The sequence below is a fragment of the Myodes glareolus genome, chromosome 6, assembly GCF_982192425.1.
Source record: "Myodes glareolus chromosome 6, mMyoGla1.1, whole genome shotgun sequence".
Taxonomy (NCBI): Eukaryota; Metazoa; Chordata; class Mammalia; order Rodentia; family Cricetidae; genus Myodes; species Myodes glareolus.
Genome location: NC_142031.1, coordinates 52,641,877 through 52,930,234, shown reverse-complemented (window position 1 = coordinate 52,930,234; position 288,358 = coordinate 52,641,877). Strand labels below are relative to the sequence as shown.

The 288,358-nt window shown below is 45.9% G+C and overlaps 3 protein-coding genes, 1 long non-coding RNA gene and 1 pseudogene across 9 annotated transcripts; all 5 read right to left on the bottom strand.

Annotated features, from left to right (window-relative positions):
• Positions 1-11,979: 11,979 nt before the first annotated feature.
• LOC146894254 (uncharacterized) lies at positions 11,980-18,939 on the bottom strand. The gene is made up of 3 exons (XR_015002026.2): positions 18,807-18,939; positions 16,456-16,508; positions 11,980-12,225 (listed from the first exon to the last, which is right to left on the bottom strand). It is a non-coding gene; the product is annotated as an uncharacterized LOC146894254 (long non-coding RNA).
• A 106,430-nt stretch (positions 18,940-125,369) lies between these two features.
• Dcdc2c (doublecortin domain containing 2C) lies at positions 125,370-205,101 on the bottom strand. Of its 3 annotated transcripts, XM_087906730.1 has the most exons (16): positions 204,815-205,101; positions 199,101-199,152; positions 191,005-191,081; positions 183,933-184,061; positions 180,318-180,455; positions 178,357-178,399; positions 177,180-177,303; positions 175,662-175,771; positions 158,777-158,845; positions 152,025-152,066; positions 151,528-151,557; positions 140,338-140,401; positions 138,712-138,829; positions 136,108-136,253; positions 130,133-130,180; positions 125,370-126,569 (listed from the first exon to the last, which is right to left on the bottom strand). In XM_087906730.1, the coding sequence occupies exons 1-16, from the start codon at positions 205,099-205,101 to the stop codon at positions 125,710-125,712; spliced, it is 2,337 nt and encodes a 778-aa protein (XP_087762856.1). In that variant the 3' UTR covers positions 125,370-125,709. The 3 variants fall into 3 exon arrangements, with proteins under 3 accessions (XP_087762856.1, XP_087762854.1, XP_087762855.1); XM_087906728.1 differs by lacking the exons at positions 136,108-136,253; positions 138,712-138,829; positions 151,528-151,557 and adding an exon at positions 141,436-141,465; XM_087906729.1 differs by lacking the exons at positions 136,108-136,253; positions 138,712-138,829; positions 140,338-140,401; positions 151,528-151,557 and having other exon boundaries at positions 126,431-126,569.
• A 1,417-nt stretch (positions 205,102-206,518) lies between these two features.
• On the bottom strand, positions 206,519-244,967 carry Allc (allantoicase). Of its 2 annotated transcripts, XM_048439816.3 has the most exons (12): positions 244,835-244,967; positions 236,620-236,714; positions 232,292-232,342; positions 228,945-229,032; positions 227,569-227,694; positions 226,363-226,442; positions 225,342-225,474; positions 218,117-218,272; positions 217,673-217,746; positions 212,318-212,426; positions 209,680-209,804; positions 206,519-206,813 (listed from the first exon to the last, which is right to left on the bottom strand). In XM_048439816.3, exons 2-12 carry the CDS (start codon positions 236,707-236,709, stop codon positions 206,604-206,606), a joined length of 1,242 nt encoding a protein of 413 aa, XP_048295773.3. In that variant the 5' UTR covers positions 236,710-236,714; positions 244,835-244,967; the 3' UTR covers positions 206,519-206,603. The 2 variants fall into 2 exon arrangements, with proteins under 2 accessions (XP_048295773.3, XP_048295774.3); XM_048439817.3 differs by lacking the exons at positions 212,318-212,426; positions 217,673-217,746.
• On the bottom strand, positions 224,691-225,223 carry LOC146894253 (large ribosomal subunit protein eL34 pseudogene; annotated as a pseudogene).
• Positions 244,968-256,182: 11,215 nt separating the features above from the next.
• Colec11 (collectin subfamily member 11) lies at positions 256,183-287,984 on the bottom strand. Of its 3 annotated transcripts, none has more exons than XM_048439818.3 (7): positions 287,770-287,984; positions 280,838-280,993; positions 276,473-276,544; positions 262,022-262,093; positions 258,867-258,920; positions 257,369-257,464; positions 256,183-257,192 (listed from the first exon to the last, which is right to left on the bottom strand). In XM_048439818.3, the coding sequence occupies exons 1-7, from the start codon at positions 287,810-287,812 to the stop codon at positions 256,783-256,785; spliced, it is 903 nt and encodes a 300-aa protein (XP_048295775.3). In that variant the 5' UTR covers positions 287,813-287,984; the 3' UTR covers positions 256,183-256,782. The 3 variants fall into 3 exon arrangements, with proteins under 3 accessions (XP_048295775.3, XP_048295777.1, XP_048295776.2); XM_048439820.3 differs by having other exon boundaries at positions 287,820-287,983; XM_048439819.3 differs by having other exon boundaries at positions 256,183-257,174; positions 287,770-287,793.
• Between the last annotated feature and the right edge of the window lie 374 nt (positions 287,985-288,358).

Sequence of the window (288,358 nt, the reverse complement as noted above, 5' to 3'; positions counted from 1 at the left end):
CAGCCGATGGCTTTCAAACCAACAAGTGTTTGGTTTTACACTTTTCACTCTACAGAGCACAGGTCCTGGGGCCTGACTCCTCAGCTTTACCCCAGCTAAACACCACAAGAGGAAAGAAAAGAGAGGTGGCGTGGAAATTATAAAACCTGCAAAGCACAGTAACTTACATGCAACTACTTAAGCCTCTAGAATGCTCCTCAGAGGTAAAGAGAGAGAGAAATTAGAGAATTCTATTGTCTCCAACTCAAGAGTTCAGAAGTTCCTGCTCTGTGAGATGCCAAAGTGCAACTTTTCCTGGGGCTTTCGGCAAACAGTCGGCTCTTCTTTCTGTGAGGCAACAGCCTGCACTGCACATGGTGCAATTAAAATAACTGACTTGCTCAAACATAGCCCCATTGTACCAGCTAAGCCCTGTGCTGAAGAATGTCATCCTGAAAGGTGGCAGCAAAATGAGCAGGGGGACAGAGGGGTCACCAACAGGCTGACATTTGGTTTCAAGAAAAAATAAACAGCCACGAAACTCTGAGGGTATAAAAAAAAAAAGAAAAAGAAAAACCAACTATAAAATGTTCTCGAGATGTGTGCGTCTTGGTATCAATCACTCTGCAAAGTGTGTGTCAAACTCTTCTCTGAAGAGCTGACTTATAGTTAAAAAAAAATGTAAGTCAGCCATTATCGAGAAAAGTGGCATGTCCAAAAATAACATGCACAGAATTCAAGACTGAGGGCACGCCACAGGTTACTGCCAAAGCGTGTGGCAGAGGAAGCGGAGACATTTGACATGAGCACAGGAGCCTGGGACTCATGTATGTGTGTAGGAGAATTACGTAGGGATGAGATGGGTAGGGGTAGGGGTGAGAGTGGGCATTTGATCACTGCTTCCTTTGTCAGTAGCCAGGGTCCAGCTCACAATAACATGGGGCTCAGAGCTAACCATTGATCAGCTGCTCATGCAAGCCTACTGCAACAAGACAGCCTAGCTGGACTAGTGACCTCCAGGTTCAGAGAGACACCCTCTGTGGAAAAAATAATGAAGTGGAGCAGGATGAAGTCACCCAACAATGACATCAGGCCTTCACATGCATGGGCACACACATCTATACACGTGCATCTGCTTGCACAGGGAAACACACACATAACGATTCGTAATACCTCACACCTATCTCTGGACTTGTTCATCATGGAACGGGGAGTATGGCTCAGGTGCTCTGGCCTGGAGGACAGTAAGAGCAACTGCTCCCGTTCAGTGTTCTATTTGTCCCTCTGGTCAGGTTCCAACCATCTGACTCCAAGGTACCATGACTCTTAACGCACCTTCCGGCTGCGCAGCCCCCTGAATGGTGGTCCTGATGACTCTCATCTGGGAGCTAGTGCACAAGCTGCACGGATCTGTGCATGGAAAACATGGAAACGAGATTCCCCTTGGAAAGAGGACATTCGTGGTTTGCCTGTTTGTTTTTTCAGATAGTTTGTTCAGGATACTGTGCCTTTCTGTGTAAATAGAAACAAATCACAAAACCTACAAAGCAGAAACAGCTCAGCAAACGCCGGACTTGGGCGTGGGAGAGAAGGGGTGGAGAGATCGCTCTGAAATAAACTCTCGGGCTTCTGCAGAGGTTGTGGCTAATTACAGGCGTTGACATCGGTTGTCTCGGGTCAGCCTCTCTTGCAATTTTAGTCTCATTTTACACAGTGGCTACCACGGCTTTAAAAAGTCGACAGTCTGGTCTGGAGTCAGATAATGGTATGGCAGGACCGACATTGAAGTCTCAGATGTTCTTACTGAAATATCCGTATTCTCAGCTAGGTGCGGCTCCACACAGCATTCCACTTCTTTTCAGGACTAAAAGTGTGCCCCACACTTTGACCTTGCTCACATCCTTACACAGTAACTGATGCTGGCTCCTTCTAAACAATCCATAGTTTGTAGCCATGAAACCAGTGAGGACACCAGAAATATGTGGAAGGAGTCCTGGACGTATTGAGGTCCACGCCTCACCCCTACCCCTGCAGACCCCCAGCCATTACTAAATAATTACATTAACAGCTCATGGATTCCTACAATAATGTATAAGAACTTATTTTTTTTAGTTCTATGTTAAGATTTAAAGTGATGGTATACCCACCATTGCCATATTATCCTATTTTATGCTTGTTGATATATTCAGCCTGACTTTGCTGTGCACTGTCATAAGCCCTCTTTGTTCCTCTTAGCATCCTTTCATTTCAACGTGAAGAACAATTTTTAACAATTCTTCCTTCTAATTTTTTTTAAGTATCTCACTTTGTAGCCCAGACTGGCCAGGAACTCACAGTGCAGCCAAACCTGATCCAAACTCATGGAGAGCCTCCTGCCTAGATTAGAGTTCTCGGAATATAGGTCTAAGTCGCTGTACCCAGCTCAGAAACAGGTCTTGTGTTGGATTGTTTCAAGATTTGTTTGCCTGGGAAAGTAGAGAAAGCATCTCTCCAAATTGAAGAGGGTTTTCACTGTGCTCAATATTGTATGTTGGTAGATTTCTGCTTTCTGTATTTTTATCAGCCTTTCCATCCTTACCTGCAATTTTTCTTCTGGGGAAACAAAATCTATTAAGAGCCGAAGGAGGGCTCTGGTCTGTAAGCAGAGACTGCACTTACGCTTCCCAGGCACCCAGACCCAAATAATCACACAGACACTATATAAATTACAACACTGTTTGTCCAACAGCTCAGGCTTACTTTTATCTAGCTCTTGCATCTAAAATTAACCCATTTCTATTCATCTGTGTATTAGCATGAGGCTATGGCTTACTGGTAAGGATCTGGTGTCTTTCTCCTTCAGCAGCTACATGGCATCTCCCTGACTCCACCTTCTTTTCTCCTCTATCTCTACTTGGTTTTCTCATCTTGCTATATTCTTCCATAGACCAGAACAACTTCTTTATTAACCAATAGTAAAAAAACATATTCATAACATACACAGAGGAATACCATATCATTGGTCCATGAGGCAAGCGGCTTTTCTCTCTATTTTTGTAATTCTCTTTGTCTTTTCACTGTCTGATATTGTCTCCCTGAGGTGGCTGTTACCAATGTTCTCATTTTGGTCCCTTTTGTTACATGGATCTGAATATCCTTTCCATGAGAGCTAGTTAGCCACTGCCCATCTCAGTGGTCTTGTTGGTCTCTCTCCCTCTCCTTCCAGCTTCCCCTCATGGTGTACTGACCCCTTTACACTGTGTCACAGGCCCTTGCGCTATCCTGACTGCTCTGACTAAACAGTCTCAGGGTGCCTGTCACAAGCTCTAGTCCCCTGTGCTATGACACTGAGCTGGTCAATTCGTTATTGAATACCTCGACCCCAAGTTCTGTTTGACGTTTCTTCAAAACTTTGCTGGAATTCTAACTCCATTCGTCCACTTTCAGCTGGGCTCTTTAAGAGCTCTCATTATGGTTGCTTTGTGTTGTAGAATATTATTTTAATATAATGTGTGGCTTTTGTTTAGGCTGCACTTGTTTAACTAACTCTGTGAAGCTGTGATTCTTTGCTTGTGCTAAACACCTGATAGTCTAATAAAGAGATGAATGGCCAATCGCAAAGCAGGAGAAAGGATAGGTGGGGCTGACAGGCAGGGAGGATAAATAGAAGGAGAAATTTGTAAAGAAGGAAGGAGCCAAAGAACAAGGAGAGGAGGATTCTAGGGGCCAGTCACCCAGCCAGTCACAGAGTAAGAGGGAAAGTAAGACTTACAGAAGTCAGAAAAGATAAAAAGCCCAGAGAGAAAAACAGATTGAATTACTTAAGAAAATCTGGCTAGAAAGAAGCCAAACAAAGGCCAGGCATTTATAAATAATAATGAGCCTCCACATGCATTTATTTGGGAGCTGGGTGGTGGCCCCCCCTAAGAAAAGCCAAAGACTAAAGAATAAGAGTTTAAAAACACCAACAATTTTGAATTCTTTGTCACAGAATCAAGGTTACATCTTTTCATGTATTTACATATTTCCATAATTTATGTATTAATTAAGGTGTTACGGTTTCATGAGACTCATTTCCTAGATTCTTCTCCTACTTGTTTGGATCATCTATGTGATTATATTGGGGTAAGTGGCCTCCCTCCCTCCAATAGGTGGGTACTGTGGTTTCTCAACTAATGTACTGGGCAAAGCGAGGTGCTGTGGGAAAGGACAACTGCTGGTCCAGCCCACCTTCTCAGTACTGAGGGCCTTGAAGAGTCGTTAATGGACCAGGACCCATCCCTATTCCTATTTTAGAATAAGCAAGATAAAGCCCTTTTACACTGCTACAGAATGTAGAACTCTGGACGCACTATTGAGTCTCTCTTTCCCAGAGGGGGGTGAGCCCATGCACTTGGCACTGAGCCGGGGTCTATGCTATCATGACTGTGGGGTTCCAGACACTGCGTGTACCCTCAGCAGCCACCATATTCTGGAGCTAGAATATTCTGGGCCTCACTGCTGCTCTGACACAGGTGAAACAGAAACCAGTTCCTGGGGGGGTCCCCAAAAATTGAATGTGTGGTCACTCTTTGCCTTTAGGGAAGAACCTGAGAGTGGAGATTCACTCCAGCTTAGATAGAACTGTGCTGGGAGTGGGGGGGTTGAGGTCCAGCATAAGGGGATGCCCGGAGCTTTCCTGCTGGTTTTGAAAGTGGCTTTTCTTCCTATTCCCCAGACGGTGTGGGGAGGGGGAATGCTCAAGTAGTTCTTATGAAAGAAGCTCAGAGTTGAAGGGAAGCGGGAACTCCGGACCTTTCCACTATCTCCTTAATGTCAGCCATCAATAATTAACATTCTCTCCCTCTCTATTTGGTTTTCTCTTTCCCAGATCTGGAGAGACTCTGGAATTGCACAGGGTCGGGGAAGAGTGGAAGCATAAGGGAAGGATTTTTTAAAAGTTTCTCTTTAATCAAGCAGACCCTGAATTGAGACGGTTAGTTATCCGTGTGGCATGATGTTCCATGGTCTTTCTCTTGCTGTCCCCAGTAGAAAATATTATAGAGGAAAAGGAAGCCCCTCCTTGCCCTGTGCGTATCTAAAGCTTGACTGACAGGAGGCAGACTTGAAGCTCTGTGGATCTGAGGGGTGTTTTCTTCATGGTTAAATGCTCTGCTCTTCTCCTGTCATGCAGCTATACTGATCTGAGCATGGGAAAATATGACCGAGAGCAAGAGGTGAGGGCTAAGCAGAGAACTGTGCTGAACCCGTGTAGTAGGATCTCAGATGCCCAGGCAGAAATCTAAACTCTATTCTATAGAGCAGAGGCAAGCAAAACAAAGGACTACAGAGTAAATATTTTAAATGTTGTGGGCCATATCTGCTCTCTGTTGCATTTTCTTCTTTTCATTTACGTTTTACAATCCGAGAAGAGTTAAGGTCTAAGCAGTTGGCCAGACCCATCTTTGGTCTATAGACTGCTACAGGCAATGTACAGTCAAAGTATTCTGTAATGAAAAAGAAAGCCAATCTGATTTTAAATATGACATCAGCCATGACTGAAGCTCTACATCCAACTGCTGTGAGAGAAATCCACTGAGGCAGAGACACTGCAGCCTTCTGAACTCGATAGCTGAAGACAAATTGATATCTTCTGTGTTGAGAGTCATGGCCCCTATGCATCCTAAGAAGCAAGAATTTGTAAGGAAACAGTAGTTTCTTGCCTCGATGGTTCCTTTAGCCTCTTATTACAGATAATTACAAATCTTACTGCCTGAGTAACTTGCTTTTGTAATTATTTCTAGAAAGTCCTCCACCAAAAGTTTTATTTGAAATTAAAAGTCTTACACATTGTTCTTCTTTCGCCCCAGGACATCCTTAAAATGGAGATCCGCTGTCTCAAAATTTTTTGGAACCAGAATATTCTGAAATAAATAATGATCCTAACAGTTTTATGTCACACCATCTGTCTAAGTCTTAGACTCTAATATAAAACTTTGCAATGAGCTACTGGCTACAAAATGCAGCGGCTTGCAGAGCTTCTGTATGCCCCACAGCAGAATGCTGCTTCACAAAATGAAATAATATAACACTTTTAATTCTCCTTAAATAACCAAAAAGATGGAATTATCATCTAGTTGCTTGTTGACTGGGGATTGTACATGAAGCCTTATAAAACACAACTAAAAAATAATATTTTGTGTAATTATTTTGTCTCACAGGAAAGTTTCTCCATCAATAATATTTAGTCTTATGTATATTTATCACCTTAGAAAGTTATATGATTCACTTAGGGTATGAATTTTACACCAAACAGCCACTATGTAGTGGTCGAGTTGATGGGTGCCCAAGACACTGAAGAGATCAAGAGTGCTCATTGCTCTCATAGAGGACCGCAGTTCAGTTCCCAACATCCTCAGGGTGACTCACAACTGCCCATACCCCCAGCTCCAAGGGAGCCAATGCCATCTTCTGACCCCCTTGGATACTGTATGCCTGTGGTACACATAAATTCACACAGGCACACTCACAAATACATAACGAAAAGGTAAATTTAAAAAATCAACAACAAATGTGTATCTAAGCAATTTTAATTAAATGCATGGGCCCAAATAATAAAACATGCAAATAGGAAGTGGAGGAGTGAAGGAAAGAAAAGGAGGATTGATGGGAGAAGTGAGGAGATGAGAGAGGTTAGTGGGGGGACACAGTCAAAGCATGTGTGTATGTATATGTATGTGTATATATACACATATATACACATATATAATCAAAAAACGTTGTATAACAATTATTAAATTGTGATAGAACAATTTAAACACGTATAAAAACATCTGTTCATTTGATTTGTAGTGAGTTTACCTATAATCCTGGAATAAACAAGTGGAAGAGACCAGCAGCCGATGAATGAGGAACAAAGGAGCCGTCTTCTAGTGACCCAGCTCGTTTTCTGTTTTACAATAGCTTTTTAGATTTACATATTATTTATATTTTGCTTCATGACATTCCTTTTTCTTACTCTTTGTCTCATTCGAAAGAGGGTTTCCTTGTAACCCAGGCTCTCCTAAAACTCTGTATGTAGTTGAGGCTAACCTTGAACTTCTGACCCTTCAGCTCCAGCTCCTAGATGCTGGCACTACAGTCCTCTGCCACCATGCCTGATTTTATATTTTTACAGAGGGTGAGGTGGACTCTCATCTTGGAGTGAACTATGAAATAAGGTAAGAGAGATGGAAGTTTTCCAAGAGGAATCAAGAAAAACACCTTTACGTGTGTATAAAGAGAATTGATTTCACAGCTCATTTGAGGTGCTTGCTAATTATTTTAACTGTTAAGTTTGTTTGGGCCAAGATGACTAAAATAATTCCTTTCTTAGTGAAATCTGCTTGGAATCACAAGTTCCTTTAAGCCCCCTTTTAGTTGAGCCAAAGCCAAGAAGATCTTGGTTCCAAAGCATTTTTACTGCTGTGTGAAACATTGTATCACTCATGGGATGACGAAACATTGTATCTCTCATGGGATGACCTGGGGTACCTAGTTTCCTCCCTTACATGCCTCCTCTGGCTTCCTGTCATAGTTGCTTTTGTTAACTTGTTTCTTTTGCTTTGCTTTTCCTGAGATTGCCCTTACTCCCTTTACCCCCTCATGTCCACCCCTTCTGCTGCTTACAGACTGTAGCGTACTCGAAGATTCTACTTCTGGGTCAGCAGATTTGTTGGCTGCTCCGAAGCAGGTAACAGGGTAGTTGTACCATCCCAGGCCCGTTACCTGCAGCAACGGCGCGTTCTTCCTCCAGTTTAGTTCTTCAACTATCTCTACCAGCTCTGTCATCTTTGAGGAAGCTTCCTGGGACTTGGTTTTCAGGATCCTGTCAGGTTGGTTGGAAACTGGGAGTACGGTGCCTGGTTTGTGTTGAAACTCAGAACCAGCTGCAGGTGGCCAAAAACTTGAGACACTCATTTATTCTTGGAAATCCCATGGCCCAGGACCAACTTGTTCAAGCCATGTTTGAAGGCTGAGGAGGTTTGGTTAGTTTGCTTAAAGTCACACTGTGCTTAATTATCATTGTGTTATTCATTAACTGATAAAATGCATATAAAGAAATTAAGAAATATCAAGAATAATGCCTGATTCTCCCCCTCTCCAAACAAAACGGCCCTTTTCAAAGCTGCTTATGGGTCACACAATCAATTTAACCCCAAGGCACGTGCTCTTATGATATTAACCAGTAAATCACCTAATCTTAACAACTGATTCCCAAGTTCCCACACAGCTGACACTGGCTCCTGAAGCAGCCCTTCTCAAGACGAGAGTTCACGGAAGTGTGTGGGAAGGTTTACAGTAGTTCCTCAAAGGAAGCAGTTCTTTATGGAAGAGGAAAACCTGAGGGAGTGTTGTGGAACAGAATAGTTGTTTAACTATGTGAAGATGTGTTGCATTTGTTTGTGTTACAGAATATGTAACTGTGTAAAGATGTGTTGCATTGGTTTCTGCTGCATTTGTTTAACTATGTAAAGATGTGTTACATTTGTTTCACCTTGCCTGCCTAAGGCACCTGATTAGTCTAATAAAAAGTTGAATGGCCAATAGCTAGTCAATAGAAAGTTAGGCCAGGCTGGCAGGCAATAGAATAAGTAGGAGGAGGAATCTAGGCTCAAGAGAGAAGAATAAGGGAGAAAGAGAGGGAGATGCCTGGGGCCAACCACCCAGACATGGAGGAAACAGGAAAGTAGGACATACAGAATAAAGGCCTGAGCAGAATGTAGATGAAGAGAAACATGTTAATATAAGTTATAAGAGCTAGTGGGACAAGCCTAAACGAAGACTGAGCATTCATAACTGATAATAAGTCTCCATGTCATGATTTGGGGGCTGGCAGTCCATGAAAGCCTGCCACGAGAGAGGACCACGATCAAGATACAGAATGAAGAACTTGGAAATCTTAGAAATTTCGAGCCTCAGTCTATCCAGGGAGGCATGAGCCAGGAAATGTCCACCAATCCATCCATCACACAGTGAGATGAAGTGGGATGGCATTTCAAAGGGTCAGAATGAATGGCTAGAGCTTTGGTAACTTTACGGGAGAAAACCAATCCCTCCTCACTAACTCCACTGGCCAAGATGCAAGAAAATAATGCTCCTTCTGCTTCCAGAAGTAAAAGCATCTTCAAACACACAGAAAACAGATTCCAGAACCCCTGGTGGTAGGAGGGGGCTGCCCTGTGCTGGAATCTGAATCTGAACAAGCGAGAGACAATGGAGAGGGAGGGAGAGGGAGAAAGGGTAGAAGGGAGAGATAAGGGTAGGGGAAGGAAGGGAAAGAGAGAGGAAAGATGGAGGGAAGGAAGGAGGGAGAAAGGGGGAGAGAGGGAGGGAAGAAGATAGAGAGATTGAAATTCAGAGAAGAGAGCAGAGATTTAAAATCATGCCTGGTTAATTTTTTTAAATATCTTCCAGAGATGAACAAAGATTTCCCCCAAACACCTTTGTCATTTGTTGTGTGTAATTATGTTCAACTTAGCAGAGTTTTCTGTAACGGATTGGTGGGGCTAATAACTTTTGATCCTTTTGCATGTCCATAAAACATCAATACAAACAACATCTCAAGGTAGCTGAGTGAGGTGACCATGACCTAGTCATCTATTGGTGGGCAGTAAATCACCCTAAATTTCGCAGGTTATGAAAATACACTGCTGCATCCCATAGCTTTGATAGCTCAGAAGTCTGGATAAGCTTGGCTGGACCTCTGGTTGGGGCACTCTTTCTGAAGATGGCCCACTAGGAAAGCTTTGTTTGCCAGCCTCTATACCTCAAGGGCTGTTGAACTCAGTTTCTCCACTCTGGAGCAGAGGCATTCACCATTCATAAATGCACATTGTCCAACATGAGGGGTTGTTATAAAGCCCAAAGACAGCATCTTCCAGCAAGCAGAGGTCAAGCTCTTTTGTGACCTCATCAGGAAGTGACATTCTACCCATGCTATATTCAATGGGTCATCAATAATGGTCTCCAGGGAGAGTTGACATGGCTTGTGAGTGTCCAGAGGTGGATATGAGGTCATCCAAATGGCTTCCTGCCACTCTGTGTTCCACTCCTGTATTAGACAGGCATGGGACTGAGAGATAAAGCTGGAAAGCCAATTCAGTAGCATTTTAGCTCCTCCAGGAGCCCAATGCCTCCTGCCCAGCTCCATTCATCATCACGACAGCGACTGTCCTTGGGAAGCATCAACTCTCACCCAGCTGGGAAGGCCACACTGACCTAACCTCTGGCTGCTCTGGATAGCCTCCCGCTATGAAAATCAATCCATCCAGCTTTTGTCAGTTTCTCTCATGTGCTATGCATGCGTGCATGTGCACGCGCGCGTGAACACACCCACACACACACACACACACAAACCCTGTCCCTTAGGGACCTGGCAAATCCTACTCCCCATCATCCAGTCCTGGAAGGCCTGCTGAACTTCCAGAATCTGGGTTTGGTGTGTTTTAACATAATGCAGTTTTGGCTGACTGTCCTAAATGCTGGCCACTGCGGCTGCTGCTACATAGTTTTTGTTGGGTGGAGGAAAAAGAGATTTTAGGAGTATGGGTGTGGCAACCGTTATCAGGCTCTGGGGTGAGAAGATGAGAGAGGTGCTGGGTGTGAAGGATGGGTCTTCATCTGGACTCTTCACCTCATATCTCGGTTACTTTTGCTTTGCTTGTGATAAAAGATCACAACCAAGGCAACTTATAGAAGGAAGGGTTTATCTCGGCTTGAGCTTCTTTAAGGGTTAGAGTCCTCCGGGCAGACATAGTGGCTTGGAGAAGCAGAGGAAGCCATCAGGGAACAGTGAAGGTTCTTAAACTCTCAGGGTCACCTCCAGTGACATCTTCTCCAGCAAAGCCATGCCTGCTAAACCTGTCTAAACAATGCCATCACGCTCTGTCCAACCCGGCATGGCATTTTAATTTGCTCTCCTGGAATGTGTGCCCCTGGGTGCTCTCTGTAGCCTTAACTAAACTCCCGGCCTAGACACCAACTGGTGGTTTTGCCTTTTGCGAAATAAAAAAAAAAAAAGCTTGTGCTTCTCTACTCCAACTCTCCAAGAGTTACTCTGAACTCAAACTAGTACCAAGAGCCAGGAGGTGGCTTTTCTCCTTCTCTAACATCCTGACGCATTTCTCAGGACCAAAAGTTTTATTTCTTTCCTCCATGTGTGTTATCTTAAATGTTATCTATGACCTACAGGGTGCCCACTGGCTCTCCAGCCTTTTGTTAGGCCTGTTTTTCTCTCCCATGACAGACACTTGCCTTCTGGTTTTAATGAGAGGCCAGTGGGCCATGCACAGCTGGTCTCCTCTCGCTGTGCCCTGTCAGTTTGGACCTGTCTGCTCACATTTTGGATTTACAGCTGTGAATTCCAGGAGCCCTTCAGCTCCTTCCTAATTGTATTGTGTCCATTTAATGGCAGACACAATGAAAAGCTCAGGATTTAAATGCTTGGCTGGGATTTGGAAGTTGTGTTGTTTTGTTTCATGTTTAATGAAACTGTCTCAGTGTGGATGCCACAGAATAGTTTCCCTAAACACAGCTCTTACGGACCAGAGTGAGAAATCGCTACAAACCTCATTCTGCCCATTTCTACCCTCCTTCAGCCCACTGGCCCGATGTCTGCTTGCTTCTAATTCAACCATTAATACAATGCAAATTGGATGTATCATAGTAATAACTTTCCTTGCTAGGGAATCTCGTATGATTAATGTTTCTTTGGTCATTTTTTTCAACTCTGTTCTGAGCTGTATCTCTTATATTTGATTTGAGCTTTTATAATTCATCTATCTGCACAGCTTTGGTGTTTGTCCCACTCAACAATCCACACCAGTGTCATCTGTCGGCCACTTAAGTTTGGCATTGAATAGTTTTATTGAGATGGAGAGAGCTTGCTTGATTTTTTTTCCCTAAATGTGTATCTAAATATTTTATAATTTTGAGCCACCATACACTTGTTTATTTTGATTTTATTTTGTGATTTGAGCACAGTTTGGTTTTGTACCTTGATTTCCCATCTGGGGCTTTATTCATTCTTAGCAGTTGTGTGGCCGACTCGGAGGTCTGTGCACACGGTGACAGCAGCATGACACGAGGCTGAACCTCTCTCTTTCCATACACTACTTCTGCTTCCTGATCGCGGCGCTGGGTGGAGATCTCCAGGCAGCTTTGTATCTTTGTTCCGATAGGCGTCATCTCTGCATGCACCGCTCACCTGGCACATGATAACTATCAGGTCAAGCAGTACAGCAGGTCCTCGGAAAATTGAGAGCGAAAGTGAACCTGCTTGTGCTCATTTTTACTAATTTCAATATTTTTTTAGAATTTCAAACATGAGTACTGTAATTACCTAGTTTACACTCCTTCCTTTCCTCCCTTCAACTCCTTCCCTGTCCCTAATTGCCTCTCCAATTTATGGCCTCTTCTCTCTTCTTTGATATTTATTATTGTTACGTATATGTGTGTGTATATATCATATGTGTGTGTGTATGAAACCTACTAAGTCCATTTAGTGATTCTCCTATGTACATGCATTTAGAACTGACCACTTGAGATTGAATAAGCTGTTAGAGAAGGCCTTCATCGATAAAATGGATTCTCCCTATCTCAGCAGCCACTGATGCCTGGCCTATAGTTCTTCATCTCTGTGTGGGATCTAAATTTCCCCCATCCACATTGGCATGTAAACTGGTGTTGGTGTTGTTATTGTGCAGGTCTTGTTTAGGGAACCATATTGTTGGAATTTCATAGGTGCAATCTGATATATGTGTGTGTGTGTTTATGCATATATGTATGTGTGTGTGTGTATATATATATATATATATGACAATATCATTACTAGCAGAAGGCATATTGATCCTCCAGCTTTTTGTCTTCCACTCCCTCTTCCATGCTGTTCCCTGACCCTTAGGTATGTGGGCTCATAGATGTGTCCGTTGGGGCTAAACACCTAATGGTCATTTATTCTTTTTATTTTGACCAATTGTGGATCTCTGTAACTAGCCTCTTCCAGGTGCAAAATTAAGCCATTTTGGGCAAGTTGAGAGATACACTTACCTGTAAATATAATGATTAATATTTAGAATACAGTTGGAAATTATATCGGCTTAGGAAAACTGACAGCAGTAGGTTCTTCTCTAAGGTCTATGACCTCCCCATCCACTGGTATCTAGGTCTCTAGTACCAGGCATAAACTCCCTCCCATTGGATGAGATTTGAGTCAAATTAGACAGCCGTTGGTTATCCATAAAAGTGCCACTATTGTACCCACTGAGGATATCTTGTCAGACCAGTCATTGTTGTGGTTCATGGGCTCGGTAGGACTATCGATTGCTTTTTTTTTTGAAAGTAATTTTATTAAATTATAAAAATTTCCATTTTCGCCCCTCCTCCCACCACCCTCCCACTCACCCCAATCCCTCTCCTCCTCCCTCTCCATCCCTAAGAGCAGTCAGGGTTTCCTGCCCTGTGGGAAGTTCAAGTTCCTCCCCCCTCCCTCCAGGTCCAGGAAGGTGAGTGTCCAGACAGACTGGATCCCAAAAATCCAGTATATGCAGAGGAAACAAGTCCCAGTGTCATTGTCAATGGCTTTTCAGAAAGACTCCGGGCCAGCCACATTCAGAGAATCCGGCCACATTCTATTGACTGCTTTTTTGACTTGGCAGCTTGCATGTCTCCTTCAAATACCGAGAGCCAATCCTCTGGGAGGCGACTTATAGGTCAATTCCTCCAAGTCCTATTCCCAAAGTACATGGTGTCTTTCCAACAATAGGATCTGACCTTCAAGTTTTGGGAAACAACCAAGGATAGTGACAATAGCCTTACTATTCAGGGAGGAGTGACCATTATCTGTAACTCTAAGGGAGGTTTCCCATGCTTGGCACTGAAGGTTTTGTTAGTCTAAAACTCCTGAGATGAGTATTATCTCACTGTGTGGCAACTCCAATCAACATGTGTGTGTGTGTGTGTGTGTGCATATTTATTATGTAATCAACATGTATACCTATTTATTATGTATGTTTTAAAGTAAGATTATAGAATAACATTTCCCTATGGCTTTTTCAAACATCCTTACTACCTAACCAACATGAGAGCAATCTGCCCCCACACATTTCCTGGGTCTAAGTGATGCTATTTTCCTTTTCAGCCAGTAAAGGGTGAAGAGGTATTCTGGGCCAGTGTGAAGCATGTGGTCAGCTCCATGTGAGGGGGTTCTTGGCTACCAGGGGTTCAGACTGTAATGTGGATGTGAAAGTGGGGTAAATGTCTGAGTTGCTTCTTGGAGGGGAGCTACAAGGACCATCTACCTTGAGCTCTACAGAGCCAGAGAAAACATCCACCATGGTTGACTCTTGGATCTGTTAGAGCCACAGTGAAGCTCAGTCACTGACACACCTGCAGGTAGAAGACATACTTGGGCTTAGGACAAGAACTGTGTCTCCTGTTTGTCAAGCAGTCTGACACTTGTCCTTTAATGTATTACTTTTAACTTCTTACAAGACAGGCATTCTGATCGACATCTTTGGATCTGAAGCCACGATCTTTCCACAGCCTTTAAACCTTTAGGACTCCAGACTGTTTGTTGCAAGCTGGCTCCGCCTCTTCTCATGTGAGCCATGGCAAGGGGACAGCAGGGAAGCTGGTTTCTCGGGATCTTAAAATCACGCCCTCGGTGTGGTTATTGGGGTCGGGACTGATTTGGCAATGTCTAGTGAAGGTTTGGGTCATCAGCTGGGGAGTGTTACTGACACCTAGTGGGGGGACGCCAGGGATGGTGATAAAGGCTGGCCCACGTTGTGCGGTACATTTCCCCACAGGGCCAATACCCTGCAGCTGAGGAACTCTGCAAAGGGTGACTGAGCTCCACAGTGCAGTAGAGGGTTTTTTTGTTTTTGGTTTTGGTTTTTCGAGACAGGGTTTTGCTGTAGTTTTAGAGCCTGCCCTGGAACTAGCTCTAGATTACTGATGTGTCTCTGTGCAGTAAGTCTCTCCTAAAAGATGAACTGTCATTTCCTAAACATCTTGAGATCGTCCTTTTAATAAACCAAACCCCAAATACATATGATAGAATAGTGCAAGCAATTTGATCATTCCTGGGCTGTGAGTAAGAGCAGGGACAAGGGCTCTTAGTGGTGTTCCAGTGTCTTGGGTCAATCCTATGACACAGGAGAGCTGCCATCAACACTCACTAAAATCACACATGAGGTTGACGCTAATTTAGCTACTCGTTGAGTAAGTCGTGTTCTGCCCAGCATACACGCTTTCTCCACTTGACATAGTGAATACCAGTGTGTAGTGCTCTCTGCTCGGCCTTCCAACGGGATACCCCGTGTCTTTGTCTTGTGAGCAGAGGAGTCCCTAGTTCCCACCCAAGTTCTGAAACTTACTTCTTTGCACTCTGTGTGTTTGGGGCTGTTTCCCCATTCCCCCTGAGTCATGTAGTTCTCAATAGTTGTTTTTAATGGTTATCACCACTGCTCCTGCTTTGGCTGCCTAAGTCTTTACTGTGTCTGGGTTGGGGTTTTTTTAAATGCCTCCTCTGCCTGCACCTCTCTACAGGCTCTGAGTTTCTATTGTGCTCTTATTTCCATTGTTGAGCAGGTTCCCCTTGAGCGGAGTGTTTCCTTAATTGGCACTTGCTGGTTCCTCCCACTCTGTCGCTCTTTGTTATTGTGCTGACCCACCACGTCTGAAGGGTCTCAGAAACTGCCCATCAAAAAGCCCTTTCTCTGCAACCGTCACTCCTTGGCAGCTAACTTTCACCCTTAATTCAGAGCTATTGGAGTTTGCAGTCCTCCCTAGGGCAGGCAAATATCACAGCATAGGAGCCCACATGTTACCTGAACCAGACCCACGCTGTCTCACCCCTTTAGAAAAATAAATCACTTTATGGGAAAAAGAGAAGAAAAATATTCCATACTAGAGCTCCCTCACCTCAGGGAAGGTGTTAATTCGTGTGGGAAGGTGTGTGGTGATTTCAATCCATGACAATGGTTTGGTTAAGGAGCTGGGGTTATCTTTTCCTGATGATGCCCGTGTCTGGGTCAGCTCTAAGGAGAGTGAAAGGAACCCACTTCCAGGTTAAATGGTGGAATTTGTAAAATCGCACCTCTTCCCCTATATGGCCAGTTCTCAACCTGTGGGTCACCACCCCGAAAAAAGATCATCGGAAAACACAGGTGCTTGCATTCCAATTCATAACAGTAGCAAAATTACAGTTATGAAATGGCAACAAAATAATTCTGTGGTTAGGGGCCACCACAACATGGAACTGTCTTAAAGGATCGCAGTGTTACAGAGGTTGAGAACCACTGCTCTGGATGAATCGACATTGTTCTTTAAATCATTATCGCTCCTAAACAATGCTCTTTCTGCCATGGATGTCTCTGCTCTTTTGTAGTGGACTCACTGAAGAATGCGGTTGAGAACAAAGTCCACCTCCCCATAGGTCAAGAGGATATCTTACTGCTTTTGTTCTTCACTTACCTGAAATTGAGCTTGGACAGAAATGGACAGCCAAGGGCATATGGTGTTCTTATCTGGGGATGGTAAAAGAAGGTAAGACATCATGCCTAAGTCTAAACACAGAAACTTCCCCACGATCCCTGAGCTGTTTCACTGGAGCACAGAATGCTCACTCAGCCCCAGATCCTCAACTTCATAGTTTAGAGGAAACCATTTCAGTGGTTATTTTTACCCATGTGGTCATAAGGTCGGCACCATTCCTCCTTCTGCATGTACCAAAACCCATCCCAAGCGAGTCATTTCTAACAAGTGTTGCATTCAAGAGGTCATTAAGTCTTGAGAGTGAAGACCTCACTGTCTAGCGGTGTTCCTAGAAAAGACCCACTGGGAATGGGGATGGAAAATGCGGATGGTGCCATCTCGCAGGCTAAGGTCCTGTCCCAAGCTGAATAAAAACGCTAGAGTGAGCAGAGCACCCGCATTCATCCGTTCTGCGGCCTAAGCACAGATGGAATCTAACCTGCTGCCTCGAGCTCCTGTTCCCACACCTCTGCATCTTAATATTGTGATGCCAAAATAAACGTTTCCATTTTTAAGTGCTTTTGCTGGGGCCTTTTATTCCAGCAAGGTAGAAAATAGCTAACACAGGACATGCCAAGTTCTTGTTGTGTCAAAAGCAGTCTGGGGCAAAGCAGACACCCAGGGACTGTCTCATCTCTCTCCTGTTGAATAATCAGTGTTCTTTGCCTCGGGAGGCATTCAGTCTACTTCATGGGGCTCACAAGTCTTCTCGGTTATGGATCACAGGCCAAGCACAGGAGAGATCATCAAGCTGAACTCATGGATTTGGTTCCTTTATTGCTCATGCATCCCCATCAAATGATTTCTCTCCAACTTTCCACGCAGATCTTTGACCATAACAAGTGCTTGACTGAGAAAGTCACTGGGAATGGGTTTAACTCCTAAGGGCCTTTCAGTTGCATTTCATCTACTTCGAAGGGCATAGTGCACTTTTGGATCTCAGCACCATGCTAGCCCCGGCAACCGTCATACAGGCGGACAGTCTACCGTTATGTCCGCCGTCAGAATGTTCTCACCATGCAGCTTCACTTTTGGCACAGGCCTGGGAGGTTCACGCTGTTTCCCAGAGAGACAACTAAGGATCCAGGCTGTTTCATCTTTAGAGGAAATTGATACTTCAACATACTGAATGGCAAGAATGGGGGATCAGAGTTTTGTGTGTGGTGGGCCTCTGCTCCTGATTTGGTCAAGACATGCATTTATTTGTTTGAACCACTTCCCAGAGGCTGCCGTGGAAGGCACATTTGTTTTTAAATTCCAAATGAAAAACAAAATGTGAAGGCCCAAGGCATTTTTCATTCTGATGCTGAAATGGATATGCAATTTAGAAAAATACTGTTCGTGTTACTCGTTGATATCATGGAAGGATGTGTGTGTAGTAAGCAGTCTTCCAAACCTATAAGCCTAAAATAAGCTCTACCCATATTTCCTCTTAAGTTCACAGAGTCTCTGGCAGCCAAAAGTTGATGAATTCCATGTCCAGCCTGGGGCATCACCAGGGTACCACCTACCCTACCAGTTCCCCTCTGAGCCCCTTCAGAGCTGAGAAAGTGATATCAGTGATCCCAGGGAGGGATGAGGCTATACCCAGCTACTTACAACTTCATCCTCAGCCCATAAATCCATAATTCATTGTTTCACAGTTCTACTTGATCTTAGTAATAAAAACCCAGAGCCAGATATCAGAGCAAATGATGAAAGATCAGAGAGAGGAAGGAACACGCCACAGGCAGCTCTTGCCTTGCTAACTCCTCAGCTGAAACAGGGCTGAACCTTGTCTCCTCCCACCATATATTCCTCTCTCTTTTCAGCCATATCACTTCCTGTCTGTCTCTACAGACCTCCAGACCTCTATGGTTAACTAGTGGCTAGCTCTGCCCTCTGATCTTCAGACAAGCGTTTCTTGTTAGAGTACAAACAAGATATCACCACAATCCACTGCAAACATTTAGCCTTAGGTCTTCAGCTTTTCCTCTGATTGAAGGCACTTTCTGTGCCCTCTTTTGCCTTCTTTCTCCTTACCCTCCCTGGGGCCTGTCCCTTCTAAGAGCCACTCAGAGGTAGATGCCACTGGGTCTGAGAGGAAGAACCTCAGAGTCACCAGGAGTGGAGGTAGCCTGGGACAGTGACAACACAGGGAACGTCATGTCTAGCATACAGCTGTTAGATTTAACCAAGGTGGCTTGGAGGCGCGCTGCTAGCTCTGAGCTCTGAGGGACCAACCCTTTCATGACCCCAGACTGAAATCAATACAAAGCTCTGCTCCAGGGCCTTTCCCACACGCTCCTAACCTGGTAACCTGGTGGTCTGTGATGCAGCCAAGTGGAGGAATGTCTGAGGAGCAGCAATCGGACTTCTCAGTGCATATCCCTAGGGAATAGCAGGCTTTGTGTAAGAGCTGGGCTTAAGAGCCAGTCTGCAGCTTCAGACAAGCTCAAACCTGCACGCCGTGTGTCACCAGGTAAGCCCCCACTGAGTTCCGGCCCAAGCCACCTTATCTGATGAGACCATGTTGATGGTGACTTTCTCATGTGAATAGGGTTCAGGGGAGCATGGAACACACATCACAGTGCCCTCTCCATGACCAGTGCTTGGACAATGCCAACCATCCTGCCACCTTTTCATTATAGATCCCTTACTGTACAATTCAAACATGCCCACAATCTTCCTGAATGGGATTTCTGTGTGTGATAACATGTATATGTGTGGTATGGGTACAGAGACGTCACTTGCTGTCACATGGAGAAAAACAGCTCCATGAAAAAAATCACCCATTGCTTTGTCGGAAAAAAGGAAAAAGAAATATAGCTACTTTAACCATTTGGTTTGCTTTATACTGGAATGATAAAATGCTTAGAAAACCAGGATGACTAAGCTGAGACAGGAGGATTGCTACAAGTCTAAGGCCAGCCTAGGCTACATCACAAGACTCTGACTCCAAAAAAAAAATCTATTTATAATGATTTTAAGTATTATTGTTATTGCTATGATTGTGTGTATTCAGTGTTGCATATGGGAATTGGAGAACAACTCTGCAGCCTGGTTCTCTCCCCACTTCACACGGGTTCAGGAAATCAAGCACAGGTCAGCAGGCTTGCATAGCAAGCACCTTCCGGCAGTGAGTCATCTCACTTCCACTTGTAATCTGTTTTTAATAACACGGGCTGCCAAACCAGGAAAGCAGCCAGATCAGCCTTCGGCACAGAAAATGGTACCATTTATAGCCTGTGCTTGCGCCTATGGGATGAGATGGGGTAGTCATGTTAGGCTACATAGTTTTGCATTTATTAGCAGTTTTATAATGATCAAATTCTGTTTTAATAGACAAAAGGGTTTTAAACCTCTTAGGCCCCTATTTCATAAAACATTTCCTTCTACAGGGATCTCTGCAATAATAGGGGCTCAGGCCACAGTAAGGAATTTTACAAGGACTAGTATCAACTCAGATACTTTTAGATCTGTGACACTTGGCCATGCCCACAGTGATTAAAATTATCGTGGAGAGAATGGCAAATACTTATTAAATGAATGAGTGATTGCATTAAGACGAGATTTTTTTGTCATAGGAAAAAATGTTCAAGCCCCGTAACATGATTTAAAATTGAAGGAAAAAAGTCATAGAGATGGATAATGCTAAAAGCAAAAGGATTGGGCTGGAATTCCAGCCCTGATGTCTGCACACTGCTGAACTCGAAGGCTGTGTGTGCAGGTTGTAGCTTAGGCTCCTGTTTTATCATCCCTGCTTGTGTCTGGTTCATGTGCAGTATGGCCTAGGTGAGAATGTGCACAGGCTGAGCAGCGTGGATGTGTCTGACCTGGAGTCTCAGCTTTGGACAGGTGGCAATCTGCAACCTCGAGAGGTTCCACCGGGGCTGTCCAGGTCTGCTTGCTATGACCACACACTTCCCTACAGAGCTGTGACAAAACTGGAAATCTGTCCTCAGTTTTTACTCATTTTGTTGGATCATAGAGACATAGAGATTATCATTAGAATTTTACAGTTTAGGAGAGTCAAGATGGAAAGATTGACTTAAAAAATAAGGCTTCTGATCGTGGCATTTGGGATCTTCTCATTCTCGTGATTTCGTTCCGTTCCTTCCATCTTTTTGTTAAACATCCTGAATCCTTGAGCACATGACTAGGGGACCGCGTGTCCCTTGTGCTTTCGAATGCCCTGCTGCCCCTCAGACATGAATACCAACTCAGCAGAGTTTCAGTTAGATAAAACGTCCTGTGCTTTCTGCCCCATTCTTACTTGATTTCGACCTCAAGAACTGATGCTGCAAATGCCTGCTTGCTTCTGTTTCAACTCAGTTGAGAGGCTTGTGAGAAAATCCTCCCGATGTACGTCAATGCTGTACAAGGCTCTGCATCCCGAAAATCAAGTCTCTGTGGCTCACTTTTCCCTTCTCTGGACCGATGGTATGTGCTTCTGCAAATGGACCGACTGAGGTGGGGGCGGCGGGGATCGCAGACAGACACACACAATGAACGACAGTTTCAAATGAAGCGGGCTTATGCAGCAGCCAGGCTTTATGGCATTCCTTTTTTTCCCCCCTCAAGTAATCTAATTTTCTAATCAGTCTTCTTTCAACTCCTTGTCCAGATTCATCCTGGAGACTCAATTTCCTGGTTCAGTGGGGAGCGTTTGTGCATGGCCGACTCCACAGTGACCCTGGACAAAGGACAGCCATAGCCGACCTGCAGGTGCCTATAATCTCTTCAGTGGAGACAAACTAAGGCAGCTGGAAAGTTGTCAGGCACAAACCAGCTCTGCCCAGTTGCAACTAGCTAAGTCTGGACTTCTCCAGCTGACAGCAGGATGTAATTGTTCTGCAGGCAATGGGTATTTGTGCCAATGGCGGAGGTTTGTGGCCTAGGGGCTCTGCTGGGGCAGAAGTCTGAATGCAGGGGGCTCTGGTCAACACACATTGTTTCTGTCGCTCTCTCTTCCTGTTTTTCTCCTCTCTCTCTCTCTCTCTTCCCTCTCTCTCTCTCATTCTCGCTAGCACTTGCTTTCCATAATTAATTTTTTCAGGGCTCAATTGCAAGCTATCTTTGGTAAACTCTTTGCACCATGCGGTGTTTTCTTTCCCTTGTTGAAGCAGGCTCCATGGAAAGGGTTTCCTTACCATTAGTACAAACCTTTGTCTGTTGTACGGTGTCTAGGAATAAGAAGAAAATAGTCCCCGGCAGGCAGAAATTGGGGATTCCGGTTAATCCACAAGAAGTGAAGTAATTTTTGCATCTGCCAATTGCATAAAGTGAAATGTGGGTTTCAGACACACAAAATCCTGAACAATGGGGGGGGGCATTTTTATGCCAGATAGCTTTTAATTCCATTTTTATGAGCTTTTCTCTACATTTAAACAGTCTTACTTTTTTAACTCGAAGAAAACCTTTTCTTTCAGCATGGTTAGCAGTAAAGAAAGGGGACTGGGAATTGTGCATTCGTGAAGTTTTAGCTAATTAAGCAGAACAGAGGACTCGCAATGGGGGCTGAATGGGTGAACTACTGATGCGTGTGCAAGGGTGCTTTACGCAAGAGAGATGAGAGTGGCATGGCAAGCCTTAGGATGGGGCACACATTCTGAGTGTGTGGGCTGTGCAGGGTAACGGCTGTCAGACGACATAGTGCTTTATAGACCGTTTGTTCACCCTGGTACTCTATATAGGTAGGGGTTTGAAAAGCATTGTCTCCCCTGTGTATGTTGGGAAGGTAGCTCCGTGGCTGATAGCACTGGCTGCTCTTTCACAGGACCTGGGTTTGAGTCCTGGCACCCACACATCTGCTCACATCTGTCAGTAACTCCAGTTCCATGGAGTCCCACACCCTCCTCTGGGGGCACCAGGCATGCACAAGGCATATACTCACAGTCACAGATACACAAATATAAATAAAAATAAATCTTTAAACATAAAAGACCCTATAGTTTCTGTGCTTATTTAAGATAATAATATTTATGCTGAAATAAGCTTGGATATGTGTACATATTTTTCTATGCACCTACATATACATATAAATACCATAATATTTTCTTCAACTCAAGTATTCAAATAATGTAGCTGTTGATTCAATTAATGTTTGGAAATGATTAAGCATGTTAAAAATTGGTTGTTTTGACTAATTGGATATGAAATGTTTTATGGCATTTAAAATTTGAGAACATTTTCTGATTTAAGGCCAAGAATTTAGCTATTCTCAGTAAACATCACATGTGTACTGTGAGGACATGCTCTCTACTTAGATCTGACGTGCTAGAAATATCAGTTTAATATAAGCAGCTGAGAACTTTGTTCACACCTTTCTCCATCATGTGTGTGTGTGCACAGTGCAGGTGTGTGTGTTTGTCTGTGTGTGTGCATAGTGCAGGTGCGTGACTGTATGTTTATGGATAATTCAGGTGTGTGTGTATGTGATGTAATGGTGTGTATATGTCTGTAAGTATATGCATAGTGCAGGTATAAGTGTGACTGTGTGTTTATGAATGATGCAGGTATGTGTGTATGTGTATGCACAGTGCAGGGGAGTGTGTGTGTGCACAGTGCAGGGGTGTGTGTGTGTATGTGTATGCACAGTGCAGGGGTGTATGTGTGTGCACAGTGCGTGGGAGTGTGTGTGTGCACAGTGCAGGGCTGTGTGTGTATATGTGTGTGCACAGTACTAGGTGTGTGCACAGTGCTAGTGTGCGTGTGTGTGTGTGTGTGTGTGTGCTTGCACACAGTGTAGGTGTGAGTGCACAGTGCAGGGGTGTGTGTGTGTGCACAGTGCAGGTGTGTGTGTACACAGTGCAGGTATGTGTGCACACAGTGCAGGGGTATGTGTGTGTGCACAGTGCAGGTGTGTGTGAGAGTGAGTGTACTTGTACACATATGTGGAAAACACAGGTCAATATTAGTCTCTTTCTTCCCTGTTCTCAGCCTTCCGTTCTGAGATAGTGCCTCCCTGAATCTAGAACTCAGCAGTTTGTCCAAATGGGCTAGCCAGTCAGTCCCAAGAGCACCCACGTCTCTCCATGGTCAGCACTGGAATCACAGCCCCACAACGCTGCACCCAGATTTTATGTGGGTGCTAGGGATCCAAACTCGGACCCGTAAATTGTGCAGCAAGCACTTCCCTAACTAAGCCGTTTTCCAGCCCCTTAGTTATTTGTTTGTCAAGAGAATAATGTTTATCTTTTAAATGAATTCAGATACGCATTTATAAGATCTGTAAATTATACAATTTTTTCTTGAACTTGGGGTATTCGAGTAACAGCTACTAATTTAAGTGTTTTAATAAAGATTAATCACAGCAAAATGCCTTATTATATGAAATAGTTTATAAAATCACTTAAAACTTGGGAGGATTTTTTATTTATGGGCCTGGCTTTAGTCCTAATTGGGAAACACCCAGTATGGAACTGTGAGAATGCAGAGTTTTGAGCCAGATATGTGGCTTATGCCTATAATCCAATATCTGGAGAATATTGGAGTCAGATGATTGCCCAGGTTCATCCTGGACTGCTAAACAAAAGCACATCAGGAAGAAAAGGGAAAGAAAGTCTGACTGTGAAACCTATAGCTGGATGTAACATTCTACCCTCACCAACCAGATCAAAGCCTCTGGTGTGGATACTTTCTAGCATGTTTTTTCTAGTCTTACCAGCTGCTCCGGAATCAGAAAGACCTTGATGCTTGACATTAGGATTCGACTAACTTTGTAACCCTCAAACTGGAGATGTTGTCCGGGCCTCTGCTTGACAACTGATGCTTAGTCACAGCTTTCAGTGTGTAATGCGTGCCTGGCTCCGGGTCCACGGGACACGTGGGTGTACTTTGAGTACATGCTTTGGAGTTCTCTCCTTCCCCTTCTTTCCAAGGTCCTCTACTTCTTTTAGCCTGGCTTACCCTCTCCTACTTGACCTGGGTTCTCTGAACAGAAAGCCAGCATATTTATGGAGTTTGAGCACCTTCTTGCCCTGTGGTCACCATAAACAAGCTGTGCTCTGACCTTCACATACACACCAACATACTTAAACTACTCCTTATGACTGTATTTACCCATTTTCATTTTTCTCCTTAGACGCCAGGAGACTCTGAAGAAGTTGGACATATGGAGCAGAACAGAGCTAAATTAAACCAACCTATACATTCTTAAAATATATAGTGGTTCAATTTAGCAGTTTCCATAATCTAGTGTCTCTCAAGAGCTACTGAATTTTGTACATTAGCATTTAAAAAATTTAAAGTCAACAAAGTCAACAAAGAACCCTACAGGACCCAGATGCCCTGTGTATCTCCCATCTTTACATGGCTTATTTTTTTATATTAATTTATTCTTTCTGTAAAGACTTTATTATTTTAAGCTATTTATTTTTATGACTGTCTATACCCATTTTCTTTTCTTTCTCTAGATGCCAGAAGACTCTGAAGAAGTTAGACATAGGAACAGAACAGAGGTAACCGAGCCACGGGGCAAAATGAAGATAACTAGAAACAGGTTAGTTTAAGTTATAAGAGCTAATGAGACAAGTCTAAGCTAAGGCAAGTCAAGCTTTCATAATGAATAATAAGACTCATGTCATTATTTGTGAGCTGGTGGTACTGACAAGAAAGTATTGCTACACATATACAGGAATGTGAGAGATAGATAGATGATAGATAGATAGAGAGAGAGAGAGAGAGAGAGAGATAGACAGACAGACAGACAGATAGATAGATGAATGGATGTAATGAAAAGGCTAATGTGATTAAATTTAACCTTACTTTTTAAAAATTTGACTCTCTTCTTTAATTGCGTGAATATGGAGTTAGAAACATTTAGAGGCTAGAGATGTAGGATACTCTGGAGCTAGAGATATGGGTGGTTGTAAGATGTCTGTTGTGGGCTGGGCAGTGGTGGCGCATGCCTTTAATCCCAGCACTCGGGAGGCAGAGGCAGGCGGATCTCTGTAAGTTCAAGGCCAGCCTGGTCTATAAGAGCTAGTTCCAGTACAGGCTCTAAAGCTTCACAGAGAAACCCTGTCTTGAAAAACCATAAAGAAAAAAATATGTCTGGTGTGGGATCTGGGAATAGAACTCAGGTCCTCTGTGAGTGGAAGACCGCTTAACCACTGTACCCCAAACTAACTCTCCCACCACTTTGTTTTACTCTTTATGAACTTTCAGTGCCTTTCCTTGTCCACATCTGTGGCAGTTTGAATGTAATTGGCCCTCACAAGCTAGTAGGGAGTGGTACTATTAGGAGGTGTGGCTTTGTTGTAGTAGATATGGCCTTGTTGGAGGAAATGTGTCATTGTGGAGGTGGACTTTGAGATCTCATATATGTTCAAGTCAAGCCCAGTGTCTCAGACTACTTCCTGTTGGCTGCAGAATCAAGATGTAGCTACTTCTCCAACTCCATGTCTGCTTGCATGCCACCATGTCCTGCCATGACAATAATGGACTGAGACTTTGAAAATGTGAACCACCCATTTAAATGTTTTCCTTGATAAGAGTTGCCATGGTCACAGTGTCTCTTCACAGCAATTGAAATCCAAAAACAGCACCCTTCCCATCTACCTGTCAAGGGTGAGAAGCACTGTTTTAAATGGACAAGGGCAGTTGCAGACTAAATGCTAATGATGAAAACCACATTCAACAATTACAGAAGGTTTTTTGCCTCTCTTTGTTTCCATTTGGTTCAACTACATTCACTGTGAAATTATAATGTAAATTAAAGTGACTGCTCTTTTGTTTTATCTGAGTTAACGCTACTCGAAATTGACTTGCAGATATTCAGAAACAACAGTGCTTTGCACATCATGAGTGGAAATATTGAATACACAGTAACCTAGCTATTCTCTTCAATGACTGAAGGCTACAGGCGTCTGTGGATCTTTCTGAAAAGGATTTTCTGACTCTGATTATTATGGAGAGGGGCTGATGCCAAAGTGACAGACGTTAAGATCTGCAGGATTCCTGCCCCTTGTTCACAGAACGTGTCCAGCCAATGATCCATACATTAGATGTGTTACAGTGCAGGGTTCAGAAACAGAAAAGACAGCTAGTGACAGTGTTGGCATGATTGTCACATGAAGACAGCTAAGAATATTTAAAAGAATCCCCAAAACAACAAAGTCCTTCTCTGTCTACCTTCCCCATCCCACCTCTCTCTCTCTCTCTCTCTCTCTCTCTCTCTCTCTCTCTCTCTCTCTCTCCACACACACACACACACACACACACACACACACACACAAAGCAAACTGACTCTTGAGGGAACACACGGAAAGGAAAGCAGAGGGATGGTAAACAGTAGAGAAGGTCCCTGGACAGTAAATTTATTACCTATATATCTCTGTGGTGCATTAGGTTTTGTTCAACCTGCAGTGGAGTTCGACAGAATTTTGAGCACAAATCCACATGAAATTTCCTGGATCATAGACCTAAGAGTTAGATTGCCTTGTGAAGACTATAGCTTTTGTTTTCCTACTCTTCTTAGGCTCCAGGATATAAGCCTGAGACAGGAAAGTAACTCTGGGTGGTGAGCTCAGATAGACCTGTGTGTGTAGATCCTGAGGTCAAGGGGCCACCTCTCACCCATAAATGCAGCTTAGGATATTCGTGAAGAGCTGTCAGTTTTCTAAGTACTTCACTGAGCAAATCCTAGTGTTTTTCTAGAGTGTTTTTCTAAGAATACACTTTTTTATGAACTCAGAAAAATGCCTGCATCTGAGTACCAACAGTTTTGTTATACAGTTTGAGGAGATGGAGCCCCACATCTCTGCTTGAACATTGGTACCCAACACTGTAGACATGGGCTTCAGAAATGGGAGAAGGAACTTGTGAAATATTGGAACCCCTCACACTGGTGGAGCTTAGTAATTATAGCACTAAGGGAGTCAGCAGAGTAGGCTCCCACATAGCAAGTCTTCCTTTGACATTTGGACTTATTAATAGTCTGTAAGAACGACAAGGAAATCTAACACAGATTTATCCATATTTTCCCTATAATATACTAGACATCAAACCTGATTTTTCAGAGAAGAATCTGCTTCTAAAATACTGGCGGACCTAGAAGGAGACATCGCACGCTGCCTGCTCACTCCTCAATCTGATGTACCTCCAGGGACACAGTTCTACCTGCAGACATGGGTCTCTGTGGGCACAGCCTGGGCATCGAGGACTGTGGGAATCTGGTGAATCTCTGAATGCTGCTTAGAGGTAACAGTGTCTTTCATTTCTACTTGTTCTGCCCTTTAACCCATACAAATGGTACTCTACTCTGAGAAAAGACAAAACCATGTGTGCTGATTACTGTACTTTAAGAGAGTCTTTTACCATCGGTGTCCTCAACCGATGCCTATGAATGGTGCACATGTCACTATGTGGAGCTAGTCAGGATTTCTGGTGTTTCAAAGGAGCTCTTGTGCTTGAGAAGTCTGGGGGGATCTGGCATCAGGTACTGGAAACTTGCAAGGCCCCCTGCTTCTGCCCAGGAATGACATCATTGATGTTTTGGTTACCTTGACTGCTGCTGTTGTTCTTCTGGGAGAATGGGGGGGAGGAGAGTCACCCTGCTGAGCCCAGGTGGGGTTTCTTGGGGTCTGAACTTCCAAGCCAATATTTATAATTGGTGAGCTTGGCTTTGGGTGGGGAGTTGGTGGTCGAGGTCATTTGGAGGCTTGCATCAAGCCTTTCTAGCTTCAAGAAAGAGAGAGCGAGAGAGAGAGAGAGAGAGAGAGAGAGAGAGAGAGAGAGAGAGAGAGAAAGTTTTATCTCTAGCCAGCAATCCCTGAATATTAATGTATTACCATTTTTCTTAATATCATTTAGTATTAGCTGGCAACAGCTGACCACACTCTTTTCCAGGTGGAAATGAAGGATCCCTTCCCAGCTGTATGATCCTTACACACCCAAACACGCAATGCTCTAATTAAATACATTCTTACAACTCCATGCAGACACCCCAGCTGCTTTTCATAAATTAGCTCTACTCAGATACTAACGAAACTTCCTTTCCTTAATACGGAGCATGTGTGTGTGTTAAGTGAGCTCCAGAAAACTCCTGAGGGGCGAACGTGTTCCCTATTTCCTGTGTGCAATGGAATTGAGCAAAGCAGTGGCCCAGATGCCAGTGGGCACCATCATTCAATTCAACCACCAATGTGTGAGTCAGGTTCAACAATGGTGCCTACAGAACACAGCTGCCTTGCTTTAGGACTGTGAAGCTGGCCCTTCTGGATTGTTTCCCACAGAGTGACCCTAGGCAATGTGCAGGTTCATCTAGCAGATCACCTAGGTGATGTTTAACTTTCTGAAGGTGAAAAAGTGCCTTTGTGAGGCTTGTTGGGGCCCCCGATGCTCACTCCTAGCTGCGGAGGAGGATCCAAATCTGCTGACCCACTTCTGTCTGCTCAAGTCCAGAAACTCACGGCCTCCATTACACGCCTAGCTCTGCTGGTACTTCCCATAAACTCACCTACTGACTTGACTCAGCAAGTGTTTATCGATACTAAGCACCTGATGCTTTGTATACTTTGGGGAAATTAGAAGCATAGAAACCGAAAGCTGCTGGAATTCCAGGAAGACTCTGTAAATTTCTGCCCAGCCTATTTAACTACAGAGTCTTTGAACAGTGTAAGAATTGCTTTCTGAGCTCTTGGCACAGAGAGACTTTGATCGATTTCCCAGTGCTGGCAATGTACCGGATTTTTCTAGCCCTTAGTTCTTGTCTACAAAATGTACATTCTGTGAGGACAACTGTGCTGGGTTGTGACAGATACTAAATGCTTCTCGAACAAACTACTTCCATTGATTCATTCAGCAAATTTTCCTTGGGTGCCTACCTCTTACCTGACAGTGAAATGTCTCAGTGAAGCGGCTTGTGTCCTGTTCTTCACACACCCTGGCAGGTTAATCTTCACTGTCAACCGGACAGGATTTGGAATTGCAGAAAGCATACTTCTGAACAGGTAAGCGAGGATATTACCAGAGTTTCGACTGAAAAGGAAAGACCCACCCTGAATGTGAAAGACACAGTCCTATAGACTGGTGTCCCAGACAGAATATAAAAAAGAAGCCAGCCGAACATGAACGTTCATCTCTCTCTGCTTCCTGACTGTGGATACAGTGTGAGCAAAGGTCTTTCCACTCCTACCCTCATGCCTTTCCTCCGTCAGGTATGATATCCTTAAAGTATGGACCAAAATAAACCCTTCCTAGCTTAATTTGCCTTTTTCAAATACTGTGTCAAAGCAATGAAAAAATCAAATGGCACACTCCCCATGTGTCTGGGTACAGGAAGGTAGAGAGGAAGAAAAATACATACATCGTTGTTCTGAAAAGACATGGCCAATGATGGGGGATAAAGGAATATGATAAAGGAATATAATAAATATGATAAAACATATGAAAGGAGACGTTTGGGGTGAACGAACTGTGATATCATTGTGTGCATTGTGGTGTGCACACATGTTTGTATAGGTGGTGTGCATGTGTGTGTGTGAAGACTGGAGTCAGCATTCTATGTCTTCTTCAATCTCTTGCTACCTACTTTTTGAGAAAAGACCTCTCACTGACCCTGGAGCTCACAGATTAGGCTGGGGGCTGGCCAGTGGACCTCAGAGACCCTCCTGACACTGCTGCCTCAGTGCTGTGCCTGCAGATGCACACAACCTTGGCCAGCTTTTCCATGGGTGCTGTAGATCTGAACACAGGTCCGCACACTTACGCAGCAAGAATGTTACCCACTGAGCCACCTCCTCAGCTCTCAGTTGTGGAATAAATTGGTTAAGCCTCACGAAAAGTTGATGGATTTGAATTTCTACCATGAGACAGAGGAGGATCAATGGAGACAAGGGTCTTAAGGTGGAGCAAGGGTGTGTGGTTCAGTGTGGCTGAGGCATGGAGGATAATCTTCTGAGAAAGGGCAAGGGGTGAGAAAGTGCGTATCACTAAGTAATGTAGATAACGGTCATTGTGTCCACGCTCTCTCAGCTTTAGGCCAGTTGTCATGTGGCAAAGGTGTTAGATGGCAGCTCGCCCTTGGAGAATAGACATGCCAGGCTCACTCTGATGGCTGCTTGGAGAATAGGCACCCCAGAGAATATCAGTTCTCCAGAAGAATGCATCCAGCAGTGTGTGGTATGTGGTATGTGGGGTGTGTGTGTGTGTGTGTGTGTGTGTGTGTGTGTGTGTTCCTTCCTCTGGCTATATGTAATATATAAATAATATAGGAATTATAAAATTATATAATTATACAATTATATAATTAAATAATTATCCAATTATAGGCATTATAATTCCATGGTCTTCTGAAGTCTAAAATGTTGACAAAGCTACTGGTGTCTTGGTCCGAGAAGTTCAGAGCCGCTGTACAAGAAGGACCGATATGCAGCCTCAGACTGAAGCTGAAGTCTAGAAATTGCTTGGAGAGCAACTGGTGTGAATTCTACTCTAAAAGGGTAAAGAATCCCAAGACTGATTTCTATGACTGCTCATTTGCCTAGGGATAGTTCTGCCCACAGGAGGCTAGACTCTCTCATATGGACCATCAATCAAGACAATCTCTCACTGATATGGCTACAAGTCAATTTGATCAAAGCAATTCTTCAACAGAGGTTGCTTCTTCCCAGAGAACTCCAGGTTGTGTCAAAATGACAGTAAAAACTAATCAGGACACCTATATTCTTGTAAGCAACCCCCAGCACACTGATTGTGTCACCAAGATAGATTTTGGTGGCCTGGGTCTGTCATCAATACCTCACCTACAATTCAACCTTACTTCTCACTCTCTCATTGACTGGCAGGTGAGGCACAGCTGGATTTTTCTAGCTATTTGGTGACCTCCCAATTTTTCCTCCTTTGGGAATTCCTGCCTTGGTGTGCAATGCCCCACCACCTGTGATGAGCAGATGACCTTTGCCCTCATCCTCAGATCAGGTGGCAATGATGAGGGAGCAGTCTGATTGGAAGAAAGATTGTGAGCTGTTGAAGCTGCAATTTCCAAAATGACTTGATGTGCACAATGAGTACTTTGACATCTAGCCACTTCTCCTCCCAATTGGTCCTAGTAACTCAAAAAATTCAAACTCTCCCAGATAGTCACATTCTGTCTCCTTGTTTGGGGCAAATCCTAGGTCATACAACTGCCTCTAATCAGGCTCTCTTTCTCTTTGGGACTGTTGGGGAGCACTTATTGCAATGATGTATATAGCCAGAATGACTTAAAGCTATTGCTCCATAGCCTCCAGCTTCTGTGTGAATACAGGGACCCCTAGTCTTTTATATGGTTTGCCCTGCCGTAGGCCAGCAGCTTCTTTACTAACCAATGGTAATAAAACATATTCATAGCATATAGAGGGGAGTCCCCCATCAACTTGTGCCTTCCATAGACACACAGCATTTTTAATCTATCCTACTTCACTTCCAAAGTGTTTGGAATCAATTTCTTTCCAAACCCATCACACATAAAGAAAGCATGAAGATTAATGCCTATTTCCCTGTAGTTGGGAAGAGAAAACAAGAGAATAAGCAGTAAGTTCCCTAGATGATGATGATGATGATGATGATGATGATGATGATGATGATGATGATGATTTTGACCACGATGGTGGTGACAGTGATGGTGGTGATGCTGATGATGGGGAGGAGGATGAAGGTGATGATGGTGATGGTGGTGGTGATGATAGTGAGGAAGGAGGTGGTAATGATGATGGTGATGACGACAGTAATGGTGGTGATGATGGTGATGGTGATATGATATGATGATAACAGCTATGGTGTTGATGGTGATGATGATGATATGATATGATGGTGGATGATGACAGCTACAGTGATGATGATGAAGATATGTGATGATTATGGTGATGATAACTACAATGATAATCATGAGGAAGGTGATGAAAAAGATTAATCAGTTTATTTTGTTACTGTCTTCTCTTTGCTTTGTCCGTGAAAACCATACTTAATATTTTAAAAGAAAAGAGCAAGGCTTTCCAATGAGGAGACGGCTGGCACAGCAGTATCTGTCAGCATGTCTGGGTACATGTGGACTTCAGGTGGTGCTATCACTCTGTCAGTCTTGACCACCACAGGTTTTACCTCATCATGTTCTCTCTATATCATATATATACATATATCTTAAAGTATGAGTTTTGTTCTGTTTATCTGATAAACCATGTCCTGTCTTTATCACTGATTCCACAGCAATCTTTAGCCTGTCAATCAGACAAGATGGACATAGTATAGAGGTCTATGCAGGCTGTAAGTGTTAGTTAGGCATGTCAGGGTATCAGAGCAAAATCACCAAGATTAGGCCGCTGCAACAGCAAACTTTTACTTCACACAGTTCAGGACGCTGGAAGTCCAAGTTCAAAACAGTTGTCAAGTGAGTTCCCTTGAGGACTCTTTGTCTTACAGTTGGTCACCTTCACCCTATGTCATCACATGGTGTGATGGGTGGTGAGCAATGTCTCTGCTCAGAGCTCTGGTATGTTAATTCTGAGAGGACGCAGGCCTTCTTCCCACAGTAGCAGAGGAAATGTGAATTGGGGGACACAAGGACAAGACTCAGGCAGTAAAGTACCACCTATTCAATCATGAGAACCTGAATAAAAACTCATGTAAAACTCCAAGCATGTTGCTGTATCCATATAACACTGAATCTGTTGAGGCAGAGACAGGCAAATTTCCGGAGTGCCTTGGCCAGCCAGTCTAACTGATTGGAGACTCCCCAGGAAATGAGAGACCTCGTCTCAAAAGCAAGATGGATCATTCCTGATGAATGACAGCTGAGGTTGTCTTGAGGGCTCCACATGCACACTTGTACACATGCATACCCGAGCACACACATGACAAAATTCAGTCTTGACATTCATTTCAAGTGTGCCTCTTGGAAATATGAAAACATTTTAGTACTTGACTGAGCCCACTAGACCAGGCTTTGCCCACCCCCTTTTATCCTGTGAGTTTCTCTTCCAAAGCAATTATAACAGCAATTTGAAGAAGATTGTTATTTCTATTTGTCTGAATTGATCGGTTTTTTTCCTTTAAATTGCCTCTCATTCTTTTCCACATGCTGAAAAAAACTCATAAAATGTGTCTATGGTGAAAAGAAAAACATCAAGTTCAAAGACAGAATCTCAAAAATCTAATTTGAACTTGGCCCAAAGCTCATGTCCTTAAGCAAGGATCTGACCCTCTGTTTCCATAGGGGGAAGAAGATAATACTCTCAAGGTTTTGGTAAGATTATATGATAAGCATGAATTTAATTCTACTGTTGTGATCAGGACTCAGGTAGATATTAAATAAATGTTCCTCTCATTTCACTCTCAATATAGCTATCACTTGTCTCTAATAAAGCACATTTTTTTCTTTCTTGCTATAAATCATTTTTAGTGGAAATTCATAAGTTGTTAGGTGGGGCCACATAAATGGTGAAAATTCTAGACTAGGAAGAATGAATTGAGCAAAACAGAGCCATCCATGATCACAAAGATGCATTGGCTATTTGCTTGCTGCTGTGATAAAATGTTGTGACCAAGGAGATTTATGAAAGACAGAGTTTGTTTGGGCTTGAGGGTCCTGAGGAAAGTCCATAATAGTAAGGGGGTATGGCAGTCGGCAGTCAGACTAAGAAGCTGAGAGCTCACATCTTCAACTACAAGCATGAAGCAGAGAGAGAAATGGAAGTGGGGTCAAGCTATGAACTCTCAATGCTCTCCCCTCGTGACATACTTCCTCTGAGCAGGCCGCATCACCTTCCCAAACATTGCCACCAACTGGGGGTCAGGCTCTCAAATATCTGAGCCTAAGGCAGACACTTCTCATTCAAGACACAAGAGAAGACATTTAGGTGGTGAGAGGGGTCCAGAGCTTCCACAAGGTGCCTGAAATAATAACAAGATATACTGCAGGAGTGAGGGGAGACAAAATGAGACACATGTCGATGCCCCTCGATTTAATTATGGACTAGGATGAGCAAATCTTAAATCGCGTTAATTGCATTTTTAAAATATTCCATGTAAAGGTTCTTGTTAATTTTCCTCACCTTCAGGGCCCATGTGTCTCTTCTAGCTTTGTCATGACCAACGCCACCTCTGGTGTTATAATTTATTTAGCCATCTCTCATCAACATGTAAAATATGTGTTCCTTTATACAGAAGGAGAACTTTCCCTCTGGGACGTCAAATGTTGATGTTGATTTGTTTTTTGGAGGTTTTTATTTTTAATCGGACCAGTACTAACAGTCTTAAGATGCCTGGCATGCCGCTAGACACATGAAAAGTTCCAAAAGTGGAGGTCATGGAAAAGAAGAACAAACTCAGCTCTAACCCCGAGGAAGAAATAGCCTGTGAGCCTAATTAAATGCAGCTAAAATTAGACAGGACTTTAAAAGTCATACCTGTGATGAAAAGTTGGAAAATTATTACAGCCAACTAAAGAATCAGATAACTTTAAAACATAGAACTCAGTTTTCATAATTAACTTCAGGGAGGCAGAGGTAGGTGGATATCTATGAGTTTGAGGTCAACCTGGTCTACAGAGCGAGTTCCACAACAGGCACCAAAGCTACACATAGAAACCCTGTCTTGAAGACAAAAAAAAAAGCCAGAAATGTATCTAATGATTGGTATGACAAGAGAATTAATTAATTGACATGTAGAAAGGAGCCAGGCCTTATAGACAAGGGATGGCTAACTACAGAAATGGCTTCCATTTCCTTGTAGATCCTGGCCTTCTTTTCCTTGTAGATCCTGGCCTTCTTGGCAATTTCCTGCACAGTCTGAAGAGTGAAAACATTTCCTGATTTGAAGTCTAAAGCACTTTGTATAAGCATTTCTGTCTTACACTTATGGTCCACTCTTTAAAAAGAAAAAAAAAACTCACCACAAACAATTGTGTTGAGTCGGTTGGTACGCTTGATTGAACCCAAAGGCTAGGAAGGGGTAAGTGGTATGTTTTTTGTATATTTTCTTTGTTGTGGCATTGGGGATTAAAGCCATGGCCTCCCACCTGCTAGGGCAGCTCTCGCCAATGAGCTACATCCTCAGCCTTTAAACTGAATTTCAACAGTGCAGTTTCAGCAGATGGTAAAAGTTAGGCTCTCCTCACAGCAGAAGTGGGAGAAGAGGTGCCAGGAAAAGGTGCATTTCCCACAAACACAAGTGTTGTGTTGTTACGAGGTAGACGAGCTAAGGGAATAGTGTGGCAACCTGGGACTCACCTGGTTGAGGTGTGTACACATACCCGTCTTAGAACAGGCATGCATAGGATTAAAACCGGGTGTCTTATGGGAAACAATGCAAGCAGATGAAACGTAAGTGCATAACTTAGTCTGTCAATCAAATAGACAACCCCACACATTATGCCTTTGGCAACTAAAGTCTTTCTTCTCTTGAGGCCTATGAGAGGAAACTCCAAGCCTCAGTGAGGGGTGCCAAGGACCTGTCCCTCGCCAGCTGTCAGTCCTGATGGTGTCCTTCTTTCTGACTGTACCATCAGTTCCCTTTGGAGAATGTTGCCTTGCTGCTCTGAGGTGTGTGTGGACCTTTATTTCATTCTTGAACAAGACGCCGGGAGTCGGCAAGCATGCCCCCCAGACCATGACTTCTGAGAACAATTAGACATATTGGCACAGAAACATTGGTTATATTGGGGTAGGAAACACCACCGCTCAACACCCATCACTATGTTACTACTGAATCCCCATGGTCAGCAGATGGATAGAGCCCTCTGTCCCCACCCCCTCTCACACACAAACACACACACACATGTTAACCCAAGCATTGAGATGCTCTCAGTGTGAACCCCAATGCTGAGACTCTTGGGTACCTCTGCCTGTTGTATACTGAAGTATGACTTCTTCTAAGTGAGTGTCTTTCACTCAGCCACTGGAGAAAACAATTTCTAGAATAAATGACTATACGACAGGCACTTGGAGAAATGTAAGCATTCCAAACATGAAATTATATAAGTGTATAATGTGTACATTTGATATTCAATTTTCCACAAAATGGAAACCAAGGACAAATTTTATGTCTGGTTGGTCTGGTTAGCTGCTATTAGACGTGGGGGGGGGCACTTCCTTTTCTGCAAGCCAGGCTCACTCCTCTCCAAGGTTCAGTGATTGTAGGTATCAGAAAGCTCTGTTTCACCGCAGACCAGGTTCTGATGGTCCCTCCCCACCTTCCCTTCTGCATCCTGAGGAGAACACTTAAGTTTCCTGAGCTTCTGTATGTTCACACACGATTCCTATGGTTGTGCTGATGGTTCCCCAAAGCCACTGCAAAACACCAACTCTCTGTTCCATCATAGGAATGTGGTCTTTCTCTCCTTTCTCTCCATGGCTTTGGAGCAAACGTCACTTAACCATCTGCATGGTACACCCATTGTGTAGCACTTTCATCACTGTTGGGACAAAGCACATGAAAGGAATCTTTCCTAAGATCCATCAGATCGTAAGAAAGAAAGGATCTATTGGGATGTACAATTCAAGGGATATAACCCATTGAGGTGGAGATAGAATGGCCATGGGAAAATAAGACAGCTGGTCACATGGCATTGGTCAAGAAGCAATGAACCATGAACCTGGTACTCAACTCTCTTTTTCCTTCCCATTCATCTGGGACTCTGTCCTTTGAATGATGACACTCACAGATAGGATGGTGTAGGTACACAAGTTCCCCACTTTTCCCGAGACGCCATGCAGGGCTGTTCTGCTTCCTGGTTCCACTGCATCAGCTTGAGGGTGTGGCATAGAACTGCCCTCTCCTGTTATGTTAATATCACCTACGGCCCAAGGGTGTAGCTCAGAGAGAACTCTTCTGTCATGGTAATTCCACCTGCAAGCAAGGTTCTCGCCCGCAGGCAAGGTTCCTGGGTCAGCTTTTCTCTAAGCCTGAGCACGCCCACCTGGCTTCCTCTCTTCTCTATTCAGCTGCTCTCCGACCTTGGGTGCGGCCCCCTGACTTTTCTCTTTCCTTGATCCTGATGGGGGGCTGGTGTCCTTTTGCCCCACAGTATATATATCCGACTTATGCTTAATAAAGCTGCCATTTGCCACTTGCTCTTGGCAGATGAGCCGGTCTCTTTGTGTGTGTGTCGTCTGTTCAAACCCCTAGGACATGCGTCCGTTCTCGTGGGCTCGAGTCAGGAAAGTGCGCGCCTGTTTCGAGGTTCGGGTGTCCACAGAAAAGTGCGGAAGCTTACAGGATGGGGCTTCTCACCCTAGATAACTTAGTCTAGAACCCATCTCACAGACAAACTAATCGATTTGTCTACTAGGTGATTTTTAGATCATGTCAAGTTGACCATCGGTCTTAACTGATTAACCATTATTACCTATAACCGTTATAACCTATCTACACACAGAGAGAAAGATGATAGATAGATAGATAGATAGATAGATAGATAGATAGATAGATAGATAGATAGATGATAGATAGCAATGGTGATGATGAAGATAGGCAGATGATAGATATTTGATTGATAGATAGATAGATAGATAGATGACAGAGAGATAGTAGATAGATATATGATAGATAATAGATAGAGATTAGATAGATAAATAGATAGATGATAAAGAGTAGATAAATAGATAATGATGATGAATAGAAGATAGACAGAAGATAGATAGATAGATAGATAGATAGATAGATAGATAGATAGATAGATAGATAGACAGACAGACAGACAGATATGGCATCTACGTCAATCTAAGTCAAATCACATGATAAATTATCCATGAAAAGTAGGCACAGATGACAGGAATGTGCCTGGATTAGCAGACAAGGTGGGAAAACTATTCTGTCCCATAGATATACCTGGGTTTCCTCTGCAGACAGTTTCCACTATGTAAGAATATCCCTGGGAGGCCTGCTCTTTTCTGAAAGGAAACAAAGGAGTGGATCTGGAGAAGAAGGGAAGAGGGAAGGAGAACTGGAAGTAGTGATGGGAGTGGAAATTGCAGTTGGGATGTATTATATGAGAGAAAAAAGAATTTTAAAAAAGAATCCCTTTTTTTCTTCTGCAAGATTTATAGCCTGAGAGGCATCAGAGAAGTAGAAGAAAATAAAGATTCCCCAAAGCAGCTCTCAACTAAGGAGAGTGCAGCTGATTGATCAACACTGAACAATATGACCCTCAGTCTGCTAAGTCTAAGGCAACCTCAGGAATTCTTTCACAAGACTCCAGCAGTACTTCTTCCCTGCATTTCACCGTAATAACCTATCAGTGATGAATCTCTTGTTGGCTTTCTTCCCTGAGTCATATCTCTCAACCCTTCCCATAACCCTTCCCAAATAAAATAATGGAGTACTAAGTCTTGACTCAAGGTCTGCCATGGGTTAGGAAGCCCGGGAAATCATGAAAGGGTGTGCATAAGCAAGTCAATCTGTCAAGGGCTTTACCCTAGGATCATAAACAATCAATAATGCATAGCTGACCCTGAAAGAGTTCAGAGCCTTCATCCTATTCTGAAAGTTAGAGTCTCCTAGGGGCCAATCCCAGATGTCTGCCTGGGAATAAGAATGCCAGACTTACTTTCCAAAGTACTCTTGACCAGAATAATAACCCTCTGAAAAGGGATAAAACGTGAGTGGACTTTTCTAAAGAAGGAGGTGAAAAGGAAGTCTAGAGCAGTGTCCTGATGGGAAGCCATGGTATCAGACACTCGAGGCAGCTGTCACATTACATCTGCAGGCAGGAAGCAGGGAAAGCTGAACCCTGGTGTACAGCTCAGTCTCTTTTTTCTAGTCGAGGGCCTCCAGGTGCTGCTTCCCATCTCAATGAACTTTATTGATAATCCCTGACAGACATGCTCAGGGGCTGGCATAGTCCCAATAACACTTCACATGTTTGCCTGGAGGATGGTCTTCTTCGTGATTCCAGAGTCCATCAAGTTGACAATCCAAAATATACGCCTGCTATCACAGTAGGGGCTTGACATTTATGGAGGTAACCAACCACTTTCAGGTTCAGTATGTGGTCTTCTCCACAGGAGAGATTGTTGGGTATTTAAATGAGGTCCACGAGAGCCTGTAAGAAAAGATAACAAATGCTTATTGGGGAACACTCACAACAGAAACCTGCTGTGTTCCTCTGCTCTGTGGGTGCTGGGGTCGCAAACTGATCTCCAACTACGAACCAAACAAAAGGAAAAAAAGGGGTGATGCTTCTTATCTGTACTTATAGTACCTCAGACCATGCCCTAATGGGCTGGTATCTAAAAGGCTATTGGTTGAATGAATTCTCACAATACCTTCCCCTTTTGTCTAAATAAGTGGGTTCTAAAGCTAAGACAAAAACTACATACAATAAGAACAAATATCAAGTATTGTCCAAGAAAGAGAAAAGGCAAAAATAAGCACGAAAATAGAACTACAATCAATATCAACAACATCAAGCAAGAAACACATGCTAAATGTCTAGTCTAAGGTAATTAGCAAATAACAGATTATTTCAAGAGTTGTCCTATCCTGAGAAGTCTAAGTCTTGTACTAAAATGTCTTAGCTAAGTTATGAGTGGAAAGTAGCTATGATTATCCAGTCTCCAACTTCATCAAAGACCTGAGAAGGAAAATAATATTACCTGAGTAAGCAATGGTGCAAGCAAACATCTTCCAAAAGGTGCGAGAAATGACAGAGATAGTGGTTCCCTGGGCAATCACCCAAAGTCTCATTTCCAATGTTGGGGCAACCAACTTTGGCTAAGGCCTAGAGTATCTGACAGACCATTTTCAGAAGCAAGAAAAATCAAAAAACTATCATACCCTTGTCTTGACAGGGTTCAGCTATCGTTTTTGCTTGTATCCTGCTTGTTCAGTATAAACAGTGTGCATTTTGTCAGTAGTTGAAGCAAGGGCAGTTCTTTGCCCAAAGGCCAGTTTTGCCCAGAAGAAAACATGTTTCAAGTGGAGTGTCTTCAGTGTCCAACATTTTCTTGAGAACAGATCAGTGCTGCCAGGAGAAATAATGTCTCATGTCAACAGAACCCTAAGTTATTTAAATGCAATATTCAACAGTTCTTTGAAATGTTTGAGGATTACCTATCTATGCAGAATACAACCTCTGCACAGCTAGCGCACCTGATTGGTATAACTATAAATATGACAAATATGGGTGACTATTGTCTTGTAACTCTTAATACTTATATAGCTTAAAGACTAAGGATTCACATTATAAAATTAAACAATCTTTAAATATATATATGTGTGTGTGAGTATGTATGTATATATATATATAGGTTATATTTGGGGGTCATTGTCCTCATTTTCTGCACATCTGTTTAAAGAGTATTTAAATATATATACATATACATGTATGTATACATATGTATATAAGTATCTTGATAACAAGTAGAAATGAGTAGTGTAATATGATAAATATACTCCAAAATTGCATCAATATACAAAATATCTTAAACAGAGGTAGAAACTTTCATGCATACAATATGACAAAATAACTTTGCATAGGTATACAAATATTGTAAACAGAAACAGGAGCATATTCGCTATAACAAATATAATTTGAATTTATATCAATATACAAATTGTCTTAGACAGGAATACAAAGATAATTTTACATATATCAATATACAAGAAACTATATATATATATGTAAATTATCTATAATGAATAGTTCACAAGTAGATACACTAATTTATCCAATTTCATCCATTCCTTTTTTTTTTCAATCCTAATCACAAGTCTATGAGTAGAAGATTACCAGTCCTAGGGGAAGACCTACCACTGTTATCATGCTAAGTCCTTATGCTGTTAGACTGTCTTCTAAGTGTTTGTGTTTATACCCTTGGCTCTGGTTTGCTCCCAAATTTGATCAGAGAAGCTTCTTTTTGTGGTGGGTAATGGTTAATGCAGAGACTCAGAAGAGATCAGAAAGGGAGTGTACATAACCACAAGTGCTCAGGGAGGAACCATCTACATCAACCTCATCCCACCCAAGGCTCACAGAACATTGCAGAAGACGGGCAGAAACAATGCAAGAGCTCGAGGATGGAGAGGAACTGTGAAATCCTGGCTCCTTGATATGCACATGGCTCTTAGACCTATCAGTTCACAGTAGCTGCAGCTGCCTACACAAGATCAAGCCATTCAAATTCCAGCATGGATGAGGGAGGGACCCCACCCTTAAATCTGTTAGCGATTGTGTCCTTGATTCTCAGATTCTATGTCACTGGCACAATGAAGTCATTGCCTTTCCTGAAAGTCATAGAGGTGAGCTTCCCGGTGAGGGACTCAGGTAGACATCCCCAGCCTCATGTCCCCAGCAACTGTCAAGAAGATGAGACAGATGAGAAAGGTCTCTCTGGAGAGAATTAAAATCCTGGTGCATTCAGAAGCAGAAGGAGGTGTAGTGTGTGGATCTACATAGAGCAACTCTAAGTCTGACAGTAGATTTATATAAAGGTATATAATTTATTTCAACTAAGAGGTGGGTCTCTTTCAAACATTTATCACCCCCAACTTCAGCTCTCCCAACCATGGCCACTAAAGTGAGCTTCTCTTCCTCACAGGTTAGATTCAGGAGTGAGAGCTTTACTTGGTAACAGAGCTGATGATTCAGGAAGCCACCCACTGAGCTAGGTGTGCTGTGTTTAGGAAAGAAATGAAATCAGAGACTCAGTCATTAACCTTCAAGGAAGAAAAGCTGGGTCTGGTACTCTCAAAATTAGTGAGGCCAATATTTCACCATGACAAGCATTAGTGATGAATAATTAAGCATTTAATATAATGTTGCTTTGGTAGAAAATGATAATTTTACAACTGATGGGCCCTGGACCCTGTGATGGTACGGCTTTGAGGCAGAGAGCAGGCTGCTTGTGAACGGAATGACTGACTTCCTGGTAGCCAAATTGGAACACTTCTGATGCTACCCATCCTTCCAGGACCCAACCATGATTCTGCTGGGAGAGCTTCATGAAAAATTTAAAAGGGGATTTCAGTCTAGAATACCCCGTGTCTCACCAGCTCACTGGAGGGCAGGCTGTATTTGGCTGCGATGCTCAGAGACTGTCACAGCTGTAAACCAGTCTGCAAGCCCCCCATGTCTCCAAAGGAAACTTGCTTCCTTTCAAATGCCATTTTCTTTACTAAACACTGCAGTCCTTGAAAACAATTGAAAAAAATGCATCCATGCATACCTTCCTGTAAAACCAGGTTTCTTGTGAGTCTGTTCCTTTTCTCAGTCAGTACAATCACAATGCTGACTGCCCTTTCTGTCACTCAGATGGGCACAGAACAGAACACCTAGTGGACATGCATTCTGGTCAGCAAGACCCTTGCCATGAGGGATCACTGCTGTTCAGAAAGAAAAAAAAATACTACTTTTCAAACCTGATCTCCTCCCAGTGATTCTTCAAGTAAAGGGAGGGAGTAATTTATTTAATATGCAGGAAATGCTAATTAGAATCTGCATTTTTATTCGTTCATTCTAATTCGGCTAGAAAGTATGGAAAGTTCTAGAGAAAGGTTTAGGGGGCAACCCTGAGAATAAAGGCCTGAAAGGCTGACCGCAAGTGTCACTCCAGAGATTCTCCCAGCCTCCCGAGGTGAATAAAGGCATTTTAATTGTTTCTTTGCACTTGTTGATCCTGGGGCATGAGCTCTCTGCCACCTGCACAGTGGAACAGCTCAATGTGCCAAGTGACTTGTCACAGAAAGCAGCCCTCCACGCAGGCCAGGGGCCTGCGTCACCATGGTGGCAACCATCTGTGCTGAGAGAACTGGAGGAAGTGACTGAGGGACCCCAGCTGGGAGCTTCCAGTCATGGATTCCCAGATTGGTACCCTATGCCCACATCACAAGCCTCCTCTTGGTCATGAGGTCCCCAGTCTGTGCTCTCCCCCATGCTGCTATGCAGTCAGATACTGGCTAATCCATGCATTGTTATATAAGTCCCGATCCAGTCACTGCGCTCACACTAGATTGACACTCACTAGCCTGGGACAGCATTCTACAGGCGTTCCCCATGGATGTGGGTCCCTCCCTCTTGTTCACTGGCACACTGTGCAGGGTGTTTATACAACTCGCTGCCGTCAGCCTGGAACTCCGACCATCCCTCGCTCATGTGGCACACAGCTCACAGTGCAGTATGCTCATCCGCACGTTTTATTTGCTTACTCACAGTCAGAATTTCAAAGGAGCTTACCGCTGCCTGGAAATGTTAGGGCAGACTTCTTTCTTCTAACTGAAATCAAATATAAAATATTTATTCCCACGAAAGAGACCGCCAGGGCCACTGGAAAAAAATCTTCAGCTTTTAGGGCCTAGATGGCATTTGTCCCCTGGTTTCTTAAAGAGAATTTTATTTATTCTCATGAAGAAAAGCAAAGAATGGTTGCATCTTTTTTTGCCTGTCAGTTAGCAGTTCCCTAAGAGGGAAGCCACACTGAGACATTGCATTCTCTCCTGAGGTACAGACAGGGCCGGTGACAAACTTTTTCTGAGATGCTCTACCTCTGTGGAAAGGCTATTGACAGCACTTCTCAGTGAGTGCTGGCGACACCTTGAAGGAGCAATTCCTTTAGGTGTACAATCCTCCAACATTAACAGGGACCAGGAAATAACAGACACGGCCTCTGACTCGCTTTCACCGGCACGTTGCTTGCTATGTGCAGTGCTCAAGTGTAAGAGCGAGTGGGGGGATTTCGCACCAAAATCATAACAACAACCTATTTATGACACCAGAAAGACCTTTCAATCTTGCAGTTCTTGGCCTGCGCACGTCTTCATCAACTTGGGCAAGAAGCCACAGACAAGGAGGGAGCACACAGACAGGAGAGACCGGCGTACAGAGGGGAGGTGGTGCAGGAACTCTGATGGCTTTTTCCTCTTGTAAGACAGCTAATTCTGTCTCACCCTCATGAATTCATCTCAGTCCAGTCACCTCCCAACACCATCATCTGAAGGGGTCAAGACTCCAAGATGTAAACAGGCAGTAGAGGGAGACATGAAGGCCAGTCCGCTGCAGAGTACCCATAAAGCCGCGACAGACATCCCCTCCTCCTATACTGTGACCAGAACTCAGTTTAAGGCACCAGACATAAAGCACCCCCATGGGAAGCACTAACAATATCTTCACTTACAGCCAGAGTTTTCCTCGCAGTTCCATTTATACAATTCTTACGGAAGACCGGAGTCTCACTCTGTAGCCCACACCTGACCTGGAACTTACTGCATAACCCAGGCTGACTTTGAACTTGCTGTGGTCTTCTAACAGCGTCTGTCTCATCTCCCACAGCTAGGATCACAGGCATGAGCCGCCTTTTTGAGAAAGGCCAAGACTTTTCTTTATATCATATCCAACTAAGACCATCAGCGTGCTGATACAGGTTCATGTCCATTTACGTATATTCAGAAAGTTAAGTATCATACCGTAGGAATCTCAGAATAAGCCAATGATTTCCAATGAAATAACGTAAAATGTGTTTTCTATCATTTCCCTTAAACATGTTTCTCTTCTGCAAAAAGTATCCACGGTGGTGCCATTGACCCTACATTCAGAAGCCACAGTCTATAGGGAAGGCCTAGACCATTCTAGAAGCTGAGTGGTTAGTGAACGCATAGTTTGGCAGATACACGGAGTGCACATCGGCCACAGTCTTCCAGTCTATTCTCCACCCACCAAGGTCAGCTCCTCACACCACAGTCCCCCCCCACACCTTGACTCTGTGCACTATGATTTGATCCTAATCCATCTCAGGAAAGGACTTCAAAATCATCAACACCCAGTCCCTGTGACTTCATAACACCCAGAGGCACAGGGACCCTCTGTTCATATGGTAACTTAGATACAACCTACTTAGTTCAAACAGCTGAAAATGGCTTCAACAAGGAGCATCGCCTTGGAGGTGTGCACAGTAAGAAGAAATGTTGTACGAGGCTGTTGGTTCCTGACTGCTTAGACCCGAAATAATCACACAGAAACCATATTAATTAAAATATTGCTTAGCCCATTAGCTCTAGCTTCTTATTGGCTAACTCTTACATATTAACTTAACCCATTTCTATTAATCTGTGTATCGCCACATGGCCGTGGCTTACTGGGTAATGTCCCCAGCGTCTGTCTTAGGCGGAGAATCTATGGCTTTTCCTAACTCCACCTTTCTCCTCCCATGCTACCGACCAAGCCAGTTTTCTTTATTCATTAACCAATAAAATCAACACCTAGACAGAAAGACCTCCCACACCAGTCTGCATTTGCATGTCCCAAAGTATATTACTCTGTCTGCAAACAAACTTGATAGGAACTAAAACCCTTTTCTGTTTGTCAGTTGGCCTGCTTGGAGCTGGTGGCTTCATCCTCAGAGGGTGTTGCCATGGCTGCAGCTCAACCCTCCTGACTCTTGTGAATATAGCCTCTTGTTACCTTCCCAGAATCTGAGACCTAAGAAAGGACCCAGCCTGAGCCCGGATGCTGCATGTTAAAAAGTTGCCCTGATCTCTCAGTGGGCCAGCCCCCAGTGCCTGTCTGCATAACAGACTATTTCAACCCTTACCTAGACCCTTTCAAGCTTGGAGTCTCCCAGGAGAATGATTCCCTGCCATGTCACCATGACAACAGGAAGACCCTCCAAACCTCAGCACAAATCCCACTGATTCCTTTCTGCTCAGGTTGAGATGGCACAGCACAGACCCATCAGACTCTGTCTCTCTTTACAGCACAGGTTTCTCCTAAGCTGCCTTCTCTTTCACGGAGATGGAATCACTTTATAGTTTCTGGGGAAAGTGCAAATCCCACCAACAGAATGCACTGCACTGGCTACTCGGCTAGCTGCAATAGTCCATAGGAACAGTAGGGATCCTCTGCATGGGTTACAAATAGATTCTGCTACTGCTCTAAGATCCAGACTGCTCAGATGTCTCTGCGCCCTGTGTAAGCATGGGACTCCCTGAGATCCTATGTGGCTCTTGAGTTAGTGCCAAAACAAGCAAAGATTACCATACAACCGAGACTCTGGGATTGAAGAACAGAGTTCCCTCTGCCTCCGTCAGTCAAATCATCAAAGCCCTCTTGCTATTCAGCCACTGTGTCCCTCTCCACTATCATAGAGTTAGAGAGGAGAGGAGAAGGAGGTATAGGGAACCATGGTCAGCCTGGGTCTGGTCCTTCTTAATTGACCACAGAAGAAGAACAACGTTGCCCTACACCCTTCCAGGAAATGAATCACTCAGAACAGCCAGAATGGCAGGTTACTGTCCCCACACTGGTAAAGGCATTTTCACATTAGTTAGTATGTTGAGACAAATCTAAGTCTACCAGTCTAAAATCTGCAACGAAAGCAAGCACATGACTTTCCACATGTATCCAAATATCCCTAGTAAGATCCATGTATGCAGAGAACACATGGCAAGCATGTATTTCACAAACAGTAAAAGACTCACAATCCATGAGCATGTAGATTGCCTATATAGTTTTGGTTTTAGAGCAAGAAATGACGGGTGAGGTTAGTTAGGAGACCATCATCCCCTATGCCCTAAGTCAGATTGGCATGTAACTTCATATTTCAAGTGGCAGCCTGAGAAGTGGGGCTAGTCACACTTCCTGTGGAGGAAGCTGATGGAAAAGGCTGAGTCACTCAGCCACATCGTCAGAGAATTCAACAACACTGAAAGAAAAGACACAAACCTGGGCTTTGACACAGGAGCCCCGTCCTGAGCATGATCAGAGACAACAGAGAATCTTCCCTGTTGAAGATCAAGGTGGGAACAGGCAGAATTTCTGCCGAAGACTCTGATTCAGGAATGTGATGCTTCAGACACCAACTCCTATAACTAATTGTGCAAGCTGAGTCAGGTTGTCTACTCAGCCTGGACTGACTTTCTCATCTGTAAAGTGGGTACAACCTCCTCAGTTGACAGTTCTGTGGTGAGAAGTGTGTGTGTGTGTGTGTGTGTGTGATTTTGATGGTTGTTTATAAAATCATTGTCATGTTTAATATTGGTTGCCAACTTCACAGACTAGAGTCACCTAGGAGAGAAAGTTCTGAGTGTCTGAGAGAGTCTCTAAGTTCACTGAGGTGGGAAGACCCACCCTATACTATTGAGTCCCCAAGCAAATAGAAAGGAGAAATCTAGTTAAGCACCAGTGTTCATCTCTCTGCTTCCTGGCTGTGGATGTCATGTGACCTGTAGCCTCACATTCCTGACTGGACCTCAAACTCTAAGCCAAAAAAAAAAAAAAATCCTTCTTAAGTGGCTTCTTCCGGGTATTTTGTCACGATGAAGGATGTAACTAAGGCAACCACAGTCCAGTGTAAGGCCATTTCTTCTCTGATTTAAATTATATAGTATAACAATTCTATTATCAACTTAATAATGAATACATGTTACATTAATGGGAATAATCAGAAAATCATCTGGACAAGGTTAAGGGTAAATTCCAGGACTAGAATAGAGCCTGCTGGGGACTTCTCCCAGGTGGATTTTCAAATGCACATGAGTTATTTGCAGTGTTCTCTAGGGAAGATGGCACCGGAACCTCCATAGTGCTGAAAACACTCCAGGCTACCAAAGCTTAGTGAGGATTCGATGTGAGAGTTGAGATGACAGAGTACTTCCAACAGTGACTTGGAGCTAGGGTTGACTACTTGTGCCCCCTCAAAGTTTTCTCATTGAAGCTCCAAACACCAGCATCACAGTGTTAGAGAGCGAAGCTTGGTGAGATGGTTAGGCCATAAAGGCAAAGCCCTCTGAATGAAATTTGTACCTTTCTCAGAGGAACCCCAGAGCATTGCCTCTCCCTCTCTCTCTCCCTCTCCCTCTCGCATGTGAAGATATAAAAAGTCGGATCTCCCACCCGGAAGAGGGTCCTCAGCAGAGTCTGATGTTACTAGCTCCCTGATCTTAAGCCTCTAAACTCCAGAATGAAAGGAAATAGATTTTAGATATTTATAAACCACCAGGACTGTGGTAGTTGGGTACAGCAGCCCAAGCAGACTAAGACATAAAACCTGATCTCTTCAGGTCCTCATTTTTCCACAGAGACACCCTTCCCCATCTCTGAAGACTTATGTGAAGGTTAAGCAAAACCATGTGTGCACTTGGCCAACACACAGGTGGTGTGGGAGAATTGTCTGTATTCTGTCAATCATATTTTAATAAAATACTGATTGGCCAGGAAGGCAGTATAGGCGGGAAAGCCAGACAGGAAGTAGGGGTGGAGCAAAGAGACTGGGAGTATTCTGGGAAGCAGGAACCTCCCTCCGCCATTCCTGCACAGACCACCAAAGAGGCAACATGTGAGTTGTCATGCTGAGAAAGGTACTGAGCCGTGTGGCTAACATAGATAATGATAATGATAATATATTAATATAAGCTACAAGGACTAATAAGAAACCTGACCTAATGGGTCAATTAGTTTATAATCTTATGGAGTCTTGTGAGTGATTTTCCTTGGGAGTTGCCAGCTGTGGGTTACTGGGCGGGACAGAAACCCCAACAAGCCGGCCCCTCATGTTACACACAGGTGCTGTGGGAGAATGTTCTTGTACACTGTAAAGATTTGCCACTTGTATTGGTTTAATAAAACACTGATTGGTGAGTAACCAAGAGGTAGTAAAGGTGGGACAACCAGATAAGGAGAATTCTGGGAAGAGGAAGGGCAGAGACACAATCAACAGCCAGACACAGAGGAAACAAGATGAGAATGCTACACTGAGAAAAGGTACCAAGCCATGTGGCTAAACAAATAAGAATTATGGGTTAATTTAAGTTATAAGAGCTAGTTAATAATAAGCCCGAGCTAATAGGCCAAATGGTTTATAATTAATATAAGCCTCTGTGTGTTTCTTTGGGACAGAATGGCTGCAGGACCGGATGGGACAGAATCTCCTGTCTACACACAGGTGTGATTATGCGATTATTGCATTGACACATGACATCATTGAAATTTGATTTTCAGATATTTGTTTCCCTCCATAGGGGAGGTAGTTTCCCACTCTTTTGTGATGGCCATTATGTTCTTGAAGATTAAGCAGAAAGACTTATGGGAATTCATAGCTCCCCTTGGGGAGTCATCTCATCTCTATCTTTGGCATTCCTTTGGCAAAAACCAAAACCAAAATCAGATTCCCGGCAGCTGTTTCTCACTCTCAGCAGCAGCAAGTCACTTCCACTAACAGGGTGCGTCATGGGACGATCCCGAGTTTGCAGGAAGAAAGAAAGCCATAAACTACCTATGACAGCCAAGTGCAGAGAACATTCCTGGAGTACAGGGGTGTGGGAGGGGAAGGGAAGGAGGGAGGCAGATGGGTGAGAAGAGGAAAGGAAGGCCAAAGGAAACAAGTTATGAATATTCCAAAATGAAGCCAATTACTTTGTATATGAATTTGTTTGTTTAAAGCAAAAGAAGAATGCTTTGGGGAAAGGCCAACAATTCCTCCTCACACCAGATAGGTGTAACTGAAGAAATATAATTTGCAGAAAATAAACCGAATCTCTGACACCATAGAGAGATGGGTGGGGGTCTGTCTTACTGTCTTATTCGTGGCTCCCCCAATGACCTCAGTCAGCAGCAATGTCAAACCTAGGGCACTGAGCATGACAGATGAAGGCCCCGTGGGAGCGCTGATGTCCTTGGAGAGGCTGTCCCTGGGTGGACAGCCCACTCCTTCAGCTTGCTCAGCAGCAAGGACTTTCCCACACACAGACCCACTGGGTCTGCTGCGGGGCTTTAATCGACACTATCATTTACAGTGTTTGCCCTGACAAGGAGAGAGTGTTGCTGCAAACAGAGAGCTTTTAAACCAGCATGCCAAAACAACAAAGAAAACATGCTTCACACCGCTATCAGCTCCACTCACAGGAATGCATCCTTCCCTGTCAACAGAAATGGATCTTGAAACTAGAGAGCACATATGTACAGCCTTGTGAGGGCCATTACTCCTGCAAAAGACAGCCATAACAACTGGACCAGCATAGAAAATCACACAGAGCGGGCTGGAAGAGGGGATGTGCTCCACCTTCAACCCATGCCAGCTGTCACCTTGACTGTTTGAGCTCCACCTGGAGATGAGCGAAACAGAAAGAAGATGGACTGATGATGTGGGGCACTCACCTGCCTGACAGCAAGCCGTGTAGACTGTGAGCACCATGCAAGATCCAGCATGATGCTCACAGCCTCGGGGCAGCACTACTAACATGGACTTTTTTTTATATGCTTTATGTCAGTACATTATAAATCACAAAATGACAAGAGGTACTCAATATTATTAAGCCCTCACCATGTGCTAGTGTGTGTGCTATGTGCGTTCAAGACATGGCAAAGCATTTTAACTTCACGAGACTTCATAAATCTTTAAACAGGTTTTAGTTTTCACGATGGTAAAAATCTCCCTTTTGTGGAAAAGTGAACGGGAATACTTTGAGGTGATTTGCTCTCCATGGCAACAGGTCAAGACTGAACTCCATTCTGCTCTCCGTGGTCTTCTGGGCCTAGAAAAGAGTTTGTTAATTTTCACAGTAAACATTTTTGAAATGTGAACCCCCAACACTGACACTTGATGCATCACAGACTTGAGCCAATTCATCGCCTTCCAGCCACAGGACCTTAGCCCAGCCCCAACTCCCTCATCTTTGGAAATGTGGTACAGCCACTGTGGCAAGACATGTCCCCTTGTGATAACTGCACAATGTCACTACATGAAGTAACATGTCTATCTCAGGATGGGGTAGCAGAGCCGCCAGCGGTTCCCGAGTCAGCATGTCCTCCATGTTCTGGTTCACAGGCTGATCAGGCCCCAAGCTCCTGACAATCTAGGGAGATCGTCTGACCAACTTGGAGCAATAGGCATGAAGAACATGACAAGGGGTCCTCCGAGACATGGAAAAGCCTGCATGCTTCTTCTGCCAGGTGCATGCTTCCCCTTAGAAAGGAGGGGATGACCAAGCAAGAGGCAGGGGCTGAGGACAACAGAGCTCCTACCAATGTGTGGAAGTGGGTGGTTTCTGATGGGAATAAGGTCAGCAAGACAGGATTCAGCAGGTTTGAGTCAGCACACACTTTCAAGTCGATTCTTAAGTCACTCAGACAGGTAGTGAAGGCAGAGGCTCATTAAACTTGCCTTCATGCAGGTGGGTAGAGCAGGGATCTGGCTTTAACCTAGATGGGATCCTATTGATAAGATTTCTGACAAATGCGATGTGCTCAATATGTACTAGATATTACTGTGAAGCATAATTAATAAAAGCTCAGAGACTTATATTGGGGTTCAACCCAAAGGTCAGAAAAATAAAACAGCCAGTCACTGGCTCATACCTCAACCTCAGTCCAAAAATGGCAGTCCTGCCTCCAGGAATCTCAGAATGAGACTGTGTCTGAGAGCTGTCTCCTCCCATCGTATAATCCTCTCTAATTCTGGGATTAAAAGTGTGCATCACTACTGCCTGGTTTCTATGGCAAGCTAGTGAGTGTGTCCACTGAGGTTAAAGGTGTGTGTTATTACTGCCTGGTCTGTAAGGCTGGCCAGTGTGGCTGTTTTACTTTTCTGACCCTTAGGCAAGTTTTATTGATTAAAATACAAGTGAAATGCCACTACATTATTGCACACTGCTTTGTCATGAGAGTGAAGCCCTAGCCAAGGTGGGAAGGAGGTGCATTGGGATAGCAAAGCCCTGAAGGCTTGAGGACCGTTCCTTTCAGAATGCAAAGCTCAGATCTTGACCTGGGCCTGTGACACTGAGCAGTAGAGTTCTGTGCAAGGAACAGAATTCCCTTTGAGCCCAAGGGCTTAACAAAGGACAGATACTCCAACACTGGAAAGAGTGCCACTAGGAGATTAACTTGCTGAGAACCTACTCCAAGAGAAAAACAAGAGATGACCCTTCATGAGGTGCCTCCAGGTGGAGAAACACGAGTGAAATGAGAACACTCAGCTAACCATTCCTGCCACTCTACACTGTTTGTGGTCATGACAGTCTCCTTGGCAGACCAAAAACTGACAAAACAACATAACCCCACAGCTCTGTGCAAAGGTGACTGTCATGGGCAAACTCACGTCCCTCTCTGTTGACAGAGGTTTCTGTCCTGTCCAGTCCAGCAGCCATTCAGTCCCAAAGAAATACACAGAGATCTACATTAATTATAAACTGGCTGGCCTATTAGTTCAGGCTTCTTATTAACTCTTACATCTTAAACTAATCCATAATTCTTATCTGTGTTAGCCACATGACTTGGTACCTTTTATCAGCAAGGCATTCTCATCTTGCTTCCTCTGGGTCTGGGTGATGACTACATAGTAAGCCTTTCCTCTTCCCAGAATTCTCCTATTCTGGTTGCCCCACCTATGCTTCCTGCCTGGCTACTGGTCAATCAGCATTTTATTAAATTAATACAACTGGCAAAACTTTACAGAATACAAGACCATTGTCTCATAGCATCCCTCAACTCCTTCCCACCTGCCAGAGTCCCTGAGCTCTCCAGTGTCCTCAGAGAGTAGCACTGTTAGTGTCTCTTATCAGCAACATGTTTTATTACAAACTCAAGGCATGCATATCTTGTTAACTTTCATGGGCTTCCTTCAAAGTAAGTCATAATCAATACAAAGAAAGAACTATTTATCCTGAAAAAACACGCAAAATACTAAGCATTATAAGAAAACAGGTCACTGCTTGGTCAATAAGGGAGGTAGACTACATAGGAATGATTAACTTCCAAGTAACTGATTATATTTGAATTGCAAGTCAATTGTAAGCCTTTTTTGAGAAACCTTGGCCAGTTCGAAATTACACGTTGGTTTGTTCACAAAGCTTAGACTTTACTGGGTGATTAACAAAAGGTAAAACTGGCTATTGGGCATTCTTCATGGGATGCAGATGTCCCAAGTTCATGCACTTGAGATTTGACTCAAGGAACACTTTTTCCAATGTTTTTGCCAGGTAACAGTACTTTCCTCACTGAAGGGAGTTCAGGAGACTTTGTTAAAGAAACTTTAGTCCTAGTTAAAAAAAAAAAAAACTGGAGTGACAGTCACACATGAAATTCCTTGTGGCATCTTTCTTTTGATCCTAACACAGCATTTACTACATAATCTATCCATCTCTGACACATTTTGCACAATGATTATCACTAATAAGAGTCAATATGCAGAGTTTTATATTAGATTTATATCAGATCCTCCTCCAACAAAGAGGACTTCACTAACACTGAGTAGGTACCTGGATTTCCAGTACCGGGTATGGCATCTCTCTTGTCGGATGGGTCTTAAGTCTGATCAGAGAATGGTTGATTACAGCCAAGGTATGTGTGCCACTACTACACATGTAGGGTGATTTTGCCATGCTGGTTGTTGATTGGATTCATAGGTGTTACAGCTGGGCAGGACTGTTAATTGCCTCTCTCTCTTTTAGAAGCTTCCATGCCATCTTTGGGCACCATGAAGCTAGTCTTCAGGGAAGAATCTGTCCTTCTTGTTCTGCCCATGTTTGGCAGTCATGCTAGTGAGACTTCATGGGTGTAGCTGCTAATGTTACCAGGAGACAGAACCTCACAGCAAAGTCCCTGGTCCTCTGGTTCTTATAATCTTCCATTCCCTCTTCCACAGTGTTTCCTGAGCCACTGGTGTGGGACTTGGCTTCACAACTCTGAAGACTGATGAGTTGAAATTTTCTGTAGAGGTCTCTGTTGCAAAGAGGCATTTCCTTGATGAGGGGTGAAGACTTCACTTCTCTGTGGGTCTAAGAACAAATGTTTATAGATTGCTGTTAGGGATTATGGTGCCCAAAAGAGGCTGTGAATTGGAGGGAGAGTGCGGAGGGATATATGGAACAGTTTGGAGCCTGGAAATGAGAAATGTTATGATTAAAACACAATATCAAAAATAAAAACAGAAGCAACACAGTCCTCTGCACCTGTTTACAATTAAACCTGCCGACTTATTTCCCCCACCTTCCTGCTTGCCTTCGGCATTCATACGGGGCCCCTGATTATAGATTTTTGAGGTCTCGAAGGCAATCCTAGAGCCTGGTCTTTTTTTTTTTTTTTGCCATTCACCAGAGTTCCCCCAGACTATAAAGTGGGAGCTGACACTTTTAAAACATAAAGTTATAAAGTACCAAAAGTTGGAAATCTGAGAACTAATATTTTTAAATATCTTCACAACTATAGGAATTGACTGTTTTTCTTACTGCCAGATACGCAAAAAGAGCAAGGTAAGATTCATGGTTCGAGAGCACAGCCCCTCACGGCTGGGAAGGCTCAGTAGGGGGAGCATGAGGTTGTCCATGTCACATCCTCAGTCAGGAAGCAGAGAGACAGATGACTGCTGGTCCTCAGCTCACTCTCCCCATTTTATACAGTCTGAGATCCTACTCCAAGGAACAGAGCCACAAAAATTTAAGGTGGGTCCTCACACAAAGGCTCACCCATGGATTCCCCCAGAGACCCATCTTCTAGGAGATTTCCCTTAGATCCTGTCAGGTTGACAATCAGTTTTCCCTATACACTCACCTCCTACCTCTCCAGAGCTAAAGGGAAATTTACAGAAGGATGGTAATACAAAAGTTGTTGTTACTACTGAATTTAACTTAAATATAATTCAAAAACTGTAAAGCATTCTATAATTTATACAATCATGTGTCACTTGTGGTGGGCACAGAGGAGAAGAGAGAGCTCTGACCTTCTAAGACTGCCTAAGAGATACATTGAACAGCATCTTCTGTATGTATTTCTTTTCTGAACAAAACGCTTTGCCTAGCTTTGTATAAAGAAAAGCTTCCCTCTGTGGGCCCTGCTTTATTTCTTTTATCAGCTGGATCCGATTCTCCCACAAAGGGAAAGGAAAGCCACGGAACTGGGCGTGCTCTTTAATGCTCCACGCCGTCCGGACCATCTAGACCCAGGCACCTCACCTTTGAAATGAAGTCTTAGAATGGCAGGTATCCTCTATGAGGGAGATAAACCAGGAGGCCAGCTCCACCCAAGGATGTGTGTAACTGTGTGAAGGGGACAACCAGGCACTTGCTGTCGTTGCATGGCACAGTGATTAGAAAGGACTTTGCAGCAGCCCCCATTCCCATGTATTCACAGCCTTGCTTATGGCTGCTCTCCAGCCATTTAATCTGGCATTCAATCACAAATAATAGTTCTATTGAGTTGTGTAAAGTCAATACTTCTTACGCTCTTTAATTCAGGCAAAGCTCCAGGAGACAGCGCTCTGTTTGTTTAATGCTTTCATGGGCTATTCAGGGAAATCAGATTTACAAGGTTCCGTTATTCCCAAGCCACTTCCCAGCATGCTCTTATCTCGTAGTCTCCCTCCACTGAGGAAATATGCCTGTCAACCTAAGTAGCATTTTCTTAGAGGAATAAAAAATTAATTGGGTACAACACTTAGGCTCTGGGACCTCCCAGGGCTATCACTAAACATCCACATCACTGGGCCACCCAGGAGTCAGGCAGGCCACAAGCTCTGTATTCTAATTATTTACAGAATCAAGAAATATCGAGAAAAGATCATTTACGGACACCTCCATCATAAAATCAGCAAATAGGATACAAACATTAATTGTCAAGTTAGATGAAGATAGGCATCAATCTTTTTATGTCTGGGTGTTCAGACCCAGGGTGAGAGGAAATCTTATATTGATGATTCTTTTCACATTATAAAAAAATGTACATTCACATTGTAGAAAATGTAAAGGCAAGCCAAAGCAAAATTAAATACATCCACCATACCAGATATGCCCCTCCTGCTGGATTAGTGTGTGTCTTTTTGGGTTCACACATTACATATATTCTTGCCAAAGTAAGACTGTAATGTAAAGTATTTTATACTCCATTTTACCTTTGCTAAATAGGTGACTTTGTGAATAAGCATATTAATATATCATATATTTATTATTATTAATAAGCATATTAATATATATTTATGTTCTTCTATAAATTTTTCAGTGCGGAGGTAGAGTTTCAGTACGTAGGTGGGCCACATTTATTTAATCAGTTCCACGTCACTAGATGCCTACCAAAACCCCAATTTCAAATATTGTGTGCAAAATAAGATTAAGAGTTCCTGACTTCCCCAGGATATCAACTTAGTCATAGCTGGCCACAAATATTACTCATACTTCTGATGAACAAATTGTCCTCCAGCAGGTCTGGACCAGCTCACCAGCCTGTCCAACAGAAAGGTGTAGTTGGTTTTTGTTTTGTTTTTCGTTTTGTTTACTCTTTGGGGGCCTGCCACCCAACTCCTAAATAAATACACGGAGACTTAGTCTTACTTACAAATTTCCTGCCTTAGCTTGGCTTGCTTCTTGCCAGCTTTTGAATTATCCCGTTTCTCTTTAACTACATTTTTGTCTCTAAGCTTTTTCCTTCTTACTCCGTGGCTGGCTGTGTAACTGAGTGACTGGCTGATCCCTGGAGTCCTCCTCTCCTTCTCCTTTTCTTGCTCCTCCTCCTATCTCTTCTCCTATTTATTCTTTCTGCCCACCAGCCCCATCTATCCTTTCTCCTGCCTAGCTATTGGCCACTCGGCTCTTTTTTAGACCAATCAGGCACTTTAGACAAGCAAAGTAACACAGCTTTATAGAGCTAAACAAATGCAACATAAAAGAATGCAACACATCTTCGCATCATTAAAAAAAAATATTCCACAGCATAAACAAATGTAACACATCTTAACCTAATACTCAGCAACAAAAAAAGGGGTCACAGCTCTATGCTGGAGATGATTGTGGCCATAGTTACAAACGTAACTATGTAGGATGAGGAATGCTAACTTCACTGGCTTGATTTTCATTTCTTTAATGAGTAGCCAGGTCCAACCTTTCTTCCCTGTGTTTATTAGCTGTTAGCCTTAAACCAGAGCCCCAGAGTCTTACCACACAGGACTCAACCTCAGGGAGCATAATGTCTACAAGCTATGTCCATGACCTTTGCGACTTGTGGAGAGTCACTGAAAGGTAGGAGTCAGAGTATGTGCTGGGCTGGTCACAGGTGCCATAGCTTCCTAAACAACGAAGGCCATTAAGTATTTGTCTAAGTATTTGGGACTTTTGTGGGAATAACACAATGTCCTTAACCAGCATTGGAGTCAGAAGTGTATAATGGAATGGCTATGGATTGACTTGTGCCCTCCCCCTCAAAAAATGCATATAATGAGAAGGCCCCCAAGCTCAGGGTTCAAGAGGACTTTTTAACCTGGACAAAACATGAACTGTTTTTAACTAAGATGCCGCACAGACCTAAGCTGCTGCTACCAACTTTCCACCATTTGGTTACCAGGTCTCTGTCACACTGCACCTGACAGGTTGTGATGGGATAGCGGGTGCTGTCTCTCTAGAGCCTGAGTTGTCTGGCAGTCAGCCTGTACCCAGGTTGGTTGCTACAAGTGTAAAGATTGGCTTTTCTACATAGTTAAGAAAATTGGCATATAACAGGTACATGAATAGGACCATGTGGGGCTCTGCTCAAGGGAACAAAGTCATGGACGCCGTCAGGTTTTGTGGGGTGGGGAGTGAGTGTAATGTACATGAGTGTGCATGTATGTGTGGAGCCCAGAAGCCAGCCCTGGATATCAGTCCTCAGAAGCCATCCATGATGATCTGAATACAAATGGTCCCCTTAGGCCCATAGAGAGTTGCACCATTAGAATGTGGGGCCCCGTTGGAGTAGGAGTGGTCTTGTTGGAGGAAGTGTGTAACTGGGGTGGGGGGGGGAGCATTGAGGTTTCAGAAGTTCAAACCAAGCCTAGTGGCTCACTGTCTCTTTCTGCTGCCTGCAGATTCAGCTGCCTCTCAGCTCCCTCTCCAGCACCATGTCTGCCTGCATGTCACCATGCTTCCTGTCATGATGAGAATGGACTAAACCTCTGAAATTGTAATCCAACCCCAATCAAATGTTTTTCTTTATAAGGGTTGCATGCTCATGGTGTCTCTTCACAGCCATCCGTCTTGGATTTTAAGACAGGCTCTCTCCCTGGCCTGAACCCTCCAAGTGACTAGCGTGAGAATTCCAGGGATCTGCCTGTTTCTGCCTCTTCAGTGTGTACACCACCATGCCTGGCTTGGTTTCTGCCTCTTCAGTGTGCACAGCACCATGCCTGGCTTGTTTTTTTGTTTGTCCATTTGCTTGCTTGTTTGATTTGATCTTTTTTAATGTGAAAAATTTTAGGGGTTGAGCTAAGGTCCCTGTGTTTACAAGACAAGCATTTTAATGTCGGCACCAGACTGTCGTTTTTAAAGAAGTCAAGAAAACTTCTCACGAACATTGAAAGATGTTACAGCAAGGTGCACTCTTTCTTCCTCTTATTTCACACACACACACCACACCACACCACACACAGACACACATACACCACACCACACACATACACACCTGAAGTCATCATCAGCATATTGAAGAAGCTTTAAATTCATTTATAAAATATATAATCAAATACATGTCACTATAGATGAAACTCATTATCTGTATTATTTTTAGATAAGGTCTCACTCTGTAGCCCAGGCTTGGCCTGAAATTCCCTATGCAGAGCAGACAGGCTTCAGACTTTTGTCATTCTTCCTGCCTCAGCCTCCCAAATGCTGAATTTACAGTTGTGAGCCACTTTACCCAACTACATGCTTATGTTTTTAAATATATACTGCACTCTCTGCTTAATCTTCTTGAGGGTTTTTTTTTTTTTACTTTCCTGATTTTCTTTTTTTTTAATTAAATCACTGCTTGGTCCATTAGCTCTAACTTCTGATTGGCTAACTCTTATATCAATTTAACGTATTTCTACTCATCTGTGCATTGCCACATGGCAATGGCTTACCGGCAAAGTTTCGGCGTGTCTGACTCTGGCGGCAGCAGCTCCATAACTTCTCCCTGACTCTGCCTTCTTCCTCCGATGCTATAGGTCAAGCCAGGTCCTTATTCATTAACCAATAAAAGCAACACATAGACAGAAGGACCTCCCACACCAATTCCCCTTTTCTGTTTAAACAAAGAGAAAGGCTTTAACTTAACATAGTAAAATTACATATAACAAAACAGGTATCAAACAAGAATTAAAGTTACAATATTTATATCTACTTTATCTTTTATCATAACTAAGGGAAACTACTTTGTTTCTGTCTCTGGATAACAAAACCAACCTGAAATTACAAAAAATAAGTTCATTTATACTAAATAAGTGGTTGGTTCACGTGTTATTCTAGAATCAGAAATCATGTAGTTTTATTTCAGTCTCTCCTTTCCTTCCTCCATCTGTCCCACATATGCCCTCATGTGCACACACACACACACACACACACACACACCACACACACACCATACACACACCACACACATACCACACACATACCACACACACTACACACACACCACACACACACATCACATACACACACATACACCACACACACACACACATACCATACACACACCACACACATACCACACACACACCACACACACACATGCACACCACACACATCACATACACACACATACACTACACACACACACACACACTACATACACACACCACACACATACCACACACACACCACACACACACACACTACACACCACACACACACACTACATACCACACACACCACACACACTACACACCACACACATCACACACACACATACACACCACACACATCACACACACACACACACACACACACACACACCACGCATGTGTGGCAGATGCACGCTCTCCTCTGTTCCTGCTCTGGCTCGTATCACCCAGTATCTCTCTTATGCTGTGAATTCTGTTAGAACAGATGCTTTCCTTTCCCAGAATGGTCTCATTGTTCATGGTTTCAAGGTGAGTGTTTTGTCTAGAGGGAGCCACTGCTTTCTTTCAAGGTTAGGCTGGCACATTGCTGTTGTCTGCAGTTTTATTTATTTGCATTGGTTTTCTTGAAATGCTGCTGTTTAAGATATTCTTGACATCTTATTTGCACTACTCCTGCAGATCTTAGCCAGCCAAAAGAAAAATAATTCATGTATAGATCAGTCTGAAGAAAATATGCAGAGCCTCAGCTCTGGGCCCTTGGACCAGGACAGCAGTTGGAGAGCTGTTTAGTCTGTGACAGGGGTTGGAAAATGTGAGGAGAACTAATGGGTTCTTAAGGACGATGAACAAGGAAATGTCAGTGATGGGAAGGGCTGACAGTGGGTGTTCAAAAGCAAATGTGTAGTTGATTTTACCCGAAGCAGGTAGAGAACCAGCTAGTGCATGTGGGGCAGGCCACCCAGGAAAATCCAGACAGTGGTGTGCTGGTCATCCAAAGAGCCAGGCATTGGAAATGTGCATGCAAGGATACCCTGATGCTCTAGGAGAAGGCCCTAGCTTGCAGCCCAGCTTCTTTCCTTCATGCCTTAGTAGAACCCTAAAGAACTTCTTCCTGAATGGAAGATAAGACTTTGTGCTTCAGACTCTTCCCAAGGCAATCAGAAACCCGTCAAGACTCTGAGAAGGTATGGGAGAAGATTCAGAAGTTCTGACGTACGCTCCAGGCAGAGCCCTGCTGGCAATCTCCCCGGAGCACACTACTATTCCTTCTTATTAATATCTAATCATCACTTTCTGGGTTGTCAAAGATGACACAGATAGCATGTTGATGTATGAACTATCCTAATGGTACACACTAACAGAGTTTGGGCATTACATAGCTCATGGTTTTATATTACTTCTTGCATATCATATACATTGATAGCATATGTGTGATGCTTTCTCTGTATGTAATATTATACATATATATATATATTACATATTCATATATAAATCTTCATTATGTGTTAATGTATAACGCCATAGTCACATACTGTGCTAGGTAGTTTTATGTCAACTTGATACAAGCTATAGTCATTGAGAACTGTAGTCATTGAGTCATTGAGAAGAATGAACCTCAATTAAGAAAATGTCACCTTAAAATTAGGCTGTAGGCAAACCTGTAGAGTATATTCCTAATGATTGGTGGGGCTCATCCCACAGTGGGTGATACCATCTGAGCTGGTGGTCCTGGGTTCTATAAGAAAGCAGGCTGAGCAAGCCATGGGGAGCAAGCCAGTAAGCAGCACTCCTCCATGGTCTCTGTATCAGCTCCTGCCCCCAGGTTCCTGCCCTGCTTGGGTTCCTGTCCCAACATCTTTCAGTGATGAACAGTGATGTGGAATTAACCCTTTGCTCCCCAAGTGACTCTTGGTCATGGTTTTTATCACAGCAATAAAAACCCTAAGGCACTTACTATTGTAATCCATCATGAATAAACTGTTCATTGCTAGTTATTATGGTTACTGATATTATCACAAGTCATATTGCTTAAACTTTTGTCCCAATGTAAGGAAACCGCAGAGTTGCTTATGAAATTAGTCCAGGGCAAAGCTTACAAAAGTTTCTTGTAACGCAAGGTCCTGCTTGTTGGGGTTTCTGTCCTGCCCAGTTCCCACAGCCATTTAGCCCCAAAGAATCACACAGAGGTCAACATTAGATATAAACTTATTGGCCCATTAGCTCAGGCTTCTTATTATCTCTTGTAGCTTATATTAACCCATTGTTCTTATCCATGTTAGCCATAGGGCTCAGTACCTTTTTCATCAGGGCAGGTCACATCCTGCTTCTTTGGTAGTCTGGGCAGGAATGGAGGAATGAGCTTCCTCCTTCCTAGAATTCTCCTGTTCTCATCGCCCTGCCCCTACTTCCTGTCTCGTTGACTCACCTATAGTTCCTGCCTGGCTAATCAACGTTTATTTAAAACATGATTGACAGAATACAGACAATTCTCCCGCACCAGGTTCTGTGCTGTCTCAAAAAGCAGGTGCCCACTGTGTGCCTTCCTCCACAGAGTCTTAATACTCACAAAAATGGCCAAGAGCACATAAAGAGCAACACAACTGAAGCAAGGGCCACCAATCCAGTTACAGACAGACAGTCAAAAAATCAAAATAAAATAATAAATAAACAAAATCAGTTTAATTCATGAGGGAGACTGTCAAACATGTCCACTGTGTGTTGTAATATAGGCTGGTCACTGGAGTTGTGGGCACAGGGTTCAGTGTATAGAGTAAAAAGTATAACTCAGAATTTAAGTAAAAACACTTACAAGATCAAATTGTGATAAAGATGGCATCTGTTATCAATACATAGAAAGTGTGTGATTGCTTAGACACTTCCAGGCTGAAGGCTACTTCCTACAGACACGGCTGAGGCAACATGGTGATGTGGTCTGAATAACAAAGGAAAGAAAATGGCCTCCAGATGCCCTTGTCAACTGAAGCCCAATCGTCAGATGGTTTGTAACTCTGCTCAAGTGCATGCCTGCCTCCAGTGCACGCCTGCCTCCAGTGCACACTTGCCTCCAATGCACACCTGCCTCCAGTGCACACCTGCCTCCAGTGCACACCTGCCTCAGGTATACACCTGCCTCCAGTATACACTTGCCTCCGGCATAAACCTGCCTCCAATGCACACCTGTCTCCAGTGCACACCTGCCTCCAATGCACACTGCCTCCAGTGCACACTGCCTCCAGTGCACACTGCCTCCGGCATACACCTGCCTCCAGTGCACACCTGCCTCCAGTGCACACCTGCCTCCAGTGCACACCTGCCTCCAGTGCACACTGCCTCCGGCATACACCTGCATCCAGTGCACACCTGCCTCCAGTGTACATCTGCCTCCAGTGCACATCTGTCTCCAAATCCATGCCTGTCTCCACTACATATGTGCTTCCAGGGCACACCCAGTACACACCTGACTTCAAATCATACCTGCTTCAACACACGCCTGCCTCCAGCAAGACACAAACAAGTTCTGAGATTGCTCAGCTGATCTAGCATCATCAAAGTGAGGGAGAGATGAGAGCCATGACAGACTGACTCATTGGCAGGTAGACAGTCAGAGGGTAAGCCTGCCTCCACTAGCTCCTGGCCTTCAATTCCTAGATGCTGGCCAAGCTATTCCTCCTGGTCCCTTGGGAATGTTAGCGTCTGTAGTTTGAGTCTCAAATTACTGTTTCACTATTATTTTTAAATTATTCTCACTAAAAAATCATAATTCAGTTTTATTTGTGAGGTTTTTCACCCACAATTAATAGAATTGATTCCACAGAACCATTTCTCCTCTCTTGGAACATTTATTAATGGTCATGTCATGGATCATAGCTTTGAGCACCTCCTAAGTCTTGTATTATGAGTTGAGAAAAGTAGTTGTGTGTACATGAATATGTGTATGTATGTGTGGGTTCATGCACGTGCACATGTATACACATAAAGAGAGAGAGGCCAGAAGTCAATTTTAGGTTTTGTTCTTCAGGACACTGTCAACCTTGGGTATTTTTTTTCAGACAAGGTCTCTCATTTCTGCCTGAAACTCACTGATTTCACTAGGTTAGGCTAGCCAGCCAGTGAGCCTAAGGAATTCACCTCTTCCTACCTCCCAGGGCTGGGATTAGAAGTGTTCCCCTTGCAGAGATGCAAGGGATTGAACTCACATTCCTTAGGCTTAGGTGGCATTACCCCAGCTCCTGTACAAAGTGAATTATGATTCCCAGGGGTGACAGCAAGAAGAAGGGGACAGATAAGCAAAGTGACCATGACATTACAGGGAAGTGTTAACACAGGGGGGGGGTTGTTTAAGAGAAAACCCCAGTAACTTGTTCTAAGTGTGCCAAACCCCCCAACACACCTGTGATACAAATCCTCATGAAACCAGAAAAGGGGCTCATTGGTTAAGAGCACTTGCTGCTCAATCTCTTAGTCATGAGTTTAGTTGTCAGCACCCACAGCACAGCTTCCAAACACCCATAACTCCAGCTCCGGGGAACCCGTTAATCTCTTCTGCCCTCTTTGGGCAATGGCATTCACATATACTTACACAGATATACATGGATCGAACAAAAATGGAGGGGAGGGGCAAAAATCAATCTGAAAACAAAACGAACAATCCAGTAGCAGAAGGGCTGGCCCAAGAGGAAGTAAAGCTTATGCCACGCAGGAGCAGCACAGCGTGAGACTGTCCGCCCGCGAATCACCTATTCACCATGCGCAGTAGAAAAGGTGTCGTTTTTCTATCATTTCAGCCAATTTGCTGTTACCCCTAACTCCTGTGTGCATAGTTAACTGACAAACTGTCACCCCAACTCTCCTGGACTGCACTCTGCTCCCTGTCATGGTCAGCTGGTCACCCCTGCACACTGACCAGTTAGGTGATGCTATGGGAGGCCCTAAATGCTATAAAGCTAGGAACACAGTGAGTCTTTTATCTCTTTTCACCCTGTAATCGGCCCGATGCGGTGACACAGGGTTGCAGAGGTGGAACTAGCCCACAGGTGAGTGGTGGGAAAATGCCACTGGAGGGGGAAGTTGAGGCTGACCTCGCATCTGGCCTTATGAGGATGACCCCACATCTGGCCTTATGGTCTGTGACAGGGGCTGAGGCTGGAAGAAGAAGCCATGGCTGGTGGGACAGAAGCAGAGAAAGCTTTCAAAAGAGTTTGAGTCTGCTGGGAGAGCCGACCGATTGGTTGTCTGAAGTGTGTGGCAAACTGATCATCGTGTAAGACAAACTCAAGCCTGTTGATTAAATACCGCATTTCTTCCCTGGTGGGACATCTAAGCATTGCAACACATATCTGTAATGCAGAGAGAGCTAGGGGCTAATGTCTGTGCGCAGATACATTAATCTAGCTGTGTGAGGCTTTCATTTGTGATTTCAATTCAGTAAAGTTATTTTTTTTCTTAAGCTTAGATTTGGTGTGAATGAAAACACACCCTTTTTAAGTCAGGATGGGGTACAACCAGCCACACTTGTGCTTAACGTCAGGGCCTAGGGCAGTGTGGCATCTGGGTAGAAAGAAGGAGGAGTGGACACCAGGGGAGATGCTGACAGGAAGCCCACAGGGGAGTGCCTCTGAAGAAGACCAAAACCATCTGAAGTGACAGGCAGAGGGAGGCCAGAAAGAAGTCAAGGGTGAGCCTGCCTGGCTTGAACAGTCTGGGGGCTATGCAGAGCCCCCCTAAACCCGCAGTCATCCTCAGTAGAACCTGCTGGCCGAATAGCACGCTTTCAGAACATTTTCCATAAAAGCATAAGGCAAACAAATCAATAACTTCTGAACAAGTTGAATATGCAAATATTAGAAATGTGGTTATTAAAACTCGTAATTCAGGCTCAGAAATCTTCTGCGGCCTTTATTAAAGACGTTTCTCAAGGCCTTGGTGGAGTGCTGTGTGGGATATGAGGCCATGATATTCACAGCCTGCTCCAAGAGCATTCCTGCTTGTGGAAGGACACTGAATATTTATATTTTAGAGAAATGGATGAGTTATGTAATTTCAGTTTTCAATAATTTTATATGAATCCAATAAACAGATTATGAATATCATAAATCTCAGTTTATTAAAATAATGATATCTGTTGGGCAGAGTGACAGGTTTTTCAATCAAAGAAGGAAAACACCCTATTTGAGAAATCAGTCTTTTTCCATTCACTCTGGGTTTCCAGTTGTTGGGGTATCTGTGGCCTTTTACCTAAAGAAGGATTATTAGGACAAAAGGGGGAGATTCCAACCCAGGAATCAGAGGAGAGGCATAAGCCAGCCCGTACAAAAAAAGTGCAAGCAATAAAACAATCATTGAAAATCTGTGACTGGCACACACCCAACTGTGAGACTGTTCTGGGTAGCTAGTATGGCAAGGATGGGCACAGAGACGGAGGCAAGCAAGATTATGCCCTGACATGGTAGATACGCAAGCATTCTTTACAGTTGGTGCTCTGCATAACCAGAGAGAGAGAAGACTGAATGAATGAATGAATGAGTACTTACTAAAGTTGTAGATAGTCTTTGCCCAATGTTCCTGGTTAAGGGTTATGTTATATAGAAGTAGGTTAAACCAGATACAGGTAAGTATAAAGAGAAAAATATAAGAGAGTCCTAACGAGGCAAAGCTGTCAGAGTATTGGGAAAGTAATGTGAAAATGTGATGAGAAGGAAGAGGAGAAAGGAAAGAAGTAATGGAGGAAGGAAGAAAGGAAGGAAGGAAAGAAGGAAGGAAGAAAGGAAGGAAGGAAGGAAGGAAGGAAGGAAGGAAGGAAGGAAGGAAGGAAGGAAGGAAGGGAGGGAGGAAGGGAGGGAGGGAGGAAAGAAGGAAGGAAGGGAGGGAGGGAGGGAAGAGAAGAAGAAGAAGAAGAAGAAGAAGAAGAAGAAGAAGAAGAAGAAGAAGAAGAAGAAGAAGAAGAAGAAGAAGAAGAAAGAAAGAAAGAAAGAAAGAAAGAAAGAAAGAAAGAAAGAAAGAAAGAAAGAGAGAGAGAGAGAGAAGGAAGGGAGAGAAGGAAGGGAGAGAGAGAAAGAGAAATATAGAAAGGGAGGGAGGAGGGGAGAGGTAATGAGAAGAAAAGAAAAGAGAGAAGGGGAGGAGAGGAGAGGAGAGGAGGGGAGGGGAAGGAAGGGGAGGGGAGGGGAGGGGAAAAAAGGACACACAAACAGACAGAGAGGGCCAATGATAGGGTTCAGCTTGCTGTCAAGCCTAATGACGGGAGTTTGATCCTGAGATCCACACAGCAGAAGAAAAAGGACAGCTCCTGAAATTTTAATTCTTACCACCATATGTGTTCCATGTGTATACACACACATGCATACACAACACACACACACACACACCACAATAAATAATTTTTTTAAGAAAGAATAAAAAAGCATTAAACTGAAATGAAAAAGCCCAATTGGAAGCTCTGGTTGTGGTCAGAGCAGAATAGAGGAAAGCAGAATATTGTAATGTTGTGAAAGATCTCCATGGGACATTTATACACACTCTGTAGGGTGTGTGTGTGTGTGTGTGTGTGTGTGTGTGTGTGTGTGTGTTCCAAGCAAGGGGGAAATATTGGGAACATAGAGCTCTGCTGTAGAAGTCACTACAAGATGCACCTGAGATTATGAACTTGGTCCTGGCTCGCAGCCTCAGAACTTCTGGTCCCTGACAGACTCAGGGTGGTGTTTTAGGCCATGGTCAGTCAGAAGCATAGCCCAGAAGGACAGACAGAGGACAAAGTGAGGCTGCTCCCATCGTCCCTTTTATCCCAGTGACCTAACACTGCCAACATGGCTTCATCTTCAGAAGGTTCTACGTGCTCCATGGTGCCATCCAGGGCTTAATCCTTTAGCACACGGGTCTTTCCAACCTACAGAAGCCACAAGAAGAGGTGTATAGCTCAAGACTACAGTAAACAATACATACGTGTGGAAGGAAAGCCCAACACGAGAAAATGATGCTACCTTAAAGGCTGGGAGAGATGGGCAGAGTCTGCAGGGAGCTCGCTCCCACCTGCTATGGCAAGACACCAATAATGAGCTATGTTTACACTTAAGCAGCAAATGCCTCTGCCTTGCCCACCCTGCCCGCCCTGCCCGCCCTGCCTGCCCTGCCCAACCTGCCCAACCTGCCCAACCTGCCTACCCTGGCTCCAGAGCCACCTGCTCTCTGGTCTGTGGTTTCCCATCCACTCATCCGGTCCCAATCTGACTTCCTGGCAGTCAGGTTAACAGCGCTCTGAGATGCTTCATACTCTTCTTTAAGCATCACATCCTACCTGTTGGAAATTTTTGTTCGATTATTCCAAGGAAGCTGTTTTATTTTCCATCAAACTATCCCCTGCCTGGGCCCTCAGTAGATGCTGAGTGTCAGCCTCCTGCAGTGAACCTGCAAACTCTAGAGACACATTTTACTCATCTTTGCCTTCCTGCAGGGGTCAACATCATAGCAGACATTAATAAATGTTTCTTTAAATGTTTATCACTCCAGGATCGGTGCATCCCCATAAATCAAATGAGGTTAACTCCCAGACCCAGAATTCCCAAATACAGCAGTGCTGTCTACATGTGGGGAAATTAAAATGTAGACCAGCCTTCTACGTCCAGCGAGTAGGCCATGCATCACCAGCCAGCGTGTGACTGTGTGATGTCCCTCACTGGGGTAGTGGAGCCCCCGGGTTTGCACAGACCCCAGCCACCCAGCGGCAGCAACAGCAAGTCTCAGACTCAGGCTCATGCTTCAAAGCCAGGCGCAAAGCAAAGCACTGGCCCTCCCGCAGCCAGAGTGCAGCGTGGTGTTCACCCTCCTCCACTTAGGAAAATGAGAGACTGAGATGCGGTTGAAATAGTCCCAAAACCTAATAAGGAAAGATAAAACAGGAAGCATTTGCTTGGCTCGTGTTTTCCAGGCAGCAATGGCTGGCACAAGGTTACCACTGCACCCCTAAGAGAAAGAAAAGGTGCACCCTGTCAGCCTGGAGACAGTGTCTGCCTTCCTAGAAGGGTGGAAATGGATTCCCTGGGGAAATTAAACCAGCCAACTTCAGCAAACCTTCAGCAGTACATGCAATTAAAATGCCATTTTTAAAAATGGTATTTCTACCTCTCAGCTTTGCAGAGGCTTCTGGAATAGGCCCTCGAGGTAGATCTGCCCCCTTCCGCAGGCCTGAGCTTGCAAAGGAGTCATGGCCCACTCCGAGGAGGGAAGAAAAAACCAGAGACTTTCTCTGAAGTCAGACCTTTGAACTCAGAAGTAGCAAATGTGATCAAATCAGCACATTAAAGCAGTACCTATTAGCAAATTCATATTTTCCCAGGATCGAGACCAGTAGAAGCCACAGAAAATGAACATTCCGATGTTTTGAGATGTTACGTAAAGATCTTCAGTCCTGAGGAAGTTCAAAAGAGTAGTAATTACAGTGAATCACCCCATTCAGTGAGTCTTAAAGCCAGCGGTGACTTAGCCGTGATACCATCTTGATGCCTGTCAGAGCAGAAGGGAAGTAAGAACAGGGGCAGAGATGGAACTGTGCCTGCTCTGCTTAAAGTTAGCTCACTCTGTAAGCTGCTTCCTTCTCCTTCTTTCTCTTTCTCATCTTCTTTCTTCAGTCAGATTTTTGCAAAACATTAAAGAGTGTGACATTCTCAGAACACCAAGAAGGAAGCCCGTGTTTGTGGCAGGGAATGTCTCTGAGTTGGCCGCAAGTGGTTGAGAGTTGTCTTGCAAAAGTTTATCTTTCTCATATCTGCCCTAGTTTCTTCATCCATTCATTTCGATTCAGATACTATGTATTTGCACAATTGCTATAATTAAGTCTAATTATATAATTAGCATAACATATGTGATCACGGAGTTAGAATGTGTAATTACATAATGACACTGTGTAATGGCATCGGGTGTAAATATCCTTCTGAAATGTCAAGAAGAAGCATCCTCCATTTGCTCAAAAGGTAGATTTAAAGTTCAGTTTCACTGTTTTTCGCCACAGTGAAAATTAAAATATTATTTCAATCAAGCACCTTAATTATGCTTGAGAAAAAAGAAGCTTTCTCCTTCTCCTCCTGGATCTTTTCTAAGTGTGGCACAAAGAAAGAAACTTTATAAGGCATCAACAGCGTTGACTTCACAAGTTAGGAAAACAAAAATTTAGAGCTCCTGACCAAACCATCCAGACATGTTGCTGACCTGCAATTCTGACACGTGAGAGGTTGACGCAGGAGAATTGACATAGAGAGAGAGGCTAGCCTTGGCTACAAAGAGAGACACCATGTCAAGTGAAAAAGAGAAATGAGGTGGGAGAGGAGGGAGAGAGCGAGACGAGGGAATGAAGGGAGAGAGGAATAAATTCTGGCCCAATGAGCATGTCTGATCTATCAACAAACGTCTACCTAAAACTGTCAGATTTCCCATAATCCATGCAGGCTTGCCTGTCTGGTTCTTCACATACAACCTAAATCCCAAAATAAACAAAAGTGAGCATGCTGATTTTTTTTTTTACCCTAACTTGTTCTTCTACTAGTGTTTCCTACCTTGGAAAGGCTCAGGCTCCAGTAAGGGCTGTGAATACAGCCTCTGGGATTCATACTGGGGTAAGTAATACTTTTCATGCTCCACATACTCCCAGGTCACCAGTGCTGCTGCTCTAGCACAGGCTGGAGAGACACCATCTCACCTCCTGCAAGGATCCCAAGCTAGACACCCAATTCCACCTGTGACGCTTCTGTTTCTCTGGCTCCTGGCATCTTGTTTCGACATCACTTCCTTGGGTTCCGCCAAAGAAAATATGTCTCCCAAGGGAATACCCTGCTTGTCCCTAGCTCCTCCAGATTAATTCAGCTCTCACTGACCTGTGCCTAGCAAGCACCACCTTTTTCTAATCTGTTCCCACAGATTAGATACCGCACAAACGTCAACCTAACTCCCTTGTACCGACTGCCTCCTTTCCAGAAACATCATTCCAAATAGAGTTGTGACCCCTTCAGCACAGCCTGTAGCAAGGCATTTGAGTGTCAGCTCCCCTTCCAAGCCCACACAGGACCCACTGTGTTCTGCTGTCCTTCCCTCTCAACTCAGAATGAACTGTGCTCTGATCCCCTTCCAAACCAGCACAGGACCTACTGTCCTTACATTCGTTCAAGAGTTCAAGGTTCAGCTACCCCAGGAATCAAGAGACCTACAGAACAGGATCAGTCCACAGGTAGAAGGCGACAAACATTTCAAAACAAAACAGTGAAAAAATACGAAGAAAGGCAGCCATAAATCAGAACTGGAGAATGGAGTTTATTCTCAAGAAAACTGCAAATAAGAGTAGAACGGAGAAACAGGCATAAAGCAGTTTGAAAACTTACAGAAAGTAATGAACTATATCAGCTATAAAATAGGATAGAATCTCTTGAAATGGTGGAGGTGGAAAGAAGAGAGCAGGCTAGAAATAACGGAAAGAAATACATACATTAAAATAAAGTTACCCAGCTGGAGAGATGGCTCAGAAGTTAAGAGCATGTGCTGCTTCTGCAGAAGCCCGAAGTTCAGTTCCCAGCACCCATGTAAGGTAGTACCAACCACCTATAATGCAGGGCCAGAGTATCTAATGTCACCTTCAGGCCTCTGTGAGCACCAGCATACATACATACCACACACAGAAACACATACTTACTTACAGATCATTACATTTTTTTTCTATTTTAATGTGTAGAAAAATAAAATTATTTGCTTTAGGTAGAGATGCAAGATGAATAGTAAGTAAAATAAAGGTATTGCTAAGTAATTCACTAGAAGCAGATTTGCAACAGAAGCATGGTCACAAGGCAGGAGTAGTCATTCACATATCTCAGATTCCTCGAAGAAGAATCCACACAGAGAGAAATAATACAAAGTCTGATTATTGGGACAGCAATGAAGAAAGTGATGCCCGAGGGTGCAGAGGGTGGGGAGTGGAGACTTCATTGGTTTGAGCAGATGGGATTGTCAACAGAAATTCTATACCCAGCTAATCTATCTTCACACACTGAAATTAGGAACAGCGACTGGCATAGATTGCTAGAATTACTTGTCTTTTTGACAAGGAAAAAAATGAACAAAAAGAAAAGAAGACATACAAAACATATCTCTATAATACCTGCGTTTGGAGGCTGAGGCCAAAGGATCATGAGTTTGAGGTCAGGCTGGCCTACCAAGACCCCTGTGGCCTGACTCCAGAATGGGTGGTGCTCTGGTTTGGTATCCTGTTCTCAAGAGTGAAGCCACAGCAATGGTTACCTGGGAGTTATGGGTGCTTTGGGGTGTTTCACAACATAGAGGGGGCTCTTCTCATGGCAAATGCTCTGCAGATGGAGCCCTTGAGACTGAAGGAAGTCATGTATAAGAACAAGGCTCACTGGTCCTGGAGGTTATAGGCTCCAGATGTGTCCCCGTGTAACAAAGTGAGGGGATAATTATTTGCATGTGTCAAATTGGAGGCTGTGGGAGCAAACCCAGGGAGGCCCCTTTAACCACAAGTTCCCCCCCACCCCGGCCCCGACAACACTGGGTCATTATCCAATTTCTGATCTCCATCCCTTAGTTACTAAGTCACAGCAAAGGGGAGGGGATTGAAAGCCAGGTTCACAGTGGTGGCAAACTATAAAGATCTACGCAGCCACATGTTCATGCTGCAATGCACAGCCGGCTCTGCAGAAGAGAACTCATGCGAGATGCTTAGGTCATGGGGGAGGGCAGACCATGGGGAGTTGGGGGAGCTGAGGATGTAGCTCTGCAATAGTACGAGAAAGCAAGGGGCTGTGAGACAAGGAAAGCCTGTGTCAGAGGATCAGAAGGGCCATCTGCTGCCTACAGTCCAGACTCTGCTAAAAAGCCTGAATTGTACTTGTGTCTGACCCTGTCCAGGATGGTCAAGGGGCCCTTAAGAAAATTAAGGGGACTTCTACAAGTTCGATCCCACCAGTTAAAGGGGGATACAAATAGAACTTCCTGGGTGCCAGACTGAATACCCACAGTATTCAGTCTTCCTACAGGGCCCAAGAGCTGTGCTCTCACTCCCCAGCAAATAAATCTCTTTGTCCCTCTCATGCCCCTCCTCTCTCCCTTCCCACCCTCCTTCATTTTTCTTTCTTGTATCCCCTTTCTTCCATTCTTTCCCCCTCCTGTATCCTCCATCTTTTCCTCCATCCTGTAAACATGGGTACCCTCTGTTCATCCTGCATTCTTCCAGGGCACCCAAGACGTAGTGATGAGAAAAACCAAGCCATGGCCCTTGTGAAGCTGACACACAGGCAAGAAAAATGGTTTAATCATGGACAAATCAGAGAATGGGTGGGTGAATGAATGGATGAATGAATGAGGAGTAAATACACTCATATCATCTTGCAAATGGATGTTGTTAGTGAAGACAGATGAAGCCAATGTGAAGAAACCGAGTATGTGTATAGGAATGGCAAGAGAAAGGGCATATGGAAGGGATGGAGGCGGGTGGAGGAGAGAGAGGAGACAGGGCGGCAACCCTCCTTGGTTCTACTGCCAACCACTTGGGTCTCCGGCAGCAAAGAGGTATACCCCTGAGGAAGAGGGCTTTGCTGTGGGAAACAACGTGAGAAGGAGGGGTCTCCATCCCCATCCAGTCTTAATGAAGCCTGTGGCCCAGCATCAAACAAAACAGACAAGGTGGTGCCTAACCAGTCCTTGGGATGCATTCTGAAAGGGCAACAAGCTCAACGTGTCCATTGTTTATTTTGTCCACGTGACCAAGTAGCTCCGGGGAGGAAGTGCTTATGCGAACTTGTGACTTGGAAGGACTCAGTTCTCATGAAGAAGGCATGGCATCAGACGTAGCTGCATCCGTGTTCCAGGTACATGAGGCTGCATGCTCACATCTTCACAGGCCTCCTCCCTCTGCTCCCAGCCTAGCGTGACTGAAACTTCACCTCCTATTCCAGCATATGCACTGGAGCTGATCAGCATTGGAAAATCAGGGCAGCTACAGGAGTTCTTGACCCTTGACTACATAGGCAGAGACTGACCCTGCTCCACCGGGGAGATCCTGAGAGATGAAAGAACATCCTCACAGGACTGAAAGAAACAAATACAAACATTGTCTACAAGTTATGACACCGTGAAGAGTTCTTAGTCATATAAAACCAGGAGACTTACTGTAATATCAGGTAGACAGGCATTATAAGAAATGGAGAGGGGCTGGAGAGATGGCTCAGCGGTTAAGAACACTGCCTGCTCTTCCAAAGGTCCTGAGTTCAATTTCCCAGCAACCACATGGTGGCTCACAACCATCTGTAATGAGGTCCGGTGCCCTCTTCTGGCGTTCAGGCATACACACAGACAGAATATTGTATACATAATAAATAAATAAATAAATATTTTTTAAAAAAAGAAAAAGAAATGGAGAATGAAACTCTACCATACAAGGAGGGCTGTATGATGTTTACATGTGAACCAACACAGAGAAATGAACAGAACTGGAAATTTTAATATCTCCTAAAGGTAACAATATAAGGTGAAATTTTCTTGGACTTTAAGCCCCTTTGATAAAAGTACAAGCAAGGCCAAGGTGTTGTGCCGTGTCTTGGTTGCTTTCCTCAGTGCCGTGAAAAAATACCTAACAGTAGCAGCTTGAAAGAGAGGTTCATTTTGGCTCTGAGTTTGAGAGTACAGCTATCATGGCAGGAAGTCGAGACAGCAGGAACTTGAGGCAGCTGGCCACACTGTGTCTGCAGTTGGGACACAAAGGGAGATGGATGGTCATACTTGCCTACCTTCCTCCTTTTTTATTTTATTTTTTATAAAAAAAGAAAACAAACTATCTTTTTACACTTTACATAGCAATCCCAATTCCCACTCCCTCCCCTTCTCCCATTCTCCCGACCTGACTCCCATCCTACCCCACATCCACTCCTCAGAGGGGTATGGATTGCTTTGAGAAAGGACCAGAGCCCTCCCTACTATATCTAGGCTGAGCAAGGTATCCAGCCAAAGAGAATGGGTTCCAAAAAGCCAGTACAAGCAGTCGGGATAAATTCTGGTGTCACTGCCAGTGGCCCCATAGTCTTCCCCAGCCATACAACTGTCATCCACATTCAAATGGTCTATTTTGGTCCTATGCTGGTTCTTTCCCTGTCTGGCTGGAGTTGGTGAGCTCCCCTTAGCTCAGGTAAGCTGTTTCAGTGGGTGTCCCCATCATGGTCTTGAGCTCTTGGAGTACCACTCAGCAGTAAAAAACAATGGCATCTCAAAATCTGCATGCAAATGGATGGAACTAGATAAAACCATCCTGAATGAGGTAATTCAGATGCAGAAAGACGAACATGGTATGTACTCACTCATAAGTGGATACTAGCTGTAAAGCAAATGATAATGCATCAATAGTCCACAACCCTAGAGTAGCTACCTTCCTCCTTTTATGCAGTGCTAGAGCAAAGGTCAAGGAATGGTGCCACCATCCCATACAGTGGGTTTTCCCTCTTCATTTAAACTAGTCGATTTAATCCTTCCCAAATATGAAATTAAACCAAACAGTCCCTCACAGGTATATCTGAAAGTGTGTCTCCTACATGATTTCAAGTCCTGAAAAGTTGATCATAAATATTAGCCATCATGTAGAGTTTATAACATGTAAAGAAAAGTACCTCAAGGATAGAGCAAATGTCAGTGAAGAGTTGAAAATAGACTCTCAGAAAATTTTTATACTATTTTTTAAGTTAACCAATATTGCTTGATGCTACACTAAGTTAAAAGTGTATCATGTAAACCCAAAATTCACCATACAAACAAAAATTTACCAAGTTCTCTAAGTCAATAAGAAATAAATTAAAGAGAACAACAGAATAAAAAGAAATATGAAATTGCTCAAATAAAAAAGCAGTTGAAATGGAGAATAACTTACCAAGCAATTTTTAATAACAAAACAGTAAATTTAAATAAGATCATCAATAATAATCACCCAAAATATAGCATAAAGACACAGTTAAATGGTAATGATTGTAAAGCTGGGTGAAAACAAAAACTTCAGGAGACCAAGGTGTGGGGACTTGAATGATAAAGGCCCTCCCCCAAACTGGCAGCCAGGCATAGCACTGTTTAGGGAGGTTTGGGAGGTGTGACCTTTCTGGAGGAAGTATGTCACTGGGGGCAGACTTGAGAAATTAAATCCTTGAGTCACTTAAGGTCATTGTCTCTGCTTGGCATTTGTAGCTCAAGATGTGAGCTCTCAGCTTCCTGCTGCCGTCCCTGCTGCTTGTTGCCATGCTTCTTGCCATGAACCTCTGGAACCACAGTCCTGATAAACTCTTCCTCCTATGCATTGCCTTGGTCATGGTGCTTTAGCACAGCAGCCTAAAAGGAGCTAATACAGGTGATGTTAAGAGTGGCTATTGCAAACCGGATGGTGGTGACACATGCCTTCAATCCCAGCACTCGGGAGGCAGAAACAGTTGGATCTCTGTAAGTTCAAGGCCAGCCTGGTCTAGAGAGTGAGTTCCCAACTAGGACAGGCTCCAAAGCTACAGAGAAACCCTGTCTTTTAAAAAAAAATGTGGCTATTGCTGTATAGAAACAAATGTGGCCATGTTGTTTTCTAGAAAAATGTAAAAAGACATTAGAAGTTTAGACTCAGAAAGAAGTTGAACTCTATAAGCAGAGTTTAGAGGGCTGCCCTAGTAGGAGCTTAGAAGATGGTGTTGAGAGCAATATGGACTACAGAGGCCCAGCTCAAGAGGTTTCAGAGAGGAACAACATTAACTAGGCTAAAGACAATTCTTATGATATTTTGGCAAAGAACCTGGCTGTCTTCTACCCTTGTCCTGAGAACTTACCTTGGGCTAAATTCAAAAGTCATGGGATAATTTCTTTGGCAGAGGCAATTTCAAGGCATCATAATGTAGAATCTGGACTGTGATCAGTATTAGTGACCGTTACATGGGTTTACAATGAAAAAGGTCAAGGGGAAGAAAAAGAAATACAAAATGAACAACGTGAAAGGAAATGATATTGAAGCCAAATTTCACATCAAAAGAGACAGTATTAGTGTCATTATAAAGGGAGAGATCTCTTTTTCCACATTGGAACAAAAGGAAGGGTGTACTCAAGGCAAGACCCCACCCAGCTAAGCTTCCAACTTGTGAAAGAGCGTCGATGTTTTTTAGTCCAGAAAATACCTAACTATAGCAATATTTTGTTTGTGTTTTAACAAATAAAGCTTGCCCGAAGATCAGAGTACAGAATTAAGCCACTAGAGACCAGGGAGTGGTGGCACACACCTTTAATCCCAGGATTCAGGAGACAGAGACAGAGGAATCCTTGTTAGTTCAAGGCCACCTTGGGCTACATGAGACTGAATCTGTCTAAAAGAGAAACAGAGCTCACACAAAGATAAAGGTGATCCCAGCACTTGGGATCCCACGCCTTTAATCCCAGCACTAGGGAGGTGGAGACAGGAGTGATATGGCTGGTTGTAGAGAGAGATACAAGACAGTAGGAGACAGGAGCTCATTGCAGTCTGAGGTTTGGTGGAGACAATTGCAGTCTGAGGATGCAGTCTGAGGTACAGTCTGAAGCAGTCAGTCAGAGGACGCAGTCTGAGGAGGCAGTCTGAGGACAAGATCGCCATTTTGGTCTGAGGATTTAATATAGGTAAAAGGTCTCTAATGGCGGTCACTCTGTTTCTCTGATCACTCAGATTTCACCCCTATATCTGACTCTGGGTTTTTAGTATTAAGAATAATTAGTATTTGTGTTACATCTAAAAGCTGCTGCTAACGTGACTCCAGTGGGCCAGTGACAGCCCAAGTTGGTACCTAACCTTGGCAGTATTGTCCATACGGTGCTGATTTTAGAGGCATAAAGGATGCAAGAATGAGGAGGTTGTGGATTCTCCTGCTTTGATTTCAGGTACCTGCTGAGGCCAGGCAGCCAATAGGGGATCCTTGTGTGAAAACTCTGAGAAGACAGGAGGCTTCACTGCACATAGCTGTGAAAGAGAAGACTGGGTGCACTGGAGATTCCAGGATGTGGGTAATGCCAGAACCTTGAGATATTTGTCAAGGGAAATTAATAGTGGAAGTGGAAGCAGCCCGAGAGAGTGAGAGAGATGAATACTGCAGGCAGGAACCCTGGAAGGGCGGGACCATCCAAGCCCTTTGATAGCAGACATGGAGCCACAGGATTTGATGTTTGCCCTGTTTGTCCTTGCTTGGATGTATTTCCTCACTATGCCCCAATTCCTCCTTTAAGGAACAGTGTTGCAAATTCTGTGCATTACAAGTTGTAAGTACATGATTTGCTTTTTATTTTACAGAGGCGGGGGGAATTATAATTAAGAGATTGCCTTGAGTCTTGGAAGAAACTGTGGACTTTGAAGTTGTACATTGTGCCAGAGCCGTCTGTAAAAGATGACAGGGACTGTCAATGTTGGGCTGAATTCATTTCGCATTATATTATGATCATGCACCCATGAGTGCCAGGGAGTGGAATACAGTAGTTTGAATGAGAATGGTCCCCACAGGCTCAGGTACTTGTTCCCAGTTGGTGGTAGTTGAGGAACTTTAGGAGGTGTGTCCTTGCTGCAGGAAATGCATCACTGAGGATGGGATTTGAGAGTTTAAATCCTTGAGCCTCTTCCAGTTTGCCCTCTCTGTTTGATGCTCTCAGTTCAAGGCATAAGCTCTCAGCTTCCTGTGTCTGTCACCACAACTGGTGCTGGCTGCCATGGTTCCCCACCATACACCCAAATAAACTCTTCCTCTATAGGGTGTCTTTGCCTTGGTGTTTATCAGATCAACAGGAAAGTAAAGGTTCCCAGAGTTACCATGAGTGCATTTGTATGTATATTTGCGTTAAAGACTCTCTATGGTTTATTAACTTATTTTTATGTGTATGAGTGTTTTGCCTGCGTGTATGTATGTTCACCACAAGTGTGCAGTACCTGTGGAGGTCAAAAGGGGGTATCAGATCCCCTAGGTCTAGAGCTACAGATGTGAGTGAGCGACCATGTTTCCAGGAAGAACAAAGTTTTTGAGAGCTAAGCCATTTCTCCAGCCATCTTTGTTAAAGACTCTTGCTGAAGTGAACCTCACTACTGTGTTAACTTCAGCCACCAAGGTTAGGCCTCCAAGACTTACTCATCCTGAGATTTCAGTCTTTACTCAATGATCAACATGGCTTCAATCATTCTTCTGCCAGGGCAGGACCCACTGTATCATTCTTCCAAGAGTTGGGCAGTTTTAGATACCACATACAAGTAAGATCATTCAGGATCTGTTTCTTGCCTGGTTTTCTTTATGTACAGTGTCTCTCGGGGTCACTGATGTTGAAGTAGATAGCAGGACATCATTTTTTCTTACAAATAGTGGAATAATACTCAGTTGTCCACAAACACACATTTTTTATTCCATCTTCCACTGATGAATACTTAGGTTATTTGTATTTCCCAGATATTGTTAATAATGGAATAACCATAGGAATGCAAATCTCTCTACTGATTTCCTTCTTGGGAGATACAGAGAAGCAAGACTCCTGGATTTTATGAGCATTCTACTTTCTTCTTTCCTCCCTTCTTTCATTTCTTTCTTTCTTTTTGAGAAATGTTGTTGTTTTCTACTATGGTTGTATCAGTTTTTACTCCTAATAGTGCAGAAGTGTTTTTCTTCCCTTACACTGTCTTAGACACTGGTTATTCTAATCTCTCAGATCATAGCCATCCTGAAAATTCTGCAGTAGCACCTAATTTGATTCCAATGTGTATTATCCTGATGGTTTTCTATTTGTCTGTGATTCTATGGTGGTTCCCAGGGAAGGTTGATCCCATCCATCCCTACTTTGCTTTAAGTACATTTTTAATTCCCTAAGTAGGCTAAACTATCCCATTCTATCCTGTTACTGAGTAGAGGTTTATATTGCTACAAAATTCTAAGTCATCATCGTCCCTCAGCCCACTGGAGATAAAGTCCTTCTTCCCTCTGACAGATATTCTGCTATGAATCTAAGTGTAGATGTTTTGACTATTCCAAAATTGCCTCTTTCTATACTAAATCAAAAACAATTTTTAAAAAGTAAAATGAGCTGGGCAGTGCTGGGGAACACCTTTAATCCCAGCCCTTGGGAAGTGGAGGTAGGCAGAACTCGTTTAGTTTGAGGCCAGCCTGATCTACAGAGCGAGTTCCAACACAGCGAAGGCTACGCACACAAAGAAATCATTACTCAAAAGAACTAAAAATAAATAAATAAATAATAAAAATGAAAAAAAGTAAAATGAAATTAACAATATTGTACAAATAACAAAATTTTGTGTGAGTCCTCTCTTATATTGCTTGGGACTCACTGAAGTTATTGAGTCAGCCTGGTCTCTGCTGTTGCAGGCTCCATGCACTTCCTGTTCCATTTGAACCCACTGGAAATATGATGGGCCCTTCCCACTCCCCTCTTCTAGGCTCTGTGATGCATTCTTTATCATTTCCTTGACTTTATTGTTGTTCAGAGCACTGACTGATGATGTGGGATGTCCTTCTGAATAAGTGTTGCTTTTATTGGCTAATGAACAAAGCTCTTTTGGCCAATGGTTTAGCAGAGAGAAGCCAGACAGGAAATAGAGTCAAGGTAGGCAGAGTCAGGAGATGCCATGTAGTTGCCGAAGGAGACAGACACTGGAACTTTACTGGTAGACCACAGCCTCATGGTGATACACAGATTTAATAAAAATGGGTTAATTTAAGATGTAAGCACTAGCTAAGAATACACCTAAGCTATTGGACAAAGAGTGTTGTGATTATTTGGGTCTGGGCAGCCAGAAAATGAACGAGTAGTCTCTGCTTATGGACCAATGTCCACATTAACAAATGAAAGCCTAGTTTTGTTTCTTTGAGGTTGCATTTCATAGATAACCCTTTTTATCTAGAGGTTTTGTTTTGTTTTTGAGACTAAACCTGCAAATCATGAACTTTCTAGACTAGCTAGCCAGCAAGTCCTAAGGACCCTCCTGTCTCCACCTCCCCAGTGCTGACATTGTAGGCATGTACTCCATGTCTAGCCTTTTATGTATGTTCTGGGAATCCAACTGTGGTTCTCATGTCCCCAGGCGACCAACTGAGCCAATCTTCCAAGTACCCAACGCCCTTATCTTGACTTTTTGTCTGAACTTTGCTTTTGAATAATCTTTACCGTCAAAACACACACACATACACAGATGTTTGGTCATACAATGTCCTCCCCTACCGCACACTTTTCCTCTCTGCTTTCCTTCCCTTTGCCTTGTCCCCTCTGCCAACTTTTCACCAAGTGTGGTGGAATACACTTGTGTTCCTAGACACCAAAAGGGAGGGATGAGGATGAATAACTAAGGGGAAGAAAGTCTCACACGAGTGCATGAGAAATGCACCCACTGATGTAGCTCATTCCTGCTCTTCCTGCCAGCTTCCCAGAGCTCCACGTGACTGTGTGGGTGCAACAGGCTGAGAACATAAACGGAGCCAAGCATAGGCTAAAGGCAGTGTGATTGACTGCTACAGTCTGCCAACTACCAAGTGTCTGACTTGGTGCTGCCTCAATGAGGGCGGCGCTGAGCACACCACAGGCTAGAGAGATGCAAACTCTGACCAACACAGGAAAGTATACTTTTGTTCCAGGGCACTTAGATTCTTCCAGACTTTGGACAACTTCCAGGAAAAACTCAAAGGAATCACTTTCTAAAATAACTTATTCTTGTGGGTGATTGTTTAATGGATTTGTTATTATAACATGAAATGTGAGCTGTGTCCTCAAGTCTTTGATACTTGGCACATCAGAATAAAAATTGGAAGAAGATAGTTATCATTTGTCCAAGCAGCCATTCTCCTAATGCTCTGCCCCTGGACCCGCAGCACATTCATGGGTAGTATCATCAGGGCTGATTCAGATGCACACACAGAAGCTCACAGTGGCCAATAGACATTCACAGACAGGGTAAGGACAGGGGAATCCAGGTTGTGTAACATGCAGCTTAAAGCCTACACGGAGCTGAGCACACATCTTCTTCATCCAGTCTGTTCTCCCGCGAGACTGCTGCCTCTTGAGCGAGATTTAAGCTCAGATCTGCTAGCGTGCACCAAGTCATTAAAATTTGTTAATTTTTTTATTCATTTTACATATCAACTACAGTTCCCCCTTTCTCCCTCTTCTCCCCATCTGTCCTCTCCTCAGAAAGGGTATGGCCTCCTCCCACAAGGAGTCAACAAAGCCTGGCACATTCAGTTGAGGAAGGACCAAGCCCCTCACCCTCCATCAAGACTGAGCAAGGCATCCCACTATGTGAAATGGGCTCTTTCAGGCAAGCCATCAAACTCTTTCAGAGATGGGGCCTGCTCCTCTACAAAGGAAGGCGAGAAACCCTTACTCAAGGCCGCCCACTGGGTCCCCCAGCATGCAAACACTATAGATGTCTCAGGAGTGATGGACAGTGCTTTCCTGGAGATTGTCTATCCCATCCAAGGAACAACATAGTTTGGGCAGAATAACATGGTCCAGAGGAAAAACCAAGGCCAGTCATTGGACCCAGAAGAGGAGAATCGCAACCCAAAGATCCAGCAAGAGAGCAATGTCTATAGCTGCTGACCTTAAAAATAATTAGACAGATCAGCAAATAGTAAGCAAGAGATTGCCCAGATTGAAAAACAAGATGTGGAGGGCAGTATTGCAATGAGCTGAGTGCCCCTTGTCTAGGTCATCGTGTGGAAAGCTGGTGTAATGGCTTCTGCTGAAGAGCCACCAGCAACAAGTACAGCCGCTGACTGCCTCAACGTGAAACCATGAACATCTCCTGCAGTCAGAGCCAGAGACGCCGATCAAGACCAGGAGCCATTAAGAACACCAAATTGACAGGATAAGAAAGAGAACTCACCACACCACATAACAGTCAAAATGGTAAATATACAGAAGAAAGATGGGACAGTAAAAGCGAAAAGAGAGAAAAGCCAAGTGACACACAAAGGCAGGCCTGTCAGGATAACCACTGATTGTTCAGTTGAGACCATGAAAACAAGGAGAGACATCAGTCCAATCCGTTCACTGTGTGTTGGCCAACTACTGCTAGGCATGGAGTCTACCCATAAGAGCGGTTAGTTTCCCCAGTGAGACTCCCCTGGAGAAAACTCATTTTTCACTTTCATGCGGTTATCAATTGGAGGTAACTTCAGGGTTAGGGATTGGTGCACGTATCCTCTTCTCTTTTCTGCTCTAGGACCCCATCGAGTACAGACCCATTCAAGCCCTTCTGGGGCACAGATGGTTTAACCAGACACAACACACGGCTAGCAAGTCACTTTGTGAAGCCCAGTAACTCCTGGAGTCACATGAGGGGGACACTTGACAAAGTGGATGCTGCCTGCTGGCCATCAGCCAGGATGTTTGATAGTGTATACCAAGTTCTGTGTTGACAATATTGACTGGCTCATCTACTTACCACATTTTACATATTTATTGTCTTTCTTTCATCTGCCTAATATCTTTCTATCCACCTATTATACATTCCTGCACATAGAAGAGTGTTAGAGACAATGGTGTATAACTGATGTCCAAAGATGAAATTTAGTCAACACCTCCACCCTCTGGAGTGTGAACACATTGACACAACTTCACTCACCATTTCTCCCGGATCCACAGAGCCAGTCCTGCCCTGAAGAGGATCTCAGAAGATGTCTTGATTGGAAAGTCCTGAATGCGGTGTGGCGGCTCATGCGCAATTTTCAGCTCTGCACAACGAAACGCATACATAGTTGCTTGCTGGGGCACTGTGACCTGTCTGTTCCTTGGAACAAGTCGTGAAACCACTAGAAGTTAACAAAACTGCAGGGTGTGCTGGCAGCCGTGAGGATTAACTGTGGTGTTAGCAATGGAAAATCGAATCCAAAACCCAGCAGAGAGGACCTACTTATTTGTAGTTATGCTTACAATTGTCACATTTAGGAGGACATCTGACATTCTAAACTTCTGTCAGGTGACCAAATGCTTCTTTATAAGACGAGTTAGTCCTCATGTTCCTTCACACACATAGCAAGGAGCCCAAGTGGGGCTTACACAAAACAACTTCTCTACACAAGTCTCCCGGTATCTTCTCAGCTGAATCTTCTTAGCTCCTAGACAGAAAAAGAAACAGCATACACACACAGAGTGTGTCACGGTCTAAATACCTGGGGAGCTATATGATGTCAGAACAGAAACTCAAGAAACACAAAGCAGTTCCATCACACAGCGAACACATGCAGACAGCCTTGGAGTGTGCAGACCACTCCAAGCGCTGGAAGTGCTGGGTAACTTCCACTGAAAATATGGAAAAAAGACAAAGCAGGGGAGTCACCTCACACCTACCACAATGCCTCTGCCTCAGACCTTGTCTCAGCCGTGAGCTAAGAGAGTCACATCTGGACACCCTTTCTAATGGAGAAACTCCCCCCAGGGAAGGGGGAAGACTGCCAGCTATAATTCCTACTCCTATCTTCTGGTTACAAAGTCTCTTCTTGGCTCTACCCCACATCTGACTGCCAAAGGACAAGACAACAACCTCTCAGAGGACTTAGCAGAGCACGAGGCCAAGGGTGATGTGGGGTGCTGGTAAAACACCAGTCTTCCAAAAAGGACCTGCGTGCACCAGGAGCATATAAGAGGATCCAACCAGGAGTGCTCAGACAAATGTGGACACTTGGTCCTCCCAGAGTGGCAACCCTGGAAGCATCCTAAAGGGATGCTAGAGGTTCTGTATGAATCAAACCTTGGTGTTGCCTGTCTACAAGGGAGCCTTCATCTCAACGTGAAAGTCAAGACACTGTTTAGCTAAGGTTATTCAGAAGACACCCAAGTTGGGGTAGAGGGGATTTTCCTACACTAACAAATGTCATCTTAGGGTCAGCAGACTAAACTTAGCCAAGGCTACTCAGAGGAAGCTTATTGCAGACTTCAAGCTAGACAGCTCTGCAATCTTCTACAGCTAAGAAGGTCCAGACACAGTACAGTCAGTTTCTGGCCCAAGGTCACAAGGCAGAAAGGGACAGTGTCTGAATGTGGTCTGATCAATCAGTAGAGGCAATGAACAGGCCATCTATAAAATTCAAGCAATGGCCAGAAATGTGGCAACCGATCCAGAAAGTCGACACCCTCTTGAGTGACCTAGGCTAGCTCTATAAGACCTACACGTGAACAGTCAAACCATTCTTCCTGGCAAGTAAGAAGCCACACAAGAACCCTATGAAACTCAGCCCAAAATGGCCAGGACAGACACCCAGATCTTGCCCATATTTCCAACAAAGGACCCAAATATTGACGTATCCAGCACCATGTGATAACACTGTTCTGATCACCACCTGATGCCATCAGGCTGACAGTCTCCACAGGATGATCTGGGGACTTTCTCACTCACTTTCTATGGGTCTCTACCAAACACGGGTGGCAGTGGCCAGCCCATTGGCTTTGGCAACTCCACAGACCCAGCCTCTGTCCATCCTGTCATGGGGTTCCTATTTATTCCTGATAGTCTCAAACTGTCACTCAGGATCCTGAGCCTCCTGATCTCCAGCCATTTCAGATGAAGGATACCGAACCCAGCCCACACTCACCTCACCGGAAGCTCCCAGAAGGGAAAGTGCCAGTCCCTGCCACCCAGCACGTGCATCTTTACCTAGTCACCCACACAGCCCATGCATCACACCTATGTGATATCCAGCTCACACACACGCCACATACATGCACACCATGTACGTGTGCATAAACTTCCATGCATACATCATATAGTGTAATCACACATTCACACACGGGACACTCATGCCCATTCTACATATCTACACATCATCGACATGCACCATCTCACAACCCCACCACCTCACAGCCAGGTTGGAAATCCCATATTTTGCCCACTCACCTTTATCCCAACTAGCAGGATTCTCTGGAAAGAGTGGTTCCATAAGAAACCACGTAGAAAAGAAGTGAGAACCTGTTAGCCACAGAATGAGACCTCTGTTTTCCTCTTTTTAAATGTATGTTTAAACTACAACACAGACACAAACCCACCCCTTGGCCTACCCAGTGCCTCGGGGCTGCAGGCAGCCCTGACACTCATGCACAACACAGCAGTCAACATCAATTTGTGCAGCATCAATTTGTCCAGAATGTTTCAGACATTATATCAACCTGGCCCAGCTTGAAAATAAGATAGGAACTAGATATAGTGCTGTGTGCCTTTAATTCTGGGCAGAGATAGATGGATCTCTGAGTTCGAGGCCAGCCTGGCCTACAGAATGGAGTTCCAGGACATCCAGGGCTACACAGAGAAACACTGACTCACAAATTTAAAAAGAAAGATACAGAACATGACCCATTCCCCAGCAGACATCAGGGGAAAGGAGTCTTTAACTTCAATCTTTCTAGAAAGTTAAAAATCCTATCTGAAATAGAGTTTTGTTTTGTTTATTAATTCATAACATTGAAAACATGAGAGAGGAGTGAGATAGAAATCCCCCCCATGCTTACCCTCACTCCAAGCACCGCATAACCCATTAGGGCTTATTCCCATACAACCTGAAAGGCACACTTTGTTGGTAGACAGTCCAAGCCTAAGTTTGTGAACTGTGACCCATCCCCATATTAGAGAGCCCAGGTAGACAAGCATCTGGACAAACAGATCAATATACATCAGAAGGACAGGGCCAATGTGATTATCTACATTAACGGAAAGATCCACACAGACAAAGCCAGAACCACAAAACTCAAACGCCGTTTTAAGATTATATGTCTCAACTTCCCTTCCATCAATCTTTTGCGAAAATGACTTGAAGAGAGGCGAGAGAAAGTAGAAATACTGCCGTCCTTTATAGAGAGCTCAAACGCCCGCTTCACATCGTCCTTCTCTGTGTGTCTGTGGTAAACCCTGCTGTCTTGGAAAGTTCTTGTATCCAATTGTTCTTGCCTTGGTTAAACTGAGTGTGGCTACAGACAGAAAGGACCACTAGAAAGGTCATCACGAAAGGACTTCTTTTCCGCTGAGGAGGGTGAGGGTACAGAGAGGGAGACTCTTGGCCAGGTCTAGATGGCCCAATTCCTACTAGACCCAACCCCCACCCCTGGAGTCTCAGTTTCTTCTTCAGCACAAGGTGCTGATAAGCTTCGCTGTTCAAAGCACTTTGATCCATAACATGGGCACTGGTGGCAGAACCTTGCTGTTTTGAGATGCAGTCTGTGTCTTTTATCACATATGCAAGCTTGGACAATGCACTCCACCTTTCTGAGCCTCAGTCTCCATGCTGACGAACCCACATCATGATACCATTGCTATGATGAACCCAGCAGACCTGGGGTGGGGCTCCTCAGGTGCCAGTTAGCACTTGTGTGTCAGCATACTCCATTATCATGATGAGTAGGGTTAAGAGCTTGAATTATTATTCCTCCCATTATGCTGACCTAGGACACTATGGAGTCAAAGCCCAGAGTCCTAATGGGAACCTCCAGATCAGTGTATCCGTAAACTCTCACCAGAGAAGTTCCTTCCTGCAGTAGATGGCACAGACACCCACAACCAGCCAAGGTTCGGATGCTCAGCTCCCAAAGGGATATCTGTGTCAGAGTCCTCTGCCCAAGGATCAGGATCTATGCAGAAGGGGGAGGGGGAGATTATAAGAGCCAAGGGGGTGGAATAACTTGAAGCCGTGTTGTCTGAACACGAGAGGGCAGCTGCACATACAAACTCATGGCAGTTGTGACAGCACACGTCACATCTGTACCAGTTCAAACCAGACCAAACCCCAGCATGGCAGAGGAGTGGCTGGCACAAAGTTCTACCCCTTGCTGAAGAGCAGTTGGCATCTGGTGGCTGCTGGGAGAGCAAACATCTGTCTTCTGCTGTGGGACATTGGTCTATTATCTGGTCACTTGTGTTAGTTTTAATAAAATGTTGATTGGCCAGTAGCCAGGCAGGAAGTAGAGGCGTGGCAACGAGAATGTTGGGAAGAGGCAAGCACAGTCTGCAGTTGTGACCCAGACACAGAGGAAGCAAGATGTGACTGCCTCACCAAATAAGGTACCAAGCCACGTGACTAACACAGACAAGAATTATAGGCTGATATAAGTTATAAGAATTAATTAAAAGAAGCCTGAGCTACTGGGCCAGTCAGTTTATGATTAATGTAGGCCTCTCTGTGATTTCTTTGGGACTTAATGACTGCGGGAACTGGGCAGGACAGAAAACTCAGACAACAGTCTTCTCTGTTGGTAGGACTTCTGGTATATCAACGACACTCCAGGCCCCACATCCAAGAACAGTTAGCCAACACAAATGGTACTGGCTAGGCTCTTTGAAAGAGAGAGATAGAAGTAGAGAGAAAGAACGAGAGAGAACAAGCGTGAAGTTGGGTAGACAGAATAGAGGGACAGGGAAGGTGTTGGGAGAGGGAGAGAAACATGATCAAAATACATTATATGAAATTCTCAAAGAATCAATAAAAGCATCCTTTTAAAACCTTAGCTAAACCATGCAAGAGGAGGAGAAGCCACAGCTGGCTCCCGGTGGGTGGACAGTCTACGGATGCTGGCCTTTGCTCTTGCGGGTCTCAGAGTCTCAGAACTGCTTCCCCTTGCTCCTGTCCAGAAGCAACCACTGCCAAAATCACATCATGCTTTTTCCTTTTGGGGAGGCAGCAGCCGTGCTGAGAAAGTCAGGCCTCCTGACTAGGCAGCCGCAGAGGGCAGGATAGCAGTCTGGAGAAGCCCTTCTTTTTATAGCCAAAGAAACGTGGAAGGAGAGGCTCCTTGTACTGCAATTTTGACATTTCCGTCTCAGCCTCGTGTGCCCCACAGACACTGCTGTAGGTGCGAGCGTGGCTGGCTCAGCAGCGCCGGGCCCTGTGTTTCTTTTAGCCTTGCGCTCTCGCCCCTCTTCTCTGCAGACTTTCTGTGACTGCTCTTCCTCCGAATCTCCCTGTCACCTAGCACCACGGGGCAGCCACGCATTCTGGGACTTGGCTCTCTTATAGTCTGTTGCTCTTCTCCACCTAGCGCGGCACTGCGGGAAACCCGGGAGGTCAAACATGGCCGGTCAGGAGATGAATGACAGCGCAGCTGGAGGCTGAACCTGCCTTTACAGCTCTACCTGAAGAAAACGGAGCTCTGTCCTCTCTCACTCCGCCAAGTCAGGACCCAGGGCCACAGCGGTCACAAGAATCGATAGAAACGGTGCAGTGCTTCCTGTGAACAAAGCTCTTCAAGTCTCCAGCACAGAGACTGCCCGGGGAGAACACCTAGTGAGCAATGGATTCGGGATGATGGAGTTGAGCATCCAGCCGCTCCAGACTACTCTAAGCAATGGCTACTGCCAAGAGAGCTGGATCATTTCTTTAGGGATAAGAGGGAAGTAGCGAGAATTCCCTTCCTGAAAGGAAACAGGCCAAGGCATTACAACCCTGGACTTAGCACCAAGCAACTAAGGGGTGCCCTGCAAGTCACTGTGTCTCACTGCCTGGTGAAGCAGGGTCAGAGAGTCTCCTTGAGCCTTCGGAGACTTACACTCCCATGCTGAAGAGAACTCTTTTCAGTTAGATGAGACTATTTTCCAGTGGGGAAGGAAAGTTGAGAATTAGCACAGCCATCGAGTTTCCGTGCACATTAACAGGTCCAGATCCATCTCATGACTCATTCTGACCAATTAAATATCAACAGAAGAGCTAACGCAATGGCTCAGTTGTAAAAGAGAGCTTGTTGTACAAGCAAGAGGATCTCAGTTCAATACTCAGAACCCACATTTAGGAGTTAATCATAGTAGCACAAGCTTGTAAGCCCAATGCTGGAAGGTAGAGATAAATGGATCCCTGGGGTTCACTGGCCAGGCAGCCTGGCCCAATTAGCAACTTCCAGGCCAGTCAGAAACCCTGTATCAAAAAAAATGGATGGTGATCTGGAAGAATGATGCCCAAGGATGACTTCTGGCCTCTGCATGCATGCCATCCATGTGTACAAGAACACAGACAAGCACCACGCTGCACCGCACAGCCCAAGACTGAGCAGAGGGATCACTGACTTCTCCAAGCAGCCTCGTCTCCCACAAGGATCACAGTGACACCTTGGAGAGGGACAAGAAGCCACCATAGAATTTGATTCCCATATGTGGTTCCTCTTCATGGGTTGGCTGCTACTTAGGGCCATCTTCCTGGATCTAGGGACACTTAATCTTTACAGCATGAAGCCTGCGGCTCTGGTCTAGGCCAGGACAGAGGACCATGGTATAAATGACAGCATCAGGGGGATACAGTGGGAAAACCTTCAAAACTGCCATGCTCCCCTTAGAACACTAGGTCCCACCCAGAGAGGCCAGCACACAGAGAGTGCATGCACACCTGTCTGTCTCCAGGGCTCACACACTGGACACACTGCCCTTAGGAATTCTATCCTTAATGACAGCACCATACACAACCAGGATGGTGGTGGATTGGTACAATCTGCAAATGATGCAGTCATAGAATTATTAAAATTTCCATTTAAACTAAGCTGCCCATATTTATAAATGTAAACATTCACCCTCCAAAAGAATTTTTAAAAAAAAAACTACAGTATAACATGTATAACGGAAGAGGAACTGTCACACAGAAGTGCCTGCTTGTGGCCATAAAAAAAAAAATTCTATAGCATCGGTGCTTCCTATCAGCAACTCCCAGGGTACCTTCTCTAGGTGTCTGGGAAGTCATTTCTAGCCTTCTGTCTCCAAGTGATCAGCTAAACACCATCATTAGCAAGCCATCATTGTCCTCAACGACAGTCACCCCACATCCCCGAGAGGGCACAGCACCTAGTCTTCCACCTCCACCCAGGAGGGGTTTGCAGGAGTTGGTGAAACTGATTGATCCCAGGGATGTGCAGCAGGACTGGATGATGTCAGATCACATGAGGCTGTTGCATGGGCTGCTGTGGAAGCGTCGGGTTTCAGTTCTAGAAGCTGTCAGTGCATTTGCATCTTCTCCACTTCCACCCATGTCCAGACGGAGTCCTCAAACCAGCACACATGAAGACTGGAATAAGATGTGCAGGGTGACGGTCCTCAGACTACATGAGCAAGGCTGCTGGGGAGGCATGTTGGTGTGTGCACCCCATCTGACCCCAAGAGCACTGAACCCTTCACCCAAAAACATCTAATGATTGCTCTCTCCTGGGAAAGTGGGGATGTTATTAGAGCCACTGTTAGCTAAGGCAGAAAAAGACAAACCTGTCTGTTGTTTTCACCCAGCTTTGCCTGAACTGCTAGAAACTTAGACTAAAGTGTACTGTTCTCCAGAGCAGCAGAAAGACCTTGGAGAGTCAGCTCCCAGTTGTGTTGGGGTAGGAGGAAGTCTCAGTAAGCATGCTTACTCCCTCTCACTCCTACTTCCTTTCTCTCCACTTGTTCTTCCTTCCTTCCCCCATCCCTATCTTTTCTCCTCTTTCCCTCTTCCTCTATCTCCCTCCTCTATCTTCCAATCCCTCTATCCCTCCATCTCTGCTCCTCCTCCCTCCTCCTCTATCTCTCTCCTCTATCCTCCCATCCCTCTACCCCTCTATTTCTGCTCCTCCTCTTCCTCATCTTCTTTCTCCTTCTTTTACTGTAATTTCTGCAAATATTCACTGAAATTGCTTCAAGTTCTTTTAGGAAGTATGAAATCCCCATACAATAACTGATCAAAATAGAGTGTGCATCTAACTTTCCTTACAACAGCATAGCAAGAAAGCTATGCAACAGCCACATGCTATGATAATTTCCATGATTCTGCCACTCATGTTGATAGTAAACACAGGTAATGGGTTGTATTAGGAACATAAGATCACGACTTAAGCTGGAGAAAAGAGAAATGATTTGGAGAAGGCATCCGCTATTTCTCCAAAGACTGAGACATCACCAGGCCTCCAAATGGGAGCTATATCCCCACACAGCACTGAGGATTCCTGCCTTCTCTTCAGAAGTCAGGCAGTTACAGGATCGGTAGGAAAGAAACTACATCAGGCTAATACACACTGCACCCACAAGGCTTAACATTCAGCATCTCACCGGCAGGGACTCAGGAACTGTGTTACAGAGGAGCAGACAAGACAGATAATGCTATAGCACAGGAATCTGGAATATTACAAAGTCGCGGGGAATCATAAGAAATCCACCTAGTGTTGTCATGAGGATTTCACTCTGATGGGCTCTTGTGTCCTTTAATGATTGCATGATATTTTCAAATGTTCATCAAATGTCATTCTTCCACTAATCGTTATAAAGGGGCCCCTTCTGAAAGAGATGAAATGGGCTGTGGGGCCCAGATCCTCACTGGGTCGCACTCAGGTTCTGGTCTGTCACAGCAGAACCTTGATCGAGGCCTCTCCACCATGTCCGAATTCAGCTTTCTGGAAGTGCCCTGTGTGCGGCAGGAATGTGCACCTGGTAGGTCCTTCATTGCCTGCTCCTGAGAAGGTACAGTGGACTGAGCGGAGATCCATGCTACCTGGTTTCAAGCATCCCTGTGGGGGTCTGTGTCCTTCCCTTCTCTGTGGAACAGCCCAATATAACATGAAAGGACTCTGGCAAGTCCTTAGGACAAACCTAGAAACATGCCTAGGATCTCAAATGCAAATCCTGCATGACAGGTTTAAGTTTCAAACAATAGCTGCCTCTTGCAACTTCATAAGGTAGTAGAGTCAAGAAAATACCATTATTCATAGAAAGAAATGAACTGGGTGACTGGTAGCCTCTAAGAAGCAATTAAGATCTGAACCAAGAATTCAAGTCTACAGAACCAGTTCAAGCTTGCTAATCCCCAAGTCCAGGAAAGCCTACTGCTGCCCCAAGCCCCCAACACAGATGACATATTTCCAATTCAGACCGTAATAAATATTCAGTCAGGTAAATGTCATTGACATTACCTCAATCGATATAAATGGAAACCCTAAGACAATCGATAGGCAGAGGGCAAACCTTCCAGGATACAACTGGCTATAAATGGCAGTAGCCCTCCTTTAAGCTTTTAACATAGCCTGGGATTCAAAAGATCCCCTGCTGGGCATATGATAAATCTTCAAGCCATGTGCTCAGGATGATTCTCCCTCTCTCTCTCTCTCTCTCTCTCTCTCTCTCTCTCTCTCTCTCTCTCTCTCTCTCTCTGTGTGTGTGTGTGTGTGTGTGTGTGTGTGTGTCTGTCTGTCTGTGTGTGTGTCTGTCTGTGTGTATGTGTAGTGCTATAATATATATAACACTCTCAGTCTCTCTAAAAACCGGGGCACCTAGTCCTCTGTTCAGCGGTGAGCCTAGCTAAAACCTTGCAAGTGTAATGAGCGATCAGAGTTTTGTCTTTTGAAAGTAGCAAGTTTAACGGACCAGCTTATTCTGCTATTGCTGATCCCATCTCACAAGAATAAAAATATGAGGGATTGTAGTCTCCATGACCCAGAAGGGCATCCTTCAGCTAGCCTGGTACTCAGCTAACACACGGTGCTGAAGGAGTACTGGGGAATGGGTGAGGCTTCCATCAAAAAACTGCTTACTATGCAACCATGAGGACCTGAGATCAAGCCCCAGCACACACATAAAAACCTGGGAGCTATGTGCACACTCACTATCTAAGAACTGAGGGAGACAGAGACAGGTGGGGTCCTAGGCATCTCTAGCCATCCAGTTTAGACCAGTTAGCCCCAGATCCCAGTGGTAAACCCTGTCCCAAAAGGACATGAAAGATGGACCCTGAGAACAGCATCCAAGACTGACTGCTTGCCTTCACACAGATGCATGCAAAAATATACACACACGCGTGTGCATGAGTGGACAATCACACACTCACACACATAAGTACACTGAGAAACAGAAGCTGTGTAGAGCTAACTCCTTGATCTAGTTCTACATAGCTCCAAATCTATGTCCCAGGGCCAGGAGCAAGGTGCAGGGCTGGACTGAGGAGCAAACCCTCCTGCTAGTTAAAGGCTGTAACACTAAGCCAACTGTCTGAGTTGTAGGCTGGTTTAAAAGGCAAGGGAGTCAGGTAGCTGCAGTTCAAATGGGTTTGGACAAGACCAGCTAAGTGGCTCATGCATGTCGCTTAACCTCTCTCTGTTCCCCACTTTTCTCATCTGTAAATTAGGGGTGACTCGGGGTATCTTACAGAACAGTCCTGAGGATTAAATGAAATTGTGGAGATGAAAGGCTTAGCCCAGGCCCTGTCCAGAGAGAGGATTCGGCTAATAGTGGCTTTCATTATTCACTAGTTTGAGATGTGTTTGATTTCAAACCCTCGACTGTGGCTCCTTCTCATCCCCATTAGAGAACAGGAGCTGTGCTGTGTAACAGAGAGCCGTGTGTGAGCAGGGACGGGAAGGCCGGAGCAGCAAGCAGCTCTGCAAAGTGCACTCGAGTCTCCAAACTCTTCCCGTTCAGATCACAGATCTTCTCTTACAGAACGCCCTCCAAATGGTCCAGGTTTGCTGGCTTTCCTTGGGATGCCAGAGCGTTGCGAAAGGAGACAGGCAGAAGGTGCTTTGGAGGCCGCTTGGGGAAAGAAGCCATCAGCCCTCTTAACCCGCTAGGAGCTCCTTAAGCTAGAACAGCCTGGCAAGAGATGCCTATCGGTGAAATAGTGGCACGGATGCTGTGGGGGCAGCCAATGTCTTTCTAACTCTAATTGCACTTGAGTCTTGATCCACAGGCGGGAACTAAGGCGTGGCACAGGAAGCCTGGCCAAGAACTTGGGGCTGGATGGACTGTAAGCCCTACTGCTATTATCTTGCTAAAGGGGCAGAACAGTAACCTGTCTTATAAATACACTTATTCTTTCTCATATAGGCCACAGCAGCCCTTAGTCACAGAAACATCTTGATGCAGACAACATTTCAGGCAGAGATTCATAACTGGTCAAAGCGCAGAAGATACATGACCATGGAGTTCTCAGCCCTAACGTGGAAAGCTCTAGCGTCTCTCTTCGATGCCCCCAGGCTGAGGGAACATCGTGGCAGGGGCTGGAAAGATTCCAAAAACTTGAAGTCAAAAATGATAGTTGTGAAATTATGACTTCTGAACGAAACAGGACCACAAGAACACATAGCAATTATAAGGCGCACACAAGAATGTCAGGCATTGGGTGGCACACGCCCTTAATCCCAGCACTCAAGACACAGAGGCGTGGGTCTCTGTGGGTTCAGGTTCAAGGCCAGCCCAGTCTACAGAGCAAGTGCCAGGACAGCCAAGGCTACACAGAGAAACCGGTCTCAAGAAGAAGAGAGAGAAACCAATGCAATATCAAGTCAATCAACACTCCAACGTGGAAGGGGAGGGGCTTATGAGTTCCCACCACTAGTGGAGAGGTGATTGGCCATTGACGGCCACTTGGGGAGGACGAGCCAGTTTTCTTCAGCAGTGTGGCCTTTGTAGGTTGTCCATGCTCCATTGGAAGGTGCCCTCTTCTTTTAAACATATTGGGTGACAGCAATTGTTCTCAGTGAGTGAAGAAGAGGAAGAGAAGGAAGAAGAGGAGGGGGAGAAAGGAAGTTTGTAGGGAGATGTGGGAGGTGGAGTCTGGGATGACTTGGAGAGGGGAAGGGGGGTAGATATGATGCTTGTACATTGTTTGGTGCATGGAGTTGCCAAAGAATAAATTAAAAAGTTAAAAAGAAAAGGACGAGAGGGCTGGGGTAGAGGAGGGGGAGGGCTAGGGGTAGCTGAGCAGGCGGGAACACTTGGTTTGCAGGCAGGAGGACCTGAGTAGAAGTCCCAGTACCCACGAAAAAACTAGGCTTTGCTGAGTGCGCCAGTAAACCAAACATGGTGAGTCAAGGCCTGAGGCTCCAAAAGGCTAGCTGACAGCCAACCCAGCTGAAATGGTGAACTTCCAATTCAGTAGGAGATCCTGTCTTAAGAAAAGATAAAGGAAGACGCTCAATTGCTCTGGCCTCCACGTGTGCCTGCACACACATTCACTCACACACACACACACACACACACACACACACACACACACCCCGGAGCTGGCTAAACTGTCAAGCCCCTTCCAGTCGTCAAATTGTCATTTTCTAGGTCACAAGAAAGCCACGAGGGACAAAAGTGTGGCAAGCCTAGTAATCACAGCAAGGCTCAGCCCAAACTGTCTTTAAGACCCTCAAAGACACCTCAGGCTACCCTAGGGCACCCAAAGTTACACAGGGAGGGACTGAGGAGAGGCTCGTGTTCTGGGGCCACTTCATCGGCTCAGACCTCAGCGTAAACCCTGAGGCATTAGGAATTTCTATTGGGACTTACAATTCCCCAGCAACTCCACATGGAGGGTTAGAAGGCTGTCTAGCTGACCACACTTGTCATCCAAAGGCCCTGGAAATAACGAGTAGTACAGGCGGCATTTGATCGGCCTCTCCACTGCAGCACCGTGAGACCCCAGCTTCCAGGAACCTCCTCCACAGCACCAATCTCAGGCAGAGATCCTCCCCAGCGCCTACCGTCGCTTCATATTACAGATGTGTCTGAAGCCACCGTCTCCTGGGGACCAGCGTCCACAGAGTGTTCCTGTCTCTAACGCGGAGCGAAAATAAATCCGCTGGTGTTCGAGAAAGAAAACTAGGCGGGACGGAAAGGAAATAATAATATACAGGGAAGAAAACACAAAGGCTCTGCATGTAGATCACAGAAAGGAGAGAAAATACCCTGAATTGGGAGCCTCAGGTCTTCTCCTTCCCAGGAGCTAACGGGTTACTTAGGAGAAAGCAGCTCAGAAAGGCAGCACCTGGACCTCTTTCCAGCCGCTTTTGTCCGCACTAGGGAAGGGGGAGGGGAGAAGATCCGTCCGTGGGCAAACAGTGCCATCCAGTGGTCAACTTGTGCATCTCCCAATAAAACCAGCTAGAAAAAAAGCTTGGTGGTAGTTGTCCTGGTCAATCATACTTGCTGGAGAATACCTGTCAGATGTCAGGTCAGGTCTTAGTATCACCCTTCAAACCAACAGAAATGCACACGTTCTCTCTCTCTCTCTCTCTCTCTCTCTCTCTCTCTCTCTCTCTCTCTCTCTCTCTCTCTCCTCTCTGTGTCTGTCTCTCTCTCATACACACACACAAATACAGAAAGGATTTTTTCCAATTTCTGCTTGAAGATTTCATGTCTTGTTTGTGCCTTGCTACCTTCCACCTTCATGAAGAGTAAATATGCTTCCCTGGTTCCTTTATAGATGAATATATACACACACACACACACACACACACACACACACACACACACACACATAAACACACACACACACACATATTCAAAATAAGGATTGAAAAGGATTATTCTTCCACTTGGGCTGGTGTTAGGACTCAGTCCTCAGGCGAGTCAATAACCTCACGGAGGATGATTTTGTCTTTATCTTCAGGACTGGCTTGAGTCCTAAATGAGGCCTTTACTCTTTTGCACATTTGGAGGTAAGCTCACGTGCATGGCCAGTGTGCCGTCTAGCCTCCATGTTTGGCCGTCTCATCTCTCATTGTGGTGTTCTCTTACCTCCTTCCTCCAGCCCCTGTCTGCAGCTAGGGGTGGAGGGCCTCCCTTGCTGATCTAGAAACACCCCCTCCACCTCCTGCAAGGCACGGGCTTCTAAGATTCACCACCTACCTTGAAGAGCTGTTTGCAGTACCGATATAAATTACACTGGCTGAGACACTAGCTTATAGACTGCTATGGTCCCAGAGCAATCATTACAAACTATTTTCATCTTAAATCATATTCATCAAATCTAGGACTTCCTGCCTCAAAATCATAGAGCCCACAATTATCCCTAAACCTATTCTTTCACTACTTCATGTAACCAAAATTCACTTTTTAAAGTAAGATTTTTCTTATCTAATTAATCAATAGCTTAAGTAACAGCTTCTAAAACTGTGGGTTATGAACCCATGTGGGATCACATGACTAAATGTGAAGGTTACCAAAAATTTGGTAAGGGAGGTGTTTCTCAACACATAATGACTAAAACTTAATCCAAGACCACATATAGAATCCAAGGTGTGGCTGACAGGGCCTTCCCAGACTGCATCTCAAGACCCCACGGCAGCCTTGGTTCTGAATACGTATTCCTCTGCATGTGGGACCACAACAGACAACGCTCATGAATGGTGTTCAAACCATCTCCACTTAGAGTTAAGACCAGCTGTGGTTGTTGAAGACAGGGTCTCGCTATGTAGCCCTGACTGACCCGGAACTCATCATCACCAGGCTGTCCTCCGCCATCACAGAGATCCACCGGCCGCAGCCTCCACAGTGCTGGGGTTAAAGGAGCACACCACCACCGCCTGGCTCATATGCAAGCCTGTGCTATCTGCAATTCAAAGTCAAATTAATTGTGTGTCTCTATTGTAGATAGACAAGTTTCTTGTGCGTGTTTCTGTTATGGGAAACAGAGATTTGTAATGTCACCTACTATTTCTTGGCACGTATCAAATGATCATATCTTTGGGTTGTATTATGTTAGACAATTTTACTTTAAAATTTGCTAATCTGGGTTGCTGAGTTGAGTTTATTATTTTTTAATTACTCATTGAATTTGGGCTTGCAGTTAGGACAGAATTCCTTGCCGTTTCTGAGAAGACTCTTAGAGTACTTATGCTCCCCTGTACTACACTACATGTGTGAAACTCTGTGTTCTCGGCATTGAGGAGCACGAAACATCCATCATCTCTGGAAAACAGTGAATGTGCTCCATGCCCTGCAGCATCCAGTCAGGTATCCAGGTCAAGATTCACATTTTCTGTGTGAACATACACAAGCACATCCATCTCGTATGTGAGTTTGCTTTTGTCATTAATAAATGGTAAAATTATGTATGCCAGAGAACTGTTTTAAAATAAACATAGTGTTTTATTTGATATGCCTATATATCCAGCTTTACGTGAAAACCTCCCCAGTAGAAGTGGCCCCAAGGAGAAGTCTGAGAAGCCCTCGAAGAACACCCCTGATTCTTGGAATGGCTCTCAGCCCTTCTGCAGCTTGGCTGCCATGCTCCTGGGGGCTCAGCCTGTTCTCTTCTCTCCACGAATGAGCATTTTGCTTATCAACTAGAGAAGCAGAGATTAAAAACATTTAATATGCATGGCATTTGATTGCACCATGGCCTCACTATTAGCTAAATAAAAACACCTGTGAATTATTAAGATCATCCTCTTTGAAAAGGTAGCAGTACATGAGAGCCCATGGATCTTAGAAGTGAGGGCCCACAGATCTTAGAGGTGAGAGCCCACAGATCTTAGAGGTGAGAGCCCACAGATCTTAGAGGTGAAAGCCCATAGATCTTTGACTCCAACCCACATCTACTTAAACCTCTACTCTGTTAAGACAAGAAACTCTTACTCTCAAATAAAGGAATTATTAGCTAAAATAAAAATATATTAAAGGAAGGAAAATTTTATTTAGCCTGTTACTCAAATCCATGATCCAGCAGACCCCCTGCTGTACATGTATCTAAAGGGAATGAAATTGGTATGTTCACCCCCATGCACTGCAGTAGGGTTGGCAACAAAAAACCCAAGTAACCATAAACTGGTGAATACATTTTTTTAAAATGTGTCATATTTACAATTAGAAAAGTATTCGCACACAGAGAAAGAATAGAATAGAATAGAATAGAATAGAATAGAATAGAATAGAATAGAATTTTGTCATCCGCTCTTGCACAAACCTAGGTTTGGTTCCCAGCATCCACATGGTGGCTTACAACCATCTATAAACCCAATCCCAGGTGCTCTAAGCCCCTCTGCTGACATGCACAGGCACTGACTGCATGCACATGGCATACATGCAGACAAGATGTTCATACACAGAAAACAAAATGCATGTGCATCCTCTGAGACAAAAAGTACTAAAACAGCAGGGACCTCCTTTAGTTAAATTTGGTTTTTATTGTGTTTCCATGGCAGACACCATGAAAGGCATGAGGGTTAATATTCCAAAAATAAAGCTGTAGGTGGGAGTTTCTGTCCCACCAACCAGCTCCCAATAACCACACAGAGATATATCATTAACTATAAATGCTTAGGCTTGTTACTAACTAGCTCTTACAACTTAAATTAACCCAAATCTATTCATTTACTTGCTGCCTCGTAGCTCATGGCTTGTTACCTCATCTTCTACACGCCCTGCTTCCTCAGTGTCTGGCTAGTGACTCTGCCCTGCTTCTCCCCAGCATTCTCTCAACCTGGTTTTTCTACCTAGCCACTTCCTGCCTAGCTACTGGCCCATTGACTCTTTATGAACCCAATGAGGGCAACGCATCTTCACAGTGTACAAAAGGATTATTCCACAGCATAAAGCCATGGTGACACCTTGTGCAGCCAGTGTCTGCAACTCTCCTTCCTCAACACTGGCTCCAACGGTAGCCTCTGTGTTGGATGGAAGACACTAAAGATTGCATTTTCCAGATGAGAAAACAGAGGCTTGGGGAGTCAGAAGCCCCAGGGGAGAGCTGGGATCTGAACACACGGTTTCCATCATGACCTGCAGAGACTGTTTTCCAAGGCTCGCATGGATCCCTTAAACTTATTACAGTTGAGAGAGAAAGAGAAAGGCTGGAAGGGAGAGTGGATGTGTGCAAAGTGGGGGGGAGGAGCAGGGAGAGAGACACAGAGGGAAAGACAGGGGGAGAAGAAGAAGGAGGCAGGAGAGGAGGAGGGAAAGGGAGAAAGAGAGAAAGAAAAGAAGAAAGATTCAAGGAGCCTCCCTGTGCTTTGTGACTTTAGAAAATATAGGAACGCGCACCACCACCCCCCAACTTTTTGCTTATTCACTTTGGTTTTTTAATTTATTTCATGCATCTGAAGATATTAAAGCATCAGAAAGAAGGAACATTCTTGAAGGATTTCTTTGATGTCCCCTTACTACCAAGATTTCCCACTCATTCCTCCGTATTTAAACAAAAGCCCTGAGCTGCCTGCCTGCAACATTAGCGCCAAAGCCCTGCTCACAGCTGCTTCAACCCTGCAAAGATGCTGGGGGGGGACCTCAGCCAATCAGACAGAGCAGAGCCATCCATGACTTAATGCCCAGCAAAGGCTGGGTGTCACTCATAGCTGAACACAACCCATGATGGCTGCTGCTGTCATTATCCGTGATAACTGAAAAGTGGGGCCCAAAGCTTTTCACACTCTTCTCTATTCTCAGATCTAATTGACAAAAAGCCTACGGAAGTGCTATAAAATTCCCTTTCCAGGAAAGGGGTGGATTTTTTTTTTATGTTAGAGCTATCAGACGGCTATACACAGAAATGAAGGGGAACGGATGGGCATGACCTCAATTTGAGAAAATGGTGGCACTTTTTATCTAAAAAGAAAGAAGGTAGGGTGGAAGGGAGCCGGTGAGCAGAGAAAGAACAGACAGATGAGGTCATCCACACGAGGCTCTAGTAAGTCTGTGATCTAATTATCAATGGGTGGATTTAAGGCTCTAAATTTACTGTTGATTTCTGAGTAGCCCATTTGAACACATCAAGAGGAGTCTCTGTTCTTCCATCTCTGCTTCCTGTATTCACCTCCTCAGATAACCACTCAGTTCTTGCCATGTCCACCTGTCCATGAGGTAGACACCGGTCCTTGACAGGATGGTGAAGGGTGACCATGCAGACTTTTGAAATGTGCCATGTATTAGGCCAAGTAGGAGAGTGTTCCTGTGTTCTTACAGAAAAGGCGGGAGTTGGGAGCACCATCACCGCTGGATGGGAGAAGGGGACCCACGTGCTTACAGGTTGCCCTGGGAAGCGAGAAGGAAACACGGCTTCCTAGTGCATTCTTGTGGTGAGCAAATACATGCTGGGGTATGGGGTGAAAGAGAGAGAGAGAGAGAGAGAGAGAGAGAGAGAGAGAGAGAGAGAGATAGAGATTCTTATCCTCTGGAGAGAGGCAGATCTAAAGAGGTGGAGATGTCCATTGGGCTGAGTGATCTCCAGGCCCAGGCTGCTGTCAAAGCCCGTGTCTGGGTCTGTTGATCTATGTTGATGTCGTGGAACACAGGGAAGATAGAGCTGCACAGAGTTGGTCCCGCCCCTCACTGGTTGTAAAACTACGGAGAACTGACCCTTCCCCTCACCAGTTGAAGTCATCTTGAGAGTGGTCCCTGTACCTCTCCTGGGCAACAGGGCAGAGCTGGCCCTGGTGCAGGTGAGTCAGCCCTGAGGGTATGAAACCAAGAGAACCGGACCTAACCCTTGTGCCTTGCTGCATAGGGTAAACTAGCAAGGGCAGTACTGGAGAGCTCGCCCTGCGAGTGAAGAAGGGGGAGAGCTGGTGGACTGACAAACCCAGGCCCAGAATCAGGGCTATGAGTTGACCCACCGCCATATCCACCCTATCTGTGATCTGCTGCAGCACGTGAAGGGGCTGGTCCTACAGATCCAAAGTTGCAGGACTTCCATGACACAGGGCAACAACAGGATATGCAAGAAGAGTCCCAGTGAGAACCCAGTATTGGCAGTATAACAGAAACCAGAGGCCTTGACCAGACCAAATGGCTCTTTGCAATGAACACTTGCAAGTAAATATGTATGGACCAAAGGGTTTACTGTGTGACTCACTATGTCAACTAAAGCTTCCATGATGAGGTTTTTCTTTTTCTTTTTTTTTTCTCTTTTTGTCTTCTCTCTTAAATTTTATCTTATTTTACTGGGGGAAAGGGCAAGGGCAGAGAGTGGATATGAAGGGATGAGAAGATGAATGGGATCAAAATGCATGATGTGACAGGCACAGGGGGCTAATAATGATGTTGAGAAATTGTGTGGAGTTTAGGTCTGACGAGCCTGTTCTGGGGATGGGGATGAGGCTTAACATCAGACCTTCTCACCCAGCATACAAAAAGCCCAGGTTTGATTCCCATCACCACAGAAAAGAAAGAGAGAGAGAAGAATCTATGGAAAGTCTAACCTAGGGAGGAGAAGAGTGTCATTTTCTGGAGGGAAATGCTCACCGATGTGTGAGCTCTAGTACATCCACAATCTGTGGAGTGCAGATTTGTGGGGCATCACTGCCAAGAGGGGAGCCAGGGATCTAGGGGTGAGAGAATGCAGGAAATCAGGTAGAGCTCCTGGCATTGGCCTTGAGGGCAGTGTTCAGCCCACCCAGGGCCCCTCTGTTGGCTGTGGTAAGGGACTGGGTTTTAAACAAAAGAGGAAAATGTGTCTATGAGAAACTGCAGCCCTTGCTACACTATTACTGTTTCATTGCTGATCCACCATCAAACAATTTCATTTTATCTTCTTTCCTGCATCATCAAAACCCTTCCTCATGTATCAGCCCTCCTCTTGAGGCACTCCTCCAGCACATACATTTCCATTCCGGGCAATTTGATGTTGACAGTGATGGTGTTTGTGTTCACTGCCGACAGAGAGATCTAGCCATCGTGTGGCAGAGGGGTGGGGAGGGTACTTGTTGATGGGGGGATATTAGGAACAAGTGCTTTGCACACGGTAGTTATACATGCTGGGCTCTGACAAGGGGATGGGAAGGCATTTTCTTCATGAAGAGGGATTGCAAGGAGCCGACAGCTGGCTTCAGAAGGCTAACACGTAAACATCAACTTTATGTTGTGTGTTTAAGATTTCTCATAGCAGAAATTATTTATGTGCCAGGTACCATCTAGTGTAACACTGAACATTTAGAAAAGCTTTTAAATGAATACCTGCCACCTGATAAAACTGCTTTTAAAATGAACAAACTGTCTCATAAGACAGAAGCCTGGGTCTCTGGGGGAAAAGAACAAAAACAACCATGGCTGTCACCTACGTGCAGACTGTCCTGCCCAGTCCCACAGCTGTTTAATACCCCCCAAAAAAAACATATTATATTTGACTGATTAGTTCAGTCTTATTATTAACTAGCTCTTACAACTTAAATTGACCCACAATTCTTGTCTATGTTTAGCCACGTGACTTGGTACCTTTTCTCAGTGAGGCATTCTCATCTTGCTTCCTCTGCTTCTGGCTGGTGACTGACTGTCTCTGCCTTTCCTTTTCCTAGAATTCTCTCAGTCTGGTTTCCCCGCCTATACTTCCTGCCTACCTACTAACCAATCAGTGTTTTATTAAACCAATATGAGTGACAAATCTTCACAATGTACAAGAGCATTTCCCACAGAAGTTCCCCTTTTTTCTTTTCAGAACAAGAACCCTGAATCTAATCTCCTTTGTTTAGCTTTTTCCTGACCATTATCAACAAAAACTTGTAACCAACACTCTAAGCAAAGGCAAACATCCATAATCTATTTTTGGAGAATGTGGGCATAGTTTCCTAGGATACTTCGGGCTGATTGGGGTTGCTGATAATCTTATAGGGACCCAAAGAAAATTTAGGATTATATTCAAGTCTTGACTGGAGTATTCTGTGAGGCTGGATCATCTCAGCCAGCAGTCTTAAAGCTGTTCTGGATGCAAAACTCAGAGGAAACTACAACAGAGGTACTCTGAAACATTGGATCATCTGGACCATCTGTTCCCATTTTAGATTTTTCAGGGGATCTTCCTCAATCAAACCTTATTTTTCTTAACCAGAATGAATCTATAGCTTTTCATTTCCTGTGCAAACAAAAGTAAAACCTTTTCTCCAAAGTAACATGGTTTTTGACTCCAATTTTGAAGTCAAGGGCATTTTCAAAATATATAGGTTGGATTAATCCAACAGCATTTATAATCAAATGTCTTTTAGCAGCTGTTGCTCCTTCCACAGCAGCTAAACAATTCAAAGACAACACAATAACATACAGTATCCAGACTCTCTATGTATTTTTCATCTTTATGTGGCTTTCTTTCTTTTACTTCATTTCTTCTTTTTGTATTGTTTAATTTTTGTTTTTTTTTAAGCCAGAGTTTCTCTGTTATATTTGGCTACCTTGGAACTCACTCTGTGGACCACATTTGCCTTGGACTCACAGATATCCACCTACCTCTGCCTCCCAAGTGCTGGAATTAAAGGCATGTGCTACCACACCCAACTACTCTGTTTCTCTTTTTTAAGGACTTTCTCTATCCTTTTTCTTCTCTCCCACATGTACATATATTTTTTAACACACTGTAGACCATTTAGAGGCCTTTTTTTGTCTGAATCTGTTTTTCCTGTATATATCAATCTTTTTCTGAGCACATGCGTCTTTAATCTGCAAAACAGAATGGCTAGGAATAAAGCTGTGGCTTTGGCAACTGACTCCACCCCATTCTTCAGCAAATCTTACTGGTGTGTACCACCACAACTGGCTTCACCCCATTCTTTAGCTTTCTGAGAATCTAGCTTCATGGTGGAGTTACTAGTGGGAGCCATGTTTACTGCCACAACTCTGTGAAGTTTCAAGGTCCATGCAACCACCAAGAAGACTGCCTCCATCTGCTCATAAATACCATTTAAGTGTTTGGTGGCAGGGCCTCTTTAAAAAATGCAAGGTGTTTTGCTGCTAACACTGAGTCAAAAAGTATTGCTTAAAGGAGCCATGCCTTGTCACTAGCAATCAGAGCCTACCAGAGTAAAGACAGTTACCAAGAACTTGCACTTGACTCTGTTCTTGTCTGTCTAGAATCCTTTTAAAAAAAAAAAGTTTTCTTAGGCTTTATGTGGAAACTCTTGCCAAATGTTTGGGCGCCATTTGTAGATGGAAGTTTCTGTCCCACCTGGTCCCACAGATATTTATTTCCAAAGAAACACACAGAGGCTTATGTTAATTATAAACTGGCCTATTAATTCAGTCTTATTATTAACTAGCTCTTACAACTTAAATTAACCCATAATTCTTGTCTATGTTTATCCATGTGGCTTGGTACCTTTTCTCAGTGAGGCATTCTCATCTTGCTTCCTCTGTGTCTGGCTGGGGACTGACTGTCTGCCATTCCTCTTCCTAGAATTCTCCTAGCCTGGTTGCCCCACCTATACTTCCTGCCTGGTTACTAACCAATCAGTGTCTTACTAAATCAGTATGAGTGACAAATCTTTACAGTGAATAAGAGCATTGTCCCACAGCACCTGCCCAGAGGCACTGAGCTGACTGGGAACTCCCTGTCTGCCCTGTTAGTGCATGTACATCAGTATTTAACTTCATCCCTTTTATGAGTCATAATGACAAGGACATTGAGGGGTGACCAACTCTTTCACATGATCATTGATCCCCAGCAGGGATCAAACATTCCTTCACTTTTGTTGCACACTATAATGGGAGCCCAGCTCAGTTACAGCTTCTTCCTCTTCTGGAAGGTCCCTGAGAAGGCATCAGACCTCCCCAGAAAGATACAGTTGTTCTTAATGTTGCTCAGGTTGCTTGAAAAGTGAAAGCGCTTGTCAGAACAGAATAACCCCCTCTCGTCCATCTTACTACTGAAGCTCTCCTGCAGAGTGGTCTCCAGAGGACTCCTACAGAGGTCCCTGTTAAGTCTCTCCTAGAGGACCCCCATAGGACTCCACCTGTGTGCACCAGAAGCCTAATTTGGTTGTTTCGGTTTATTCACTAATTTAGACTTTCTTAGGCAAAGATAAAGAACTCTTGTCAGGGGCCTAAAGAGATGACTCAGTGGTTATAAGCACCTACTGCTCTTGCAGAGGACCCAAGAACAGTTTCTAGCACCCACTCATGTGCCTCATAATGACCTGTAACTCCAGCACCAGGGACCTGATGTCCTCTTCTGGCCTCCTTGAGCCACTAAGGACAAAGTTTAATATTTTTCCATCAGGTTCAGAAAGGCTGATTTTCATAGCCAGTTGGTATGATTGGGGATATTAATATTGAATTATTTCATGGAAAGGACCATTTAGTATCAGTGTCTTAGAGTCTGCCCTGATGACTGTGATACCCAGACAGGCAAGCTGTGAATCTTGGCAGCTCCCCAGAGGAGAATGGAGAAGAGGAAGGATTAGGTCTTGCTGCTAGAGTTAAGTCAGCCTGAAGGTCAAGCAGTGAGCTGGGTAAGAAGCCTTGTGGTGGGGAGTGGACTCTAGAGAAAGCGTAAAGAAAGCCAAAATATTAGGATAAGCATGCTCATAGCAGAGATAGAGTGAAGAAAATAAAAAGGCATGCTTTTCTGAGTAATCCACAAAAGCAAGCAGCCTGTAAGTTATTGCACAGGGGCAGGAATTGCTCTGTGCCCAGCAGGGCAGAGACCTCTCCCTCTAGTTCCCAGTGGCTGTTATCTGGGAGGCTGCACACTCAGTGGGCACAGTCACAGGAATAAACAAAAAAAGCATACTAACCTGAAGCACTGGGTGAGTCAGACCCCTGAACCTCATGCACCGCCTGCCAATGTGCCTGGCAAATATCTCCAGGGTATGGAGAGTAAAACAGATCATTTCAAGCTATGGGTGCTAGGAAACTTCTAGAATCTCAGGGGCATGTCTACAGGGCTCTTCTAACCGCCCCCCCAACCATGAGACAATCTTCCTAATTTTACTTCAAAGTCATGAGAACAAGAAATTTCTATGTGATTCATGCAAAAAAGCCCTTCATTGGCATTAGTGACATGAAGAGATTTGTGTGCTACCGTGTGTCAGCAAACAGATGTGAGCAGCTGCCCAAGGACCTAGGTCCATGAACAAGATGGCAATCTTCAGAGAGACTGGGGCAGCAGGGAGCACAGAGAACAGCATTTGCACTTTTCCATTCTCCTTTTTTCACACAGGAGTTAAAGTCTTTAAAGAGTTTAAAGAGTTTTAAAAGCTAAAGAGTTAAAAAAAACTCATAAATGATTAAAAGAAGCATCTTACTTGACCAGCACTTTTGTTTTTCCTTACAACAACCAGAATGGTTAAACTACACATAGTTTATAGTTGACATCACCCGTTAACCTCAGCCCTCAGATTACCCATCATGCTTCTGGGACACCTGCCCTCTGACCTCACAGTAAGACCTTGTTGATCTCAAACAGGCTAAATCACCAGCCCTGAAGAGCCCTCACTGTGCTTTGATGGGAGCCAGGACCTCAACCACCAAATCCAAGAGCTGTGTGGGACATACCGGCTGGAGGCAGGCACTCGTGTGAGGGATTTCGCACGGAAGAAGTGAAGGCTGCCCTCCCTGCTGCCCTCCAAGGTTGGCTTCTGAAGCTCCAGATTATATTATTACATGTAACAAACAGCCTCCTGGGTTTTTTTTTAAAGCGCCATGCATCTGAGTTTGCTGAGGTGTCCAAGATGCTTCCCAGGTAATGTAGATAAATGTGGTCCCAGTGTTGACAGTTTCTCCTGTATACTTGGCCAGGCTTGGAAACTCTTTGTAAAAGATTGGAAGTTTAAAACATCTTCCTTGACCCAAAACTCAGAAATTGCCAATATAGGACTACCAGACAGAGCACACAATAGGACACTTGACCCTTACCTGCAAGAAAAGCCCCAGATCCTTATCAGGGTGAGCAACGGAACTGTTCAGAAGACCCTGCCAACAATAAGATTTTCTTTCAGCCACAACTCAGAAATGCTAATATAACCAAGAGCCGCAGTGACCATTCTGAGGCTTGGAATGACCCCTATGTCATGGAATTAAATCATGACCCTGAATACAGCGTTAGTGTGCAATATGATGTATTCTCTATGAAGACTCCAAAGAAATAAATATCCCAAGCCTCCTAACCCAGGCTAACCTATTGATCAAGGAGGAAAGGGCATTTTTAAAAATTAACGCTGCCCAGAGGCACCATAATGCTTTCAAGAAATGTCTTCCGCGGATGGGTCATCAATCTTGAGAGCTAGGTTGGGGGAAAACAGCTTCACCATGGGGGAAATGCGTGTTTAGACATCTACCTTACCATGCCAGAATCCTGCCTCTAGGAAAGGGGGAAATGAAAATAAAAGAGAAAAGAAGTCAGGTTTTCTTCAAGGATTACAGAAGTCCTGGGCTTTTGTGGATCCTGAAGCCCCATTGTGTTCTTAACACAGCAAGAGGACAAAGCCAGAGGTCAGCCATTATCTGGGAGGCTGTGGCCTCCTGCATGAGCCCCTCCATGAAGAGCAGGGGTGAGAAGGAACCTTTCCATGTCTTGGGAAGTACATGGTCCTGTGTGCTCTGAAGGGGGAACAGGATGCCTAGAGGGTTGCTCACAGCAAAGAGCATCATGTCACAACCAGAAAAGAGACACTAACGGTGCCATAGACCTGCCCTGAACTCACCCCTAAGAGACACAGGAGTCTTGAGAGCTGCCCATGTTAACCTGACGCTTGCTCTCTTATGGCTGATTTCCAAGAATGGGGACATGAGACTTTGTCTTCCTCCAGGTGTCTGGCCCAGCCTCTCAAGCAGGAATCCTCATCCTGTGGTTCCAGAACCTTCTGAACACACACACCTCAGCATGTCCACAGGAACAAGCTCACAGAACATTCTAGACCATGCCCACCCAGGGAGATCTACCTTCACCCTCCTGATCTTTGTATCCCAGCCTGAGCATCACCCAAGTGGGAATTCGTACTGTGTAGTTAGTACTCAATGACTGGGTGAGTCTGTGGCAAATTCTGCCCAGAGGTTAAAGCAAAGAAGTCTTTTCTTGTTTATGAAATATGAGAATGAACAGGAAAACTGGCTTCAGGATAAAAGAGAGGGGAGAGGGGAGATGGAGAAAGAGGGGTCGCAGTCACATAGGATCCAACCCAGAGGACCCCAGTCCTCCAAGTCTCTCTCTCCTCCTTCCCTCTACACCCTCACCCCTACACCTTTCTCTTTTTCCCTCCTTCCCCTCCCTGTCTCATAGTTTGCAAAGTACAGGGCAATGTTAAACCCAAGCTGGGGCTCCCTCCCTGGACTGCAATTCCCCATGACTAAGGAAAACATCCAAGATAGGTCAGGGAAGAGGAAGAAACAAGAACTAAGGAAGGAAGAAGGAGACAGAGGAGGGGGTCAGGAGTCTTGTCACACAGAGAGCTTGGGCCAAAACCTCTAAGTTATAAGAAAATAGGCAAGTGCCCCTAAATACCACTCACCAGTCAAAATACAATGTAATCCAGATGACAGGACTTTTAAATTATCTAATAGTTACATTTACAAAGCAAAAAAGTGAAATTAACTATACGTTATATATAATATCTAATTTATTATATATTTTGTTTATTATTATATATCATATTTAATACTGGGCATGGGAATACTACTTGCCATCAATATAAAACATGAACCAGACAACTGAAACCTTTTTCCTGGGATTTATGATAATTCAGATGAGAGCAAAGCAACACCTAAACAGGGACAGATTCTTCTCCTTGTGACTCTTGACTCTGCAATCTTTGCTCAGTTATTACTGGACTGTAGATTTTATTAGACTAGTGGGGCCATGGATTTCTTCTTCATCATATTGGACAGGCTGTCACTCACGCCTGCCGCATGGCTGTGAATGGGATTCTCACCACAGAGTGCCCCGTCTAGAGAGACTTCTGCACATGGCTCAGCCCCAGGTCTCCTACTCTCGCCATGTTCTGTGACTACAGAGGTAAAATAGGAAAACGAAGGTGCGTGCTCCTCTATGTCTCCCCTTCCTGCTTCTCAAATCTCTGGGCGAGTCGAGATGGGTGTGTGTGATGGCTCTTCTTGGTTGTCAACTGGACTACACCTGAAGTGAATTCCAATCCAGAAATGGAGGGCACACCTGTGAGAGAATATTTTTCCTTGGTTTGAAGGGGGTGAATCCACTTCTAGTGCAGACCTTTGAAGCAGGAAGACACACGCCTTTGGTCTGGATTTTGAGGTGGGAAGATAAACCTTTAATCTGGGCCACACCTTCTGCTGGAAGACTATATAAGGACGTGGAAGGAGAAAGCTTTTGGTCTCTGCTCAGCTTGCTAGCATCTCTCAGAAGGCCAGCGGACCTTAAGAAGCCAGAAATCAAAGTCTAAGAAGGTCATAAACCAACCCATGAGCCGTCGCTACTCTGTTTATATAGAGGTGACCAATTTTAGTCACATTTTTGCTTCTTCCACTGTTGTATGAAGTTAATATGGTAAGGCTTTAGACCCACTCCTGAACAGCCCCTGAAGAATCAAATCTGTAGTTCAGATACCTGATTGCTTTTTGTAGAATACTGATTCAACATATTGTCATGAACCTCACATCCATGGTGACATCACCCCCTCCATGACCACTCTCCTCTGGAGTACGCCCAGTACTAGATACCAGACATGTCTGGGGTCACCATAGAAACACACCTTTTTTTTAATCCAGTCATATTTTAATTATATACATATAGTATATTCTTGAAGCATTATTGTAGGTACCAACTGGAACAGGGAGAGAGTGGGGAGAGAAAACTGTGTCTGACCAAGAGCCTTTGGGGCCCAAAGGAGTTAGTTTTGTAGCTTGCTTTGTCTTGTGGATACCTTAGATTGTTCGTTCAGCAGAAGAAGTTTGCCTGTTAATACCAGATACTCTGTAAGCATGATTTCTGAATGATCGCATGAATTTAAAACTACTTACACACATTACTGAGAGCAAAGGTGTTAACCTGGGTGCATGGATAAGTGATCATGATACCCCTTGGTCATGTGAATTCACAGACTCCCAGACTGCAGTGCAATATGACCTTTGACGTAAAAACTAAGACTATTTTTTGTTTTCGATTAGCTTTTCAGAATATTATATAATAAGTCACAGACAGGTCACTTCTTAAAGTATATGTGACATGTGATGAGGAATGTCTACAACGCAGGACCTTTTCAGGGTCTCGCTGTCCACCCATCCATCCACCCCGGGTGCTCCCTGCCCAGTGGATCACATGGGGTTGGTCCATCTGACTGACCCTCTCTCACGGAGGAACCTGCTACCTCTCACCATCCTATGACCCTTCCAGTTCCACTTGGAGGAAAATTGAGATGAACTCCCTCCCCCAAAGCTATAGTGAGAGCTCCAGGCACTCATGAAGCACCCTCAGGGGCCCACGTCCCAGTGGACAGCAGCCACTGATGAACTGGAGGGAAAGATACCTCAGGAAGAACGGATCATCATAGAGAGACTTACAAACTGGGCATTTTAATGTAGCTATAAACTAAGCAGGTGATGTCAGGCAGCTTCCATTTTCATTCCATAAAGCATCCTTTGGACAGAGATAAACGGTTTACGTTGCCTCTTGTCACCCAGGTTTCTGAACAATGACTCGCACTGAAAGAGTGGAAGTGTCAGGCACCCCAAGAATGTGCCCTAGGAACTTACATTGCTGTTCTAGGCCATGTACTGTCAAAGTTTGAGTTCATCTGCATAACAAGCTTCCTTTAGGGATTCTTTGGGCATTGTCTGAGATAGATGTATAACAAAAATCACCATTTAAAAGTGTACATTTACACCAACTCACCAGGAAAAGTATCGCTATTGTTGCATTACGGGCATAACTGTTGTGGGGGCAACCACCGCTCTCCGACTGGATTTGAGGCCCATTCCACAGGAGGGAATCCCCACCACTTTATGGGAAGTGAGATGGCCCTGTCCATACCGGACCCCAAGGGCCTCAAGTCAGCTAATCTGCACTGGAGAAGCCCCAGAAGGATGAATGGAGTTCACCCTTGAAAAGGTATCCTGAAGCTATAGAGGAAAGGCCGCAACTTCCCCATGGTTTGGACAGTCTCTGTAGTAGGGTTCTCTAGAATTCCCCAATCAGCAGCATGTGGTGGGGACAGGAGCTTGGCACTTTCCCAGCTCAGAGCCTGGAGTTCTGCTATACATTATTCAGGCAGGGCTGTCCTAGGGCACAGCTGTCTTCCATGAGGACGCAATCCCCTCCACCCACTTCAGCACCATCCACTAAGAGACACGATCTAGCCACTTGGTACAATCACAGCACCTCCTCTCTGAGCCCATCCTCCATTCTCAGCCTCTCTATCAACATACACAACCGCCTACCTCCCATGAAATACAGACGCTGTGACCACAGGGCAGTTGCTGTCTTCAGACATGCTGGAATTTTCCTAGGCTCAAATGTACATCTAAACTGCTTACTGACTTCATGTGTAGTTCAGAAAGGGAAGGGAGAAACGTTTGCTGTGAATTGTTCACATCTACTCAGTGTCAATTCTAAAACTCCCCAGGCACTACAAAACTATTACCAGGTATATCCAACCTCTTGATGTTGTAATACCACATTATCTACATTCATACTTGAGAGCCAAAATTTTTAAATCAAAAAAAAAATTAACTTTTAAATACAACCACATAGTGTTTGAAGGAAGTATAGGATTTTGCATTGGGCCACATGCATAGCTATTGTCTGCGGCATATGTCCCTTGATCAGCTCTTTAGATGTGCCCAAAGATGGACATTCTCCTTTTTCCAGATGTGGTATATATTTGTGTTCTATTTTAAAAGCTTCTGAAGATCATTTTAATCCACTGCTTTACATTGTATAGCTTAGGAGATTTGAATGCAAAATGAAGTCGAGGGGTTGGAGAGATGGTTTGACAGCAAAGAGCATAGACTATTCTTAGCCAGGATTTGAGATCCGTCAGCCGCACTCACATTGCCTGGCTAATGGCCACAGCTCTAGGGCAATCTGATGGCCCAGGCCTTCCCCCCTCCCAATACATACACACACAGATATATACATAATTTAAATCAAGAAAAATCTTTTCAAATATAAAGTCCAATATGCTTTGTTTGTATTAATATGATCTTGCTGCTTTTATCTTTTTAATTTTTTTCTTTTTTTATTTTCATGAAGTAACCAAATAACCTTGGAACTCTTTTGAGGAGTGGGCCCTCCTTTCATGTGCTCTGTGTTCATTCAGAACTATTTCATACGGAAATTGTCTTTTCTTCCCACATACTGTCTGTAATTGGGCCAAAAGAACTAATGCTAAGCATGCTTCAAAAATAACAAGACACCCTGGGCAACACTCCGCTGTGAGATGTATGGCTGTGCCCTTTGCTAAAGCTAAATAGAGAGAGGATGCAAGCAGTAATCCTGGCCAATGGGCCTCACCCCAGTGGTCTGCAAAGTGTCCCTGGGTTTGCATTAATGCAATAGCAGCAATTGCTCTCAGACTCCAAAGATTTCCCATCATTCCTTTACCTAATATGCAATCATTCCTCATTTAGTCTAGAAATAAGCAACACTGGGGTTTCCAAAAATGGAATCTGCCATTGGTCTTCTAGTGACAGGATTCTGGTTACCTGGACCCCTCCTGCTTAATCATTTTTTCCAGAACATGAGAATGTTGAGAGATGTGTGTGCAAGCCAGTACACCAACAAGCTCATCCTTAGCAACTGGCCCTGGTCAGGTCACACAAGAAGCAGGTGGGGACCTGCAAAGGGCTGGCAGCCTCTCTACAGCCCTGGTCCTGTCTCGAATGAGGACAGTAGAGAGCAATCCTCCTAAATAGATCCTAAAGCTAGCAGTGGAGTTCAGTTGATGGAGTACTTGTCTAGCACACACAAAGCCCTGGGCATAATCCTGAGCATTGCATAAATGGGGCACAACCCTAGCATGTGAGAGGTAGAAACAAAAGGATCAGGAGCTCAAGGTTAACCTGGGCTACATAGAAAATCAGAGTCAACAAAGAGACGGGGTGGGGGGCGATTCAGTAATTTTCCAGATTCAGAAAGACAAATATTCTGATTTCTCTCATGTAGATCCTAGGTTCCACACATATACATAAAATCACACACATACACACACACACACAAAGGAAATACAGTTGTGGGGTTGGGACTAGTTGTGGGGGAAGGGAGAGAGCATGGGCTGAACATGGTCAAAGGTCATGATGTTCTTGAATGACATCGGCATGAGACTCATCACAGTGTGTAATGAATAAATACCAGCAAAATATTTTAAATGTCATACAGACAATTTATAAAACAGACTTTTACTCTTAATACAGGAAAGTGAACTTATCACCTAAAATCTGGAGAAAAAGAAAAATCAAATCTGCATCACTAAACATATATATATGATTAAAGGGAGCTTGGGAGCATACGTGTAGCTTCCTGGTAGGCAGGCTAGGTGCAGAGCCTGGCAAAGCAACATTATAAAACAGCACAGGCTTGCAGGAGGCAAGGTCTCAGCCAGCCTTGGAGGTTATATCTTGTTCTCATTGACTGAAGGAAAGACCAAGGACCTTTTTGGAGGCAGTGACCTAGCAAAGTAACATACTCCAGGAATAAGAAGTCAGAGATACACCCCAAGTCTCCCAGGAAGTGAATCATGTTCTCTCTGAGGGGAGCCCTGACTGCTATCTTCATCACACGGAGGGCGGAGGCTTCCTCATCCCATCTCATCAAATGAAAGGCCCGAGAAGCCCTGCTACAGCTGCCAGAGCACTGTGTGGCGGCTCTACTCTCCCCTGAGCCGTTCATGATCACCTTCAGCATCACTAGCCAGCAGTGTGGCTCAGACTCTGGGCTAATTTCTCACTCCTTCCACACAGTTCCCCTAAAGATAATAAGAGGGTTCCCTGCTGAGCCTGAGCATGGGTAGTCAGGAGAAAGAGGAGGATTCTTCACTGACCACGTAAACCCACCAAACTAAAGATCTGTCATCTTCCATGAGTTTATGAGAAAAATAAGAAAAGCCAAATCACAGGTAGAAATTAGTATTCGCAGGTTAAGGGTGAGCACAGGAGCATGGAAAGGAAGCCAATTCCATACAGCTCCTGAAACTCATTACATACGGTTTTACTGTGAAAGGCCAGGGTGGTGCAAATGGGTCACACCACCTGCAAGGAGGCCTAGCATTGAAAACCATTAAGACCAGAGAAGGTAAGGCTTGACTTGAAAGATTTTAAGCGATTTATATGAAAAATTTCCACATCATTTGTGGGGATTCTTGCATGCATGTATGTATAGAATTTCTTCAGAAGCCATAATCATTGACAATAAAATGCCAAGTGGGACTTAGGAAGCACAGGATAACACACCTACACAGAAATTTCTCAACATATGGACTCGCAAAACAGCAGCTGTGGACAGGCTTTTAATAGACCTGAAATCCTGCAGGAAACCCTTAACACAAGCAATCTTGCATTAAGCCACCCTTGCCTAAAGAATCTCGCAAAACTCGCCATCCTGTGAGAGGGGTGGGTGAAAGGAAAGCTGTAAACACCAGTCGGAATTTTCATTGCAAAACAACCCACGAAGAATAGTAACCATGGGGCTTGAGCAATGGCGCAACAGTTAAAAGCACTTCCTGCTCCTGGAGAAGACCGGAGTTCAGCTACCAGGGCCCACATCCAGTGGCTCCCACCTACCTGTAACCATAGCTTCAAGGACGCTGGTGCTGTCTTCTGACCTCAGAGGATATCTGCAGACACATGGTGTACGCAGTCACACAGAGGCACACACAGGCACGTCAGTGAAAATTTTAAATAGAGAATAGTAACCCTTTGGCTAAAGGTATATCTCAATGGCAGAGCATTTGTCTAGCTGGCTTGGGGCCCTGTATTCAAATCCTGCACCAGAAGAGTCTTCTCCCACAAGGACCAAATGAATGACCGATGCCACGCTGACTGGGAATGAAGATGACTCTTGGGCATCTTCTAAAAGCCCCAGACCTATCTTGTGGGTAGATTTCCTCATTTGATCCTAATGAAAGCCTGGGACCTCCCATTCTTTCTTTAACCCCCACAGATTTCTCCTTGTGCCATGAAAGGCAGTCATTCCCTACGAGACCCAGTTGAGACTTACTGTCATCCCTGTGCTCTCGGTAATCTGTGGTCTTCACATGCTCATGGGGAGGACAGAATGTGGGGACATAAGAGGAGCACTCACTGTGTGGATAAACACAACACGTGGGCAGAACCCTTGAGATGTGCCAGACCTCAGTCTCGACAGCATGTGAACATCATTCACTTGGTCAGGATGGCCCTCTGAGACAGTACCTTCTCATTCAATTCTTGCCCAAAGCCAGGGGCTGACACAGTGGGATGCAAAGTCAAGAAGCCTGTCCAGATCTCCTCTCTCCACCCCTTTCAATCCTGCCAGGGTCTCAGGATAAGACCCATCCAGAGGATGAGAGAACCGTTTTCACCCTCTCCCATCTGAGCATGTTGTCTTTCAGATCTTATCTTAGTTAGGGTCACTGTTGCTACAGTGAAACACCAAGACCAAAAAACAAGTTGAAGAGGAGGAAAGCATTTATTCAGTTTACCCTTCCACACCGCAGTCCTTCATGTAAGGAAGCCAGGACAGGAACTCAAAGCGGGCAGGACCTGGAGGCAGGGGTTGATGCAGAGGCCATGGAGGGGTGCTGCTTACTGGCTTGCTCCCCATAGCTTGCTCAGCCTGATTTCTTAGAGAACCCAGGACCACTAGCCTACGGATGGCAACCCCCACAATGGGCTGGGCCCTCCCCCATCATTCACTAATTAAGAAAATGCCCTACAGCTGGATCTTATGAAGGCCTTTTCTTGAGGTTCCATCTTCTCAGATGACTTTAGATGTCCTTTGTCAAATTGACATAAAATGGTGCGGCATAGGCCTGAAATACCCCTAAACCCAAGATCTCTATGGAACGTCCGACGGCTGCACAGAGAGCAAGCCTTAGCAAGTTTGTCTCTTTAGATTATCTTTATAAACAGGAGCTGCAACCAGGTCCAAGAGTCTTCTCCCTGGATGAATTATCTCAAAACCATCATGCCTATCATTCTCGGCTAACAAGATCAAAGGGATCACGTTTTAAACGTTAACTTTTACAAACCATTTACACAATGAGCATGCCCTTTTAAAAATGCTTTCATTTCGGAGGAAAAAACATTCCACTGTTTGAAAAGAGCACCCTCTCTGTCAGTTTCCTTTGCTTCTTTGGGTTCACTAACTGGGCTGTGTGGTTTGTAAGGTCTTCAAAACCTTTTCGACTTGACTGACCTTCGGCGAATCCTAAATACAAAGCCTTTTTGGTGGGGTTTCCATGGATACAGAACAAAGCTTCATGCCACTGATAGGGTAGAAGGCAGAGCCATGGGTTGCTCCTGAGCTGAAAATGAGAGAGACGAGAAGTGGCTTCAACTTCTGAGAAGGCAGGGTTGTTCTGCTCTCTCCCGTATGGCAACCTCTGGCCAAGGAGACTAGTAAGTTTTAGTGTCTCCATCTTTTCCTCAATGGCTAAATGGAGAAAAGAGGAGGAGAGGGGAAGGGAGGAGATGGGAAGAGAAGGGGGAACAGGAGCAGAAGGTAGGGATGGGGAGGAGAAGGGAAGGGAGGGGAAGGGAGGGGAAGGGAGGGGAGCAGTGTGGACTCAGCTCACCCTGTCTGGACTCAGGCAGAGACTATGCCAAGAGGAGGGAGCCAAGTGACGTAAGTGAGCAGCGGCTCACAGCCAGGACCTCTTCACTGTCAGTAGCTGTCAGTAGCCTGTGGCCTGAACTCACCCTCCCCTGGAAAGCCAGGGTACAATGACTCTCACATGCTATGGAGTTAGACAGGCCATGTTGTCTGTTGAGAGCAGGCTATGCCCTACTCTGAGTTCCTCCACAGTGTGGAAAACCATGCCTTTTCAGGTTGCGCCTTACTCTAAGGGACCCTATAATGAGCTTTTTCTTCCATTTTGAGGGAGGGAGAGGACAACAGCCCAAGTGTGGTCACAGACACCACCTCCTGCCCAGTACAATCCACATGGATCAGAATGACAACTCATTCCTGGGAGTAGAAAGGGTGTTGCCCTATCAATAGATCTGGAGACTTGAGACTGCAGGAGCACATGGGCTATTAAAATCATCAAGGAGACCAGGTCTACTAACTTATCCAACACACCAGACTTTGAAAGGTGTCATCCCTTTGTCTAGACCCCATAAAATGGTCGATACTTAGTATCGTGAAGGCAATAACCTTGCCCCAATCTATCATCTGATACTTGATGTGCCAAGAACTGACAAGCAGAGGACTCCTGTCTATCCCTGGGGCTTCAGCTTGGCTTGGGCCCTAATGGTTGACACAGCCTTCTTGCCTGTGACTACCTGCTTGCCCCTCTGGACCTGGTCCCAATATGTCCTGCTCTATACTAGGTTCAACCAATTTGTCCCTGCAGCTGCCTCCATCTTCCTCCACAAAATGAGATTTTCCTTACCAATCCATGCTGTGTTAACACCTCTACGACCCCACTTCTGAAACCTTATGTACTCCAGGGCAAATCTAGATAACTTGTATCCATGTAAATCAAGGATATGCAGGTCTATACTTAGTTTGTGTGTGTGATATGAGATATAAGAGTTAATATTAGCAATTTACACTTGAATAAAAAGCCAGAAGTGGTGGGTCATGCCTCTAGTCCAAGCATTTGAGAAGCATAGCCAATCAGATATCTGTGAGTTTAAGGCTAGCCTTGTCTACATAGTGAGTTCTAGGCAAGATAAGGCTACATAATAAGACCCTGTCTTTAAAAAAAATAAGCAAGATTGAAATAAAGGAACCTCCCTTTGCCTCGTCTAGATTGCAAAGGTAGAATAAATTATCTGGTAAAATGTAGTCATTGAAAGGGTTGAAATTTGAGAAGTTTTTATTCAATAAATTCCAGCACTTGTGAAAGACACGTGTGTGTTTGTCTATGTCTGTGGCATAGCATGGCCACAGGAACTTGTCATTTCTCCTCTTAAGCCTCCTGGTCCCAAAACATATCTGCTCTTGAATACAGTTCATTTGACAAACAAGCCTTCTGCAGAAACCCAGGGTTCTGACCTTGCAGTACCAATGCAAGCCCAGCTCCTCGCAAACATTTAAAGGCAGTAGTACAAATGACCCACATGAAGAAACGTGTGCCTAGGATGGATGAGAAACTGGTGTCCTTTTAAATAAGCAAACCATATGTTAAGTCATTTAAATCAAACTGAAGCGTGGGAGCTGTCTCATCAGAACGCCTATCTCCAATCGAGTGTCATCTCCACACCCACTCTCCTAGACCAATATTTTAGGGGCTCAGGAGCCCCAGCACCTAAGTATTCAAAGGCATCCACACTTACACAGGTGTGGAGTTTCAGGGTCAGGGCAATTAAATTTCAACCATGTTTGAGCTTCTGCGCAATCAGAAAAGCCAGCGAAAGGTAGCCATCAGTGAACTAAATAACATTTCCTCTGCAGAATGCCGGGGTAAAACTGACAGGAACGCAGCTCATCGTGTTGAAGCAACTGAGAAAAACACATCGACGAGAAAGAAAACAACATCAAACATAGCTGGGACTTGGGGAAGAGACGCGGTTTATTTTCCTATTGCACCATATTGGATAGCAGAGGAGAATGATGTCATTATTTTACTATTTATAACTGCTGGGACTTAACCATGCGAGACTTGGCGGAGGTCTCTGGATGGCGGGCCACTTGTTTTACACTTTTACCATTAGTCACTCCTGCAGCCAAACAGCAAAGCTATGGGAAGGCAGAGCCCAAGCTCACAGTGGCTGTGAGCACGAAAGGTTTCCCGCCAGACCTGACATCGTACACACGTGCACCAGAGGTGGTATAAACACCCACGTCAGTGTCAAAGTGGGCAAGGGCACTGGAGGTCAGCTGATTCCAACCCTCATGTTCCAGGTGGTAAGAAGGTAGCTGAGACGGGGGCCATGAACCTCTATCCCGGCCCCATCACCTCCTCAGTACCTGACTTCAGGGAAAGAAGCCAAATGCTTCGAATGGGTTTCCTTATTTGAAAACCTCTGTCCCCACCCTCACCCCCACTCCTCACCATCACCAACACAAATGGTGACTGTGATGATTAATCTGGTTGTCAACCTGACTGAAGCTGGGACCAACTAATCTCCAAGCAGATCTGTGGGGATGCATCTTGGAGCAATTAACTCAGGGGAAAGGCTCCGATAAGAACAGGTGGCTCCTTCTGGCTGTAGCCTACCTATAAAGAGTTATGAAGGACAGAAATGTTACTTTTGCCTACCAGCTTTTGCTCCCTGCTTGTGTGTGCATCTACTCTGTTGCTGCTGCTGTCAATGCCATTCATTCTGTTTGTTGTTTGTTTGTTTTTTGAGACAAGGTTTTTCAGTAGTTATGGAGCCTGTCCTGGAACTCACTCTGTAGACCAGGCTGGCCTCAAACTGACAGAGATCTGCCTGCCTCTGCCTCCCAAATGCTGGGATTAAAGGTGTGGGCCACCACCACCTGGCAATACCATCCTTTCTTTGATAACATCAGAACCCTCCTGCCTCAGCCTTCCACCATGATCTGGACAACCTGTGGCTCTCCAGGATCCCTCCAAGCCTTCAGCACCAAATTGGAACTGCTGAGACACCCAGCTACATGGACTGAGCAACTCCTGGGGTCTTAGCCTCTCTAACAGATAACTATCATTGGGCTATCTAACACAAAGTGTGTATCCCAATGTAATCAATCCCCTTTGTAATATATATTTTTCAGTAAGTAATGCTCCCCCTGGAGAACCTTGACTGATACAGGGACCCTTCTGAGTGGTGCACAGTAAGGTAGAGACACTGTGTTGCATGCTCTGCTAACCGTACAACCTCACAAAGGTGGACTCAGCCATTCAGTTCCACCTCACCATCCGACCTGGGCTGGGTGCCCAAACACAGCACAACTCAAGATCACATAGGGCTGATCTAGGGGAGTGAAGACTGTTATACAAGCCACTGACCATGCGGCACCATAATTTAGTGAGTTCTGTTGTCAATGTAAAATACACACCAGATTTGAAAGCCTAGTACAGAGTGAGAGGGGATTGTCTCTATTTTTATTCTGCATGCACATCTAAATAATACTTTGGTCTGTGGCATTGAAGAAAATGTAGCATTTTCTAACTAATTTACCTGTTTCATGCTGGTTTTGTCTTGTAGCATGATTGTTGGACATTTGGATGCATCTGTCATCTGCAGTGGTGCGGGAGAATTGTCTATAATCTGTCAATCATATTTTAAATAAATGCTGATTGGCCAGGCAGGAAGTATAGGTGGGAAAACCAGACAGGAAGTAGAGAAGATGCAATGGGAATAGGAGAATTCTGGGAAGCAAGAAGCTCCCTCCACCATTCCTTCCCAGACCACCGAAGAAGCAACATGTGAGCTGACATCTGAAAAAGGTACCAAGCCATATGGCTAACATAGATTAGAATAATGGGTTAATATAAACTACAAGAGTTAACAAGAAGCCTGAGCTAATAGGTCAATCCGTTTTATAATCTTATGGAGTCCTCTGTATGATTTTCTTTGGGGTATGCCGGTTGTGGGGTGCTGGGCGGGACAGATACACGAACAAGCCGGCCCCTCATGTTACACTGCAGTCTCTTCCTTTTGGACACTGTGATTTGTTAGTGTCCCTCTATATTAAAGGCTTGGTCACCATCTTATGGTGCTCTTAGGAAGTGGTGGAATATGAAGGTGATGTGACCTAACGGGAGAAAGTGAGGACACTGCAGTGTGCCCTCAAACAAGGACTGTAACCCCAGCCCCTTCTTTACTCTCCTCTCTCCCACGCATCCATCCTGTGATGCATCGTGATGCCGCAGGATCAAACCACAGACTGGCTCCTCTGAAACTGTGAGCCAAAATAACCTCTCTCCATCTCAGTGGATCAGCTCAGGCATCTTGTTGTGGCAGCAGAAGGTGACTGGCATGCACACCCCACCCCTCAGCTCTGCTCCATCTCCTTTCATAGTGCCCCCTTGGACAGCCATACAGGAAGAGTGCATGACAGCCCACAGTCAAAGCTGCACCAGGTGCCTTGTGTGTGGAGTCTCACCCGGTAGTGAGAATGCTCTGTTATATAAGACCCTTGGTGACTCTTAAGAAGCTGAGGGCAATGGGGAAAGAGAAGAGGCGGGAGAGGAAATGGCAAGCAGACCTAAAGGCATATGTAGTCGGCGGTCAGTCACAGAGCGTGAACTGCCTGAACCCTTCCTCCTTAAGAAGGCTACAGTAGCAACTCGGGACCTGTGGGGTGTTTGTTCTCTGCTCTCATGTCCCCTCCATCCAGCCGCCATGATAAGTGGCGTGGGCATGGGCACCGCAGCCTCCTGGAGTCTGGTGGCCGCCTATCACCAGATCAGAGGTAACTAAAGGTGCAGTTGTGGGTATTGATTTGGGTATTACCAACTCCTGTGTGGCGGTTATGGAGGGCAGACAAGAAAAGGTCCTGGAGACTGCTCAAGGTGCCAGAACTGCGCCTTCTGTTATTGCCTTTACAGCAGCTGGAGACAAACTTGTTGGCATGGCAGCAAAGCGACAGGTTGTCATCAACCCAAACAACACCTTCTATGCTACCAAGCATCTGATTGGGCGGCGCTATGATGACCCCAATGTACAGAAAGACACCAAAAATATTCCCTTTAAAATTGTCCATGCCTCTAATGGTGATTCCTGAGTTGAGGCTCATGGGAAACTCTTCTCCTAGTCAGATTGGAGCATTTGTGTTGATGAAGATGAGGCTGCGGAAAAGTACTTGGGTCACACAACAACAACAACAACAACAAAAAAGCTGTGATCACAGTCCCTGTTTATTTCAATGACTCACAGGAACAGGCCACTAAGGATGCTGGCCAGATAGCTGGGCTAAATGTACTTCAAGTGATTAGTGAACCTACAGCTGCCAGCTGCCAGCTGCCGCCCTGGCGTACGGTCCGGACAATCTGAAGTAAAAGTCACTGCTGTGTATGGTTTAGGTGGTGGAACCTTTGATACTTCTATCCTGGAAATTGTGGAAGGAGTGCTCGAGGTGAAATCCACCAATGGGGACGCTTCCTTAGGCAATGAAGACTTTGACCAGGCTTTGTTACAGCACATTGTCAAGAGGGAGTTCAAGAGGGAGACGGGTTGATTTCACCAAAGACAACATGGCACTCCAAAGGGTTCGGGAAGCTGCTGAGAAGGCTAAGTGTGAACTCTCCTCCTCTGTGGAGACTGGCATAAATTGTCCTTTCTTACTATGGATGCTTCTGGACCCAAGCATTTGAACAGGAAGCTAACCCGCCTGACCCGGGCTTTCAGCTTTCAATGGCACCAAGACACTGTGTTCTGGTTGTGTTCTTTGCTCGTTGACAATACTGAGTAACCCTCTAAGATTTCCCCTCTGGTTGCTTCATCCATACGCAGACCTCTCCAGAACTAAGCCCCCGCAGGACACAATAGTTGTTTTCTGTTAATTAAATATCCCCAGCATTCATGTAACCCCTACTTCACCTCAGTGCATGCTTCACTTTGTTAGACTTATCCAAAAGGCTTGTCATTATTATAAACCTGAGATGAAAACTTGAAGAAAAGCAAAATATCCAACTCTATGACCCACAGGACCTTCGCACAAGCCCGTCCCCCACTCGGGACCCTCAGGCACAATGACAACTGTAAACTCTGTGGGGTCTTCAGCTTGCATCCAGATACAGCAAAGGGAAGGGAAAGGTTCTAGTCTATGCGGTTGACGGACAGGGTGGGAAGGGGCGCTCACACCCAGTTGTTACCCTGATGTACTTTCTTCAGCTTCTGACTCATGGTGGTCACTATCACAAAACAACTAGAGAGGAGTCACTGACAGGCGTCATCCGAAGTGGAGCCAGCTCAACTCTCTGCTGAAAACAAAACTGGCTAGCCAACACCAGGAGCATAGGATAGAGGTGGTGTCTACTTAGTTACTAATATCCCCTTAAAGGTGTATCCGATGCTTCCTTGGAGCCCCACACCAGGAAATTGAACACAGTAAGCAATAGTCTACTATTGAATATATATAATTTCAATATAATAATATATTATATATTATTATAACAATATAATATATTATGTTATATATATTATATTACAACAATATAATAATATGTTATATGTTATTATTATAACAATATAATAATAATTTTTTTATATATATAAAATATGTAATAGAATTAACTATTCTTAAGGAGGCTTCCAGTCCTCAAGGCTGGGTTTCAGGACCAGAAGGACGGCTCCATGAGTCAACATCTTGCTGCTAAGGCTGCTGCCCTGAGCGCCATGCCAGGGACCACACAGTGAAAGGGGAAAACTGACTCCAGCAAGCTGTCCTCTCACCTCCACATGCACATAAATAAGTGCAATTTTCTAAAGATCTCATTTAAAAGCTGTGACAGTTCTGTTTACTTTATAGTTTAAAAAACCCCAGTTTACCAGAGGAGCCAAATGCAGTAACTGCCTTAGCATCTAGATAAAATAATCTATTTGTTTTCTCCAGCAAACTAACAAAAAGGACAACCATCAAAGAGATGTGATGGCAACAGCTCACATGTTTTGTGTCTTCCACGAGTCTGGAACTAAGTGCTTTCTGGTAAGTCTATTATCCCAGCAATCTACAAGTCAGGTATATCATTAGCCCCCATTTTGGATGAAGTTCAAACATGTAATGAGCGCAGAAGCCAAACAAGAACAGTCTGACTTGAGAGTCCATTCTTCTAACCAACACATTCAACCAAATACTCCTAACGCATATAGGACATATATGCATGTGTAATGTTTTGTACTTGTATGTATAAATGCATATGTGTAAGTATTTGAAGATGCTTTAGGTTCTTAAAACTACTACAATTCAACCATCTACTCCTGATATTTATAGGACATACATGTACATATGATGTATTTGTATGTATAAATGCGTATGTTTAAGTATTTGGAGATGCTTTAAGTAGGAAGAATTAATTCTGGAAAGCTATGTATTCTGTGGTCCAGTCTCAAGCTGGTGAGTACTTCTGAGATATGTAGTGTGGGCTGATATTGCTAGAAAGGAATGGTCTGCTCCAGGCATCTAGACACACTAAGTCTAGATAAGTGTCCTCTTCTACCTTTCTAATCAGAAAACAGAGAAAGGGATTCCAGATTAATTTATTCTTATTCATCTTTTAAACTTTAAGTCTGGCCTTCAAAATACGATGTTCGTAACTGTAATACCCTACTGGCATACCTCAGCATAATATGAAAATAAACTGTTTAATTTTATTTTCATTTCCCTGTGGTCCTGTCCAGTTTCTGACAGTCGCTCTTCACGACGTGGCTGATATTTTGTTATCATGGTATTTGTCTTGTGCGTTGCCCCAGAGTCATCTGTTTCTGAGATTGCTATCTCAAGGATGACTGTCAACAGGATTCCCATTGTTTGGATGGACAATCTTGGAATGGTGGTCCCAAAGATGTCTATTTAGGAGATTCTCATTGGGCAGGTCGTTGCTCTAAAAGTTGTCTCAAAGGTGACTCTTTAGAAGACTCTTGTTGTTGAAGTTGTTGTTCTGGGGATGGTGGTCCCAAGGATGACTGTCTAGATACTTCTTGTTGTTCAAGTTTTTGCTCTAGGGGTGATAGTCCCAAAAATGACTGTCCAGATACCTCTTGTTCAAATTGTTGCTCTGGGGATAGTGGTCCCAAGGATAATTGTCCAGATACCTCTTGTTGTTCAAATTGTTGTTCTGGGGATGGTGGTCCCAAGGATAACTGTCCAGATACCTCTTGTTGTTCAAATTGTTGTTCTGGGGATGGTGGTCTCAAGGATAACTGTCCAGATATTTCTCGTCTTTCAAGTTTTTGCTCTGAGGATGATGGTCCCAAGGATGACTGTCTAGATACCTCTTGTTGTTCAAGTTGTTGCTCTGGGGATGGAGGTCTCAAAAATAACTGTCTAGATATCTCTTGTTGTTCAAGTTGTTGTTCTGGGGATGGTGGTCCCAAGGATGACTGTCCAGATACTTCTCGTCTTTCAAGTTTTTGCTCTGAGGATGATGGTCCAAAGGATGACTGTCTAGATACCTCTTGTTCAAATTGTTGCTCTGGGGATGGAGGTCTCAAAAATAACTGTCTAGATATCTCTTGTTGTTCAAGTTGTTGTTCTGGGGATGGTGGTCCCGAGGATGATTGTATAGAGGAATTTTGTTGCTCAGGTCTTTGGTTTTGTGCCAATGATGACTCTTCTTGTGATTCATGTCTCGTTGGTGGCTCTCTTTGAACTTCTGCTTCTACTTGGGTTTCTGGCAGTGCAGGTATGTGTTTTTCTTCTAGAATGTCATGTTGTTCTTTTTCTTTTTTTCAGTAAAAAAATAAGACAAAATTACCAATAAACATAGAAGTCATTTGAACCAACTGAAACAAATCACAGACAATTGTTCCTATCATAATATCAAGGATTTAGTAATGAGAGTGAAAATCATTTTCACACAGGGCATTAAACCTTAAATGTCCTTTTGATTGAGTCAACATTTGTTCTCATGTAAAAACACAATCTCAAACAAGTATAGAAAGGAGAGAAGAGATGCCTGAGAAGAGGGAACAAAGGACATGTCACCAGATATAAATGACACAGATATAATCTGTTGATCATTAAAAACTGAACAGCTATGGAAAGACTTGCTTTTTCTGTGTGTTATTGAGACAGGGAAGGCACTTTTATTAAATGAAAGGGAAAGAAATGAGAGCATAGGAGAATCTGGAGCCTGTGTTTGGCACAAACAAGACAGTCTGTACAGCACAGGGAAGGAGCCTATGCACAACAGCTCTTCCTGACAAACCACACTCAACTGAGATAAGTCAACCACATTTCTACAGGGAAAAAGTACAATGGAGCTGAGGAAATCAAGACCAAGACAAGCCTGATAGAATGTGGGGGATGCTGGGTAGCCCAACTGACATGCAGAAGATTCACCATGTTCACCTAACCACCTTCCCATCAAGATACAGTGTTCCCCTTACCTTCAGAAGCAACTTACAAATCCCAAATCAGAAACCTCAACTCTAGTTTCATTCCTGCCCCCTCATTTCCATCATGCCAAGTTTGAACCATCTAGTCTATTTCCAGAAACCTGCTAGCTCCTGTGTGGCTTCATTGTCTTGGCCCAGCTATCTCCAGCTGAGAGAATACAAGAGTTACACTCTAATACTCTGTTGCCTTCCTGTATTCCCTTTACTTTTGAGCAACACAAAATTTTAGTCAACTCTCTCCCTGGTTTAGCATTATCTATCAGACAAAAGACTTTATAGCAAATGAGGGCCTGGCAGGCATGGTCAGAGGGCCACTAGGTCTGCATTCCCAGCCACCGACATCTTAGTGGGCCAGATGAGTAGTTCCAACCAAAGGAATGCAAGCCATGACTCATCCCTTTTGAACTCAACTTCTATTGGTCTCTATTTGACATCATATTTGGAGGCCCAGGTGCTGGTGGATGACATCATAACACCAAGGATACCTGGGTCATGTACCAGGGAAGGAGAGAAGCTTAGTAGAGCTGCCACCCACAATGGGCTTTCTGTGGTCATTAAAGGAAGATCTGTTGCTGGGCGGTGGTAGCACAGGCCTTTAACCCCAGCATTCAGAAGGCAGAGGCTGGTGGATCTCTGTGAGTTTGAGGCCAGCCGGGTCTACAAGAGCTAGTTCCAGGACAGGATCCAAAGCTATAGAGAAACCCTATCTTGAAAAACCAAAAAGCAAGCAAGGAAAGGAAATAAGGAAGGAAGGGAGGAAGGGAGGGAGGGAGGGAGGGAGGGAGGGAGGGAGGGAGGGAGGGAGTAAGGAAGGAAGAAAGGAAGGAAGCAAGCAAGCAAGCAAGCAAGCTCTGGCATATAGAATCATTGGGACATTGGGAGTAGGGGTTACTATTCCTTAGTGCAGTTCAGCCTTCCTCCATCACTGGCACAAATGACCCAAGAGCCAAGCCCTGCTTTATCACCTTTATGTTCCTTTCCTTCCCCACACACCATCCTTTGACTCCATTTATCCATGAGTCACACACCTCTCAAAATCTGCTGTAGCTTTGCAATGAACCTTAATCCCCCCATTCCTCTGCCCACAGCCCCTTCTCCACAGTGTCTGCCTGGCAACTCCTGGCTGGCTGCTCACAGTCATCCTTTATGGAAGTCTTGCATCCTGATGCCTCCTTCCAGGCCCTGGCCGTGCAGTCTTCTGACTGTGCTCTGTTTCCAGGCATCCCCCCGATTTCTCTACATTCTCACTTAGTACAGGCAACCTTCTACACCCGAGTTCCACTCTGACCCACATGAGCTTGCTCAGAACCCTGGACTGTGTCGTGTTCACATGTGACAGTCAACACACATCTCAGTCCACAATGGGCACCTTGTAACGGGCTTTGTGTTAAAGGGCAATGATGGCATGGGAATCCTGCATTCAAAATAGCCTTAGACAAGGCCCACTTCCTTTTCTTCGTCTCAGTTAATTCTCTCTTGGAAAACAGAGAGGAAAACACACATCTACAGGACTGTAGACATATGGTGACAAATGGCTAAGTTTGCTGAGTAGAAGAATATCAATGCTTACATCACACAAGACCAATTATTATAAAAGCTTAACCATAAAAATAAACAAATGCTTACATGATACAGTGTCCATGATTACAAAAGCTTAAACAGTGAAAACACATAATATGTGCATACATACATACATTGTTATAAAGCTTAGATAGTGAAAATATATACATAGTGCATACATACATACATTGTTATAAAAGCTTAAATAATAAAAATTAAGTTCATGAATCAGAAGTTTGGAAGAAAACAAAGACTGTCTTTTTTTTTAATAAAGACTCTCTTATGCCATCTAAAACTATCAGCCAGGTAGAAGTCAGACCTAGGGTAGAAGAGTGAATGCAGCTGGGACTCCACATAAAGGTTGTGGCAGACCCCAGGCAGTAAGCAACTGAGGCAGGAGCAGTATCTTACGCATGCTTTTCCTTAAACACCCAACTGGCATATGGAAGAAATTCAGACTATTCAGTAAATGAAAATATAAAGGAATAAATCATGACTGAATCAGAAGTTCCCTCATCCCATTTACATAGACCCTTCCCAAAGACACAAGACATTAGAATGAGCAAAATCAAAACACAATGAAGATATTAAAATGTGTTTATATGGATAAAGCAATTAATATAGCAAAATAGAGATGCAAAATACTAGCTTGGCACAATATCCGTGCTGTGTGAAGATATAGTGAAGAGCACTTTCAAGGTCCTGGCACTCGCCTTGACTTTCCAACTCAACCATCCGTGAGCTGCTCCAGGCACTGCCTATGTGTTCTATGCCATTTCCTTTCATGACTCAGCCTATAGTCTAAGCAGTTTCAATCTGTGGCCAAGGCCGTGACCTACAGCGCACCAGGGGCACGGACTCACCTGAGGTTTCCCACCTAGATCCTAAGCTCACTTCCACCCTCGGTAGATTTTTCTCTAGTACTTTCTTTAAAATATTGTCAGGGTAAATGCAGTGAAATTTCAAAATAAATGAGCAAAGCATGTTAACCTAAACTGAACTGAACTGAACTGACTGGTCAATGGTACTTGTCAAATGACTTAATGACCGCCGTCCAGAGAACGGCTTGGCAAGCTGCACGTACAGCAAGGGGAGCCCAGTGCATCTGAAGCTGGAAAAAAACCTTCCTCATGGGAGGCAGTCATGAGGGAAATCCAGATATGGCAAGGAATAAAGCAACCTCACTGTAATCATTCCTACTGGGGCAGACTCTCCGAAGGACCCAATATGGACACTCAGAAGGTCCCCAGATATTTCCCCCGCCCCACACCTATGTCGTGTGCAACAGCAGCGCAAATGATCGATCACCTACAGTGCATTCTCTTACCAGGAGTCGGAACCACTTCTTTATTCTTGCGGAAGTTCTTGAGAAATGCTGAAATGAAAAAGGAGCAGAGAGGTTAGTGGGCCGAGCAGAGGATTCACCGCGAGCTTCAGTGGGACACTGTGGCTAAGAGAGCCGGTGGAATGCAACCTTCTGGATAGCCTGGAGAGAATTTCAGGCCAATAAAAAAAAAAATAGATCCTACTGAAAATACAACCATGCTTTTGTAATGTAGAAATGGATGATGATATTAATCACTCTTTGGGATTACAGGGCAACTGTTTGGATGTTCATCTGCATGGTTGTGTTCCCAAAGAGACAAGCATATGTGGCTTGAGATTATTTGCCTTGCTCTTCCTCCAGCTTCACGGTCGGCTCCCCAAATGACTGGGGGTAGGAATTCCTGTGTTGTACTTTACACCAGCAGGACTCTGAGAACATGTGAAACTGCTCTGGACATCCTGGATCACAGGTAACAATAAATGAGTATTTGCTCTAAAATGAAGAATACTAAAACAAGCCAAATACCGGACACCAGGTCCCTAGGGAAACACACTCATGCACACGGGGATGACGTAAATGCAGAAGGACATCTCTGCAGACCTGCCACAAGCAACATTCCAGCCAATGAGTCTGCTTTGATTCCAAGTACGTTGTGAAGTTTACAAAAGGCTCTGTCCACCCCATCAGCTGAAGATATTCGCTGTATTCAAGTGCCCTCATGTTTCAGCACTGCTAACAGGGAGACGTTGTTAGTAAGCATTTTGGTTCTGCTGAATTCAGGGACAAGGGTCAGCAGAATTAGGCCAGTGCTGTTCTGAGACCTGACATCCGGCACCTGGGATGAAAAACAAAGCGGGCCTGGGCAACTTCGGCGTTTACGGCCGCTGAAGGAAGGGATGCGAGAGGCCGTGAAGGGAACAGCTGCCCAGATCGCACTGCCAAGAGCAGCCGCTAAGGAGTCTGAAACTGAAGCAGAGAAGCAAATTCGGGAACCAAGAGTCTGAAGACGAGGCTGGTTTTCGTTACAGCTATGAGGTTTCAAAAGTCACCTGACAAGGCATCCAGCACAACGTCCGCCCCCAGAGAAGGCCTGCCTTCCTAGCAGTAAGCCCCATGGGGCTGAGGGGCAGCTCAGTCGGTAGAGCGCATGCTCACCATGCGCAAAGGACTGGGTTCCTTCCCCAGCTTCACACAAGCTTAGCGTGACGGCACATGCCTACGATCCCAGCACAGGAGAGATGGAAGCCAGAGGGTCAGAGTTCAAAGCCATCTTCAATCGCGTGACAAGTTTGCGGGCAGCCTGGGATACTAGAGAACCGGTTTTAAACACAACAAACCTTGCCCTTGCCTGCATTTAGCATTGCGGCTGCCAGGACGCCGAACCTGCTGAAGCTAATCACTCACGTTAGCCTGTGATCTGTGAAAAGAAATCCACTCTTTGATCTAAGATGTGAATCATGTGTGGAAAGCTAGAAGCCCAGAGTTAGAGAGCACTTAGCTTCTGACTGCCTGGGCTGTTAACTAGGTAACTGATGTTCTGTGGCTAGAACGGCGCTTACATACTTCAGCAAAGGCATTTCCCAAGTCCTATAGGAACTACAGTTAAATCAGAAAATACTTTGGACTCAGTAAATCTATTGTCAGTTTCAAGAAAGTATTCCCCATCCGCGGTGGCTCTGTGGTGACAAGGTCACCTTGGGGCTCTCTGGCAAGCACCATATATTGTCTAGATACAAGATCCATTTATTGAGGGTCATTTTATACCTCAATCCTGACTGTCATTACAGGAGGTCAGAGGTGACCTCAGACAGGAGTCCAGTACTTACAGATTTTTGAAGCACTTTGGATTTTGGAATTTGGGATAAGGGCAGTCAACCTGTGTTCAGAAACTATCAAGCTTAAAGAGAAGTGAGAAGCAGAGAAAGACCTGGAAAACACAAACATGTCAACCTCTTAGCAAAGGCCTCTGGGCCTGCAGAGACGCTCTCCCAGTACAAGGTCCCTCCTGACTCTCATGTGGAGTTTTGTGCTCCATTTTTTATTCTTCCGTTTTAGGGTTTCAGTTTTCTTTTATCTCTCTCTTTGTTGTCAGCTACCTTAAATCCTTTCGGCAATAGAATAATAGACTTTATAATTGAGAGAGAGAGAGATGTGGGGTCCGATTGTCCACTGGGAAATGTTCAGAGCAAACAAAGTCAGGGTTTGCATTTCTCAGGACAATGAATGCACCCAAACGATGCCACACACTTGGAGTGGCTGGCCTCCACAGTCTACCAACAACACACAGAGAAGTGCTTCCTCTGTCCTGCGAGAGAAACTCACGGACCCATGGGAAGAAAACATCTTTGGTTCATGTGACTTTGGGAAAGTCACCCACCTCTCTACACTGACGCAAACCCAACAACTGCCAAGATGGTTGTCGCCCTCAGAAAGTGACTATAACCTTGACACAGCACACCCCTCACCTCCTCCCAGCCCCTTCCTCACTGGGGGCCTGTTGCACATTTTACAGCCTCCCACTCTGCCCACATCATTTACCGCTGTTAGCATCTCCACCGCCCTTTATCTCCGCCAATTACGCCCTCGGTTAATAGACTCTCAACACATAACCGAGCCTGGAACCTTACAGACTTAGCATTAATTTATGAACTTTATCAGAAAAAAAAATAAATAAATGGAGTTAAGAGGTATGTCAGCCTCAGTTTCTTGAACTTAGTACAAGAAGTTTGAGCAAATGATTTTCTGGCTGATCTCCACATTCTCGACATGGCACCCGAGTAGCAGGCACCAATGCTGGGCACAGTTAAAGGGGGGGGGGGCTGAAACAAACCTTCTGTGCACATTTTGCAAAGAGACTGATTGCCAAGGGGAAGCAGACAGTCTAGAAAGGCTTCAGCCTCACAAGCACAAGTTCACAAGTTTAGATCCTCAGTGCCAACCTAACAGCACCCATCCGTTAACCTTGAGAGGTCAGAAACAGGAAGGTGCCTGGAACTCTGGCAATCTGTCAGGCAAAATCAAAGAGCTCCAAACTCAGGAAGAGACTTTATCGTAAAAAACTAAAGGGGATGTCTGACAAGATGACTTGACAGTTTTAAGGTGCTTACCACCAAATCTGAAGACCTGAGTTCAATCCCCAGGACCTACTTGGTGGGGGATAAGAACTGACCCTCGCAAGCTGTCCTCTGAGCTCCGTACATATCCTGTGGCACATACACACACTGACACATGATAAATATAAGTAAATATGTAAATAATATGGAGAATGACTGGGGAGGGCACGGCACTGATCTGTACTCTCCACACGCGTGAGCACCAGTAAGCACAAGGGCACACTCACAAGAACTCTGCTTCGTGTACACAGGACATGTTGGGCATGGCACTGAAAATCCTGGGACCTGAAAGCCATTCACACCCTAGTCCAAGAACCTATGGGTATATTTGCTCATGTGGTAAAGGCACATTAGGGCTGCCTAGGGGATTGAGGCAGCGACAGACCTAGATGCTCCCCAGGATATCCAGGTGGGCTAGGCACAACCACGAAGGCCCTTGGAGTAGAAGGCAGCAGAAGAAAAGAATCAGAGAAAATGTGAACACAAAGCAAGGGCTGGAGAAAGGCAACCAGATTTGAAAAGGGGGGGGGGGAGTGGACACTCTTGGGAGCTGGAAACGGCATGAAAACAGATTTTCCCTGGAGCCCGAGGACAGGAACACGGGCTGTCCATGCCCATGAGACCATGTCAAACATCTGACCTGTACAATTACAAGATGGTTATTAAGTTTGCTCTCACTTGTTACAAAAGCCATATGAACTCATCAAACATTCCAGCCATCTTTGCTCCCCTCTGAGAAACTCGGCATAGGGAGGCGCACACCACTTACTCCGGGCGACTCTGGGAGAAAGGCTTAGATACCTCCACGCTGATCTCTGCACACAGATGCATGGTCACGGACGCAGCATCATGCAGATAATGCAGACACCAAAGCTGCAGGCACAGCTGAGGACAGCGACTGAAAACCAGGGCATGAGAGAAATGTGAGCTGAATGGAACTAAAAGGTTTGAATGTGAAATTCAGACCAGGGATCAGCCTCGCTGTGTGTGGCCTTGAGGGACTTTAGTATGTTGTTGTAAGAACCATGGAGCGTGCAAAGCTCTCTGTCAGCAGAGAGACTGTCTCAGGGACGGCCTAAGAAAGGACTTCCCATTAGGAGAGAAATATAAAGGAGTTGGAGAGCCTGGCTCTGTGATCTTGGTGTCCCTTCCTAGCCTGAATGTCACTGGTCCGTCCTCCATTCAAGTGATAAAAACACGACAGAGTCTGCATTTGAAATGAACGACAACTTAGTGTGCTCTTAGTGTTGCTTCTGTGAAACTGGCTGCTAGGAAACTCGAGCGAGGAACACGCATGGGGGGATCAGAGTGCACTCTTGCACAATTCAGCACTGGCCAGAGTTTCAACTTCAGTGTTTGATTGGCACACAGTAACCATCGACCCTCCAAGAGGACCAGTCAAATGCAGCTGTACGGGGTCATCTGAAACTAAAAAGAGCCTCGATTAATGCCACCCCAGTATAAGGGGTCTCACTAAAGCCAACAGATTCATGAGGTCCAAAAGGAGACAGAAAAGAGTGGAGGAGGACTCCCCGCCCTCACATCTGCACATTTTTAGGGGGTGCCAGAGAGGTGGAGTGGCTTGCTTTTGGTACTTGGTTATGAAGGAGGGAGGCCAGTACCTAAATAACTGTCCACTGGGATTCCCGCTGCACAGCTTGTTTAAACTAGTCAGGAACATCTGGGGTCTGAGCGCTTAGACTAACTCTCCACTTCCTCTTTCAATGCCCAAGCATTGTCTTAATTTAATTTTTTATGTACATCGGTGCTTTACTTGCATGCATATGTCTGTGTACCACGTGTGTTTGGAGCCCACAAAGGCCAGAAGATGGCACTGGACCCCCAAAATAGGAATTCTAGGTGGTTGTAAGCCACCACAAGAGTGCTAGGATTAGAACCCTGGTTCTCTGGAAGAACAGCCAGTGCTCTCAACCTCTTAAGCCATCTCTCCAGCCGGCAATTCCCAAGCTTAGTAATGTTAAGTCATTATGTATTAACCTCCTCTTACAGATTTTAGCATATTCAGTGACAGCCTGCCTGGGTCCATTTGAGGGAAACTAGCTACAAATCAGAGGAAGTCTGACTCCACTGCCCATGACCATCAGAAAGGCAGTGAGGGGCCCCTCCATAAGCCCCAGCACATGGAGGAGATTGCCATGTAAACCCCACCTGTGTTAGCCACACTGTGAAACAATTTACAAAACACATGCATATTGAAGATTACTCAGGGAGACCGGAACGGAGCCACCTAAACATCAAATGCCATACAGGAAATGAATTAGTCTGCTACCAAAGACAGAGCTGGGAGTCTCAGAAAAGAAACCGCTCAGTGGGAGAGAAAATATCTACAAGGAAGGTAAATGAGAGGAACTCCTTTCTCTAAAGTCACTTGTCTCTTGTTCTTCCCATAGGCGGTCTCTAGACCCAAATTCAAACCTTCAGGGGTTCAAAGTCAGCCCCACACCACAATCCGGAACACATCCCGAGTACTTGGCCATGACTGGAGACCCCAGCATGGTTCCATGCAGCTCACCCTCTTCACAAGAGCAATGCCAAGGCTGAGCAGAGAAGGCAGCTGGAGTTGCTGACCATGCGACCCGAGTTTCACAGATTCCTCTGGTTTCTGTGGCTCTGAGAAAAGTAACCCGCCTCAATGGGTCCCCCAAACTCAAATTTACAGAACAACTTCTGCCAACACTAATATAATGCAACCAAAAATTATCCCCAGGGAGCTACAGAAAACCTAATACCACTCTGGATTAGACTTCCGGGACGTGAGATTGCCTTTTCTTCCTCCTAGGGAAGGAAAGGAGCTTGCGGAGCTCAACACAAGGAACATCTAATTTCTTGACCTCATCTTACCGATGAAGACAGGGGGCCCCTGCAACTGGCCTGTGCTGACACTGTCCCTCGACAGCAGGTCCAGGGCTACTATCAGGTCTTTGGGATGCAGGCTCAGGACTTGCTCTCCTTGGCACCATGATGCGGTCCTACACATCATTTTACACCTAAGTAAGAGATCATAGAACATCACTGAAGGGATTTGCTAAAAAAAAAAAAAAAAAAAAAAAAAAAAAAAAAAAAAAAAAGAGAGAGAGAGAGAGAGAGAGAGAGAGAATTTTCATCATGAATCCCTCCACTAAAAGTGTTCAGGTTTTATAGGGTCAAAATAAGACCAACTGGATAAATTTCTGCCTACCAAACACCTGTGGAACTACAGAAGCCGTTTATACAAGCCGATGGACCTTTAGGCACATCAGCCAGGGACAACGTCCCCAGAAAACGGGACAAGTATCCATTCCTAGTGTCCTTGACTACTGCGGAGGGTGTTCTCAGTGAAACCCCTTTTCCATGTTTAGCGCCATCTCACTGAACCAATCCAGCCTCATAAGCCAAGGTGGTGCTGGCCCTGGGTGGTCTCACTAGCCTCAGTGGTGCTGGTGCTGGATGACCTCCCTAGCCCAGGTGGTACTGGTGCCAGCTGGCCTATCAAGCCTGGGTGACACTTGCCTTGCAGCCACCAAACCCAGCCGCTCTCGCAGGCAGCTTCTCTTCAGAAATGACCTCTCCCTGCAACTAAAATGCTAAGCCATGGAACTTTGGAGGAAGCCGGGATGTGGGCTTATTTTTACCCTGTAAACACCTGTTTGAAGCTCCTGAAAGCAGCTGTTTTGCCCTCTGGCTACCTGATAGGAAAAGAAATGGCTCAGAGAGATTCTCTTATGGTAGATTAGGGGCTGGGGGCCTTGAAACCCAGCAATCCAACATTCCTCTTAGGGTCCCTCTGATGACAAATAAAAACAGAGGGACAGAAAGTGAGCACCTGACTCAGAGAGGAGAGTGGACGTGGTTCTCCCCCAAGACAGTAAAAGAAACTGGACCGTCATTACCGTTCGATTCATTTCACTTGGAACAAGCTGTCACTACAAGTCAAAGGGGTCTGTCAAAACAAACACCTCAGAGGAAAGACCACAAAGCCCACTGGACTGGCACTGCCCAGCAGAGAGGCAAGCTGGGCATGAAACATGCCCTACCCTGCTTTGCAAGGCCACCTAGACTCCTGGACCCCACCTGTAACCAATCCTAACAAGTCATCAAAAAGCAAAACTGATCTATGATTGTTTACAAATTCATTTATTAACCATGTCTTAGTTATCAGATTGACTCAATCACAGGAACCCAAAACAAGGTCTCTAATGAAGCCCAGGATGATGGAGACGTGGCCTGAAGAGGCTCTGCCTGGAGAGTCTCAATTTTCAGTGCAGAAAAGAGCTAAACAGTGAGAAAATGTGTTTGTATCTGCCCTGCAGAGGAAGGGGTCTGTCCAGCAAGCACCAGGCCATGCAGTGTCCTGGTCCTAGACCCAAGTGCCCTTAGAAGAAATGCCAAGCCAACTGAAGGTCTCAACGGGAAAACACATGGCCTTTTATCTGTCTCATTTGTTTCCGCTGCCTGTCTATCCTTCTACTACCTCATTACCAAAATCAAACAGAAATAATCACAATAAATACAGCCAAAAATTATGCCCAGGGAGCTAAGGAAAACTTATTACTGCCTTGAATTAGACTTTGGGTCTTGAAACTGCCTCATTCTCCTGGAAAAAAAAATAGAACTTGCAGATCTCACAAAATGAATGGTGCCATGGTGCTTTGAAAACAAGTTAGAACAGGGAGACACACATCTTCCCCAGGACCACATCTAAGAGGATGGATGGACCACTAACGGCTACAGCCTTCCTGAGGAAAGAGGCATTCTTTAGGTCAAGTGTTAAAGAGTTGATTCCCTACACCCAAATAAATCTTACTTCTAGGCCACAATTTCTGGTGGCCTCAGTGTAGTTGATGACCTGCAACAGACCTGTCTAATGTACCCAGGTGAATAACCACTCTGTCGCTTGGAGAGTGAAATCGAACTTCGGGGATATCTGTGGTGCCCTCAGGCAGCTGGGCGCTTGCAAACAAGCATAAGAGCTCATAGCACCTGGCCAACAGCTACTCTGGAGGGCAGTATGGAACTACCCACAAAAGCTGGTATTCAAAGAGGCAGTCCTGAGGGACAGAAGCCCACCAGCATGCCAGCACTGGAATGCCCTGACCATGAAATCCGCGAGAGAGAAAAAAAGTCTTCTCTCCTCAGTAGAATGAGAATAGCCTTCAGTAAGGCTGCCACAAAGGCATCTTAGAATCCGTACCGATTTTCAAATTATTATAACCGATGACTTAATGCAAGCTTTGCTAATTTAAGTATCAATAAACATATAAAGGACATCAGGGGTGCTATGATAATCGGAAAAGGGTGGTACAGGTGTGGAAGGAAGGCTACGGGAAGACTTTGCTCAAGCACCTTTACTTTTGATGTAGAGGCACCTGGAAGTGTTTCTCACCTGAAACTCGGATCATGGAAAAGAAAGAGAAAACAGATCAGACCTAGTTGCAAACCAACAGGGTGCCTCCGTCAAGGACTTACTCAAAGGGACAAGTGGGCTCGTTTCTGGAGACCAAGAGGTTGCACTTCTCTTCCAACCGGGTGCAAAGACCACCTTCGTGTCTCAGTATCTGGGGGGTCCACTGTGTGAACCTCTTTTCTTAAAAACAGAAAAAAGGTTCTCTGGTGATCTCATCTGCATTTGTCTCTGGCATTCCCAGGCAGAGTAGAAAGCCAAAGACGACTCGGGACCCACTGCAAATTCTACACACAACCAACGGAATGTCAACAATTAAAATGAAATGTTAGCATTAAAAGCCAAAATAGCACACACACTGTAAGCGCGATGCTCCAGGAGGCCTGTGTCCCCCACCTCACCCCGCCTCCCTCCGTTCCCTCCTCCCCACACACCTCACCTCTCCCCTCTCTCCTTTTCCCTCTCTCTCCTGGCCCAGATGCCACCTTGTTGCCTCTTGTACCCCACAAGATGCAAGGGCTCCCACCTCTACAGGTGAGCTTGTTGCTGCTCCTTACCACCTCCTTCCTTCAAGGCTCCCCCCAGTGTTGGTGCAGTCTAACTCTGACCACACAGAGGTTAAGGGATGTCAAGCCAACGCCGTGCATCAGGCAGCAGCTGTTAACAGCCTGTAAGTGCGGCTCACCCCACCTACGCTCCACAGAACCTCCACCTCCTTCCCTCAGTGACAGTCCTGTGTCTTCCCTCCATCCTCACACCAGCGGCCATCTACTAATTAAATGGAGAGAGAGGGGGAGACAAACCAGGGGGATGGTGCTACAGGGTGTCCAGTGGCCCTCGGCTAGGCAGTCACACAGAGTGCTGTTGCCTCCTGGGAGATTCATTGCTGTGCCCTGCATTTTTAAAAAGAGGGACCAGCAGGTGCTTGTTGTGGGGAAATTGCTTGCACTCAGAAAGCATAGATGCTGTGGATAGAGAGCTTAGAGCCACCACATCCACACCGGGCTGCTGAGACTCGGCAGGAATTTGGCATTTCTGCAAGTGAGTGCCACCTTCCAGTGCAGTGATGCAGGAAAGGGCCTTGAGCTGAGTGTCTCACTCTCTGCCTCAGTTTCCTTATCTGCAAGCTATCAAAAGCCTCTAAAGGGTTCATACAGTCTCCCAAACATTACCCCAAGCACAATACCATTTAATTCTGCCGTATGTAATTTTCCTACCCTTACTAGCTGTTGGGGGCACCAGGAAGTCGGACGGTGGACGCTTCTAGGAAACTGGCTTCCAACAACGCTAAGCCGCATGGTGATCCCAGCGCTTGGAAGTTGGAGGCAACAGGATTAGGAGCTCAGGACCACGGTAAGTTATGTTAGACCCTATCTCAAAACACCAACAAATAAACTACAAGTGCAAAGAAACGTTAAGCAATGAAATTATGAAAAATTAGGAAAGGAGTGTATAATTTAGTGATGCTACTGTGGTGGTTTTATGGTAGAGAGGGAAAAGGAAAGTTAGATCTTTTCCCTACGGTGTGCTCTCCGCATATTCTAAGTCATTCTTCAAGAACCAAGCTTAGCCTGTTGCACACTGGCTGTTTGCCATGGGCTCTTACACGCGTTCTCGTGCAGCAGCTGAGTTTTCACACAGTGTACACACGGAATACACACTTGTACGTCTTCAGCATCTACATCACATACCTTTTCTCTTTCTGTGGTGTCTTAAGGGAAACCTTTTCTTAAAAGACATTCGGGAATGGTCTCCCTGAAATAGAAACCAGTCACGTTAGCAGCTAATACTTCTTCCTCCGTCTATAAGCAAGAAGTCCATGGGACTGGATTACTCCGCTGTGGCAGAAACCTGAGACATGGTACACCAAGCATCGGTCCACAGAAGATATCCAAGATGATCTGCCAAAGCCCAGGCATCAGCACCGAGAGGTCAGCACCTCTCCTAGCCAGGCAAAGTCGGCATGAGTCTGCATGAACCTAGACATCAGACTGAGGTATACAAAGCCTAGGAGATCACTACCATCTATCTGAGTTCTAGAGTCCTGAGTGTTGTTCTTCAAGGGAAACTTAGCCACCTTGCTAGGGACCAGCATGGAGGCACTCAACCTGTCAGTAGACCAAACTGGCCACTCCAAGCTTGCCACCGCCACTATATCCTCCAAACATGCTCTGCATCAAAGCTCGCCCTGCTTCAACTCAGGAGCTACAAAACTCAGGAGTCCCTGTCTACTCTAAGCAGCCAGAAAAATTCACACATTTTAATTTAAACCCATCAGAGAGCTGCTATCACAAGTAGAGATGGGTCTAGCCCTGAAGATACATGACTGGATTCTAGTTTCCCAGAGACGGGCCCAAGAGGATGGCAAGAGCTCCCAATAGGATCATCAGAGGCCTTCTGCCAGGAGTATGCATGGGCTACAGGCAAGTACAAGGTGAGCTCACAGAATCTGGGGAAGCAAGGGGAGAACACACCTTGAGCTGGGCAATCTCTCACATGGCTTAGCCCAGGATCTCCCCTTCACACCTCGCTGGGTGCTTCCAGAGGATAGGAAAGACCCTACGATGATATAATCCAAAAGAGAGGGAGGCCCTACTTCAGGAACCCTCTGCACTAAGGATAGGACAACAATGCCTGCCACCCTTGGGACACTACTGAAGGTTCACTGGGGGTGGAGAAGGAAGAACAAAGTCCTGCCTCCCCTTTGGGACAAAAACAAAGAGCAGTTCTGTGACCAGACTATGGCCTATCCCCCAACTAAGAAAAACAGGACAATTAAAAAATCCTACCTCTAGACTCAGGGACCAATCCACATGAAGCTGAAACACAAAAAAAAAGAATCCATCACCTACCTACAACCAGCAAGCCACCAAACATCAGTGACAGCTAACAGGATTCTACAACACGGGCAGGGCCTATGCCAGAACACTAGAGTTGAAGATGGGCTGGGAGTACTGATAATATATCTCCCTGAAAATCAGGCATGCACTCGGCACAAGGTAATAGCTGAGTAACCATAGCAACAACAGCACTGAGCTAACCTCCTGTCTGTGCTGATTCAAGGCCCTTCTGAGGGCGTAATGGAAGAGGAGGTGGCTGTGTTCTATGGCAGAGGTACTGCCAGCCTCAGTCTGTACAGCCTGTGTATGTCAAGTCCAGCCCTACATCTGCTTTTGCTCATAATTATTTCTTAGGATGCAAGTTCACGCATTTTCTGCTTCTGTGTCTGCCACTCAATAGAGCTGAGGAACTGAGAGCCACTGACGAGGGCCATAACATTCAAAATATTTATTTTTAGGTGTTTCACCACCAAAAAAAAAAAAGTTTTCCAAGATGTGTTTAAATGTGTAAATTTAAGATTTTAAGCAAAATTTCTCACACACAAAAGGAAGAAAAACTACCCACACAAAACCACCCATGGGACCAGATACTAATGTGTCCTGCATCCTGAGACCATCCAAGAAAGGACTCTAGACAGCACCCATCAAATATTAGCTACAGATGTGGGAGCAAGCAGCAGGCAGCCTGTGGCCAGTCTTGCCTGCAGCCTGGTTGCCTGCGTGTTCTACTGGAACATGCCACATCATCTCTTCCCACTGCCTGTGGACCCTTTCCCCTAGCAGCAGAGATGAAGAGTTGAGCAGAGACCGCACTGCACCCAGGATGACATATTTGCGCTCCATTTCTTTAAGTAAAATTCCCCACACCCTGCTTTAATAGAAAAGTAAATACCATGCATTAATGAATGGGAAATACCACCAAAGAGAATGAACTATTAAATATCAAATGGAAATGCTAGAGATCACCTGAATGGTGATGGATGATAGATAGGTTCAGTTATTAAGTAATGTCAATGAAAAGAACATGGTGGACGTGAGAAAGACTAGGCTAACGAGCACTCACTGGGCCCCTGCCCTCCAGCTCAGCACTATAACACCGCCATCAGGATGTGGCCATCCATATGCAGAAGCCCAACCACCTCACACTACCATCATCAACACCAACTTCAACTTCACTTCTTAGCGTGATGCATGGCTTCCTGGGAGTTACAGGACCACACAGGGGGTTGGCTAGGTCAAACCTTGCTCATAATAGTAGGGACAGTTTCTTGAGTGGCGGATGGGGCACAAGGCCCATGAACATCAGGACAGATCAAACCATGGCTCCCCACAGGGCCCTCACGGATGTGCACTGGCAATTCTGGAATAAAACTATTGTTTTCATTAAATATTGGCCTCCAGTCCATTCCTCCTAGTACTCTGTGTACCTAAATGAAAAACCCATGCAAAACGGTTCTGCTATGCATCCCCTACAGTCAACCCAAGGAAAAGCACATAAGCTAACCACATGGTTCAATGGACGGTATACTAACAGAACGGAATGAATAGCAAGCTACACATACCCACACGAGTATTTGGCAGGCATTTTCTCTAACAAATTGAGGTTGTCAATGAAAACAGCTGACAGTGTTTGTGCCCAATAATAAAATTTGAGTGTTCAAAGCAGAAAAGAATTTTTAGAATATTCATGTGTGTTTGACATCTCAAAGCTAAAAGTCTTTAGCTCTGGATCTTGACAGAAATACTAACGTGTGTGCAGCTTTTCAGTACCATGTAATTAATGTGTTATTGTCTGCATGACTCACTGAACCAGCATTTTCCAAATGACCAATGCACCATGGTACAAAACCAAGCATGAATAATAATCCACTCAAACCATAACACTTAAGAATGAATTTTAATTATAGAACAAAAGTTCATGGGTGTGGTTTCTGGTTCACACTACAGCTAACCTTTAAAAGACTACTGTGTGCCAAGCTTGGGCATGGCACCAAGAATGCCCACAAGCACCCAGAAGGTCATTTAAGCATTTCTCTTCCCAAGGACATGCCTGCATGAGGCTGAATACTCTTAGGCTATTGTAGTTGCCTGATGCATATGGACACAAGAAACTGCTTCCTCCTTCCATGAACAAAAGACACTTGCCAAACATAGTACCTGTGTTCTTACTGACTCTTCGTGGAAACTGACTGTTTTTCATTAAAACTCTACTATAGTAATTTTGGTAACTGTTCATTTGAAATGAAGCAATAGATATATCTTGTTAAAGTCCTCATGTCCTGGATTGTTTTGTGTTGTGTGGTGTGGTGTGTTTGTGTTGTGTTATTGTATTGTTGTTGTTTTTTGTTTGTTTGTTTGTTTGTTTTTGCTGCTGAAGTCTAAATCTCAAAGGCCAGGCAAGTATTTTACTACTAAGTTACATAACCAGACATTATTAAAATTTTTATTTTCAGGTTTGGAGTCAAGTTATCTGGACCTATGTTTAGATCACCCTCCTGAAAAACAAAACAAAACAAAACAAAAACCTTGGCATTCATTGCCCATCTCGATGCTTGATCGAACATCCTTGTGACTCTCAGGTAAAACCCATTTTAGGATGGACAATCTGATCTCTGAGCTTTGACTCCCCAAAGGCTGAGGATGCTGTCACAGAGCATCCGATCCACAGCCATGACTTCCCCACCTCACTGTGCCCTGCCCACCTGATCTTCCCACCAATGTATTTGAAGACGCTTCATGAAGCTGTCACAACATCAGGCCATAGTGTTTGGGATAGCCTGAATCTGTGTCTCTGGGCTGTGGACACTCATCTTTGGCTCCAGAATAAACTATATTTTATTTTTAAAAGTTTATTTTAAATCTTAATTTCCTGATGCCCTCGCCTCAGTCTTCTGAGTGGCCAAATTTCAGTTTTAATTCCTGACATAGCAACTACTGAAAGATCCCACCCACAGAAGCTGCATGAATCCTCATCAGGGTTTATAAGGACAAAGAGACCTGATAGTCACATGTGAGGAGCACTACTTCAAAGTGTTTACCATGGATGCTGGGGCGATAATTCAGTAAATTGCTTGCCACATAAGGACCTGAGTTCCACTCCCACGACCACAGAAAAAGCAAAGCATGGTGCACGCTTGAAATAGCAATGCTGGGAAGGGGTAGATTCCCAGGGCTCTACAGTGATCCAATCTAAACCACCCAGTGAATTCTCAGCCAATTCAGCACAAACCCAAAATCTCTTGCTCTTTCTCAAACCCCTCTCACACAGGCTGGCCAGCCTCCCTACAGCATGCCCTGACCTGTGGCATGACTTTTGACTCTGAGAAGCTCAATGACAGGGAAGTCAGGGTGATCAAAACCATAGCTGATCATTTCTTACTGTGTCTGAAAGTGGCACAGGCTCTGGTCACCAGAGATCTGTGTGGCTCTCAACTTGTGGGTAGCAACCCCTTTGTGGTCCCGTATCAGACATCTTGCACGTTGGATAGTGACATTATGATTCATAAAAGTAGCAGAATTACAGTTATGAGGTAGCAACAAAATAATTTTATGGTTGGGGGTCACCACAACATGAGGAACTGTATTAAAGGGCCACAGCATTAAGAAGGATGAGAACCACTGCCGTAGAAGGATACCGAACCCATAATGTACACGAAATAGTAGCAGTTGTCTTAAGATACTTCAGTTGTACAAGAATTTTACTAATGGCTTCTTCATTGCACTGCTTAAATTAGCAAAGAGATATTTCCATGTGGATTCTAGCTCAAGAGTTTTCTTTTTTGTTTGTCTGGGTTGGTTGGTTGGTTGGTTGGTTGGTTGGTTGGTTGGTTAAGAATATAAGAGGGAATTTATTAGATTGGTTTACATGAAAAGAGCTGGCTAGTCCCACCATGGCTATAGATCTGAGAGCTAAAGGAACCAGCAGTTGTTCAATCTAGGAAGCTGGAAGTCTCCAAAGAAGGAAGACCAATGGCATAGCCTCGGCCCATGAAGACCTGGGAGCCATGGCGAGTATTGGGCTACTACTCAAACTAGTGCTGAAGAGCTGACACATCTGGAATCTGAAGTCCAGAGGTAATGGAGGCAGTATTAAAAATCCACTTACCTGGTATGGGTTCAATTTAAATGGCTGTATGAGAGTTTCCCCTTCTTTTGCTCTTTGTTCCCGTTCTAGACCCCTCACCCTCACCCCCTAGCTATAAATACAGGGTTTCCCATAGTCTATGTTGGCCTGATATATAGCTGAGGATGACCTTGATCTGACTCAGGGATTGTCAGCCCCAGGCACGCTAAGGCCCATCAGGTAGTAGCTTCCGTGCATGGAGTGGGCATCACTCACATATACAGGAGTGACAGGCATATTGAATCGCTCAGGTCTCAACACTCATGGAAATAGGAGAATTTAGTAGCATTTTACCTGGCCCCAAATACACCTGCGGGCTGGGGAAGGGCTGTGCCTGGAGTATTTACCAACCTATGGAAGACACTGTTGAGTAAAGCAAGATGCAAAATTATTTCTTATATTTTTCGGTTGTGAACCTGGCCTTGAAGAGCTGAGCCATCTCTCCAGCCTCAAAATTATATCTCGATGTTTCAAAACTTGTTTTTGAAGACTCGATTTTCAACTCATTCTATCTCGAAGCAGAAAATGCGAGCTATCTCTGTCAGTATCTCCTCCGCACTCCCATGGGTTTCTTTCCTCAAACACCATGCAGACAGCCTTGCAAATGAACAAGACAAAAATGCCTGGGTTGGGTGGACATGGTACAGAACCCCAGGCCAGCAGAGCAGTGAACTGAAGTAGAGCCGCACATGCCTCCTGCTGTCTGTCTCTCATCTCTGCCTCCTCTTGGGGAACAGCTTCTTGCTTCAGGAAAGAAATGCGAAGTGGGCAATGAGAGGCTCCCACACAACCCAGTTCGTCAGTCAATGCGCCCTTCACCTGCCAGCATCTCTCCTCACCCCTTTCCTCTAAACTGTTTGTGGGGAAAGGTATTTTTCTTCAACGCCAACTGTCAATGTAGTATAATTAAATAATAAATATTCCTAAAAGTAGCTCCTCAAAGAGTAGCGTAGACGGCTGATCAAGACCGCACATTAACCCTTAATAAGTGCATGTGGGAGGTGTTAGCTTTTTGTCCAGAAATCGTATTTGTGGTCACACCCAAGTCATATGAACCTAAAGCAGGGCCCATCTGTTGCCTTACGAAAACATCCTAAGTGGGCTGGGGATGTTCTTATCGTTTAAACTGAGTCATGCATGTTTGTGAGAGAAAGCAAAGTCAAAACAAACTACTCTTTCCCACTGCAGCTGCAGTGGCTCTGCTCTAAGTGGCCACGTCTTAATGAGACCCTGTCACTCTGAGGTAGAAGGATGGTACAGTGACCCGCTATCCAAATAGGAATAGAGTATGATGCCAGCGGTGGATGGATGCAGAGAGGACCGTGTCTGTCTCCCCGGCTCCCCGGCTCCCCGGCTCCCCGGCTCCCCGGCTCCCCGGCTCCCCGGCTCCCCGGCTCCCCCTCTTGATACTCAGGCATATCAAGCCAGCTATGAAATTGTACAAAACGCTTCAACCTGCTCCCATTCTCTGGGAGGTACCAAGGCTACACTCTGAAAGTTTGCTCATCTGTCTCTGTCCCAACAGATGGCGTGAAGTAAATAAGAATTCTATTCATCAACTTAAAATCAACTTGCTGTAATAGATAATTCTAGGGACCTAGGGACGAGGAAAGTGCGACCATTGATGAGTAGGTGCCCCCCCTAGGCATTAGGCTCAGTCTTGTCTCCTTCCCTTTCCCAATGTCAGGGTCAGAAAACACATGGGGAAGAAATCTAAGGTCCAGAGAAAGCCAGGAGCAGTCTGCCCTAAAAGTGTTGCTTCCATCAGCCCTCAGCCAAGAGGTAATGGTTTGGAGAGGAAGATGGCTCTTAGAATGAAGGAGGGCAAGCCCTTGGCCAGGGCTGGAGATGGAACCACTGTTTCAACCAAGAAATGCAAACATCTATAGGGGTAGAAGATGTGCTAAGCACCCTTAGACCTCACTGGTGCTGGGAGGGGAATTTGGTTACACTGAGGAACAGAAGACAGGATGAGAATTGAAGTCCTCTGCTGGAAGCCAGGCCTAAAGCATAGAGGCTCACGGTGACGAGTGAAGTGGAAAACCTGAGCTATGGCCTGTGGTCTTTCCCCAGCTACTTCTCTACACCCAGACCGGATTACCCTGCATCTCCTCTCGTGCCTCCCTCATTGTGACTCCTGGATTTCAGGGACACAAGACTGTTTCCATAGAGCTCACCGCGGGACAGAACAGACTGTTTTAAGACGTCAACTCCTCCCTGGCTTTACAGCCAAGCACTATCCATGTGACCACCCTGACTGAGACGGATGTAACCATTGTCTTCAGATGAAAGTGAGATCTTTTCCTTTAACTTATTCAAGTGGATCTCCCAAGTCTGGAGGAATCATATTTCGTTTTTCTAGAATCCTGCATTTCTCCAAAAGTCCCCTCACTAAATATTTAGTTCATCATCCCACTTAGCACTATTGACGGCTTGTGCTTAGCTTTCCAGACCCAGTATCCATCAACATTGACCCTGTCTCTTAGGGAAGCAATAAAACAGCTAGCGGTGTTTTAATACTACAAAGTAGCATTAAGATAATGAGGAGGGAAAAACAGAAAGGACCGTGGGTAGGTAATGAATTTTAAAAATCAATTAAAGAGTCAATGCCATGTTCATTTTGTCACAAAAACCCTGAATCAGAAACAATGCTGGATCCAAAAAGGACACTGGCCTTATCGGCATTGCTGGTGGTGTCAATTAAATGACAGTCCTCTGCTGACTCACTAAGTGGACAAGAGTAGATCACTGTTAGGGATTTGTACACTCATTTTATTTACTTCAGAAAGCAGGACCTGCAATGGCAGCTACAGGAAAAGGAGCCCCCCCCATCAAGTGTCCTCAGATCACCTTTCATTAAAGTACATTACATTGTTTAAGCATGATTCATGCTGCTGGTATAAACCATGAATCCTGTATCAAGTCACCCACAGTATCAGACTGATGTATTTGTGTGTGTGTGTGTGTGTGCGTGCGCACGCGTGCACATGTGTGTGTGGTGTGTGTGTGTGTGCGAGCGAATGCATTGTGTGAGTGTGTGTGTATGTGAGTGTGTGTGTATGTGAGTGTGAGTGTGTGAGTGTATGTGAGTGTGTGTGTATGAGAGAGAGGGTGTGTGTGTATGTGAGTGTGTATGTATGTGAAAAACTGCACACAGCTGCAGGACAGAACCAGCTGTCTCCCAGCTACACACCTTCCCCACTGCCTCCCTGGCTCTGTTTCTCTACTTCAACAGTCCAGCACTCGTGGCAGAATTTTCTTGGGTTGGAAGATCAGGTTGTGAACTCACCAGAACACACTAACCCCTAATTGGTGTAGGAGGTCCTTCTGTATTTGTGTTGCTTTCACTGGTTATTATAGAAACTGCCTTGGCCTAGTTGATGGGGCGGAACTTTGATAGGTGGAGAAGACAGAACTGAATGCTGGGAAGAAGGGCACAGTGGCAGATGCCATGAATCTCCTGCCTGAGACAGACATAGGTAAAATCTTGCTGGTAAGCCACAGTCATGTGGTGATACACAGATTTAATAGAAATGTTACTCAAGGTTAATCAAGATGTGAGAGTTAGCCAATAGAGAAGCTAGAGCTAATGGGTCAGGCAGTGATTTAATTAATATAATTTCTGTGTGGTTATTTTGGGGGTTAAGCTAGCCAGGCAGAAAGACGTGACACGCTCATCCCTACTACACCTAATAAAGAAGTCACAACCCATGCTGGAGAGGATGCTCTCTTCAGATTCTGACAAGTAACCCACTGCTCAGCACACCACTGCCAGACCAGACCCAAGAAAAGATTCTAGATTTACATCACATTCTAAATATTTCAATTTTGATCCCAAGATTTCAAACACAAGTGTTGACTGCATGTACATTTTTTAAGTTTGAAAATATCCCAAGGGGCGTATTTGATAACAGCCATGTACCTACATGTTGCTTGACAATCTTCCACACTTGTTTCTGGGTATACCAGAATATAGAGGCTTAAAGGAGATGAAACGTGGTATTCTTCCAGAAAACTGGAAATACCCTGAACATAAACCAGCTTTGGCATTAGCCCAAGCATGCATTTGAAGAGGCTTCGTGGTGTCACCAAGCTTATAAAATGAACCTCTACAGGGAGTTAGTGCGGATCCTAATAAGTGCATGCTAGGTGCTCTGTTTCAGCTGGCAGCACTTAGTTTTCATCATAATTATTTGTAGTTGATCTTAAAGTCTCTTCAAAACACGCACAATTATCTTTCCATCTCCTTTGTTCTTTGCACCTGAAGTTGTCACTATGGCAACCACGGATGCTCAGATATCAGAAAGGATTCAGTTTTTATCATATGATAAAAGCAAAAGCCTTTATGCCCAGGGCCATCTAGGGTTTGGTGGCAGGTTCTAGAAAGTTCTGGGAGTAGAATGATCTAGCATTTAGCTGCCCATCCTGGCATGGAAGCAGAGATCTCACTGCCTTGGCCTCCCAAATGCTAAGATTACAGGCATCTACCGCCAAGTCCAGCCCACATTTGTAAAACAGATTCTTGCAATCTTTTTTAAAGCACCACATTAAAAAAGAAAGAGAAAGAAAGAAAGAAGGGAGGGAGGGAGGGAGGGAGGGAGGGAGGGAGGGAGGGAGGGAGGAAAGAAGGAAGGAAGGAAAAAGAGAAAGAAGGAAGGAAGGAAAAAGGGAGGGAGGGAAGAAAGAGGGGGAGGAAGAAAGACAGACAGACAGACAGACAGACAGAATCTTGAAGCACATGCAAAAGCAAAACCAGCTTCCAGGTGAAGGAAAACCAGGCTAGAGCAGAGAAATTGGTGCTGGACACTTGACACTCTGCTTTCCTAGTCTGCTTTTCCTCCTGATGGGTCTGTGGCAAACATCAGTTACTCACGATTCGCCCCATGTGGAAGTGTGGACTGGTTTCATCACGCAGTACTTAACCCCCTTTTACAGACAGAGAAACTACAGCTCAAAAGGGCAGAACTACCCACATCCAACGCTACTCTGAATCTGGAATCTGTTGGGGTGTTTGCTTGTCTTGTTTGTGGGACAGTGTCTCACTATGTACCTCTGGTTGCCCTGAAACTCACTATGTAGACCAAACTATTCTTGAACTCAGGAGGCTCTACCTCCTGGGTGCTGAATCTTTTCATTACATTGGCTTTCTTTTTTTCTTATTAAAAGAGCAAATAACACACATGCCAGACAAGTGATGAATTTTCCAAAGGCTAGCTTGACATTTAAACCAGATGTCATTTATGGTGATGGGGAATCGCTGTGTACACAGCTGTCTTTCCAGTCCTGTTGGAAAGGTTGACCACTGTTCCCCAGGCAGGGGTGACACATAACAGAGCTGGTGCTCTGATTTTAACTCCGGAGTTAATGGCCACTAGCCAGACTTAAAGCAGGGATACACAAACATTTGTTGTGCAGCTTAACAATGGTTTACGGGCCATCATGCAAGCGCTGTCTTAAACAGTGAGGACATATTTTACAGGACCTTCAAGTCCATGTCTCATGGACCCTCAGGCCTGCAAACATGGGAAACTGTCATTAAAGTGCAAAGTGCACAGGAGAAAATCACGCCGCAGTGACGCCTGCGGAAGGGCAGGCCCGGCACACCAGTGATGCCTAGCATGACTGTCTGCATGTTATAATCCACAGAGACTGCAGCTCACAGAGCCACCCAGTCCAGCGCTCTGGAGATCCCTCTAGAAATCAGTGAAGACAATGAAAACATCGGCGCCGAGAAGGTTTTATGAATACTCTGGAGTTGGATTTTGTTATGATTAAGCAATCAGACCTGAACAGAGGAGGAAGCAGACCTTGGGGTTTTTAAGGTGTTCCCATAACCACCATCCTGGTAAGCGTGGACCCCACTTACAGCTCTAGGCTGAGCCACATCTGACCCGTGATAGCTTGATTCCATAACTGACCTTCATATCTCCATGCATGTTCCATGTTCTCTATGAAGCGATGAACACCCCCAAGTGAACCAAAGGGTAAGCAGAATAAATTATACATACTCAACCGAGAGACATTACCAATCCTCAGTTAACAATCACGATAATACTTAACATGGAGAGTGCTGAGCTGAAGATAAATGGGACCGCTGTGTGTCTGGGGTCTCGGTGCACACCCAGGGAAGGTGACACTCCCCTCAGGGTGCACAACTGCAGTAATCACTGCATAGGAAACCTGAGTGTACCTCCCCAGGGAGGGTCCCGAGGATCTGTCTTCACAGCAGACAGCAACCGCCTGTCTGGGGGTGTTCCTTTACCTCTGACTTTGTTGTCTAACTCCAAGAACTGGGCCAGGATTTCTGACAGGTAAGGAACTTGCATCCCTAAAAAGCACCTGATAAATTTGAGGGTCCGTGGAGCATCCTGTCTCCCGCATGGGAAACGCAGAACTACAGTTTGTTAATACAAACCTTTCTGTCGATGTCTTCATAAAGTCTTTCCACTTCCTTTTCCTAGTAGTAAAATAAAAACGTGGTCAAGCATCTGCAAGACACTAAATCCTTAATAATTAAATAAATCCTTAACCTCTCCTGGTCTCTTCTCACCTCCTCAGTTAGCTCGAATTCTTCCTCATCAAAAATACCACAGATTTTCATGCAAAGTCCCATGCCCACTCCAGGCTGCTACCCCCCCCCCCACCTTACCCTGTTCCTCCTGATCCCTCCTCCCTTTTCACTCAGCATTATACTCCTCTAAATGGTTATTTTTATGTACAGTATATTAGATGTTTATTGGGTTTGAGTGTGAAATGTTCCCCCACAGACTTAGTCTCCAGTTGGTAGGGCTGTCTAGGGAAGCTTGGAGTCTAGGATCTTAGTCCTAGGACTGGCTCCCTTGGGGAGGGCCTTGGAAGCTTATCCACTCCCCAGGTTCCAGTTTCCTCTCTGCTTCCCAATGCACTCTGTGCCTTTACTGCCATGATAGGCTGAAAGCCTCTGAAACCCAGAGTCATCCAAGTCTGTTTCCCTTGGGTTGTCCTCCCAAGGCATTCTCACAGTCACACGAAGGTAACCACCTCCTATTCTGTTGCATTTTGGTTTGGTTTTGCTTAGTTAACCCCTAAGAGCCCCCATGTTTCTATAGGGTCCAGATCCACCTACAGTTTTCATGGTCTATCTGGTCTTCCATCCTACGGCAGAATTACAAATTAGCCAGCTCCCAGGGGTGATTACTAGTTTGTCTCTGTCATTTGTTATTAATTAATACTGGAGGGCAACCCCTAGCTATCATTTTGACAGCCAGGAAAGATGTGTGCAGACTTAATTCTAATAAAAAGTAAAACTCCCCTTCTGAAAGGCTGCACTCGGGGGCTAGAGAGATGGCCCAGGGATTACGAAGTCTTGCTGTTCTTAAAGAGAACGAGAATTTGGTTTCCAGCACCCATGTCAGGATGCTCACAACCTTCTGCAACTCCAGCTTCAGGGAATCTGATGCCCTCTACTGACCTTCACAGGCACTACACTTCTGTGCACAAACACTTACACAGATAAACACATACACATAACATTAACATTTTTAAATATAACCTTTAAAAGGTTGTACCAATTCACAAGCTACTCTAAGAAGTACTACAGCTTTTCTGCATTTATATTTACATAAATATTGTCAACTACTTGCAAGGATATTCTGTAATAAATCATTAATCTAAATATTAAGTACTGGACATCTTCAACCTGAGTTAAGGGGGAAACACCCAATTGGTTATTCACTCTTTCTTAATTAGGGCTGAACCGGGTGTATTAAAACCTGGAAATCCATCTTCTCGGTATGTGTCCCACTTGTCTCTCTGCCTGTTTCTCACTGGGCTGTCACTGTGTTCATGACTTTAGGCGCTCTTGTAAATTAAGGAAATTTGATTTGCATTACTAGTATTTTCTTCCTTGCTTTAGTTAACTTTTGACTTCATTAATTTTCTTTTTCAAAGACAAAACGTCTGGTTTTTCATCTAGAAAAATACTATGTCTTTGGAGATAATCACACAGAATTTAGAGACTAATGTCCAGTTCTATGTCTTTCCACCTTCAGCTGGCCCATGCTGCTGTCTGGCCATGCAAGGGTTTCCTAGTGTCTGCCAGTTCCCCATCAGATTTAAGATCCACTACCTCTGTGTGCCTGGGAATGGGAAGAGAGCTAAAGATAAGAAGGACAGGAATGAAGCCTGGGTAGGTCATCTATAGACTCTGGTCCAGGTACACAAATAACTCTAGTAAGGGCTAGAATAGGGAAGCAGGATAGAAATGGTGGCTAGAGAGCCATGGGAAGACATGCTGGGGACCTAGAGAGCAGAAGAAAGAAGGTAGAATCAGCAGGGAGCCAAAGAGGGTGAGGAGGCTGGACTGACAGAGAACTGAACAGACAACTTGTGTAGTACAACCTGAGCAAGAAATTACAAAGCTTGCCCTCTGGAGAGAGAGAATTTCATTACCTAAAATTTGAAGTCTCCGGTGTGTGTAGTTTAGTGTAGTGTATGCATGCATGTGTGGGAACATACTGGAATGCATGCGTATATACTCATGCATGTGGATACCGAAGGTCAATGGGTCAATGTAAGATATTTTCCTGGATTTCTGTAAACCTTATTTTCTAAGACACTAAATCTGGGCCTCTTCTATTTAGCAAGGCTGACTGGTCAGTGAACTTCAGGGATCAGCCCAGTTCCATACATCAACCCACGTGTGCATGACACTCACTGAGGACATGGGTGCACACCACCATTCTCAGTGTCCCTGTGGGTGCAGAAGATCTAAACTCAAGTCCTTGTGATTGCACGTCAGGACTTTACTCTGCACCAACCCTCCAGCTCCTACGGTTTTTAGATAGGATTTTCAAGGCATGGAAAATTTTTTTAAAAATTAAAAGATTGGTAACTCAATGTCAGGAAACCCTTGGTAGTCCTGTGGAGTTTGGCATTTCCAAGCAGAAGGCTTTTCTACAACACCCTACAGAGCCAGCCTGAAGGCTCACTAGAGTGGTGGGAAATTTAGTCCGTCTTCACAGTCTTTTGTGATCTGTGCATACACCATTCAGCCTGTCAATCAGACTTTCTCCTATATTCTACAAAGGAAATTAATGTTTCCAAATCTTTACACCCAGTTCTACAAAATTATAAGGCAGCTTAAATCTTTAAAATGATACTTCTCCATAAATCATTTACAATCAGTGGGACTACACAGTCAAACCATAGGAGCCAGACAACAGGGCCGGTGAGATGGTTCAGCCCGTAAAAGTGCCTTCCATCAACCTGATGCCCTGGGTTCCATTCCCGGGGTCTACATGGTGGAAGGACAGAATTGACTCATACTAGTTATCCTTGGACCTCCACAAGTGCACTGTGGTACCCACAAAACAAACAAGAGAGAGGGGGAGGAGAGAGAGAGGGAGGGAGGGAGGGAGGGAAGGAGGGAGGAAGGGGACAGAGGGAGGGAGGTAGAGAGAGAAAGAGATGGTTTAAGAGCTGGAGAATATTCCAGTCCACCAAGTCCAGTAGTACTCACCCAGTTTAACCAAAGTCATAATTTGCAACAAGTCAAAGGACAAAGAACACATTTCATTCCCCACATCACAGAAGGACTTTTTGCATGTGTTACTGTTGGTAATGTTCCACTCTGATGGTAGAAACGGTACTGAGCATGGAAGTTGTCAGGGTGGCTGTGACTGCACACTTAGCCTATTCCAGGGTCCTGAGGATGAAGAACTCTCACACAGAAGCATGGCTCTAGTTTTCGTTTATTTTTATTTTACACATAGAAAACAAGATGAAAATTCTTGTCCACAACCCCTGGGCAGAGCCCTAAGGAAGGTCTCATCCTAACAAACACATCTGAAAGGCTCTTTCAGGCGGAGGCTGTGTCCAGAGCTCAGTGCTGAGCCTCGGAGCTGGAGGAGTCAGAGGAGAGGGAGCCTGCTTCCAGGGCGGACTGTGTGGTGGATAAAACTCTCTTAGGAATAGATTGTGTCTAGCATCATGAATGTAAGCAATGCCACTGAATTCAACACTTGAAAACTACTGAAAGTTTATATATTTAACACCAAAAAAAAGACAGCAAATTCTACAATCAAATATCAGAAATATATTTTAAAATATTGTTCATACCACCAATATCTCTTACAGCTTCACAAGGTAACTAGCATTTTATTCTGGGATTGTATGTCTATTTAAATATGAATGACTTAGTCATAGGTAACTCAGAGAAATCCACAGATGCTTTGTAACTGAATATGAGACAGTCTGGGACAATGACTCTTTGCAATGAACACTTGCAAGTAAAGATACATGGACAAAAAGGTTTACTGTGTGACTATGTCACACTGCAGCTTCCAGGATGAGATTATTTTCCCTCTTTGCAAGGGCAGAGAGCAAATACGCAGGGACGGGAAATGAATGAGACTGAGGTGTATGTTGTGAAACACAAAGACTAAATAAAAAGAATGTTGATAAAAGCTAGTCTAGTAGACATATGAAGCAATGAGACCATTTCAACTGCTTAAGGGCATCACAGCCTGTCTTAACAGTGGCCAGGCCAGCAACGGCGCGTCTGAGGAACTTAATGTAGCCAGTCTCAAATGCCGCAAAATAGGTGTATCAACTAATGTACAAGTGACTCATTGAAAGTGGATATGGAACACATTGGCCTTCTATTGTAAAATGAGTGGTGGGCCGCTTCCCGCCCTCCCCCCAGCTCCCAGCTAGCTTTACCCAAAATAATTACACGGAAACTGTATTCATTTAAACACTGCCTGGCCCATTATATCTAGCCTCTTCTTGGCTAACTCTTACATCTTAATTAATCCATTTCTAATAATCTGTATATCACCACATGACTGTGACTTACCAGGAAGAATCTAACCTACGTCCGTCTCGGAGAGGAGAGTCATGGCGTCTACCTGACTCTACTTCTTTCTCCCAGCATTCTGTTCAGTCTACTCCACCTATCTAAGCTGTTGTCCTATCAAAAGGCCAAGGCAGTCTCTTTATTTAACCAATGAAAACAACACATAGAAAGATGACCCTCCCACATCAGCCTTCTGGCCAGGAAAGGCCAGTAGAGTGTGACTTCTCTTCCAGGATCATCACTGGCTGTTGTAGTGCACAAAATGATAGATCACTAAGAACCTTCCAACACGTGGCTGGAGTTGGGGGTCAAATGCTTACAGGTTTATGGGGTGTTTCATACCAGTCGGCAAAGAGAACAGAGGCAACCCTTGTGAAGGGCATGTTGGGAAGCAAAGAGAGGGGGTGCAGACTTGGAAGAATGGGATGTCCTCAGACCTAGCACCAAGCAGTTGATGCTGCCCTGCCTCTGAGAAACAGACAGTGAACCCTGACAGCAGATATCTATTCTGAGAAGAAAAACGGATAGCTGGTTTGACTCACTGCAGGGAATACTCAGACTTTGGAGTGAATCTGGGTTGAAATCCAGAGTCCCATCCATTTATTTCAGACTGTGAAACTTTGAAGTGTTGACAAGTTGTGTTTTACATCAAGTTTTCCCTTTTTCTCATCATATATGCCTTAAGGCATCAATGTGAGCCTGCAATGGGTCAGCAGCATTGCGTGGCTCACACAAGGTAATTAGGAAGGCTCAGGGTGCCCCAGCATGTTTCCTCCTGCCATGCACTACCCACATCACCATCCAAGTGCTTAGTAACAGTAGGAATGGCTGCTCTCTGTCACCTTCCATCCCAAAGCTTAGGTCTTGGCCACACTCTCTAAAGATGGGCACTTAGGTCTGCAGATAGTCCAAAAACATTGCTCACCTTCAAGGGGATGTTTTGAATCATTCTCTAAAATTAAATCTGCCATAGGCTAGCTCCAGGTTACCAATACATGAGACCCCTCTTAGGGGCTTATGCAGATTTCCACAGGGAGTCAGGAAAACAGGGCAAACTTGGTGCCAAGAACCTGTGCAGTGAGCTTTCAAAATGTGTGTGCAGCTCAGGTTTGAACCCAACAGCACCATCTCCTGTCTCGTTATGATTCCTGTGGGAACAAGCAGGGCTTTCACCCTTACCCTTTGATGCTCTGGAGCATCATTATTCATCCTTCATCCTCATCCTCATCCTTCATTATTGGTCTCATTCCCCGAACAGCCTTACTCTGTAACACCTGAGAAATGAAAGTTAACTTTTGCTCTTCATTTGAAAGTATCCCTATTCTACTGAACACACACAGTAACCACCTCTCGTTAAAAGCCACCCCCAAACCTAAGCCCTTCAGGGTTGTAGACAGAGGAAGGATGAACTCTGTGAAGGTGCTGTTTCTCTGATTCTTTGAGATTCCCAAGCTGCTCTGGCGTGTTTATAAAACCTAACAAGTGTCTTGTGGATCCTTCGCCTTCCTTCAAAGGCCACTTGCCAAGCTGAGTGAAGAGCCAGGGAACATAGGGCACCTTTAGCACCCATTGTCCCTGATTGTCCTTGAAGTCTGTGTTTGTTTACAGTCGTGGAGGGCACTGTGTCAGAACAGCCAGACTAGAACAAGATCTCACTCTCCCCTTAGGCTGACCAAGTGTCTGAAACCAATTACTTTGAAAAACACTTAGAGACAAAATAATATTAAAAAACAAACCAAACCATCCATTTCTTAGTGACTTGATCATATTTTGCTTTCCCAATGTACACATCTTAAGCAGACCAGTCACCACCTGGACTCAAGAGAGCCTGAAACACACTGCCTCCCCAGATGATGTTTCCAGAAAATCTGGACAGGAAAAAAAACAAGCAGAAAGCTACAGCCCTGTATGCTGCACAGACCTGAGCTGTCGTCCGCAGGAAGCTACACAAAGCCTGACCTCCCAGCAAGGGGTTACAGACACAGCACCCATTGGTGGGTATGGGTTGGCTGTCTCATTACAGGGCACTACCCACACAGAAGTGGCTGTATGTCACCACCCCAACCTGTCTGTACACTAAAACCTGCCAGAGGAAAGCTTATACAACCAGGCTGTGAAGTACAGTGAAGAACAATTAAGATAGGTACACGGGTGACTACATTACCCACGTGACTTCCCAAAATACACTGTGCTTCCACGTCGAAATGCATCTGTGACCTGGGACCAGCCTGTGGTCCCGGATCCCTTACCATCAACCCTGAGTTCTGCCCAGTCTATCACAGAAGGTGGCTTGGAACCCTACCTTCATGAGGAAAACAAAATTCACTCACCACACCGCTTTCCAGGTCAGGGTTGTTGCCGCCTAGCTCATCAATTTCTTTAACAATTTCAGCTGGTACCTGGGGAGAAAATGCATTGTTGAGCTGAGTCATAGCCAGGGCCAAATTCCTCTAAAAAAGCAGAGAGCACATGAACCAGTGTGCAATTCTAGACCAGTTCTACAGACAGAACTGGAAGGGGAGAGATGAACTTTTTCCTCATACATAATTGTTTGCTACATTTTTACCTTTAGTTCCACCAAGAAAATGGAGAAATCTTTAGAGAGAATTTCTATAAATTCTTTTCATGTAAAGAAAAATCCTAGGAGCAGGACATGGTGATAACACATCTGTAATTATGGAACTTAAGAGGTCAAGGCAGGAAGATTATGAGGTTGAGGATAGCCTGGGCTGCAGAAAAAGTTAAGTCTAGAAGAGTCCTGTTCCTGTGCTGAGGACAACCCTTCAGATCGGTGAGTGGGTGCCATCCCAGGGCAGGGTGGAACATCCGGGATAGGAGCACTGGGCCCCTTCAGCTCCTGCTACAGGGGCTTCTTTGTTCCATACATCCCTGCCCACTCCCACCCCCTCCAAGCCTGACCTATTTTGTCTGCAAGGTCCTTGGCCCAGGAACAGTTCCTGCTCCTGCACTGAGGCTACCCACCCAGAGGGGTAAGTGTGCACCCTGCCCCCCGGCCGGAGGGGAATGCACGCCACCTCCAGCTCCTGCTGCAAGGGCTTCTTGGCTACATACAACTCTCCCCTCCCCCCGCCAAGTTCGTCCTTTTGTCTGGGGGGGGGGGGGGGGCTCGACCTCCAAGAGTCCTGTCCCTGTGCTGAGGACAACCTTTCAGACAGGGGAACAGTTCCTGCTCCTGCACTGAGGAGATCCACCCAGAGTCTGTCACAGCATAGATTGGACCAAGACACCAAGACTCTCCTGGCAAAATATAAAGGAAGAAATGGGCAGGTGCCAATGCAAGAATTCCTCCAACAACCTGAAAGGCAACATGACATCACCAGGATCCAGGAATCACGCAACAAGAAGAATTGAACACCTTACTCCAGAAGAAATAGAAGGAATAGACTTTAAACATAACATTATGAAAGTGATAGAGTCCCTTAAACAGGATGTGGAAAAACTCCCTTAAAGAAACGATGAGAAGAATAACAAAAAAGTTTGAAGAAATAAATAAATCACTCAAAGATACCCTAGGAAACCAAGAAAAAGCAATCAAACAGGTAATGAAAACTGTTCAAGACTTGAAAAATGAAACGGAGGTAATAAAGAAAACACAAACCGAAGGAAGGCTGGATATGGAAAATCTGGGTAAACGAACAGGAACTACAGAGACAAGTATTATCAACAGAATACAAGAAATAGAAGAAAAAATCTCAGACACTGAAGATACTATAGAGGAAATAAACTCATTGATCAAAGAACAAAGCAAATCAAACAAATTCTTAACACAAAACATCCAGGAAATCTGGGACACCGTGAAAAGACCAAACCTAAGAATAATAGGGGTAGAAGAAGGAGAAGAATTAAAGTTCAAAGGCCCAGAAAGTATATTCAACAAAATTATTGAAGAAAACTTTCCCAACCTAAAGAAGGATATTCCTATGAAGGTACAAGAAGCATACTGAACACCAAATAGACTGGATCAAAAAAAAAAGCATCCCCTCGCCATATAATAATCAAACTACAAAACATACAGAATAAAGAACGAATATCAAGAGCTGCAAGGGAAAAAGGTCAAGTAACATATAAAGGGAAACCTATCAGAATTACACCTGACTTCTCAATGGAAACCATGAAAGCCTGAAGGTCTTGGATAGATGTGCTGCAGACACTAAGAGACCATGGATGCAAGCCCAGACTACTATATCCAGCAAAACTCACATTCACCATTGATGGAGAAAATAAGATATTCCAAGACAAAAACAGATTTAAACAATACTTAGCCACAAATCCATCCTTACAGAAAATACTAGAAGGAAAACTGCAAACCAAGGAAGCCAATAACACGCATAATAACACAAACATCTAACAATTCCCCACCAGCACAACTTAAAGAAGAGAAATACACAAACACTACCACCAGGAAAAATAACTGGAGTTAGCAACCACTGGTCATTAATATCACTTAATATCAATGGACTCAATTCACCTATAAAAGGCACAGGTTAAGAGAATGGATACAAAAACAGGATCCAACATCTTGCTGTTTACAAGAAACACACCTCAAACTGAAAGACAGACACTACCTCAGAGTAAAGGGTTGGGAAAAGGCTTTCCAATCAAATGGTCCAAAGAAACAAGCGGGTGTGACTATACTAATATCTAACAAAATTGACTTCAAACTAAAATCAATCAGAAGAGATGGAGATGGACACTTTATTCTCCTAACAGAAACTATTCATCAGGAGGAAGTCTCAATCCTGAATATCTACACCCCTAATATAAAAGCACCCACTTATGTAAAAGAAACATTACTAGAACTCAAAGCGTACATCAAACCCCACACTCTAAGAATAGGAGATTTCAACACTCCACTCTCACCAATGGACAGGTCAATCAGACAGACACTTAACAGAGAAATAAGAGATCTAACAGATGTGATGAACCAAATGAACTTAACAGACATCTATAGAACATTATACCCAAAAAGAAAAGAATATACCTTCTTCTCAGCATCTCATGGAACCTTCTCAAAAATTGATCACATAATTGGTAACAAAGCAAAAATCCATAGATACAAATAAATTGTAGTAACCACCTGTGTACTATCAAATCACCATGGATTAAAGTTAGAATTCAACAACAATTCTAGCCCCAGAAAGCCTACAGTCTCATGGAAACTGAACAGTCAACTACTGACCCACCCCTTGGTCAAGAAAGAAATAAAGAAAGAAATTAAAGTTTTCCTTGCATTTAATGAAAATAAAGATACAACATAATCAAACCTATGGGACACTATGAAAGCAGTGCTAAGAGAAAAGTTCATAGCACTAAGTGCCCACATAAAGAAAATGGAGAAAGCACATATTAGAGATTTAACAAAACACCTGAAAGCTCTAGAAAAAAAAAAGAAGTAGCTCACCCAGGAGGAGTAGAAGACTGGAAATAATCAAACTGAGGGCTGAAATCAACAAAATAGAAACAGAGAAAACAATCCAAAGAATCAATAAAACAAAAAGCTGGCTCTTGAAGAAAATCAACAAGATTGACAAACCCCTATCCAAACTAATCAAACAGCAGAGAGAGAACACGCAAATTTATATGATCAGAAATGAAAAGGGGGACAAAACCACAGACACAGAGGAAATTCAGAGAATCATTAGATCTTACTACAAAAGCCTGAATGCCACAAAATTGGAAAATGTGAAAGAAATGGACATTTTTTTAGATAAGTACCATACACCAAAGTTAAATCAAGACCAGGTGAACAATTTAAATAGACCTGTAAGTCGTGAAGAATTAGAAGCTGATATCAAAAACCTCCCTATCAAAAAGAACCCAGGACCAGATAGTTTCAATGCAGAATTCTACCAGAACTTCCAAGAAGAGCTAATATCTATACTCCTTAATGTATTTCACAAATAGAAACAGAAAAGTCATTGCCAAACTCCTTTTATGAAGCTACAGTTATCCTGATACCAAAACCACACAAAGACACAACCAAGAAAGAGAATTACAGGCCAATCTCACTCATGAACATCGACGCAAAAATTCTCAATAAAATACTGGCAAACTGAATCCAAGAACACATTAGGAAAATTATCCATCATGATCAAGCAGGCTTCATCCCAGAGATGCAGGACTGGTTCAACATACGTAAATCTATAAATGTAATCCATCATATAAATAAACTGAAAGAAAAAACCATATGAACATTTCATTAGATGCTGAAAAAGCATTTGAAAAAATTCAACACCCCTTTATGATAAAGGTCTTGGAGAGATTAGGGATACAAGGTCCATTCCTAAATATAATAAAAGCTATATACAGCAAACTGACAGCTAACATCAAATTAAAAGGAGAGAAACTCAAAGCCATTCCACTAAAACAAGGAACAAGATAAGGCTGTCCACTCCTCCATACCTCTTCAATATAGTGCTTGAAGTTCTGGCAATAGCAATAAGACAGCATAAGGAGATCAAGGGAATTAAAATTGGAAAGGAAGAAGTTAAACTTTCGTTGTTTGCAGATGATATGATAGTGTACATAAGCGAACCCAAAAACTCTACCAAAAACTCCTACAGCTGATAAACACCTTTAGTAATGTGTCAGGATACAAGATTAACTCCAAAAAATCAGTTGCCCTCCTTTACACAAAGGATAAAGAAGCAGAGAGGGAAATCAGAGAAGCATCACCTTTCACGATAGCCACAAATAGCATAAAATATCTTGGGGTAACTCTAACCAAGGAAGTGAAAGGTCCATTTGACAAGAACTTTAAGTCTTTGAAGAAAGAAATTGAAGAGGATACCAGAAAATTGAAGGATCTCCCTTGCTCTTGGATTGGGAGGATCAACATAGTAAAAATGGCAATTCTACCAAAAGCAATCTATAGATTCAATGCAATCCCCATCAAAATCCCAACAAAATTCTTCACAGATCTTGAGAGAACAGTCATCAACTTTATATGGAAAAACAAAAAACCCAGGATAGCCAAAACAATCCTATACGATAAAAGTACTTCCGGAGGCATTACCATCCCTGACTTCAAACTCTATTACAGAGCTACAGTAATGAAAACTGCTTGATATTGGCATAAAAACAGAGATGTTGACCAATGGAATCAAAACAAAGACCTGGATATTAACCCACAAACCTATGAACACCTGATTTTTGACAAAGGAGCTAAAATTATACAATGGAAGAAAGAAAGCATCTTTAACAAATGGTGCTGGTATTAACTGGATTTCAACATGTAGAAGAATGAAAATAGATCCATATCTATCACCATGCACAAAACTCAAGTCCAAATCGATTAAAGACCTCAATATTAATCTGAACACACTGAACCTGATAGAAGAGAAAGTGGGAAGTAGTCTGCAACACATGGAGACCAATTCCTACGTATAACTCCAGTAGCACAGACAATAGGAGCAACAATGAATAAATGTGACTTCCTGAAACTGAGAAGCTTCTGTAATGCAAAGGACGCTGTCATTAAGACAAAAAGAAAACCTACTGAATGGGAGAAGATCTTCACCAACCCCGCATCAGACAAAGGCCTGATCTCCAAAATATATAAAGAACTCAAGAAACTAGCAATTAAAACTCTAATTAACCCAATTAAAAAATGGGGTACTGAACTGAACAGAGAATTCTCAACAGAAGAAGTTCAAATGGCCAAAAGACATTTATGGTCATGCTCAACCTCCTTAGCGATCAGGGAAATGCAAATCAAAACAACTTTGAGATACCATCTTACACCTGTCAGAATGGCTAAAATCAAAAACACCAATGATAGCCTATGCTGGAGAGGCTGTTGAGTAAGGGGAACTCTCATCCATTGTTGGTGGGAATGCAAACTTGTGCAACCACTTTGGAAATCAGTGTGGCGGTTTCTCAGGAAACTGGGAGTCAGCCTTCCTCAGGACCCAGCAATTCCACTCTTGGGAATATACCCAAGAGATGCCCAATCATACTACAAAAGCATTTGTAGTATGTTCATAGCAGCACTATTTGTAATAGCCAGAACCTGGAAACTACCTAGGTGCCCCTCAATAGAAGAATGGATAAAGAAGGTGTGACACATATATACTTTAGAGTTCTACTCAGTGATAAAAAAAAATGACATCTTGAATTTTGCATGCAAATGGATGGAAATAGAAAACACTTTACTGAGTGAGATACCCAGATCCAAAAAGAGGAATATAGTATGTACTCACTCATAAGCGAATTCTAGCCATAAACAAAGGACATTGAGCCTATAGTTCGTGATCCTAGAGAAGCTAAATAAGAAGGTGAACCCAAAGAAAAACACATATTTATTCTCCAGGATATTGGAAGCTGACAAGCTCATTGGGCAAAAGTTGGGAGCAGGGGGGTGGGGTTGCTTGTGGGGAAGGGGAGATGGGGAGAGAGAAGGGAGAAGGGAGCAGTAAAGAAGTTATCCTAACCAAGGGAGCCAATTTAGGGTTGGCTAGAGTCTTGGCTCTAGAGTTGTTCCCAGGTGTCCAAGAGGATTTCCCCAACTAGTTCTGTGGGCAGCAGAGAAGAGGGTGCCTGAACTGGTTTTATCCTATAACCACACTGATGAATATCTTGCATATCACCACAGAACCTTCATCCGACGATAGATGGAGATACAGACAGAGACCCACATTGGAGCACTGAACTGAGCTCCTAAGGTCCAAATGAGGAGCAGAAGGAGGGAGAACATGAGCAAGGAAGTCAGGACCACAAGGGGTGCGTCCACCCACTGAGACAATGGGACAGATCTAAATGGGAGCTCACCAAGGCCAGCTGGACTGGGACTGATGGAGCATGTGATAAAACTGGACTCTCTGAATGTGACTGACAAGGAGGGCTGACTGAAAAGCCAAGAACAATGGCACTGGGTTTTGATTGTACTGCATGGACTGGCCTTGTGGGAGCCTAGTCTGTTCGGATGCTCACCTTCCTAGACCTAGAGGGAGGGGGGAGGACCTTGGACTTCCCATGGGGCAAGGAACCCTGACTGCTCTTAGGACTGAAGAGGAGGGTCCAGGAAGATGGCTCAGTGAGTAAAAACACTTGCTGCTTAAGTCAGGAGACCTGAGTTTAGATGCCCATAACCCACACGAAACCTGGACACCAATGTGCAGATCTGTAATCCAACTACTCCTACTGTGAGATGGGAAAGAGGAAGGAGTCTCCACTAGAAGTTCCTGAGTCAACTGGCCCGGGGTCCAGAAGAAATACTTCACAAAGGACGTGAACGATGACAATACTCAGGACATCCACTGACCACTGCGCTCACGACGTGGCAAGCACACACCCTCCCAAATGAACACAAATACATCAATAAATACTTATAATTATTCATTTAAAATGCCATAGCCATGGCAGGTACCACTGGTTAGCAAACATAACTCTTGGCGGACACCTGGGGACCCTTGTCAAAGGGCTGTTCTCTGCTCCGTAGGTTCCCCCTACAGTCTGGCTGTCCTCAGCCCCACAGAACAGGGTACTCTCGCTCAGCTTTCTTGTCCTTCCCGGGTCTCAGGGCCTGCTGTGTCAGAGAGAGGCAGTGACCCAACTAAACCAGTGTCCCAAACCTGCTCCCCACTCAGGGAGAGTTGAGCTGGTTCTGTCACTGGGCCACTTGCATTTTAATGCTGCATCTACATTTAATGCTTCAGCTAACAGGGCTGCCACAAGTTACATGTGTGCACCACACATCCTCAGAGTCTAGCCAGAACCCTACTCATTCTAGCATCACACAAGACACCCACTGGGGGACCCTCTGCTGTCCTGATCCCAAAGGAGAGATGGTGACTTGGAGGCTGAGTCAAAGCCACCATCATGGGCAGGGGAAGTAGGGCACATCACACACATGAGCTAAAATGGTAACAAACTAGCAATAGGTAAAGATGTACCCTTGGCAAAAAGTCCCAAGGACCCAGCAGCTGCAGCCAGCTGGCCTGGACCATGCTAGAGTGGAGCTGTGGAGCTGTATAGACGTGCAGGTTTGTGTCCAATGTCTCCATCTCTTTAGGATGGCATGGGTGTTACCATTCTGTGTGGCTGTACAGACGTGTATGTTTGTGTCCAATGTCTCAATCTCATCACAGTGGTGTGGGTGTTCCATTCCTACAATCTCATAAAAAAAGTAATCTTAGTCCTATATTTAAGGACTGTTCAAACTACATTTTAAAAAAAAACATTTCAAAGGGTAGCTGATGTGACGACAATCACCATCCAATAAACATAGAGAAAACACCTGCCACTTTGCATCACACTCTTGTCAGAGGTGCCAGAGATCTTGAGAGCAAACAGACACATCCTCAAGAAGCTGGAGTCGTTTGGAGATGATGAACACTCATTAAATTGTCAGTGCTTGAATACAGAGCTACGGCTGTGACAAAGGCACACAGGACAGAGGGGGACAAACCGGTGCTTAGCATAGAGGGGAAGCCAGTGAAAGACTGCCTGCCTCCAGTGATGTTTAACTTAACATGAAAAGGATGGAGGATACTAATAAGCAAAAAAAAAAGGAACCGGAAGTGCATGTCAGCAGCCAGGACAGTGCTGCAAAGCTTGCTACAGGTGAAGCACAGGGCTCTCAGACAGCACTCCCGGAGCAGAGAGTGGGAAGTGTGCAAAGACCTGACCATGAGATGCCACCATATGAAGTGGTGATCTCGGGAGACAGTGATTGGCTCTGGGCACATACAGCGGGAAACAATGGTACAATCTGGATATGAAACAGTTGGAAGGTTAGTCTTGGGAATGCCCCTTAACTCTGGATGAGTCAAAGTATCACACATCCCGAGACAGGCAGGGGTCAATGTCTGGGGACATGGGAAATGGGAGTAGAAACTCTAATTGTGTTCTCACCCTCAGGATGGCTGATGCTGCGTAGACACAAGGTCAGCAATAATCTGTGAGAAGACTGTAGGACTCCAAAGATGTGAGATTCAGACTTTTCCTAACATGTAAGGGACAATGTAGATTCCAAATGAGAAAAGGAGCCTCAGCCCGGACCCTTCACTGAACCCTAGAAAGAAGTGACCATAGAGGAAGAAAAATCAAGCGCCAGTTCAGCTGGCTCGGCAAGATGCTTGCTGGAAAAAGAAAATATTCTGAGGAAAACAAGTAGCTGGAGCTACCAGATGGAAGCGAAGGTCACCGTGTGGAGAGCTGCTAAGCAGACCGAGTGTGGATGTGAGTTCATGCCTAGCAACCAGCAGCAGAAGCCAGATGAAGTGACGGGGGAAAGAACAAAGGTAAGAGAAGCCACACCCTGGAAAAGCCGGCTGTGCACCTGCTGGAGAAGCAGGTGTTGCCACAGTAGTGAGGCTGAAGCAGGGTCCATATGTGGTGATATTTTGTTTGTGCTTTAACAAGATCAGAGTATGGAGCTAAGGCACTAGCTAGCCATAGAGACCAGGCAGTGGTGGCACACACCTTTAATCCCAGGACTAGGGAGGCAGAGGCAGAGGAATCTCTGAGTTCAAGGTCACCCTGGGCTACACAAGATTGATCCAGTCTCAAAGAGAAACAGAGCTGAACGATGATAAAAGTTCATACTTTTAATCTCAGTACTTTGGAGTCACACACCTTCCCAGCACTAGGAAGGTGGAGACAGAAAGGGATATGGCGGAGAGAGGAATGTAAGGCAGAAGGAGACAGGATACACCATTCAGTCTGAGGATTTGTGGAGACAGGATCTTGCCCCTCCACTCAGGGGACTGTATAGAGACAAGAACTCCAGTGGCTGGCTGCTCTGCTCCTTTGATCTCTCAGCTTTCACCCCTAATGTCTGACTCTAGGTTTTTATTAAGATCAATGAGAATTCCTGGAGTGGGAGAATTATCTGTATTCTGTCAATCATGTATTTTAATAAAACGCTGATTGGCCAGGCAGGAAGTATAGGCGGGTCAACCAGACAGGAAGTAGAGATGGGGCGATGAGAACAGGAGAAGGCTAGGAAGGAGGAAGCCTATTCCTCCCGTTCCTACCCAGACCACCAAGAAGCAAGATATTACCTGCCCTGCTGGAAAAGGTACTGAGCCACATGGTTGACATAGATAAGAATAATGGGTTGATATAAGTTATAAGAGTTAGCAAGAAGCCTGATTAACTGATTAGCTAATGGGCCAATCAGTTTATAATCTTATGGAGTCCTCAGTATGATTTTCTTTGGGGCTTGCCGGTTGTGGGGTACTGATGGGATGGAAATCCTCACAGCTGGCCCTCATGTTACAAATTCCAGTACATCCATGCTCATCTACAACTTCGACACTTCAGAGAGGTGGATCCCAAGGGTAGGGGAAGTTGGATGTGGAGGTGGGGATACAGCGCCTTATTAACATAAAGCACCCGGTTCCTGTGAGGCTCTTAGCAGTCGGTACCCGTTTAAAGCCAGGGGAAGAAGTCACAGGACAACAGACATCCTCCCTGTTATGTAAGAGTACATGACTGCAGATAAACACTCAGAAACTACATGGCAGCCGCCTGCCTCAGAGCCATTTCTCAACCTTGTTCTTTGCTTACACACTAAACTGCAATTAGTTTTTAAGTGTCCGTCATAATTTTCAGAGGATCCAGAAGGGAACCACAACTGACTATCAGGGCTCAGGTGCCTCTGCCTGGCTATGAGAAGGACTAGAAGAGAAGGCCAAGAGAGGTCTCCTAAGGATTCCTCAGAAAATGTCTCACTACAGAAATGAGACAGACTCTGTTCTCCTCAACAGCACTCTTGCCTCCGTACACCCCACACAACTGAGCCACCCACGGAACCAGCGAGCCTAAGGCCAGAGACAGTGTGCTGAGGAGAACAGGAGGGGTGATGAGGGAAGAGGAATATTCACCACACCCGATGAGCCGAAAGTGCTGCCTCTAGAACCTTCCATCTCACCGAGGTCTCTGCAGGCATCATGGATACTCTACGCTTTGATCTGTTCATTAAAGCAAATACTTGTGGGGGCTTTCTTAGCTTCCCCTGAGCTACTCTACACACCTAGAAACCCCAAAGCCCTAAAGCTCCATTACACCATTACGTGTCCTCTAATTAGGCAATCCGCAGGAAACATGAGCCTGCACTGTCCTTCTCTTCATGAGCCCCATCATCTCAGTCTTCCTTAGTCAGTGACTTCCTGACTGTCTGGGGAGCTGGGGGAACTGATAAGCCCAGGAGGTGGAGTCAGAAAGTGTTGTGTTGGTATCCAAGCAAAGACTGGTCCTTTGCTGTGGCTCTTTGGACTGCAGTGACATCAGTGCTCATCCCCCTCCATCTCCCTGGGGGACAGTCGCCCTCATAACAGTTCTGGGAGGTGGTTAGCATTCTGGCACAAGCTGCTGTGGTGTTAGAGTGGTTACACTGTCTTCCTCTTACCCTTGCCTTCCACCATGTGATGACAAAGTAGGAAGTCTCTCGCTAATTTGTCTCGGGGCTGAACTTCTCAACCTCCAGAAACAGGTGCTAGCACACCTCGGCTCATTACAAATGACTTAGACCCAGGTGCACATATCAAGGTTTCAGGTTCAGTCCCTGACATTTTCCATCAGTCCACCCTTCGCAGGCCTCACCAGAGGACTTCCCCATCTAGGAACTGCACAAATTCCTATCTTTTAAAATATAACTTACTATGCACAGATTAAATTCAAGACCATTTCTCCAAAGATGAAGTCAAAGTTTCCTGCCCTAAGCTAACCAGAGCCTGCAACTGTAGAAACATAGTTACACAGAGAAATATAGTTGTATCCATGGGATGATGTCATTACTCATTACTTGACATCTGTGCTGGATAGTTTTATGTCAACATGACACAAGAATCATCTGAAAGAAGGGAACCTCAATTGAGAAAATCCCTCCATAAGATCCAGCTGTAGACCATTTTTTTAATTAGCAGTTGATAGAGAAAGGCCCAGCCCATGGTGGGTGGTGTCATCCCGGGGCTGGAGGTCATGGGTTCTATAAGAAAGCAGCTGAACATGCCATGAGGAGCAAGCCAGTAAGCAGCACCCCTCCATAGCCTCTGCATCAGCTCCTGCTTCCAGGTTCTGCCCTGTTTGGATCCCTTTCCTGAATTCCTTCAATGATGGGCTAAAATGCAGAAATGCACGCTCTCCTCCCCAGCTTGCTTTTGGTCATGGTGTTTCATCATAGCAACCCTAAGGTAACATCTTTACAATGGTGGCTAAATACAATGGCCAAAGCACACATTTTCTGACTGCAGATAAGATGTGATGGCCACCTCATGGTCCATCATTATGTGTCCCAGCAAAGACGGTTTGATTAAATTGTTTCTGTTGCCTACTTAGTCACAGCTGTGAGAGAAGTAACGAATACAGAAAATTAGCACCAAAGAGTGATGCAGGAGAATTGTCTGTATTCTGTCAATCATATTTTAATAAAACGCTGATTGACCAGGCAGGCAGTATAGGCGGGAAAACCAGACAGGGAGTAGGGGTGGAGCAAAGAGACTGGGAGTATTCTGGGACACAGAAAGCCCTCAGCCACTCCTGCACAGACCACTGAAGAGGCAGCTTGTAACTTGCCCAGCTGAAAAAGGTACCAAGCCATATGGCTAACATAGATCAGAATAATGGGTTAAGATAAGTCATAAGAACTAATAAGTAGCCTGACCTAATGGGCCAATCAGCTTTATAACTTATAGAGATCTCTGTGTGATTGATTTTCTTTGGAACTTGCCGGCTGAGGGGTACCGGGCGGGATAGAAACCCCAACAAGCTGGCCCTCATGTTACATATGGCACCCACGTGGATAACTGAATCCACAGAAAGCTTGAGAAAACTTGGGAAAGAATAGAGTAAAGCATGTTTTCTTGGTAGCAGCAATTTCTCAGGTCTGCTCTGCTTGCTAGAGGCAAGCAAATGCTCTCATCTAAGAGAGGCTTCCTGACTCAGCTTTAGCTGCAAAACCTTGCAGCTCTTTTAAGAGGTCATGCTGTGAAGCACTTAAACGGTGTTGATGAAAAGCTGAACGCATACTTTTCGGGTTTTCAGCAGTAGCAGGAAAAAAGCTGCGCTGTTTTAAAATGCCGGCTTTCTGGGCTGTCCTGCCAGGGCAAACTCTGACTCTTTTAGGCAGGCAGTCGACTGAGTGTGGTCTGTGAGCAGAATACTACAGCTTGCTTGCTAGCAAGGACCTTGAAACGCCATAGAGTTGTGGCAGTGAACACAGCTCTGGCTGGTATCTCAGCCATGAGACTGGAGAGCTGGGGAGTGGGCTGGATCTAGCCGTCAAAGCCACTGATCTCCATATTGCTTAGTAAATTAAAGGCTCATGTGGTCAGAAAACGAGAGATATACAGTAAAGAGAGATTCAAAGAGGAAGAAAACCTCTAAATGGTTTACAGTGTGTTAAAAAATATATGCAGGCTAAAGGTTAAAGTCATTAAAAATAAAAAAGAAAGAAAGGGGAAAATAGGGTGTGGTGGTACACACCTTTAATCCCAATGCCTGGGAGGCAGAGGCATATTGACCTCTGTGACTTCAAGGGGTAGAGGCAGATTGACCTCTGTGACCTCAAGGTGTGGTAGTACATGCCTTTAATCCCTATGCCTGGGAGGCAGAAACAGATCTCTGTGAGTTCAAGGTGTGGTAGCACATGCCTTTAATCCCAGCACTGGGGAGGTAAAGACAGGTAGATCTCTGTGAGTTCAAGGACAGCCTGGCCCACAGTGTTATTCCAGGACAAAGATATACAGAGAACCTGTCTCAAAAAGTAAAAGTAAAAATAAAAGAAATAGAGGTTAAAATAAAGATGGAAAATAAACAGAGAATCTCGATACTGTATGCTATTATGCTCTCTTTGAATTGTTTGAATGCTGAGGAAGGAGCAACAGCTGCTAAAGGACTGTTGTTTATAAATGCTGCTGAACTAACCCAAGATAGGTATTTTGAAAATACCTTGGCTTCAAAACTGAAGTCAAAAGGTTTGTTACTTTGGAGAAGAGATTTTGCTTTTGTTTCCACAGAAAATGAGAGGTTGTGGATTCATTCTGAGTTAAGAAAAATCCAGTATGATCAAGGAAGGCCACCTGAGAAATCTCCGACAGGAACAGATGGCCCAGATGTCTGAGTTCTTCATCCAGAACAGGTTCAAGACTGCTGCCTGAGATGATCAAGACTCACAGGATACTCCAGTCAGGACTTGATGATAATTCTAAATTTTCTTTAGGTCCCCATAAGATTATCAGCGCCCCCAACCAGCAGGAAGTAGCCTGAAATACTACACCCACATTCCCAACAAATGGACTATGGGTATTTTCCTTTGTTTAAAAAAAAAAAAGAGGGAAATGATGCGGGAGAATTGTCTGTATTCTGTCAATCATATTTTAATAAAACGCTGATTGACCAGGCAGGCAGCATAGGTGGGAAAACAAGACAGGAAGTAGAGGTGATGCAATGAGAACAGGAGAATTCTGGGAAGCAGGGAGGTTCCTCTGCCATTCCTGCGCAGACCACTGAAGAGGCAACATGTAAACTGACAGCTGAAAAAGGTACCAAACCATATGGCTAACATAGATCAGAATAATGGGTTAAGATAAGTCATAAGAACTAATAAGTAGCCTGACCTAATGGGCCAATCAGCTTTATAACTTATAGAGATCTCTGTGTGATTGATTTTCTTTGGAACTTGCCGGCTGAGGGGTACCGGGCGGGATAGAAACCCCAACAAGTTGGCCCTCGTGTTACAAAAGAGTCAGGCCGTTGCCACGGCAAACCTTACTGTGTGGTTCATAGGCCCCTGATTTGTGGGGGAAATGAGGAGGATCTGAAGCTACAGGCTAGAGCATCCCTAGAACATTGTAAGAAAGGCTTCATGGGACATTCTGGAGGGAGTTTGGAAAACCAGAGAACCAGGAGTATTGTAGGAGTCTGATTGTTTGCTCCCGGCTGCCCAGACTTGAAATAACTACACAGAAACTGTATTTATTAAATCATGACTTGGCCTATTACCTCTTGCTTCTTATTGGCTAGCTCTTACATCTTAATTTAACCAGTGTCTATTAATCTGTGTATTGCCATATGGCTGTGATTACCAGCAAGGTTCTGACTCGTCTCCCTTGTGGTGGCTACATGGCGTCTCTCCTGACTCTGCCTCCTTTCTCCCAGCATTCAGTTTAGTTTTCCCCACCTAGCTCTGTTCCCCTATAGCTCTGCTATAGGCCCAAAGAAGTTTCTTTATTAATCAATGGTAATCATAGAATACAGAGGGAAATCCCACATTACAGGAGAACTCAGATAATGGAAGCCTTGCTAATGAGGTTCCAGAGTGGAACAAAGACCATACAGGCAGTGGTTCTCAACCCTCCTAAAATTGTGACATTTTAATATAGTTCCTCGTGTTGTGGTGACCCCCAACTTCTTTTGTTGCTACTTCATAACTGTAATCTTGCTACTGTTATGAATCATAATATAAAAATATCTGATATGCAGAATATCAGATATGCAACCTCTGTGAAAGGGTTATTCAGTCCTCAAAGGGGCCACAGCTCACAGGTTGAGAATCACTGCCTACAGGCAATAGGACTACAGGCCACTCACATTACAGAATCTGGCTGATTTCTGACTAGGTGTTAAAATTTGAGTATGGCTGAAATCAAAACTAACTAGCTAAGTTATTTGGTGATTTCAAATTAGAAGAACATCCAGGCTATGTCATGGTTACTGCCATATGGGAATATAAAATGTACAGCTTAGAGGGGAAGGGAGGAAACAGTAACAGTGATACCACACCTAGGGTACTACACCAGGTACCCAATGTGCATCTCTTCCTTGTCTACCCTCAGAATCACCTCCTTCTGTGGGTAAACTTATAGAAGCCACCACACTGCTTTTATCCACAATCCATTATCTCACTAATGAAACTGAAAGGCAGTGTGATGCAGGATGTCTGTTTATATGTTGTGAATATGTTTTATTAACATTGGTTAATAAAGAAGCTGATTTGGTGAAGAGCCAAGCAGAATACAGTCAGGCGAGAACTCCAGAGATACAGGAACAAAGAGGAGTCAGGGAGACATTAGCAGTCACCAGAAAAGCAAGATGTAAGATAATGCCACAGCCACGTAGGAATACATACATTAATATACATTAACATAAATGTGTTAATTTCAGATGTAAAAGCTAATTAGTAATAAGCCTGATCCATTTGCCAAACAGTTTATAATTAATATTAAGCCTCAGAGAGGATATCCAGGAACTGATGGGCAGGAAAGAAACCTCCAGTTACAGTAGTGTGCATGCCGGGAGCCCTGATAGGCACTAGAGTGTCAATCCCGAGCAAAGCATACTGCCCCTCCACTCTGTGGTCTTTATAACTTAGGAGTAGAGACAGTAACCAAACAGTGATATACTGTAGTCACACAGGTGACAGTAACCAAACAGTGATACACTGTTGTCACACAGGTGACAGTAACCAAACAGTGATATACTGTTGTCACACAGGTGACAGTAACCAAACAGTGATATACTGTAGTCACACAGGTGACAGTAACCAAACAGTGATATACTGTAGTCACACAGGTGACAGTAACCAAAAAGTCATATACTATTGCCACACAGGTGTCAGTTATCCAACTGGCTCCTTCCACAGAAGTGCTTGAGGAAGGAAGAACAGATATAAAAATGTCTGGCATGGGGACTCTTAAGGACTTACAGTCGCTGTGGGAGCCCACAGAAGTGGATCTGCTCCACCTTGACTAAAGGTTGGAGAGTTCACACCTATTCTTGCTCCTTCAAGGTTAGATGACAGGTTTGACCCAAGGTGTGGCTAATAACAGGATATTTTGACCTAGGGTGAGGTTACTTGATGCTTTGGACATTGAGAAAGTAATTACTTTGTTCTTTGTATCTTGATAAAGAAGCCTCTTGCCGTTCCTCTCCTATTTGGAATAGGGTATATAAAGCCTATGAGCAGCAAACATGGAGCAAATCTCATAATTTACTAGCTGCCCTCCTGACTTTATCAATCGTCTCTTACCTATCTTTTTCTTAATCCTCACACTTCCCTCCAAGCACGGACGAATGAACTAGGCAGGACCCAGCTGATGATATTGCCCGGGTGAACGATACGACAGCAATTAGCTAACAGAACCTTCTAGAGGCCAGGGAGAACCTGGGGGTGAGGTTGCTGAAGAGGGGAATAGGAAAAGTAGGGGCGGACACAGCTGAGTCAAAACAGTCCCAGCCCTTGTGACCCACCTGGTCAACCGGCACCTCCACCTTCACCTCTGGATCCTCCCTGACTTCCAGTGCTTCCAGTGCTTCCTGGGTCTCCTTATCCAGAGTCTGCGCTTTATAGACATCACCCTCTAAGGGGAAATAACAAACAATCTTTGCAAACCAGCAGAAAAACTCATCCCCAGTAGACATTTTCTGAAACAAATCAAAATTTCAATTCAGCAGCTCCTGAGCTTCCTGTACCATCAGACAGAAAGAAGCCCAGACAGGGTCCCTGCATTATCTACATACCCATCTCTCCCTACTCCCCTCTCCCTCTCCTCTCTCTCTCTCTCTCTCTCTCTCTCTCTCTCTCTCTCTCTCTCTCTCTCTCTCCCCCCCCCTTTCCCCTCTCTCCCCTCTCTCTTTTTCTTCATCTCTCTTCTTTTGTTCTTGCTTCTATAGAGGCCTCAGCTCAGTGGGCCCCAATTTTCGCAGTGTCTGTCTAGTTTCTATCTCCATGAAAGTCCTGGCCCCTTGAAAATTTGAGCAATTTCTCCATCCAGAGGTCTCCCAAACTACCCAGATGCTGCAGAGCAGCCGAGCAGCGTGGGCGGGACTTCTCCCACCTGCTTCCTGTCTGCACCATAACTAGACACTGCACCAAGCCCTTCCCTGGGTTTGTTAGACTGAAGAGCGAGACAAGCCTCAGGAAGAGCATCATCAGACATAAACACCCGAGAGCACCTGACAGAGAGGACAGCACAGCAGTAAGAATGAGAGTAGGCATGGCGAGAGCCATTTTAACTGTTTCATTTTACAGTCAGGTCTGAATCTCTCTGCTAAGGGTACCCAGGAACAAGCTAGATGTCTGCTATGTTCGAGGTTCCCTTCTAAAGTCAGGCTGGATTGATATCTGTTCTTACAGCAGGAATATCTGTAGTCCTCATATGCATGCGAACATGGAATTTACTTTAGATACGACGTGTTTGAGTTCCCCCTGCCCTCAGCTTTGAAATGTTACTGTTCATGTGGCAGCCTACTCCTGCCCCACAACTGAACACACGTTGCAGAAAAAGCTTTGTCTGAGACACACACCATACATACACACACTTTATTACACATACACCTTGCAAGCCATACATATACACACTACACATATACCACATACCTCCTACATATGCACACCATATACACACATACACCACACACATCAAACATATACACACTATACATATACCACACATACCATACATATACATGCTGTACATATACATACACCACACATCCCATGCATATATATATACTATACACATACCACACACCCCATACATATATACATTATACATATACATACACCACACATCCCATACATCTATACACACACATACACCATACATCAAACATATGTAAACTGTGCACACATACACCACACACCATACATGCGCACATAATGTACAAAAGACACTATGCACACCATACATACTGCATATGCACACACACAGAGAGAGAGAGAGAGAGCACTCTTCACAGCCTGTAGGAAAGGAACTGCCCCATTACCTGCACCACTTTGAACTAAGGGTCCCGGAGCTGTTTCCTTTTTCTCTTTGGCATAATAAACCGAATCCTGGCTTTTAGGTGGTATGCTGTCATTTTTGAGAGGTTCTTTGTCTTTGGGCTCCACCTAACATGCAGATTAAGAACAAAAGATGTTAAGAATAGACTCCCCCTTGAGTCCTCGGACCTTGGGATGGACAAGGGCAGGAAACCCAGGAGCCCAAGAAGCCTCCAAGGATCTCACCACTCTTGTTCCCTTCTGAAGGAGGTAAGGGGGCTATGCTGTGCTTCCTTCCCCAATCCACTGCTAGAGAGGTCATTTGGCTTTCCAGCCTAGGGTGGGATTGGGTGTTATGGCACAAAGGGACTCCTCATCCTTTGGGACAAACTTTGAAGCCTACCAAAAGCTGCTGCTCAGAAGCACAAAAATCTCAAAAATTCAACCATGCCACAGATAAGTAAGGGGAACTGGTATTTAATTTTTACAATCTTTATACTATCTGTAGACAATGGCAAAATGGTCCTCATAAAGCTTAAGGTTCTTAATGTCCCCCAACCCGATCATTAGCTGTCTTCATGCTGCAAATAATATTTTTTATGCATCTTAGTTCAAGTATTTGAAGGCAAATTCAGCCAAACGTATAAACGTTCACTTCAGACAAGGGACTGAATAAAATGTTCCTGCTGGTTTTAAAGAGTACTGCATACGCCAGAGTTGTGTTGTAAGTACAGAAAGCAAGGCCTCAGCAGAACTGGTGTCAGGAGCAACATTCCAGCACACTGTAGTGTGCCCTGCTCAACACTGACAGTATATGAGTCCAAAGCTCTACACTGTGCTTGTGAATGGCTCACTGAATTTCCAAGAACCTCTGCTTTGTACTAGAAGTACGTTTTAAAAGACAAATTTCAAACTTAAAAGATGATCCATGCTCAGTCCCACAGAGTGCTGATCTGAGCACATGTGGTCCGGATGTAGAGACCGCCGTGCCATGCCACGAACATCTCTGCGTGCCTCCTTGTTCTAGGCTCTGAGCTTCACAGAAAACTGTCCTCCTCCTCCCTCTCCCATGGGTTGGTCTGGCTCCTCCCAGTGACCTGAAAGCTATTTGCTACCACGGGCCCTCAGAGACCAGGAGACACCAGAACCAATAACAGCGGTTAGTCGTCTTTCAAAACTTACTTTCTTCTTTGTTTGTGGGTATTTATCATTGCCCCCAAACCTCCTGAAAGGCAAAGACAGGCAGTTAGTACATTCAAGCTCAGCCCAGACTCACCCTGTCCCCATAAACTACAGGAGCATCCTTGACCTAGAAAAGGTCCTGCTCTCTACACAAGATCTAGCCAATGACCACAGCCATCTCCTAGGTGGTCATTTCAAAGGCCAGGAGGTCTTTGAAAGTCAGAGATTTATTAGGGATATGCCTGTCCCAGGGTAGCATGGAAACAGGGTTTAGGATGCTGGAGGGAGCCAGACTTTTTTTTCTTATTTTATTTAAAAAAAAAAACTGTCTTTTTTTATTTTACATACCAATCCCAATTCCCACTCCCTCCCCTCCTCTCAGTTCCCTCCACCTTTCCCCTATACCCCCCCATCCACTCCTCAGGGTAAAGCACATTGCTCTGAGGGAGGACTAAGGTCCTCCCTACTATATCTATGCTGAGCAAGATATCCCTCCAAAGAGAATAGGTTCCAAAAAGCCAGTATAAGCAGTAAGGATAAATCCTGGTCCCACTGCCAGTGGCCCTGAAATCTGCCCCAGCCATACAACTGTCATCCACATTCAGAAGATCTAGTTTGGCCCTATGCTGGTTCCTTCCCTCTCCTGAGAGAGTTGGTGAGCTCCCATTAGCTCGGGTAAGCTGTTTCAGTGGGTGTCCCCATCATGGTCTTGACCTCTTTGCTCATATTCTCGCTTGTCGCACTCTTTGACTGGACTTTGGGAGCTCAGTACAGTGGGGAGCCAGTCATTTTAACAGTTTTGATGCTTTCCAAGGCATGCATTATTCACATAGCTCTCACTTGTTCATGTAGCTCTCGCCATTACCCAGTAAAGCAAGAACCTGCTGGCTTCTCTGCAAGGAACCAAGACACTTCACCCCGCAGAGCTGACCAGTGGCAGAACTGAGATTCAAACCTGCCTGTCCCCACCCACCACATGTGTCTGTTCTGACTGGTCATTTTGCATGCTTCCATGCACTTTCCTAACTCACGGACACTGAGGCCTTCACCGGCAGCTGCTTACACACTGGACATGCCTCTCTGACACCATTCTCCAACAGGAACTTCCCTGGGTTGTCTGTATCCCCTGTGTAGACTCTGGGCTCTCAAGGACTATGTATTACTCCATGCCTGATTTTAGAAATGCCAGGTTCAAATTATATGTGTGTGCACATATGTAAGCATATTTATATAAGCATAAATGAGAGAAGGGGAAGGAGGGAGGGAGAGAGAGAGGGAGAAATAGAGAGAATATATAAGTATAGATAGGTAGGCATAAGATAGAGAGAGAGAGAGAGAGAGAGAGAGAGAGAGATAATATAGATAGATGATAGATGATAAAGATAGGTAGGTAGGTGAATTATAGATAGATGATAGATAGATAGATAGATAGATAGATAGATAGATAGATAGATAGATAACACATCAAGTTTTACTACTAAAAAGATCAGTATCTGAACTCAACATGTTTTGGAAAGGGCTTAGGAAAGAGACAAATATCAGCAACACTCAAAAAAGAAAGGCACAGAATTCAAGATGGCTCAGTGGGTAAAGGCACTTGACACTAAGTCTGACAACCTGAGTTAGATCCTCAGAGCCCACAATGTGAAAGAAAAGAACTGACTCCCACATTTATCCTCTGATCTCCCCCATGAATGATATGGCATGTACCCCCTAGATAAATATATAAATGGATAGGTAGGTAAAAGATAGATAGATAGATAGATAGATAGATAGATAGATAGATACATACATACATACATACATACATACATACATACATACAAAGATAGATAGATATGTAGATACATAGATACATAGATGCATAGATACATAGATACATAGATAGGATGCATGTTGGGTGGATGGATAGACAGACAGATAATTTTTTAATTTAAAGGAAAGGTAAAAGTTATACTCACTGCTGGACCTCACTGGGGACCCGTGGGGACTTCCAGTAAGGAATATATTTGAAAGTCTCCAGTCCTGCAGCAACATAAAAAGAATTGTCTTGCAAATCCTTTGAGTTGTCCAAAAGATGCCCGTCCATCGTATACAACCTGTGAACACAGGAAAGAAGATGGGACAGGATTTGGAAAATGGCAGCATAGAACATGGAATACTTTTTCACCTGTGGTAATGGCCAGCATGTCAAATATCTGAGAAGCTGCACTCCCCAGCAAGCATGCAAAGGGGGGAAGCTGCACTCCCCAGTGAGCATGCAAGGCAGAGAAGCTACACTCCCCAGTGAGCATGCAAAGCGGGGAAGCTGCACTCCCCAGCGAGCATGCAAAGGGGAGAAGCTGCACTCCCCAGCGAGCATGCAAAGCAAGGCAGGAAGCCTGTGGAAGCCACTTTTCCTGAACTGCACACTTTCCACTTAGAGCTTTTTAATTAAAGTGTATTTTTCATTATGCACAAGTCCTCAGAGGATCTTGAGAACATGATCAGCTCTTGGTTGGTATTCAATTAATTTTAACTAGTAGCAGCTAAAATTAATACAAATTGGCTTACATTGTTGTAACAATACTTTGGAAAGAAATCAGCATTTGTTAGCAAATAATGGGCCTTTTTATAATGACCCAATGACTTCATTCAATACTCTTTGGCAAGTACTCACTGCCTGGTTAATTTAGGAAAAGATTCTATTCGCTCCACTGTCACCCTGTTACATACAGAAACAATGACGAGGTTCTACGCAAATGGAAATGACAGCTCCTCAGAGTCAAGGGTCCTAGCAGCCTATGAAGGTAAGTACAAGGTGCTCAGTCTGCTGTCTCCCGAAAACTCATGTGTAGATGACATGATTCCCAGCCCAAAGCTCTACTGGGAGGCAATGGGACCTTTAGGAGGTAGAGCAGGTATGAAGAAGCTGGACTAATAGAGTCAGACCCTTGGAGGTGTATTAGGACCACACCCCCTTCTCTGCTGCCGCATAAGGTTAACAGCATCTTCAGCCATGTACTTCCACCATTATGTGGCGCCTTGGCACAGGCCCAAAAGCAATGGGCCAAAAATTGTAGCATGAAACCAAGGAGGCCACGAGCAGAGGCAAACCCAGTGAGACCGTGAGCAGAGGAAAACCCAAGGAGACAGTGAGCAGAGGAAAACCCAAGGAGGCGGTGAGCAGGGGCAAACCCAATGAGACCATGAGCAGAGGAAAACCCAGTGAGACCGTGAGCAGAGGAAAACCCAGTGAGACCGTGAGCAGAGGAAACCCAAGGAGACTGTGAACAGAGGAAAACCCAAGGAGACGGTGAGCAGGGGCAAACCCAATGAGACCATGAGCAGAGGCAAATCCTTTCCCATACCAAGACGGTTACCTTGGGTATTTTGTTATAGAATAGAGAGCTGACTAACATGGGTTTCAAGAGGAAGAAGATATAATTCAACCATGGGCTTTCCAAACACAAAAGGAACTTTGTCTTGAAGAATGGAGGCAGGCTACCCTCGTGTAGGAGGTGAAGCATCCTGGAGTGGCCAGAGGGACCTATATAGAAACCCACAACCCAGGGGTCTGCCTGTCCCTGAGGGCAAAATGCCAACAGGACACATAAACATAAGCTGAAGGAAAATTAACAAAGAGCTTACATTCAGGGAGGGGCGTTCATTGTTAGACGAAGGAAGAAGGAAATTTCCGTGGAGTGGAGAATAGGCTAGCCGCTGTAGGGAAGATGCGACAGATGGCCCTCTGTGTCATCTGCTGCTGCCATGTAGGACAAGTCCAGAAGAAGGAAAAGAAAGTGGACGCAGGACACCAGAAGCAGATGGAACCCCCCACAGAACTAGCCTTCCCTCCAGGGCCCCTCTGATCCCTGGGAGGCCACTGAAACATAAACTGACTCGTGAGCCCAGGTCAAGTTTGGGGCATTTCAGTTCTAGCAAGTGTCAGATTGTGTTGGTACTGCTCCTGGACTCCCTCCTGAGAACCACTGCCTTGGCTCAATTCTGGAAGAAACACAGGAGAGCATGGTGGACAGGAGACCCAGGAGAGCCACGGGCAGAGCAGGTGCTAGGATACGGCAGAGGCTTCTGCGGGAAACTCGAGTCTAGGAGTCTACTCTCATCCTGCTATGGTCTCAGGACAACTGAAGTTTATCCAGATACTGCTGGATACAATGGGGAAAAAGACAAGGAAGTGAGAGGTCTCTGAAGGTGAGGGCTGAGGGAACACTTCTGTGGGTGTTTAGGTCAGAGGACAGTGAAATATCCTGGGCCTAACAAGACCTCGGAAGAGGCACCACAGCCTGATAGTTCCGGCGAGGAAGAGGTTTGATTAAGGACTGGAAAGCCCAGGAAACACAGAACAAGCCCAGTGGGGAGGCTATGGGACACAGGCACAAATATTCAAAAGGCTAAGGTCAGAGAAACACAGCTGTACGATAGGGATGCTGAGACCTGAGGGCTCACTCAAAGCCATTATCAGTCTTATGAGGCAGATGACAGCATACCAAAGAGATGTCATGCTGGGACCAGAAGTGTTAGAGTGGTCAGACAGAATTCTCACAGAATAATTGGGAAAGATTGCCAACAGGAAATAAATGGGGCAGGGGGAAGACAAAACAGGAGAAATGCAGATTTGAAGCTAGAGTAGTAAACAAAGAATTATGAGGTGGGTGATGGGATGGACAGAGAGACCCAGGCAACAACCAAAGAATGAACACCCACCCAACAAAGATGAGACCAGAGATCTACACCAATAAAACTTTAAATATCATAACACCAGATGCCTAGATCTCAGTCCAAAAACACAAACATGGACAACCATGACAATATGCCTCCTACAGCAACACGTGATGGCCTTTCCCTATGACCATACCTACCCAGACTTCACCTTCCATCACAACTGCTCCTCTGTGATCACATGCAACATGCTACATGCCAGATGAAGTACTGAGCATGTATGATGACTTTTAGAAAGCACTAATATCACTTTCCAGATGAAGAAAAAGGTATCAAAGAAGTAGGTATTCTTATGGTCACAAAAGTACAGGTGGCAGAAGACAGACTCAACCCTAAAGCCCTGCTTAGAGACTGTGATTCTGGGCTGATTCTGAACCCCTTTGCCCTAGAAAAGCAAAATTCCTGACTCATCTGCTGAGTTTTGCCTTAAAGACTGATTCCCCATGTGGTTCCCTACCGTCTACGGGTCACCTCCTCCAGCTGCTGCCCAAGTCAGGGGTCTGGGAAGCAAGGTTCATTGTTGTTCTTTTGTGATGGCTGTTGTTGTTGTTGTTGTGTGAACAATGAGTAGTGCATATGGGAAACCAGAGGACAGCTTTCCAGAGTCAGGTTCCCCACTTCTACCCTCACAGGGGTTCCAGAAATCAAACTCAGATCACTAAGCATACATAGCAAGCGCCTTACCCATCGAGCCATCTGACCTGAGGTCCCTCCTTATGACACTGTGCCCTCTGCACAGAGCTCATGGACAGTGCTCAGTGTTTGGGGAACAGATTAATGAAACGAACTTCAAATAAAGGTGGGACACCCAGCTCTCACCCTCCAACCCCTGATTTCCCGTGAGAGGGTCTTACTTCCGAACGCCTCCCAGAGGGAAGACTTTTTCTCCAATTATGGCCAGCACACTGCTCCAATCTGATAGGCTGAATTTGGGTATAATAATTTTTATAGGTGGGATAAATAATCTTCCGTTTGTGAAAACACTGTAGGGATAAGAAGAAAAGAGCACCATTACCACCTTAAAAGTGAGGGGGAAAACACTTACAACCCAAAGGAAAAAAATAGATGTATTTATAGAAATGTGAAAATATTCTGATGCACTGATCAACCCTTAACAAGATACCAAGTCCTACAGAACAGTCTTCAAGTCTGCTGCCATAACAGAGGTGTTAGTAATATACTGTTTTGTATTGTATTGTATTGCATTGTATTGTGGCGGGGTCTCATGTAGCCCAGGCTGGTCTCAAGCTCACTGTGCAGCTGAGGATGACCCTGTGCTTCTGGTGCTCCTGCCTCCACCTCCCAAGCACTGAGATTATAGGCATACGCTTCTGGTTTACACGCTGCTAGGCACAGAGCCCAGGGCTTCAAGCTGGTGAGACCACACTGTAATATCTGAGATCTGCCCACGGCTCAGACAGTACTTTTCCATATAGGTAAAGGTGCCCAAATGAATGGGACAAAATTCTACTTCTTAAAAACAATATGTTTCAGCTGGGCAGTGGTGGCACACACCTTTAAGCCCGGCACTTGGGAGGCAGCGGCAGGTGGATCTCCATGAGTTTGAAGCCAGCCCTGTCTACAAGAGCTAGTTCTAGGACAGCTAGGACTGTTACACAGAGAAACCCTGTCTCAAAAAAACAAACAAACAACAAATAAAATACACACACACACAACCAAAAAAAATCTGTTTCCTATGTGGTTAAATTAAAAGAAAATAGTAACCTATTAGAAAATTAAAGGAGAATTATATATGAAAAATATAGTCATACCCCTTGTCACAGAGGCTAGAGAGACACCCAGAGCTGCATGGTCCTCTGACGGTTGACAAAACACCTGGCCTCAATCCCAGTCTTCAGGCAGCCATGTGACTTCAATAGGTTTAGCTCATTAATGCTATATGGAGAAGTTTCTTCCAAACTCAAAGATTCTATTTCATTTGCTACGCCCCAGGAATTACCACTCTTTGAAGATAGTTTCAAAGGCTCATCATTTTCATTAAATTAAGGTAAAGTAGACCATGTGTGGTGGCACACACTTGTCATCCCAGCACATGGGAAGCTGAGATCAGAATATAATATGATCTAGGCCAACCTGGACCACACAGAAAGAACCTGTCCCAAAAAAAAAAGTATAATGTACAAGGCTTATTTCTTTTAGCCTATGCTTTCTTTAACACTGTTGTGAGCTCAGCTGTAGAACTCTGACTTGCGAGATTCTTTGTAATCTCTTGGATCTTGGATTTTTTTTCCTTAAATGTGAATAACTTAGACTGTAGTAAATATATTTTCTTCTCTGAGAGACTACAAACACTGGTTGAGTGTGTTGTCCCAATGGATGAAATTTACTTCCTCCACTAAATCTCTGGGGCAAGAGAGACTTGCAGCCAGCCAGCACCAGCCTCCAGCTTCTTTGGTATTTAAAAAAAAGGAAAGGGGAGGAGGTGGTGCAGAGCTGGCACAGCGTTTCCAACAACTGCAAGTGATTGATGTCAAAAAATCTTTCTACACAACAGAATCCATAGAGAGAGCTAACCCAGGCTCATAGGCGCTCACAGAGTCTGAACCAACAGCTGAGGAGCCTACATGGGGCCAAACTACGCCCTCTACATACGGGTGACAGTTGTGTAGCTTCATCTACTTGTGGGATTCCTAGGAATGGGAGAAGGTCTGTCTCTGATGCTTTGGCAGGCTTTTGGAAACCTATTTCTCATAATGGGTGGTCTTGCCCAGCCTTCATACAAGGGGAGGAGCTTAGTCATACTGCAACTTGATATGCCGTGTTTTGTTGATGCCCATGGAGGCCTGCCCCTTTCTGAACAGAAACAGAGGAGTGGATGCAGGGGCTGGAGGGGAGGTGGGGGAGGGAATGGGAGGAGAGGAAAGAGAGGAAACTTCAGTAGGGATGTAAAATAAATAAATAATTTTTTTAAAAAAATCTTTCTAAATACAGATTAACAAAAAAAGTGCTTTAACACAAGCGTGTTATATTTTGCCTGTATTTTTCAGGCTGTGTGTGTGTGTGTGTGTGTGTGTGTGTGTGTGTGTGTGTGTGCACAAACAAGCAGAGGATAAAGGGCAACCTTGGCTAAACATTGTCCAGCTTTTTTTTCTTTGAGACAGGGCCTGGAACTCTTCAAGGAGGTTAGGTTGGGTGGCCAGTGAACCCCAGCACTCCACCTTATCTCTGTACTAGAATTACAAGCACTGGCCACCATGCCCACCTTTTTCCAAGCTGCAAGTTGAATTGAATAGGAAAGTCCTTCAAAACAAAGTCAAAGCCATGGTCTCTAAAACTGCACGACCCTTTCTCTCATCACTCCACCCCTTCTGGACAGTGAGGTCATGAGTAGGCATGTCTGTCCATCTCTCAAACTTCCCTGACCTGACACACTCAGCTAGCATACAGCAGCAGGAGTCAGAGTGAAGCACAATTAGACAGCTAGACAGCTGGACTTCCTGTTCTCTGTGAGAACACATGTATACATGTGCACCTGCACATATGTGAACATACATACATGCACAAATACCAAGCATACGAAATAAAGTGGGGAAGGTTGGAAGATGGTTCAGTCAGCAAGTGCTTGTCTTGCAAGCATGAGAATCTCAGTTTGATCACCAGAATTCACATATTTAAGAGAGAGAGAGAGAGAGAGAGAGAAGAAAGGAAGGAAGGAAGAAGGAAGGAAGGAAGGAAGGAAGGAAGGAAGGAAGGAAGGAAGGAAGGAAGGAAGGAAGGAAGGAAGGAAGGGCCAGGTATGGGGCCAGGTGTGATGGAGTACAAGTGTGATCCCAGCCCTGGGGGATTGGAGAGAGTCAGATTGTGGAGGGCCGCAACCACATTCTCCATTACAAGATGGCCCTGGCATCCGGCCTCACCGCCTGGTGAACAAGATAATGCGCATGTGCTTGGTAACTTTCCACTGCTGCGTCCCTACCTACCCCCGAGGCGTCATCTGGGTTGATGGGCAGCGGACCAATCCAAGAGTGACACGTCCGAAGCGAGGACTGTTTCCTATATAAGGGATGGGTTCCCCTCATTCTGGGTCTCCACTTTGTAAGCTTATGCTCTCTCTCTCTCAAGATGCATTAAAGTTTTTCTGCAGAAGGATCCTAAGTGTGCCACGTCGTTCTTGCTGGCAAGACGGTAGCGCGGGACATCAGATTCCTGGGGTTTGCTGTCCAAGTTCCCTGGGAACGAGTTTACTTGGCAAGTTTCATGCCAGTGAGAGACTATCTCAAAAACAATGGAGTACGGCAACAGAATCTGTCCTTTGGCCCTCCACATACTGGTACATACATGTGTATGCACCTATACACGAGAACACACACAGTACAGCACACAGGACAGAGAACCCAAGACATGCTCATGAACTGACAGATAGGTATATTCAAAGCCTCTTCCCCAATTCATGAGGACTCCAAATGGCTTCCAAGCATAAAACTAAACCCTGGGTCCCACTGCAACTCCCGGGCACTGATGCAACTCCCCTATAGTGATAGAGACACCATCACTAAAATGCCTCCCAAGGAGACACGAAGGGGCTCAATGACCTAGGTAACAACCTCGCACTAGGCAGGAATTGGACAAGGAAAGGTCAGTTGTTTAGTCTGCTCAGATGACCCCTGGGTGGCCTCCAAACCTATCACAAGAATCTCTGCTCTCATTTACACAGCATGAGTCCTCACGGCAGAAGGGAGAAAATGATGGTTTTGGACTCGTCAACTTTTACCTTGACCAGCACTTGTTCTCACTTCTTCTACCACAAACACAGCCTCAGCAAAGCCTGTGATATAATGCAGACCTAGGGGAGCCTGCTCCCTGGCCGCTGCCTCCTCCTTCTCCTCCTCCTCCTCCTCCTCCTCCTCCTCCTCCTCCTCTTCCTCCGCAAGAACAGATATCTCTCTCCTATGAACAACAACAAAAACCATCTTCCTCATTCTGACACCTGTATATTCCAAGGGTTTCCTAAACACTTGTTCTGCCAAAACACCTCCAAGCATAAGGTCGCCATAGCTACCTACTTGTGTATTCTTGGGTCAAGATGCTCAGGTGGAATTCTGGATGCTTCCTCTCGTTGCATACACTGATGTTAAACTTCAGGTCCAGGTCTCACATTCAAAAAACAAAGGACTGCTGAGAACGGAAGAGCCTCTGAATGAAGTTTTCAACCTGAGGCTGCACCAAGAGCTGTGGCAGCTAGCCATGGCCCGAGGCCAACAGCTGCCTGAGAGCTAAGCAGCAGACACGCCGCTGTGGCCATAGTCAGCTTCTAGCCAGGCTCTGGGGCATGGTCTTGTTATCTTTTGTCCCCTGATTTTTCTTGCTCACCAACAGACAAAATATCTGCCTGCTACCCCCAGTTCCAGTGACCTTCTCTCTTTGGCCTAAAATATTCTCCCATGGGGGCTAGGCAGTCTCTGGGAAACCATTCCCAGAATTGATAAACTTTTCACCCGTTCACTTCTAAGAAGCAAAGGAAGTAAAATTCTCTGAACCCCACCCCACACACGCCATATTCTTTACTAAACAGAGAGTGGGGAGCCCACTATAAAGCACTATAGGTGAAGGATGTCCCTGCAGAGTGAGAACCTCAGGCTTCACAGTGAAGACCAGAACCAGGTCCCACTTCTGAGCCTTAGTCTCCAACTGAGCAACTTCACACTTCCATGGCCACAACCATCTACGTGGTGACCCCTATGTCCCACCAAGGAGCTCCAGGCTTTGCCTCCACGGAACAGAAGCCACACTCCACAATCGTGCCAGCCTTGCCATTCCACTGCAGGAGAAGATCAGAGTCCTTCCTACTCTGAATCCCTAACACAAAGCACCAGATACAGAGAACCGCTCCCTGACTTCCTCTGGCTTCCGCAGTCGCAAGCTCTCCTGGCTAATGTGATCGACTTTTTCCCTGGTGGAAGGATGCTGCATTTAGATGGCTATTTGGGTCCATCTAGTGGAGCTTCTCAGCACTTCTATCAGGAGGTGAAACACATCTTCTGCAAGAGTCACTGGTGTAAGGGGCCATGGCCCCAAGGCTGTAGCTACAGAGATGTGTGTCTTCATTAACCAGGACTCACAAGTCAGTTATATTCCCTAAGAATGTGGCATGTTCTCCACAAAAGATGGTGTCAGCAAAACTTAAAAGCACTGGAACTTCTATTATTTTAGAGATGCCCTAGTACTTTTCAAACATTTTTAAATTTCATTCAGTGTATGTGTATGCATGCATGAGCTTGTACATGTCATAGAACTTGTATGAAGGTTAGAGTGCAACTTGCAGAAGTCTCAATTCTCTCCTTTCACCATGTGAGCCCAGAGGATGGAGTTGAGGTCATCAGGTTCAGTAACAAATATGCAGGTGATGTGAGATTCCCCTCTGTATGCTTGTAATACCATTGGTTAATAAAGAAGCTGCATTGGGCCTATTGCAATGCAGAATAGGGTAAGGTGGGAATTCCAAGCAGTTAGAGGAGGAGAGAGTAGGGAGAGTCAAGGAGAAGCAGTGTAGCCACCAGAGGAGACAGATGCCCACCCCAGAACCTTGCCAGTAAACCACGAACCTCATGGTAAAATACAAAATAATAAAAAGGGGTTAATTTAAGATGTAAGAGCTAGCTAGAAATACAGTTCAGTTATTGGCCAAACAGTATTGCAAATAATATAGTTTCTGTGTGATTATTTCAGGTCTGGGCATCTGGGAACAAACGAACAGCCTCCGCCAACACGTATGAATGTGTGAGTATAGAACCAATGTGGAGAACAAGGGACAACTGGCACCTTATAGTATCCAGGGGTTGAACTCAAGTTGTCAGGCCTGTGGGCAAGTGTCTCTGCCCACTGAGCCATCTTGCCAGGCTCCTGGTGTTTTTCTTTGCACTTACCCTTTCTCAGCAAGTTATAGGTCCCAGAAAGGCGCGCACTGCTAAGAGCCTGGCTCTTCTGAGGTCTGGCATTTTCAAGAAACAGTATGGGAACCCCTGACTTGTGTTTCTAAATGACTCCCTTCTAGAAGCTGAAGAAAGGCAAGGGACATCCAAGAAAGACACAGTCCTTGAGACTTTGAAAATGGTGGGAGAAGCAAAACTTGCATAACTGAGGCATTCCCTTCTCTGTTTTTTTAAAGATTTATTTATTTATTATGTATACCGTGTTCTGTCTGCATGTATGCCTGTACACCAGAAAAGGGCACCAGATCTCATTCTAGATGGTTGTGAGCCACCATGTGGTTGCTGAGAATTGAACTCAGGACCTCATGAAGGGCAGTCAGTGCTCTTAACCTCTGAGTCATCTCTCCTGCTTCCTTCTTGATGTGGTATTCCCCTCTGTATTCTGTGAATATCATTGATTAATAAAGGAACTGCTTTGGACAGAGCTAGGTGGGGAAAACTAAACGGAAAGCTGGGAGAAAGAAGGGCAGAGTCAGAGAGAAGCCATGGAGCCGCCATTGGAGACAGACATGCTGAAACTTTACTGGTAGGTCACTATCTTGTGGTGATGCACAGATTAATGGAGATGGGTTAAATTAAGATGTAAGAGTTAGCCAATAAGAAGTTAGAGCTAATGGGCTAAGCAGTGATTTAATTAATACAGTTTCTGTGTGATTATTTTGGGGCTAAGTTGCCAGGAACTAACTAGCGGCCTCTATGCTACACCTTATAACTGTTTTGTTTTTTTTTTTTTTACCTCAGGGAAACTGTTGCAGATCATGGCACCCCCAACTGGAACTGGACAGCATCCTCAAAGAAGGACACTTGAAGGCCAACCACATGGAGGTGGTATGTGGTCAGAGAGACAGAAGAGTAGAGGGGGAGGAAGTAGAAAAGGAAGTGAGGAACAGGCTGAGAACAGGTGGTCCAGCTGAAGAGCACTGTCTATGAGGAGCCGGGACATGCTCAAGTTTGACATTCATAGCACTGAACTCACTTTATATGTCGAGATGTCCTGCTCTGTGTTTGCCACCTGGAAGGCACGTTGATGTCACAATGTACTACCGGCTTGATCTGCAAAACAAACCACAGGGCTCAGAGTTCACTTCAGGTGAGCAAATACTAGTCAGTACCAACAGCAAGGACAGTGGAATCCCAAAACCACCAAGGGTGTAGGATACCAAGGACAGGTCCCCAGGGACTCAGAGAGATGGGTGTGCACCAGGAGCCCAACCTCTCCAGCGGGTGACAGGTGGGGGTGATGTAGGCTGAAGGCCATATACTCCAAGTAGTGGGGAGCAGGAAGGAGACACACAGAATGTCAGGGGAAAGAGGAGGAGGACATGGCCCATAATGGGGGTACACCCAGTAAATGCACACTGGTGGCCAAGGTATCTTCTCCATGCTCTGATGGACAAATTACAGGGTAAGAAGAGCAGACAGGTGGCTTCCATTTTCAGACCAGAGTGAAGTATGGTAGCCCAGTGGGACACTTCCCTACATTCCCCAGGCCTGCTGGCCTCTTTCCTGAGAACAAAAATGCAGAGGCAAATGTGAGGCCTTCTCAGGACATCACCTCAGGCTATTCAAATAGTAGGAAATTTTGGGGATCCTGGCATGGGAGAATAACAGCTCTCTTCCTCCAGTCTGCTGGCCAGGAGTGCACAGAGACATGAGAGAAAAAGACTGGGGAGTCAAGGTTGCCCCTGAGCTGGGCAGCAGATTGGCCCAGCACCCTAGACCAGAGTCCCTGTGTGTTACTCCAGTGCATCATGGACTCCACTAAAAGGCTGCCCTGACCTCTGGACTCTGTCCCTCAACCCACCAGGTGGCCAGCATAGGTCCCCACCTCTCACCTTGCCCTTATCCCCACGCACACAGGTCACACCTGTCTGTTTATATCCCACAGCTGTTGTGTGCCTGGTTCAAGTCTTCCATACCCTTCACTTGGCAGTGGTCAACTCTGCCTGAGTCCCACTTCCCTGTCACCCCCATGACTGACCATCACCTGCATGGGAGGTCCCACCTGGGGACTCAGGCCACTAGCGCTGTGTCTCCCTGCCACGCCTATGAGCCACTCCATACTGTCAGTCAGTAACCCTAACCTGTCTCATGGACACATAGGCCATAGGCTCAGCAGCCTCTAAGGACCTGTGGCTTAGCATAATCCAGGTTTTCTTCTTCCCCATACCCACCACCCTCCCAAGTTCAAAGTTATCTCTAGAGTGATACAAGAGGAGCCATCCTCCATGGATACTGAGAACCTGGTGGTCCTCCTACCTCATGTTGTACACTGTATGGGGCACCCTCTCCACAGGGCTGTCCTGTGTACCTCACCCCACACACAGCAGTACCAGGTGGGGTCCTTCTACTCCTCACTCTGCTAAGCCCCCCACTTCCCAGGCTATGAGCCCCACCTCCCAATCCACATCCACCTAGAAGCACAGAAGATCTCTGGTCTGGCAAACACCTCCCTCCCACGCTTTCTATAAGACTCTTAGAACCTGGCTGGGGGCCTCGCCTCTACTGAGGCCTTTGTTCTGCCAGTTTCCAGGCCTGCCTTGCTCTGCCTGTGAGTAAGGGGACTCAGGAGCCTGCCCCACCATCAGGCCTCTCCCTCCCAAGCCTTCCCCAGCTCAGCACTAGACGGCACATAGCCTGCTAATTCAGGGAGCTTGTCTGAACTTCTCAAGATGAATGAAAAAGTCACGATCAGATTTTCTTCAAAGAGAGTGACAGACAGAGACACAGAAAAGTAAGGGCCAGCCCCCCCACCCTCTCTCTCTCTCTCTCTCTCTCTCTCTCTCTCTCTCTCTCTCTCTCTCTCTCTCTCACACACACACACACACACACACACACACACACAGAGGAAAGAATGTCCTGACCCTGAAAACTCTATTTAGAAGAAAGGAGTGTGGCGTGCTGGGCCTGGAGGAGACGAGAAGCCTGTGGACTTGGGCATCCACTGTATCCATTGGTTATCAGTGACCAGAACAGAGACATGACCAGGAGGCAGAAATGGGACAAATGGTACAGACTCACAGGAGGAAATCACAGCCTGAAAGCCAGGTGAGGCAGGTCAGAGCCCAGCTCTACTGGGCAGAGATGTGTGACCGGCTACTCTCAGCAGCAGTTTGCTAATTTTTTTTCTTTTTTTTTTTTCCAAGACAGGGATTCTCTGTAGCTTTAGAGCCTGTCCTGTTCTGAGGCTGGCCTTGAACTCACAGAGATCCACCTGCCTCTGCCTCCCGAGTGCTGGGATTAAAGGCCACCACCACCCAACTAGTTTGCTAATTCTTTACAGTGGAGTTGACCTATCTTACCGAATTCTTATGACCATGAAATGGCAGAATGTTTTATAAAAAATGCAATGTGATATTTATCTTATTGCCATAAGTACTTAAAATTAAGTTAACTTGAGAGTCCCTTAACATACCCAAGGAAGGAGAGGCAAGTCTACTTAGGCATCTTGGTCTCCTTTTGAGCCTATCAGATTTGCTGACCACCCACACACGTCCACTCCAGACCTCACCATCGTAGACAACAACAAGGCCGAGATCTATCTGCGCAGCTTTGAAATTGGGGAGATGCTCAGTCTCATCTCACGTCTGGCTCCTCCCAACTGAACTATCAGCATCTCTGTGGCCAGCTCTCGGAGTCTTATGTGAAGCCCCAGTTTCTTATCCCCCAACTGTTCTCAGCCACTCTGTCTACCTCTAGCTCTTACCTAACCTTTTGCTGCCCCAACCTCGTGGTGTGTGTGTGTGTGTGTGTGTGTGTATGTGTGTGTGTGTGTGTGTGTGTGTGTGTGTGTGTGTGTGTTGCCTGCTCAAGTATACAGATGCCTATGTGCATGCATGTGGAAACCAGAGTCAACCTCAGGTGTCATGCCCCAGGACCACCCACCCATCCCTTGGTTTTTAAAGTAGGGTCTCTTGCTGGGACCTGGAGCTCATCAACTGGCTGGATTGACTAGCCAGCACGCCCCAGGGACCTCCCTGTCTCTGAAAGCGGGGGAGGTAGAAAGAATATAAAAGCCAAAGGTCAAAGAATATTGCTTCAAGATACTATATTCCTGACAAGGACATTCCATTCGTGACCTCATGGTAGCTGTGGTTGCCAGCCCATGACCTACACAGGATCAAGCATCCAGCACTCCAACACAGAAAAGAGGTGTTAGGGAACTCCTAGCTGAGGAGCTAGTGGCCATTCCTGGCAGCTGAGGGTCAGTGTGGCCCATGGTATGTTGCCCACGCTCCAGAGGATGGTGCTTTATACCCATGCCCACATGGGCGGCAGTAATTAGTGGAGAGATGTACACCTCCAGGCCCAGTTTTTGGTTTCTTCAGACAGGATCTCACTCTGTAGTCCTGGCTGGCTTAGAACCCACTGTACCGCCCCTGCCTCTGCCTCCAAAGGGCTGGGATTAGGGATGTGCCTAGCCAGCCCCGATTTTTCCTATGGGTGCTGGGACTTAGACATAGCAAGCATTTTACTGACAGACCTAACTCCCCAGACCCAACCCTTCCCTCACAGCAATCAGAGACAGGGTACCTGTCATTGCCCTCTTCACGCTCTGCACTCCAGCTGGCCTTCCGGGGTTCTTTCCCGTCTCTCCCCACCCTTGTTTGTTTGGGGGCTTTAAGAATTGTTTTATCACCACTGTTTATTATTATTGGGTTATTTCACACATGAATACGATGTATTGAAGTCCGAGCTACCTCCCATTCAGCCCTTCCAGCTCCTCCCAGCCACCTCCAATACCCCAGTTCTAACTTCACGTCTTATTTTTAATAATCCACTAAGCCTAACTAGTGCTGCCCAGCAACTGCCAATATCTCCTTAGCTTAGATTCGGGGCCTCTTACAGCCCTTTCTTCTGGAGGTTCAAGTGCTACCGGGCTTGATCTTGTGCAAGTCATGTGCTAGCAACCACAGTGGCTGAGAACTCATGAGTGCAGTGTCGTTATTAGGTCCAGAAGACATTATTTTGCAGCAATAGTCTCTGATCTCTAGCTCTTATAATTTTTCCAACCCTTCTTGGGAGTTGGGGGTGTGATATGATCCCCACTTAGGGCTTTGAGCACTGCACAGTCAACAGTCACTTCTCTACAGTCTGACCAGTTGTAAGTCTCTGCACTGACAGCTGTTGACTGTATACAGAAGTTTTGGGGACGAGGAATGACAGTTGGACTGAACTGTGTGTGCCAAGTGTGTACAAAGTGTGTGCAAAGCTAAGTGTTTAGAAGGTAGCTTGCAATGTTCCTGTCCTCATATCGCTTATGGTTTTCTTGGTTTGTGGCTTACCCATCCTTTGGAGTGTGAGCCTCCTTGGGGTAGGAAGTCCCACAACAGAATGGCCCTACTGCTGACTAGGGAGCAGCCCCCGGGAGACGGTGGTGACTACTCACAAAGTTAAAAGGTAGGTGGGTGAGGGAAAGGTGCCAGGACAAATGCACGACTCTGCTAGTAGCAGAAACTCGAGTAAGGGAAGAGATCCAGGGTAAAGGAGACCAGTGGAGGCTGCAGAAAGTGCATGCATGCCTCCTCTATTGCTCTGCCGGGTGATGCATATCAAATGATGTAGACCCGCACGCTGCAGTGGGTAAACGAACGGCGGTGAATATCAGCAACGGGCGAGCATTGACAGACCTGGTCTGGAAACAGAACAGCAGAAATTGTGCTCTGAGAAATTCTACTGGGTACAGACACCCTAGGAAGGGCTTTCTGCTTGATTGCCTACAACTATGAAACAATGGGCTAATTGCTCCTCTGATGTGTTAATGACTCATTAACCCTGATAGCACCTGCCTAATTAAATAACAGCAGCTATTAAGTACACACTCCGGATTCCCGGTCCCTGTCCTCCATGTAATCGCGTCCTAAGAGGAGTGTAACAAATGTGGCTGCTGCTGTCAGATGGGAAAGACAGTCTCACTCAGACTTAGCTCGGATGAGTCACACATCACTCATCTGCCTGAGCCTGAGGTACCCAACGGGCTATAAACCTACGGCCCAAGGCGGTAAAACTAAACCTAGAACCGAGACCTGAGGGTAACCATGGAGTATTTCTTGCTGCAGCTAGAGGACAGCTGCCAACTGGCTCTGAGCCCTGGGGTAGGTTCTATAAAAGAGCATAACTCATTTCCTAAACAACCTCACAGAATACCCAGCTGACAAAGAACCAGATTATACAACCTTCCCAGGACTGCATGGCACCAAGGGCTCTTGTTCATGAGAAATCACCCAAAGACATGTCCTCACAGGGCATAACCGGGAGGCACCAGGCTGCCAGGGTGCTCGGTGATGCCTGGGATGGCGCTGGCTCTTGCCCTTGTAATGTGGGGCTCAGATGCTAAACATCCCTCAGTCTGCTCTTGGGGTGTATGATACACTCCCAGTAACAAATCCCTTCCCAAGAGGGAAAGGTCCAGGTGGAAGACACGCCTTGGCAAATGCCTGGAATAGGTTAAGGGACGGCTCGCCTGACAGCTGCTCCTCGTCATTGCCCGCAAAGTCTCTGCTCTTTCACCTGCTCTCACGCTATCCGCCTGCCCTCAGGATGCATCCAAGCATCTCTTGCCATGCAAAGCCTGAGCCAAAAAGACGCTAGCACCAAGGAGAGCTGTCCTCACATAAACACATCCAGAAAGAAACCAGATAAGGAGCAATAAACTCTTCTACGCTCCAGGGTTAAGTGTGGAAAGTGGGCAGAGGTGTCCTCGAAGAAAGCTCTGCCACTGTACATTAGGTGCCTAAACTGCTGTCTGAGCCAATTAATATCAGAAACGCATGGGTGCCAGAGACCATGAGAACCTCAAGGAGCATGCCGTGGTCTACACAGGTCTTGCTCTTATTTGTAAAAATGTTACAAACATTTTTACTGGCCCGAAATGCACTGTGTATCTGGGGATGGCTTTGGCTCCAGATTCTCCTGCCTCTACCTTCCGAGTTTGGCACTATGAAGGTGCCAAACCACGCGATTATCCTGTTCTGTTTTTTATTTATTTATTAAATGTTTAACTAATTTTACATAGCAACCACAGTTCTCCCTCCCTCCCCTCCTCCTGCTCCCCCTACCTAGCCCCCAACTTCCCCCAGGCCCCCACTCCCCCATCAACTCCTCAGAGAAGTTAATGCCTCCCATTAGGGAGTCAACAAAGTCTGGCATATCAAGTTGAGGCAGGACCAAGCCCCTCCCCCCTGCATCATAGGGAATGGGCCAGTTCATGCACCAGGGATAAATCCTGGTCCCACCTGCCAGGGACATCCTGTTTCTCTTTATCTATGTTTTGCCTCTAGGCTTTTTACCCCTCTTTATTTTATATGTCTTTCTTTCCTTTTTTCTCTGTGACTGGCTGGATGGTTTGCCTCTGGCGTCTCCCTCTTTCTGCTTCTTTCATTTTTCCTTCCTTTTTGAACCTAGATTTCTCCTCCTATTTATTCTCTCTGCCCTGTCAGCCCTGCCTATCCTTCCTCTGCCTAGCTATTGGCTGTTCTATTAGACCAATCAGGTGCCGCTATTGGCTGTGCAGTTCTTTATTAGACCATTCAGGTGCCTTAGGTAGGCAAGGTGAAACAAATGCAACACATCTTTACCTAATTAAACACACATCCATCCATCATTAAATAAATGCAGCATACACAAACTAACACGTGTTCACACAGTTAAAGTAATATCCTGCAGCATAAAAAATGTAACACATCTTTGCCTAGTTAAAATAATATTCTACAACAGTTCATCTTTTGGAAAATATTTTAATTCTTTTACATTAAAAATGACAAGTCCTGAGACTGGGGAGATGGCTCAGTGGGTAAAGCACTGCGTTTGAACTCCCAGACCCCCAGAGCCCACAAAACTCCAGATGCAGGTAACACGCAAATCTGTAATCCCAGCACTCCTACAGGGATATGGGAAGCAGAGAAGAGAAAATCCCCCAGAAGGCCTAAAGCCAGCCAGCCTGGCTTACACAGGGGCTCAGAAACCTTTCTTCAAACGAGGGGGAAGGTGAAGACACTGAAGGTGGTCACCTGATCTCTGCACACGTGCTGTCACATGTGCATGGCATGCACATACCCATGCTAGTGCATACAAACGTGTTCATACAGAGACACTCTTTTAATGATGAGCTGTACGACTGAGCCAACTTAGTGTGCTTTGTAACGTCCCCTCTGGAAGGCTAGGAAGTGAGCAGGAGTACACTGCTCAGTTCAGCTGTGCCCCCATCGCCGTCATCCCCACCAACTAGCTGAAGCCGCTCTTTTCCCAGCGGGAGGAACATGCGTGCTAAGGGACGCGTGTGTGTCCCTCACACACACACACAACAATGTTCTTGGAGGGAGTTCATCTTCCAGATTCTCATCCATTATGCCCTTTTTTAAAAAGGTAGCAAATGAGACCCAGGCACTCCCGGATTAGTAATAATCACCTCCGCCAGGCTCTGATGATGGCCACTGTGAAAAGAGCTAACGGGTGGGAAGAAGGTGACGCACTAGAGAAAAGTCAGACCAGAGGGATTCTAGCTTAATCAGAGGCGTGTTCGCCACAGTTACCCAGCCCTTTCCCTCCATGGGCAAATCACACGCTTGATTAGTGATCACAGCAGCTTCTGTGCCAGCCTGAGGGAAGGGAGCCAGGGCTTCAGACAGAGCTAGAGAGAGGACAAGAAGAGGGCAAGCAAGCGGGCACACTGGAGGGAGTGATGAAGGTCCAGCTGCCATCTAAAGCTCCTTCCCCATCAGCCCCACACTAATCCTGGAAACCCCCAATGGTCCCCTAAACCCAAGACAATTTCTGAAATACTTCTAACAAAAACTCGGAAGTCATTAACCCTCACCAAGCCAGCACAGAGATCCCCGGGAAAGGAATAGTAGACCCTGCAAAGAGAAGGGATGTAAAAGGAGGTCCCCCCAAAGAAATGCCTTCTTACACAACAGGAGGGAAGACAAATCAGAACAGACATAACGAAATAGGAATCGGGAAATTGGAAAACCAGTAAAGTCAGATAACAGTTCCCGAAAAGCTTAATGATGTTAATAAACCTGTAGCCACAGTGGACTAATTCAGCTCATCTTATTAGTTTCAAACACTTACCTCCTTCAACTTTCTCATCTTTGGAGGTTTTCTGGGAACTATATGAATATAGCTGCAAAAAGAGAGAGAGGAGAAATCATAGTTAGAAAGACAATACTCGCTCTGAGCCGTGGAGCCTCTGCCAAGAGGAGCCAGTGTCAGCAAGGAAGCAGACACTCCCACAGTGCAGGGATGAATCCACATCAGAACGTGACAGCAGCGTTTCATGGGACACCTCCAGTTGTCTTAACTGGCCTTGCCCTGTGGAACTCTCTCCAGTGGCCTGACTCTCATATATATGTGTATGTATCATTAGAGTGACCTTAGAAATAATGGTCTAAGGCTGGAGAGGTGGTTTGGTGGCTAAGAGCACTGACTGCTCTTCCAGAGGACCCAGGTTCAGATCCCACTACCCAAATGGTGACTCACAACCATCTGTTATTCGAGCATTATGGGATCTAAGAGTCCTCTTCTGGCCTTTGCAGGTTCCAGGCATGCACGTGGTGTACAGGCAAATTACGTAAATAAATCTTTTAAAATATGTTTTAAATATTTGTATTTAAACTATTTAAGTAAATAGTTTAAGTAACAGTAAATAATTATCTAATTCACTGGCCTTCTGACTTTTTGGTGATGGTGGTAATGTTTAGCTGGTTAGTTAGTGGACTGGTTGGTTGATTGGTTGGGATTTGGGTTGTTTATTTTTGTTTTCTGTTTTCAGTGAGATGGCCTGACACTGTAGTCCAGGCTGTCCTAGAACTTGTCACTTTCCTGTCACTAGCTCTAGGATTACCAGCACACAAGCACCATGGTCATCTGCACTTAGAGAGGAGCGAACTCAGAGCAGGGTGACAAGACTGTGCTGTAAAGGGGACATTTCCAGCCATCGCCATCCCTTGAGCGCAGCCCTGGAGCTAAAACCTGCCTCCAGCCCTATGAAGTGACTGTCTAAGGTGACCATTTCAAGCAGGTCTGTGGGATTTCCCTCTATGTGCTGTGATTACCATTAATGAATAAAGAAACTGCTTTGGACCTATAGCAAGGCAGAACTGAGCTAAGAAGGGCGGGGGAGCCTAAGCTGAATGCTGGGAGGAAGAAGGGCAGAGTCAGAGAGAAGTCATGTAGTCCCTCCAGAGACAGATGCCAGTTGGAATCTTGCCGGTAAGCCACAGCCACGTGGTGATACACAGATTACTAGCAATGGGTTAAATTAAGATGTAAGAGTCAGCCAATAAGAAGTTAGAGCTAATGGGCCAAGCAGTGTTTTAAATAATACAGTTTCTTTGTGGTTATTTTGGTTCTGGGCTGCCAGGACAAGCAAGTGGCCCCCTCCTTGCTACAGAGGTCTTTAATGGAGCAGGATCCTAAGCTCCTCAGTGATTCCCCCCCCTTGTCCTATTTAGGGTGACTATGGCTGTGATGACACACCCTGAGCAAAAGCAGCTTGGAGAGGAGGGGGTTTATTTCACTCACAGTCCATATAACAGTTCATCATCAGAAGCATTGAGGGCAGGAACTTAAGCAGGGCAGGAGCTGATGCAGAGGCCATGGAGGGTGCTGCTCACTGGCTTGCTCCCCATGGCTTGCTCAGCCTGCTTTCTCATAGAACCCAGGACCAGCAGCCTAGGGATGGCACCACCCACCATGGGCTGAGACCTCCTCCGTTGATCACTAATTAAGAAAATGCCCTACAGGTTTGCCTGCAGTCTGATTTTTACAGAGACATTTTCTCAGTTGAAGGTGCCTCTTCTCAGATGGCTCGAATTTGTGTCAAGTTAACACAAACTATCCAGCACCGTCGGCCCCTTGCCAACCTGACAGGCAAGCACTCTGCTTTTCAGTTAGAACCTTTCCCTCCTAATTTATCCCCAAGATGGCATGTTTATATTAATATCACAATATAAAACATAAATAACTTTGAAAGTTCCACAGTCTTTACAAGTTCAGTCACATTAAAATTCCATCTCAGGGTTGAAGAGAGGGCTCAGCGGTAAAGAGCACAGACTGCTCTCCCACAGGACCTGAGTTCAATTCCCAGCACCCACATGGTGGCTCCCAACCATCTGAATTGAGATCTAGCGCCCTCTTCTGGCCGCAGGCATATAGGCAGACAGAACACTGTATACATACTAAATAAAGTGTGTCCCAAAAGTTCCATCTCAGTCAAATGGTGGGGGCTCATGCCTGTAATCCCAGAATTCAGGAGGCAGAGGCAGGTGGATCTCTGTGAGTTCAAGGTCAGCTTGGTCTACACAGAAATTTCCAGGACAGTCAGAGCTATACAGAAAAATTCTGTCTCAAGAAACAAAGCAAACAAAATAGTTCAGCTTTTTTCAAATACCCAATTCAAAATCTCTTTTAAAAATTCAAAGTTTCACAACTGTGTGCTCTTGTAAAAATCAAAATTAAGTTAAATACTTCCTTTGAGAGGGACAAGCCAGGGCACAGTCACTATCAGATCAAAACAAAACCAAACTCCAACAGTATAAATCATTCAGGGTCCAATACTGGAATTCATTCATGATCCTCTGGACTCCTCCAAAGGGCCTGGATGACTTCTCCAGCTCTGTCCTCAATAACACACACAGCCTGCCTTCTAGGTTCAGACAGGCTCCCCTCCACCACAGCGGCTGCTATTCTTGGCAGTCATCTGATACTGGCATCTCCAAGATCCTGGGGTCTTCTGCTGCAACTGGGCTGTACTTTCACCAGTAGCCTCTGCTGGCCTCTGACAGGGCCAATTCTCAGCCGCTCTCCATAATCCCTTCATGCCTTCTAAACCAGTACCACCTGGGTGACTCTCACACATGATCCAGTTCAGCTGCCCATGCAAGAGCCAACCTTGGCCACCTCTGGAACATAGTTGCTGTATTCTGATCTGAGGAAATACTTCCCAAGAGATTTCACCTTAATGATGCTGGTCTTTTCTTAACCACCGCTAATTTCTTAGCTCTGGCTGACCAGCATCAGTTGTCCCAGTAAAGCAAAAGTTTTACTTCAAGGGTTCTAGTCCCTTGTTACTCACAGCTGATTCTTCAGCCCCAACTGACCAAAACCACAGATTCTCAATTCAAAATAGCAAGCAGCCCTGATAGGATCTTTAAGCGACTCTCAAACTTTCCTATGAGACTTCACAAGCCAGGCCTCCATCGTCTGCATTGCTCTCGACATTTTCCTCCAAGCTCCCATAAAACAGCTCATCACGTTTTGAACGCTCAATGGCTTTTCTTACCCAAAGTTCCAAAATCCTCCCACAATCCTCCCAAAAACACACGGCCAGGTCTGTCACAGCAATACCTCACGGTCCTATTTCCAAGTCATCTCAGTTAGGGCTACTATTGCTGTGGTGGAACACCACTGCAAGCCAGCATCCAAGTAGAACCCTAGCTCTGAAAATGAGACAACCTACGCTTGTCCACGGGGCTTCATTGCTGTCCTCGTCTTACCAGAACTTTTGACCATTAGGACTTTCAAAGAGTTTTCTATGTTTCCACAGAATAAGGCATGATTTAAATAGCAATGCAGAATAGTTGAAAATTCTTACCTTAAGGCTCCTTCTTTATTTAAAAAAAAAAGTATGCTTGCTTTGTTTGTTTTCAAGACAGGGTTTCTCTGTGTATCTCTGGCTGTCCTGGAACTCACTCTGTAGACCAGGCTGGCCTCGATTAAAGGCATGCGCCACCACCGCCCCCACCCAGCTAAAAGTGTGCATTTTCTATTGTTGCCCATCTAGACAGTTTTAACCATATGCAGGGAAGAATTACTTTAGGATTGGTAGATGGAGGAAAAAGAGTATTCAGCACAGAGTCAAGTCACAAAGCCTGACCCTCACAGAGAGGGTAGACAAAAGATGGCTCCCCACAAGGGGGCAACTGGGGAGCCATGGGTACAGTCACCAGCCAGATGGCATGTCCTTGTCTAGGGTGGACAGGACCTCAGTCCTTGTGGTGGTTGTTTTATATTTATGTTATGTATAAGCATGAGTGCCTGTGTGCAGTGCATGTATGTATATGTACCACATGCATGCCCCGTGACCTCAGAAGCCAGAATTGGAACTGAAGGGAGTTATGAGCCACCATGTAAGTCCTGAGAAGCAAACCAGAATCCTGTGCAAGGAGGAGGCACATGCCTTTAGTTCCAACACTCAGGAGGCAGAGGTAAGTGGATCTCTGAGTTGGAAGCAAACCTGATCTACAAAGCAAGTTCCAGGACAGACTGGGCTACACAGAAAAATTCTGTCTCAAAAAACAAAAACAAACTATATATATATATATATATATATATATATATATATATAGAGAGAGAGAGAGAGAGAGAGAGAGAGAATTTACATGTGTGTATATATATGTATATACATATATATATATATGTATATATATATATATATATATATATAAAGAATAGTTCACTCTCTTGTCTTTGAAATGTGTGCAGACCCAGCAAAGCTCAGTCTGCGGACATTCAGCCTTGGACTCTGCCCCTCACCGCCTCTGCCCACAGGCCTGTCCTTCAACCTTCCTAATCCTCTCAAACTTTCCATTTCTCCAAGTTTGTGTTGCTAGTCAGCTCTAATTTTCTTGTAAACTGATTTCCATTATATTTTACAAAAATGCAAAAATAATCCAGAAAATTAAGGCACAAAAACCACAAAATGCTATCTGTCGTTCAGGGTTGCTCTCCCAATAGCATAGAAACAGATCAGAGAGCAGGATCCAGCAAGCAGAATGGTGAAAGGCAGTACATGAAACCAGGAGCAGGCTTTCTTCTGAGTCTGGTGGTCACTGAGCAATTTCCTTGGTTTTTCCAGAGGTAGAGGAAGATGTCAAGAAGCCCTGGGTGCGGACACTTTGAAGAAGGGCATGTACTTAGCCCGTGGGTGCTATGACGTGGGCACTCACCTCCTGATTCACTGAGAGTGGATCTCATTTACCTGAAGTTGCTGTTCAGTTCCACTCAGAAGGGGTCCTTGTCCCCTCCACCCAACCTTGACTGCCTCTTTTCCACTGCCTGTCATGGCCTGTCACCCCCTCTCTGTCCCCCCACCCTCAGCCTTGATATACGTATGACAAGACAGACCCAGGAAGGCTTGAACTTAAACAGCACATTTACAACTATATCCCAGCAAGCTGCTCTGTGCAAACCTTCAAGCCACAGGCCCCTGGTCATCACTGGGGATGGGGGGGAAGACACCCCAGGACGGCTAGCTTTCCTTACAACTGTGTGTTCGTGCCACTATTAGAATCGGATTCTCTGGTGGCTATTAACTGCTCAGTAGCTCAGCCGTTAAAGACTGTAGGGGCCTTGCACCTGTCTGATGTCAGAGCAGAAGTGTTTCATAATTTTATTCAGCAGACAGAAGGCCGATTTCACATGTCATTAACCTAAAAGATGAAAAAAAAACAATAAAGCCTAAATGCTTCTCTGCTTGCGCTCACCCTCCAATGCCATGCATGTGCTTCATAGCCATCAAAGTGCCTGAATAATACAAACTAATCTGCACCCTTGACCCCCTCTGGGATTCTCTGAACCCCAAGTTGTGTGTGTAGCCTGTTGCGCTCAAGGACAGTAACTCCTACTGCCAGATGCCCTGGATGAGGCCCTGGGCGGGGTGTACTGCTCCTGAGAGCTGGACAAGGCTCAGCTTTGCTGGGTGAGGTGTGCTGTGTGCAGAGGTCTGGGTGGGGTGTGCTGCTGCTGAAGTCTGCGTGGGAAGAGAGCTCCAGGGCTGTACTTACTCCAGTTTCTTGAAGCGCTCACGGCCCGCGGCCACGTACTTGCCACCGGCCTGCAAGGCATCCAGCCCCAGCAACTGGTGACCGCGCGTGGGCGTGTAGAGCCTCCGCACTCCGAAGGGCACATCCACCTGCTCGGTCAGCTGCTCCAGCAGGGCCTCGAAGTTGGCTACGCGTCGCCGCGAGAACACGAACTTTCGGCCCACATAGAATTGGTCCCCGTTGCGGTACACCAAGATGGTCTTGGCCGGCGTGGTGTCCACCAGGGCATAGGGCCCGCGCGTGCCCATGACCACTGCTTGCTCACGTCGGGACACGCAGAACCATGCACGGGGACACCCAGCACACCCGCCGAGAACCCACGGGCTCTCTCGGGCTGCGGGCTACAGGCGGGACTGGACTGCCGGGACAGTGGGCCGTGAACCTGCAGCACACGCTGACGTCCTGGGGCGATTGTGACTGGGCGGGCAGGAGAAAGGCGACAGGAGAAAGGAGAAAGGCAGGACAGGAGGGGACTGGTCAGATGGACATAAAAGATGCAGACAGGGTTCAGAATGCAGACAGGTGAGGACAGGGAAATAGATGGGGAGCAGCAGGAAGCTCAGAGAGGTAATTGGCATGAAACAGAGACTAAGCACACACAGAGATGAGGACACAGATCTGACACACAGAACCAGGGCGGGGAGGATGCAGGAAGAGCTCAGATATCTAGGTGGTGGCTACAGAGAAAAGAGGGAGAATCTGGTGAGGTCGTGTTTGCCTCTAATTCCAGTACTTGGGAGACAGAGACAGGAAGATCTCTGTAAGTTCGAGGCCAGCCTGGTCTATATAGAGTTCCAGGATAGCCGAGACTACATAGTAAAACACGAGGGCTCTGTATAGGCATTAGACAGGACATGTGATAGGGTTCAGGGAAGAGGAGAAAGAGAAAGGGTGGCCGCGCTGGCTCAGGAGCGCCCATCCTGACTTCCCAGCGTGTTACTGGGAAGTTACTTCCCATACTCTGCTAATACTCGGGGTCGCTGGAAGTATGTCACCTTCTGAGCCTCCTTTCTTGCTTTCATCCCATGTTTGTGTAAGACTCCAGGCTCAACGCCACACGATGTGAGGGACTGGCTGCCGTGGCCACTAGTGCCCAGCACTCCAAATGCTTGTCATTTCAGGATACACGGCAGATGGACCGGGAGAGGGGGAGGGGGACCTTTGGTAAAGTCCTGGTTTTAAGAGATATCCCTTTATCAGGGATGACTTTATCAAGAGATGTCTTTTATCTCTTGAATAAATGATTTTAGAAATGCTTTCCCAAAGGTTTTAATGGCCTAAACCAGCTCTCAAAGCCCTAAGGTATGTATTACCTATTGAATCTACACGTAACTGGTGCAGAAAATTGATACTATCACCATTTTGTAGTGTTTTACTAGAAAGTGCTTCTTCAAAAGGCTAGCCACCATCCCTAGCCATGGCCAACTTTTTCTTTTTTTAATTTGTATGATTTATTTATCTTTATATTATGTGCACTGGTGTGAAGGTGTCAGATCCCCTGGAACTGGATTTTCAGACAGTTGTGAGCTGCCATGTGGGTGCTGGGAATTGAACCCAGGTCCCCTGGAAGAGCAGTCAGTGCTCTTAACCGTTGAGCCATTTCTCCAGCCCCACCATGGCCAACTTTTAAGCTACCAACTGGGTGTCAACAGGAGACAAGGCCAGTTTGTGGGGTGATCACTTTATTGAACCACCAGGTGTTTGGAACACTGAAGACAGTGGGTGGGGACCACTACCACGGATGTGCTATCTAAAGATTTGCCCGGAAGCCCGCTTTCAGAGAGAACTTCAGTGTGGGCTTCTCCCGGAGGGGCCGCAGCAAACAGATGGAACTGGGGAAGCCCTTGAGCCGGAGGCGGCTTACACCCCCGTCGGGGATGATGGTGAACCTGGCATGCGTGATGACATCCTGGAGCTCCAGGGTCAGGCTGTCCAACACGTGGGTTTGGTCAGGAGAGAGCTGGAAAAGAGAGCGGATGCAGGTCCTTGGAGGAGAATGATGTGTAACTCCCCCAGTGCAGTCAGCCCATCATGGCCTTGGGGGCTTTAAGAAAAGGTTTTCAGCAATAATTTGGTCTAACATAAATCTGCTGGTGGGGAAAACACATCCATGTGACAATGACATGCGTGGGCAAGTGTCATGGTATTTTTCAGTAAGGAGGTGAGATAATTAAATGAAGAGGAGATAAAACCTGGTGTCTTATAAGAGCAACAATGAATAAATGGGACCTCCTGAAACTGAGAAGCTTCTGTAAAGCAAAGGACACTGTCAGTAAGACAAAAAGGCAACCTACTGAATGAGAGAAGATCTTCACCAACCCCGCATCAGACAAAGGCCTGATCTCCAAAATATATAAAGAATTCAAGAATCTAGACATTAAAATTCTGAATAACTCAATTTAAAAAAATGGGGTACTGAACTGAACAGAGAATTCTCAACAGAAGAAGTTCAAATGGCCAAAAAGATACTTAAGGTAATGTTCAACTTCCTTAGCAATCAGGGAAATGCAAATCAAAACAACTTTGAGATACCATCTTATACCTGTCAGAATGGCTAAAATCAAAAACACCAATGATAACCTATGCTGGAGAGGATGTGGAGTAAGGGGAACACTCATCCATTGTTGGTGGGAATGCAAACTTGTGCAACCACTTTGGAAATCAGTGTGGCGGTTTCTCAGGAAACTGGGAGTCAACCTACCTCAGGATCCAGCAATTCCACTCTTGGGAATATACCCAAGAGATGCCCAATCATACTACAAAAGCATTTGTTCAACTATGTTCATAGCAGCACTATTTGTAATAGCCAGAACCTGGAAACAACCTAGGTGCCCCTCAGTTGGATAAAGAATGGATAAAGAAGGTGTGGAACATGTACACATTAGAGTACTACTCAGCAGTAAAAACAATGACATCTTGAATTTTGCATGAAAATGGATGGAAATAGAAAACACTTTACTGAGTAAGATAACCCAGACCCAAAAAGATGAATATGGTATGTACTCACTCATAAGTGGATTCTAGCCATAAACAAAGGACATTAAGCCTATAGTTCGTGATCCTAGAGAAGCTAAATAAGAAGGTGAACCCAAAGAAAAACATATATTTATCCTCCTGGAAATTGGAAGTAGAAAAGATCACCAGGCAAAAGTTGGGAGCACGGGGTGGGGCTGGGGTGGGAGAAGGGGAGATGGAGAGAGAGAAAGGAGAAGGGGAGGATTGGGGAGAGTTTGAGGGAGTGAAATGGTTGAGATGGAGGAAGGGTGGATATGAGAGCAGGGAAGAAGATATCTTAATTAAAGGAGCCATTTTAGGGTTGGCAAGAGATTTGACTCTAGAGGGGCTCCCAGGTGTCCAAGGGGATGTCCCCAGCTAGGTCCTTGGGCAGCAGAGGAGAGGGTGCCTGAACTGGCCTTCTCCCATAGCCACACTGATGAATATCTTACATATCACCATAGAACCTTCATTGGGCGATGGATGGAGATACAGACAGAGACCAACACTGGAGCACTGGACTGAGCTCCCAAGTCAGGACCACGAGGGGTGGATCCACCCACTGAGACGATGGGACTGATCTAATGGGAGCTCACCAAGGCCAGCTGAACTGGGACTGAATGTGATCAAACCGGACTCTCTGAATGTGGCTCAAAATAGGGGCTGACTGAGAAGCCAATGATAATGGCACTGGGTTTTGATTTTACTGCATGGACTCGCTTTTTGGGAGCCTAATCTATTTGGATGTTCACCTTCCTAGACCTCGATGGAGAGGGGAGGACCTTGGACTTCCGACAGGGCAGGGCACCCTGATTTCTCTTAGGACTGGAGAGTGAGGGGAGAGAGGGAGTTGGGGAAGTGGGAGGGAAATGGGAGGAGGCGGAAATTTTTAATAAATTTAAAAAAAACTCGTGTCTTCAGGGTTACACGAACCCTCACTACACCCTTGGTGACCACTCCCCTTGTCCAAGGCACTCTAGCATGTATCAGGGTGTCCATCCCACAGATGGGCACAGCATGGCAGCTTTAAGTGTACTGGGCACCCTTCATATAAATTAAATATAAACACTTGCCTGTGTGTACATGCTTAGCACATGTGTGCTGGGCGCCCTTCAGATAAGTTAATGTACTATAGGAACACTCGCCTGTGTGCATGGATTTTTGTTTTAGCAAAATTTTGATTGTTAGGCATGTGAAAGTCAGAGTCCACCCTCCTTTGTGAAAACACATTTTTTCACATTCATTTACAGTTAAACTGAGCAAAGACTTCCAGGAAAGTTCGTTTGAAGAGCTAAAATCCTAGCTGCTCAGGAGGCAGAGGCAGGAGGATTACAAGTTCAGGGCTGGCCTGAAAAACTCATCAAGATCCTGTCTCTAAAAATTAAAAAAAGAGACTACGGAATGAGTTCAGTGGTAGGAAGATGTGTAGGGGTGGAGCTCGAGGGTAGGGAAATGTGTAGGGGTGGAGCTCAGTGGTAGGGAGATATGTAGGGGTGGAGCTCAGTGGTAGGGCGATGCGTAGGGGTGAAGCTCAATGGTAGGGAGATGCGTAGGGGGTGGAGCTCAGTGGTAGGGAGATGTGTAGAGGTAGAGCTCAGTGGTAGGGAGATGCATAGGGATGGAGCTCAGTGGTAGGGAGATGCATAGGGGTGGAGCTCGGGTAGGGAGATGCATAGGGGTGGAGCTCAGGGGTAGGGAGATGCATAGGGGTGGAGCTCAGGGGTAGGGAGATGCATAGGGGTGGAGCTCAGGGGTAGGGAGATGCATAGCAATTCAAGATCCCAGGTTCCTCCAGAGACTGAGAGTCAGTCCTCAAATTGTACCCCACAAACCTTGGTGACAGGAAGCAGTGGCTTCCACTTATGGGCAGGGAGGATCCATTGGTTCCTGACCATGTCTTCCTCTTCCTGCGTGGTCAGGACGCACCCATCCACTTGGCAACTGTCAGGAGAATTGCCTGTTGGAGCAAACAGAGACATGGGAACTGTTTCCTTCGGCATAGCTCAGCTTCTAGGATACAGATAAATTAATCAGATCCAAACCCAGACATGGGCTAGGAAGGCAGTTCTGCGGTAGAACACTTGCCTAGCATGTATGAGGCCCTAAGTTCAATTCCTAGCACCACAACACAACAAAAATCAAGAACAAGCCAGAGTTCTCTCTAAGCAAGAAGTATAGTGTAGGAGAAAGGAAAGAAGGGAGTTGAACTGCTTTGTGGCTTGCAGAAGTTAGTTGTGCAGTTCCTAGGAATGAGAAACAGCCAGCCATGTCTTAGTTGGATGCTTCCATACCTTGAAAGCTGGATGTACTTGATAAGCATCATAGGCTGCAAACTAAATTGCTTGCTAACTGCTGCACAGCACCTCTAAAATCATGAAGGCCCTGGGAAGTATTTGCCTTACAATGTCACTTTGTAATGTGCTGTGGGACAATGGTCTGTTCCCTGTCACTTGTATTTTAAAAAAATGCTGACTGGCCAGTAGCCAGGCAGGAAGTAGAAGTGGGGCAACAAGAATTCTGGAAAGAGGAAAGTTTCAGTCTGCAGTTGTGACCCAGACGCAGAGGATGCAAGATGTGACTGCCTCGCTGAAAAAGGTACCAAGCCATGAGGCTAACACAGATGAGAATTACGGGCTAATATAAGTTATAAGCGTTAAAAAGAAGCCTGAGATAATAGGCCGATCAGTTTATAATTAATGTAGACCTCTGTGTGATTTCTTTGGGACTCAACAACTGAAGGGACCAGATATGACAGAAACCTCAGCCAACAGTAATGTGACAATACAAAGAAATCCTGGGACTGGAGAGGTGGCTCAGGAGTTAGGAGGGCTTTATTACTGCATTTATCTCCAGCTCCAGGGGATCTGACCCCCATCTAAGCATTGTGGTTACCTGCACATCACAACCACACATACAAATAAGAATCAATAAATCTTCCAAGTGAAGAAAAAGACAAAGAGGAGGAGGGGAAGTTATAATCATAAGCTACACCAGTGGGTGCTGAGCCCTGCCCAACGCTCTGTGCCCCCTGGATTACTAAGGGGTCTCCGGGTGAAAGAATACAGCCTTGAGACTCTCTTCTCTTTGGAACTGCACAGAATCACAGGCAAGGGTCAGAGGCCCTAGGGGAAGGGTCACATGATCTTGTGAGGCATACTCCAAGACAGAGATTCAGAACCCTAACAGAAGCCCCTCACTGCCTGTGTGCCCCCTTAGTGTTCATCTCCTGGGATAAACATGTGTGTCTTACATGTGAGTCATGGGTGAATGCAGAGAGAACACAAGGAGACTATCAGAGCTGCCGAGCCTATCCCTGACATGTGCATACATGTGTGTTTACTAACCTGTGCATCCTTGATCCAACTGAACGTAACTTATACTATTGCTATCAGGGATATTGTCATGCTCCTTCCCTCCTGAGTCTCACACAGTGTCCCCGGGAGATGCCAAGGGTTCAGAAGCACTGATTAAGAGAATTTATTGTTTGTTGCCTTTGACTAAACTCCTTCATGAAAACAGGAGTTTTCATACCAGTCATGAAGAGAACTGTAAACTAAAGACGCCATTAAACTTCAAGCATATGCAAAAGAACTGGCGTGTCAGCTGCCCCTCAGGATAAGCTCCTCAGTCTCAAGGATCAGTGAGACCAACAGTGCAATCTCCAATGAGGTCTTTCCATGTAGCACCAACCTCTGGCCCCCATACAACTGCGCGCACGCACACACACACACACATGCACATGCACTAGCGCGCGCACACACACACACACACACCAAAGGCCTAAATAAACTACAGTCCGTCAAAAGGGAGTTAAAAAATCAAAGTTTTTGAAAACACTTCATACCCACTAAGGAACCTGACCTTATTCTATTATTGAACCTTCATGTAATCAATATTAAAAATCATGACTTGGAAGTCATTCAAAAAACTAACCATTCAAAATATGAATATAAACTGCCACCATCTGTTACAAAGACAGCTAAACAATCATGAGATGCCCAATCCAATCCTTTGATCACCTAACAGACACTTCTGTAACATCTTCCGTTTTCTTAATATAGTGGAAACAAATATTTCATAAGAAGCCAAGTACAGACAAACTCAGCTGCTGTCCAGATTCTTTTTACTACTGGATCCCCTGTCTGTCTTTCTCACAAGCTCTTTGCACCTTCCAAGGGGAGCCTGCCTCACAGTCACCTGGAATCTTGTGGGGGTCACGGGCCCCTCTCTCTCTCTCTCTACGTTATTGGTCCACAGCCTGGAGAGTGGAGACAAGCTCTGTTCCAGAGCTGCAAAATCCTCCTTTGCATGGCTTTCAATAAGATGAGCCACCCAGCCAACTAGGGCTTCTCAAGAGACACTGGGGGACAGAATTAGAGTGATCCTCCCAAAACTGCATGGCTGAATGGAAAGACCAGCAGCTCAGCGGACTCCCACAGGCCCTGTAGAACAGACACACCTGAGGCTTACCTATAAAGTACCTGGTATCAATTTCAATTTGAGTGATGACTCCAGGATGTGCTAGTCGGAACACTGCCCACTCACTACCCGGGATCTGGAGAAGGCCATTCTCATCATTCTGGAATTCATAATAAACAAATCATCAGTCAACTTGGATTCAAGACAGCCAACCTAAACACCGGCAGGAGGAGCTGACATCTCATACGGTGCTTACTGCAAGCAAGCCAAGTGGGGTGCCGTGGTACACACCGGTAATCTCAGCACTTGGGAGAGAGAAACCGGAAGGTCAGGAGTTCAAGGCCAGCCTGACAACCTGAGACCCAATCAACACATGCACACATACACACATATACACACACATCACACACACACACACACACACACACACACACACACACAATACAATTTCTATGTTAGTAATAAGTTCATGAAGAGGGCTCCAGACACAAAGATGCTCATCTACTTAGCCCGTGGGTCCTCTAAACTGTCTGTCCTTCCAAAGCAAGTGCTGTCCTCGTTATCAGCTAGTCTGAAGATGATTAGTCTCCAAGCCTTGTTTCTCCAGAAGGAGGGGTCTATTTATAGCAGAAAGGACTGGTGGCGGGAAATCAGACCCCAGAGACAGGAGCAGTTGTAAGTTTTCAGTGGGGTCCACAAAAAAAATATGGGGTTTGGTTTGATTGGAGAGAGATTGGGTTGAACTGTTGAATTGGTTCTAACAGACTCTGTGGGTCACAGGCTCTCTTAGCCCATCTCACCCTAGGGAACATGGATCTTAGAAATTATGAAACCAGTGTTTCCTCCAGGCTTTCTAACAGATTTACTCATCTCTTGTATCTTTAATCTGTAGATTCTGGGGGTCCAGCAAGAAGACGTGGGAGATGAAGACACTACAAAGCCTGAGTTCAATTCCCCCAGATCTACATGGCGGAGGGAGGAAGCCTATGTTAAGGATTAATGTTTAATTAGTAATTAATTATTAATTAAAAAGAGAAAATGATTTTAATTAAAAAGAGAAAATGATTTTAATTAATTATTAATTAAAAATTTAAAAATTTTTAAAGCCCAGGACCAGATGGTTTTAATGCAGAATTTTATCAGAACTTCCAAGAAGAGTTGATACCTATACTTTTTAATGTGTTTCACATAATAGAAACAGAAGAGTCATTGCCAAACTCTTTTTATGAAACTACAGTCACCCTGATTCCAAAACCACACAGAGACCCAATCAAGAAAGAGAATTACAGACCAATCTCACTCATGAACATCGATGCAAAATTCTCAATAAAATTCTGGCAAACAGAATCCAAGAATGTTATCAAAAAATTATCCACTACAATCAAGTAGGCTTCATCCCAGAGATGCAGGGCTGGTTCAACATAGGAAAATCTATCAATGTAATCCATCATATAAATAACCTGAAGGAAAAAAATATGATCATTTCATTAGATGCTGAAAAAGCATTTGAAAAAATTCAACACCCCTTTATGATAAAGGTCTTGGAGAAGTTAAGGATACAAGGATCATACCTAAATATAATAAAAGCAATGTATAGCAAGACAACAGCTAATATCAAATTAAATGGAGAGAAACTCAAAGCCATTCCACTAAAATCAGGAACAAGACAAGGCTGTCCACTCTCACCATACCTCTTCAACATAGTGCTTGAAGTTCTAGCAATAGCAATAAGACAACATAAGGGCATCAAGGGAATTCGAATCAGAAAGGAAGAAGTCAAACTTCTGTTATTTGCAGATGATATAATAGTGTACATTAGTGACCCCAAAAACTCTACCAAAGAACTCCTGCAGCTGATAAATACCTTCAGTGATGTGTCAGGATACAGGATACAAGATCAACTCAAAAAAATCAGTTGCCCTCCTATACACAAAGGATAGAGAAGCAGAGAGGGAAATCAGAGAAACTTCACCTTTTACGATAGCCACAAATACCATAAAATATCTTGGGGTAACTCTAACCAAGGAAGTGAAAGATCTATTTGACAAGAACTTTAAGGCATTGAAGAAAGAAATTGAAGAGGATAACAGAAATGGAAGGATCTCCCATGCTCTTGGATGGGTAGTATCAACATAGTAAAAATGTCAATTCTACCAAAAGCATTCTATAGATTCAATGCAATCCCCATCAAAATCCCAACAAAATTCTTCACAGACCTTGAGAGAACAACAATCAACTTTATATGGAAAAACAAAAAACCCAGGATAGCCAAAACAATCCTCTACAATAAAGGAACTTCTGGAGGCATTACCATCCCTGACTTCAAACTCTATTACAGAGCTACAGTAATGAAAACAGCTTGGTATTGGCATAAAAACAGAGAAGTCAACCAATGAAATCGAATAGAAGACCCAGATATTAACCCACAAACCTATAAACACCTGATTTTCAACAAAGGATCTAAAAGTATACAATGGAAGAAAGAAAGCACCTTCAACAAATGGTGCTGGCATAACTGGATATCAACCTGTAGAAGAATGAAAATAGATCCATATCCATCACCATGCACAAAACTCAAGTCCAAATTGATTAAAGACCTCAATATAAATCTGGCCACACTGAACCTGATAGAAGAAAAAGTGGGAAGTAGACTACAACACATGGGCACAGGAGACTGCTTTCTACATGTAACCCCAGTAGCACAGACAATAAGGGCAACATTGAATAAATGGGACCTCCTAAAACTAAGAAGCTTCTGTAAAGCAAAGGACGCTGTCATTAAGACAAAAAGGCAACCTACTGAATGGGAGAAGAGCTTCACCAACCCCACATCAGACAAAGGCCTGATCTCCAAAATATATAAGGAACTCAAGAATCTAGACATTAAAATTCTAATTAACCCAATTAAAAAATGGGGCACTGAACTGAACATAGAATTTTCAACAGAAGAAGTTCAAATGGCCAAAAGATACTTAAGGTCATGTTCAACTTCCTTAGCAATCAGGGAAATTCAAATCAAAACAACTTTGAGATACCATCTTACACCTGTCAGAATGGCTAAAATCAAAAACACCAATGATAGCCTATGCTGGAGAGAATGTGGAGTAAGGGGAGCACTCATCCATTGTTGGTGGGAACGCAAACTTGTGCAACCACTTTGGAAATCAGTGTGGTAGTTTCTCAGGAAATTCAGAATCAATCTACCTCAGGATCCAGCAATTCCACTCTTGGGAATATACCCAAGAGATGCCCAATCATACTACAAAAGCATTTGTTGAACTATGTTCATAGCAGCATTATTTATAATATCCAGAACCTGGAAACAACCTAGATGCCCCTGAATGGAAAAATGGATAAAGAAAGTGTGGAATATATATGCATTAGAGTACTACTCAGTGGTAAAAAAACAATGACATCTTGAATTTTGCATGAAAATGGATGAAAACAGAAAACATTATCCTGAGTGAGATAACCCAGACCCAAAAAGATGAATATGGTATGTACTCACTCATAAGTGGACTCTAGCCATAAACCAAGGTCATTAAGCCCACAGTTCACACGCCTAGAGAAGCCAAATAACAAAGTGAACCCAAAGAAAAACATACATAGATCCTCCTGGAAACTGGAAGCAAACAAGATTGCAGGGCAAAAGTTGTAAGCATGGGGGTGGGGGTAGGGGTGGGGGTAAGGTTGGGAGAAGGGGAGAGGAAGAGAGGGAAGGGAGAAGGGAAGGACTGGCAACAGCTTGGAGGAGTGGGAGGGTGGAGATGGGGGAAGGGCAGATATAGGAGCAGGGAAGAAGATATCTACATTAGGGGAGCCATTTTAGGGTTGGCAAGAGACTTGACTCTAGAGGGGCTCCCAGGTATCCACGGGGATGTCCCCAGCTAGGTCTTTGGACAGCAGAGGAGAGGGTGCCTGAACTGTCCTTGCCCCATTATCACACTGATGATTATCTCGAATATCACCATAGAATCTTCATCTGGTGACAAATGGAGATAGAAAAAGAGACCCTCATCAGAGAAACAGACTGAGCTCCCAAGTTCCAGTTGAAAGGCAGAAGGAGGGAGAAGATGAGCAAGGAAGTCAGGACTGCGAGGAGTTGGTCCACCAACTGAGGCAGTGTGCCTGTTTTAATAGGACCTCACCAAATCCTGCTGGACTGGGGCTGAATGAGCATGTGATCAAACCGGATTCTCTGATTGTGGCTGACCATGGGGGCTGACTGAGAAGCCATTAATAAAGGCACTGGGATTTGTTTTTATGGTGTGTTCTAGCTTTTTGGGACCCTAGTCTATATGGATGCACAGCTCCCTAGGCCTGGATGTAAGGGAGAGGGCCTTGGACTTCCCACAGGGCAGGGTTCCCTGCCCTCTCTCAAACAGGGTGGGAGAAGGAAGAGAGGTTGTGGGGGAGTGGGAGGGGATTGGGAGGAGGGAAGGAAGTGTAAATAACTGAATGGAAATAAATAAAATAAAATAAAAATTTGACTAGAACAGCCAACAAGGCATGCTTAGTCTTCTGGTAAAATTTAGTATAATACCACACCAGGTATAATAGTGGAAATACAGTAGGAAATTTGAAAAAATATGTAGAAAATTGTAATAAAAACTTAGACCATGGATTATAGTGGTTTGATGGTTTTGCTTTGTTTTGTTTGGGGATGTTCTGTCTGCTTGTGTTCTGAAACACATGGTTTTATGTAGCCCAGGATAACCTAGAACTCCATATGGCTTCCCTGGTTCTGTTTCTGTTGCTATAACACTCTGAGCAATACAAAGGAGGAAGAGGACAGGGTATTGTGGGCTGACAATCCCAAATCACCATCTGTCATCTCTGGTAGTCAAGAGAGGAGGACAGGGTATAGGACAGGCTATCAACCCCAAGTCACCATCCGTCACCTCGGGAAGTCAAGGCAGAAGCTCCATCAGGTAGCCACATCACATCCATCCACAGTCAACAGCAGAGAGAAACAAAAGCAGCCATGCTGTGTACTTGTTCAGTGTTCTAACCTTCTCTGCTCTTATAGGACTCAGGGACCCAAACCAGGGAATGGTGTTACCCATATAATCTGGGTCCTCCTCCATCAATTAACAATCAAGACAGGCCCCCCACAGACATACCCACTAACCAATCTGGTCTGGATAATCTCTAAGATTCTCTTCCCAACTGATTCTAGATTGTATCAAGTTGACAGTCAAAACCAAAAACAAAAGTAACCAAGGCTAGCTTTGAACTCCTGATCCTCTTGCCTCTACCTCCCCAGTGCTGGGATTACAGGCAAGCACATTACACTTGGCTCAAGAGAATCCATAAAGAAATGCATTTTCCCTTGATGTAAATTGAAAGAAGTATTTTTAAACATTTTCTAGAAAAACTCAAAACTACCATTGTTGCTAGTCTTACTTCTAACACGGGGGGTCTGTCCAGCCTCCTGGCAGTTTCCCAGCCATCTGCCATGGGCTTGGGCTGGCCAACACCTACAAGAAATAGCTGGGGTTACTGGAACAGTCATTGATCTAATTTGAATGTGGGAATGGATTTGCTGTCTTTAAATTTCACATCCCATAATCCTAAGTATCACTATATAAATTAATTTCAATAAAGTTGATATTTCAGTGAATTCACAGCCGTGGGATTGACTGATTTTTTTTTCTTTAGAGCAACTACTTAGGCAAAAATTAAGAAAGGATCATGACTCTTGCTGACCCATCCCATATCAAGAAGACATCTAGTTATGCCCATTCTCTGCGAGAGTCCCCACCCCCACCCTGGGCATCATTCTGGCCATGGCCAGCTTGCGATGCACAGTCTTCGACATGAAAGCTGGCTCCTGGGTTGCCCTCTCACCTATCATATTATTTGGATGTCCAAAGTGTGCATTACTAAACCCTACACAGACTCCCCCAAAAGCAATGGCCACTAGGTCTACAGGTTCCTTGGAGTCCGATGAAGTCCAGTCCCTCTGTCCAGTACCGTATACTCGGAGGCGTGCGATGCCACCATCTGAGGAGGAAAGGTGCCTGGGTTAACTGGGAGAAGCTGGAGCATTGTGTTCCCTGGGTCCTGTTAGTCTTTGCCCACCTCTTTTCCTACTAGCTTTACAACCCAGTAAGCCCACTGCCCAGGTCCCTGCAGCAGACACCGCCCTGCACCTAAGCAGCCTTTCCAGGTCTACTTGTCATTCTTGGCCCTCAGGCGCCACAGTTCCAAAAATGCCTTCACTCACCTTCCGCATGCTTTTCCTGCCTCTCGACTCACCCGGTGAATGTTCTCATGTCTCCCTTTTCCTCCACTCCATTGCTCTAGTCATAGCCTGAAGTTGCTATTTTGTTTTGTGTTCATGGTTTGAGTCAATGCTAACACTGATGCCACAGACACAGAGACTGAAATCCCTGGAGGGCATGTGAGATACAGAGTATGTCACATCCATGTAATTCCCAGCATGTGGCAGAGTGCCAGCTTCCTTAAGAAACTGGTCCAGTAAAATCAAAATCAACTGGAAATTTGTCATCATGGGCTTGGGGGAAGAAGCGCAGGTGGCTCAGCAGTTAAGAGCACTCGATATTCTAACAACAGGAGCTCAGTTCCCAGGATTCTCACTGAGTGACTCACACCCACCTACCTGTTGCTCCAGCTCAAGAGGATCCAGCGCCCTCTTCTGGCCTCCATGGGCACTTGCACCCATGTATGCAAACACACACATACACACACACAAAGAAAATTCTTTTTTTCTTTAATGTTTGGTGTCAGAAGCAAGCACCGCAGACTCCAGCACTGACTCACACCACATTGCCTTGCTGTGCATCCGGGATACAATGCGATGATCCTCTGAAAACCCACTAGCTGCTAAGAAGCACAGTCTGACAGGCAAGCATGGGAGCGAATGGCTACTCAGACCCATTCAGTCCCTGATCATCACAAGTGGGTCTTCTCCTTTACCTGGATGTGGTTTTCTGGGTAGCAGAAGTCAAACAGTCTTTGCAAAGAAATTCATATCATTTGACTACACTCTGAATCTGAACCCCACGTATTTTGACATTAGAAAAGAAGGTACCTGACGTAGAGCCATGTGCCTTTAATTCCAGCTCTCAGGAGAAAGAGGCAAGTGGATCTCTGAGTTTGAGGCCTTCCTGGTCTACAGAATGGGTTCTAGGATAGCCAGGGCTACACAGAGAACCCCTGTCTCAAAATCCAACCCCCACCAAAAAGAAAAAAGAAAAAAAGGTGAAATTGAATGTTCTGATAACGAGCGGACAGCTTTGTTTTCAAGCTACCAAACCAGACTTTGAGGTCATAAAATCTTAGAAAAGCAAGAGGGGCTAACCCAGCAAAAGGGAGAGCAAGATGGAGACTCTACTGCTCTGACACCCAGACGAGTACTTCACTTCAGCACTAAGATATAACCTCTCAGATAGAAAACCAATTTATCCTTTAAAAGGAAGGCTTCTCTTTACAAAGTTACTATCATGTCACACCTTTGAAACGATGAAAGAATCTCAAAAACACCTCTCCATCCTCCATGACTCAGGGAGTGTCCTCGTATGCCATTCCTGTCCCTCTCAAAACTGCGTCCCAGGTAGAACTGTCACAGAATGGTAGGGATTCAGCAAAGAGGCCGGAGAAATCTCACGAGCAGTGTCCACCCCTCACCTTCAACCAGGGCAGAAGACAATGGCCATCTAAGAAAGTATTCAGGTACCCTCTGGATCCAATCCAGCAAGGCAGGGCTTGTCTGTGAAATGTCTGAGACATTTCTTCAGCTCTTAAACTCCATGTAAGTTGGATTGGACACATGAAATTGCTATTTTGGCATGCCAAAAATAGAAATTTTCTGGGGCTGGAAAAATAGCGCAGCAGGTGAAGGTGACTTGTGCCAAGCTCAAGGACCTGAGTTCAATCGCTAGGACCCATGTGGCAGAGAGAAATAATTCAAGTCCTCCTCTGGCCACCACACTCATGTCAGACACACGTACACACTCACACATACACACACACACACATTCTAAAAATAGACATTTCTTATGCCTTTATCTAAATACTTTGGCTCTGACTTTCCAGTTGTCTTCATTGCTTCATAGACAAGCAATACATACATCCTGAGTCTCCACTCACAACCAGTGTGGGGTGGTGAGTCATCCATGTTCCCACAGCTGGTGGTCACCAGCCCTGAGTTCATGACACCCACTGTCTCTTAGCACTGGCCTACGTGTCTTCTAGATGCACTCAGACCCTAGATCCAAGTGGGTACCCCCAGAGTTTGCAAAATTAGCAAGTAGGAGAAACGGCCTCCCAACCTCCTGGCTCTGCCCGCCCTCGGCTCTGCCCACTCACCCCCCTACCTGGTTTCATAATTCGTGCTATTAGCAAGCTAATATCAAAAACACATCTCCAGGTCGTTCCCGTGAGGGTATCTTCCTCCACACCACAACCACCAGAAATACGTGGCACCTACAGAAAGGACTGAGAGATCCACGGCCAGCATGTGTGCAAGGGACTCTACTGCCCTGCTCCTCAGAGAAGCCCTGGCCAATGAAGCAGGTGGGACATGGCAAATCCCTGGTCCTCAGAGCACGCAGCAAATATGGCTACATGGCAAGAACAGCCACTAAAAGTAACAAAACAGCAATAGTATAGAAGCCAAAACCCACACGATCTTTGCCATAGATAAAGGAAAAATGTTTGACAAAAATCTGATACTCTTTCACGATGATGACACTCAGCAACAGGGGAATCTTGGGAACTTTCGTGGCCTGGTGGAGGAGATATATGAAGACCCACAGGGCACCATGGAGATCAGACATGGGTGTTGACTCTTGGCACTGTCATTCAGTGCTACACTAGGAGCCTCGCCAGGGCAACGATGATAGGAGTTGAAAGGGGTAAAGTCCAACTGGAAAGGAAGAAGTAAAACTGTATAGTCACAGATGACATAATCTTGTGCATAGAAGTGTTTTGGTTTTGGTTGTTGTTCTTGTTGCTTCTCAAGACGGGGTCTCTCCATATAACCACTCTTACTGTCTTAGAATTCACTCTCTAGGCCATACTGGCCTTGAACTCACAAAGGACTGGTTGCCTCTGCCTTCCCAGGACTGGGATTAAAGCTGTGAGCTACAGAGAACCTTTTAATTACTCTAGTTAACATTAACATACCATTTCCTTAGGAAACACAATGAACACCTTATACTTTAAAAATATGAACCACTGTTGGCAGAAGTTAAAGGAGATTTGAAGTGGCTGGCGAGGTTCCTACCTTCTTGGGTTGAGAGCTCAATGATAAAATGGTAATGGTACTAGACTGATGGATCCCCAGGCCCCGTGTCATCTCACTCAGAATCTAGGTGTCTTATGGAAGTTTCTAAGATAAATCTAGAGGATAGCATGTAAACAAAGATCAATGCTGAGCTAGCAAGGTAGCTCAACAGGTAAAGGAGCTTTCTGCAGAAGCAAGATGACCCAAGTTTAGTCTCCAGAACCCATGCAAAGTGGGAGAGGGTATGAAATACCACCAAAGTAGTCCTCTGACCCCCACACAAGAGTGGCAGCATGTGTACCCTCCCACAAACACCAGGCTCATGCATGTACATCGTGATGGTTTAATTGATTATCTTTTAAGACTCATTTTGTAGGCATCACAAGACCTGACCTCAAACTATGCTACAGAATCATAGTAACAAAAACTATGGTGTTGACACAAAAACAGACTGCAGGCCACTGGAAGAAGACCTGAAAGTAAATTCAGTTACAACCACTTGATTTTGACAAAAAATTTCAAAAGCAAAAAAAAAAAAAAGTTTTTTTTAAAAAAAAAGCATATATCTTTAGTAAATGGAGCAGGAAACTCTAGATATCCACATATAGAAAAGTGAAATTAGCTCCATGTCTCTTGACACAAACAAAAATCAATTCTAACTAGATCAAACACACACCAATATAAGCCCTGAAACTATTAGGGGAGACTATTTCACAGTATGGTCATAGTGATGTATGTCCAAAAGGAGCTTCATTGACACAAGAAATAACCCCTAGAACTGACAAACGGAATCTGCATGCAATTAAAAGGCTTCTGATAATCAAGGAAACAATCACCAGAATGAAGACAGTCTACAGACTAGAGGGAAATATCAACCATACATCAGACGGGAGATCAACGTCTGGAATATACAAAGAAAAAAATGAATGAATTAAACCAAACTATCCAGTCAATAAATGGGTTGAACTGAAGAGACAGCTCTCAATATCTGCAGTGTTTGTCATACTCAACTTAATTTGTCATGCAACTTTATTTGCATCAGAGGAATGCAAATTAAGATTGTTTTGAGATCCCATCTTATCCCCAGTCAGATTGTCTATCATCAAGGAAAGAAATGATTGACAGAGACAGTTTTCTAAAGAAAATATACCAATGGGCCAACAAACATGAAGAAAGTTGCCATCGTTGGTCACCAAGGAGTGCACATCAGAAAAGGAAGCCTGCACTTCACACCCCCTGGGTGACTTCAACAAACAAGATGCCCAGCACTGGGAGGGAACTGAAGGAGTCAAATGCCTCCTCGTGCATGGCTGCCATTCGAGAAATATCTAGAATTTCTCAAATCCTCAAACACAGAGTTACCAAATGACCCAGAAATGTCCATCTTAAGTATATAATAAAGGCAGATGGAAATATACACATACAAAAAATATGCTATAAGCTTGGGTTGGTTGGAGAGATGACTCAGTGGCTAAGAGTCTGGCTGCTCTTCCAGAGAACATAGGTTTGGTTCCCAGCACCCATACAGTGGCTCACAGCCATCTATTACTCTAGTTCCAGAGGATCTGATGGCTTTGTCTGGCTTCCATAGGCACACAAGACATACAAGTAGGCAAAACGCTCACATACATAAAATAAAATATTTTAAAATTCTGTAAGTGAACATTAATACCCAGCAGGTAGAAACAAATGTCTACCAACCAATAAACAGATGTAGAAATGTGCTCTAACCATAAAACAGAATGTCATTTGGCAAAAGAAGAATGAAGCACCCATGCCTGGCACAATCAAAATGATTCTTAAAAGAATCATGCTAAGTAAGAGAAGCTAGAGAAAAAATGACCAATAATGATGTGGAATTCCCCTCTGAATGCCATGAACATGTTTTATTACCATTGGTTAATAAAGAAACTGTTTTGGCATATGCAGGACAGAATATAGCCAGGCTGGAAGAGATATAGAGACAGAGTAGGTAGAGTTGAAAAGATGCCATGTAGCTGCCAAAGGAGGCAGACGCCACATAGCTGCCTAAGAAGCAAGAGGTAACAAACTACGAACCTTGTGGTAAAATACAAAATAATGGATATAAGATATAAGAGCTATCTAGAACTATGCCTGAGTTGTTGGCCAGACAGTGTTGTAATTAATATAGTCTCTGTGTGATTATTCAGGTCTGGGCAGCCGGGAAAAGAATGAGCCATCTCCTTTTACACAGTAAAACATGATTCTGGGGGCTGGAGAGATTGCTCTGTAGTTAAGAGCACTGACTACTCTTCCAGAGGACGTAGATTCAAATCGCAATACCCACATGGCAGCTCACAACTGTCTAAATCCAGTTCCAGGAAATCCCCCATCAAACATGACTGCAGACAAAACGTCAATGAACATAAAATAAAAGTGATACTTTTTAAAAACATGATTCTGTTCCTTTGAGGTGTAAAATAGTCAAATCTCTTAACACAAAGAGTAGACTGATGTATAGGAGTAGGGACGGTGAGGGGCACTTGCTAGAGAAACAACACAGAACCTTGTGTGTGCTAGCCAGGTAGTCTGCCACTGGGCTACAGAAGCAGCCTCAAGTCATCGTATTTCTCTCAGAGTTAATAAAATGTCCTAACATTAACTGTGTTGCATGTGTCTGTCCCTGTACTTCAACTGTAGACTTCAAACCAGTAACTCCTGTGATTACAACAATGTTGCACTAAAGCTCCTACATAAGGAAAACATAAAATAGGTACAGGAGAGATGGACTGGTGATTAAGAGCCCTTGCAGATCTTCCAGGGGACCAGAGGTCAGTTCTCAGCACATACATAGGAGATTACAACTGCCTGGACCTCCAGCTCCAAGAAATCTTCTGAATCCTTCTTCTGAACCCTTCAGATACCTTACTCACATATATACATGCGTACAGAGATACACACACGACACATGTACGTAAATAAGAAATTAAAATGGAATCATGTGTGTATACTATCTCAACTGTTAACACACGTGTGAAATAAAAATCAGTAGGAAACATGGAAGCCCAGCACAACTCTGTACCAACACACCTTAACTTCATACAATTTTTTATTGGTTTTTCAAGACTGAGTTTCTCTGTAACTCTGGGACCAGTCCTGGAACTCACTCTATAGACAGGCTGGTCTCGAACTCACAGAGATCCACCTGCCTCTGCCTCCCGAGTGCTGGGACTAAAGCGTGTGTCACCACCACCTGACTAAACTGATACATTTTCCTTCACTACCCATTGGTTGAGCGAGTATCAACCTCTTCCCCCCACCCTCGACCAAGCCTTTACCTTTATTTTAAAAAGCTGTATATTTATTTCGCCTTCTGACTCTGTGCTTGTCCTTCAACACACTTTCCAAACAGTTTTCTGCTTCTCACTAAGGAAAGTCCACTTGAGCCTGTCATGGACACCCTTGGCACACATGGACCCACCATAGGCCCTGCTGACATGCTTCTTTGCCTTAGACCATCCCACAGCACGAATCCCTCACAGTCCACCTGGGCACACACCACATGTGGATTTAGACACTTTCCCAACCTTCTTGGTACAAAGGTAAACAATCCTGTTGCCAGGGGTTCGAGACAGCCATGTTGTAGAAAAGCCTAGGACAGTATGTCAAACGCTGGACCACTGTGAGTGCCTCTCAGCATCACCGCCGTGAGTATCAATTTCCTGTCGCACAAGATAAATCATTACCCTAGAATATAGTAAGCTCAGATTATCAGGAAAAGATGGCTTATTTTGTGTTTCATAAACATGACGGGTAAGATGAAAAGCCCACACCTCTGTTGAAGGTCCCTGCCATCCGTACCTGGGAAGATGTTGAGTCTTATGTGAGTCCATCTCTGCTGGGAGTTGACAAAAAAATAGTTGTGGCTGGAGTCAGGGTCCCCTAGCTTAAGCTCCGACATGGGAACCAGGTAATCCCAGGAGTCCGAATTTAGCTATTAACAAATACAGAAGCATCAGCAATGGCTCTTGAGAACAATACACTCTCATCCTATGCAACAACTAGGGGAGGAGATTATAACAGTTGCTGAATGGCATTTGCTTTAATGATAAACATCATAAACTCCAGTTAGGGGTTTTTCCCCACACCGATAACAATTAGGAGACGGGATCTTATAAACGGGCAAGCTTTCAAGCTTTCAAACATCTTTTTTTTTTTTAATTTTCGAGACAGGGTTTCTCTGTAGTTTTTGGAGCCTGTCCTGGAGCTAGCTCTTGTAGACCAGGCTGGCCTCGAACTCACAGAGCTCCGCCTGTCTCTGCCTCCCGAGTTCTGGGATTAAAGGCGTGAGCCACCACCACCCTGTAAACATCTTTTTCTTGATTCTTAAAAGAAAGCAGAGTGGCGATGTGGGCACTCAGCTAAAACCCAGGCCGGGGGAGATGGTACACTGAGCCTTTCTCGGAAAGCTGGCTCGCCCACAGTTCCCCATCCCCCACAGATCGACACGTCTGCGACAGCACAAATTAATTACTAAACACACTTAGCACAATGAGACGGTGCCAAGCCCAAGCCCCACTTGCCTATCTCACTATGTTCATCAAAAGTTACTTCATCAAGTCAAGTCACCACGGGAGGTAATGTTAAGGGTTTTCTAGTAGGGCCAGCAGCAGTGTGCAGCCACAGGCAGAGCCCGTTGGCCCATCAAGGCTGTGGACAGCCAGGCCACTCTCCCACACAGAGGAAACCTCTATTCTGCCACACTGAGGAGGGAAGGACAAGGGGCCTGGGATGCCTGGTGACACATCCCAGGCAATGGCCTCACCTAGTCAGGCCTGCAACGGTCTCCTTGCAGTCCTGGCACACAGAACCAGCGTCTTACCTCGCTAATGGCTTCAAACTCCTCAGGCGTCGCTGCAGCTCCTGTCTTCACTCCTCTTGGTGGCATGGTTGGCACATTTTCTGAATTCAAAACAAACACGCAGGATCGGGGTTGAGAAACAAAGGAAATGCACTCTCTCGGGAGATCTGTGGATATTTCCATCTTCCCAACAGCCCTAGGGACGTCTTTGCTTTTGTGACAGAACCACGGATTAAAGTCTAGCATGCCAACAGGAGCTCCTCACTGTGTCTTTGCCAGCTTATTTCAGAGGAGAGTAGAAACATTGGCCCCCACATTTGCTCATCATTTCAAGTTAGGCCAAACTCCATAGATGGATCACTTTTTTTTTTTTCTTTTTGAGTTCAGAATATGGCAAGGTTAGTTCCAGAAGCTCTGCCGATCCCCAGCATCTGCCTCGGACTCAGAACCGGCCAGCTCAGAAACAGTAGCGTCCACGCACAGTTAAAGCAGCTCTCATGAGTCCCGCCTCTCAGACCGTCATTAACTTCCCAGGAGGCTAGACCCCTAAGGACAGACGGTAAGGCCTGCCGGCCTGTGCAGAGCCTGGTGCGGCACTGTGCACACTGCACCCTTTTACCATAGGTGTATCCAGTGACACAGTTTGTCCTCCCTAAAAATGTGTGTGCCCTCATGTGACTGTGTGCTAACTAATTCAGTTGTCTATAGCAGATTATGGAAATAAACTACGAAACCTGTACAAGCCACAGTATCCGGTGTTCCCAGAGGTAGAAAGGGTTCCCTGCTGCCCCACAGAGACTCTTATGCAGCTTGAAGCGGCTGGAGCTCACAGTCTGCAGTTATCTCCGTCTCGGCTCCACCCATCTGATCTCACAGCCCACTGCTCCCACCTCCCCCAGAAACCAGTTCCTCAAATGCTCCCACCCACCAAGAGAACACAAGGATAAGCCTCTGCAGACTTAGTGCTGTGTAGATGATGGTCACCATATTGGGCCAACAAACACAGTTAAGCCGCACATCAAAAACCCCAGGGCAGCCCATCCTACCCCTCGTTCTTGGGCTCCATGGCAGCCCAGCAACCTCAGAGCTCTGACACATTTGCTTCTTACAGCAAGATTAACATCATCAAACTGAGTCAGAGGAGCCCCCCCATCACAGGCTCCTCTATGGGGAGTCAGAGGAGCCCCCATCCCAGGCTCCTCTCTGGAGACAGTGGCTCCTACATACCTTCATTCAAGTTTGCCGCTTGAATCGATATACGAGGAGCATAGCTCCCCGAAAAGTAAGAAATGTCCACATCGACACCACGGATAATGCCCTGTACCCCCAGCTGGATGACACACCAGTCGTGACCTGCACAACAGGACCACAAGGATAGCCTGTGATGTTCTGTGGAGGAGTATAAAAGTACCCAGAAGGTACTGTGGGGTTGGGGGGGGCGGTAAAGGGAGCACCTGTGAAGCCCCATGGGGGATGAGAACACCCATGAGGTCCCATGGAGGGTGAAGACAGCATTCTTGAGATGCCATGGGGGGATGAGGAGAGCATCCTTAAGCTCCCATGGGGGAATGAGGAGAGCACTCTTGAGGTCCCACGGGGGAATGACAGCAGCTCTGAGGCCCCATCTTCCACCACATAAGCACACGTTTAGGGTGAGTCTCATAACGTGGACACCAAAAACCACCATGACCCTCAGGATCCTTAATTCTAACCAACAAACGTACTCGCCTTTGATTCAGAGACACCAACTCGATTTCCAAGCCCATCCTTTCCTATTATTGTGCTGGGAAAATCACAAGCTCCCTCTAAGGCTCCTTTCTTTAAGTCATGGAAGACACTGATTTCTGGCCACTTCCATACGGCCATTGTAACAAAGGACCCACCAGCCTGGCTCTTCTGCAAACTCACTCTCTACTATTTCAGAGTTCCCTGCAGCCTCCATTCCACCCATGGCCCAGTTTGCTTACTTGTACCTACCAAGCCACAAGACACTGGTCTGACAGCCCCCCAGAGTCTCAGGTAGTCCAGACTTAAGCTAGCTAGACATTCAAGAATCAATTACCTTGAGCTCCTGATTGTCTTGCCTCCACCTCCGGGGCTATGATTATAGGCATGTCCCAACACACCTGGTTTAAGTGGTGCTAAGTAAGGATCAAGTCCAGAACTTCCTGAATGCCAGGCGTGATGGACTGAGCAGGCAGTATCTCCCATAGGCTCAGGCATTAGAACGTTTGGATCCCAGTTGGCAGTGATATTTGGGAAGGCTTAGGAGGTGAGACCTTGCTAGAGGAAGGTCACTGGAGGGGGCTTTGAGGGTTTGAAATTATTCCCATTTCACTCTGCTGAGGGCAAGCTGTTCAAGGCGTGATCTCAGCTTCCTGCTCCTGCCACTGGGTGCCTCTGCTGTCATGCTTCCCCCGCCACCATGGACTCTCACTTTCTGAAACTGTAAGCCCAAACAAACTCTTTTATCTATAAGCTGCCTTGGTTATATATTACTTTATAACTAGCCAAGCTCTCTACCAGCTGAGCCTCATCCCGAACCACAAGCAGCCACCATCTGTAACCTTCACAGTGTGGATGAACAGTCACACACTCCTCACCTGGAATCCGTTTCCTCCTGGTCTCCCATCCATCCATCCATTTCCCAAATTCCGTGTATTCGTGTTCCTTAAAGCTCGGACTATCACTCTAAGGAGATACACGGGAGATCATTAGGGTCCATGAAAAGCTGGGGCTGTCAGTCTGTCAGATTATGTTGCAGAGAGACCAGGACGCACCAGGAGTGTCTGGCCCGCCTGCACGCCCATCTCTACCACCCAGACCAAGAGGAGCCTCCATGTTTTGTAGCATCTGAGACTAGAGTCCTTCTAGTCTGTGAGCTTCAGCCCACAGAATGAACCCCTCTCAGCAACAGAGGAGACCATATACAGGCCCCATGGATTCTCTCTCTCTCTCTCTCTCTCTCTCTCTCTCTCTCTCTCTCTCTCTCTCTCTGCTGTGTTTAGGTGGGCACTGAGCAAAATGGAGGATGTCAGCCACACTCGCAAAGCACTGAATGAGACCATGACTTGAGTCACCAGACCAGGTCACAGGAGAGCCCACTGGAAGTCTGGAGTCAAGACAGACATTTGTACTATAGGCCTGTGGGAAAACAGGGGCTCCTGGTGGCAATGATACCAGCTCAGGCTCTCTAAATGAACCGTTGAGAAATCTGCTTCATCCTTGAGACCCGGGATGACTGCAGAGCCTCAGTGGCGTATGAAGACGTTGAAATGGTTCCTGAACAACCCTAGGATAGTCTCTCTGTGTACTAGCTCCCAGCCCAGAGCTTATGGAGCAGGTTCACCCCCATACCTCAGTTTCTCTTGTTGGTCAGAGGCAGGTGATATTAGTGCTTTTTTCCAACAGAGACCATCATGGACACTGAGACATGCCAAACTACATCAGAAGTGCCCCTGTTTGCTTAGAGATGTATAGATGCTGGCAATGCTTGTACTTTATTACAGACTGAGCATTTTTAAACTAATCATCTAAATCGCTCCAAAGTCCACACACTCCAGGATGATAGGAGGAAAAAGTACTGTGTGGAAACAGCGTCAATTGCATATTTAAAGAAAAGACCCTAGGCCGGTCCTGGGGTTCCCTCACAGCCCAGAGCCACCTCTACAATGAAGGACACATAGTTAAATGAGACCCACCCAAATGCGCACAGACAGGGAAAAGGGACAGTGACAGTCACTCAGCAGTGAAGAGGAGAGCCTTGGTCTATGAGGGCCATGGGGGAAGAGTCTAGTTCCAGAACATCAGATAGTTAAGACATTGAAAAATACAAAGCATGTCATAGACTTACAGACACAAAAACTTTAAAGTATAAGATACTCCAGACTTTCCTATTATGGGCTGAATGTTTGTGTCCCCAGATTCCTGTTGCAACCCCCAACCATGAGATGGTGTGGCCATGTGGGGACTTGGGAGTGATTTGGTCACAAGGACAGAACATGCTGTAGTTTTGATGTTAAACACTCCCAAAGGTCCAAGTAGTAAACCAAAGATTAACCCTCCACTTTGCACATTGTGAGGTGGTGGAACTCAGAGGTGGTGTCTAAAGAAAGGGTCTTCTGAAGGTATTGGTGGAGGGTGTTCAGAAGGTCCAGACCCTTTCTCTTTTGTCCCTTGGTTGCCATCAGGTGAGCAAGCCTCCACTGTTCACTCCCACCGTGGTGTCCTATGCCACCACAAGCCCAAAGCAACAGGTCAGTGAGCCATGGGTGAGACCTTTGAAGTCACAAGGCAAAAATAACCTTCCCTCTTCAAAAGCTCATTCCTCTCTGGTTCTTGTTAAAGAATGAGAAGTTGACTAGTGGAATCCCTCATGATGGGACTGGACCCTGTAAGAAGAACTGAGTGTTCTCTCTACGCCTTGCCCCTGTAGGGACACACGGAGGAACAGCCAAGTGAAGTGATTCTGCCAGCATTGATGCTGGATGTCCAGCCTCCATGCTGTGGGAACACGTGTCTGCTGTGTAAGTCTCTTGTGAGTGGTGCGCTGACAGCCAACCCTGACAAAAACCACTGCTCGGTAGGGTCCACTCCCCCAAGGGAGCTTGAGAAGTGAGCTGATGAGCGAATGGAGCCTCAGCTGTATTTCCAGCCTCTCTCTCTCTCTCCTTACCTCAAAAAGAAGGAAAAAAAAATAAGCATGATGGTGCTCACCTATTATCCCGGCACTAAGGAGGCTGAGGCAGCAGGACTGCCCCAAACTTGAAGCCAACCTGAGTCATATAAAATCAATTCCAGGCCTGAGTTACAATGGAGATTTTCTGATTTAAAAAAAAATAATAAATGTAAAATACATACCTCATGTTTTTAAATGTGACTAGATTTGCACATGCGTGTTGAGGGCATAATTTGCATGTCCGTGGATACACTATAATGTAAAATCAAAGAAATAAGGCCCCACCCATTCTCTCACCCTCCCACTTAAATCAACCTCCCGGACTTAGTACGGAACGTGGCCTTCAGGCTCTGTGCAGTCCTACCACACAACGTGGCCTCTGCATGGAACCACACTCATGCTCAGGAACTCTTGTGGAGTATGTCTGGAAGAACCACACTCCTGATCTAACTCCCTGGCGGTTTCTGTTTAGGCTGATGTTCTCCCACTTCCAATACCACAGTGAATATTTTCTGGATCGGTTTGTCCAGAGTGCAAACAGCATACGTCTGAGTGAGTTAGGTCAGGATGTGCATCCTTAGCTCTCTCGGAGAGGCGCACACATCATGAGATACCGGAACCCTGACATTTCCTCACCTTTGACATGGAACCTCCGGCCCTCGCTTTATTTTTGTTTTCTCCTGAGGAGAAAGTAAGTTGCTACTTGGAGAGCGCCTTCAGAGAGAAGTGAGTCAGCTCATACTGAGCGCAGCCAGGTGCTGCCCTGATGGAGCAGCGACCTTTGGGAACCTCCGACCAAGGCTGAAGGGGCATTGCAGTGGCACCCACTGACCGTGTACCCCTGAGTTTCCCTTTCCACATCATCTAAGGGATTGAACCTGTGAAGCAAGTACTTTATACGCTTGAATCGTCTCCCCAGCCCCACTGGCCCCCTTTTTAACCAAGAATGCTCTACCTATTATAATTAGGCAGATGTTCCCCAAAATTCAAGATGTGTCCGTTTTCTTCCAAGTCTGGGATATGGAATTCATGTTAGTCACGGAGCATACTCAGTGATCTCGATTTTTCCCCCTGGACAACCTGGCTCTCCTGTCCTCTCTTGGCTCTGCCTGGCTCTTCGTGTTCCTTGGGAGCTGGCACTGAATTGGGTACCTTTCCAGTAATCCTTCCTGCCCAGTATACAAGACATGGCTTCTGTCCTAGACATGCCCATAGGTTTCAGAGCACACAGCTAAGCCAGTCATTCACCATGCGGGATGCCTGTAGCCATACCTTTATGAGGTTTTCTGCAGGAGCGAAAAAGTCATCCGTTGCAAATAAAACCTGGACAAAGAGAAGAAAGGAATTAACCTGCCACAATATTCAGCTATATCGCTCTTAGGCAAATCCCCAAAGTATGCTCAATCATACCACAAGGACACTTGCTCAGCTATGTTCAGCCAGAACCTGAAAACAACCTGGATGCCCCTCAACTGAAGAATGAATTTTTTTAAAAATGTGTTACATTTACACAACGGAGTATTACTCAGCTGTTAAAAACAAGGACACCAGGAAATCTGAAGGCAAATGGATGGAACTAGAAAAAGTCATCCTGAGTGACGCAACCCAGACAGAGAAAGACAAACTTGATATGTACTGATTCATACGTGGATATTGGCTATAAAATAAAGGATAACTATACTACAATCAACAGGCCCAGAGAGATTAAGAAACAAGGAGGGTTCATGAGGAAACACCCAGATCTCCCCAGGAAGAGAAAATAAAGGAGATTCTGAGAGTGGATGGAGGGTGGATGAGGATGGGAATGTGAGTCATCAGGTTGACAGGGTGCACAGGGGGGAGAGCGCTGAGGGGGACTGCTGGGGGGAAGGCATTTCAGGTTGGGCTGCCTGGCTCAGGGAAATCTCCCAGGAGTCTATGGAGAGGACCCCAGCTTAGGCTCCTAGCTAAGTAGCCTGAACTAGGCATTTCCTGGGACCAGACTGTCAAGAGAGAGTCGCCCTCCAGCGACTGATGGAGGCAGATGCAGAGACCCACAAGCAAACATCAGGCGAGTTCGAGAATCCTGTAGAGGAGGAGAAAGGAGTGTAGGAGCCAGAGGGGTCCAGGACATCACAGGAAGACTCACAGAATCAACTAACCTGGGCTCATAGGGGCTCACAGGGACTGAACCGACCACCAGGAAGCCTGCATGAGACTGACCTATGCACTCTGCACATATGTGACAGTTGTGTAGCTTGGTCTTCTTCTGGGACTCCTAACAGTGGAAGAAGGGGCTGTCTCCGACTCTTTTACTGGCTTTTGGAACCCTACCCCTCATACTGGGTCACCTTCCCCAACCTTATATATGGGGGGTACTTAGTCTAACTGCAACTTGATATGCCATGTGTTATTGATACTCATGGGAGCTCAGCCCTTTCCTGGATGGAGATGGAGGAGGAAGGGAAGGGATGGGAGAGTGAGGGTGGGAGATGGACTGGGAGGGGAGGATGGCAGAGCCTGCAGGATATAAAATAAATAGATGAATAAATTAAAATAAAATAAAAAATCTAAATGAAATTACCATAAATTTAAAAAAACACTATTTCATCCTCTAGTGAGCCATTAGGGGATGCATTAAAAGGATATGTGAAATTGCCTAAGGGAAGAGACAGTGAGGTTCCCCTGCAACACTTTCTAAGCATTTGGGTCTCAAGCCTGTCTCTTCCTAAACCATTTCTTCCTGCCCTTTCTTTTATTCTGAGTCCCTTTTATAGTCTGGATCGGAAGGGTAATGTCTAACACTTGGAATGCAAATTGACCAGTTTCCTTCTCTCAGGCTTATGACTCTTAGAGATACAGATGTGTGCAATAAGCATGTTTTAGATGTGTGCAATAAGCGGGTTTTAGATATGTGCAATAAGCATGTTTTAGGTATGTGCAATAAGTGTGTTTTAGATGTGTGCAATAAGTGTGTTTTAGATATGTACAATAAGCATGTTTTGATCATGTTCATCCTCCTTCCCCCAACTCTTCCCCAATCTGTCCCCTCCCTTCCCCACCCACCAAACCTGTGTGTCCTTTTTTAGCCTTGTGGTTCTCTTATAAAAAAAAAAAATCAATGGGGAAAATGGGTCTGGGGAGATGGGCTGGTGGTTAAGAGCACTTGGTGTGCAAGAATGAGGACCTGCATTTAGATTCCCAGCACATAAAAGAGCTAGGACTGGACACACACATACATCTGTCACCCCAGCACTGGAACCAGGTGGAGACAGGAGGATCACTGGGGACCCTGGCCATTAGCCTAGCAAAAGAAAAAATGGCAAGTTCCAGCTTCAATACGAGACCTATCTTAAGCGAAAGGAAGAGGTAGAGAAGGATAGAGGAAGGAATCCCGTGTCCTCCTCTAGCCTCTGCATACACACGGGCACACACTTCTGCACCAGATGTATGTGCCCACCCACACACATGCACACATACACACATGCACACATACAACATGTGTGAAAGAAAAAGAGAGAAGAAAGAAAGGGAGGGAGAGAGAAAGGGAGGGAGGGAGGGAGGGAGGGAGGGAGGGAGGGAGGGAGAGAGAAAGGGAGAGAGGGAGGGAGAGAGGGAGGGAGGGAGGGAAGGAGGGAGAAATGGGAAGGAAAAGGAAGGGAAGAAACAATGATCACTGGATCACACTTAAGTTTTGGAAGCCACCATTCTCCCTCCGGGAAGATGGCACTACAGCCAAGCTGTCCTTGTAATGTACCCACATAAGCAGCCCACTTCAGAGTGTACTGCTAAATTGCACACCAGTGAAAGGACTGTGAATCACTTTCTCCCTGAGCATAGCTCTCTGTTGGTCACTGGGAGAGAGTGAAACCGTGAGCTTAACGCCTACATTCCTCTCTCTCTGCTCCCTGACTGCAGGTGTAATGGCACCAGCCTCCTCCCATCCCACTGCCCTCGATAGCCTCCTGTGATGGACAGTGTTCCCTAAAGCCCTCCTTGCTGCCATGGACCACAGACGCTGTCTCCCTTTTATTGCTTCTTTCCAGGTATTTGGTCACAGCAAATAGAGAAGTAATGAGCCTGGTGATGGTGGCACACACCTTTAATCCCAGCACTCTCGAGGCATAGGCAGGCAGATCTCTGTGAGTTTGAGGCCAGCATGTTCTACAGAGCAAATTTCAGGACAGCCAAGGCTACACCCTGTCTTGAAAAAACAGAGAGAGAAAGAAAGGAAGGAAGAAAGGAAGGAAGGAAGGAAGGAAGGAAGGAAGGAAGGAAGGAAGGAAGGAAGAAAGAAAGGAGGGAGGAAGAAAGGGAGGGAGAGATGGAGGGAGGAATGTTGGAGGATGCAGTTCATTCATTCCCAGGTGCTCAGACCTGAAATAATTACATAAACTATATTATTTATAATACTGTTTGGCCAATAGCTTAGGCGTATTTCTAGCTAACTCATATCTTAAATTAACCCATTTCTATTAATCTGTGTATTGCCATGTAGCTGTGACTTACCAGCAAGATTCCAGCATGTCTGTCTCTGGTAGCTACATGGCTTCTCCTGACCCCACCTTCTTTCTCCCAGCATTCAGTTTAGTTTTCCCACCTAGCTCTACTCTGCCCTATCATAGGCCAAAGAAGTTTCTTTATTCATCAACCAATAAAAGCAACACATATACAGAGAGACTTCCTACATCAGAGGGAGGGATGGAGGAAAGAGGGAGGATGGAAGGAAGAAAGTAAGGAAGGAAAGAAGGAAGGAAGGAAGGAAGGAAGGAAGGAAGGAAGGAAGGAAGGAAGGAAGTAAAAGTAACAAGTCCAAATATCAGAACCTATGACAGCCATGGGTATGTGGTTCTTAGGCCTTTGGAACTTGTTTGTAGGAGGAATGTGGAGAGTTTGGAAACTGTTCCAAACATAAAAGCACCACAGAGGAATAGTCAACTTTGCACAAGTGCAAAGCAAATAGCTTTTTTAAAAAAGAAAAAAAGGAAGGAAGAAAGAAAAAAGAAAAGAATAACAATTAGATGGGGAAAATGACTTGTGGGTAAGAGCTCTCACTACACAAGCATAAGTATGAAGTTCAAATCCTCAGCAACATAAAAAGCCATGTGCAGCCCATGTGGGCCTACAACCCAGAGCCTGGTGTGCAGAGGCAGGAGGATCTTTGTGGCTTGAGGCCTGCCAGAATACCTGGGAAATGGCAAACTCTAGGTTCAGTGAGAATGTCTCACAGGATTAAGGTGGAGAGTGACAGAACACCTGGCATCATCCTCTGGTCTCTGCATAGGTACATTAACACACATGCATTGTGTACACATACATGAGTTATGTACACACACATGCATTGTGTACACACATGCATTGTGTACACACATGCATTATGTACACACACACATGCACACACACACACACACACACACACACACATCCATACACACACTGTTATCCTACCTCAAAATTGCCTGGGATTCATCTCATTTCTTCAGAGCCCTGTCTACACTGGGTCTCCTCAGTAGCCCATTGTTTCAGCCTGACTCTAATTTACGTCAGGTCAATGTAACCAGAGTGGGCCCCTCAGTGTTCATGCCCAGCGTCAACTTCCTGCCCTTGGGAACCCTGCTTACCTTTCCTCCCACGCACTCAGAGGCCATGTCAATCAGCTGGGTGAAGTCCAGAAATCTGGTCAGTTTTCCTTCCTTCGGAATATCAGTCATGCTTCCTACAAGTGAGAAAGGCAGGCCCCAGTCAGAAAGGAGCTGTGTGGGTAAGAAGGGCTCCGAAACCATGCCTGGAGGCCTTTGGAGGTGAGGGAGTGAAGGACGGGACTATTTGTCACCTTGGAGACACCTCAGCAACCCAAACAGACCAGAAATGAGAGACAAGAATAGCCACCACTTAACACACAGATCCCAATCCCAGCCACACAAGGCCATGTTGTGTCTTAATTACTGTCATCATCACCGTTCTATTGCTGTGAAGAGACACCATGGCCAGTGTAACTCTGGTAAAAGAAAACATTTAATTGGGGCTGGCTTACAGTTTCAGAGGTTTAGTCAATTATCATCATGATGGAGAACATGGTAGCATGCAGGCAGACTGGAGAAGTAGCTGATAGTTCTACATCTGGATCCACAGGAAGCAGGAAGAGAAAGACACTGGGCCTGGCTTGGGCTTTTGAAACTTCAAAGTCTACCTCCAGTGACACACTTCCTTCAACAAGGCCACACCTCCTAATCCTTACCAAATAGTGCCATTCATTGGTGATGAAGCATTCGAATCTAGGAGCCTATTGGGGGCATTCTCATTTACCACAATTACTGGAAACATTAATTTTAAAAAGAACAACTTGAAGGGCTGGGGAGACAGCTCAGAGGTTAAGAGCACTGGTTGCTCTTTCAGAGGACCCAGGTTTGATTTCCAACACCCACATGGTGGCTCACAATTGTCTGTGACTCCAAGATCTGACACCCTCATACTCACCTTCCTGGACCTGGAGGGAGGGGGGAGGAACTTGAACTTCCCACAGGGCTGGAAGCCCTGACTGCTCTTAGGGATGGAGAGGGAGGAGGAGGGGGAGGAGGGGAGTGGGAGGGTGTTGGGAGGAGGGGCGGAAATGGAAACTTTCATAATTTAATAAACTTTGAAAAAAAAAGAAAAAAAAAAGAAAAAAAATCTGATACCCTCACACAGACATTCATGGAGATAGGACACCAGTACATATAAAATAAAAACAAATAAATTATTTACAAATAGAAATGTTAGCTGGGTGGTGGTGGTGCATGTCTTTAATCCCAGCAGCACTTGGGAGGCAGAGGCAGGCCTGGTCTACAGAGTGAGTTCCAGGACAGGCTCCAAAGCAACACAGAGAAACCCTGTCTCAAAATACCAAATAATAATAATAATAATAATAATAATAATAATAATAATAGAATTATTTTTTTAAGAACTTGCTTTTTATTGTCTTTAGGTGCATTCTAATAATACCACTAAAGCAACCAGGAGGCAGGCACAAACCCTCCACAGTCAGGCAGAAGCTGGCATAGTCAGACGCCAGGCCACAGACATGATGTTACCAGGCAAACAAGGGGCCTAACTCACCTCTTATTTTGAGGTTAAGGAAACAGAGAAATGGAGAGAGAACCCAGAGTGGCCCAGGGCCTCCCTAGATCTAAACTAAGTGGAAGTCTTCATGCTTCCGCTTCTCTGCTCCTCGTGAGAACAGATAAACCCATACAAAGCTGACATATTAGCAGGTTTGTACCACACTGGCCACAGTAGAACACCTGACAGAAACGCTGTAAGATCAGGTTTGACTCGAGGTTTCCCTCAGGCTAAGGCGCAGAAGCGTGTGACAGAGGGTTATGTCACGATGGCTCAAGATGCACAAAACTGTGAAGGAAGTGGGGAGTAACAGACTCCCCAAGGGCCCCTCCTCTGGTGTCCTACTTCCTCTAGCTAGGCTCCACACCCCAAAGTCTCCAAAACCCCAGAAAGTGACACTACAGCTGGGGACCAAGTGATCAAAGCATGAGGCTTCAGGGACATTTCACGTCCAAACTGCGCCTAAGAGCTTGTCCTGCGTCAGTCACAGAAGGGAAACCAGCGGGTGAGAAGTCAGCACTCCCTTAAGGTTACAAAAATATGCTTAGTATGTAGCAGGCTTTCCCAGTGGCACACACATATCTAAGACACAGGCATTCCTAACACTGCAAGAGGCTACAGGACTCTGAGCGAGAGACTTGCCGTGCAAGCCTGAGAACCTCTGGAACCGTGCCAGTGGTCGTGGTGCACGCCTTTAATCTCAGCACTCTGGAGGCAGAGGCAGGTGGATCTCTGTGAGTTCGAGGCCAGCCTGGTCAACAGAGTGAGTTCCAGGAGAGGCTCCAAAGCTACAGAGAAACTCTGTCTCCAAAAACTAAAAATAAAAAATAAAATAAAAAACAAATCAATCCCTGGAACTGAAATTTAAGATAAACAAATAAATAAATAAAAGTTGGGCATCGTGGCCCAAACGTATCCCAGCACTGGAAAAGCAGGGAGAGATGGGTCCCTGGGGCTCACCACACAGTCAGCTGAGCGGAATCTGTGAGCTCCAGACCAATGAGAGGTACTGTCTCGAAATAAATAATAATAATGTGGGTGGCACATGGAGATGGACACCCAAGGTTGACATGCACCCAACAGTCAAGAGACCGAGGCAGAAAGATGACTGTAAGCTCAAACCTAGCTTGCGCTGCATCATTAGTTCAAAGCAACCGGGGCGAAAACATGAGACCCGAAAAGCAAACCGCCACCACCAAAACTATTGAGAAACCACTCAGAAATGTTAGGGAGCGCAGTGCAGCTCTGTAGCTAGTGCCCTCAGCAGACATACCCTTCCCCACCCTGGTCCCCAGGACACACACAGGGTCACTGCACAACCCAGTTCAACACACCTTGTTATGCTGGATGAGCCCATTTTCCGGATGCGTGTCTGTGTGAATATATACTTGTGCATATGCACATGTGTGCACACATCTACACAGATGCACGTGCCCATGTGTATTTGTGTGTATACATGGGCACGTGTGTATAAGTGTACGTGCTTGTGTGTAAACACAGAGAGAAATATCTCCAAAGCTGCCACAGAAATTCTCAAGGCAATTGTAAAAAGGTGTTTTAAATGGGCAGAAATAAATTAAACTGGGGGAGAAATTTCCTCTCTCCTTAGCCTCTCCACGATTTGTCATCGGCTCACCGACACCAGCCTATGCGTTTTGCTGGAGATTGGAAGCTATAAAGAGACCCTTCCAGTCACTTCTGGGAAATAGTCAGCTCTCCATCACTCTCCTGGCATAGCTCCATTTGCGGTGGAAATCCGGCTTCTCGTGCATTTTTAAAATGAGTCACATGGAGAGAAAGCAAAGCATAAAAGGGGCCAGGGACGGTGCTGTTAGGAGAGCCCTTGCCTGCTGCACACAAAGTCCCAGGTTCAACCCCCAGCACCACATAAATCAGGCATATGCCTGTTATCCATGCAGAGAGACAAGAGGATCAGGCGTTGGAGCTATGCTCTACTCCATAGTACCTTTAAGGCCAGCCTGGGCTACATAGGCTGTTATGCCAAAAAAGCAAAAGAGGAAAAACAAACAGGCCCTTGTAAAATTTGCTAGTGGTCTCCCTGTGGAGGGAAATTTCAAAAGAGCATTCAACACTGCCAGGTGGTAGTGGCGCATGCCTTTAATCCCAGGACTCAGGAGGCAGAGGCAGGGGGATCTCTGTGAGCTTGAGCCCAGCCTGGTCTATAGAGTGAGTTTCAGGACAAGCTCCAAAGCTACAAAGAGAAACCCTATCTTGGGGGGGGGGAAAAGAAAAGAAAAAACTCTGCAACACAGGACACCTTTGACCATGCCAAACCTGTGGGAAGGAACATTCCAGGCACAGACCGAAGGTGAACTTGAGTCTTAAGTCAGAGAAGTGCACACTGAAGACCTGTGCGTCTTCCCACAGCCGAGACTGTTCACTGGGACACTTTTTAGCTGGGGACTAAAAAGCTGTGCACTGTAGACTGGACCTTGGCCAGTGAGGGGAAGCTGAACTAGATGCAACCAAAGGTTATAGAATACTGTCAAAATTCAGGCAAAAAATGCTCAGGGCTGGAGATGGAGTTCACTTAATAGAGAACTTGGCAGAGTACATGCATGAAGTCCTGGCTTCAGTCCCCAGTGCCTCACAAAACAGGAAGAGTGGCACTAGGCCTACAATCCTAGCACTTGAGGTGAAAGTTTGTCATTACCCTTGCCTACATAGTAAGTGTACAGCCAGCCTGAACTACACATGATCCTGGAAAGAGAGAGAGGAATATTGGGGGATGGGGGACTTTGGGCAAAGAGTGCCCAGCTCACAGGATTTAATGAAGAGCAGGCAGTGCCCTTCAACCTCTGCAGGGAGAGACTGTTGGGCAAGAGGAGAGGCACTCTGGGAGGCAAGATGCACTGGACTTGTCAAACGGGAGATGTCTGGTAAGCAGCGGGACGTGAGACTGGAGCTGGGCGACAACAGCCCTTTGCTGAGAGGAGTGGCCAAGCAGATCCAGAGAGAACCAATGCAAACATGAACCGGACCCACCGTCTGCCAACCCTGGGGTATCCAGAGGAGAGAGGAGGGTTCCCAGAATTCCACAACCTGATTCCTGAGCTCTGAAAGTGCAGACGAAAGGCAGCTCATTGGGACTGAAACAGAGGTGAGTTCCACTAGGGAGAAGCAGCTGCCCCAGGTCTCTGATCCAGCCACACCCTGAGAGGCTTTTCTAGAGCTTCCTGAGTCAGGTGGCAGTTTGCAGCAAGCTAAGAAACGGCACTCACATCAGAGCGTCTAGCCAGACACCGGCAGTTTCCCCAGATAACTATAGGTGTGCCTGCCACACTTCGGTCTCAGGATGATCCCTCTTTTACCCCCAGGTGAGGAAGTTCCAGCTCCTGCGTCTGCGTTCCTGTTATGGTTTGAATGTTTTTGGGTTTATTTACTGGCACAAATAGATCATTTATCAACCTGTGTTTTCTGGTGCACTGGCAGTTGAGAGCTGCTAACTTGGGTAAGGCAGCAGCAGCTCTTGTCCTTTCTTGGCACTTGTCCTCAAAATGAAGTGACTCGGGTCAAGGTCATTGCTTATGAAATGCAGTCTTCCTAGGCTAGTCTCAGCCTGCTATTCCAAACGACGACCGAGAGTAAGCCCAAGCAGTCCCTTTCTGTCCTTCCACCCTGTGCTGGCATCAGAGCAGCATGGACTTGTGTGTCAGCTGCTTCCCCACGTGGTGTGTCTCTCCAAATCACCTCGGGGTCCTGAGCCCCACCCCAGACACACATTCATGGGGTTGCCATTGGGGCAGTGGTGGCGTGGGCATCTCAGGGACATCCTCTGCTCTCTCTATTGAGTGTGTGGCTCATAGGACAGAATGGGCGTGTGCTATTCTAAACCTGCCAGGAGCCCCTGACTGGAGAGGTCATAGGCCCCAGAGGAAAGTCACCGCTGTTGTTTTGCTAATGAACAAGGATGTGCCTGTCAGTTTGCTTTCTGAATCATTGTGTCCACAGATTAATGCTGCTGTCAGCTTTGCTGTTCCAAAAAAAACAACAACAAAAACAAAAGCTCCTTTTGGCAGTAGGTGGCAGTCGTTGCCGCCTCATAACTGGCCCGAGTACCCAGCCATAAATGGACAGCCTGGCCACCCCCTCTGAAGCTTAGGGAATGTGGGAGAAGAGGAAAGAAGAAAAGAACAAGAGAAAGGAGTGATATGGCACTCCCTCTGGGTCTGTCTTTAACTCTTGCACTTGTCAGCCATACATGACTGGGCACATCAGCATTCTACCATGAAATGGAGAAGGTTTGTGAGGTCCCATCCTTCTCTGGGGTTCTATACGGCCGTTAGCTAATCATTTCTGGGGCAGTGAGACACATTTTCTTCACTGGTGTAATTCACTGGTATGTGGCCATCCTCCTGTAAATAACCTTCAACAAAGTTCACTGGGACACACAAACACACGGACACGGACACGGACACGGACACACACTCACATACACACAAAGAATACACAGAGCAAGGCTGGCTGGTGGGCGTTGGGATTGGCAGACTGAGAAGCAGTACCCCTCCCCGGCTCTGTCATTATCCAGGTGGGGAAATGAAAGCCCAGAACAGTGAGATGCTCACTGCACACTTTCTCAGGAGAGCTGCTGAGGTTCCAGCATTTAGAGTGTCAGGAAAGTTTCCGGCCAAAAGCGTGGTCTGAGAAGTATCTCGCAGGAGTCCTCTCCTGGCTAGGCCACCAGGTGGCGCTGATCACCGCAACATTTCTGGATCCTCCAGGGACCCTGAGCTCAAGGTGAATCCAGTCATCAGAGCTTCAGGGAGCCCCAGAATTCTGCTAGAGTGAAGAACGCTGTCTCCTTTGAATCCTGTACTCCTGCACTCGTTCGATTTTCTTTCAAAGGCTAACATTTCACACAAAACTACAGAAGAAAATCCACCACACAGTCGCCAGCCCCCCTACACCCTAAGCCACAGTCACAGACTGCATGTTATTGCCACCAAAAAGATCTCCCTCTCGACTGTCCTCTAGCCACACACAGGCCTTGCTGCAGAGGACACCATGTTTCCAGTCGCTAACCTGTTAATAGTCTATTGTGTGTCTACTGTGGGCCTACAATACACAGGTGCCTGCACAGAGCGATGAGGAGGGTCTTAGAATAAATTAAACCATCTTACCTTCCAAATGTGTGCAGGGAGCAGACAACCTCTCCAGCTAGTTGGGGGCTGTAATGTGGAAGGTGTGGAAATGAATTGTCCTGGCACCCAGCAGAAGCCTAATGCATCACTTCTAAGAGTGGCGGGGGACAGGAAAGACAGGTGGGGGACAGGGCTGACCTTCACTCTGACCTTTGTGTCTGTTCATGATGGTCTGTGTTCTCCTTGTTAAATGGACGAGCTGGTAACTAAGACCTGCACTTACACCCCCCAGCTTCACAGAGGGAAGGGAGGGAAGCCAGGAGCATCGCAAGGATTTGGTAAGAAGAGGCACATCACAGAGTCTAGAGCTTGCGCTAAGTGTCCATCATAGCGGTCAAATGGGACATCCACAGTGTCCACTCCCTGATCCCACTGCCTTCACTGTGCCACCTGACAGGGCAGAGGAGAGTCACACGTGTGATTAAGGACACCAGTTCTAAGAACCAAAGCGCTGAGTCACACCTGAGAGGAAAAAAGGACCCTATTGTCCTGGTTGGCTCAGAGAGACAAGGTCCATATGCAAGAGCCCTAAGGAGGTCTGCAAAGACCAGAATAGCTGCTGTTGATGGCCAGCTGGAAGCCAGGACCTCAGTCCCTCCTCCCAAATCCTCCTAGTGAAAACACAGCTAACCCAGCCTTGCGTAAGCAGAGCAGCGCAATGGTTGAACCCGCCTGGACTTGCTTATGTTCAGACATGAATGGGGGGCGGTCCTGGCCTGCCTGGATGGCTACATAAATATAACACTGAAACAGACGGGAGAGTGTGTGAACGGCAGCTGAAGGGTAAGAACGGGGATGGGTTTATTCTCGGAAGCATGCTATACCTAAGCGGACAGAAGAAAGACGTATGAAGACACCAAGGAGCCAGTTACTTTCAAAGCTGGGTCTATTTTTTATGAAATATTTATCTTTTGTTGTTCTCTTATGATATTGGACTGAGCTCATAGTTCATTTTTCAATTGACGTTCTAATACAACCTAGGCAAAGGTAAAGGTAGTTGCAGGGGACAGGATCTAACCCCGAGCACATCAAATGAAAAATAATAAAAGTCGGGTGTGGTGGCACGTGCCTTTAGTCCCAGCACTTAGGGGGCAGAGGCAGATAGAGCTCTAAGTTAGAGGCTTAGCCTGGTCCACACTGCTAGTGATAGGATAGCCAGGGTGGTGGTTTTGAAACAGAGTCCTAATGTGTACCCTCAGCTGGTCTGGAACTCACTTAGAAAACTAACTAGCCATGAACTCACAGAGATCCACCTGCCTCTGCCTCCTGAGGGCTGTAATTAAAGGTGTGCGCCACTAGGGCTGGCCCCTGTTTAGATGTATTAAGTCACATGACTTAAATTCCAGTAGAACAAAGACCAAAGCCAGAATAGGAAGTTTCCCTCAGCACCTCTCAGCTGTGCCCCAGGACTGTGTACTGATAATAGCACCGAGGGCCACCTCCCTATTTGCCCCTCCTCAAGGGTTTTATGTTCTTGGTGACCGAACTTCATGCCTTCTCCCACCTCATTCCCTTGGCAGTGCCAATGCTAAACATCACAAAGAATTCAACGTGATAAACAGCTCTCCAGTCTCACCCAAGAGTCCAGATCCCAGTGTTCAGGATTGGGTTTCATGCTCCCCACAATCCAGTGCCTTGAGCTGTTAACACCAGCAACAAAAGAATTTAGAGAGGCCAGGGAGAACCTTCCAGATGGCGAGCCTGTGTGATGTCACAAGGGCTATGGGAAATAAAGCTAAGAGAGCAGACTGTCCCTGGTGAGACCAAGGGATGATGGCTGGAGCAGGCCTGTTCCCTCTGCACATGTAATCCTACCGATCTCAGGCCCTTTAGCCAAGTCTACCCCCTCCCTCCCTGACCGCTCAAATCTTCACCTTCCCACCCAGCTATAGCCTTGAATTTACGTCATAGCTCTTCAAGGCATCCGTTTGTTTCTTCAGCAAATACAGGTACACCCTGCAAGGACTCCTGACATGCTAGAAAAAACAGGGGCAGTTGAGGGGATCTGTTATCAACCAAGAACCCATTGCCCAAGAAAAGAGACATGTCTGTGTAATTTTACTGTCTTGTGAAGAGCTGTGTGGACCTTTGCGGGGAATATCCATCCACATGGCTTTCTGCGTTGCCTTCTACAGTCCTGGTCAGTGCATCCCTGCAGAGCCCACCATCCAGAGAGGAGCCATTGAGGGAGGAAGGTACCTGGATGGCTGCTCAGTCTCCCCCAACCCTGTGCAGACTAGAGACTGAGACGCAGAGAAACAAGAACCTGTGAAGATTCAAGAGCCAACTATATCCCAGAATACTCCATTCCATAGGCCCTCCTTCTCTTCCTTGACTTCCTTTTCAGGCGCCCACCTGCCCTTTCCCACACATGCACCCAATTTGAATTAGTCGGGGTTCTCTAAGGAACAGAACCAATGGAATGAATATATAATATACTAAGAGGTGGATTTATTAGATTGGCTTACATGATACTGTCAATGGCTGTCTCACGCCAAAGAGGCTAAGAACCTGGTGGTTGCTCAGTTCATAAGGCTGGGTGACTCAGCAGTGCCTCTCTGGCGCCCAAGGCCTGGAGGATTCCTTGAGTTAACTGAAGAAGCTGGTCAGCTACCAGTGAGAGCAGCAGCCTCAGGAAAAGCAGCTGAGTTTACCAACAGGAATGAAGACAGAGTCAGCCAAAGTTCAGCAAGGGCTGCCCACGCTGAGGGTAGGTTTCCCACAACAATTAAGGCACTCAAGACAATCGCCCTAGAGACATGATGGGGGCATCTTGTTGTATGCATTCCTTCAGTGAAACCAGCTCCCAGGGGAATTGTAGACTGACTGTGTCAGGAAGTTGGCACAGACAGCAAACCATCACAATGACTTTGAAGAGAGTTGAGGCCAGTTCAGGAAACTGCCCGTGCTCAACACATGAGTTTCTCTGTACTCAGCTCCTCCTATGGCCTTCAGGTTCCTCGTGCTGCTATCTCCCTTTGCAGGTGAAATTCATGGGAGCTCCAGAGTTTATGCCGCGGGCTGGTATTTTTAATAAACTCTCATGTGACTTTACGACTTGATTCTCCAGGTACCTGTGGTCTAGCGCCCTCTTTCCCACTGTGTTAAGTCAGCTTCCAATCACTGTGACCAAATACTGGAAATGACAACTGGAGAGAAAAGATTTGCATTGGGTCGGAGATCCAGAAGTGGTCGTTCTTCATGGGGGAAGGCACGACACAGTAGGACAGAGAGAGCCTGCCTGTACTCATAGGCCTTTGCCTTTTCCCCTTGCATTCCATTGAGGCCTTCATCTGATTGGATGGTGTCCCCCACATTCAGAATGTGTCTCCCCCTTAGTCAGCCCTCCCCAGAAATGCTTTCACAGACGTGCTCATGATGAACTTTTCTCTGTCAATATGGAACAGCACATCTCGCTGGCAGCTGAAGTGTCTTTCACTCAAAGCCTCAAATGCATCACCAAGCTGCAAGATACACAGAACAGCAGGGCCCATTTTTATCCCTTGGTTTCACCAAGCCTGAGTCCCAGTGTGCAGAAAGCCATAGAAGAATGTTCAGAGCTAGAGAAGGCCACCAGGGTTCTATAGTGCATACCAGAGCCGAATCCCATAGTCAAATATGCATCCATAGAATGGAAGTAAACTATACAGTAAGATCCAAGGCTCTATAGCTGCTTGACTGGAGACCACACTTTAGAATAGAGCCAGATTTGGAATAGGATATAGAGCCACTCAGTGGGGTAGTCACTAGGCACTTAAAATGGAATAGCTATCTAAAATTAAACATAGTTCAGTTAAAGGGAATTGATCCAAGTCCTGTCTCCTGAGCTGAACTTCATGGTAGGGGGTCACATATAGCCAATGGTCACATGCTTAAGCACAGAGTCTCCATCCTTCTCCATCTGTAGCGAGTAAAGGAGAAAAAAAGCAGATTGATACAAGGAGTTCTGGAACCGGACTAGAGCAGGCGTGGGACAGTCCCAGTGTCCCCTCTGTGGTCTCTCACTTTCCGGGAGACAAAGGTTCAACGCCCACATGGAGAAGCAGGAGTCCTCGGGCAGGCTCCTCCCAATAACCACACAGCACTGGCTGGAGAGGTCAAGCCTCTCACCGGGCAGGCAGAATGCTGGTAAAGGTCTCCTCTTCAAATTAACAGCCTGTCACCTGCCCCACTATGAAGCACCAGCTAGCAGTACCCTTCTACAGACTTCAGACCTAGAGAGAGCCTGGAGTCAGTGCTCAGGCGATATCCACCACCATCCTTCCGGGGCCAGCTCTAAGAGGCTAGTGATTTCCCAGATCCTGTTCCTGTGGCTAAGCAATTCTGGGAGCCTCCCCTTCCTCTGATGGTCTTATAAGCCTACCATGTTGCTTGTTTAACCCACTGTCATCCAGCATGACTGGGATGCAAAGCCAAAGTGAGCCGGCAGACCCCAAGAGGACCCGGTGCTGAATGACTCTTCCTAACGCCAGATCAAACAAGGAACTCCACCCAAGTCTAGCTTAGTAATCCAGCAAGTTCACTGTGAGTCCTTTACAGGGCATAGGTGAAGGGTTTCTCACAGGAGCATGGGTGAATCCAAGGCCGCTGCATCCAGCGATGCAGAAACTCTCCCCAGCCGAAAGACAACCCATGAAGTTGCTTTCCTGGGGCTCTATGCAAGACTTGCAGGCAGCTCCAGTCAGTTGGAGAGTCTCCACTCCACAGCAGTCAGTAGTGCTTAGGAAACTTGGGGAGAGGTCTGTGAATCCTGTAAGCTTCAGGAGTTTCCTCAGAATCGTGAGTGGATTTTTTTGGTTCGTTTTGTTTTTTAGTTTGTGTGTATGAGTGTTTTGCCTGGGTGTATGTTGAGTACACCTTGCTTATGCCTGGTGCCTGCGGTCATCCAAAGCGGGTATCAGAGCCGCTGAAACTGGAGGTCACGGGCATTTGTGAGCCACCATGTGTGTGTGCTAGGAACTGAACCTAGGTAGTGGGCAGTCTACAAGAGCAAGAAGTGTTCTTAATGACTGAGCCCTCTCTTCCACCCCAACTCGTGAGTTTTACTCAAGTGCAGAGCCCTGTGGGTTTCATTCATTTCCTTGAGGAGCCTCCCTCTAGGTAGGAATGTTTCAATATACAGGAAATAGCTACACAACATCAATACCCAGTGAACCCCCAAACCCTGCATAGCTCTACTGCCTAAATTCTTGTGCCATCCTAAGCGTGGCCTGAATCTACAAAGAAGTGACTTCTAGTTAAGAGGGTCTATGATAACAGTGTCACATCCCAGACCAGGCTATGAAAATCTAAGGCTTCCAGGACAGAGATTCACCCCTGCCCCCATCCCTTCTCTCATCTCCCTGTCTCCTGATGATCACCTGAAGGTGACTGTCCAGGAAATGAGCTTTGACCAATACAAATCCCAGCCCCCCTAGAATGGGCCGGGCAGCCTGGAATCCAGTCTCCCCTAGTGAGCAACGCCGCTCTGCATGGATAGCCAGAGTGGCCCCTACAGGGCATCACCAAGGTGACAGTGGGCAGTGTCTGGAGCTGGTAATAAAGTCATTGCTACCGCTCCCCCCCCCCCCACTTCCCATGTGTGGCACGTTGCAATGGTAGCCAAACAGCTCTACGTCCCCGCATCGAAGTCTTTTTGCATAGAATATTGTCCGATGGCCCTCTGCAGAGATCCACATGACAAGGCTCAGAGGCGGTCTCCTCACAACAGCAGAGTCTGCCTGCAAGCAAGTGGAAATGGAGGCTGACTGACTGACCCTGTCCAAGGCTTCACATCAGAACGCAGTCTTAGCCGAGCTCATGACTAATCTCAGGTGTATCCCTGAACCAGAATCACCCAGCTTGGCTGCTCCAGATTCTCAAGTCATAGGAACTATCTGTGATAATAGATATTAATCGTGTGGTCTTGTGGCACACCTGGGCAGAGCTATTGCACATAAAGAAGCCTGGTGGGGCCTGAGGGTGGAACGTGTGAGGATTGCATGGACAGCCGCAGTCAGAGGTGTGAAGAAGAGACAGTAAGCAGGATAGGTTGAGACCAGCTCAGCACCGTCACTGCTGAAGGGACAAAGGAAATAGAGGTGTCCTTAGGGTGCCCAAGCAGAAGGAAGCGTCTCCAGTGTGGCTGGCAGTACAAGACCTGCAGTTGGTTTCTTTTTAATCTTTGGCTTTTTGTTCTTTGAGGGGTCTACCACCCAGCTCCCCCCAAAAAAAAATCAGACAGAGGTTATTCTTACTTACGAATGCCCAGTCTTAGCTTGGCTTATTTCTAGCCAGCTTTTCTTAAATTATCCCACTTACCTTTTGCCTCTGGCCTCTTTACCTTTCTCTATTTCTGTAGACTTTTCTTTACTTCTTACTCTGTGGCCTGCTGTGTAACTGGCTGCCTGGCCCCTGATGTCCTCCTCTCCTCCTTTTCTCACTCTGTGATCGCCTCTTTCTCTCCTTCCACTTATTCTCTCTGCCTGCCAGCTCCACCTATCCTTTCCCCTGCCTTGCTATTGGCTGTTGAGCTCTTTATTAGACCAATCAGGTGTTTTAGACAAGCAAGTAACACAGCCTCACAGAGTTAAACAAATGTAACATAAAAGAATGTAGCACACCTTCGCACCATTAAACAAATATTCTACAGCATAACCAAATGCAACACATCTTTAACTAATATTCTACAATATGTCCCAAATGCTTGAGCACAAACAAGGGTACTATGAGAAACAATGGCCCCTGGTGTGTCCTTCATGCCTCGATTTCCCATCAGCCACCAATGTGAGTGCATTACCCTGCTGGACACACTCAGAGACTAGGCAGGAAGCCACCACAGACCCTGGGTTGCTGGACCACTGTTCTCTCTTCCTTCGGTTTCGTACACAACCCATCCATCCCCAGGTACCAGCATTGCCTTCTTCCCTCCTCCCCAGAGTCGGCCATGGTGGACATCTATCTTCATCTTGGCCACATCTGTCTTCCTTCACATGTAAGTCACAGTGTAAACATAGCAGCCATCGTTTCCATCCTCAGCAATGGGATCCAAGTCCTCCAGCATAGAGTCTATTTCCCAAACCCTCTACTCTGGTCTCACCCAATGCTGTCACAGAATGTGAGGGAGCAGGGCTGTTTCCGTCTGAATTCAGGTATTAGGGACCATGTGTGTACTGACTCGCAGTGTCAAGACCTTCCTGTGGCCCTGCACACATGCTCAGGCAAGGTTCTAAAGGATGAGAAAGGCACCAAGCAAGCTTTTCTTAAGCCTTCCTAAGCCAGACCAACCTTTCCAGCAGCTGATGGACATGTGTGTGCGCGCGCGCGTGCGCGCACACACACACACACACACACACACACACGAGCAGAGAAGGCAGGACCACTAACTGACCTCCATCCCAACCTCCAGTCCACAGAGCCACAGTAGATCACCTGCTGACCTCCATCTCAACCCCTGGCTCACAAAATCTCAATTTAGGGCTAAAGTAAAGAGTTCTTGTTCAAAGTCACAACAGGGGCTCAAGTAATGACACCATCAGTAAAGGCCTTGCTTTGGTTCAAGCCCCAGAACTTTTCTGCTTCTCCATTCAAGACCTAGAAAGATGTCTCATTAGCTAAGAGTGCTTGCTACTCTTGTTGAGGACCCAGGTTTGGCTCCCAGCACCCACATCAAACAGCTTGAAGCCACCTATAATTTCAACTCCAGAGGATCTGGCACTGTCTTCTGGTTTCCATACACACCTGCACACATGTGAGGCACATGCACATACTTAGACACACACTCATATACATACAATTTAAAAATCTTTTTTTCACCCCCAAGGTCCAAATGATGAGCAGAAGGAGGGAGAACATGAAAAAGGAAGTCAGGACCGCGAGGGGTGCGTTCACCCACTGATACAAGGGGACTGATTGAATGAGAACTCACCAAGGCCAGCTGGACTGGGACTGAACGAGCATGTGATCAAATCGGATTCTCTGAATGTGGCTGACATGGTGGCTGACTGAGAAGCCATTTACAATGGCACTGGGTCTTGTTTCGTCTGCATGTACTGGCTGTTTGGGATTCTAGTCTGTTTGGATGCTCACCTTCCTAGGCCTGGAAGGAGCGGGGAGGAACTTGAACTTCCCACAGGGCAGGAAATCCTGACTGCTCTTTGGACTGGAGAGGGAGGAGGAGAGGGAGTGGGGGGGGGGAGAGGGAGTGGTGGGAATGGGAGGGTATGGGGAGGAGGGGAGGAAGTGGAAATTTTTATAAACAAACAAAGTAATTAATTAATTAATTTTAAAAAATCTTTTTTTCAAAGCCAAGTAGGATGGCACTTGTAATTAGCTTAGATTACTCCAGGAGAAAAGGGGGGGAACAGCACCTAAAGAATGGCACCCAAGGTATTTCTGACAGAGACAGAGAGAAGGAGGAGGATGAGGAGGAGAAGGAGGAGGAGGAGGAGAAGAAGGAAGAGGAGGAGGAGGAAGGAAGCAAGGAAGGAAGGAAGGCAGGCAGGCGGGCAAACTTTGGGAGTAATATTACACAGTAAAACCTCATCTATATATAGTTATTGGATGTATAGATATCACCATTCGCTAGACAATTTCCTTCCAAAGCAGAAACTGGATAAAGCTTGCTTTCCCGGGACCCCTTGTCTCCAGAGCACAGATGCATGCAGGTTGTCTTTTTTTGGATTTGTGCAGTGCATAACCCGTGTAGACATCAAACCTGGCCCTGACCCCAGGCACCCAGACAGACAGATTTGCCTGCAGGCTCTGTGTGGGAAGGAAGTGATGTACAGGCACATCAGTCAGCCAGCTTCCATGGCAACAGCCTCAGCAGCCTGACAATAGCATCCACAGCCACAGTAGCAGAGGGATCCACACAACCCATCTGCAATATGATTCAAGGGCTTTGCTCCCTCCACAACTGGTCCCCCGCCCCCGAGTTGTCCCTGTGACTTCCGACAACAAATTCCTTTCTGTGACAGTTTACCAAAGCGCTCTTTCTACTTATAGTTTAAGAAGCTCCAGCTTCTAATTAGGTCTGTCGAAGTGAGTTGGTTTGAGTCTGATGACCTGCTCAGTGATTAGCTGTTTTGTTTGATTGTGTTTTCAGCTTGACCCAGGCTAGAGTTATCTGAGATCTCAGTTGAGAGATCACCTCCATCAGACGGACCTGTAGGCAGGTCTGTGGGAGCATTTTCTTGGTTCCTGAAGGATGTGGAAGGGGCCAGCACACTGTGAATAGCGCCACTGGGCAGGTGGTCTTGGGTTGTGTAGGAAGCAAGCCAGCAAGCAGCTCCCCTCCGCGGCCTCTGCTTTCTGTTCCTGGTTGAGCCCTGGCTTCCCTTCATGAGGGGCTGCGACGTGTAAACCACACAGCCTTTTCTGTCTCGAGTTGGTTTTGGTCATGGTGCTATCACAGCTACAGAGAGGTCAGCTAGGACAGTGCACAGCTCAGCTTCCTCTGGCCACTTCCCTGTGGGGACACAATGAAGGGAGCTGTTGACAGGCTTCTCAGCCAACAGCCGTCAGTCACTGTGACGTGTAGGCAGAGGGGAGAGTAATGGTCCTAGCCTGGAGAGGCTGGAACAGCCTGGTGAACGGCTGCCCATGAACATGACTGGTGGAGCTGAGTGAGCCTGGCAGAGCAGAAAAACCCTGCATCCTCCGCTCCGGGGATTCCAGCCTGGGTGGAAGTTTCCCCTGGCGCTTCAAGGGGCTGGCTACCTACAGCTAGGCAGCCATACCAGAGCTTTCCTCTCCACCGTACGCTTGCCCTGCCAAAATGGACACTAGGCTTGTGCAAACACACTGGGATGGTCCCTTGAGGGTGGGGAACCACCGGGGGTGTAGCTCGAGCTACTTTCCAAAGAAGGGCACCCATGGTACCCGTGGCTTGGCTTCCCCTCCTGAGCTAGAGTTCACCTCCCCCACCGCCTTGCAACTCTTTGTTCTGCCTCTCTCTCCCTCTGTCTCTTACTGATTCTTCCTCTTCCTCCCCCTCTCCGTCATTCTCCTTCTCTCTTCCACACGCGCGCACACACACATGCAGAGAGAGAGAGAGAGAGAGAGAGAGAGAGAGAGAGAGAGATCAGAGAATCCTTGCTAGTGCCAGAACACTCCCGACGCCCACCCCCCAGCCGACTTCGCTTTGGCTGCCTCGATCTTTCCCACTGGGTGGCAGTGTGGCACCATGGATTGACACCCCTGACCCAAGGCCCCAGGCTGTCACTCTGCTCATCCATCTCAGCCTGTATTCCACAGAGGGCTCTAAAGAGGACACCCACGCCAGCTTTTCGGTCACGCCTCACTGCGGCACCTAATGAATCTCAGCCCTCGCCTGAGCCGCCGCCGCAGCCCTGCTGCGCAGCCAGCCCCGCCCCACCCCCGGATCTCAGGAAGGGAATTCAGGACAGAGGTCTAGGGAATTCAGGACAGAGGTCTGGCAGGGTGCCCAAGGGTTTGCACCCCGATCTAATTTGCTTCAAAACAGTCGTCGTAATGGGAATGTCCGTAACCAGGTACAAATAATGGCTAGAATGCCGTCGCCATGTTTTATATTAACACAAATCTGCCTGAACGGAGTTTAACGGAGGAAACTACAAAGCGCCTGGCGCTTCTAACCTCCCATGAGGAGGGAGGCAGTGTGCAGAGCTCTGGTCCACCCTCCCTTCCAATCAGGTAAAGTTGCAACTTCAGGGCTGGGAATGGAACACATCTAGACTCATGGTCTCAACCTTCCTAAAGCTCGGACCCTTTAATACAGCCCCTTATGTTGTGGTATCCCCCAGGCGTAAAATTGTTCCGTTACTACTTCATAACTGTTACAAATCATCGTGTAAATCTCGGATGTGCAGGATGTTGAGAACCGCTGTCCTAGATGATGCTGAGTACCCATGACTGGGTTGTCAGCACCACTGCCTCTCAATGGGTGTTCCACGTGTCTTTGGTGTTAAGTACTCAGTACTCAGTCGTGTTGGGTACTCCACACGTACTGTCCCGTGTGTCCTCATAATGCCTTTGAATGAAGGAATCCTACACCTCACGAGATTAGGGGACTCAGATTCCCACCATGTGTAAAAGGCTCAGCCCAGCTTGGGGTGTGTCTGGGCCGGTTGCTGTGGGCACACAGGTGCTTCCACAAGTTCCTTTCTGGAGGACAAGGGGCCCCTGTTGGAGAGGGGAAGCGTTGGAGGAAAGGGAGGGCAGCATAGATTCCACAGCCTAGGATGAGAAAGACTCTCCGGGCAGCGCACAGGGCACCGGACTAGCGGACTTCCCTGCTGATTTTCTCCCCGCTTCTGTGGCAACACTTGTTCTCTCTGAAGGACCCCCCAGGTTCACCTAGCCTCCAGGATAGGTGGACAAGGGGGACATTTCATGGGCAGCAGACGCCACTGAAGAGCAGGGAGATACCAGCATGGCTCACGTGTCTGATACAGACACCTCCTTTGTGCAAGGGTGTAAGAGACCCTGAAACAGCCGTACTGGAAGGTGTGCACCCAGAATGGATGATGGAGTCCCTTTCTCCTTGTCCTTTTCCAGCCCACAAAATCTAGCACCTCCCTGAGGCCCTAAGATCAACTGTAGTTAGGACAGCGCTGCATGCAACCGACCAGACACAGAAGCTGGGTGCTCAGGCCGATGAGAGGGCATGTCAACAGTCGACCCGCCAAGCTGTGATTGTGCTTTAGAGATCAGTCACTAGGCTTATGAAGGATGAAGCTCGTTCTGCTCAGAGGACAGTCTTATGCAACATCGTGGTGTCTGTAGAAGCTCCCAGGGAGGTTTCAAAACACTTATGGCAACAACTGTGAGAGCCTGCGGTGCCTCCTTTCAAGCCACCATGTCAACCTGCCCAGGTTCATGGATACCGACAGGAGTCACAAGACTCATGGAGACAAAGGGCTTCGTTGTTCATTGCAACACCATCCCTACTGCAGTTGACTCTAAGGATCTGGATCCACCGTAACAAGAAACAGCACGCCTACCTTTGCCTTCCGAGGCAAAAGCCTCCTTTGGGACACTGTAGAGCAGGAATACCTGTTCACCAGCCCTGAGAATCACGCCATCTTTCTTCTGAGGCTGAAGCCAGGGTGGGATCCACTGGTGATGCCAATTGCATTTTCCAGGTTAGCTCACTACTGCTAGCATCCTTCACGAGGCAGTCTAAGGCTTGTTTACAGCTCTGTATTTGGTGTCCAGGAAGCTCAGCCCTACCCACCTCCCCTGCACTGACCTGCACACACACCAATCAAAGAAAATTATCCGGAGCACAGGACAGTCAGGACCCCCCTAGAAAGGCATACAGAAAGGCCAAGTGCCCCAGGGTGCTGTTGCCATAACTCATTCTTTTCCTGGTCCTAAGTGGGGTTGCATATGATGATATATTTTCCTTGGGAAGAGTTGATTGCTTTTTACTAAAGATTCTAACATATAGAAAGGGGAAAGCGAGGGTTGTTACTCAAGCCTCCCCGAGCTCCAGTCCCTAGTGTCCCATGTGTAGGCTGGAGCTGGTGACAGACCTAATAAGCAGAACACAGCAAACACAGGACTGTGGCCCCAAGACCAAGTTAGAAAGAGTGTGACTTTGGTCTGGGGGACAGGGGGGCTCGTTCCGGCTCCTCCCCCGATGAAGCTACTGTCATGTTGAGCTGTGCCTTAGAGGGACCTTCAGTTAGCAAGGAATGTGGTTTCCCACCAGTCAGTGATAAACCAAGGCTCTCTGTTCTTCTACACAGCCTCAGAGACGTGGAACACATCGAATATACAGCAAGGGATCGGGTTCTCACTGTGACAGACTTGCTGGATGTCATGTGACTCTTCCCTGACCTATAAACACCTGTGCTAATAAATACTCTAGGTCACTCTCTTTCAGGGTGGTTTGCTTAATAATCCACGGCAAGAGATACCACAGCTACTGAAGAAACCAGACCAGAAAGCACCACACGCTGCATAGCAAAATTCAGAGGATTTATTTGTGTTCCTGGAGTATGGGTTTGGAGCAGAGCTGCAGTGTTCTTACGTGGATAATAGTGAAAGGAACCTAGGTGTTAGCATAACTTACAGAAACATTGGTCGCCACCAAATGGTGTCTTTCGTACATGGATAATAGTGAAAGGAACCTAGGTGTTAGCGTAACCTACAGAAACGTCGCTCGCCACCAAATGGTGCCTTTTGTGTAGTTTAAGAGGTGGTAGCAACTCCTGCCCCCACGGCCAGTTTGCACACGACTGTTGAAACCTTTACAATGCTTTGTGGCTAGACTGTGACAAGAGCTTCACCGCATCCTTCTAGATGGTGCCTCGGCTTGGACACAGGGGGTAAACGTCACCTATTCAGAACAGTACTGGGAAACTAAGGTTCCCTCCTCCTATGGTTCAAACAGCCCTTTGGTCGATGAGGCTCTGAATTTCCATGTGGAAAGAAACTGGCAGACACGGTGATGGATGCTCAGGGGTAGCTTATAGCCGCTGGTGTCTGGAAGGCTGAGTGTCTATAAAAGATGGGGTTCAGACGGCTGTCCCCCCCTGAGCTACAGCCTGCCAGCACTCACAAGTTCTCCTTGTCAAATTCGCACATGAAGTACATGGTGATGTGGCAGGCGACATCATTCCAGCCCCCGGAGGCCACCATCTCTACACAGTCCTCCTCGTCATAGGCATTGTTGGGCTCTCCACTGCGCCACTTGTTGAAAGTCTGCATGGGGGAGCGGTCCGAGTACACGAAGGCGCCTTCTCTCTCCAGGTCGTTGATGCCTATGAAGACGCGGGCCAGGCCAGCCTGTGCCAGGTAGGAAGCCATAAGGCCATTGGCTGCCTCGTCCTTGGGCATGCTCAGTGTGCCTCCCCGGACTTGGCAGGACAGCTGGGCATCTGCATACCGCTTCTCCTCCTTCACCAGCAGGTAGATCTTGCTCTCGGTCTCACGCACGCCGGCAACAACTGCAGGGGAGGGCAGTGCTGAAAGGCCAGCACTTGCATTTCTATAAACACACTCAACGCACGCCACCACACCACGGCCACGGCCACGGGCACGGCAGTGGGCACTGAGCAACAAATGGAAGCCACCGCTGTCCAGCTCTGGGGAGAAGGGGGGAGGGAAGAGCAGGGGAGGGGAAGGCCTCGGTCCAACGTACCATTTTTTATGAATTTCAGCTCGGTTGTCAGTTGAGTGACCTGGTTGTCCATCTCCCCAATAGCCTTCCGCAGCTGGCTGCACTCACATGGAATGCCTGCAGGAAGCAGCCCATGATACAGGGGACTGGTTTTAGGAAAGATGGGTACAGACAGACAGACAGACAGACAGACACACACACACACACACACACACACACACACACACACACCCCAGATGCATACGCCACAGAGAAAAGGACCAGAAAATGAGCATCCTGACATCTAGGGCGGTATACCTGCACCTACTACACAGACAATGATGTCTTACAGGCAGACATGACCCTGAGGAGGTGAAAACAGTAGAGAAAACAGACTGGACCATCCCACAGCAGGGCCAGGCTGGAAAAAAGTTATCGGCTGCTGGAGCTCCCTGCTTTCTGGCCCACTGCAGTTTCCATTTGTGATTATTAGGGGTTTCCATTGGTGTGTATTAGTTATGCTCAATAATGGACTTCATTGTGACATTTTCATACATGTGCATAATGTAACCTGATCATACTCATCCGGCTACCATCTCTTGTCCCCTCCTACTCCTTCTAACACCATGTCTGTGTGTACATGTGTGTGTGTGTGCATTAGTGTGTCCCGATGAGTTTCACTAGGGTTGTACACAGGGTAGTATGGGTACCTTACCCTTATTAACTATGTTGTTTCTGTGGTTTCGTTTGTTTGTTTTGAGATGGGATTCCACGTAGCACAGCTATGTCGCAAGGATGACCTTGAACTTCCAATCCCCCCCACCCCCGGCTTTACCTGATGACTGATGGGATTATAGGTGTGCACCGCTATAGTGGTATGGTATTTGTGTTTTAATACATAAAACTTGCCTGAAGATCAGAGTGCAAAACAGCCATACTAGTCAGCTGCACAGGCCAGGCCGTGGTGGCACACACCTTTAATCCCAGCAGCCACACTAGTTAGCCATAGAGGCTGGGTGGTTCCTGCCTTTAATTCCAGCACTAGAGAGGATGGGAGGAGACGTCTCACTGTCAGTCTCAGTCTGGGGATTTGTGGAGGCAGGATCACCATTTCGGTCTGAGGTAGAAGTAAGAACCAGTGGCTGGCCACTTTGCTTTTCTGATCTTCAGGCAAGCTTTAGACCCCAATATCTGTCTCTGAGTTTTTATTATTCATGCAACACACCACTATTCCCAGTATTGAAACCCAGGACTTCATGTAGCCACATGTAGCTTCTTTTTTTCATTTATTATTATTACTTAGACTTGTTTAATTTTAGCTGTATGGGTGTTTCGCCTACATGTATGTCTGTGAACCATGTGTGTCTACAGTGACCCCAGAGGCTAGAAGAGGGCATCTGATCTCTTAGAACTGGAGTTACAAACTGCCATGAGCTGCTGTGTGGTTGCTAGGAACTAAACCCAGATCTTTCAGAGGCACAGCCAGCGCTCTCCACCTCTGGACCATTGCTCCAGCCCCATGGTTTATGAATTGTCATACCAGGTTCTCCACTGGGACCAGGAGGTCCGATGTCACCAGAGTCTCCTTTTTCACCTGGGTGATAAAAAGAAAAATTAAAGTTACCATCCAGAGGGGAGATGCCCCTTGAGTCAAGTTAAAAATGTGTCAAGTTAAAAATCTTATTTGTTGAAGCTGAGGATGTAGCTCAGTGATAGAGTTGAATGAGGCTCTAGGTTCCTTCCCCATCACTCCCCATCACCATGTTCTATGGACAGCTCTCCAGGCTGTTTATAAACATGGGCATGTATTGGGGGAGCATCCGGTGGTTTACTTGATGTCAGCTCTGGGGAGCCCAGTGCCCTTCATCGAATGTTTTACAGGCAACATTGTACAGATTACTGAATACAGAGAGCAGATGGCGGCAGGCCAGCTCAACAGGAAAATCCAGATGGACATAAGAAGGGAGGTGGGGTGAGTTTAGGGAAAAGTTGATCCAGGAAGGGCAGACAGCACTGATAATCCCAAACTGTAACCAAAGTTCCTTTGGATCCACTCCAAGTAATGTAGTGTCACAGAGATGCTCAGACACCAGGACCCTGCCCACTCTCCTGGTAGGCAGGGCAAACCTCCTAACTCCTTGCCTTTAATCTCCTCAACACACATTCATGCACACATTCACGCATGCATGCACACACACACACACACACACACACACACACACACACGAAAACACAGTACAGAACACAATGACAGCAACAAAGCTGCCCAGCCTCTGTGAGATCAAGTCATGGTGTGTGTGCGCGTGTGCGTGTGCGTGTGCGTGTGCGTGTGTGTGTGTGTGTGTAGACACATCAATCATTTGGAATCCCTGATACACTGTCTCTCTTGTTCAGAGGACAGAGCCATCTTCATGAAGGGCTGTGAGTTCCACGTCGGCAGATTCGCAGTCTGTTCACGTAAAGAGGGAAGCATTTAAGCAGCCCCTGCCCAACTCATTCCTCTGTGTTCTGTCAGGTGTTTGAAGACCTCCAGAATCTCAGCCTGGCCAGGACCCAAGAGAACGTCCCTGGAAACAAAGCCAATCGAATAATCAAAGCCGACTGAGGGTGGTCCTGGTCTCCACAGGAGACTTGGAGAGCTGCCCAGCACACATGCTGTGTAGAAAAGAATATGCATTCCTTCTGTCTTCCCCTCGCTCGTTACAGCACTGGTCACAGCAGCCAATGGGGACAGATGGCCTGAGTACCCACAGGCGGGGAGACTGTAGCTTAGAACTCAGTCCTCTGAGCAAATCATCCACAGTCTTCATAATGCCAGTTGTGCCATTAGAGGCCATCAGATCATGATGACTGTTGGCTGATGATATCCATCAGAGAAAGGGAGCATGCAGAGGGTCACTGGACCCTTACCTGGTTCCAGTCACTGCTGCCAGGCATTTTCATGCAATTTCATGTGACTTTGAGTCTTGGAGTCTCAGAGGTACCATAGCGTGTATGCTAGGGAAGGTTAACTTCCCATAGAACAGAAGATTCTATCAATGTGATGTTCCAGTATCACTGCTTTGGAGTACCCTACAGTTCTGCAAGTAATTCCTCACCCAAGTTCTGTAAGTAAGCCCAATAAATTCATTTGTTCTCTACTAGGTTGAACTTTGGCTTGACCTTGGGACTTTCGGAAGAATAGACAGAGACCATTTATATCTCCTCAGGGAAGGAATTCTCACAATATGTAGATAAACAAAAGACCTGGGCAGTTGGTGTCGTTTAGCTTTAAAACAAGGGAATTTTGACACCTGCTACATGATGAATTCTCAGAGCATTGTGCCAAGGGAGACAAGACTACAACAAAGGGCAAATCCCATTGTCTGGTAAGTAGGCTGGGCAAATTCACAGAGGCGAAAAGCAGACTCTGGGTTGTGAGGGTTGGGATGGTGGAGTTACTGCTTAATGGTGCAGCGTCCCTGCGGGGTGATAAAAGGCTTTTGGAAACAGTGGGCAGGGCTGCGTCACATGGCGAATGTGTCAGTGCCGCTGAGCCGGGCAGCTGGAACGGCTGAAATGGCAGCTTTTATAAGATCAATACTTCATCGCAGTCCTGTGAAGGTTCTGTAGCCTGAATGTCCCTCAACACCCCATGCTCATGAGGATGATGCCTGATAATAGGTTCTTCCCAGAGAAGAGACAGCTGAGCAGAGTGCCCACCTCCCCAACCCTCCTTGTCAATGGTGTCTCTCTGCAGGGACAGCACAGGACTGTAACAAACCCAAGGTGTGGATCAGAGCAAACTACCCAAACCAACTCAGAGCTCAGACTCAGTCAAGACGTCTCTGGGCTGAGTCAACCTGCTCGAGTATAAGATGCCAGGAGACGGGCTGGGGTTTACGAGGTTTAAGAGCATTGCCTGCTCTTCCAGAGGTCCTGAGTTCAATTCCTGGCAACCACATGGCGGCTCACAACCATCTGTAATGAGGTCTGGTGCCCTCTTCTGGTCTGCAGACATACACACAGACAGAATATTGTATCCATAATTAATAAATAAATATTTTAAAAAAAAAAAAAAAAGATCCCAGGAGACAACTAGGAAGATGACGGCCAAAAACCTCCCTTGCCTCTGATTGCCAGCACAGCTCTTCGCCAGCCACTGGCCACCCTAGTTCAGTCTCCCCTAGGGCCAGCCCACACAGGAGCACAGGAGACTGCTGTGAGGTTACCCAGAGAGCTGTATGACCCCGGTGTCCCCCTAGGTCCAGGTGCTCACACATCTGTTGGAAAAGGAAGCTGGGGGTGGGGATGAAGACAGCAATGCATGGTACAACCAGTCCTGACCATGAAGCTAGGGGTGGGGAGGAAGACAGCAATGCACGGCACAACCCATCCTGACCATCCTTTGAGTCGCTCATCATTCCATCATGCTTATTAAGAAGGTGGGTTGAAGATTTGGGCTCTGGCTCAAGCCCACGCTCGGGATCCTGCATCCAGGAGGTTAATCGCTCCTTAAGTGCTGCAGGCTGTTGTGACCCCACCCACCCCAAGGCTCACAGAGCCAGCAGTCCCTTTGGTATCCCTGTAGTGAGAATACTGCAACAGAGTCTATCAGAGTGACACATGAAAACAAGAGCTCCGGGCAAAGTGGCGCAGACAGCGGCTGCTCTGAGTCTACCGGGGAATATCGGGCAAGAAGTGTGTCAAAAATACCTTTAGCGCCAATGGGACCAATTTTGCCGTGGCGGCCCACAGTGCCTTTCTGTCCTTTGTCTCCCATGTCTCCTGTAGAAAACAATAAGGCCAAAATTGATTGATGCACCAGAAAATCTGACAGGCCCCTCCTCAGGATCACATATGCACGGGTGAGCTGACACGCCCCTTCTCGGGTTCACATTTGTACAAAGGTGATCTGACACACTCCCCTCCTCACCATCACACACGTGCACACACGCACATGGGAAGAGACTGCATGAAGAACAGCTCTCCAAGGGCACATAGGTGACTGTCCCAGGATTATTCCTCGCAGGCAGCCTATAGGATTTGTTTCTAATGGAGGCTATGAGTCACACAGATGGCAGAAGGGAGGAGAACAGGTCAGCACTCCTGAGTCACTCAGCCAAGGCCAGCTCTCCTCTGAGCCTGGGTCGGGAGGGGCAGGTCCCTGACCTGTATCCCAGCTCCACAGGGTCACCCCAGCTTCTCCTCACACCCAAACCAAAAGCGTCACTCTGGAAGACAGAAACAACTAAAGGCTCTTGGAAATAGCAAAGCCCCGGGCGTCCCCTCTGGTTGCATTTGAAGGTGGCTCTGCAGGAGACGGAGGACACAGGGAGAAGAACCCGGAATGCTCTCTGCATGCCTTATGGAAAGTCTGTAGCACAGTGCCTGCAGTGTGCTTCCTAACAGCAAGTATTCGCTCTAGTCGCGCAAGGCCAACCCTTCTGCTATCTCTCATCCCTCACGAGAAAGAGCAGAGGCCGGCCTTGCTTACCCTAGAGAACACTGATTGCTGGAATAAAGTTGTGACCAGCTGTCCTCTCCCAGACCCATAACATGTCAGGGCAGAGACATTTCCCAATGCCGTGTCCTTCCCTGAGTGTCCTTAGTCTCTTGGAGATGTTCCCGGTGATCTTTTAGGATCCCCATTGATGAGACACCAAAGCACAAAGAGCAAGCAAGCACACAGAGAAGCCCTGGGCACCAACTTCGCCATGGACAGACTCCTGTGGGGTCAAGATGTCATGACCTTCTGGTCTTCTATTGCCTCTAGGGTTACAGAAACAAATAGAAACTCAGTGTAGATAGCTCTCAAGACAGGCAGGAGGGAGGGTTCCACTGTGTGCTGATGAAGCACCTCACAGCACAGCACAGCACTTCCTGAGGGCCTCCAGGGCTGGAGTGGATGCTCCTCCAATGCAGAACAGATGGAGTCAGGATGACAGAGCGCTGGCTGATCAGAAAACATGTCGTCCATGGAAAGGGCATGAGAACAAAGTGCTTGCTTACAAAGCACGCTCATGCACACACTCTCCTTCACGTCTTCTAACAGTGGTCAGCTTGCACATCGGTAGTTCTGGAATTAAGTGACTTGACCAGGCTGGATTCTGAAAGTCCAGCAGGAGCAGGGCAAGAACCATGATCTGCTGGTCTGAAAGCCGTTCTCCTTTCCTGACGCTGGAGGAGACAGAGGTAGGTGACGTCTGTGCCGGCAGAAGGGCAGAGCAAGTCACTGGCCCAGGAGGGTGCAGGGTGTGAGCTGAGGACACAGGGGACAGTCTGGCCACTGAAGCACAGCTGTAGGAGAGAAAGGAGGCACTGAAGTGGCCCAGGTCAGGGGTGCTGACCCATCTGGAGGCTGAGGGGGGCATTTGAGAGGGAACGTGGGAGCCACTGGAGAGCTGGGAAGAGGAGAGGGGGAGATCAGATTCCTGCTTGGGAAACCCTGCCATACTTGAGGAGAAGTGGGCAAGACAGGCACAGAGGCCAGCTAGTGGCCAGACAGCATCCAGAAGAATGAAAAGAAGCCTACGGATTGGCAGGTTTCTGGGAGTTGACAACTCAGTGATGGGTTGTAAAGTGAGAGCAAGGCTTCTGGCCTGGATACCCTTGGGCAGAGCGAGCCATTCTAGAGCCAGGAAAGCCAGGGAGGGCACTGGGCTCCAATATCCTGGAGACAGGCAGGAACGTAAGATGAGGACAGAGTAGGGCTTGACATCAGTAAAGAAGGCGTCTAGAGGGAGTAGAGGGAGCCAGGAAAAGGTGGGACAGCCTTGGCAGCAACTCTATGAAACTCTGTGGGGGGTAGGGGCAGTGTTCAGAGGAAGAGGGGCTGAGACTATGGCAGGCAGTCTCTTGATCAATGAGTTAAGCAAAATAGCGAAGGAAGGAGAAACCTTAGCAACCCTCTCCAATCTTTGGAAGCGGTAACGTTCCCCTGACATCTGCATGGTTCATGCTAGGCCGTGTGACTGAGATTTTAAAGGAACTGCAAAAATAGCTCACGTTTTAAGTCAGTTCGTAATTTTGTGTTGAGCTGTAATTGAAGCTGTCGTTGGCTGCATGCAGCCTGGATGCCGCAGATTGGACATGTCAAAACAACCACTGAAGCCCCACCGTGGAGGTGGGGGCTTAGCAGCCCCCCATATAGGAGTCTAAGCCCACTGTTCCCCCATGTCAATCAGTGAGCATGCCTGCCCAGTCCAAGTTCACATCGTGTGTCGGGGAGACATAAGGTTCAGTTTGCCCATCTGACAGCTGGGCACACTGCACCCCAATGCACTGCTCTCACATATGAAGATGGACAGATGGGTCATTCCAATACCCAGGCTTGCCACATTCCCATATGGACAGAGGCTAGGTAGCTGGGTCCTAGAAAATAATAACCAAAGACTTTGCCTTGGAAAGGCAGGTCCAACTAAATGCCCCAAACCCTGGGTATTAGCTGCCTGCCACCACAAAGCAGGCAGGACTGAGGTTCCTGAGTGTGGGGGTAGTCTGTTGTAGGCTGCGTAGGAAAAGATCCAGCAAGCGATCCAGGTGTCCTGTCCACTGTGGGGCTGCTTCTTTTTGAGAAATGTCTAGCTGGGTCAAGGCTATGGTAGAGGAAAAGTCACACCACAGCTCTGCCTTCTCAGCCTTTCAGCCACGCAAGGCAGAAGATCGTGTCCCTGAGGTGACCGGCAGGTAGGATAAAAAGGCTCAAAAATCCCTGGAGGGAAAGCATTAGCATCACAAATGCCTCGGGGTGAGTTTTCTTTCCTGCAAAATTCCCACCTCAACAGAACAATCAATTAGCAGTCCACTGTCCAATCCGGTCCCTTGGCTGAGGTCGTGCAGTGAGAGGCCAGCATTGAGTCCGGCTGTCATAAAGCAGCCCCAACCTGAGGCTGATTTGAGAACACTTGGCTTCAACCCAGCCCTAACTCTCACAGCCCAACAGGAGAAGGCACTCAAAGCTGTTGCTGACACTTGGCTCTTGGTACCAGCTGGCACCACACTCAGCTCCTGTCCTTGGAGAAGCATGGGCGCCAAGCCCTGCCATCGGGGTACACCGGAGCCGAGAGCAAGTGTGGAAAACAAGACCCAGTGGGAACAGCAGCAGCTCCGCGCAGAGGATGTGAAGGGCACAGGGGAGGCAAAAGCTGAGCCTCAAGCTCTAGAAAGCAAACACTGCCAGCTGGCCCCGGTAAGTAGCAGCTTGCAGCCTTTAGGGGGCCTCTTGGGTCCCTGGGAGCTGGACAGTGCCATCAAGTTCCCACAGAACATGGATGCCATCGGTTTAAGTTGTGCCAAGATTTGGGGAGGCAGAAGTAGCCCCACAAGGACTGAGTCTGCGCATCCTCCCTACCCTTATGGAGCTGGGTAACTTGGGTTTGTCAGCAACCCTGGGTGAGTTTATTAATCTCTCTTCCTTAGCTAGAGTTTTATATTGCTGTGAAGAAACACCTAGACCACGGCAATGTCATAAAGGAAAACATTTAATTGGGGTTGTCTTACAGTTTCAGGGGTTTAGTCCGTTATCATCATGGTGGGAAGCATGGTGACATGCAGGCAGACATGGTGCTGGAGAAGGAGCTGAGAGTTCTACATCTTGATCCAGAGGCAGCAGAAGCGAAAACACTTGTTTGAGCCTATATGACCTCAAAGCCCGCCTCCACAATGACACACTTCCTTCAACAAGACTACATCTCCTAATAATACTACTCCCTATGTGCCAAGCATTCAGACACATGAGTCTATTCAAACCACCACACTCCCTGAGCCTCTGTTTTCACCTCTGTGGACCTGGAATCTGAACCTGAGGCATAGCTTAGCTGGGAGAGCACTTGCTAGCATGCATAAAGTTCCAAAATCCCCAGCATGCAACTGGGCACAGCAGTACATATTTGTAATCATAGCACTGAGAAGATACAGGTAAGAAGATCAGAAGTTTAAGGTCATCCTTGACTATACAGTAGTTTCAGGGTCAGCCTGGGCTACATGAGACCATGCCTCAAAAAAGTAAAAATATAAGCTCGATGCGGTGACTCAAATTATAATCCCAGCACTTGGGAGGCAGAAGCAGGTAAATTCCTGTGCATTTGAGACCAGCCTGATCTACGTAGTGAGTTTCAAGCTAACCAGAGCTATAGAACGAGCAAGAATGAGACCCTGTCTCAAAAAATCTATAATATAAGGGGATGGAGAGATGACTCAATGGTTAAGAGAACTGGTTACTCTTTCAGGGGACCGGGGTTCAGTTCCCAGCACCCACATATCAGCTCACAAGCATCTATAACCTCCATTTCAAGGAATCTGGTGCCTTTTTCTGGAACCAGGCCCACAAGTGGAACACTGGATATAAATATATATGCAGGCAAAATACTCTTATACACACAGAAAATAATACATTTTCAGAATAACAAGAAGAAGCTGACATCCTGCAGTAAAGGCTTTTGAAAGAAAATACCCCTAAAAGCAGCCCGTCTTCTCCCCTTCCTCTGCACTGCCTGACGGCCTTGCTCAGTGGCTCTGTGCCACCTCAAACAGAGCAGCCTGGCACCCTTGTCACCGAAACAGGTTTGGAGCTTGGCTCAGTGGTCCCTGTGCTGGGTCTGCCCCTATGAAGCAGGATTGGCAGTGTGCCCCCTCGTTGGATGCTGAAGAAGCAGGCCCACCACCCAGAACTGCACCTGGCACACAGCAGGTGGGACACGCGTGTCCCCAGCAACCATCATTCATCTCGCAGGCCGAGGCACTCGAGTGTCTGGAAATGTGACAAGACGCGTGGACAGCCCCAGGGGCTGGGGAGATGTGCACCTGCGCTTTCACACAGTCCCAGGTGATTGATGGGCACCAAAGCCAGCTAGGACTGGCTTGGCCCCCACTTCTTTCAATCTGTCTAGAGTCCACCATCACCTAACCCTCGAAGGCAGAGACAAACACAGATACTTCCAGCACGTTGTTCCAGGACAGGACATTCATGTGACTCTATGGAGCTCAACGTCCCCTCATTCTCATTACCATGATGTATGTGTACATAGGTGTTCATTTGTGTATGCAGGCATGTGAAGGCCGAAGGTCAGGTGTTTATTAAAACAAGGTCTCTCGCTGACCTGAAGCCCGCCAGTTTGGCTAGGCGGCTCTACTTTCTCAGCGCTGGGGTTACATGTATGCGCCACTGTGCCTGACTTTTTCACACAGGTTCTGGGGGTTAGAATTCAGGTCCTCATGCTTGCACAGCAAGCACTTTGGGACAGAGCCACATCTCCAGCCCATCATTCCCATCTTTTGATGAGCTGAACAGTCCATCTAAAAAGTCTGCGCTCCAGCGAGCCATGGATGCTCACTGACGTCATAGGTCATATGTCAGTCCGTGATCCAACAGCACCGGTGGCCTTAGAAGAGAAGATACCAGGTATGCACAGTGTACGGGCCATGTGAGGATACAGGAAAAGGGCATCTGTTTGCAAGACATGGAGAAAACATCCCTGCCCAACCTGTACCTTGGTCTTCCAGCCTCCAGGGTTCAAAGAAACAAGTCAAGTCCTAACTGATGGCTCACAAAGACAGCACAAGCTGGCTGACCTGGCTGTCTTCTGCACTCACAGAGAAGCAAGGCCCAGAAGGAAGGCAACTTCCATAAGTCACACAACGAACCAGTGAAGTACCACAGGCCACACAGTGAACACTGCTGTCCAGTGATTCTAAGCTTAAACTACACGTGGACAAACCCAGACCCAAATCCCAGGGCTCTGTTCCCAAGAGTTCTGTCTGGCTTAGAACTCAATAAGTAGATCAGGTTGGCCTTGAGCTCACAGGAATTCACCTGCCTCCACCTCCCAAGAGCTGGGATTAAAGATGTGAGCCATCACATCCAGCTTCATATTTATCACCATTGGACAGGTTGTAATCATCTTTAAACCTCTATTTTCTCACCAGAAAATGATGCCCTAAATGTCCCCAGAATCCCAGGTCACTGTGCCAGGAAGCCAGAGAGACATGTATGGGGCATGGACAGGTACCAAGAAACCAGATTCCACCAAGACCAATGTCACCTGACTCCACATCCGGCTCTGTAGGACAGAGGCCATACCTGAGATTCCACCTCTGCTGGTTCCCACAGGATGCCCTGTGCCCACTCCTCGCTGGTTCACTAAAGGTTTTCAGGCCTCTAGGAGGGCAAGCATTGGCTTCCTAGGGTCCTGTTGTGACCACTATGAGTGCAGGTCATTGGCCAGTGGAAGTCAGGGTGGCAGACAGACAGCTCTCGCTCTACTGTCTACCACCCCATTCCCTTCGACCCCAAACTTTCAGCCTGACCCTGAGGCCCCAATCCATAGCACCTCAAGCATGCGAAGACTGGGCACACTCACAAGAAGGCCTTTGTGAGGACAGGCTAGGCTAGCTAGACAGAGTCATTGCCTCCCCACAGACAGCTCTGGTGCTACCCCAGGCCTGCTCTGACCCAGCAGAAAGAGAGCAGTGGCTATGAGCAGAACCCGGGGTCAGGTCTGGAGCTGAGCAACACAAACATACATACGCATGGCACACACACATGCATATTAGATACATGTGCACATACACATGAACACACACATACATACATAGTATGCATATACTACAGACAACAGACATGTACACACTGTCTTACTTCCCTACTTCCCTTGATCAGTTTGACACAGCCTAGAGCCATCTGGCAGGAATGATCAGACCAGCCTGTGCACATGTCTGTGGGCACCGTCTTGATTGCTAATTGATGCAAAGGGGCTCAGGCCCCCATGGACAGAGCTATCCACTGGCAGCTGGTCCTGGGCTATATAAGAAAGCCAGCTAAGCATGAGGCTGGGAATGAGTAGGAGAACCAGTCAGCATACAGAATTCCTCCACAGTCCCTGCCTCCAGGTTCCTGCTTCGAGTTTCTGCCCGACTGCCTCAGTGATAGACTACAACCTGTATGCTGAAAGAAACCCTCTTCCCTAAGCTACTGTTGACCAAAATGTTTTATCACACCAAGGGAAACAAAACTAACTACAACACACATATCCTCATATGCATACATAGTATATACATTTGCACCACACATAAGAATGAGTGTACAAATACACCTAGACGCTTCACAATCATACATACATGTAATTATGCCTATATACATATACACAATTACAAACCTATATTCACATATGTATGTGCAAATATGTGTGTGCACATATATAAAATACATACATGTGAATTCATGCACATACATGTATGCACACACAAAGATACATGTGTGCCATATACCACACAAACACACAAATATACATGTGAGCACATCTACATAGAGTATTTGTACATATACACACATGTGCACATATGTGGACACAAAAACACATGATACTTTATATGCTCATACTTATATACAAGCATACAAATAGTAATTTACACACGTTTTTGTGTGTGCATGCATAGCTACATATACACATATCCATGTACACATAATACACACGCTTGTATGTGAGCATGCATACTATACATGTGTGCAAGCACAAGTGGATAAACATGCCAGTGTAGTAAAGTTAGTTAGCATAAAGTTGGTTTAGAACCCAGTTTAGGCAAAGCACCAAGTGGGACCTCTTGTTATCTGGCCCTCTACCCTAAGAGCTGCACACGAGACCGGCTGCCGCTGCTGCTAGGAATAGCCTATTGTTTGGATGTATTGAGGAGAAAGAAAGGATGAATATCACTGAGACATCAAGACTGTCTGTTCATCCTCCCTTCTTGGTTACAGACTTGTTTCGGCTCCACGGGCAGAGTGTTGGCGTGGTTGCACTGCAGATTCTAACAAAAAAATAAATAAATAAAAAATAAATAACCTCGCACTTCCTTCCCACTTCCAGGAAGGTCTTCCAGCTCTAGCACAGGACAGTAGGCTTTATGCAGTGTGCACACAAGCAAAGTGGTGCTGAGATTCATTTAGAACCTGTGCCTTTAAGTGGAGAAGCCTGAACGAGGCACTCCAAATGCTCGGAGCCATTGTGACCCGCCGTCCTCACAGCCCACTACTCTAACGAGAAGTGGGGTGGTCCCCATTTGTTCTCCAGACACGCAGGAGGAGCGGAGCGGGTGGGCAGCTCACAGCAGGTGCGTGACTCGTATTAATTTTAATGAAGATATCAGAGCCCTTTGAAGTGGAGATGGGGCAAAGGGGGCACTTGTGATTCAGCCTCCTCAGCGATTTCTGTGAAGGATGGCGTGCGCATTGCAGCTCGTGACAGCCCAGTGCCGGTGCAGCTGCCCTCCACCGTCTGTGCCAGGAGGGGCCCCAGCTTCTATGGCGGGGAATAAGGCAGTTTAAGTCTGGGGACCACACAGAAAAATCTGGGACAGCACACACGTATCAGGTCACATCAGTAGAGCACACACAGTAGAGCCACACAGCACACACACAGCCCAGAAATGTAGATGCTGTTTTTGTCTCAATGAACAGCAGATGACAGCGGGCCATTCTGCTGGCTCCATTCTGCCTGGCTTTGTTTCAGTGAAGGCAATTCACCAGCAGGCGTTTGCTTCTCTCCCTGGCAGGGTGCTGCTTACTCTGCAAGTCAGCCACTTCCTCCAGAGCTGTCCAGGTGGGCACAAGCTACATCTGGTGGAAGCTGAGCTGTCCAGACCCAGGGTGGGGAGCCCGTTACCCTGGGAAACAGCCTGCTGCAGCAGCACCTAGGCCAGTCAACCTCAGGGCCTTCCAGAGACTGGGTGGGGTGGGATGGGGGTAGCAATGCTTTTACAGCCTGCCAAATGCTGCCCCACTCCATAGAGACCGCAGCCCAGCATGGGAACTTAGCCATTTTTACTTGCGACCCTCCCCCACACTCAGGAAGGGCAGGTCGCTCACCTGGGGGAGAGTGAAGTACACAGACAGGGAGCTCAGCCAAGTTGAGATCACCCAGGAAATTCAAAGATATTTAAAGATATTACATCTCGAGATCTATTTCAAGCAACTAATGGAGAGCTCACAGGCTACCAGCATCAGGCTGAGCCCCAGAGAAACAGAATTGAAGGCAGCGTAGCTCCGTCCCCATTGCCCGCGTGCTGCAGGAGTGTCAAGTCCAAAAAGAAATGGTTATGAGGTGCCGCTCAACCATGGCACCCCTGAGCACCCGTCACAGCACCCTTTGAAGGTGCTGTCGCTAGCAGATCCACCTCCTAAGCCACGGAAGCTGCACCTGGGGTCCCCAGGAGATTTTATTTCCATGACATCAGGCTCTATGTTTGTGGCAGTGGGCTATCTAAAAGGTGGCTTCGAGATCTGCCAGGGTGAGAGATGGCAGGCTTTCATCTCAAACCGTGGGTCCCAACCAACCCTTCCTGGAGTCGCTTTGGTCAGGGTAACCTATCACAACAGGAAGAGTAGCCAGTACACCTGCTGGTGCTCACCTGCAACCCAACCCCAGCACCCAGGAGGCTGATCAGGAGGAGGATTTCTAAGTCATTCTCGGCTGCATAGCAAGTTCAAGACCGGCCTGTGGTACATGAGACGGTGCCTCAAAACAGAGGATCAGAAAATCCCACATTGATGATGAGACCCTGACTACTTGGAACCCAGTTCCAGTGGCCTGTGACATCGCCTGTGCACCTCACCCCACCTGGCTCCAATCAGGAATGATGATTTGTGCTGTAACATTTACTGCTAAACAAGATAGTGAGGGGCCAGCTTGGACCCACACTTGGACAGAAGTCAGGTCATGTAGCTCCCCTTAACCCTTAGAAAGAACCCCTTGCCAGGGTCTCCCTGTCACTCTCTATGTGTCTCTCTGTCTCTCTCTCTCTGTGTCTCTCTCTGTCTGTCTCTCTGTCTTTGTCTCTGTCTCTCTCACCCTCTCTTTCAGAATTCAGGCTCTGTACCTGTCCCCTGAAGTGTGCTTCTTCATTAAGCCTCCTTGCACCTGTTCTGCTCTGATCAGCGTGTCCCCCCACGTCCTAAGTTGGCCTTCATCTCGGGCACATTACTGTCATTGTTATCTCTGTCTAGAAGATGTTGCTTTGGTGAAAATGTCATGTATTAGATTTTGACTTCATCGTCAAGGGCTTTGGTTTTGGGTTTTGTTGGTTTGGTTTTGTTTTTGAAATACGTAGCCTAGGCTGGCCTCAAACTCACCACCCTCCTACATCAGCCTCCTGAGTGCTGGATTGTAGGAATGCACGACCACATTTATTACACTTTGGACCCAGCAGGAGAACAATAGATGTGGAGGAAAAAAGAAGAATCACATTCCCTAGTGAGGCAGAATATAGAACTAACACACTAACAAACGTGAGGGTGGCACTAAGCAGGGAAGGCACTCGCGGGTTAGGGATTTTATGTGGCCTCTTGAAGAGGACACTGGGGCAGAGACACAATCCTGGGCCCTACTTTCAGGTACTAGCGGAGCAAAATGCCAGGAATCTTAATCCCTGAGAAGAATTCTCAAACCATAGGAAAGTCAGGGTATTACACCCACACGTTAGAGAGATTGCTCTGGCCTCCAGCAGACAACAGAGAAGAGCTGAGCCATCGCCAACAGATGGAGCTAGAGGCCCCAGGAGGGCCTGCCCACAGCACATACCATGCTCAGACATCTGTAAAGCTCCCAGTCTGCTGGGGAGGGCAGCTCACACCTTGGAGTGTGCCTGGAAGTCGGCCAGACTGAAGATGGGAAGCAGCAAGGTCTGGGACTTGGTCCCTGCTACCTGATTTGCTGCTTGGCAGCTGAGTGTATTTAAGATGTGCAGAGAAGAGGGGCTCCAGATGACAGAGAAAAGGCTCGGGGCTTTCAGAACAGTGCCCAGTTCGGACATAGTGAGAATCCGTTTCAGCTTAGCTAAGGAAAGCATCTACAAGTGACAGAGAGAAAGGGACCACAGAAGAATGTTCGGGAAGAACAGAAGGCCCTGATGGGGCTACTAGAATACTCGCAAGTCAAGGCTACACCGAATATAAAAGATATTGGCATAACTTGAAGGTCAAATCGAGCTATAGATGCTATGAGGCCAGAGTTTACAGGGCCTGGAGTTATGTTCTCCACGAGGATGGATGACTGTAGCCTAGGATATCTCTACTGTACTTTGATAGCTCATTGGGCATCCCCCTCACCATAGTGGCAGCGGCAAGTGCTAGCCATGAGTCACACGGGACCTGTGACTGGGAGCCACCCCCACCCCACCCCCACCCACTCCCTGACCTGAACCAGATTCCTGGGAAGCCCACATTTTTTTTTTTCTTTTTAAGTCAGGGTTTCACTGTATAGCCCTGGCTATTCTCTAACTCACAGACATCTGAGTCAGCGCCTAAGGCATGTGCCTCCACACCTGGCCTCTCCCACTCCTGAGACAAGTGTAGCTCACGGGGCTTGTAGTGGACAATGGAGGGGGAATTCGGAGAACAAGCTTGAACACATCTTATGGCAGTCTTCACATATTCTTTATTAACTAACAGAAATCAATCTGAGATGGGCATGGTTTTGGAGAAAGGGTGTTGTACAGCTCAGACCAACCTCAAACTCCTTCCTGACCCTAGTGCCTCTGCTTTTGGAGTGCTAGGATTAAAGGCGTGACACACCCACCCAAAACTGCAAATGCACGCACATCTTGATGAGCAATCCCACCGATCAGAGTAAACTTTAAAGCTACACACACACACACACACACACACACACACACACACACACACATTATTCATGGCAGCAAATATCCAGGAAAACGTGAACCTGAGCTAAGTCAGGATAAACGTACACTTGAGCACACCAATTACTGAAATAAATAAATAAATAAATAAATAAATAAATAGAGGAAGCCTTTGCATCCTCTCGTGGAAGGCTCTCCAAGATACACTGTTAAGTGGAAGGAGCAAAGTGCAGAATAAGCACATCCTCTGCAAGTGTCTGCACAAATGGGATGAGATGCGTCATAAATTCCTAAGATCTCTCTGCAAAAAAAAAAAGTGTATAAAAGTTATCAAGAGCCACGGAGATACGCATGGACCTTTATTGCAAGTGTCATTGCTCATTTTGATCACTGAGCTGAGATGATATTCCATTCGTCATTAATTTCTATGAGTAACAGGAAAAATAAGAAGCAAAAGTTAGTGCCTGGGGTTGATGGAGGAATGGGATGGTCCAGTCTCATCCAACAAGGCCTCACAGTATGCAAGCTCAAAACCCATGCACTAGACCAGGAAGTGTCTGTAAGTCACTCTTCAAAAAACTGTCAATGTGTTATTTTAATAGTTTTTTAAACAGAAGCTTTTCCAGAGTTACAAGATCAGCTGTGGTGCTGACTAGTACATAACCTCACGGATTGTTGAGAATGCTCTCCTTTTTCTTTTTTGTGTGCTTGTTGAGTTTTCTGGTTTGGTTTGAGTTTTTTTTTTTTCCTAGACATGGTTTCTCTGTGTCTCCCTGGCTGTCCTAGAACGCACTCTGTAGAACAGGCTGACCTTGAACCCAGAGATCTGACTGCTTCTGGCTCCTGAGTGCCCGGATTAAAAGTGTGCTCAATCATCAACCAGAAGTGTGTAGCCCAGCCTAGCCTCAGACTCATGATCCTCCTGCCTCTGCCCGCTTCAGCAAATCCTACCAGCATGTGCCACTACAACCAGCTTGTTTCGTTTTTAAGACAGGGTCTTATGTAGACCAGGATGCCCTGAAATGCATAGAGATCCATCTGCCCCTTCATCCAGCATGCTGGGATTAAAAGCACACCCCATAATGACTGGCTTGAAAATGGTTTTTCTATATAGTTTTTAATAACAATAAAGACTGTAAAGTAAGCAGAAGCAGGCAGATCTCTTGAGTTCAAAGTAGACTGGTCTACATAACAAGTTCCAGGCCAACCAGGGCTACATAGTAAGACCCTGTGTCAAAAGATATTAAAAACCAACAAAACTTTGAGGCTGGAGAGTTGGTTTAGTGGTTAAGAGCATGGACTGTTCTCCCTGAACTGGATTCCCAGCACCACACGAGACAGCACGGGAGGATCTGACACCTCAGACCTCTGTGGGAACTCACATGCATGTGCACATACCAACACACACACACACACACACACTTGCGTGCGCACACACACATGCACGCACATGTGCGTGTACACACGTGCACATACACACACACACACACACACACACAAACACATGCACACACAATTAAAATACTAGAAATAAACCTTTAAGAGAACGAGTCTCCTGCTATGGAAACCAGCTCTGCTCTTCAGAAGGGCCCAGTAACCATTGCAGGTAACTCCCACTCCAGGGGGTCCAACCCCCCTTCTGTTCTGCACAGACTCTGTGCTCACATGCACAAACCTACACACAGACATATACAAATAATTTTTAAAAAATAATAGAACATTTTAAACCAGGCAGTGGTGGTGCATGCCTTTAATTCCAGCACTCGGGAGGCAGAGGTAGGCAGATCTCTGTGAGTTTGAGACCAGCCCCGCCTACAAAAGTGAGTTCCAGGACAGACCCCAAAGTTACAGAGAAACCCTGTTTCAAAAAACCAAATAATAATAATAATAATAATAATAATACAAAATAGTGAAGATGACGCCACCCTGTAGATGGCAGTCACACACACTGCGCACCTGCTATTACCAAAGCTCTTTACGTGTGTGATCACCTCCATTCTGATGCATGTTCAGATTCCCTTCCACGTGTGTAAACTAGAGCACCCCCTGGCCCCTTCCCTCAGACAGCCTCTCTTTTGTGTGTCCTGTGGTTACCCAATAGCCACAGCCTGGTTCTCTACGTGGGTGCTCTCATGCCTATCCACGCGTGTTCTCATCCCTGTGCAAGTGTATTCTGGTTTCTTCACACACATGCTCTAGCTCCTTCGATATGCAACTGAGCCTCAGCAACCTCCCCCAGGCAGGATCACGTTGTTTTATTAAAGCAGAGACCATTCCCACTCAGCTACTTCCACACAGCAGATGGGTCAGCTTTTCCTGGGCCCTGCTCCTCCATCACACCACTCTCATATATGTTTATGCGTGATCCTGAACCTTGGCAGTTCCCAGAGAGACACCGCTGTGTTTCAAGGCCATGGTTTTAACTCAGGGTCCTGCAGGCCAGCATCATGCCTTCTTTCTTAAACTCTCTCTCAGGAAATCTTGGTCCCCTCCACCTCCCACCCTCCTTCTCCCCAGGGAGGCTAGAATCATGAGTACCTTTTTCTCCCGTAGGGCCGACTCTTCCTGGCCGTCCTGGGGCTCCTTTGTCTCCCTTTTCTCCTGCATCCCCTGTGGAAGAAGGCATATCTGTTTAGGCACTGTCTGACTAGGACGGGGCTATGGTGTTATGTACCCATGCAGAAGAATTAGAAAGACTCTCACACATGGTACAGGCAGTCTGACCCTACTCCTTGCCCATCCTACTCCAAACCGCAAGCAGCATCACCTGGATGAGCTCTGGATGCCCAGGTCTAAGCTCAGGGCATGCTTTCCCAACACTGCTTTGTTTCTCAGGGAACAGATCTTTCTCTCCTTCCACTGTCCCTTCTGGACTGGTTCCCAATCCATCTTCCCACCATAGGGCTCTCCATACCACCCCAACAATAAAGAGAAGTAAGGAGAAGTACGGTCACTGCTAGGTAGCCCCCAGGGGAACATCATGTGGCCTGGTGACATGCCTCATGAGAAGAGACTGGGGTGTCCACTGATCATCTCCTCGTCCTCTCAGCATGACCCGTGGTGTGTTCATGATGGCCTCCCCTGTGGGCTTCCTGGAACCAGTAAAGTGTGCCCTGCATGTTCTGGGGTTCAGTGGCCAGGTACAAGAGACAGAGGTATAAATAAGCAGTCAGGGTAGCTAACAGGATGAGCACACGGGTGTGTGGAGAGGAGCTGAGTGGCAGGGAACCAGGGGACCTATTCTCCAGTCTGGCCTCAAACTCACATGTCTCTGCTTCTCGATCTACACATCCTGGTCTATAGAGTGAATTCCAGGCTATCCAAGGCTACATAGTGAAACTCTGTCATGGAAAAAAAAAAAAGGAAAAAGAAAGAGGCAGGAGGCATGGTTGTGTGTGACAGCGAGTGTGACAGCAAGCCCACTGGGGACCTTCTGCGGGAAATGCACCCTCACAGCTGGAAAGCAATGGCTGAAAGAAAGCTCACTCACCTCCCATGAGATACTAGGACCAGGGCTTCTGTTCACTAAGGAACACTCAACTGTGAAGCCTTGATGGTTTTGTTTTGAAGCTATCAAGTTGAGATGGAAGAAAAAAAAAAACTCATAAGTGCCCAAACCCATCTCCCAAGAATTCCAGAGAGACAGAGGGAGGAAGAGAATGATGGGTAACGCCTGAGAGTCTGTAAAAAGCTGCCAGAAACACTTTCCAGTGCTGGGGGCAGGGCTGAGTGCATGAAAGCAAGAACACGATAAAAGCCCGTGGAGAACCACACGGGAAAAATCAGGGCCAAATAGGAAAGACGTGTCAGCGACACTGCCAAACGAACGTCAACAACAAAGAGAACATTCTGCGAGCTATCCAGGAGGGAAAATATTTTTAAGTCAGATTGACATGAGAATTCTCATTAGCCACACAGGGTACAGGACAGAACGAGGCAGTAACTTCAGCAAATGTGGCACAGAATGTGTCAGATCGGACGGGTCCCCGCTGAAGTGGCTTTCAAGCTGAAACTGCGCAGCGAGCCGGATGCAACCAGCCAGAACGTCTCCGCACTCCGAGGAAAAACACACACAGGCTGAAAGGAATCAAAAGCTCTCCAGACGAGCCTGCCAGGGCTAGGCTGAAGGGCTGGACCACAGGGGCCAATACCATCACCCATAGAGGAGCGACAGCGAAGCCCACCGCTGCAGAAGCCCACGAAAGACGGGCAAGGGTGAAGTCACGTTTCTTAGCTGGCACCACTGTGTGTGTCGCAGTGAGCGGTTACCACCCACGACTCTTCCTGGGGCGGAAGTTTCTCCCAGAGCACCTGGAGGAAGGGAGGCCTCCACCACAGCAGGTACACTGTCGGTACTCACGGAGAGGTGACTGTGAGCACACCTTACACCTCTTCTAGACATTTGCTAGAAAGCGCCTAGAGTTTATGTGTGGCTCTCACTCGTTTGAGGCAGGTGGGTGTGCGTTAGAGAAAACATGGGTTGTGGTGGCTGACTGATGAGACAGGTGCTGACTCCAGGTCTGACCACGGTTTCTCTGGGCATCAGAACCTGGATCAGGAAACCAGACCATCGTCCACTGCATTGTTACTTATCTGATGGTCCCTCCCCTTTCAAAAGTAAACAAGAAGGACGCTAAGGCCAGGACACAGCTTCCTCCTGGCCTCCCTTTGCATCGTGTGTGTGTGTGTGTGTGTGTGTGTGTATGGGTGTGCGTGCGTGCGTGTGATTTTATTGAAAAACTGTTCATATTGATCCTAACTCACCATGAGACCCTGGAACAGCACTTGAAGTACTATAGTAGGAATGAGATAGAATGAACCAATGAAAACATTTTAAAACACGGTGCTTGGGGCTGAAGCAATGGCTGTTAGTAATGGGCTTGCCATAGCAAACATAGGACTGGAGTTGACCCACAAATTCCATATAAAAAGCCAGCGTAGTAGCGCACATATGTAATCACAGTGCAGGGCAGAGTCAGGGGGATCCCCGGGGCTCCCTGGCTAGCCAGACTAGATTCATCAGTAAGCACCAGGTAAATGAAAGACCCTATCTCAAAATCCAAAGTTGCTATCACCATTTGGAACAATGCCAAAGGTTGGCCTCTGGCCTCCACACACAAGCACAGCACACATATTTGTACACACACACATCCACGCACATGTATACACACATATACACATGCACAGGACCTGAATGAAGGATCTTTATATCTCTCAAACAATCAGAAAAGCTTCTTCGTTTAAATGTTATTCTCATGAATAGTCTTCCCACTTCACCCACAGTAGGGAGAAGGGGACAAGGGACCCCTGAGCTTCCCACTGCTGATCCCCCAAAAATCACCTTAATGCCCAGGCTCTGAAGCCCCCACATGCAGTTCTTCGACTCTATCCATGATTACATTATGTCCTGAAACTACTTTGTCATAAAAAGTTGTTTTTGCTCAGTGTGATGTGGTGTGGGATTCCCCTCTGTTTGCTATGAAAATGTTTTATTACCTTTGGTTATTAAAGAAACTGTTCTGGCCAATGGCTTAGTAGAGTAAAGCGGGCAGGAAATCCAAACAGAGATATAGAGAGAAAGTAGGTGGAGTCAGGGAGATGCTCTATAGCTGCCGAAAGAGAAAGACACCAGCCACCGGCCAGAACCTTACCAGTAGGCCACAGCCTTATGGTGATACACAGATTAATAGAAATGGATTAATTTGCAATGTAAGAGCTAGCTAGGAGTACACTAAAGTCGTTGGCTAAACAGTGTTGTAATTAATATAGTTTCTGGGTTTTATTTAGGTTTTTATTTAGGTGGCCAGGAAACCAGCAAGCAGTCTCTCTCTGTCTACAGTGATTGTGTCCACCATTGATCTCAGCACTCAGGAGGCAGAGGCAGACAGAGTCCTGGGAGTTTAATCCAGGATATTCTAAATAGGAAGTTCCCAGCTAACCAGGATTTCATAGTGAGACCCTTTGTCTCAAATACATTTTGACCTCTACTTCTAAAGGACCACACCCAAGTCAATGGAGACCTTCCCTGGGATCTTGACTCTAGCTCTTCCTGGAGGCCTTGGCGTGCAACCCTGAGTGACTGCCAAGATCAAAGATGTTCCCAGCACTGCTCAAAACTCGGTGGGGTGGGGTGTCTAGTTACCTAGGGTGAGGAGCAAGCCACAGAGAGCCCAGTTATGAGGCCCTCTATCCCCACCCCGGAGGAGTTCTGATGAGCCATCTTTCTATCAGAACAGGTTGGCATTTCAACCACCATCTCATTTTCCACTGTCAATAGCACTGCTTTCTCTTCGCTTGTAGAAATAATTTACCACTTGTGCCCTCTCGAGTCAGAGCTCAATCTGTGAACACAAAGTTTTCATCCGGGTCATGCTTTGATAATATCTGACCCAACTATGAAGGCGTGTGTCTGTCATTTTCATGCAGAACATGGACTAGTTTGATACACTCATTGTGGGTTGGAGAAAAGCCACAGGCATCCCTAGACTGTTGTTCTATCTGCAAATGTGCCTGCAAGCAGACTTCGCCTCTGCAGGCCACGGTGTATAAGCACTGTAGCATCATATAGCAGGAAAGAGGTTGGCTGACCTCAGTCCTCCGGCTCCTGCTGGAGAAAATCAAACGAGCCAGACCTTCACACAAGGCTCCTGAAGAGCAGTCTGTGTTGCATACACATCACGGATGAGAAATCCGCAATTCCTTGGTGGGAAAAGGTTTAAATGCCATGGAACCTTGGTCTCATTGTCAGGAAATCCCAAACCCAACAGATGGGCAGATTTCCCAGGATGCCGCTGGAACAGAGCCATCCTCTGTGAGTTTGTGTTGAAGTACCAGGCCATGTAGGAGACTGAGACACCCGGAGGAGTGACCAGCGCAACACCAGAGCAGCCAAAGAACCATTACCTTTGAGGCCGGGAACCAGAATCTGCACAGAGCAGGCATCCTCTGTGGTCTGCTGAGAACATCCAGATGGCAGCAGTGACAGGAAAGCCAGGCTAATCAGCATGCCTGCAAGAGCCAGGTCCCTCGTCATCATGAGCGCGGGCAGGACACTGACTCCTGGAAGAAGGAAGGCATAAACAGTGACAGGATCTGACACACACAGCGCTTTGCAAACAGCAGGCCCCACGCTTACACTCCCCTCTCTCGCTGGCTTGCTTACATACCAATTACCAACCTCCACTGAGAGTCTCGGAAGTTTCCCGGCAGCTAGGGCACCATGTGTGCCCAGAACTCTTTCCCAAAGCCTTTGCTAAAGGTCACTCTCACTGTCTAGCCTTCCTCAGAACAAGACACTGAGCACAAGGCCTGCCCAGGAGGCTCATCTCATCCTAATGGCAGAGATTGGGGCCCACAGACGGTAAAGGCTCCTATGTAAGACATGACTGTCCTGCAGAGCTTGGAGCATGTCTGAGAGGGGATAGCTCTACGCAAGCAGGGGTCCACACTAGATGGCTCGAAAGCAGAGAGGAAAGAGAAGAAGAAAGGCCAACCATAGTGGCAAGAAGAAAGGGAGAGTTGGGTGGTGGTGGTGGTGGTGGTGGTGGTGCATGCCTTTAATCCCAGCACTCAGGTAGATCTCTGTGAGTTCAAGGCCAGCCTGGTCTACAAAAGCTCCAAAGCTACACAGAGAAACCCTGTCTCGAAAAAGAACAAAAGAAGAAGAGGAAGAAGAGGAGGAGGAAGAGGAAGAGGAAGAGGAAGAAAGATATAAAAGATATATAAAAAGCAAGAAGGGAGGTTGGGCCTGGAAGTTGAGGTAGTTCCCCTTGGAGCATCAGAATCACACAATAGCAATTATAGCAATAACCACACAATTATTCATCTCAGAAGGCCTTTGGTGCTTCCTGGCACCTATCCCCTGGGTCAGCCAACCACTCACCAATATTTCCAGGTGCCAACCTTCTGTCAGGCACAGTTCCAGGTGCTAGGGTGTAGAAAGAACTAAAGTTCCTTTCCAGTCAAAGAAGACAGTCAGGGTCAGGAGAGATGGTTCAGTGGTAAAGAGTATTTGCTGCACTTACAGAGGGTCCGGGTTTAGTTCTCAGGATCCCCATGGTGGTACACAACCACCTGTAACTCTGGTTCCAGTGCGACCCAATGCCCTCTTCAACTTCTGTGAGCACTGTACACACCTAGTGTGCCTATACACATGCAGGTATGCACACATACAAAAATAAATAAACCTTTTTTAAAAGAGACAAAAGGGTGGACAGATAAAACCAGAAGCTGCAGAGAAGAGCGATCTTCCCCAGGGATCAGGGGCAAGACAAGATGGCCTTGTAGGTGCTGCTATCTAGAGACAGGGGTCGGGAATGGCCTCCCTGGTGAAGCATCAAGGGGTTGCAGCCTCTTGATGGAGCTTGGGGAGAAGCTGCCAGCCTGTTGATCATAAAGAAGGAAAAAGCCTGAACAGGGTGAAGACTCAGATCTAGTGTTACTGTAAAACCTTTGAGAGTTCCTCAAAAGAAGGAGGCTTTTGATCAGGGCAGGGCTTTATTGTTTGTTTGTTTGTTTTTCGAGACAGGGTTTCTCTGTAGTTTTGGAGCCTGTCCTGGAACTAGATCTTGTAGACCAGGCTGACCTCGAACTCACAGAGATCTGCCTGCCTCTGCCTCCCAAGTGCTGGGATTAAAGGTGTGCACCACCACCACCACCCAGTTAGGGCTTGGCTTTATAAAGGACCACTTGGCTCTTCTTTGGAGACCATATTTATTGGAATAAGAATGGAAGTGAGACTCAGGGTGTGGTAGCACAGGCCTTTAATCCCAGCATTCGCAAGGCAGAGGCAGGCAGAACTCTGTGAGCTCAAGGTCAACCTGGTCTACAGAGTTAGTTCCAGAACAGCCAAGGCTACATAGTGAGACCCTGTCTCTTATTTTTTTTAAAGATTTATTTATTTATGTATATTTATCACGTATATAGTGTTCTGCCTGCATGCATACCTGCAGGTCAAAAGAGAGCACCAGATCTCATTACAGAGGGTGGTGAGCCATCATGTGATTGCTGGGAATTGAACCCAGGACCTCTAGAAGAACAGCCAGTGTTCTTAACCACTGAGCCATCTCTCCAGGCCCATGTGAGACGCCCCCCCCCCCCATATCTCAAAAAACAAAACAAGCAGGACGAGGGTGGTTCACGCCTTGAATTCCCAACATTCTGGAGACAAAGACAGGCAGTTCAAGGTCTGCCTTCTCTACAGAGTGAGTGCCCGGACAGGCTCCAAAGCTAGCCAAAGAACAAACAAATAAGAAAAAGGAAGTGAGGAGACCAGACAGAGGAGGACTACAATGTGCAGTTAGCAAGAAGTAGGGAGGCCGTGGCAGAGGCAGAAAAGCAAAGTATTGCTGGGGTGGGTTGCAAAGGCAAACTTTATTGGTTTTCACTAGATTCTATGGGAAATTCGAGGAAATGGCCAGCCAGCTACCATCCCTGAAGAACAGGGCTGGGTTTAGGGAGCAGATACGGATGAAGGGGAGGGGCTAGATTTGACTTTCCAGCCAAAGAAAGCTGTGAGGCTCCCATGACAAGCAGGCAACGAACCCTGGGTGTATGGAGCAGTGGTTTAAGTTGCCCAACTCAAAGATCAAGACGTTCTGCCTCCTTTCCTGACTCCAGTCATCTAGCCCTCAGAAGCAAGGGACTGATATACACAGCCAGTGAGATCATCCCTGCTGTGTCCCCCCATAGAGAAGCCCAGGGAGTGGGGGCACAGACCATGTCTCAGGAGCCTTTATAGTCTGCAGAGATCCCTTATCTGGCTGTGCTGACACTCACTTTAGTAACACTGAGCCCCTGATAGATTTGCCTCCAGGGAAGGATTCACCCCCAAATGAATGGCGAAGTTAAGAAATCCAGACCCCCTGCTGCTATCGTGTCAGACTGTGGAAAGCTACACCTGGTGATGAGAATCTCCTGTCCCTGCTGTGTGAAGGGAAGCCATCTGAAACTCCTCTTTCAACTCAAGTACCCACAAGGGACAACAGAAGAAAGGTTTGGTGATGCTAGATGCTGGCTTGCCACCTAAGTGAAGGTGGGGCTTAAGGATGAGGGAGGACAAGACTGGATGGTACAGCATAAGCAGAGGTGAGGCTTAAGGAGGGGAGTAGGACTGAAGGGTAAAGTATAAGCAGAGGCAAGGCTTAAAGGATGGTGGGGCATAGGATTGAAAGGTATAGCATTTGGGGTGTAAACCAAGAGGATTGCACTCACTAACCTTGACCTTGGGACCTGGCTGAAAGCCCAGAGGCATAAAATGGAAAGCCCACCTCACTGTTCAAGGACTCAAGGAAGGAAGACCCTGCACAGCTCAAACCACAAAGGCAAAGCCTGAGCCCGCAGAGCACAGACTGCTGATCTCAACACTGGTCTGTGCTTTGAGGCTGGGGTTTGAGACCCAGCTCCCATTCATTACCCACCCTCCCACACTCTGGGTCACTGGGCTCTGAGCTGTTGGTGACTGACAAGGTCGCCAGCCCTCTGCGCGTCCATCCGTGTTTGCAGGTTGATGGGAAAGAGGGAGAGCTGTGGCCATCAGAAGTTAATTAATGAGGCGCCTGCAACTGCAATAGTCAAACGCTCAAAACTGTGATAGACCACAGCACAGAAAGCTTGACAACACGCGGGAGAACTATGGCGAAACACTGGGCTGAGAAAGCACTGTAGTCCACCAAGTTTCTGCTTTCATGAAGAAGGAAAACAAATCAAGGCAGACTACAAAAATCAGGAATGGAAGCAAAGAAGGGCACACACTGCTGGGCTTGCCAGAGGTGAGAACACATACACATGCACACACGCATATATACACACACATACACACACATACACATACGCATGCACCCACATGCGCATACACACACACACACACACACACACACACACACACACACACACAGAGCTAAGGAAAATCACCATGGAGAGGAATCAGCGAACATAGCACTGTTCAGTAAGGCCCGGGTAGTCACTGCTAGGCTTCAACAGGAATTTGCTGGGGACATTGTTTCGACTCCCTTCCAACTTCTCATTTTTTTAAGATTTATTTATTTATTTTACACATGAATGCTCTATCAGCATGCCTGACTTTATACCAGATGGAGCATCAGATCCCACTAGAGATGGTTGGAAGCCACCATGTGGTTGCTGGGAACTGAACTCAGGACCTCTGGAAGAACAGGTGATACTCTTAACCACTAAGCCACCTCTCCATCCCCCCAGCTTCTCATTTTTAAGAGTTACTTACACATGGGTGTGTTCATAAATGTATGAGAAATGCGACGCTAAGCCTACACGGACCTCAGCAGGCCACAGGTTGTCACACTTGGATTATCGCTCTGCTGTCACTGTCCTGAAATTCCCAGCAATTTAAGAAACAGGGGACTGCAAAACCCGTCGGTAAACATACTCCCCTTGCAGTGATCTTAATTCTACAGCACTCAGCTGCAAAGGCAATAATCGGCGGTGTATGGTGAGGACACCGGTCACCCCAGCGCTTGGACTGCTATGCACCTTATGAGTTCAAGGCCAGCCTGGGCTCCAACAGTGAGTTTTAGGCCCAACAGCTAGCCAGGGCTACGTAGTAAGATTCCATTTCATCAGCCAGAAAAGAGGAGCAGGGGAGGGCGCTAAAGAGACGGCTCAATGGTTAAGACCGCATCTGCCCTTGCAGAGGACCTGAATGTGTTTCTCATCACTCACTCGCATGCTCACAACTGCCCGTAACTAAGGAGATCTGTGCCTCTGTCTTCCCTGGCACCTGCACACACTCACACAGACAGACACAGACACATAGACACAATTTTAAATGATTTAAAAGGCTGGAGATGGTGGCCCATGGTTTTCATCCAAGTACATGGGAGGCAAAGAGGATTCCTGTGGGTTTGAGACCGGTCAAGGCTGCATAATGAGACCCTATCCCGAAAGATCAAAATAATAATATCTTTAAAGAAAAGAGGGAAAAAATCAAATAATCCTTGTTGCACCCAGTTTGTTGGATTAAAAACTGTTTATGTGTTTCTGGTTTGCTCGGTGCTCCCAAGTTGGCACAGGAATGTATTCCATAGACACAAACGTTGCTGGGTGGTGTTGTGCACCCAGGAGGCAGAGGCAGGTGGGTCTCTGTGAGCTCGAAGGCCAGCCTGGTCTACAGAGTGAGTTCCAGGACAGCCAGTGCTACACAGAGAAACCCTGTCTTGGAAACAAAAAACCAAAACAAAAATGAGAAGGAAATGCTCCTCCAGAGAGGTAGGCATCCAACAGGACAGTCAGCCCTTACTCTCCCACTACAAAAGGTCAGGCCACAGCAGGCCAGCAGAGAGAGAGAGCAGAGGTACAAAAAACACCCTCACTGACTCTCCTGCCTGTGTGCCTTTACTGTCAGTTTTCCTTTGAGCTAGGGGATGTGATTGGGCCCTCTCCTCCAGTTCAGATGCCTGCCCCAGTCCTGCTCCAGATCGGGGCAGGTGGGCACATGGGGAGGCACCATGCCCACCAGGAAGCTGGTCTGTGTCCCAGCCAGCTGCCTCTCAGGAAAGGAATTTGGTTTTATAAACGGAGCCTATGCAGCAGTCCTGAAATCTTTTTAAAAACAACATCCTTATCTCTCAGCCGGGGTCCAAAGACTAAGGCCCCGATTCCATCAAAGAGACAGCTTTCTGGGGAAAGATTAAATGTGGAATTCTCAAAAGAAACGAAAAGAAACCCAGAAGAATAAACTGGGAGCCGGTGGCTGTGACACACACACCTTTAATCCCAACACTTCGGAGGCAGAGATAGGCAGATCTCTGTGAGTTTGAGGCCAGCCTGATCTACAAGAGCTAGTTCCAGGACAGGCTCCAAAGCTACAGAGAAACCCTGTCTTGAAAAACACCACACACACAAAAAAAAAAAAAAAAAAAAAAAAAAAAAAAAAAAAAAAAAAAAAGCTGGGAGTAGGCAGGGACAAAAGTAGGAATTGTGCTGCCAAACACACGAATTGTCATGTCCATTAAACACCTACAGTGGAGCCCTGGATCTCACAGACCCTGAACTGCCTGCTGGGAACAGCACCTTCGTCCTAAGGTGACACTGCCACCCCCACCACGAGGCTACAGAGAGGATCTTACCAACCCAATAGTGAGGAGTGATCTGTTTGTTCTTTCTTCTCCGGCACAGATGTCTCAAAACTGGAGATAAAACTAAATGTGGAAGTTTGGAGCTCTGCTCTCCCAGGCAGGATTAATCATCAAATCGAACCCCATTGTGCCTTGCAAAGGCCTACAGATGCAACCATTTCAATGTGGAGCTGCCACCTGGGGCCACTCAGACACAACAGTCAGTCCCAAAGCCGGGTGTCAGAGCTCAAGCAACTACCCTTTTGAGCTGCTCCCCTGTCCAGTGTTGGGACACCCTGCTCCCCTGTCCAGTGCTGGGAGACCCGATGCCCACTGTTAGATGGCTTCCCTGAGGGAAATGTCCCTTCCTCCCTGCCACCCCCTCCACCTGAGACCCACTGCTGGGTGTGCCTTTGAGCTGTAAGACCATAAATGTTGCTCAACAATAGTCTAGGGTATGTTACTCCCCCATTGGAGTTAGAAATGATCACTCCAACCTCTGGGCACCAACTAACCTACGTGTCTGTAATTCTATCATCTATAGACTGATTGATCAGAATCTGCCTCTGTAGGCTTCTCAAAGATTCCTCCATTAACTACTGAGCTAAATAAACTCTGGAAGTCGAGTGTCTGGCTTATGGACCAACTCCAGGATGCTTGGATCTGAGGCCGAGTCCCACCTTGCCAAATTCCAAAGCCTGAATCTACCCTCCAGTCCTGTTTGGCAACTTGCCCTCCTGTCTGTACCTCGACACCTGTCCAATCCTGGCCTGGTATCCTGGAGCAGCATCTCCTACCTGGATGCACACTAGGCGAAGGTGCTGTCCTGACGGTTCCCGGCTAGCAGAGATACTGCTTCAAAGAGCCTCATGGCTGCTTATTTACAGAGACAGCTGCAGTCCAACTCAGAGGGAACCCGTGCCTGGGCTGTCAGACAGCCCAGCGCCTCTGCTGGAGGCTGCAGCCTTATCTGTAAGAGCTTCCTGCCTGAAACCATCAGCTGTCCTGCAGGACTCTGAGGAGTGTGGGAACACAGCCCCTGCTGCCAGGCCGGGGTGCCTGGAGATCCCAGCCAACCCCCACCCCAAACATTCTGTCGAGGTTTTGGTTTTCTGTCCTGTTTCTTTTCTTTTTCTTCAAATAAGTAACATATGTTGAACATGGTGGTGAATACCGGCAATTTCCGCATTCCGAAGACTGAAGCAGGAGGATTGCTGTGAGTTAGAGGCCAGCTTGCACGCTGCAGCAGGTTCCAGGACAGCCAGAAGTACATAGTGAGATTGTATCTCAAATCAAATAACTCAAACAAACAAAACAAACAAACAGAAAAACAAGA

What these genes read in the sequence shown, in the direction of transcription:
- Colec11 (XM_048439818.3), bottom strand. Translation starts at nt 287,812, where the DNA reads ATGCTGCTCCAGGATACCAGGCCAGGATTGGACAGGTGTCGAG. An exon ending in TCTGGTTCCCGGCCTCAAAG is followed by an intron (nt 276,545 to 280,837) that starts GTAATGGTTCTT and finishes CTTCTTCCACAG; the next exon opens with GGGATGCAGGAGAAAAGGGA. An exon ending in TGGTCCCATTGGCGCTAAAG is followed by an intron (nt 258,921 to 262,021) that starts GTATTTTTGACA and finishes TTTATCACCCAG; the next exon opens with GTGAAAAAGGAGACTCTGGT.
- Dcdc2c (XM_087906730.1), bottom strand. Translation starts at nt 205,101, where the DNA reads ATGGGCACGCGCGGGCCCTATGCCCTGGTGGACACCACGCCGGCCAAG. An exon ending in ATGAAGACATCGACAGAAAG is followed by an intron (nt 151,558 to 152,024) that starts GTTTGTATTAAC and finishes ATCGCTTCATAG; the next exon opens with AGAACATGGAACATGCATGG. An exon ending in AGAAGTGGTTCCGACTCCTG is followed by an intron (nt 126,570 to 130,132) that starts GTAAGAGAATGC and finishes ACTGAAAAAAAG; the next exon opens with AAAAAGAACAACATGACATT.
- Allc (XM_048439816.3), bottom strand. Translation starts at nt 236,709, where the DNA reads ATGACTGATATTCCGAAGGAAGGAAAACTGACCAGATTTCTGGACTTC. An exon ending in CTGAGTGCGTGGGAGGAAAG is followed by an intron (nt 232,343 to 236,619) that starts GTAAGCAGGGTT and finishes CTCTTTGTCCAG; the next exon opens with GTTTTATTTGCAACGGATGA. An exon ending in CTGCAGAAAACCTCATAAAG is followed by an intron (nt 229,033 to 232,291) that starts GTATGGCTACAG and finishes GTATCTCCTTAG; the next exon opens with AGTGATAGTCCGAGCTTTAA.